The sequence below is a fragment of the Pelophylax lessonae genome, assembly GCF_965119305.1.
Source record: "Pelophylax lessonae genome assembly, chromosome: 4".
Taxonomy (NCBI): domain Eukaryota; kingdom Metazoa; phylum Chordata; class Amphibia; order Anura; family Ranidae; genus Pelophylax; species Pelophylax lessonae.
In genome coordinates, this window is record NC_138771.1 from 171,806,139 (window position 1) to 172,094,496 (window position 288,358).

The 288,358-nt window shown below is 43.1% G+C and overlaps 1 long non-coding RNA gene across 1 annotated transcript; it reads left to right on the forward strand.

Moving 5' to 3' along the window:
- The first annotated feature begins 66,420 nt into the window (after positions 1-66,420).
- On the forward strand, positions 66,421-227,813 carry LOC309554365. Its single transcript, XR_014225229.1, has 3 exons — positions 66,421-66,503; positions 204,222-204,405; positions 227,663-227,813. It is a non-coding gene; the product is annotated as an uncharacterized lncRNA (long non-coding RNA).
- The last annotated feature ends 60,545 nt before the right edge of the window (positions 227,814-288,358 follow it).

Sequence of the window (288,358 nt, forward strand, 5' to 3'; positions counted from 1 at the left end):
TTCAAAATGGTGTTTTTTGATTACCAAAGTTCGGGTCCCATTGATTTCAATGGGGTTCTGAAATCCGGGCCGAACTTTCGGGAAGTTCGGATGTTCTGGCCGAACCAAACTTTTGAAAAGTTTGATCATCCCTAATGGACAGAGTCTCCCACCTCAGCTGTAGATCTTTGCAGTTCATCCAGAGTGATCATGGGCCTCTTGGCTGCATCTCTGATCAGTCTTCTCCTTGTATGAGCTGAAAGTTTAGAGGGGCGGCCAGGTCTTCGTAGATTTGCAGTGGTCTGATACTCCTTCCATTTCAATATTATCGCTTGCACAGTGCTCCTTGGGATGTTTAAAGCTTGGGAAATCTTTTTGTATCCAAATCCGGCTTTAAACTTCTCCACAACAGTATCTCGTGCCTGCCTGGCTGTGTACCTTGTTCTTCATGATGCTCTCTGCGCTTTAAACTGACCTCTGAGACTATCACAGTGCAGGTGCATTTATACGGAGACTTGATTACACACAGGTGGATTCTATTTATCATCATTAGTCATTTAGTTCAGCATTTGATCATTCAGAGATCCTCACTGAACTTCTGGAGAGATTTTGCTGCACTGAATGTAAAGGGGCTGAATAATTTTGCACGCCCAATTTTTCAGTTTTTTATTTGTTAACATATATATCCAATAAATTTCGTTCCACTTCAGGATTGTGTCCCACTTGTTGTTGATTCTTCACAAAAAAATTACAGTTTTATATCTTTATGTTTGAAGACTGAAATGTGGCAAAAGGTTGCAAAGTTCAAGGGGGCCTAATACTTTCGCAAAGGCACTGTAGCTTATATTTTATGTTTAACAGTCTAATTTCTGTAATGCATGCGGGCTGTTCACAGTCAGCTGTGGGCAGGATATGTTTATCAGTGCTTGTGAACAGTCCACCCTCCCTAAATCAGTTTTATTTCCATAGAACGATATACACACTGTAGGATTCTTGATTAGACCTGCAACTTTCAGGGGAACTAACATGTCCTTTCGTGCATTGGTGAAGTTTTTATAGGATTTTTAAAACTCTGTCTGATTTAGATCCTCTAATGCAAGTGGGTTTACTAGCATTGTGAACATATCTAGCACCCTGAGTTTCCTGACTTCCCTGCTACCTGGTATTTAAGCCTTAACAGCGCATTAGGTCTTGGGTTGTCTGTCCCTTTATTGACCTGCCCTTCATTGTACCCAATATTGCTATACATATCAGAAATTGGAAGAAAATCATTGTACGACCTTTTTGCAATGACTGGCGTGAATCCATGCATCTCTCCATTTTACCTTGAGGGATGTTGGTGTAACCAATTGCACTCTGTTTATGCCCCGTACACACGTACCGATTGTCGGCCGAACGATCTGCCGTGTTTTGTTGGTTGAAAAGTGCTCAAGACTGCACACTGATTTTGTCGGCCAACAACAACCAACTGCAGAAGTGATGTCATGTTCTGGTCTACTTTTCGTGTTTTTTTTCTTAACTGAGCATGCCCAGTCTTGATCATCACATTTTTGTCGGCCGAAATCTGTACTGACTGACAAACAATCGGCCGTTCTTTGTTGGCCAACAAAAATTTTAAAGCCTGCACACCAGATTTTGTTCGGCCGAAAAGTCGCAGTCGGTTATCGGAAGCATCATACTAACAAGCCGACAATCGGCCGATCGGACGTTGGCCGAATATTTACGGCTGACAATCGGTACATGTGTATGGGCCTTTAGTAGCCTGTCAAACCGAGAGTCGAGACTCCTTCTGACGTTACTCCTGATTACTACCCAATCACCAAGCCTTACTTTATGACTTTTAGTATCTTCATTTGGATCTGGTAGGGATGAAAACACACTGTTATGTATTTTTGTCAATTGCTTTTGATGCGCTGCAACACATCTAGTGAGATCATAGTGCGTGGCTTGCAATTGCTGTGAAAAATAGAGACCTGCTTCAGGAGCACACCCAAAGAGTACCTACACCTCTCTTGGGAGTGTTCCTGAAAAAGAAAAAAACGTAAAACAATAGGTAGGCACTCTACCTGTTTCTGCTATTATTTTACTCAACTTGTTTTTTACCATTCAAACTTTCTACCTTCCCGCTACTTTGTGGGTGATATGGAGTGTGAAAGGCTTTCTCAATATTTAGTGCAGATAGGATCTCTTGTAGAACCCTTCCTGTAAAGTGAGTACCCCTGTCACTTTCGGTAGTTTCTGGAATGCCATACTGTAACGCTCCTGCGTTTTATGTATGATGTGGATTTTCAGCTGCAGAAATATTCCACTTCAGTAGTCATGTAGAGAAACGCTGAGACACCATTCCCAACTCTCAATGACTCATCATGTGTGGAGGATCTCAATTCAGCAAGTAAATACACACACTCAATAAGATGTTTCCTAGAGTGGCTTATGTATATAGTAACACAGGGATGATAGGCTGAAGAGACAGGTTGGGTAGAGATGGTAGATGACAGACACTTGAAAGGAAATGTTCTTGAAAGTGAGATAGTAGCAGATGAGATGCAGATAGGTTTAGCAATCATGTATGGTAGCAGATGACAGAGTAGCAGGTGGACATACAAGAGAGATCAACCCAGTGCAAGAACAGGTGGTAGTAGGCTCAAGAGCTAGCAATCTTAAATAATGCAGATGTAGTAATAGTCCTTAGTATGCAGAGCTAGATAGTGTAAGCTTTAGTATCAAAGTTATAGAGGTTTCCCCTACGGGGTACTTATCACTAATAGCAATGTAGCAGAGGAGAGGTTCGGCAAGAGCGGATGATCCGGTAGCGGGATACAGGGATCAGCGCAGCGTGGTTCCGACAGCGAGGTAAGCTTGCAAGCATGAGAGCTTCAAGACAGGTTAGCATCAAGGCACAAAGCAGTTTGAACGAACACATGTGAGTGAGAGCCGGCGATCTAAATAGCCATCAGTCCGGCGCTCAGTGATGACAGCATCAGTCTTAAAGGTGTATGCGCACCTTACCAAAAGAGAATGGTGGGGCGCATACACTTATGAAAGAGTAATTAGGGTACCCAAAGGTACCAGAACATTACAGTACCCCCCCCCTTAAGGCCGGCTCCTGAAGGCCTCTGGAGCTGGTTTGTCTGGGTACTTCGCATGAAAATTGCGGATTAATCTAGAGGCATGTATGTCAGAGGTGTTTAGCCAGGTGTCGTCTTGGGGCCCATAGTTCTTCCATCGAACCAAGTACTGAAGTCTTCCTCTGTGGATACGAGAATCCAGAATCTCTTTTATCTCATATTCTTCTCCACCTTCAACTTGTACAGGAGGAGGAGGTGGGATAGTAGGCCTTATTCCTTGGTCAGGAACATGGGGCTTCAGTAGCGACACATGGAAAATGGGATGTATTTTGAGGTCTATTGGCAATGTAAGCTGTACTGCAGCTTTTCCAATAAGTTTCTTGATTGGGAAAGGTCCCAAGAACAGAGGTCCAAGCTTTTTGCTAGGGATTTCAGAGCTGCATCATTCCATTCTGAATCAAGGGTCCATCTCTTGAATTCTGCGACAAAGTCTTCTACAGGTCTCCCACCTTGTTTCAAGGATCTTAATTGAAGATCGGCAGTACTCTGCCTATTGGGATCATCATATAGGCTAGTGAGTTCTGCTAGGAACAAGGCATAGGAGTTGAGAAGCTGGTCGCTTTTCTCAAAAAGAGAGTCTGCCCAGGCCCGAGGATCGCCTGTTAGGTAAGAAATAATAGTACAAACCTTAATGTGATCAGTAAGGTAGGTACGGGGTTTTAGCAAGAAAAGTAAATCACATGCGTTTTTAAATTCACAAAATTTTTTGCGATCGCCTGTAAATACCAAAGGAGGATTTATTTTGGGTTCAGGGGACTGAGCAGTGGTAAGTTGTGTCAGTCTAATTACCTGCTGCGACAGAGCCTGATTGTCTTCTTTTAATTCAGCAAGTGCGTGTATTAACGCAGGTACTTGCTGTTTTAATTGTGTCATCTGAGTGGTTATTTCTGCTGAATCCATTTGTGGTTCGTTCAATCTGTAACGCTCCTGCGTTTTATGTATGATGTGGATTTTCAGCTGCAGAAATATTCCACTTCAGTAGTCATGTAGAGAAACGTTGAGACACCATTCCCAACTCTCAATGACTCATCATGTGTGGAGGATCTCAATTCAGCAAGTAAATACACACACTCAATAAGATGTTTCCTAGGGTGGCTTATGTATATAGTAACACAGTGATGATAGGCTGAAGAGACAGGTTGGGTAGAGATGGTAGATGACAGACACTTGAAAGGAAATGTTCTTGAAAGTGAGATAGTAGCAGATGAGATGCAGATAGGTTTAGCAATCATGTATGGTAGCAGATGACAGAGTAGCAGGTGGACATACAAGAGAGATCAACCCAGTGCAAGAACAGGTGGTAGTAGGCTCAAGAGCTAGCAATCTTAGATAATGCAGATGTAGTAATAGTCCTTAGTATGCAGAGCTAGATAGTGTAAGCTTTAGTATCAAAGTTATAGAGGTTTCCCCTACGGGGTACTTATCACTAATAGCAATGTAGCAGAGGAGAGGTTCGGCAAGAGCGGATGATCCGGTAGCGGGATACAGGGATCAGCGCAGCGTGGTTCCGACAGCGAGGTAAGCTTGCAAGCATGAGAGCTTCAAGACAGGTTAGCATCAAGGCACAAAGCAGTTTGAACGAACACATGTGAGTGAGAGCCGGCGATCTAAATAGCCATCAGTCCGGCGCTCAGTGATGACAGCATCAGTCTTAAAGGTGTATGCGCACCTTACCAAAAGAGAATGGTGGGGCGCATACACTTATGAAAGAGTAATTAGGGTACCCAAAGGTACCAGAACATTACACATACCTGCACCCTACCTTGGAAAAGAGATTTTTTCTGGGGTTTGTACTGTACCCCTAGAAACTGGCCAGGCCTCAGGCCATCCTGAAAAAATGTCTATACAAACCAAAGCATGTGCATAAGGACCTGACTGTGGGAGATCAATGTAATCTATTTGAATTCTCTGAAAATGATAGTCTGGCTTAGGCGTGTGCTTTTGTGGTGCTTACAGTTCTACCAGCATTATACCTAGCACAGGTAAGACAAGAAGGAGTATGTTTTGCATCTACTCCAGGAAAAACTGGTGCTAACCAGTGTTTTTTTTTTCCAGTGTTTTTTTTTTCAGTGTTTCATTACCAAGGTGGTCATTAGAGTCTTTGAGTTATGACACGGTCCATGAGCTGCGGCTGCCACCCTCGGGTATAGGGCCTGAGATAGACAGAGATGCTCCTCCATCCTCCAGTGACCATTTTCATCCTGTGTTGCACCTTTCTTCCGCCACTTCTCACGTTCCTGTGAGGGGGCTTTTCCTGCAATGATATCAAGATTGCCATACTTACCGGAGTTGGTTGCTTTCCTGCAAATATCAGTACCTGTATAGGGACTTGTTCCAGTGCAGTCTCTTTCACTGTCCTGTCAGCCCTTGCATTTCCTGCAGCTTCTTCTGTGTCTTCTCTTGCATGCGCCTTGGTTTTTAAAATAAATGGCCACCTCGGTGGGACACTGGAAGACTAAGAACAGTCTCTCTATTATATCTGCATGCTTTATTGGCTTAGCAGCTGAGGTCAAAAAGTTACAAGCTTTCAAAAATAGGACCAAAATCATGTCAATGTAAATGTTAACCCTTTGTCATTTAGAAATTTCACAAGCCTTTGCCAAAGCCATCAGCTCAGCTGCTTGTGCTGAAAACTTTAGATTTAATGCCTCTGCATTTCTTTTTTACTTTTGTTTATTTATTTTGCTGTTACTACTGTTGTTACTACTGCATACCCAGTTACAGGCTTACCCTCTTCTGTGTAGAAACATGATCCATCTACATAAAGGGTCTCATCAGGGCTTGAGAGAGGAGCTTTTTTGGCAGGGCTCAAAGGTTCGGACTCTGCCATCATCAGCTCAAAGCAGTCATGAGGACTACCAAACAAACACTTTCTCCTCCCCCTCTAGTGCCTGCTCCTGTACTGGAAGTAAACTGGCAGGATTCAACACATTATAGTCAGAGGATGTCTCAAAACTATATCAGTTGTTAGGTTTTATCCAGCAGCTCCTTGCAGGCTGCTACAGCCTGCACACAGCTGGGGATCCTTTAATCACAGGGTCAAGTGGGCAAGAAACATAAGAAACATATGCTAGTGGCTTTTACCTACCTCTATGTTCTTGTGAGATAACCCCAGATGAATGTCCATTTAACTCATTACAAATTAGAGTAAAAGGCTTCATATAATTTGGGAGAGAAAGGGCAGAGGCAACCTGTAACCCCTCCTTCAGTTAATTTAGACAAACTATCTCTTCCTGATTTAAAGAGAAAGACTGTCTGGTTGTCAGAGACGGCAAAAATGAAAGTAATCTACACACTGAATTAATGCCTCAGTGGGAGCGAAGAGGAGCCCACCCATCTAAATGACTGGAGGCACCGCCCCTGGCTTTGACCTGATCATCACTGGATGCACATTCAGTACTCCTACGTCACACTTGTCTACCGCCCACAACTTGTCAGGCACTGGTAATTGGAGTGTACTCTTGTCTACTTGTGAGGAATTCTGTTCAGTGTTCAATGACGTCTAGGTAACTCTGTTTATTTTTGATGTAATACCCTCTTAAAAGAACCTTAACTGTTAGTCTGTGTATATATTGTTGCTACTAACATTTGTTGCGAAAGGTGGGGTTGAGTCAACCCTCACCACTGTAGGTGTCTTGGACACGCAGAAACGTGATCCATGATTGTGTTTTGGTAAGCAGTCTCATTTCGGAGTGTCCATTTGAGATGCAGCAAGCATTACAACCATGTAACTAATTAAGCTGTCGTTCTATATACTCCTGAGGTTTTCTGCCTCTATACTCAAATATAAAGATGTATGTATGTGGTAATAGTTTGGTTCTAAGTGAGAAATTATCTGCCATAGTAATTGTTTGATCATTGTGGAAGAACAGTAGGGGATTGTTTTTTTACTGTCCAAATGTGAACCCAGGTCAGGGACCTGGGAGATCTAAGGCAGTTCTTATTACAGGGTAATAGGGAGGTTATGGGTAACTGGGCTACTAGATAAATGGGGCAGACCAGGGAGTTTGCATCCGAAGATTAAATTTACTGCCTTAGGTTATATGCTCCGGGAGCATGGTTCGGGTTTTTTGTAAGTGGACAGTAAAACAATAAAGCAGACTTAGTGGAAGCTGATTTGAATTGTTTTATGTGAAAGAGGGAAAAATACAGCAGGCTCTGTGTCTTTTTGTATAAAGGAGGAAGTAGCCCCCCCGCTAGGGTGGTTTCTTCCCCGTGATACAGAGACAAGGGAGAAGATTGTTTGTTTCTGATTAACAGCATAGGATAATCTGAGGTTATTTTCTATAAAATTATAGCTAATGAGAAAATAATATTTCGTGGTTTCTTATGGGAAAGGGAATCTTGGTGCAAAATTTTGAAAATTGGCTGCTTGCCAAGGGTGTTCAAATGTAAATATCTTTGTTCCTATAATAGTTATAGAATTATTTTTTAAACATTAAGGGTTACAGCAATTAACGTGACCATTGAACCCTATTGGCACTGAGCCAAAAATTTTAAATTAGATTAACTTTTTATCTGATTATGGCATTTAAGTGGTATTTTAGGGGCACCCTCCATAACCAAAGGGGAACCTCTGGTCAGATTTTTGTAAAATTGGGACAAAGTCTTATGAGGATATTTGTTTGAAGGATCGCAGTCCCCCAGAAGAGAGATAGTGAATAAGGGACTTTTTGCCCTCTTCAAAATAAATAAGGAAGTAATTTTACAGATAAAAAAAGAAAACACTGAGTAAGTGACGTGACTGTTTCAGTGTCAGAGGCCGTGCCCATTAATTTGTTAGGAGCTGATATTCTGACAGCTAAAGATTCCACAACAACGGTGGAGTATTTTTTTTTTCTTTTTTCAGGCCCAGCAGTGGCAGCAAGCATCGGATCTACCCCGGGGGACATAGTCTTTTACATTTTTTTAATAAAGGAATTGCCAAAAACCTGTCTACTGTTTTTTTTTTTATATTTTTTACACTTTTTTGGTGAACAGGTAGGGCTCTGTAACTCAAACTCATTCACATAGGAGGGTGGGATCTGGGGGCTCCTTTGTTAATAAGTCCTTTTACTCGGCCTTGATATGCACAATGGTCACACTATGGTCACATGTAGAGACTATCCTTGCCAAATTTGGGTTTCATGGAGAATTTATGCATGGTTTTTAGAGAGTTATACCATAACCCTTGTACACTAATTAAGGTACCAGGTAGTTCCTCTGATTATTTTCGTCTTGGATGTGGCACAAGGTAGGGCTGTCCACTATCATCACATAGAACTCTTGGTCTTAACACTGGCCTGCATATTAAAGGTTACTCGAAAGGAGATCACAAGTTTAAATTGAGCATGCACGCAGACTATGTTTCTGTTTGACCCCCTTCCCCCTTTCCATCTTGAAGGTCTTCCATGATCTCAGATGTTTAGAAGTTGACCTATCTATGTCACTTCATTATAGAGAAAAGGCATAGACTTTATCTATCTGCACCGTGCATTCTAATCCCTGATTGTGCAAAGCTTTGCCCAATCAAGATGCAGTCAATAGCTGGTTGTTAAGAAGCGGGCCAGGAAGCCGGCTGTGGCGTCCTTAACAACCGATGAGTCATCAGTAGTCAATGGGCTTCCCTGGTGACAGCTGAATTTGAAAAAAACATTGCCGGCAATAAAAAAGTGAAAAAAAAAATGGCATGGGGGTCCTGCCCAATCCATACCAGGCCCTTCGAGTCTGGTATGGATTTTAAGAGGAACCTCATGCCGAAATTCCTACAAATTTCATTCCAGACCCTTATGCAAGCATGCAGCCGGGCAGGCCTCCTAAACCATTCCAGGCCACATGCCCTCAAAATGGGGGGGTGCACCCCAAAGCAATTTGTCTCCATGTTGATGGAGACAAGGGCCTCATCCCCACAACCCTAGGCAGTGGTTATAGGGGTCTGTGGTTGGGAGGCTTATCAGAATCTGGAAGCCCCCTTTAACAAGGGGGCCCCCAGATTTTCCCCCCCATGTGAATGAGTACCCAAAAAAGTGTCAAAAAGTAATAAAAACACAGAGACAGTTTTTGACAATTCCTTTATTAAAAAATAAAAACAGTGTCCCAATGTAGATCCATTGTCAATCACAACGCCGCCGCCACCATCGGACCCGAAAAAGAAAAAAAATTGCCATCTGACAATGTCACTTGGTGACCTCACTGAGCGGTGCATGCTGAGTCAGTGGTGTTACAAGGGGGCGGTGCCACCAGGTGATGTTGCCAAGTGGCCCCGCCCTTACCTATATAAGAACTGTCAAAACAGCAAGCCAGGCATTTGGTGGTTTGTCTTAGTTGATGGCGGAGTAATTTTTTTTATTTTTCAGATCCAGTAGGCATCGTGATTGATGATGGATTTAAATGGGGGGGCACTGTTTTTTTAGTTTTTTTAACAAAGGAATTGTCAAAAACTGTCTCTGTGTTTTTATTACTGTTTGACACTTTTTTGGTGAATGGATAGGGGTAATATGTACCCTATACTCATTCACATGGGGGGGTCCTGGATCTGGGGGCCCCCTTGTTAAAGGAAGCTTCCAGATTCCAATAAGCCCCCTGCTCACAGACCTCTACAACCACAGCCCAGGGTTGATGGGAATGAGGCCCTTGTCCCCATCAACATGGTGACAAGGTGCTTTAGCACTGCTCCCCCACCCCCAAAGCACCCAACCCCCCATGTTGAGGGCATGTGGCCTGGTATGGTTCAGGAGGGCTTGCTCGCCCCCCCCCCTTTTCTGGTCTGCTAGGCTGCGTGCTCGGGTAAGGATCTGGTATTGAATTTTGGGGTTCCCCTTAAATCCATACTTTTCTATTGCTGGCAATGGTATTGTATTACTGGCAATTTAAATTGCATTTTATTAATTTTTTTTTTTTTAGGAATGTTATTTTTACTGCAACATGTTCTACGTGTTCTGAACCATACCAGGCCACATGCCCTAAATATGGGCAGGTGCTTTGGAGCGGGGGGGCTCTTACCCCCCACTCCAAAGCACCTTGTCCTCATGTTGATGGGGACAGCAGCCTCTTCCCCACAACCCTTGGCTTTTCTGACTTTTCTATTGCTGCCACTCTTTTGTTTACATTTCAGCTCTCAGTGGGGAAGCCCGCTGACAGCTAATGAGTCATCGGTTGTTAGGGATGCGGCGACCGGCATCCCAGCACACCCCTTAACAACCGGCTTTTCTCCACATAGAATTTTAATTGGTTGATCATTTTTCAACGGATCCAAATTAGAATAATTCCGAAAATGTGGAATTCATTAGAAAACGAATAAACCAAATGAAAATTAAACAAAAAGAAACAAAAACAAATGAATTCCAAACTGAATCAATTAAACAAGATTAGCAAGGCAACAAATCTATCTGAAACAAAACAAATATTTCCGTTCTGCACATGTCTATTCTGGATCATCTTATTTTAACGTCAGCCACTGATGTGTGATTTGGACTGCAGGGGGAAGTTTTGTAGTGCTTTCAGGGGCACTCCAAGTTTTCGTATATGGGTCACGGTGTTACTAATAATTATTTATTTTCATTCTCTTTGTGAAAGATGTATTTGTTAGTATGTCATGTGAACAGCATGGCACCAATCAGCACAGTACAGACACAGATTTATAGCCCAGACTTTCTCTGCTGCTATAAAGCATACTGTACATCAGCAGAGTACTAGAAACTCCTCCCTCAGATCATTTCCCTGAGGATAGGAAAGACCAGGGAAATGGTATGTGACTGCTGAATAGCAATGATTATGGTACTCAGATTTTTTTTTTTTTTTTTTAATAAATGAATGCAGTGGCATGATCTTTATACTTAAACAGAAGGTATAATGGCAATTGTTTAGTATGACTTTAAGTTTGCATTTAGATTTGTTTTTTTAGATTACACAAATATTGAGGGAGAGACTTGTGAAAAGCATTCCCAATCCTTCTGTCCAACAAGGCAAAAATTGTGATTGTTCTTTATGGTATTTAGCCAACTTCTCCATAAATCTGAAATAAATTTACATTTACCCTCAAAATCTTTCAGGTGCTACAAATATAAAATAAGTATACACAAATGATGTTATTTTTTATTTTGGTATTCTTTCAGAAAAGTATTAGGAGATTTGGGGGATTGTCGGACATTGGTGAACAGTAGAGCAAAAAGTATGAGCATGAAATTAGTAATTCTTGTTTGTATTAGGTACTTTTCAATTGAATTATGTCACCATTAACTTATACAGGAAATGTAGGAACACTGCATTCATGTTGTTCATACTTGTATGCAGGGTTACCATAGTAACTATAAAAGCCCTGTCAACCTAATATATTGAGTACAAAAGTGCACTTTTACTCTGGATGGAGATCATTTGCTCCTGGAGGTCAGTGCTCCTGTTTAATTTTTTGTCGTAAAGATGACAGCTTGTTATTCTCATGTGTCCACTCCCCAGAAGGGTCAGCACTCTGCAGACTAGGAACAGGGAAATATAATTGGGTAAAAAAATGGTGAATCTGCAGCAAGAGCTAAAGCCTAACAAAACATAAAGCTTTCAGTAAAGAGACAAGCAGTGGAGCTTTCATAGGTCTTTAAAGAACCAAGTGATTGTGTCACAAAGGAAACCAACTGTGCCTCTAAGGTTCCATTGTTGATCATTTGGCTATGATTAGATCCATTGCTTTCAACTCTTCTCCTTTGAAGTTATTCAGCTGATAATGAGAACTAAACTTTCAGTATAAAAAAAAAAAAAAAAAAAAAAAAAAAACAACATATTTAGATTAGATTATTTATTGCACAGATTTGTCCAGTAAATATAATCCAGGCTCATTTTGCACATGCATGTATAAGCAGAAAACAATCAGCCCTCTTTGCTATTCTAACCTCTTGTATTCTTTGATTTATGTGTAATGTTTTCATTACAAATACTTTTGTAGACCCTTACAGATATTTTTTTTGAGCAGCCCTTCATTGGAAGGGAGAATATAACCAATAAGGTTTGTACTAAAGTGAAATAAATACTGTGATATATGCCTGGAAATCTCACTTTATTGATTGGCACATTTTTTATTTAAAATAGCATCAACAGATGCATTTCTACAGGATACAGTAAACACTCACAATGACAACTAAAAGTGGATTCCTTATAAACATTTGATTACCTTATTGTCATTTATTATACTGTAAATTATGCATAAGGAATGTCTCATTGCATCAAATCAGTTACAATTCTAACACTTTTTGTACAGTGTGCATTATACAAGTGTGGCTTTATATTGCACTTACAGGTATGGGATATATTATTTTATGTTTTATTTTCATCCAGTGCTTAGCAATACATTTACGGTAGTTACCTGTGTTTGTGTGCACTAAAGTAATCTGAGTGTATTGTTTACTAAAAACATATGTAGCCTTATGTGGGTCTGCCATGGTTACCAGCAACACCAGCAGCCCCTTTAAGCTTAATACCCAAGTGTGAGATTTGAGTCAAAGTCCAGTCTGGCATCTTTGGTTTGTTTTGTTTATTTTATATTGGGGATGGGAGAAGGGAATGAGTGGGATACTCCTCTGGCTCAACTAGATACAAATGGGACACTCTGAAGAAAAATGCCTTTCAGCGCTGTCTTGATGCCGGCTGGATGCCGACCAACGCTTGCTGGTGCTTGAAAAACACTGACTTGCTGAACTGTACTTGAACTTTACTTCTGACACTCTGGTTAGCTCAAAAGTCCCGGACTGTACTGAGAACTGACTCCTGACGCTCTGGTTAGCTCAAAAGTCCAAAACACTGCTCCCTCCAGTCCTTGCTGACGGAGGTAGCCTCTGTATACTGCTTCTGCAACTCTCAACACTGTACACTGTACACTGCACGCTGTACACTTTAACCCTTCAGGGCCCAACCGCTGGTGCCCCCTCTGTACTTCAGGGTCCTCTCACTAGGCACCCCCTCTACACTTCAGGGTCCTCTCACTAGGCACCCTCTCTACACTTCAGGGTCCACACACTGGCACCCTCTTTGCTCCTCAGGGTCAACACTGGCATCCCCTTTACACTAGCTCCTGCACTGGCTAGCTGGCTCCTGGATCCCTATGACCTTCACCGGAGTGGTCCCCTCTCTCTAGGCAGACCCTCAGGGGCAGTTTGCAGTACTCACGAACTGGGAATGCTTTCCTGAAACTTGACCCCTCCTCAGCTGCGCTGGTCCTCGACACACCAGATACTCTCTGCAGCTCGGCTCAGCCCTCGGTCCCCACAGGCAAGCAGCCCAGGACACCTGATTCTTCTGACAGGAGGAGAGCAGCCGTACCATCCCTCCTGGGACTCTGCTTCCCGCCAAAGATGCTGAGTCAAGCGCTCCCCTCAAACTTATAGCCACTCCCAGAATGCTGTGCGGCAGAGTCTGCCTTTCTGGGGTAGATACAGGCCTGAGCGTGCCATTGGCTGGGTTTCCTCCACTGCCCATTGAGAGCCCTGTCATGGAGCACAGTGGGGAGACTCCCCAGTCTCAACAGCCACACCTGGGAGACATGACAGCCTAGCTGAAAATCATGGCCCTGCTGTTAGGCAGCCAAGGCCCACTATGCTTTACCTAGCACCTACCTTGTAGGGCGCTACACATAGTTTTAATAAACTGTTGCAATAACATTGTGCAACATATAACATTTGTATTTCCATCATTTCATGGACTGTCTGCTTTCAGAAAACAGGTTATATTTAGGGAATTTTAAAGTGGTAGTAAAGAGTTTTTGAATTTATATCCACAGGTAAGCCTATAATAAGGCTTACCTGTAGATACAGCAAATATCTCCCAAACATGCACTTTCTAGAAGACATTTACTTAAGCAGCATCAGTGATGTGGTGTGCCATCCATAGAGAGGGCCGTGCCACAGCTGTGACTCCTGTGTGCATGTGTGAGAGTGACATCATTGTGACTCGGCCAGTCATACGACCGCAGCCTATGAAGATGGAAGCCCTGTCAGCAGTGACAGCACGCTGCTGGAGGGCTTCGTTTTCAGGTAAGGTGAGTAGTTAAGGTAGAAGAAGTTAAGATAAGGTAAGTTAAAACTGAATAGTGATGTGAAATATGGGATCCTAGGCACAGTTCCATGTTCTGACTAGTTAATTAGTTAATTCATCCCAGTACCAAAGGTATTTACCACTACATTAAAAGCTTTACAGCTGTAAACCCTTTCACTGCCAGGTCCATATGGCGTACAGACCTACAGCACTGCTTGCAGCTGGCCAGGTCCATACGCCGTACGGACCTCATTTCTCCCCCTGCTAAATGCTCATGGTCACTTCAGTGACCATAAACTTATAGCAAAATTGTTTAGCAGACTCTGCTGAACAATTCTATTAACAATTAAAGTTATTAACCTAAAATATGACCCTCCATCCCACTGCCTGCCTATCTCCTACTGTTCTCTGTCCCTCCAATAAACCTGCTGCGCTGGTCGCTTAAATGCCTCCCTCATTCCTCTGCCACTGTCACCCCCTCCCCAGCACACCTGTCACCCCTAGGAGGAGTTGCTTACCCCCCATCCACCAGCACCGATCTCTCTGGCTGGATGCAATTTTTGACTTCCCGTGCTGCCTCTTCCGCGACAATTGCATTCATTATACGTAGCAACAGTTCTAAAAAAAATCTGTATGCCAAACCCCCCAATGTGATCCCCCCTGAAGTGCCCCCCCTCCTCAATGATCCCCGGGAACCCCATCCATGCAGCACTGCTGATCGGCCCTCCCTCCACCTTTTCCAGCTGCTGCCCGGGGATCATTGACAGTCTGGATAGAAGGGGAGGGGGCTGGTAATGATTTTACCAGTTCCCTTTCTTAATTTACAAAAAACAAAACACTGTGACCACCCCCCCCCCTGCAGCATCCCCCTCCCTCCTCCTCACTGCTCCCTGGTGCCCGGTATACGCAGCGCAGCAGACCAGTTCTCCCTGCACCCCTCCCATGCTGCCCAGGAGATTGTGCATATCAAAATTGAGAGTGGGGGGGGGGGCTGATAAACACGTGTTTACCAGCCCTCTTTCTTGAATGAATGAACAGAGCCATCAGTACCGATTGCTTCTGTCAATTCATTATTGGAATATAGTAAACACCGTTTACTATATTTCAGTTTGTGAATGAATAGGAGTCTCTATGCAGACTCCTGTTTCATTTACTACAGTTCAGATCAGGCTGTAGATAAAGGGAATGTCTTCAGTTCCCCTTAAGGGCTGCTTTATGTAGACCCCATCTTGCGATGCTACAGAACACACAAGTGGAGAGGGAGGAGGAAGAGGAGAATTGTGGCAGTTTTTGAAGCATTGAAGCAGAGGAAGACATAAGTCAAACCTTAGGAGATTGTGTTTAGTCCCCAGAAACTTTGGTAATAGTAAATGGCTGGGAGGATGCATTACTAGATACTGTATTCCTCAGTGACCCCAGGGGCTCTGCCTCTCATGCTTCTGCAAACTCGTGGTGCATGGGTTACCTTATTTTTCAAAGCCTGCGAAAGGACCTTAGAATTTGTGCCATCAGGGATAAGGATCACTATTGGTTGGCAACCCTTCTTGATCACCGTTACAAGGATGAAGTCTCAGAACTGATCCTGCCTTTGCAGAGGGAGCACAGGATGAAATCTATTGAGCACACCATAAATATGAGTTTTTGTAATGCCTTTCAAGACTCTCTGGTAGGTTACAGTCTCAAAGAAAAGCTAGTTTTGAGGCTTCTGTTGGTCAAAAGGGGAGCGGTGGATGCATTTCACCATTTTTTTAGTCCTCGGGGCTCAGGGCTGTAACCTTCCACATCCCATCGGCAGTGTCTGCATCATATGGTGGAAGATTATCTAGGGGAGAAAACAGACATAGAGAGTTTTCCAGAAGGTGATCCACTGGGTTTCTGGGTCATGAGAATAGAGATAGATATCTAGAGATAGAAGTGAGTTAGTTAGGCAAGGAGAGTGTGTTCAGCCTAAGCAGTCTTGATGGTGGCATAGGTGGTAGAATACCAGGCTTGCAATGGAGAAGTTGTGGGTCCGAATCCCTTGGCCAGCGGGTGATTTATAAGTGGAATTCCTTCAGGGAGAGTGTAGTGAGTTTAACAGCTGCCCCTTAGCCATGGCACAGATGATTTGATTGGCTAAAGCCTGAAGGGCAGAGTCCATGCTTTGGCCAATAACATAATGAACTGCCAGTGCGCAGTGCATTATGGATGCGGGAACTCAAAGCTCCCGCAAAGAATCCCATTTGTTCACCATTCGGCGAACGGGCTGTGTTCGAGTCGAAGTTAGGTTCAACTTAAACACGAAGCCCATCCATAATCATCAGTCAAAAATGGTTATGTGTGCACAGGTGGAGGAACATTGGATTACCCTTGGGTTCACTATCACAGCCCCTGACTTTTAACTGCTACCTGCCTGGTTTGTTCCCCTGCACAAATCAGGTAAGACCGTGACAGCACCAAAACGGCATTGGCCCAAACTGGAATATCCCTTTCAGCACATACAGACAGATAGATTACATTACATTGCCAAAGAGTTGTATTTATATTCTTAGCTTAGGGTAACGATTAAAAGCATCCCAACCTATTGTTTAAAATACATCTCCAACTAAGACAGTGAACAGGACCAATTGTTGTGTTTGCTCTAAATCCCCACCGAGCAATTACACCCCAGCAATGGCAGCAGTACATGCTATTTATGACGTTTGTATTGGTATGAAGAAATATGAGAAACTTGCAAAGACGACCAGGAGACACTTGTCTATAGAACTTAATGACACATTCCTAGAGGGTAACATCAGTTATAGCTTTAACGTTAGCTCTGGCTTCTGCTCTTCGCTTTCTAAACCAGTATGAGTATCGGGACAACTAGGTAATCCACAGACGTGCTTCAACCTTAGTTTTGGCAAAGGGAATAGATTTGTAGGATCTACCGCTTGTGAGAAAGGTATACCAGTCAATCTTAATAATGAAACCCCTGGTCTCTTTAATGACACCAAAAGACCATATTATATCTGCTGGAAGAAAGGGTGTGATGTACATACTGAGGGAGCAATCCCGCAGTCTACTATGTTACTACTTAGTGCCCGTGATCATCAGAGAAATTCTTCCTGTACGGTTCTGACAGGTCCTTATTATTTCTTATGTGGTTCTGCCGCTTAAAGGGTAATTCCCCCTAATGAGTGAGGTTCATGTGCTTTAGTGAATCTTGTACCGGCATCCTAATTTGCAGCCGATCGTAAGGATCTGCTGGTGCGAAGGAAGGCAAGGATGTCAGGGAGAGCTAGCAGGGAACTGTTTTCCAACCATGACCAGGCCTGAGCATGATTCCCAGCTTGGTTGAACATATGAAGCGATTGAACAATTTCTCGTCCATTGTGGATGAGATGTTCAGTGAGACTGTTGATGCAGTAAGGGAGATTACTCAGGAACAACGAAAAATGAAGACTCTTGTACTGCAGGAAAAGATGGCACTTGATTATCTGTTAGCTTCCAAAAGGGTTTCTGTGACTTCATAGGAGAAGACTGTTGTACCTGTATAGCAGATACCAGTGAAAAGGTTCAGGCTCAGATGAAAAAGGTTACTTTCCTACAAGGCAGAGCCAGATCTAAAGCTAGTGAAGGTTGGAATCATTTGAAGACTTTGGGAAGTTTTGGGGATTTCTTATTCTCCATTGGATCTTGGTTGAAGGAAATCAGAATATATATATGTGACGGTATTACCCGTCACTGGGAGTGAAAGACAGATAATTAATGGTTTGAATTGCTTCAGATGGGACAGTAATATTGGTCAGCAATATCTTCATAAAGAAATATGAAGATTTATTCCCACTTTACACTGGGAGACTTAGACTGTTATGGACCATTGCCATGAAGTCTGACTCTTAGATAATGCGTGTTCTGTGTGCTTGTCTGTGAGAGAGAGACACACAGACTGTCATTGGCAGACTTCCCTATTGTTTGTGTATTGAAATGGAATGTGGATTGTGTCTGTCCCATCGTTAAATGTTAATGACCTCACGATGTTCTGTCCAGATGGCTAGATAATTAGTTTAGTTCCTGTATACACTTTCATCTGTATATGATACTGCCAGAGGGGAGGGATTGTGTACACTGTATGGAAATGACTGAGTGTAAAACCCTGTAAACCCTGTTTCTATTGGATTGTGAATGTCATGTCCTGTCCCCAACAAGGTCCACCTGGGCGGTAACCTTGTGTGGGGAAATTGTATAAAAGAGCAGCTGTACCATTAAAGTTTTGAGTTATACTTCACCCTCAATCTAGAGTTCTGTCTCTCATTGGGGGAATATGCTACAAGGGATTGCTATGCTCTCCATACTACCTTAAATAATCACTAAGCTCTTGTAAGAGCTTGTTCCTGCTTCACTCTCTGGGGAAAGAGAGGTTCCCCCACGGGAACCTGGAGCCTTGTCGTAAGTCCAGGGTGGGTAGGAGACGGTGAGACCCCAACCAAGCTGTGGTGGTTTGTTGGGTCTGAGGGGGTTATGATGTCTGGTGGAGTGCTTGGAGCCCTCGGGAAGCACTAGGAGCATCCGTCAATGGAGGTACCCAGTCGGGTGGTGGTGTAAGGCAGAGCCAGAGCTAAAGCTAGTGAAGGTTGGAATCATTTGAAGGCTTTGGGAAGTTTTGGGGATTTCTTGTTCTGGTTTTAGAGGAAATTGGAATATATATACTTATGTTGTTTTTGTTTCTATTCCTTCTATACACCGTAGTGATATTTTACCTGTAGTCTTATCAATCGAGTCACCAAAGCCCAAGCAGATGACCAAATCCTTATTGCTGAGACGAGACTCCCTGGAATCCAACCCATGCACCAGATGCTGAGGATTCCAAACCGATCGAAGACCACCTCATGTCCTCCCTCTGAGTCACCTCCTGAATAACAAAAGCTACGTGTCAAAATTTGTTTTCTTTTGAGTCTACGTGTCAACACTGACCCTGTTATTTTTCTTTTTAACTTTTTGAAAAACAGGATGTGTTTTATTTAGCTTGTCATTATGGCTGCTGTTGTCGGTTTGCTTGCGATAAACTCATTAGAGTGTATGCAGGTGAACTTGCATTGATGTCTCCACCGGCTAACACTCCATGTGCTATGTGTGGGTCTGTTTGCCGGTAGAGATCTATGTGTATTGTGGTGCAGAGTTGAAAGATCAAGCAGCAAGGATATGACCACCAGCAATGGACCCTGTATAATGTGCAGATTTGTTCGCTCAGCGGGGATATGGTTGCTATGTGAAGTCAATATTGTTTTAATACTTATCTGCCTTTATAAAGGGATACACACTCATGTCTTTCTACTGTGCCTGATCACCATAGTGGAAACAGCATGGCTCTTTTCCTGCAGATAGCCTCACGTCTCTGGGAACAGTAGTATAATTCTATTAGACATTGTTCTCTGAGCCTTGCTAAGTGGAATTCGCACTAGTAGTAGTGGCGGGAATGCATGCACGAGTTTGATAAGAGGAGCGTTCACAGTTCTGCATGCTGGTTTCATTGTGTAGTGTTAAGGGCCATGCACACTATAAGATTTTCTGAAGACTTTTTCCTTCAGATTTACCTTTTCTATGTAGTGCAAGGGCCTGCCAGATTGCATACAAATTGAAAGTGTTTAGGTTTGACCTCATATTATATGGTTTTGGTAAATCTAAAGGAAAAAGTCTTCAGAAAATCTTATAGTGTATATGGCCCATTAGGCGCAAATTCCACTGCACGTGGATTTTATTGTTAACTACAGTGTGCGGATTTCCACACACCAATGGTGGGTAGCTGTGCACGCTGTTCTGCTCATTCCCGATCGTGTACTCCCCCTTTTTATTGTATATTTGAATGTATACAGGTATTATTGGCGTATTTTATGTGAGTAACTTATGTCATGTGACTGTACATTTGGAACTGATTGGCTGATGTTGTATAGCCATCACTTCCTGCTGTTATTCCTTTGTTGTCCTATAAAGAAAGGGAGCTCAATGCTTTAGGCAGGACATTCTATTGAGCATCCAATCTGATAGCAGCCTGTGTGTCTGTCTGTATTACTGGGTACTGCTGTGCTAGCTCCATTACCTTATACAAAAGAGCTGAGAACTGGTCTTTTTAGCACAGCGGGATTAATTGCGCTTGGCGTATATTAATATCAAAAAGTGCACTTATTAGCGCAACGGAGTTACTTGCACATTAAAATCCAAGACAATGGAGACATGGTGGCAAAATAAGCTCCAACACTGAGCCCTGTCCTGCCTCCTTCCTACTTGCAAGCAGAGTTTCCCAGTGCCCTGTGAACAACTTATATCGTCCTTGACCCTGCTTGCTGGACCACGTGTCAGCAGTAATGTGAAACTTGCAGCTGACTGCCTTGGCCAACGATGCCAAAACATTGCCTTCCACGTGATGGTACAGAGCTGGAATGGCCTTACGTGCAAAGAAATTTTGGCTGGGAATCCACTATTGTAGTAAAGCACATTCTGAAAATTCATGGAAGGGGCAGAATCCAGCAGATGGAAAGGCAGAAGTTGTAAAGCCAGCAATTTTAACAAGCTGAAATTTAGATGCTGTGTATTTTTTTTTATTATCGATACAGCAGCTGGGGCAGAGAAGTTTATCTGTTATATTCTACAGCTGGTGGTGTGCTGCTGGCAGATGTGTTGCAAGGACCTGTGACACCCTCTGCTATACCATAATCATCCTTGTCAGTGGAGGCTGCTGGTTGTGAGATATAGTGGGGGTTGAAATGAAAGGTGAGGACTGAAAAGAAGAATTGTGTCCCTTGTGTGTTGCTTTCAGGTGTTCTAGCCAACAGTCTAAGTAGTGGGAGAGCAGATGCCTTGCCAAGCATGTGGTACCCAAATGGCTGGTGTTTTTTCCATGCTTGATGTGCTTGAGACAAAGTTTGAAAATTGCAACAGTGCTATTGGCTGCATATGTGCTAAAAAAAAAAAAAAAAAAAAAAAGGCCCAGACAGCTAAGCTGTGGGAAGTGGGCTGGTAGATAACAGCTCCACAATGTGATAGAATAGGGTGGCTGCTCTACTCTTCCATGATGGCTGCCTCTGGAGGACATCCTGCCTCATTGGGGTGGTGCCTCCCCCTCAATTTCCTCCTCTGCGCTATCTGGCACCCAAATTGCATCAGTGACCTCATTATCAGCATCCCCTCCATCCCCATCATCACTGGAGCTAACTTGGCAATATGCTGCGGCTAAGGGAACATAAATGCCAATTTTTTGTTTATCAGTGTTCTTCACTCTCTGTGTGCTCATGTTCCTCCCTTTCCCTATCACAGAACCAACATCAGAATCAAGTAATCTCTGTTCATCCTCAAGAAGCAAGTGGCAGATCCTGTGTTCAAATAATTTAGTTGACTCCTCCATGCCTGATGGTGGGGCTATGACAGGAGTAACTGTGGACAAGAAGGCAGAATAAGCCTGTCTCTGACTCTGGCAGATGCGGCGGACAGTTGTGGACTAGTGTCAGCTTTGGTCATAGATAAGGATGGTTTAGTAAGCCAGTCTACCACCTCCTCTGTATGGTGTGACTGGATAGCCCAGGCAACATCACAAAACAGATGCAAATGTGCCCTGCCTGAGGATGGACCATGTCCACCTTTGCCTGTGGACACAGACACTGTTGGCCCCCTCGTAGTGTCATAGGCACGTCTGCCTCTCCTCGTTGGTCTCCCAGACATGATGGGGGGTGGGGGGCTTATTACCCAAATAAATAGAAACTGGAAATGTGTGATTGGATCCACTTTATAGAATTAAAGTTGTGTTTGGGGCACTTTAAATTGAGGACTGACGCTGACAGAAATGTAAAAAAATTAAAAATAAAAAAGGGGGAACACCAGCGTTTCAGCCATAAAAACCTGAAGTTGACAATTTTAAAAAAGGGGGCAGGCAGGGGACAAAAAGAAGAACAAAAAAAAAAAAAGTTTAAACAGCATTAAATGTCATATAATGCTTTGGTATACACTGCACTACACTACCACACTTCACTGATACACTGTACTCACACACTATACTAACAGTTCACACACACTCTACACTCAAAGTCAAATGTTATGTAAAGCTGTGTTAAACACTGCACTATGCTAACACACACTAATACTAACACTACACTGACACTCTACACTCAGAGTCACAATAAGTAAACACACTAACTTGCTAGTAGCAAACTGGGCCCTGATCTACCTATCTCCAACTTCACACTGCAAAAGCTTCCTGTGGGAAGGCACCTTTTATAGTGTGGGGGGGGGGGAACTGTGACTTTTGAGCCGTGATTGAAGAAAGCCATTATCACTTTGTCCAATCAGGGCTTTGACAGTGCTAAATGTCGAAGCCTTGCACCTGACCAGTAGTCAGGTGCAAGGCTTCATCCAATTAGGGTCCTAGAATGCACTGTGAGGTGCGCAATGCATTTTGGGGCCATTGGTGGGCAAACATCTCACCGAGCGCCTTGAAAATTCAGGTGTTCACGGAATGGGTGATGTTCAGGCCAAACTTTTGATCGGTTCAAACTGTTCATCAATCTCTAATCAGAAGCATGCAGCAAAGTATAAAAAGCACCATTTAAAACAGTGGTATGTATATTATCCCGTGTTTCTAACGAAAAGTTAGCTGGATAGTGAGATTAGACTGTTTGTAGACCGAGCTAAACAATTTTGGCCAGGAACTCACTTGTTTTGACTGAAGGTAAACACTAGTGATGGACAAACATCGGGCGGGGCGGTTCGCGAACGCCATCTGCAAAGTTTCTCAAATGTTCGCAAACCGCAAGTTTGCGGCGGACCCCATTCACTTTAATGGCAGGCAAACATTAAAATCCTCCAGGTCATATTTGCAGCCACAAAATACTTACTAGCTGTGCACACATAGTCCCACAACATGGACACTGAAATACCAGAAGTATTGCTTTTGGAAAAGTTGCCATAAATATATTTTTTTTTTTTCAGCCCCCAAATATTTTTTTTTCTAAATCAGCCAGAACTGACAGCAGCTGGTAAATACATGTCAAATACATATAGGGTCCATTCACACGTCTGTAAAATGGGTCCACATCCGTTCCACAATTTAGCAGAACGTTTACAGACCCATTGCTTCTCAATTCCAGTCTGAAAAATTAGGCATTCACAGGATAAAGAAGTAAGTGTCGGCCAGTACAGGCCCCAAAAATTAGCCCACAGGCGTTCACCTGACAGCAAAGAACTTTGTATTCGGTAGCTGGAGGTACATTAGGCATTCACAGGTAGAGATGTCCCGAACTGTTCGCCGGCGAACAGTTCCCGGCGAACTTCGCATTTTCGCGTTCGCCGCTGCGGGCGAACATATGCGATGTTCGGTCCGCCTCCTATACATCATCATTGAGGCAAACTTTGACCCTGAATCTCACAGTCAGCAGACACATTCCAGGCCAATCAGCATACCTCCCTCCCACCTCCTATAAATAAGCAAGGGCAGCATCCATCTTAGATTAGAGCAGGGAAAGTGCTGCTGCTGCTGCTGTTATAGCTAGGGACAGTTAGTCAGTGTTCCCGGTCTTGTTAGCCAGTGTTCTTGGTACACTCCTGCTGTAAGGACAGCACCCCAAAAAGCCCTTTTGAGGGCTGGTATTTGTGTAATTTTTTTTGTTCTGTGATATATATATATATATATATATCTATTGTCCCCAAAAGCCCTTTTGAGGGCTGGTATTTGAGTATTATATATATATATATATATATATATATATATATATATATATATATATATATATATATATATATATATATATATATCTATTGTGCACTGCAGTTACCTGCCCGCTGTGTGTGAGAGGCCACAGACCCATCACAGACTGTACTGTGTGCACACCACATTCATTTCGGGTGGCACGGGCACAGTACCTTGCATTTTAAAAAATATTTTTTCTTTTCCTCTGTCATAATTGCAGTGAGTGCTGTGTCAGGTCCACAGAGTGTACTGTACCCACTGCAGTGCACTGCCCACCACTGATATATATATACGGTGGCACAGCATCTTGTTGCAAATTGAAAAAATATATATATTTTTTATTATTGCAGTTGCCTGGGCTGCCAGTGACTGTCAGGTCCACAGAGTGTACTGTGCCCACTGCAGTGCCACTGCCCACCCACCACTGATATATACGGTGGCAGGCATGACTTTTTTTGGATTAGTGTCTGGGGGGGTCTAAAAAGCATACCTGTGAAGTTTCAGCTCTGTAGCATGTCCAGAACCAGAAAAAAAAAGATCATATAGGTGTAAAAGGGGTTCCCACCATCCCTGCTCTACTGAAAAATGATCTTTTTTTCTGGTTCTGGACATGCTACAGAGCTGAAACTTCACAGGTACACTTTTTAGACCCCCCCCCCCCTAGACACCAAATCACACAAAAAAAGTTCTTAAAAATTGTCATTTTTGATAGAGAGACAATTATTGGAAAAATTAAAAAAAAAAAAAAAAAACTTAAAAAAAAAAAAAAATGTCTTTGGATTTATTGTCTGGGGGGTCTAAAAAGTGTACCTGTGAAGTTTCAGCTCTGTAGCATGTCCAGAACCAGAAAAAAAAGATCATATAGGTGTAAAAGGGGTTCCCACCATCCCTGCTCTACTGAAAAATTATCTTTTTTTCTGGTTCCGGACATGCTACAGAGCTGAAACTTCACAGGTACACTTTTTAGACCCCCTAGACACTAAATCACACAAAGTTCTTAAAAATTGTCATTTTTGATAGAGAGCCAATTATTGGAAAAATTAAAAAAAAAAAAACTTAAAAAAAAATTTCTTTGGATTTATTGTCTGGATTTTTTGGATTTTAGATTTTTTGGATTGGATTTTTTATTTTTATTTTTTTTTAATTTTTCCAATCATTGGCTCTCTATTAAAAAAGGACAATTTTTAATAACTTTTTTTTGTGTGATTTAGTGTCTGGGGGGTCTAAAAAGTGTACCTGTGAAGTCTCAGCTCTGTAGAATGTCCAGAACCAGAAAAAAAATAGAATTAGGGTTAGGGCTAGGTTTAGGGTTAGGGTTAGGGCTAGGGTTAGGGTCAGGGATAAGGTTAGGGTTATTTTTAGTGCTTAGGGTTAGAGGGTTAGAGTTAGAGGGGTAGGGGTAGGGCTACTAACTCTAACCCTAAGTATCTCACCGTAACCCTAACCCTAGCCCCTAACACTAAACCTAACCCTAACCCTCTAACCATAACCCTAACCCTCTAACCTTAACCCTAACCCTCTAAGCCTAGCCATAAAAATAACCCTAACCCTAAACCTAACCCTAGCCCTAACCCTAACCCTAGCCCTAACCCTAACCCTAGCCCTAGCCCTAGCCCTAAGCCTAACCCTAGCCCTAACCCTAATTCGTAATTTTTCTGGTTCCGGACATGCTACAGAGCTGAAACTTCACAGGTACACTTTTTAGACCCCCCAGACGCTAAATCCAAAGAAATTTTTTTTTTTTTTAATTTTTTCAATAATTGGCTCTCTATCAAAAAATTAAGATTTTTAAGAACTTTTTTGTGTGATTCAGTGTCTGGGGGTCTAAAAGGTGTACCTGTGAAGTTTCAGCTCTGTAGCATGTCCAGAACCAGAAAAAAAAATTAGAATTAGGGTTATGGCTAGGGTTAGGGTTAGGGTTAGGGCTAGGGTTAGGGTTATTTTTAGTGCTTAGGGTTAGACGGTTAGGGTTAGAGGCGTAGGGGTAGGGTTACTAACTCTAACCCTAAGTATCTCACCGTAACCCTAACCCTAGCCCCTAACACTAAACCTAACCCTAACCCTTAAAGCCCAGTTCCTGTCCCATTTTGGTCAGTTCTGGTCTGTTTGCGGTTGTTTGCAGTGCGTTAAATGGGGAGTTTGGTCTGTCACTGTGAAGTTGGCGTAACCCTTACACTACCTGATCGATACAACATCATACCTGATCGTATACACACACTGGATGTTTTAAAGCACGTTATTCCAAACAATTTAGGAATGCTAGGTGATTTATGCCCTTTATGGAATAAAACCCGACTCTGCCTCAACTACGTCATTTTCCATGGGAGTTTTGCCATGGATCCCCCTCCGCCATGCCACAGTCCAGGTGTTTGTCCCCTTGAAACAACTTTTCCATTACTATTGTGGCCTGAAAGAGCCCCTGTGGGTTTTAAAATTCGCCTGCCTATTAAAGTCTATGGCGGTTCGCAATGTTCGCCGGTTCACGAACATTCGCCGATGTTCGCGTTCGCCGTTCGCGAACGGCGAATTTTATGTTCGCGACATCACTATTCACAGGATACAGAAGTAAGTGTCAGCCAGTACAGGCCCCAAAAATTAGCCCACAGGCGTACACCTGACAGCAAAGAACTTGGTATTCTGTGGCTGGAGGTACATTAGGCATTCACAGGATAAATAAGTGTCAGCCATTACAGGCCCCAAAAATTAGGCATTCAACAGACATAAAAGGCCTTTTATGCCGCTGTATTTACCTAAGACAGGGACCATGAATTGTTATGGGTGGTGAAGGATATTTGTGGGCTGTCATGAGGAATTTGAATCAAACATGGTCTACTGGTCACATCAATTCCTCCGAGATCCATGCCTCATTCATTTTTATAAATGTGAGGTAGTCAACACTGTCGTGAGCTAGACGAGAGCGCTTAACGGACACGATCCCCCCTGCTGCGCTGGACGAGGGGCAAGTTTGCAATTGCAAATTCTGCAAGCTCTGGCCAGAGGTCAAGCCTGCCCACCAAGTAGTCCAGGGGTTTATCATTTCTCAGAGCGTCCACATCGGCCGTTAACCCGATGTAGTCGGACACCTGTCGATCTAGGCTTTCCCTTGTGGATGGTTCGGCTGAAAGAATGATTTCATATCAGAAGTGACCAACACATTTTCAAACCGCCCTCTTCTTGCAGGCGCTGTTGGATTGCTATCCACAACTATTTCTCTGTGAGTGGAAATTCCTCTGCCAACGCATGCAAAAGCAGAATGCAGCATTTCCCGAAGCAATGCCTGAAAGTTCTGCATTCTGACAGCCCTCTGTGATGGTGGTAACATTTCTGCCATTTTTTTGTTTGTACCGGGGGTCTAAGTACGTTGCCACCCAGTACTGGTCCTTGGCCTTCATGCATTTTATACGGGGGTCCCCCTTAAAACACTGCAGCATAAAGGCCCCCATTCCCACTAAACTGGAAGCGGTATAGTCGTCCTCGTTCTCCTCCCCCCATCCACGGACAACACCAGTCATCCCTAGGTGAGTATTGGGCTTACCGTGACCTATGCATTGACTGCAAAGGCTGCAGATTGCAGCAACACTATTGTCAGCAACGGACAGATTAAAAAAAGCCCACGCTGTGGAGCCATGTGGCGGCGTCCTGGAAGCACCAGATGTGACCGTACATGGTTGATGGCTCGCTCCTGATACATTACCAGTCTGGTTTGTCCCTTCTGTGCAATGTAAGTTCGGCATGCTTCTCCTCCCTATCTGTTGGTCCATCTCTCCCTCTGAACTCCCCTCCTCTTCCTCTCTTGTGGGCACCTCCATGACGTCCATAGACATGTCATCATCGATGTCACCTTCCCCACCACTAACATTTGAGATCTCAGAGTAGGCAGCAACAGCGGGGAACAACCTCCTTGGACTGATCTAGGCTCTGTCGTCAGACTGCTGAGTGGCGGCTGTTGCTACCTCTTCCTAATCCGATGCCAACAATGGCTGCGCATCGCAAATGTCTTGTGATGGATCGGAAAATAATTACTGTGAATCAAGCGTAGGGTATATGGTGGTGGTGTTGGTGGTGGTGTCTTTGCGGGTGCACACGACAGAGAGTGAAGAGGGTGCAGATAGTGAGGATGAGGAGGGTGCAGAAGTGGAAGGCTAAGTGAGCCACTCAACCAAGTCTGGTGCATCCTTTGACGTAATCGAACGCACCTTCTGCAACTTCCCACTTTGGCTCCTGCCTGGTGCTCCTGCTGTACCCCACCACCCCTGCGGAAGGGCCCGCCTCTTCCTCTGCCTGTAATTTTTTAGATGACCCAGTGATAAAAGTCTCTAGAGAAGTGTGGTATATGTGGAAGAAGGTATATGACACCCGGCTTTAATCTGTCGTTTTGGGGGGGCACTGGTTTATCACACCAGTTATGAAAAATATTTTCTAGTAACTTTTGTCATTGTGTCTAGCAGAGTTAACGTAGCGAAAGAGGCAACATTTCTGCAGTACCCAAATACACTATAATATGCTTTTTATATTAGAAAGTATATTATAAGAGTATTACACCCCTATATACTGCACACCAAACAATAGTACACCTATACCAAATACTAGTCCTTGAAAGGACTTTTGTGGACCTATTACCGAGCGATCTGTGTCACTGACAATCTGTCCCTGCTCCCCACAGCAACCGCTCCCTACACTGACAAAGGATAGAATATAGATAGTACACCTATACCAAATACCAGTCCTTAAAAGGACTTTTGTGGACCTATAACCGAGCGATCTGTGTCACTGACAATCTGTCCCTGCTCCACACAACAAACCTCTCCCTACACTGACAAAAAGCAGAATGTAAAATGGCAGCCAGATCAGGTATATTTATAAGGTAGGGGGTATGTCCATGTGCTGAACTGTCTCAATTGGCTGTCCTGAACCACCTAAAGGATGTGTCATGGGTCAAAGTTCTTAACAATGTAAAATAATATGGCCGCCGCAAACAACGCCATATATTCGCATGATTGGCGGACAGCGAACGAGCAAAGTTCACCACGAACCGAGCGCTGGGCGAACCGCAAGGCCATCTCTAGTAAACACAGACAAGCAGTTAGCATAGATGACTGCAACATATGAAGGTCCTGCATGACTACTGTTACTGTTGCAAAAGACTCCTGTACTTGGATGCAATTAGTGCACAATGATAGCTATGATAGCTTGGGATAGCTGAAACTGGGGTTGATTTACTAAAGGAAAATAGACTGTGCATTCTGCAAGTGCAGTTACCCCTGAGCTTAGTAATGAGGAAAAGCTCTACTGACTGCCATCATCCAATCATTGGTTGTGATTAGTTATTCTTTGCAAAGTGAAGCTTTATCTCATTTACTAAGCTCTGGAGCAACTGCACTGTCTATTTACCATTAGTAAAACTACCCCACTGGGGTTGATTTATGAAAACTGGAGAGTTTAAATTCTGGTGCAGCTCTGCATAGAAACTGATCAGCTTCCAAGTTTTATTGGCAAAGCTTAATTGAACAAGCTAAAGTTAGAAGCTGATTGGCTACCATGAACAGCTGCATCGGATTTTGCACTCTGCATTTTTAGTAAATCAACCCAACTGTGTCTTATATACAATGTGATATAAGAAAAAGGACATGTTGTATATGAAATTGTATGGTCAACCACTATCTTTGTGTTGTGTCATACAGCAGCCATTGTATTTACATATCAGAATACTGCTATGGTCAATATTGGCCATATTAAGTAGTAAGGCTCATGTCTGTGGGTACCAGCAGACCAATGCAAGCCCCACCAGATGAAAGATTTCAGGGGAATTTTTTGCACAGGATTGGGTATTGGTAGCATCACTGTATTTAGTAAGCTCTGTGAACATTTACTTTGAAAAGTGAAATTTCATTATGCTAAATGAAGTTTCTTTTAGTAAACCAAACCCAATGTCTATGAGACTGTTTGCATCCCTGCCCAATGCATAATTTTATAATTAGAAATATAGATATGTTATCAATCATTTTAGAATATGAATACTTGTTCATAGTATGTATTTATTTGAAACAGATTCATTCATTTGTGTACAGTAAATCTTGTAAAAGACGATTCCCTATAACATAACGTTTAATACTTATAGAATTGTAAGCAGTAGGAGTCTATTTTTAAATTTTTTTCACCGATGATTCACACAACTTTCACCCATTTTCTAATTGAATCCAATTGAGCTGGCCATGGATGGATAATTTTTATTTTTGATCAACGAGCCAGTTAACAAAAAAAATATATATTCCTTCAATGAAGGAATCCTCCCCGCTGCCCAATAGTATTCTGACAGTGGGACTCCTACATTGTCAGAATACACTAGTAAACTACCTAATACACTAATCATTAGATTGACTTCTCTCTAGCAGGAATGGCCACATATGGATTAAAATGTGTCCGGTTCCTGCTGAACTGGATACATTTTGATCCATATATGGCCAGCTTTAGAGAAATGTCTGAAGGTTGGGTAAAAATTGTGTGAATCTTTCGCAAAAATATTCATAAATAGACTTTAACTATTTTGTAAAACTTTGCTAATTAATATTGAATAATCTAAACGTATTCAGAGAAAAATATTAACTAAGATTACATGAGAGCACATGCAAAAAAAGATATCTTAAAAAAAATGGCAATAATTTATTACTATTTATTTAAAATGATGCACTCATGTCCATTTAAAAGGATGAGCTACATAAACAAAAATTGAGCACATTAAGTGGAATACTTGTATTTGGCAATATAAATACATGTCAGACAATTCTATTAATGTATTCTACTGAAGATTTCTCTGAGCACACTACTTTGTTCATTGTAGCAGATATCAACCACAGTGAGGAAGACAGAGCTGTCAGGATCCCTATTGCAGTCTGAAAAGTCTCTAGCTGCTCAGAATGACAGTAATTACCTTGGCTTTTGTTTCTGTAGCTGAACTGATAAAGCGTACCATATTGTTTCTTATTGCCACCTGCGGATGATACCTGAAATCCAAATGTCAAAAATAAATCTATTGCAAAGCACCTAATGAATCTGGGAATATATGGCTGCATGTAGTGTTGATAACATTATACAATTAACTCCATGATAAAAGGATTCCTTCTTATGGATTGTCACTCTTTCCAAGCTCATGCAGCTAGAACCATGCAGAACAGGTAAACATTTTCTTTCAGACCAAGTTAAACAGTAATGATAGGCCACCAAATTATAAAATATTGTACAATGTGGCAGTGACACAAACAGGTCATGCTGTTAGTGTCATGAAATGAGCCCTCTCTGCTGAAAGGATTGTTGAGGCTTGTTACTAAAACAATTGGATGTCTGGAAATCTATCATGCAATCTCTTAGACAGATGTCACAGAATCGATTGCTTATTGACTTATGCTGTAAGTTTATGGGTATTAAGGCCACAGACAGACCTTTTTGCTGAAACTTATATCTGCGGTTTTACAGATATCAAAATTAAATGGAATCTGTCACCAATTTTTGATATGCAGTAAGTATAAATAGGGACAATCTCCTTATCAATCTCCGTAAATATGAAAAGAAAAAAGCTTTTCCATGTTTTTTTTTTTTATTTTTTTAAATTAAGCGCATAAAAAAGGAAATCAGAACACAATTGTTAAAGGTATCCAATTTTACAAAAATATGTGCCTCAGTATGTGCCTCAGGTAGTAGATGACAATTTAGTAAGTAACTTTTCCTGCTTGATCTTCTACAGTAGTCTTTCTAGGACTGATGGACTGCCTTAAATATACAATAGGTGTACTTCCTATGACTGCAAAATAAGATAAAAGTAAAAAAACTGTGATCTTACAATATCTAGTGATTACAATAAGTATTAATCCCCTTGAAATCTCAATATGTTGTAGTGTACTCATTGCATTGCTACCCCTGCTGTGTTTACTTCAATAGGATAGGGATGGCTTTATGAATAAAACATAAATAAATAAAAATCATAACTAAATGTAAAAATGTAAGCAATAAAATGTGTAAAATAGTTGTATATACCAGCCACTTTCACATTATAAAAAAATTCTATTGAATTTTTTTCTTAATATTTCCCAATCAGGGTGGTGAACTTAGTATAATAAAAATAGAGAGACTGAGTTTGAATTTTGCACTAAGTTTGTTTGCATTGCATTTACTAATGTACAGTATCTCACAAAAGTGATTACACCCCTCACATTTTTGTAAATATTTTATTCTAAGTTTTCATGTGACAACACTGAAGAAATGACACTTTGCTACAATGTAAAGTAGTGAGTGTACAGCTTGTATAACAGTGTAAACTTGCTGTCCCCTCAAAATAACTCAACACACACAGGGGGGGCGTGGCAACCGCTGATGAGACTGGCCGCATGAGCTGAGAGAGCTCCCACCGATCGGGCAATATCAACTAATCCAGGGACCTCCGCAGCAATCCGCACATACCTTTCCCTCTCTGAAGGTGCACTGAACCAGCAGCCATGCCTAGGAGACGCCGGGAAGGCCCGCAGCTACTCAAAATAACAAGTCTCTTCTCCGCCGGGCTCCGCCTAAATGGCGGCGGCACCCGCTCTGCATAATTCCGAGGGCGGTGCTCTAGTGTCCGCCCAGCAGCGTCTCCACTTCAACACAGGCACAGAGAGCAGAGAGCTGCAATATGATCAGGATTGCAGATCCCCATCCACAGGCAGCCCAGCCAAAGAAAGACCCAAATAAGAAACTACGGACACCCTGTGACACTGATGTGGATACCTTAGAGCAGGAGATGAGTGCTCACCATGTATTACCATCTATGGACACTACAGTTCATGACCCTATAGCTTCCTTCCCTACAAGCGGCCAACCTATGTCTGACACAACGATGAAAGACATGCTTTTATCCCTGATAATCGGATATAATGACAGGCTTATGCCAATGCAGAGCTGAAATACATGAGATAGAACAGAGAGTGGGCCAAGTGGAGGAACATCTCTTAGAATGTGCCACGTCCTTTAATAATATAGTGGACGCACATGACGCACATACAGAAGACATCGACTCGATTAAGTCTAAACTAGCGGACATGGAGGACAGGTCTAGGCGCAACAACCTCAAGATCCTCCGCAGATCTCACCGTAGATCGCGTCCATCGTATCTCCAAACCATCCCACCTACCTAAAGAAGTACCCCGCGATGTGCTCCTATGGGTCCACTTCTACCAAGTTAAAGAAAGAATCTTGGAAGCGTTTCGGAAAATTGATAAACTCACAGAAAACCTCAGGGATATCCAAATATTTCCTGATTTCAATCAGTACACCATGCAACGCCGCAACAATTTATCCACGATTACCAAGGCCTTGTGTAACCATAACATCCCCTATAAATGGAAGTATCCTGCCAATCTTATAATCACCCAATGAAGGCACATCCACTATTGTCCGCTCACTAGATGAAGGTCTAGCCTTTCTCAAAAAGTGAAATATCATTCCAGCACCACCTCGCAATCCGCATCCTTCTACTGCTACTAGAGTATTCACTCCCTGGTCCAGAGTACTGCAGGGACCCCCACCATGCCTGTCGGAGGTCCCTTGATACTACTGCATACTGCTCCTACTTTCATGCCCGATCTCCAGTACATACTACCGTACTCCTTCCCTCCATTTTTACAGCTGTAGCTGACCGAGGTTCTCTACCTCTGAGTACAGGCCTCAATTTTTTTTAAACTTTTGCCTGAGGCAGTTGATATCAGTAGATATCATAAAATAAAAGAGAAGGGGAACCCCATTGATGCAGTATACAAGTGCTAGTAGAATAGCGAACAAAGAACTCATGGTGCAGGCTGTTGGTGATCAGTTCGGTCTCCCTGGGGGGAGTCTATTGCGTCATACGTCACTTCCGGTTTTCGAACATCCGACCGTGGAACACGGAAGCTTCCCGGGGAGACCGAACAGATCACCAACAGCCTGCATCGTGAGTTCTCTTTGCTCGCTATTCTACTAGCACTTGTATACTGCATCAATGGGGTTCCCCTTCTCTTTTATTTTATGATATCTACTGGCGTGTGCCTGCTCGCCTGAGGGAAGGAACCCCTGGAACTCTGCCTAATTTCATCCCATAAAAAATCACGTAAAACAGGTCGTATACCAGTTGTGACACCTAGTGGCCACACTAGTGGATGCAACTTTCCTTTTTCAACACATTGGGAATTTCTTTTCACTTTTTATTTGCACTCTGCAAGAATTCTCTTAATATTTGTTCAACACTGGTTCACCAGATCTATCTTCAGTGACACTGACAGATTTTGCACTGTATATATATATAAATTTATATTTGGAATAAATTATCATCACTTTTTCTCACCATTGTTGACTTATTTATTTTGTTATTTGCACATGAGCACCTTCTCACGCTGGTTTCTATACCCAGCAAAAAAATTATTTTTTTCCCAAAGTGGAACAATATTTATTTTATATGTGCACTAATTTATTTATTTTAATACACTGTCTCTTAACTTTATCACTTTGTGGCACTTACTGTTTTTAGTTGACACCCTGTCACCTATAGGTAGCGCCGGGGCAACTTCTTTGCACTTTCTGACATTAGTATCCTTGTACGCCCCTAACTCGCATTCCTTTGAGATTTTTCCATAGGCTACTGAAACGAATCTCCAAGGTGAGTCAAGGCAATCTATTGGTATGTAGTGATTTTAACATTGTACCCAACCCCATTATGGAGGCATCTTCCACAAGTAGAGGTAGAGCCCCTTTGTTGCTGAATCTTCTACTCAGGGAAGATCTATATGATGTATGGCGCTGCTTCCACACTAGTGAGAAGGACTATACATTTTTCTCTGCCAGACACAGATCCTACTCACGGATAGATTTATTCCTTACGGATAAATGGCTTCTCCAAACGACCATATCTACACAGATCCACGAAATAACGTGGTCGGACCATGCTGGAATCAGCCTGATACTCAGACTGATCCCAAGCCCCCCAGTCCAACCCATTTGGCGTTGTAACAACAGTGTGTTACAATCCCCGACAATCGTACCAAATTACTACAACATCTAGACATCTTCTTCACCCAAAATGACACCCCTGACATTTCAACCCTGACCATTTGGAACGCACACAAAGCGTACATGAGAGGTATCCTCATTCAGATGACATCAGTAGCACGTAAAAAAAAAATTAACTATTGTCGATGACCTTCTACGACAAATCCATTCACTTGAAACTAAAAATTAAACCAACCCCACTACCCAAACCTCTACCGACATAATGAAGCTCCGCACGTCACTTCGCCAACAGATGGTATCGGACCATGACAAATATTTGCGCACACTTAAACTAACATACCACTCACAGCACAACAAGGCTGGCAAGTTTCTAGCAAATAAGTTGAAAGCACGCAAAACTAAATCCAAAATATCTACCCTTGTGCATCCCTTTACTAATACCAAATTGACAAACCTGCAGGACATAGCGGATGCTTTTGCAGACTATTACGCATCTCTTTACAATCTGAAACATGATCCGACAACCTATCAACCGACTGAGGAAGAAATTAACAAATTCCTGAACACTATCGACCTCCCTTCCATCTCAGACTCCCATTTGTCCGCCTTGAACTCCCCCTTTACAGAACAAGAAATCCTTAAGACTATTGGCACCTTGCCCAATGACAAATCCCCTGGCCCCGACGGTTATACGAGCAAATACTACAAGCTCTTTAAACACAAATTATCCCCACATCTTTTAAAACTCTTCCATACAGCAACCACACAATCTGCATTCCCATCTGATATGCTTGCTGACAGCACATATCACCACACTTCCCAAATCGGGCAAAACACCAGACACGTGATCCAATTTCTGACCGATTTCACTATTAAACTCTGACGTGAAAATTTTCTCCAAATTGCTAGCCAGACGCATCTCGCTCATTTTACCATCCCTGATCAAATCTGATCAGATGGGCTATGTGTCTGGCAGACAAACCTCTGATGCCACAAGAAGAATAATCAACTTGATTCACTATGCTGAGGCCTCTCGAACGCCTTCTCTGCTTCTTTCTCTGGATGCAGAGAAGGCGTTCGATAGGGTTTATTTTAATATACATGTCCAGTGTACTGAAAAAAAATGTTTTTCATGGCTATATGTATGATGCTATCATGTCTTTATATTCTACACCATCTACACAAGTCCATACATCTGGGTTACTTTCCAAACCATTGTCTATTACTAATGGTACAAGACAGGGGTGTCCTTTATCCCCCACTATTTTTAACCTCCTCATAGAACCTCTCACTGAGTGGATATGCTCGCACCCACATATTCTAGGGTTTAAACTTAAAAGAGACACTCATACGGTGAGCATATTTGCAGACGATGTAATACTTTAGTTAACTAACTCTTTAATATCGCTGCAATTCGCTCACCAAACCTTAATGGAATATAGCAGGGTGTCTTACTATAAAGTTAACTTTACTAAATCATTTATCTTACAACTTAACCTGCATGCCACCATTAGGAAACACCTAGAGGAATCTCTTCCATACTCCTGGAACGATAAAGGCATCCCGTACTTGGGTATTATTCTCACCCCACTCACGTCATCGTTAGTAGAAGCTAATATCAAACCGCTACTCAGTAGGATCACCCAGCCACTACAACAACCCTCTTTCAAGGAGGTATCATGGCTAGGCAGACTGGCATCACTTAAGATGATGGTGCTCCCACAAGTCTTGTACGTGTTCCGTGACCTTCCCATCCCTAATGACTATACAACGTGCCTTTGGGAAATACATCTGGGAGGGGAAATGCCCCCGATGCTCCCACTTACATATTATCAGGCACAAGTCGACAGGTGGGGTGGGCATGGTAGATGTATCGGATTACTACGTAGCCACCCAACTCACCCATATTAAACAATGGTTCCAGACGCCATCAGACACCAAATGGGTACATGCGGAAGCTGTCTTGACAAAAGTTGACCATCTACCTACCCTACTCTTGGCAGCTAGCTGTAAACACTTAAATCTCAAACCACTACCACTGACAATACAAGCTGCGCTCCTAACATGGAGAACATTACGCTCTGGCTTAGACGCAGCGCCTAATACAGTATCCCTTAGTGTCCCGATTGATACACTAGAACTTTTAATCCCATACCTCACATTGAAACCTTGGAAAAATTGCAACATCCATTGCTTGACAGACATTGTCGATGGGCATACCATAAAATCCTTCACAGAACTACAATCTGCCTTCAATTTGCCTAAATCAGAATTTTATACACATATGCGTATAGCCAAATTCATAGCCACAAATCCATTACCAAGATTCCAAATGCACACGAATGTTAATGCCTTCTTACTACCTGAGCCCCCCCCCCCCTACAAAAGGAATCTCTCTTTTCTATAACACACTACGTAATAAAAAGCTCTTCTGCAAGATGGACCCCATGCTTAAATGGAAATCTGACTTGCATAGGTCCTTCTCCCCTACACAATGGAGATTAGCACTCAAACATTCTTACAATATCTCTAAATGTACGAATCATTGGGAGGTATTCCATAAACTGATACTCAATGGTATCATTCATACCCCATATAAACTGTAAAACATTTTTCCATCAGCGTCACCTCTTTGCTGACGGAAATGCGACCAAATAGGTAACATATTACACATTTTCCGGAACTGTAAAAGTATAACAGGGTTTTGGAAGAGGGTTTTTGAATTAATCTCCTCTATCACAGGAATTCTAACTGCCCCATCGCCTGCACTTGCACTGCTAAACTTGGAAATGTAATCCTTTCCTTGTCAATTCCCTACACTTGTGGCCCATATCTTGTTAGCGGCTAAACTAATGATTGCCAGAAACTGGAAGACAGAAAACTCCCTGAATGTCTCAGATGTGATAAATACAGTTGATCTCACGTGCGAATATGAGAAATGTATAGCAATTAGAAACAATACATATACCAGGTTTAGAAAAGCTTGGCACCCATGGCTGTCTAGATCTAATTCTTAGCATTGATGTACAGTATATGTACCCCTTGACTTCTAAACTCAAGTTTAGACTTAATAATCCTATATGTTTACTCCCCTTGCCAATTACTCTCCGGGTATCTTATTACATAGTGAGTAATGTTCAGTCTTATTCTCTTAGGTTGTTAGACTACTGCTAATGTAATCCTTCATATGGTAAAAATTATTGCATTGCACTATCATTAATGTTACTGCTATGTATGTATAGTTTACCCTTTTGTACCTTTTTTTTCTGTTATTTGAAAACCTTAATAAAAAGTATTTTGATAAAAGAAAAAAAAAAACTCAACACACAGTCATTAATGTCTAAACCGTTGGCAACAAAAGTGAGTACACCCCTAAGTGACAATGTCCAAATTGGGCCCAATTAGCCATTTTCCCTCCCAGGTGTCATGTGACTCATTAGCTTTACAAGGTCTCAGGTGTGAATAGGGAGCAGGTGTGTTAAATTTGGTGTTATCGCTCTCAATATGGCACCTCATGGTAAAGAACTCTGGCACCTCATGGCTGAGGATCTGAAAAAAAGAATTGTTGCTCTACATAAAGATGAGCTAGGCTATAAGAAGATTGTCAAGGTCCTGAAACTGAGCTGCAGCACGGTGGCCAAGACTAAACAGCAGTTTAACAGGACAGGTTCTACTCAGAACAGGCCTTGCCATGGTTGACCAAAGAAGTTGAGTGCACATGCTCAGTGTCATATCCAGAGGTTGTCTTTGGGTAATAGACGTATGAGTGTTTCCAACATTGCTGCAGAGGTTGAAGGGGTGGGCGGTCAGCTTGTCAGTGCACAGACCATATGCCGCACGCTGCATCAAATTGGTCTGCATGGCTGTCATCCCGGAAGGAAGCCTCTACTAAAGATGATGCACAAGAAAGCCCGCAAACAGTTTGCTGAAGGCAAGCAGACTAAGGACATGGATTACTGGAACCATGTCCTGTGGTCTAATGAGACCAAGATAAACTTATTTGGTTCAGATGGTGTCAAGCATGTGTGGCAGCAACCAGATGAGGAGTACAAAGACAAGTGTGTGTGTGTGTGTGTGTGTCTTGCCTAAAGTCAAGCATGGTGGTGGGAGTGTCATGGTCTGGGGCTGCATGAATGCTGCAGGCACTGGAGAGCTACAGTTCATTGAGGGAACCATGAATGCCAACATGTCCTGTGACATACTAAAGCAGAGCATGATCCCCTCCCTTCCGAGACTGGGCCATAGGGCAGTATTCCAATATGATAATGACCCAAAACACACCTCCAAGGCTCTCTAACATCCATCAACTCTGTGATGTCAACTCAGTGGTAACCTGTGAAGCTTTGATAAACTCCATGCTCAAGAGGGTCAAGGCAGTGCTGGAAAATAAGGGTGGCAAAATATTATATTATAAGGCAAAATATTTACATTTTCACTTAGGGGTGTTCTCACTTTTTTTGCCAGCGGTTTGGACATTAATGACTGTGTGTTGAGTTATTTTGAGGGGACAGCAAATTTACATGGTTATACAAGCTGTACACTCACTACTTTACATTGTAACAAAGTGTAATTTCTTCAGTGTTGTCACATGAAAAAAATATAATAAAATATTTACAAAAATGTGAGGGGTGTACTCAATTTTGTGAGATACTGTATATATATTATATTCACTATTCTTAAAGGAATAGTGCTACACATTTATTTATGTAACTTTTCTAAAGCGTTTGCCCATCATAGGAAGATTTGAGAAAGGAGAGGTAGCCAATATGGTTTCCTTCAATACATTTTGCCAGTTATTGCTTCACTAGAGCAGGGATAGCCATACAAGAAAAAAAAGTAAAACATTGTGCAAATGTGTACTGTAAATAAGAAAATGTGCAAAAAATGTACAAACCAGCTAAAACAGAACATAACCTCCAATCTAGGACAGTTGATATCACAGTCCAGATTTCCTCTATAATTTATTTCCCCTCTAGAAAGAATATCTGCTTATCTTTCTGCTGCCTATACAGCTGCATTGTGACAAGGTGGGCAGACTTTTTACATTTTCCATTAGGACATTAGCTGTCATGGTACATATTGGAACAAAAGACAAATTTAGAGAAAGGTGGAGCTTCCTAAAAAATTATTTTAAGGACTTAGGGGATATATTGAAGAAAAGGACCTCCACGTTGATATTCTCAGAAATACTGCCTGTACCTCGAGCCACTAAGGGGCAGCAGGAGATTAGGGAAATTACCAAGTGGCCAAGGAACTGGAAGAGAGAGGTTTGGGTTCCTAAAGAACTGGGCTGACTTTAAGGTTGGTTACCAGGTCTATAGCAGGGACAGGCTGCACCTAAATAATTAGGTGCAGCTCTGTTGGGACACAAACTGGCCAAAAGTTAGAGAGACTTTTAAACTAGGCGGTGGGGGGAGGGATCTGAGGAAATGATAGCTGGCAGCAAGCAAAGGTCAGAGGGTGCTACTGGGGGCAATGGTGGTAGTTAAAATACGTATGCCAAAGGAGGGTAGGATAGCAGTATCCAATTGTAGCAGCAGAACCACTAAGGAGAAAATAATACGTGCCCATACAAAATTAACCACTTTACCGCTGAGTACCGTAGTACTACTGCGGCAAAGTGGCTCTTGTAGGTCTGACGACGTAGACCTACGTCGCCAGACACATCCCCCTGTAGGCGGCGCGCGCGCGCCGCCGGAGGCGCGCTCCTGCTGTTTTCATTCACAGCGGGAGTCGGGCCAGGGGAGGAGCAGTGGCGATTGCCGCTGCTCTGCCCCGATCGTCGGGGAATCCAGTTTGGAGATCCGCCCGCCTGTGTAAACAGAGCGGGCGGATCTCCTCAGTGACAGGGAGTGACAGATCGGAGTGTTCAGCATAGCTGGACATCCGATCTGTCCCTGTCTCACACAGTCACCTCCCCCCCCCCACACGTCAGTAAGCACCAGGCATACATTAACCCCTCCCTCTCCAATAAAATTAACCCCTTCCCTGCCAGTGTCATTTTTACAGTAACAGTGCATATTTATAGCACTGATTACTGCAGTAATGTCACTGGTACCCCCAAAAGTGTCAAAAATGTCAGTCAAGGGTCCGATCTGTCCGCTGCAATGTCGCAGTCCCGCAAAAAAAATCGCAGATCGCCGCCATTACTCATTAAAAAAAAAACCACCAAAAATGACATAAATCTTTCCCTTTGTTAGTAAACGCAATAACTTTTGCGCAAACCAATCAAAATACGCTTATTGCGATTTTCTTTTACCAAACATAGGTAGCAGAAAACAAATTGGCCAAAAATTTTAAAAAAAATTGGTTTTTACATCTTTTTTGGGGGGAATTTCATATAAAAAAATGTTAAAAATATTGTTATTTTTTCAAAATAAACGCTCTTTTTTTGTTTATAGCGCAAAAAGTAAAAATTGCACAGGTGATCAAATACCACCAAAAGAAAGCTCTGTTTGTGGGAAAAAAAAGGACGTAAATTTAGTTTGGGTACGGCGTCGCATGACCGCGCAATTGTCAGTTAAATTTGCACAGCGCCGAATCGCAAAAAGTGGCCCAGACGTAAGACAGCAAAATGCTCTAGTGGTAAAGTGGTTAAGAGGCACACACACAAATGCCAGAAGCGTAGCTAATAAAATGGAGGAACTGGAACTGCTGATACACAAGGAGGATTTAGACTTTGTGGAAACATCAGAATCTTGGTTTGACAGCTCACATAACTGGCTGACAACTGTTATGGGTATTGCTTATATGAGTGGGACAGGGAGAGTAAAAGAGGGGAGGGGTGTGTCTGTATATCAAGAATGATTTGCTAGTGAAAATGAAGGACAACATTGCTAATGGGGCAAGGGAGGAGGTGAAATCCTTGTGACTGGAGCTCCAAAGGGTAGAAACTAATGGGAAAGAAATAGTGGGTATATATTATAGGCACCATAACTTTAAAGTGGAGTCTGGTCTCCTATCACAGTTAGAAATGGTGGTAAGGCAGGGCAATGTTATTATAATAGGGAATTTCAATCACCCAGATATTGACTGGGCAGAAGGAACTGCTCAATTTAAAGTATGTAATTTCTTAATGCTCCATGCACACTAGGAGCTGAAAAAAATGACAGAAAGATGCTGGATATAAAATGCTAAATATTAGCCTTTTTTTCTGTTTTTGTGCCAGCCCTTTGCTGGCATTTAGCAGTGTATAATGGGTTGCTAAGGAGCAGGCAGCTACCTGTGTCCTTAACAGCCAATGACTCATCAGCTGTCAGCGGGATTCCCTGCTGACAACTGAATATAAACAAAAGAATAAGTGAAAGGGAAAAAATACTGCGCTACCCTGTGTAAGTAGGATGAACAGCTCAAAACAACGGATGATTGAACAATGTAAATATGTAAAACAATATGGGTAAGTGAAAATAAGTGAGTGTGGATCACTCCAATACCTCAAATATAAAATGGCACTGTAAACTTATAAATATAGTGCAGAAATAATAATAATAATAAACAATATGATAATTAATAATATATAACACTGGTGATGATAGTGACAGTCCATAAAAAACGTGACTAAAGTGCAAAAAAGTGCTGCATTGAAAGTCTCTTTAGTGCAATAACATTCAGTGGTGACTCCTGTGGCCCTCTGCTTCACCCTTCAGTGCTCAAAGGTAAGGTAGCCCACTTACCAGATGTAGTTGATTCTTATGGCGTACGCCAAAAAGAATCAAAAATCGCTTGTGTGTTATTCCTGGTGTCAGATGACCCGGTTCCATGTTGAGCCCATATGCACTCGGGATAAACAAGAAAAGAAAGAGCTCCTCATAGTGTGAAAAAGTAACGTCCTTTATTTTTCACTCGAACACATGGTATACACACTCTTCATCTTAAAAGTCATCCAGTAAAAAGTCCATAAAACACTGTGGTAAACTCCAAACGTGATAATAAAAACTAGTGCAAACTCGCAAGTAAAAACGGTGAGGGGTCACAGCAAAAATGGTGGGTACCCGCTGAGGGGTCTCCTAGTAGATAGGTTACCGCTGCTGAGCTCCTGTGGTGCCTCGCGGCACGATACAACAGGACGCTGGTGAAGCTCCGCTGTTGGCGCCTTACCCGGAAGTGGTGTAGTCGGCGTGCGGTCCAGCAATGGCTCAGAGCGAGGCAGCGTGCGTACCAACTTGACGCGTTTCGTCAGAGATGTGACGTCTTCGGAAGTGGTACGTGCGCTGCGTGTCAACTTGGTTTTATGCGGAAGGATTCTATTGAGCCCGCCTTTCCTCCCACCCTAAACAAAAGAATGCCAGAAATAAAAAGAGCAGCGGGGTCCCCCCAATCAATACCAAAGCCCTTCAGATCTGATAAGGATTTTAACCACTCCCATACAGGGCAGTTACACCCCCTTCCTGCCCAGGCCAATTTTCAGCTTTTATCGCTGTTGCATTTTGAATGACAATTACGCAGTCATGCAACACTGTACCTAAACCAAATTTCTGTAATTTTTTTCCACAAATAGAGCTTTCTTTTGGTGGTATTTGATCACCGCAAGGTTTTTTCTTTTTGTCTGCACAAAAAAAAAAAAAAAAAAACGAAAAGTTTGAAAAAAAAAACGTTTTTTTGTTTATGTTATAAAATTTTGTAAATAGATACGTTTTTTCCTGCACTGATGAGGCCACACTGACAGGCACTGATGGGTTGGCACTGATGGGGGTGGCACTAATATGCAGCACTGATAGGTGGCACTGATATGCAGCACTAATTATCACTGATATGTGGCACTAATAGGTAGCACTGATATGCAGCATTGGTGGGCACTGATAGGCGGGACTGATGGGCACTGATAGGCGGCACTGATAGGCAGCACTGATGGGCACTGATAGGTGGCACTGATGGGCACTAATAGAAGGCACTGATGGGCAATAATGGGCACTTGTGGGTGGCACTGATAGATTGCAATGATGGGCACTGGTGAGCAGCACTGATAGATGGCAATCAAGACAGCTCTGATGGGAAGGGCACTGAAAGGATCCCTGAGCCCATCCCTAGTGGCCATGGATGGGCATCCCTGGTGGCCATGGGTGGGCAATCCCGGGTGGCTCTAGTGGCACCCCCCCAAGGGTCTGCACTGGTAATCAATGCTCTGATTACCAGCACAGACCACCCACTGTCAGGAGAGCCGCAGAACGGCTCTCCTCTACTCGTGCCTGTCAGGCACGAACTGAGGAAAGCCAATCAATGGCTCTTCCTATTTACTATGTGACCAGCTGTGATTGGACACAGCAGGTCACATGGTAAAGAGCCTACGTCAGAGTGACACACCACAGCGCCGATCGTCGCTCTGCTGGACGTCATATGACGGCCAGTCAGGATAATGCAACCACTTTGCCGCCGTCAATTCGCTATAGGGCGGGTGGGAAGTGGTTAACAGGAACACCATAACAAAATTAAAAATAAATATGGTGTGGGGGTCCCTCCCAAATCCTTATTGGAATCTGGAAGTACCCTTTAACAAGGTGGCCCCAGATTTCCGCTCCCTCCGTTTGTGAATAAGCATGGAACCACCTGGTATTGTTCATGATGAAGAGGGCGCTCACTTATCTCTGCATGCTCTTATTAGGGTCTAGTATGGATTTTAGGAGGACATCTATGCTGCTTTTTTTCTCAAGTTTTAATTGCTCGCATTCTTTTGTTTACATTCCCTGCTGATAGCTGATGAGTCATCTTTCGTTAAGGACAAATGCAAAACAATACTACATCGACCAGGATCGATGGATCAGCGCTCACTGCAATCACATAATGAAGGACTGTACATAATGTTATATATGGCACATAGTCATAAATCCAAAAGCATCTCTAGTGGAGGGGCGGGCCAGCCTGACAAAGGAGGTTGATCCTCTGAAACGACATTGCAGCCCGCCCTCTCCACAGTCTCAGCTGTCTCCTGCCGGCTTCCGTGGAGGAACCGGCAGTGTCTTGTGACGCTGCATTCAGCTTGCGGCTGTGCGCCGCGGATGTCCCCAGGAGGAGGAGTCACAGCAAGATCCCCTTCCCTCGGGATCTCCGGACCATCCACTCCCCATCCTCCATCCCTGGATCCGTGAACACACCTGTAGCTGGGTGCTTGCGTCCCAATCACCCCTCGGCACCTATCGTTGGGGATCCATGCTTTTCACCTGAATGCTGATGTTGATTCTCTTAAATGTAAGTGCATTGCAATAAATTTGTTTTTAATTTAAACACTACTCTGACCTGGCGCCCTTGTTTCGATTATTTTGGTTAAGGACAGGAAAGGTCGGTTTGCTGGCCCGCTCCTTAGCAACCAGCTTTACTGCCACAAAGAGAAAAAAAAATGCTGGGCACCACGCTTAGCAGCTTTTAGGAGCGTTTAGAGAATGCAGCGTTTAGGAGTGTTTATGGCGAACAGGGGGTGATCGCGGGTGTGCTGTGTCCCGGGACACGGTGCAATCCTGATCCCAACTCTGTCAGTGTGAGGCGAGGAGAGACAATAAACAGTACTTCTTGTTTACATGTGATCAGCTGTGATTGGACACAGTTGATCATATGGTTGTATTCTGCAGGCATTACATTCATTCACATAGACTATGTTCTTAGTACTGCAATTAATGAAATCTCTTATAGGGAATTCCTTGCTTTTAATGGCATAAGATAATAAACGTATGGTTCCTACTGTGCAGTGTTATTTTCGTCAACAAAATAGTTTTCGTCAAAAGTTTTCATCAGCTGCATTTTTACAGTGATTAAAACAAAGCAAAAAGTACAGCACATTTTCATCCACTGACAAAAACTATGACGAAAATCAATTCCGTTAACATTGACGAATGAAAACCAAATGAAAATGTGAGGCAGGGATGTTTATATTCGTGAACTAACTTCCGGTTTCCACAAAGCTCCACCTGCTTAGGCTCCCAGCAAGCAAGCGACTGTGCAGCCAGAATTACAGGTCTCAGAGTCCTCAGATGACTGTCCACAGACCAGAGCAGCACTGTGCATTACAGGGCTCCTGAGTTGCGATGAGAGTCCCACTCCCAACTCATGAGTCACGATAATGACTGTCCATGTCCAAAACAGAAGCACCCAATGTGAGTGTGTACATTACAATTATAGGCCTGAGGCCTCCTCTCAGATCACCTTCATCCAGAGCACTGTGTGTGTATTACAGACCTCCTCTGACCAACATAATCCAGGGCTCTGTTCATTGCAGGCCATCCCTCAGACCTGAGACCACCATCCAGCACTGTGCAGTATTACAGGCCTCTCAGAGTCAGACCATCATCCCAGAGCACTGTGCATTACAGGCCCCCCTCAGACCACCATCCAGAGCACTGTGCAGCATTATAGACCTCTCATACCACCATCCAGAGCACTGTGCAGCATTACAGGCCTCTCATACCCCCATCCAGAGCACTGTGCAGCATTACAGGCCTCCTCAGACCACCATCCAGAGCACTGTGTAGTGTTACAGCCACCAACCAGAGCACTGTGCAGCATTACAGGCCTCCTTAGACCACTGTCCAGAGCACTGTGTGGCCTCCTCAGACAGACCCCCATTCAGAGCACTGTGTGCAATGCATTATAGGCCTCCTCTTCAAACTATTCATGTCCAGAGCATTACATTACAGGCCTCCTCAGACCACTGTCCAGAGCACTGTGCAGCCTAACAGGCCTGCTCAGACTGTCCAGAGTGGCTAAATTTGTATCTGTGAGTTTGTTAAAAATGTAATATCATTATTAATAACATGATAGTCAATTTTTTATTTCAAGAGTATATAAAGAGTTTGGAAATTCTATAGAAATTCTTAAATAATGCATTACAATTTAACTAAACACATTAGATTTTAGTTGACTAAAATTATTTTTTCAACGAAAATGTACTGGAGATTTTACTTGACTAAAACAATTGCAGATGACTAAAATGGGACTAAAACTAAAATGTAATTTTATTTAAAGACTGTGACTAAAACTAAAACAATTGCAGATGACTAAAATGAGACAAACTAAAATGCCATTTTAGTCAAAAGACTATAACTAAAACGAAATCAAATTTGATTCCAAAATAACACTGCTACTGTGTTTGTCACAATACCGACAAGTGTTTAACCCGCAACTGTAGGCGCCAGTAGTACTCAGCCAGGTTCTTGGTTGGATGGATGACTGGTAAAGGATGGGGGACACAGAATTGCCAAGTGTGCCTGCACACTAGGCAATTACCTGTCCCCCAGCCTTTACCAGTCATTGTGACAAACACAGTAGGGACCATAAGTCTGTTATATTATGCCATAATGGCAAGGGAATCCCTACAAGAGGTTTCATTACTTGCACTACTAAGAATGTAGTCTATGTGATTAAATGTAACAACTACAATATATAGGATGTACTTTTAGGTCCTTACATACCAGGATTATTGTAACAAGCAACAAGTGTAGCACTGAGTGTTGGTAGTTTTTTCCTTTTATTTTCAGCACAATGCATATGAATGGGAGATAGATGGACTTAAAACTACAGGAGCCAGGATCCCTGTAGAGAAAGGAAAAGAGACTGAACTGTGCATTGCCCTGCAAAAAATGAGATACTGGGGGGTCTTTGCTGAGGAGCAGCTGAGTCCAGAGGACCTGCTGTGGGATGTGCTACAGCCATATCTGAGAGAAAGAGTCACAGAGAATGGAATTGCTGTTGATGCCTGACTGCCTACATCAGAGGGAAGACAAACCTGCTGCTGAGGCTGCCAGCACATGCCAGAGACTGAGCCACATGTGTGAACCAGAGCTTAGGGACTGCGCCTCCTGCACCTAAAATCTGGAATTGCTAACTGTCAAGCATGTGAAAAGGGACCTGCCACCTGCTAGGAGTGGTGAGAGTAGATGCCACACTTAACCCCTTGCTACATCCATTTTCACTTAGATTGTTCATTACTTAGCAGCCCTGCAGCTATCCACCACATACTCCTAAAGAGACAAATTATTGTGCACCACCTACAGAAAGGCCCCAACTGACATCAGCATCTGGGGTATCAGTTTAGATTGCACTCAAGAACATTATCTCTGCATTACTTGGGTCTGATTTCACTCTTTAATAATTACTTCAGTTACCACTTGATTTGACACTGCCTCAGTTTAGTTAATTCATCCTGTTACAGGCCAGTGTCCACCTTACTTAGTTCTGCAACTTTAAAGTGTTCTATTGCTTGATGTGAAGTCTTGCATTGTTTACCTGCTATGATACAATACACATTCACTCAACCTACCATTTGGCAGTTTGTGGCCTAATTTCAGTGTATTATTATACATTTGTGACTTACTAAGGCTTAACTTATGGTGTGAGCAGTCCTCTACCTCTGACTGTGTGTTAGTGGGAACTGAACATTTTTTAGAGTCATGGCAGAACAGGGGACCCATCCTTATCAGTGGCTCCTGCGGGTGTATGGTAAGTGCTACAAAATTAAACTTTCCTATGGCTTTTAGATTAATTGTGGCTGTTGTTTTTATTGTTCGAATCAGGCTCGATACAGCTTGATAAAAACAGGTGTTGCACCCAAACTCGAACAAGCTGTTTTATTTTTTCAAATAAATCAGATTGAGTGCTGCTGCTGTTGTATTTAAGTTAATCAATAATTTAACCTTAGAAAAAATCAATTACACATCCAAAATATAGCACAATGTGAGTCTTTCATTAGATCCTGCCAGTTTTAAACTCACTGTGCAGGAACACAAGGAGAAACAGGTATTCAAAACTGTAAGTACAAAGAAATTGGTGGGTCCAGATGGAGTCCCAGGGAAGGTTGTCAAGTCATGTGCAGAGAATTTGGCAGTGGTTTTCAGTAAGATCTTTAATAGCCTGAATGACCTTAGCTGAAAAGAATAAAAGGGTTTAGTTCCTCTTTAAAGGATAAGTTCATCTTTTAAAAAAAATAACAAATGCATATCTTTTTGCAGGTAAAATAATGGCATTGTTCCTGTTTCTTCTTGCTGGAGGCTGTCATTTTGCTGAAGACCAAAGCCCCCGAGCAGCAGTAAGTCTTTAGGCTGTCAGCAGATCTGCATCTACATTTTCAACACAGTGCCTAAAAATAGAGAGAACTAGAGCAACTGAACATGTGCAGGGTGAGACAGTGTACTACTTGATTTTAAACAGTATAGACACTGCTTTTTAATGTTTTGCATAGCTATACCTGCAAAAGGGACCAGCATGAAGTGATCTAGCGGGACCTAATTTTCTGGCTAAAGCTCCACGCTAAGGGTTTTTTTGGAAAACAGATCTAAGGTGGTTAAAATGGGCTGATATTCCTTTTCTGAGTGACAATTAAATATTAGATCTCTGCAGGACTGTGTGTTGAGCCCCCTTCATTATACTTTATAATTTTTACATACTATTGTACTGTACTATTGTACAAACAGCAATTTTACATTTTCTGATGATACTACAGTGGTCAGTTGCATTTTAAAAAGGGATTAGGAACTTTACACAACAGAGGTTGGCAAGATAGTTAAGTGGTGTGCAGTGGAGGAAACATAAGCGCCATACTAATTGCAGCATAAATAGGATTTTATTTGGATCACAAGAGAGTTACTCACAGGGTAAAATCATCAGGGGCAAGTAGTTTTAGCACTGCAATACCTCCTTGTCAGTGGAACGATGGGTCAGGATGGCCTTTTGCGGCTGAGACTCGGGGGGACGCTGCCGGTGGAATGCGGCACTTCCCAGAGCCGTAGAATGCATGGGTGACTCATTCTGGCGTCACTTCTCAGATGTGATTGGATGTCGTAGGTGACGTGTGAGCATGCACTTCTTCTTCAGGCCTGAATTATTATGCCTTCTGAGATTACCTAGGAAGAATGGGCTAAGTGAGAAAGTATTAGAGAATTTAGATCATTCATCAATTGATAGCGTATTGGTGTACTGTATTTTAGTATGGTATCCAAATTGTATCGCAGCTAACAGGAACTCTTTTCAGAAAATAATCCACACTGCTCAGAAAATAGTGGGTCATAAACTCCCCTCACTAGTGGAAATGTATGAGTCTCTCTTTGTAGGGAAGAGAAAATAATAAGGGATTCATTTCATCCTGGCTATTACTTATTTGAGTTTTTACCATCGGGCAGATGTTATAGGAATATTAAAGTTAGAACAAATAGGCACAGAGAACGTTTTTTTTCTGTGGGCTATCAGGTCCAAAAATATGGCAATTAATACAAATAAGGCAACCAGTCAAAGCTAGTGTTTTGATATTTTAGGGATATTTATTATTTTATTTTTTTGTATAACGTTTCATGGCTGTGTGTGTGAAATTGTGTCTGTATTTTTCTACAATGTGAGGAGCTACTTTTTGAAATCTTGCTTTAAATTTTATTTGCAATCACAATAAATCTTATCCTTATTTTGTTTTTTACTACATACTTTTAACAAAAAAAAAAAAAAAAAAAAGCTTGATTGGCAAGGTAATTAACGATTTCATGGTAAGTATCATCAAACAGCAAGTCACATAGACCACAAAATAAAATATCCTCCATTGAATGCTACATAGACTGAGCTAATCTTGACCAAGCAAATTAAAAAAAAAAAAAAACAGTATACAAAATTATCAAATACAATGGATCCAGGAAAGTATGAGCCAATTGTATATAAAATGTGTACCATATAGACAGACAAAAAAAAAAAAAAAAAACAGCTGATATCATTACATTTGCTACTTGATAAAATGCGGATTACAGGAATACCAACACCAACACTGGTAGAAAATCGAATGAGATAGATCTAGTTACACAGGGAGATGATAAAAGAACCATAAAAGTTCCCATAAACCTAAAAATAAAGGTCCCATTTGGCATCAGAAGGGGTTTTAGAATCATGAGGTGTGTGAAACATATTTTCCATCAACATGACACCCTTAGGATCACCTGTGAAAAGGGTACCACTGTTGTTTTCAAATCTAAGGCTATTGCCTATTGCAAAGCCACACGGACAGTATGAACCAGTTTCACAGAGTGACTAGGAACAGGTCAAGAATGTTGGCAAATAAGAGACAATGACTGTACATTAGAGCACCTTATTTGCCCACCAGTGTATTCACTAAGGAGAATACTTATTACCATGTGAAAGATATCCCCTACATAGGGAAAAAAAAGGTCATTAAATAATTGGGGATTAAGATGACAACGGATGTCGACTCTTTGGTATCGGAACATGACTTACCCTTTCTGTCATCCCTTGCCTCCAAACTACAAAACATAGCCAAAACTGAACTGTCCTGGTCGGGACGCTTGGCTACCTTAAGATTATGCTTTTGCCACAACTAATCTCCTTTTTTTTTTTTTTTTCTAATCTTCTTATTTAGATCCCTACCTTTCTTTGTCCCATGGTTTTTCTTTAAAAAAGCACAGTCTTTAGTAAACAATTACCGCTGGAGGGGAAGGAAAGCTAGATGCTTTTAGCAAGCTTACAGTATCCAGGAAAGCGGGAGGTGTGGGACATGTTATCATTAGAGGCTATTACCTAGCATCTATTCTTGCGCAAACCAAACACTGCTTCCCCCAATTCAATAAAACACCTTGGACATATCTGGAGAGCTACCAAAATCCTGGCAATAACTTATATCATTACCTATTGGCAAGCTCCTTTGTTGGGGGGAAATAGGAGCAATTTGTCTCCTACCATTAGAGCCACGACATATGCCTGGCAGGCACTACTGAACTCCTCTCTAAACTACTCCTCTAGTTCAACTATACACATGCCTATTTTAGGGGTCTCTCAGATTATTCCCAACATATCTCTAACCAAATGGAACTCAAGGGGAATCACAACATTGGAAGACCTCATGATAGGACCAGCGGTTAAAACATTTAGAGCCCTACAATTGGAATTTGAAAATCCCCCAAGGGAACATTATTCATACCTACAGTTTGCACACTTCATACATGCAACAAAATCACTTAATGTCTCCCTTCCTTGGTCCCCGTTGCTGACTGTTGCCTGCCTCCTGGCTCGGCTTCCATCTTCCGCTCTTGTGCCCAGCTGCTTCAGCAACCTGTCCTGATGACTTTGACTTCCAGCTCAACCCACCTAGAAGCGGACATAACCAGCCACTGGTGCCACTCTGTGCTTTAACACTCTCTGTCTCCACATTCAGGTGTGCTGGGCAGATGCATGAGAGGCCTGTATAATGTTTCAGTCTTCACCAGGTACATGATAAGTGTTTTTATATGCCCCCATTAAATGTTAAATTAAATGGAGAACCCTCTCTCCACTGTATGTTCATATATTTATTTATTTTTTTATTTGTTACATTGGTACATGTTCCTGATGCCAGTCCCAAGCCATGATGCCCTTTTTGTCAATCACTATCTTTATCTGGTGCAGGTGTCAGTAATTGTGCAAGACCTTCCTTAATTAGGCACAGGCAATGTAAAAGGCACCATACTGCCAGAAAAGAGCCGTGATTGTTTTATTTCTCTTGCTGATTATATTTTAGAAAATGTTAACATAACAGAACAAAGAACCTTTCAAATGTATCCTGTGCCTTTTAGTATTTGTTAACATTTGCAAGCATATACCACAAGGTGTACAAGGAATCTATTAGTCACTTACACTCCTCAGGACCAACATGTAAATGTCAACAATGTAGAGCCAATGGCATCTTAGCTGATCCTTACACGCTATTGATGTTAGTCCTAAATAAGTCCTACATGTGGTGGAATCGGTATAGTGATATGTGTGTCCTTTATTCACATTAAAAAAAAGCATCACAGGTTGGTAAACACCAAGCTGGATATCATAGTTATTTTTTCCAGCAGTCTCTTTTTTTTTCTCCTTAGGCTGGCCATACATGTTCAATTTTCTGATACAATTTTCTTTTAGATTTACCTTAAACTATATGATGCAAGAGCCTGCCTAATTGGATACAATCAAAAGTTGTTTATTTTTGACCTCATATTATATGGATTTTGGTAAATCTAAAGGGAAATTGTACATGTATGGCCAGCCTTACTTTCCCTTTACATAAAGCTTTGTGGAATGTCTATCATTTTTCCAATGATTTCTGCTATCTAGAGTGAGCATTTCTACAGCTATCTCAGAATTATCATTACCCTCCGTTTTGCTCCTCTAACTAAACAGGACCATATTATTGTTGGGGAATTAAAGGAGAAATATGGGATGGGTTAAAAAAATAGCACATTTTACCATCATCACAAATTCGTTTTTCTTCTTTCTTTCCTTTGTTTATCCACCAGGTGCTCTTCATCTTTCATGTAGCTCCCAGTTAGGGTCCATTAGGTGTTTGGAAGTTTAAAGGAGGTGGATACAACTTTAATAATCCACCCCCTCTCTGTTCCTCCTTCTGCGGAAGATGTAGCTGAGCACACATCCAAGCAGCAAACTAGAGCGAGTATATTGGTCACATGGCTCTGCTTCCATGGTAATAGGACATCACACAGAAAAGAGAGGCTGCTTGGCAAGATAGTAACCATTATGCATTCACTGCTGGAACAGAAGTGGCATAAGCATGCTTGGATCTGGGGGGTGGGGGGCTAAGGAGGGCTTCCCCCTTCCTTCCATGGATGCTGTGCCTGCTGAGCTACTCCTATCATCCTGACACTGCACACAGGACACTCATCAGAGCTCTTGTAGAGAGTCTGCCTGTGCACAGTGTGTTCATAGACACAGCCTAGATCTGTACAGTGTATAGCTGCCTGCTATGCTGCAGCTCTGACCTTTGAAGTTCTCAGATCAGAACAGCTGTGCTTCATAGCAGGTAGTTATATACTGTACAGATCAAGGTTGTGTCTATAAACACACAGTAGATACTCATTCACAGCACTTTCCGTGACTTCTCTTAACTTACAAACACTGAAGTGCTGCTATTGCTGCTGAATTCTGAGTACTCAAAATTGGGACAGCCTGAAGAGGCGGAGACAGATGGGAGGAAGGAGGGGGGAAAGGAGGAGCAGCAGAGTGTGCTGTGTGAAATCAAACAGTGGAAATGAAAGAAGCGGAATCCAGACTAGATTGTCGGCATGACACTCCAGAGAAGACTGTCACCTCTCCCACAGGTAATTACTTCTATTTTAACAGATAGGTTGCACTTTTAAGAGGGGTGTGAGGATTTTAGGGTATTAGCAGCTCACATAAAACTGGTGTAAGCTAAAAAAAAAAAAAAACAGGAAACCCATACTTCTCTTTTAATGCTTACTGTCTTTGGATTAAAAAGAGTTTGAGTTTTTTTTTTTGTTTTTTTTCAAACAGACAAGATATACTCCACACACACCTGAGACACTTAGCAATCCATTGCAGAACTACAAATACATAATAGCTTAAGACACGGTTAGGCCCCTTTCACACTGTGGAGTCTGTCGGCGGACTCAGTTTTTCTCAGTGGGGGATCGATCCGCCAATCCCCCGCTGAGCAGGCGGATGGCAGCTCTGTCTCTGCTCTGTGTGCGGAGACACAGCTGTCAGGTCCCACTGTTCTCTATGGGGGAATCGAATGGGAATGGACTGTCTGTCTGTTCTCATCTGATCCCATCCAATCCAATTGGCTGAACGGATGGAAAATAGGGTTTCCATCCATCCAGATTTGACAGATCGGATGTCAGTGGACATGTCTTCACTGACATCCGATGCCCCATAGAGATGCATGGGGCATCCATTCAGATCCGCCAAAAAAACGGACGGGCAGATCTGAACGGTCCGCCTGTGTGAAAGGGGCCTTAAAGTGAAACTTTAGTCAGAAAATTAAATCCTGTTTGATCACTTCATGATGGTCCCTTTTGCAGGTATAACAATGTCGAACATTAAAAATAAGTGCCTTTACTGTTTAAAATCCAGTAATACACCAGGATCGATTTACTAAAACCAGAGAGTGCAAAATCTGGTGCAGCACTGCATAGAAACCAATCAGCTTCCAGGTTTTTGTCAAACCTTATTTGAACAAGCTGACATTAGAAGCTGATTGGCTACCAAGCAAAACTGCCCTAGATGCTGAATTCTCCGGTTTTACTAAATCATTCCCACTCACCCTGCTTTTCTCATGTTCAGTTGCTTTCTATTTTTCAGCACTGTGTCGAACATCAGAGCCACTTGAAGCAATTCTGCTGACAGCTCAAAGAACAACTGCTGCTTGGGGCTCTGAGTTTCAGCAAAATGGCAGTCCTCAGCGAGAAGAAACAGGACCAATGCTGAAGGTAATTTTTTTAACAACATTTTATTGAAACTTGTCAAACAGTACAGAGGTAAAGTAGTGCAATTGACAATACAACAAACCAAGAATAACAGTGTGGGCCTAGCACTTGAAATCATAACTCTGGTGAGGAGCAAGTCTCAAATCTTTCTTTTCTCATGTAAATATTACGAACAGTTTAGAAGTGCCCGTCCCTTCGGGGTCAGGCGTTTTTCAAGCAAGTGGGGATAGGGGGGGTGGGGGAGAGGGTAGGAAAGGTAGGAGAGGTGGGGGAGGGTGAGGGGGGGAGTAGAAGTGCTAAAATGAACCTGGAATATGGAAAAAAATAGGGTGAAGCAATGTGTGGAGTCATGTAGCTGAGTAGACTAGAAAAATATACAGGCAATAAGGTAACATTTGAGTAGTAATAAGTTCCCAGTCAGAGGTATTAACCAATCAAATCAAGCGGAATGCATGAGGGCTAGGTAGTGAGCAGCAAGGGGAGTAGTTGAGGATTCAGATCCCCCGTGGCGGAGGGCGGTGAGGTGAGGCCAAGGTCTGGCCTGAGTCCATCCCACTTTTTCAGGGGTCTGGAGGAGTGTCGGTGGGAACTCATAGAAGTGTCCAGTTGTTCCAGTTTCCAGAGTGCAAGAAGATCTGCTCTAATGTCAGCGAGAGTGGGAGGAGAGGCGTCAATCCAGTGCTTTAGAATGGCCCTGCGGGCAACCATGTAACAGGTGGCAAGCCAGGGTTTAAAGTGAAGCAGAGAGGCTTTGCGGTGGGAGGGTATAGCAGTGAGTTGAGTGTCCAAATTGCCAAAGAGCAGAGCATAAACGTCTTTGGGGAGAGTACAGTTTACCAGGCGGGAGGCAAAGAGAAGGAGTTTATCCCAAAAGGTAGATATAGAGGGGCATTCCCAAAATTTGTGAAGTAGGGTGGGGTGAAGAGATTTACACAACGTACAGAAATGGTGTCGTTGATCAGGTGAGGCACGGAGATGGGGGAGATAGGCCCTGTGTAAGATCTTAAATTGTTGTTCCTTCCAAAATTCATTCCGTATATGACGACACGTGTATTGATATCCTTGTAGTGCATATTGTTGAGCAAGAGGTGAGTTCAATGCCTTAATCCAAGGTGAAGCGATTGGTGAAGCGATTTGCGAAGCAACTGAGTGGAGACTGTCCGCATTGAGAGGATGGTATAGGTGCGAGATTTTGTGTTTCCGTGAAAAAATCCAGGTGTCCATTAGAGATGCTTTGAACCTTAATGATTTGGAGGAGCAGAGAGAGTTTGCAAAACTGAGACATTGCTGTACAAACAAGTGGTGCTGGGGGAGGACTCCATAAAGCTTGGAAAGATCCGCTAGAGAGAGGGGGGCTCCAGAGATGGGATCATATAATTGGGAGAGTTTGGTTAGGCCCCGTGGTGACCAAGTAGAGCAGAAGCGTTGGTGATGGGCTTGGTGAAACAAGGGGTGTCCTTGGATGGGCAGGAACTGAGATATATTCATAGGAACGTGTAGCTGTTTACAAACTGCCCTCCATGCCGCAATAGTATCTCTTAGTAACAAGTTGGATCTAAGATGAGGCGGCAAGTCCCTATGAGCACAGTGCAACAGTGAGGTCAGATCGTAAGGAGCCACCATATTTTGTTCCAACTCATAGTTGGTATATTTAGATTCTTGTCATATCCAGTTCAGGCTTCCCCGTAACAGGCTGGCCAGGTTGTATAACCTTATGTTTGGAAGCCCTATCCCTCCCTCCCGTTTTGTGAGGAATAATTTGTTGAGTGCTATCCTAGATCGGCGTCTGTTCCACAGAAAGGAGGTAAGGGCCTTTTGAAGCCTCTGAACATCCTTGTGTTGTAGAAGGAGTGGGATGGTTTGGAGAGGATACAACAGTTTAGGGAAACCTGACATACGAAAGAGGTGGCATCTTCCGAAGAAGGATATGGGAAGGGATTTCCAGTTGGAAAGGTCGGCAACTAGCCTATCGATAGTGGGAGACAAGTTAAGTCGGTATATGGATGAGGGGTGGGGACCTATTTTGATCCCTAGATAAGTGATATGGGTCTTGGCCAATTTGGTCCTAGTCGTGTTCAGAGGTAGGATTTCGCTCTTTGAAAAGTTTATACGTAGACCAGAACATTGACGAAAGGACTCAAATATTGATTGAATAATAGGGAGGTCGTGGGGGGGATCCGAGGTGAAAACAAGGACATCATCCGCAAAGAGTGCGGAACGAAGCTCCATGTCTCCTACCCGAATCCCCCGCAACTGTGAGTGGAAGGTGAGAATCCTGGAGAGGGGTTCCAATGCCAGGTTAAAGAGTAGAGGGGATAGGGGGCAGCCCTGTCTGGTTCCTTTGAATAAGCGGAAGGGCTGGGAGGAGAGCCCTGCGGCCACAATCTGGGCAGACAGGGGGGCATACATTGCTTGAATCAGGTGGAGAAATGGACCGGAAAAACCAAATTTTCTCAGGACCAACTCCAGCCATCGGAAACTGACATTATCAAAGGCCTTTTCGGCATCTAGGGTGATAATGGCAGAGTCCAAATCAGGTTTAGCTTTTGCCGTTTCTAGAGCAACCAGAACCTTCCGAATATTCGAAGTGGCCGAACGTCCCTGTGTAAAGCCTGACTGGGCTGGGTGGATAATGGTAGGGAGGAAAGAGACCAGACGGTTAGCTATCACTTTTGAGAGTAGTTTAGAATCCAGGTTAAGAAGGGAGATAGGGCGGAAGGAGCCGGGGTCCAAAGGGTCTTTCCCTTTTTTCGGAATTAGCTTGATGTGGGCCTGGAAGCCCGTGGGAAGATAAGGGTGTCCCTGCCAAATATGGTTAAAGACTTTGCATAGGGTGGGAGCTATTGTAGGGGCCATAAGTGTATAAAAGTCGGAGGTGTAGCCGTCCGGACCGGGGGATTTCCCAGGGGGCAAAGTGTTAATAGAGGCCAGAACCTCATCTATTGTGATAGGGGCGTTTAGAAACTCCAGGTGTTCATCGGAGACCTTAGGTAGTTGTGCGTTAGTAAGAAATTCAGAGGCCACAGCCTCGTCTATAGGGTCAGGACTATAAAGCGTGCAGTAGAATTGCTCCAGAACCTTAACTATTGCATCTGGGGAGTCCACCACTGTGCCCTGAGGGTCCCTGAGAGCGGGAATGTGTGTCTGAGTGTGGGGAGGTTTGCAAAGGGAGGCTAAAAGCTTTCCCGGCTTGTTCCCAAAACTGCCAGTTGCGGAATGAGGAGTGGAGGCTCTCCTGCGCCTCGGCCAACTGTTTAAATCGAAGTTTAGCAACTTTCCAGTTTTCCCTGTTGATAGGAGTATTAGACTGGTTAAGTTCAGTCTGCGCCTGCCGCAGACTCGAACTGGCCGTCTGATAGGCAGCGTTTATCCTTTTTTTGTAGGCCGTGGCATAGGAGAGGACCCGACCCCTCAAAACGGCTTTACCAGTCTCCCAAAGGAGGGTCGGGGAACAATCCGGTGTGGAGTTATGGGTCAGGAAATCCTGCCACGTGTCGTGTAAAATGGTACGGATGTCCTTATCTTTAGCAAGATAAGATGGGAACCTCCACGTTTTTTTACCGGGGGCGGAAGGTGTGAAGGAAACCGCGACTGATGCTGGGGCGTGATCCGATATCACTATGTCATGAATGTGGGAATGTGAGATAAAGGGTAGCAAGGGGTCGTTTGCGAACACATAGTCTATACGTGTCAACGTGTTGTGGGGGTGCGAGAAAAATGAGAATTCCCTGTCTATCGGATGGGACAATCTCCACGTATCAGTGAGGGAAAGGCTAGTGGCAAAAGAGGACAGAGGGGTAGGCTGGGAGGTTGCAGAGGACCGGGAGGGAACAGAGCTTCCCGCCCTATCCTCTTGAGGGTCCATACATTGATTGAAGTCCCCCACCATCAAGAGTGGAAGGTGGAGGTAGGGTGCAAGAAGCGGAGTGAGGGACTGAAAAAAGGATTAAGGAGGGGAGTTGTGAGCATATATGCCCACCAAAGTCCATGTCTGCTGGAGTGTTTGTAAGTGGAGAACAGCTACACGGCCATGTTCGTCAAAGTGGGAGGAGATGAGGACGCTAGGGTTGCGTTTGTGAATAAGTATGATAGCTCCGCCCTTACCTTTGACCGCTGGGGATCCAAAGACTTGACCCACCCACAGTTTTTTCATGCGATGAGGATCTTCTTCACGCAAGTGTGATTCCTGCAGGACCGCCACATCCGCCTTCAGGCGTCTGAGATGCCGAAGAACGGCCATGCGTTTGTGAGGGGACCTGAGGCCCTTTACATTCCAAGTTACTAATGTCATATTAGGGACCGGGACTGGATACGACTAGACGGCAGATAATAACACCTAGAAAGAAACATGGTTACAACAACATGACTCCACACTTCATAGTCCATGAGGCAAAAGAAAACAGGAAGGGAGATGAGACAGGAGGGTAGGCTAGGGAAGAGGGTCAGGGAGGCCCTATCAGAGCCCAAACATAGCTGTCCCGAAGGACGCAAAACAGGAAGCCCGTGCTTCGCTTTTTTCCACATGTAGCAGAAATCATCGTGAGGAACAGTGTTACCGGATTCTTTGCGTAGTGCCCTGGAAAGGGATTGGTCCGTGCTCCATGACCCACGGGAGATCAGTAGAGTAGGGTTAGCGAGTATAAGCAGCCAGGAAGCAGATTCCGGTGAGACTGTGCTCTAATGATAAGAGAAATCATTCTCAAACGTTACTCTAGGAGAGCACCTGAGAATAGCCTTCCCCATAAACTAAAATTAGTGCAAACAACTTAAGCATACAATTAACATACTAAACAGGCAAAACATTTGGGGGAGCATACCCATGTATTTCTAAAGCTGCTGCAGCTATGAACCAAAAGACATGTATATTAAAAAAGAATAGTGCGCAAATGCAAAAGAAATAACTACCAAATCTGAAGACAATCCATAAGTAAAAATGGGGGTTTGGTCCCACCATATGGCCATATCGTGCTCAAGCCCACTACTGCGTCAAAGTACCCCATTATCAGTGGGTCCTACACTATCCATGAAAAAGAGATGAATCCAGCCATTCTAACCCTTGGAGATAATACTCCTTGCTGGGAAGGATGTGCAAATGCACTACAGGGGACTCCTCCTATATCCAATTGATGGTGGACACTGATTGAGTACAGGTGTGTGTGGGGGGGTGGGGAGGGTTGCTCAACCTCGATAGTCTGGTCAGACCGAATACATAATAAACAGGCAAAAAATTTGGGGGAGCATACCCATGTATTTCTAAAGCTGCTGCAGCTATGAACCAAAAGACATGTATATTAAAAAAGAATAGTGCGCAAATGCAAAAGAAATAACTACCAAATCTGAAGACAATCCATTATTTAAAATGGGGGTTTGGTCCCACCATATGGCCATATCGTGCTCAAGCCCACTACTGCGTCAAAGTACCCCATTATCAGTGGGTCCTACACTATCCATGAAAAAGAGATGAATCCAGCCATTCTAACCCTTGGAGATAATACTCCTTGCTGGGAAGGATGTGCAAATGCACTACAGGGGACTCCTCCTATATCCAATTGATGGTGGACACTGATTGAGTACAGGTGTGTGTGGGGGGGTGGGGAGGGTTGCTCAAAATCGATAGTCTGGTCAGACCGAATACATAATAAACAGGCAAAAAATTTGGGGGAGCATACCCATGTATTTCTAAAGCTGCTGCAGGTTGAGCAACCCTCCCCACCCCCCCACACACACCTGTACTCAATCAGTGTCCACCATCAATTGGATATAGGAGGAGTCCCCTGTAGTGCATTTGCACATCCTTCCCAGCAAGGAGTATTATCTCCAAGGGTTAGAATGGCTGGATTCATCTCTTTTTCATGGATAGTGTAGGACCCACTGATAATGGGGTACTTTGACGCAGTAGTGGGCTTGAGCACGATATGGCCATATGGTGGGACCAAACCCCCATTTTTACTTATGGATTGTCTTCAGATTTGGTAGTTATTTCTTTTGCATTTGCGCACTATTCTTTTTTAATATACAATTAACATACGCAAACTGGAGTATTGAACTTAGGAGAGTGGTGAAAAACAACCGCTGCTGGAGGAGAGAGCGGTTAAATTAACACTCAGACTGGCTGTGCCAGAATATGAGAGGATGTTTCTCAACATAGAGTCGGTCAGCGGGTGCGAGATCTGGACCTATGTCCTGAGAGCCTTTGTTTCTTGGCTGAGCCCCTCCGTGGACTCCTTTGTTCCCAGGTTCCTGGGGAACGTTGGGGATGATGACCAGAGGAGGAATCCAGGTTGATATGTAAAGCGGATTGGAGGTAATGGGTGGCTTCCTCCGGATAAGTGAATGATTTGACTTCCCCAGTGGCATCCGTTATACGAAGTGTGGCAGGATAGGTTAAAGCAAACTTTATGGACTTGGCATACAATGCCTGGCAAATCGGCTGAAACGCTTTCCTGCGTTTAGAGACCTCTTGGGAATAGTCAGCAAAGATGAGCAGCTTGTGACCATCAATTTGGAGGCCCTTGAAGTTGCGGAATGACTTCAAAATGTGTTGCCTGTCAGCGTAGTTTAGATACCTGACTATTACAGGACGTGGAGATCTCCTTTCATTAGAGGGGGGGGCCAATCCTGTGTGCCCTTTCAACTGTACAAGGAGAAATGATCCCCAGGGCTGCAGGGATGCGAGACATGCATATGTCTGTGAGGGAGTCTATTTGAAAGGATTCAGGCAGGCCAATCACTCTCAGGTTATTCCTTCTGGAACGATTTTCTAAATCGTCCAGCTTCTCCAGGATATATCACTGGGTCTGTCTAGCCTGCTGATCCAGTGAGAAGGAGCCTTGGACCTCCTCCTCTATGTCCGAAAGCCTGTGCTCCAGCTCTGTCAGCCTATGGGAGTGTTCCCCTAGCTCCCGCCGGAGCTGAGCCATCCCCGTGGATATGGCCTTGTCCACCGCCGCTGTGATGGTCGGGGACAGCAACGCTGCTACTGCCTGAGCGAGCGATGCGACCTGTGCCTCCGGGATAGGATATGAGGCAGAGATTTGTGGGGAAGGAGGAGTCGGCTGGGCCGTGTCCGCCATGTCGATGGCGCCTGAGGCCTGGTCCGGAGCGGGAGGCCTGTTCGGCGGAGCGGCCGGGGGGGGCCGTGTAAAACAAATTTGTCCATGCCTACCGAGTCCACAAGGATGTCGGGTGGTGTCCCGGGGGTCGGATGACTCAGATGGGCGATGGATGCAGGCGAGTGAGATGCGATGTCCGGAGCCGCTGTTCCGCGCTGCCTGCTACATGGGCGCCGGAACCGGGAGTTTACTGAAGGTAATTTAAAGCACACACTAGTTTTGGTATCATAATTATTCATGCAGAATGTATGTTTTTTTCTAAAGAACATTATTTTTCATCAAGTTGTTATGGGTAAAGTTCCACTTTAACTATTTAGTTCCTACAGGTAAGAGCAAATTCAGAATTAAAATATTATTTCAATTATCCATTATATCTACATTAAAATATTATCTATCATTCCTTCCATTTTTTTTTTAGAATTGATTTAGCAATGTTTTGTGGATGTTTTCATTTTCTTTATAACATAGTCACAGCTATAAATCTACAGATTCATTCACATGGGCATCAAAAATGTTAGTTACAGCTGCGTAAAGCATGTGGTTTATATACATCTGTACACAGCAGTATAGAAAGCTACAAGCCTTTTCACGCAGGTGCATCTTGCAATCTAGCAATCCTGTGTAACTAAAAGGCAGGCTGATCCACCAGCTGGCTTCTATACAATTTTTGGGCAATTTTTTGGGCATTTTATCAAGGCACCCCTAAAGAAACCTGAAGGCACCCTAGTACTAAAATGATGTTTTACACTGTACACAGTAAACATTTGCGATATAATTTACATGTGTACACCTCACAGTGTACACGGACCCTACTGGTCACCGCCATGCCTCAGGGCCAATGTGTAAATGTCAACAATGTGTAGGGAGTAGCACCTCTCTGGTGGTTATTGCCAATTCATGTTTACTTGTCAGCTCTGAAAAATTAATTAATGTGGTTGTATAGGAAAATAATGATCTTCACCAGCGCACCTTGGGTATAGGGATAATTGTGTCTTTTGTTTGCATAAAACTACATACATCTTAGGTCATTGTACTAATGTGTGTTGACAAAGGTCCTTATTTTTCTATGAATGCATGGTGGCACCATCCACTAATTCAGCATAACACCCTGCTGCACAATGATGGGCAAGCTTGTAAGGAGTGCAACAGATACAATACAACTACTCATTGTGGCAGTGCATTTGCAGTCAAGATCATTTATTTATATATTTATTACAGGTTTTGACAAAGTATATAGTATCAACAATTTTACTCAGTGCTTTACATACTGAACATACACAGTAGTTCCAGCCCTCATAAAACTTACAGTCTAAAGTCTCTTAATCACACACACAAACACACACACACACACACAATGGCTAATTTGGGGGGAAAAAAATATTCAAGCCAGGGATCTCAGACTTTTAAGGCAGAACATTCTACGCATGAATGACTCATTATCGTCAATAGTATATGATCAGCAGCGTTTGTGCCATTGGCTCCACATTATTGATATATGCATGTGTTCCTGACCATCAGCAACTTCAAATAGGGTCCATTTATGCCGTGTGCTGTATATGTGTAAACATTAGCAGAAATGTGTACAGCATACGGACAACTTTCCCTCCCACTGGCCGGGAGGGAGGGTGTGCACAGGGGAAGGCATTGCCAATATAGCCAGCAATGAAACATTCAGGTACCTGTCTCTGACCGGTACATACATTAGGTGCAAGCATCGTCACTTTCAGTGCTGTGCCCTGATGAAACTTTAAATGAGATTACATCCCTACTGTGAGTAATAATAATGGCAATGTATACTGGTGTAGGAATATTTTTACTGGAAAAGACTGAGTAAAGTGAAAAATATAGGGCATGATGGATGGAGTTAAATGCTAGAGAGTATAAAGGGAAACTTCTTTAAGGAGGCAAAAGAGATGGGACTGGAGTGGAGGTTCACTTCTCAGCAGGACAATGATCACCAGTTAGGGAGTAATTTAAACCAAGGATTTAAATGTCCTAGAATTCACTAGCTGAAGCTCAGGTCTCTATCCAAATGAAAATTTGTGAGATGATTTGAAAAGTGCTGTTTACTGAAACAGCTTTTATCTGGATCTGACGAAGCTACAGCAATTTTATCAAGTATAATGGGCAAACATTACAAATATAGATATGCAAAGTTGGAAGAGACTTACCTTCAAAGATTTGTAGCTGTAATTGCAGCCAGTGATATCTCTACCTCGGGGATAAAAGTATAACTAAATGCAAACTTTTTTTTTTTACATTTTGGATAGAGTGGAGATGGATTTGAATGTGTGTCAGGTTTTTATTGCTGTCTGTGCTCCCCTTAGTGAGATTTACCCTCTCTAGCTGTCCTGTTTAGCATTACCATTGAAAGTAAAAGTAAAAGTAAAAGTAAAAGAAAATTCCACATTTTGGGTTCTCCCCAGAAAAGTAAAACCTTCCAATGGGGACACTAGTTCTGGTGACCTGGATTTTCTCTCATTTCCTGTTTGGTTATGGGACAGGAAGTGAAGGGAAATCTCTGCAACAGATGGCTAAAAAAAAAAAAAATATGACAGGGATTATAACCCTCCCTTTGCACTATCCAAAATGACATCCCCCCCTCCCGCCGCCTTCCCCTAGGAGACCCAAGCACCCAGTCGGCACGTCCGCTGGTTGGATGGAGTCCCAATCAAAGCCGGAAGTGGCTTAGATCGGGTCTCCGATGATGTAACCCGGAGGTTAAAACCTGTGTTAAAATTAAAAAATAAATAAAATAAATAGGAAAAAAAAAATGTGGCCGCCCCCGTCGCCGTTAGCTCGTGCACGAAAGAAAACGTATATGGAAGTCACGCCGCAAATTAAATTGCTGTTCAAACCACACATGAGGTATCGCCGCGATCACCAGAGCATGAGCAATAATTTAAAAAAAGAGCTACACTCTAACTCTAAACTGGTAACCGTTAAAAAATTTTAAAGCGTTGCCTATGGAGATTTTTATTGACCGCAGGTGTGTGCAATTTTAAACCGTAACATGTTGGGTATCTATTTACTCGGCGTGACATCATCTTTCACAATATACAAAAAAAATGGGCTAACTTTTCTGTTTAGTTTTTTTAAATGCAGTGAATTGTGATTTTTCGTAATTTTTCCCCCAAAAAAATGGCGTTTGAAAGACCTCTGCGCAAATACTGCGTGACAAAAAATATTGCAATGACCGCCATTTTATTCTCCAGAGTCTTTGCTAAAAAAAAATATATAATGTTTGGGGGTTTAAAGTAGTTTTCTAGCAAAAAATACTGATTTAAACTTGTAAACAAAAAGTGTCAAAAATAGGCTTAGTGTTAAAGTGTTTAAATACGGCTTTTTGTTTAAAGACATAGTGCAACACATAGATCAGAATTCAGAGGGTCCATACTCAACCGGCTGATTTTCAATCAGTGTATACCCAGTTTAAATCTAGAATACCTACTACCCTGTTACCCCTTTACCTACGTACTTGGTCAGATTGAAACATTTTCATGTTGTGTTTATCTGTCAGGTAATTTCTAGATGCTGACAAGTGTGCTTTATTATATAAGTTCTTTCTTTATATGTTAAATGTTGTTCTACTAATGTGTGAGTAGAATCTGCTCTTCAAGGTTCTAGCTGAAGGAGTTTATCTAAGCTTTTTTTATGTCCTTCAAAAAGTTCTGGTGGCATTACAATTAGTGGAGTACAGTAAGGTAGCTATTGGTGTGCACGGTCACATCTATAGTCTGTAAGCTGCTATACACAGTTTAGAGCTAATACATCTATAGCATATAAAGTTTATAAGCTTTTCAATTGAAATGTTCTTTCTTGTCAGCATGACCAATCCTACACCAAGCTGCCAGTAATTATATTTTTCTGTTAATCTATCTTTATACTAAAAGTTTTCCAGCAAGGCATTTTCTTGGGGGGTGAGAGAACATGTGCTGTACTTAACAAATAATGTTTCCATCTCAGTTATAAAGCTCCGCAATTCGGAAAAATCATAGAAAAACAGCTTATGTGCAGAGCATATTTTATTTTGTATTATTGCTATTATTAATATTATTTTTAGTGAACACTGGGTGGTGCTCACTAGACTATTCTATTGCCCTTCTGGAAATAAGCCACAGATGAACATGTACCATCCAGTGTGCTATTTCCAATGTAACGCTCTTTTATTCTGCCTCAGCGGGGATATCTCCCCCTGGGTCTTTGGAAACAGAATGTTTTCCTATCTGCTGATTTACTGTTGAGGGGAAAAGAAAAGATTAATGTTTCTGCCAAGCCCCAACAGGTTCACAGAAAACACTCACTGGAAAGTGGGTCTATTTTGTTGTGTTGTATGCTTTTCTGTGTGGGAAGACTGGCATGTTTTTAATCAGATGTGAAACACAGGCTTGGCAGGTCGAATGGATTAGCCTCTCCTGTAAGTAACTCTGTCTACTTTAGTCAACAGCGTAACAATTTTTTCTAACATCTCACACTTAAGGTTGTCGTTTTTAACTTCATCAATTTAATAGGCCCTGGAGGTGTTTTGATCACTGAGGATAGAAGACATTTAATCATATTTTCTTTCTGCTTATTTCTCTGGTAAGTCTTGGATTTGAGGAACAGATATATTGCAGAGCAACATATTTTTACTGTTGATCAGAAATGACAAGTCTGATGCCAAGTCATTGATAAAAAAAAAAAAAAAAAATCATGTTTTAATTTGTAAAATATCTTTTTTGCAATTTCAATATTTTTACTGAAACATATTTTTTGCCTTCTTTTCATTTTGATATAAATACTTTAATATTTTTGCCTTTATTTCAGTGTAATGATTTGCAGTAAAAAGACAATGCAAACAGTAAACAAAAAAAAAACACAGCTCTAAAATAATACCTGGATATCTTTAGGACCCTTGGCAAATTGGCTTAAAACTCCTTAAACATAGAGGCTTTTTGGTTATGTAAATGATTTTTAACTCAATACATCAACATATGTCCACTATCTCGTAAATTGCAGTAGAGCCAGAAGCACCATTTATATTTTGTACAGTGAAATGTCCTGGCCTGTTTTCATATCATCTTGCTTCAGGTATTGCTACCTTAAAGTACAGTAAAACCTTGGATTGAGAGTACCTTGGTTTGAGAGCGTTTTGCAAGACAAGCAAATTGTTTTTAAAAATTTTGACTTGATAAACAAGTGATATCTTGATATAGAAGTAGCGTCACATCACAACTGAGTATAAAAGAGAAGAGAGGCGCCCCTAAGTGTAGCAATATGGTTACATTTAATGAAGGTTCAACATTTAGCAACTCACATGGTTGATGATTAAAACAGGCACATCTAATTATGCAGGCATGCAGGGTAAAGCTGTCCACATGGATTGTCCTCTGCACCACCATCAATGTCATCCCTTCCACGCTGTTCTCCACGAGCGCTTCAAGCCTCACTTTCAGATCGCTCTACTGCAGGGTAGTCTTCCCAGTCACAATTGCAGACTAACAGCGGTGAGAGCCGGCGGTGCAGAGGATGGTCTATGTGGACTGCTTTACCCCAGAGGCCTACATACTTAGATGTGCCTCTTTTAATCATCAACCATGTGAGTTGCTAAATGTTGTACCTTCATTAAATGTAACCATATTGCTACACTTACAGGTGCCTCTCTTCTCTTGTATGCACTGTAGCTCCTGCTGGATTTTGCTTCCAATCCCCCTTTGGACGCTGCCACTTGTAGATGGACATTATTATACAAAAACTATCACATTGCTATAATCTTTTTACATGGATTATAAACTGAAGGACTTATGAATAAATGGTTGTGGAACGAATCATCTGAGTTTCCATTATTTCTTATGAAGAATTTCGCTTTGATATACGAGTGCTTTGGATTACAAGCATGTTTCCATAACAAATTATGCTCACAATTCAAGGATTTACTGCATATGTAAACACCAACAGCAAACTCTATTTTCCCCCTTTTTGTATATTAAATAATGAAAGTGTTTTATTGTACTTGAAATGCAGGAAAAAAAAAAAACAATTACCTATTAACCCAGCCAAAATCTCTGCACTGTCATTAGTCAGCATTGTTCCTACAGAATACCTCCCCTTATGTTATGGAGATGAGGAAAGAATGTAGTATAGTTTTAATACATTTCTTGTCCTAGGATGGCCTTACTGCACATCCAAAGATACAGTACAGTAAGTGAGCATTGTTACTATAACACAGGAACGGCATTACTGGCAGGGCCACCAAGTAAAAATAAAAGAAAAAGAAGCTAGAAAAAGGAAACTATTGTGGCCACAACATCTAAGGACAGGTATGCTGGAATATATTCAAATGTTGTTTCTTGGGTTTATATACAATTTAAACGACCATGTTACCAGAAACATAAAGAAGTGGTACGGCTTGCCCTGTACTTGAGGCTCTTTACCTAGATCTTCTGTAAAGTTCCCTGGGTGTCAGTGTTGCAATAAACCAATACCTTAACAGTGCTAATTTTAGGTTCTAAAAAATGATCCTATCTATGGGAGTGTTGCAGCATCAAAATAACTACTGATAGTCTCCCCAGGACTTTTCTAGCATTATGTCGAACACATACATTTTCTCTTTCACACTAGTGATCAAGCAGCGGAGAGTCTATAGCATGGCATAATAGCTCCCATGCTGCTGCATGTTGCTGACTCCCCAAAACCATTAAACACAAGAAACAGTTGTTTTATTCGAATATTCTCTAGAACTGCTACATTTTACATAAACCAGCTTATCTTGCAGTATATATTAATGCTTTTCATTATTTTTTTTTTCCGCTTAATTGAATAAGCTTCATTGTATTTTAGTTTATTATAAATAATCAAATATATGTGATTATTTAGAAAATAGCATTTATTGGTTTCCTAAAGTGACACTAAACTCTGGTTTAACTCCTTTACGACCGTCCGCCGCAGGTGTACTGCGGCTGGCAGCCGCTCCTGGGCAAATCGTCGTACATGTACGGCGCTCGCTCTCTGGAGTCTCGGGGCCGGCACGCTTCCACCCCCGCTCATCAGCGGGGAAGCTGATGCATGTGTCAGGTGGCTCTGATTGCCGCCTGACACCCGCGATCGTTCCCCGCTGAGAGAGAAGGACGGTCGCCTATTGTAAACACAGCCGACCGTCCTTCTCCCTGGGAGGATCACAGAGCCCATGTGATCCTGCTATATAGGATCACATGTCTCTATGGTCATCTCAGAAGCCATGCCCCCCTCACAGAATCACTTCCCTAGGGTCACATGTAACCCCTTGATCACCCACAGGTGCCATTGGCATTATTACAGTAACAGTGCATATTTTTAGCACTGATTACTGTAGTAATGTCACTGGTCCTCCCAAAAGTGTCAAAAATGTCAGTTAGGGGTCCGATCTGTTCACTGCAATGTTGCAGTCCTGCAAAAAATCGCAGATCGCTGCCATTACTAGTTAAAAATAAATAAAACAATAAAAATGACATATATCTTTCCCGTAGTTAGTAGACGTGATAACTTTTGCGCAAACCAATCAAAATATGCTTATTGGGATTTTTTTTACCAAAAATATATAACAGAAAACAAATTGGCCTAAAATGTTAAAAACATTTGATTTTTGAATTTTTTTGGGAATGTCATATAGCAGAATGTGAAAAATATTGTTTTTTTTTTCAAAATTGTCGCTCTTTTTTGTTTATAGCGCAAAAAATAAAAATTGCACAGGTGATCAAATACCACCAAAAGAAAGCTCTACTTGTGGGAAAAAAGGACGTAAATTTTGCTTGGGTACATTGTCGCACGACTGCGCAATTTTTCGTAACGCAGTTCCGAAATGCAAAATAGGGCCTGGTCAGGAAGGGGGCTAAATCTTCCGGGGCCGAAGTGGTTAAATATACAAATTCTATTCATGTATCTATTCCTAACTCAAAAAGTTTCTTCTATTGCTCTCAGCCTCTAAATTTCCAAATTCTTGCTTTGATCTGACTTTCTGTTAGAGGGTGGATACATTCACTCTCCATGGTCCAACTATATGTAGGAATGTAGCCACCCTCTCTTGCTATATCCCAAGATGAGCTAGGGACTATGGACTAAGGACTAAGGGGATGTGTGCATAGAGCAGTGTGCTTGACCAAAACTAACATTGACTGCTAATTCCAAATAAAGGGAAGTGATACGGAAAGAAAGAGGTTTTGGAGGTCATGGAGAAAATTAAAATGAGACAGAAATACACAGAAAAAAAGATTTAATGAAAAATAGATTGCAGGGCAAATAAGTAGTAAATTTGTATGGATTATTTTTGGAGAATAAGGATATTGTTTAGTGTCACTCTAAAGCAAATCATAGGTTAAGCTCAACCCAAATCATGATTACTTGACATCATATAACATTACATTACATTACATAGTTGGTGACAGTTTGTTATGTGGCCATGAATTATACCTCTTTAGAACATAACAATTGTGAGATAGGAACTGCATGTATCCATAAATGAGTATGTTTTTTGCAAGGCATATGGAGAAAAGTATAGGAAAACTAAATTACAGAAATAAAGTTAAAGCCTGAACTATTTTAAGTGTCCATACATTGTCTAATCATTGTAACATGTTTTCTGTTTGTAGAAAGTGTACATTTTAAGGGGAAAAAACAAACCCGATTACCATGCGTTTTCTACATTCACCTGTTGTGCAGGTTGTATAGACATTTCATATTCTTTTAAAAATATTCTTTTAAAATATTTACAAAAATGTGAGGGGTGTACTCACTTTTGTGAGATACTGTATATAAATTGAAAATGTTCATATACGAAACAGTGGAATGGTAGACTCTAGATGCAGGTATGTGTAGAATCCCAACACCAAATAGAAAGGTAATTGATGTCTCAATTATCCAATGTGGTAACACCTCTGTGTGTGCTATTCCCTCACCTTACAGCTGTAAGGTTACAGCATTAAGTAGATAGTTATGAGCTGGATAGGGTTAACTCTCCAGGTGTCTCCGGGGGTCTCCTGGGACTGTCTCAGCAGATGACCCTCTATGGTGGATTATGATTGGTCAGCATTGGTCCCGTGGATAATAAGAAAATCACCTCAATATGGATGGTGTATGAAAGAAGGAAGGAAGGCTCCACATAGTGTAAAACCATTTCACAATTCATTTATTATTTACAGCAGGTTTTTTGTCTGCATTACTCTTGAAAAAAGTGAGTGTTTTTAGCTGCTGTAAAAAATAAATTAATTGTGAAACGGTATTACACTATGTGGAGCCTTCTTTCTTTCATACCCCATCCATATTGAGGTGATATCCGGACTATCCACCGGACCAATGCTGACCAAACATCATCCAGTGTCCAGTGTTAAAGAGAAATGGAAAGGACTAACACAGTGCCAAATCTTTTAAGAAACTTTAATAAACAAACTCTTTAAAAGTATAAAACTCTTATTTGTTGATACACTGAATCTGGTGCACTAATATCACAGACATAGCACATTCAGGGATCCCCCTTAAGGATTGCTTGGCTGTATTGGTAGAAACAAGCAGCCCGGATGGAGACTTCCTAGATGTGCGCACTGCTGTCACTAGGCCCCCTCTGACATGTTTCATCACACATCACATGACTTTTTCAAAGATTCCCTTTGAAAGCACCAACAGAGGATTTAGCCATCCACCAGAGGATTTATATAACCCTTAAAGGGGAAGGCAAATGGTGACCTGTATTAGGTCCAGAGTGGAGGTGAGTACATACAGTTAGGTCCATATATATAAAATGAAAAAAATCCAAATTAATTTGAAGTGCAGACTTTCAGCTTTAATTCAAGGGGTTGAACATAATATCAAGTACAAATTTTAGGAACTGAAACCATTTTTATACACAGTCTCCCCATTTTCAGGGGCTCAAATGTAGTTGGACAAATAAATATAATCATAAATAAAATGTTAATTTTTAATATTTTTTGAGAATCCTTTACTGGCAATGACTGCCTGAAGTCTGTAACCCATGGACATCACCAAAGACTGGGTTTCCTCCTTTCTGATGCTTTGCCAGGCTCTAACTGCAGCTGCCTTCAGTTTTTCTTTGTTTGTGGGTCTTTCTGCCTTTAGTTTTGCCTTTATCAAGTAAAATGCATGCTCAATTGGGTTGAGATCAGGTGATTGACTTGGCCATTGCAGAATAGTCCACGTATTTTCCTTCAAAAGCTCCATGGTTGCTTTTGCAGCGTGTTTTAGATCATTGTCCATCTGTACTGTGAAGCGCCGTCTAATCAACTTTTCTGCATTTGGCTGAATCTGGGCTGACAGTATATCTCTAAATACTGCAGAATGAATCTGGCTGCTTCTGTCTTCTGTCATATCAAAAATAAACAACAATGACCCAGTGCTACTGGAAGCCATGCATGCCCATGCCATCACACTGCCTCCACCATGTTTTACAGATGATGTTGTGTGCTTTGGATCATGAGTTGCTCCAAGCCTTCTTCACACTTTTTTCTTTCCATCATTCTGGTACAGATTAATCTTAGTTTTATCCATTCAAATAATGCTTTTCCAGAACTGGTCTGGCTTTTTTAGATGTTTTTTGGCAAATTCTGTCTTTTCTATTCTTCAGGCTTATGAATGATTGCACCTTGTGGTGAACCCTCTGTATTTGCTCTCGTGAAGTCTTCTCTTGATTGTAGACTTTGACATTGATACACCCACCTCCTGGATAGTGTATTTTACTTGTCTGGATGTTGTGAACTGGTTTTTCTTTACCATAGAGAGAATCCTGCGTTCATTCACCACTGTCGTCTTCCGCTGACATCCAGGCATTTTTATGTTGATGAGCACACAAGTGCATTCTTCTTTCCTCAGAATGTACCAAACTGTTTATTTGGCCACTTCTAATGTTGCTGATATATCTCTGATGGATTTCACTTGCATGGACAGCTCCTTTGAACACATGATGCAGGTTTACAGCAATAGATCCCAAATGCAAATAGCACACTTAGAATCAACTCCAGACCTTTTACCCCCTTAATTGATGAAGAAATAATGAAAGAGTAGCCCACACCTGGCCATAAAACAGCTTTTTATTCAATTGTTCAATTACTTTTGGTCCCTTGAAAAAGGGGGATGGCTATTCTTAAGAGCTGTAATTCCTAAAACCTTCCTCTGATTTGGATGTCCATACCCTTAAATTCAACCTGAGAGTGTGCACTTTCAGCCCATATCCATTATATAACTATAGCTTGATTATGTTTTTGTAAATACCTGAAAAAATCGACAATTGTGCTCAAATTTACTGCATCGCGACCTAACTGTATGAGTGAAGGTGGAGGGACACTGGAGGTGTTTTGCGTGTCAGCACAGCACCCAAGAATTCCCTTGACTCTTTGGACTGTATTTTGTCATGTCATATATTTACCTGATACCAGCTTACATGCATAATATTCTCTAATCACGGACACTGATATCACAGTGGGGGTTTATTGCATTTTATTATCACCATTACGTTTATTTGTTTAAAGTGACACAGTTGTAGTGTTTTCACTATTTTATTTTAATTTTTTTTATATTGTGTTGTTGTCCTAAATAGAGGATGCACATAGAGTACTGAGATCATTTATTTATAACGCTTATTAGGGTAGCGCTGTATCATCACTACTACTACATTTGATGGTCTGTGACTTTTAGAGTTAAGCAAATCAATGCAGTGAGCTCATAATATGCTGAGGAGTGGCAGATCGATCTATTTATCTGATCTTTTTACATTTTCATTGTATTTATGTTTTGCTTCAAAGTGTGCATAGGTCAGGTTGAGAAAAAGCAGAGTCCATTATCCAAGTAAGAGTCAGGGCAGGTGACAGTCAGGAAATATATAAATTATCCAAGTAGGGGTCAGGGCAGACAGCAACCAGAGAGAAGGTATAGGCCAAACTGCCCTGGGTTCAGCTCAAGCAGGGTTTGGCAAAATTTAAAGAAGTTCAGATGCCCAACCTGAACCCCCATTGAAATCAAAGGGAGGCAAATCTGTCAAATTAAAAATATAAATTTATAGTCTAAAAGGCAAGGGGTTGTCAAACAAAATAGAATGGGGGGGGGGGCACTGCCCTAGGTAACATGTATCAATATTGAATCAATGTCATTGCACAAATATGGCTGCTGACCTAGCACTTTTGCTTATGTGGCAGGTATTTATAGTGACATCAGCAGTTTCTAGGGATTTCCTTAACAACCATTGACAGTGGGACAGTGGGAGTATAGAAAGCAGTAGAAATACCGCTTATATATATAATGTTGCACTCCCACCAGACAGGGGACCTACAGGCAAAAGTTCGGAACAGCTGGCTTATCCCTACCAGAAAGGAATACATTATTCAGGCAAGAGGTCAGCAAGGGAAAAATCCAGAAATTAGAAGACAAGGCTTACAGGAAAAGCAAGGCAAGATACGGATACAGGATCCAGGTAGCAAATACTATTACCAGCCCAGAATTCTGAGCTTGTGTTTTTTAAAAAAAGCACCACAACACTGACTGCCAATCAGAGTGAAGAGGCTAGGCCAACAGAGTTGACAGGACACAACCTGGGGGGGGAGTGAATCTCCCAGCATAAAACAGAGGAAGAGGCATTGCCCAGAAAACAATGCTCAGAGGGAGAGACTAAAGAGGCAGTTGCAAAGGCACACTTGGAGCTTCTAACAGACCCCTTTGAAACCACCAACCAGTTTTTATGCCTTTTTTTCAACCATTGCCTCTTGCCCACTGTAATGTTTAAGGGATCACCTATATAAACCTAACATAAAACAAAACATTTCCCCATTTATCATTTTTAATTTTTTTGGTTGTGCAAGCATTTTAAAGCAGCTGTCAAATGCATTTAAAGTGGTAGTAAACCACATTTATTTTTATTTTTTAAAAAACTTGCAAAACAAAAGCCTAATGTGCTAGTATGCATTGCATGCACCTTACACTGAAGCCCTCTAGCAGCATGCTGTCACTGCTGACAGGGCTTCTATCTTCACCCAGTCTTCCTTCCAGGTTCACATGCTCCAACCATCTGATTGGCTGAGCCATGATGACATCCTGTGCATGTGTGCTGGTGTCACAGCCACGGCACAGAGCTCTGAAGGGATGGCATACCCTTGCAGAGCGCATGCCTCAGTGGTGCCACTTGCTGCATGCAGTGTGAACATCTCCTAAACAGTGCAAGTTCAGAAAATAGTCACTGTACCTACAGGTAAGCCTTATTATAGGCTTACCTGTGTGTGAGGGAGTCACAGCAATCACATATAATACCTTATTTTCTGGCTATCGGGTTTTAAAAAAATCTGCAACTGACAGTTGCATGTTAATGGCTAATTCACTTAAACAAATATAACCTTCAGTTAGGAGGTACATATGTATCAAAGAGCAACATCCTCATATGTATATTCAATTGTTCAGACTCTTTAATTTGTAATTACAATCAAGGTTTTTTTTTTCCAGATTTGTTTTGAATGCATTAAAATGCAAACCAAGATGTAAGGATTGGTAGCAATGGAAAAACATGATTTCAGAAAAAAACAGCTAACCAAACACAGTTATATCAACTTATTTTCTGTTTTTCATTAAATAAAATCTTCAGAACTACAAATGTATAAAAACAATAGATTTTTGTGAAGCCTCTGTTAGTGTGAACCAAAGAGTATATGAAAATATCAAGCTAAATTGACAATCTTTCACAGTACCAGCATTCTGAACATTAGCCATTTTTCCTTTAAAAGATCACCCTCTCTCAAAATTCAAAAAACTAGAATAATCAAAAACAAAATTACTGTGTATATTCAAAAACACAAATAATGAATAACAAATAAAAAATAATGTAATAAAGGACCCTTTATTACATTAGCTATAACTGTGTCTAACTTGAGCATCAAAAGTAGTAATATGATGTTCATAGCTCATCACAATAGTAATCAAAGAAGTAGTGTGTACATAAATGTAAATTTCATATTTTGTTACACTTTCTATCCTATTTATGATATAACAAAACAATATATTTGTTTATATCTTCATTGACATATACTGTAGCTTTACTCTAATTATGAATAATGTAAACTTGCAACCAAAAGGCACATAGAAGTACTGCATAGCAGATGAAAAGTTGCACTTACATGAGTGAATGATAAAATCAGCATAAAAGATTCAGTATCAAACAATCCAGGATGCTAATCTTGAGAGGATATGATGTCAGGCATGCAGGCGGAGCATGTAAGTGCAACTTTAATAAATACCTGGATTTATTTATCATACGGAGAGCACTAGATTTGTTCCGTTATCTCTCTATGTATGTATTGGATCGATTTTGGATCTGAGCAATCTTCCATATATCCGTTGATGTTACCATCTCGTGCATACCCTATTAGAGGGAACAAGCTGTTTTAGACCCTTGGTGATACGGGGGTCTAAATGTGAAGTGAGAGACCACATTTACTGGTGAAGGGTTGGTGAGCACAGTCACAGTGGTGTCAAGCACTGAAGATATTTTTACTGATTTCTGTGGACTCTTTATTTTTCACCTGGAAGCACTTCTTACCACTTTGTATTTAAGTGTTATTATAGATTTGGCGCAACACTGTTTTGGTTATTCACCAGTGTATGGTAATGTTCCCCCTATGTGGAGATAGGTAATTGTGTGTAGCACCCTACAGGTAGGTGCTAGGTAAATGTATAGTGGGCCTTGTCTGCCTAACAGCAGGGCTGTGATTTATTTAGTTAGGGTGTCAGGGCTTCCAGATGTGCCTGCTGAGGGGAGAAGTATCCCCACTGGCTCCTGTGAGAGGCTTCTCATAGGGCAGTGTGGGAAGCCCAATCAGGGGACACATCCAAGCTTGTAACTACCCCAGAAGGCAGATTATGCTGCAAAGGATTCTGGGAGTGGGTATAAGTTTGGGGGAAGTGCGTGACAGGGTGTCTTTGGTGGGATCAGAGTCCCAGGAGGGAGAGTATGGCTGTCTCTCCTCCTGTCTGCGGAAGTGGATGTCTCGGGGTGTCGCCTGAGAATCCAGAGAGTGTTGAGCTGCGCTGAGCTGAGCTGAGGGGATCCGGTGTGCCAAGAGCCTGCGGAGCGTGAAAGAGGTCAAGTCCCAGGAAAGCCTACACAGGTTGTGAGTACTGCGGATTGCCCCTGGGGGTCTGCCAGAGTAAGAGGGGACCACTCTGGAAGAGGTTCTGGGATCCAGTGCCAGCTAGCCGAAAGGGGGTACCTAGGTAGAGGACCCTGAAGTTACAGAGGAGAGTACATAGTCAGTGAACCCCAAATAATTCAAGGTTAATGGGGGCACCTGCATATGGGCCCTGAATTGGACAGAGTGTGACAGTTGAGAGTTGCAGCTTTACAGAAATCTACAGCGTACTACCTCAAGCCAGTGCAAGGCGGGAGGGGAGTATTCATTGACTTTTCAGTACAAAAGTGTTAGTAATTCTACAATTCACAGTCTTGGGTCTTCTGGACTTATTGTCGAGGATCCAGCACTTCTATCAAGAGTGTTCTCAGTGCTAGTGAGTGTTGGCTGGCATCGGCTGGTGTCAAGGAAGCGCCAACGGGCATTTTTCTAGGATTAAGTCCCAAGTGTAATTAGTTAAGCCTAAAGGAGTATCCCACTCATTCCCTTCTCCCATCCCCTTTTCTACAATAAAAACCACAAAACCAAGATGCCGGAGTCGTCCATGTCTCAGTTCTCACACCCAGGGCCGCAGCTCACAAGGGCTGGAGAGGTAACTGGTAACAATGGCAGACCCATATCAGGCCACAGGCCTGGAAAACATGCTACATATGTAATTAAATATTTATCCTTTGTGAGTATTTCTTTATAAACTCGATACCATGAGGTTGAAAATACATGCAGTTTGAATATTTGTGTCTTATCTATAAATTGTAATTTGTTGTCTTTATTTCAATAACTGCACCACTTGGATCCCTGAAGAAGCTCCTTTGCAAAACATGTTGGAATTGAACACCTTCCTTCAGTTTTTCTCTTAGGTTCATTTACTTTGCCCTTGTTTGCCTTACACACGTATATGTACAAGTAATTTTATCAAGGGGAGGTGACTTGGGTTTAAGTATTGCTTAATATGTATGTTGTTAATACACATGACAATAGTTTTACTATAGAGTTTTTACACAAATGATTTACATTTTCCTTTATGTAGTAAACATTTGTTGTTTTTATTTATTTATGTGTAGTGTCCTTTCCTGAGAGTAGATTTATGAGCACCAATAAACTCCCATTTACTCTAATTGTTTGATTATACATTTAGTGATGTGGTGCTGAGGTATTCAATTCAAAGCCACTACTTTCGATTTTAAAAGTTTGCATTTTTGTAGATTCTCTTAGTTTCAGCTGCTTGAAAGGAACATACTTTATTTATCTATTTTTTTTATTTGGAAGAATTTTAGGATTGTTTTGTTTGTTTAAAATAAAATGACAGAAGACAATTAACTAAAAGTATCATTTTCACCATTGCAGAAGTAAACTTCTATTTCCTTTTAACATTCAATAATGTGTTAAGTTTCCTATATTTTTAAATACCTCTTCAGAGACTGGCTGTTTGAAGGGAACATAGGCTAGAGTTACATCTCAAGAGTAAAAATATTTTCTAAAGTAAATAACCATGCATGTCTAGAAAAAAGGACTTTCTGACCTGTCCATGATCTTTTCTATTTTTCAATACAAAACCAGTAGATGTGTTGGTACCTTTAAATATCCTGGGAACAACTTCTCTATAGCTTAGTAAATTAAAAGAAGCATATTATCAGAAAATTATTGCATTAGAAGCTGAATGTCCCCTACTGTGGTGATTAGCTGACAATTACCTAGTTTAGGCAGAATGAAATAAGATTGAGAAAATAAAGGTAAATGGGTTTCCTAATGGAATTTTAGACACCAGGAGGTTTTCCATACTACTCCAGAGGCATTAATGGAATTGTAGGACATAATGAATTGAAAACAAAGTCAAACTTAATGTAAATAGGCAAAGAAACTAATATTTACAAAACACATTTGTTGGGGAGTTATACTGATAAATGTAAAACATGAACATATTACGAAAGAAGCAACAACTGTCACATAAACAATATTTGGCCATGAAAATCAGATAGATAATAACCAATCAAAACAGATTGCAAGAATTGACCGTAACAGTGCGCTAAAGTCATTGTACTTTTTCAAACAAAATGAGCTAATTACAGTTTCTAAATTATATATATATATATATATATATATATATATATATATATATATATATATATATATATATATATATACAGTATATATATATATATATATATACAGTATATATATATATATATACAGTATATATATATATATATATATATATACGCACACACAAACACTGATCAAAAAAATAAAATAGAAGAACACTTTTTAATTAGAGTATATATAGCATCAATAAAATCAACTCCTGGGTATATTGATCTGGTCAGTTTAGTAGCATAGGGGGTTGTTAATTAGTTTCAGCTGCTTTGGTATTAATGAAACTAACAACAGGTGCACTAGATGGGCAACAATGAGACAACTTCCAAAACAGGGATGGTTTTACAGGTGGAGGTCACTGACATTTTGTTTCCATTTCTGACTGTTTTTTTACTAGTTTTGCACTTGGCTAGGGTCAGTGTCCCTACCGTTAGCATAAGGCAATACCTGGACCCTGTATAGGTTGCACAGGCAGTCTAACTCCTCCAGAATAGCACATCAATAGCATCAAGAGCATGGAACAGATTCCAACAGACAGGTAGTTACTCTAGGAGAGCTGGACAGGGCCGTAGAAGGTCCTTAACCAATCAGCAGGACCGACATCTGCTTCTTTGTGCAAGGAGGAACAGGATGAACAAAATTACCTAGAACAGGCCACTGGTGTGAATGTCTCTGACCAAACAATCAGAAAAAGACTTCATGAGGGCGGCTTGAGGGTCCGATGTCCTCCAGTGGGCCCTATGCTGACATTGGCATTTGCCATTGAACACCAGAATTTGCAGGTCTGCCACTGGCACCCTGTGCTTTTCAGGGATGAGAGCAGGGTCACCCTGAGCACATGTGACAGACGTGAAAGGGTCTGGAGAAGCCATGGAAAATGCTATGCTGCCTGTAACATCATTCAGCATGACGGGTTTGGTGGTGGGTCAGTGATGGTTTTGGGAGGCATATTGTAAAATAGTGAAGATACAGTGCCTTGCAAAAGTATTCGGCCCCCTTGAACTTTGCGAACTTTTGCCACATTTCAGGCTTCAAACATAAAGATATAAAACTGTAATTTTTTGTGAAGAATCAACAAGTGGGACACAATCATGAAGTGGAACGAAATTGATTGGATATTTCAAACTTTTTAACAAATAAAAAACTGAAAAATTGGGCGTGCAAAATTATTCAGCCCCTTTACTTTCAGTGCAGCAAACTCTCTCCAGAAGTTCAGTGAGGGTCTCTGAATGATCCAATGTTGACCTAAATGACTAATGATAATAAATAGAATCCACCTGTGTGTAATCAAGTCTCCGTATAAATGCACCTACACTGTGATTGTCTCAGAGGTCCGTTTAAAGCGCAGAGAGCATCATGAAGAACAAGGAACACACCAGGCAGGTCCAAGATACTGTTGTGGAGAAGTTTAAAGCCGGATTTGGATACAAAAAGATTTCCCAAGTTTTAAACATCCCAAGGAGCACTGTGCAAGTGATAATATTGAAATGGAAGGAGTATCAGACCACTGCAAATATACGAAGACCTGGCTGTCCCTCTAAACTTTCAGCTCATACAAGGAGAAGACTGATCAGAGATGCAGCCAAGAGGCCCATGATCACTCTGGATGAACTGCAGAGATCGACAGCTGAGGTGGGAGACTCTGTCCATAGGACACCAATCAGTCGTATACTGCACAAATCTGGCCTTTATGGAAGAGTGACAAGAAGAAAGCCATTTTTTAAAGATATTGATAAAAAGTGTCGTTTAAAGTTTGCCACAAGCCACCTGGGAGACACACCAAGCATGTGGAAGAAGGTGCTCTGGTCAGATGAAACCAAAATCGAACTTTTTGGCAACAATGCAAAACGTTGTTTGGCGTAAAAGCAACACAGCTCATCACCCTGAACACACCATCCCCACTGTCAAACATGGTGGTGGCAGCATCATGGTTTGGGCCTACTTTTCTTCAGCAGGGACAGGGAAGATGGTTAAAATTAATTGGAAGATGGATGGAGCCAAATACAGGACCATTCTGGAAGAAAACCTGATGGAGTCTGCAAAAGACCTGAGACTGGGACAGAGATTTGTCTTCCAACAAGACAATGATCCAAAACATAAAGCAAAATCTACAATGGAATGGTTCACAAATAAACATATTCAGGTGTTAGAATGGCCAATAGGGTTGAGCGGACACCTAGATGTCCGTGTTCGACGGGTTCGGCCGAACTTTAAAAAAAAGTCCGGGTCCGTGTCCCGGACTTTTACCGAACTTTTCCCGGACACTGAACCCCATTGAAGTCAATGGGGACCCGAACTTTAAGGCACTAAAATGGCTCTAAAACACCAAAGGAAAGGGCTAGAGTGCTGCAAATGGCAGCAAAATGTAATTAAGAGCATGGCAAGTGCTCTGCAAACAAATGTGGATAGGGAAATAACTTAAAACAACAAAAAAAAACAGAAAAATAAAACAATGTTCTTCTTCATCTCTGAAGGACGAGGCCCATATGGAGTAGGAGGGAGGTTGAGGTGGTGGTGGATGTGGCGGTGACATAGGCATGCGCACAGGGTGTGCCGGGTGTGCCTGGGCACACCCTAATCACCTAGGGCACATAGCATTGCCAGTGAGGAGATGGGAAAGATCTCCCTCGGACCTGCTCTGCTCTATTTCTCTTTGCCTACAGGTACATGGCCCCGATACATTACTCTCCCTGCTGGCAAACACATGCATGTGTATTTCAACTTTGGGGTGCACACCTTAATGCAATAGGCTGCGCACACCTATGGGTGGTGTAGGTGGAAGCGGCGGTGGAGGAGGACCAGGGCCGGATTAAGAGCATCATGGGCTTGGTGCTGAGGATTTTGAAGGGCCTTAAGGGCCGTGCCTTGCCATGCACCCAGAGGAGGAAGGGTGCAGCCATGCATGCCTAATTCAACATGGGATGCTGTCTCTGAAGCCCATAAACACATCCATGCATCGGCAACTGTCCCTCCTTGTCCGGCCTTCGCGCTGTGTGGGGAGGTTCTGAGGGTGCTGCCTGGGGAAGCGAGCATAGAAGCCAGACTTCTGTGTTTACAAGTGACAGAAGAGCGGTAACAGTGAATATGGCCAACCCGGGGCCTATATAAAAGGTAGGGGCCTGGAGCTGCAGCTCCAATAGCCCCTACGTTAATCTGGCCCTGAGGAGGAGGACGAGGTAGCCAACACTGCTTCTTTTCACAAATTTTAAATGAGGGTACACCCCAAAAGAGTGAGAAAGAGCAAAAATGGAACAATGGGTGGGTAAGGTCGGTATCCATTGCTATTCTGCACAAGGTACGGAAAAGTCCCGTGGGATCCATGCCTGGTTCATTTTAATGAACGTGAGCTTGTCCACATTGTCTCTGGACAGGCGGCTGCGCTTGTCTGTTATAACGCCCCCAGCCGTGCTAAATACCCGTTCAGATAATACACTGGCTGCAGGGCACGCCAGCACCTCCAAGGCGTAAAGGGCAAGCTCAGGCCATGTGCCCAATTTGGAGACCCAGAAGTTGAAGGGGGCAGACCCCTCATTCACTACATGTAGGCGTGTGCACACATACTGCTCCACCATGTTGGTAAAATGCTGCCTCCTGCTAAGACGTTCCATCTGAGCTGCTGGTGCTGCTGTTTGTTGTGGCGTGCTGACAAAGCTTTTCCACATTTCGGCCATGCTAACCCTGCCTTCTGAGGTGCTGGCGGTGCCCTGGTTGCGTTGGCGACCTCCTCCTCCTCTGCCTTGTGCTTCCACTGCGGCCCCGCTGTCAGATGGGAATGCCAGCAGCATGGCGTCTACCAGCGTGCGCTTGTACTCGCGCATCTTGCGATCGCGCTCCAGTGAGTGAATTAAGGACGGTACGTTGTCCTTGTAACGGGGATCCAGCAGCGTGGCCACCCAGTAATCAGCACAAGTTAGAATGTGGGCAACTCGGCGGTCGTTGTGGAGACACTGCAGCATGTAATCGCTCATGTGTGCCAGGCTGCCCAGAGGCAACGAAAGGCTGTCCTCTGTGGGAGGTGTATCGTCCGTGTCCTCTGTATCCCCCCAGCCACGCACCAGTGATGGCCATGAGCTGGCCTGGGTGCCACCCTGCTGTGAACATGGTTCCATCTCCTCCTCCAGCTCCTCCTCCTCCTCATCCTCCTCATCCTCCAGAACTGTGCCCCTGCTGGACAATTGTGTCCCTGGCGTTTGTGTGTGCAGGAACCCACCCTCGGAGCCCCTTGCGAATGACTGCCCTGAAAGCCTTGGAAATGTTACCTCTTCATCCTCCTCCTCCTCCTCATCCTGTGCCACATCCTCTTCCATCATCGCCCGAATTGTTTTTTCAAGGAGGCATAGAAGTGGGATAGTTAAGCTGAGAACGGCGTCATTGCCACTGGCCATGTTGGTGGAGTACTAAAAACAGCGCAACAAGGCACACAGGTCTCGCATGGAGGCCCAGTTATTGGTGGTGAAGTGGTGCTGTTCCGCAGAGCGACTCACGCGTGCGTGCTGCAGCTGAAACTCCACTATGGCCTGCTGCTGCTCGCACAGTCTTTCCAGCATGTGCAAGGTGGAGTTCCACCTTGTGGGCACGTCACATATGAGGCGGTGAGCGGGAAGGCCGAAGTTACGCTGCAGCGCTGCCAGGCGAGCAGCAGCAGGGTGAGAACGCACTTTCTGCAGCAGCTCTGACATATCGGGGTAGTTTTTAAGGAACCTCTGCACCACCAAATTCAGCACATGCGCCAGGCAAGGGATGTGCGTCAAACCGGCTAGGCCCAGAGCTGCTATGAGATTTCTCCCGTTATCGCACACCACCAGGCCGGGCTTGAGGCTCGCTGGCAGCAACCACTCATTTGTCTGCTGTTCCATGCTCCTCCACAACTCCTGCGCGGTGTGTGGTTTGTCCCACAAACAGGCAAGTTGTAAAACTGCCTGCTGTCGTTTACCCCTGGCCGTGCTGAAGTTGGTGGTGAAGGTGTTACGCTGTCCGGATGAGGAGGCGGTAGAGGAAGCGGAGTAGGAGGAGTTAGGAACAGGAGGCAAACTGAAGCGCCCTGCAATCCTCGGTGGTGGAAGGACATGCGCCAAATTGCTATCCGCCTCAGGCCCATCCGCCACTGCATTTACCCAGTGTGCCGTTAGGGAGATATAACGCCCCTGACCGTGCTTACTGGTCCACGTATCGGTAGTTAGGTGGACCTTGGCACAGATGGCGTTGCGCAGTGCACACCTGATTTTTTCCCCCACTTGGTTGTGCAGGGAAGGGATGGCTTGCCTGGAAAAGTAGTGGCGGCTGGGCACGACGTACTGTGGGACAGCCACCGACATAAGGTTTTTAAAACTGTGCGTCTCCACCAGACGGAATGACAGCATTTCAAAGGCCAATAATTTTGAAATGCTGGCATTCAGGGCCAGGGATCGTGGGTGGGTAGGGGGGTACTTCCTCTTCCTCTCAAGTGTTTGGGAGATGGAAAGCTGAACGCTTCCACGGGACATTGTGGAGATGGTTGTTGGTGACCCAGGTGGTGGTGTTGCTGACAGATCGTCTGTTTGCGGGGTGGCAGGTGCCGGTATCACTACAGATGTGGCTGGAGCGGCCGAGACTGCAGCAGAAGAGGAAGCAGGATGAGCCAGAGACGTTTCTTGGTTTTGAAGGTGTGTACTCCACTGCAGCTCGTGCTTTGCACTTAGATGCCTGATCATGCAGGTTGTGCTCAGGTTGAGAAGGTTTATGCCTCGCTTCAAGCTCTGATTGCACAGGGTGCAAACCACTCATGTCCTGTCATCAGCACATTTTCTAAAGAACTTCCACGCTAGAGAACTCCTTTGAGCTGACTTTGGTGCGCTCGTTCCCTTGCTGCGTTGGGCAGTAGCGGGCGTAGTGTCTAGGGCACGGCCGCTCCGCTTCTGCACCCTGCTCCCTCTTCTGCTGTGCTGGTGGCTCTGTGCGACCACCGCCTCTTCCTCCAAACTACTCAGGTCACCTGCATGACGTTCATTCCATGTGGGGTCGAGGACCTCATCGTCCTCCACATCATCTTCCACCCAGTCTTCACCCCTGCCCTCCTTGTCGGTCTCCACAATGCTGAACGCCGCAGCAGTTGGCACCTGCGTTTCGTCATCATCGGAGACGTGCTGCGATGATCCTTGCATGTACTCATCTTGAGAAATAAGTGGTTGGGCATCGCTGCACTCAATCTCTTCCACTTCTGGGGCAGGGCTAGGTGGATGGCCCTGGGAAACCCTGCTGACAGAGTCATCAAAAAGAAGAAGAGACTGCTGTATGGCTTGGGGCTCAGACTGCTTGCCTGATTTGCAAGGGGGTGAGGTGAAAGACGGTTGGACATCGGCTGCAGGTGCCAACTGTGACCTTTCTGCAGTAGACTGGGTGGGAGACAATGTGAAGGAACTGGAGGCACTGTCAGCAGCAAACCAATCTACTATCGCCTCCACTTGTTCTGGCCTCATCACTTCTAGGGGCGTATGATGCCCTACCAAATACTGATGCAGGTTCTGTCGCCTACTCACACTTGAGGAAGGTGTTTCACTTGTGCGTGTAGCTGGCACAGATCGACCACGTCCTCTCCTTGAGTGAATTAAGGACGGTACGTTGTCCTTGTAACGGGGATCCAGCAGCGTGGCCACCCAGTAATCAGCACAAGTTAGAATGTGGGCAACTCGGCGGTCGTTGTGGAGACACTGCAGCATGTAATCGCTCATGTGTGCCAGGCTGCCCAGAGGCAACGAAAGGCTGTCCTCTGTGGGAGGTGTATCGTCCGTGTCCTCTGTATCCCCCCAGCCACGCACCAGTGATGGCCATGAGCTGGCCTGGGTGCCACCCTGCTGTGAACATGGTTCCATCTCCTCCTCCAGCTCCTCCTCCTCCTCATCCTCCTCATCCTCCAGAACTGTGCCCCTGCTGGACAATTGTGTCCCTGGCGTTTGTGTGTGCAGGAACCCACCCTCGGAGCCCCTTGCGAATGACTGCCCTGAAAGCCTTGGAAATGTTACCTCTTCATCCTCCTCCTCCTCCTCATCCTGTGCCACATCCTCTTCCATCATCGCCCGAATTGTTTTTTCAAGGAGGCATAGAAGTGGGATAGTTAAGCTGAGAACGGCGTCATTGCCACTGGCCATGTTGGTGGAGTACTAAAAACAGCGCAACAAGGCACACAGGTCTCGCATGGAGGCCCAGTTATTGGTGGTGAAGTGGTGCTGTTCCGCAGAGCGACTCACGCGTGCGTGCTGCAGCTGAAACTCCACTATGGCCTGCTGCTGCTCGCACAGTCTTTCCAGCATGTGCAAGGTGGAGTTCCACCTTGTGGGCACGTCACATATGAGGCGGTGAGCGGGAAGGCCGAAGTTACGCTGCAGCGCTGCCAGGCGAGCAGCAGCAGGGTGAGAACGCACTTTCTGCAGCAGCTCTGACATATCGGGGTAGTTTTTAAGGAACCTCTGCACCACCAAATTCAGCACATGCGCCAGGCAAGGGATGTGCGTCAAACCGGCTAGGCCCAGAGCTGCTATGAGATTTCTCCCGTTATCGCACACCACCAGGCCGGGCTTGAGGCTCGCTGGCAGCAACCACTCATTTGTCTGCTGTTCCATGCTCCTCCACAACTCCTGCGCGGTGTGTGGTTTGTCCCACAAACAGGCAAGTTGTAAAACTGCCTGCTGTCGTTTACCCCTGGCCGTGCTGAAGTTGGTGGTGAAGGTGTTACGCTGTCCGGATGAGGAGGCGGTAGAGGAAGCGGAGTAGGAGGAGTTAGGAACAGGAGGCAAACTGAAGCGCCCTGCAATCCTCGGTGGTGGAAGGACATGCGCCAAATTGCTATCCGCCTCAGGCCCATCCGCCACTGCATTTACCCAGTGTGCCGTTAGGGAGATATAACGCCCCTGACCGTGCTTACTGGTCCACGTATCGGTAGTTAGGTGGACCTTGGCACAGATGGCGTTGCGCAGTGCACACCTGATTTTTTCCCCCACTTGGTTGTGCAGGGAAGGGATGGCTTGCCTGGAAAAGTAGTGGCGGCTGGGCACGACGTACTGTGGGACAGCCACCGACATAAGGTTTTTAAAACTGTGCGTGTCCAACCAGACGGAATGACAGCATTTCAAAGGCCAATAATTTTGAAATGCTGGCATTCAGGGCCAGGGATCGTGGGTGGGTAGGGGGGTACTTCCTCTTCCTCTCAAGTGTTTGGGAGATGGAAAGCTGAACGCTTCCACGGGACATTGTGGAGATGGTTGTTGGTGACCCAGGTGGTGGTGTTGCTGACAGATCGTCTGTTTGCGGGGTGGCAGGTGCCGGTATCACTACAGATGTGGCTGGAGCGGCCGAGACTGCAGCAGAAGAGGAAGCAGGATGAGCCAGAGACATTTCTTGGTTTTGAAGGTGTGTACTCCACTGCAGCTCGTGCTTTGCACTTAGATGCCTGATCATGCAGGTTGTGCTCAGGTTGAGAAGGTTTATGCCTCGCTTCAAGCTCTGATTGCACAGGGTGCAAACCACTCATGTCCTGTCATCAGCACATTTTCTAAAGAACTTCCACGCTAGAGAACTCCTTTGAGCTGACTTTGGTGCGCTCGTTCCCTTGCTGCGTTGGGCAGTAGCGGGCGTAGTGTCTAGGGCACGGCCGCTCCGCTTCTGCACCCTGCTCCCTCTTCTGCTGTGCTGGTGGCTCTGTGCGACCACCGCCTCTTCCTCCAAACTACTCAGGTCACCTGCATGACGTTCATTCCATGTGGGGTCGAGGACCTCATCGTCCTCCACATCATCTTCCACCCAGTCTTCACCCCTGCCCTCCTTGTCGGTCTCCACAATGCTGAACGCCGCAGCAGTTGGCACCTGCGTTTCGTCATCATCGGAGACGTGCTGCGATGATCCTTGCATGTACTCATCTTGAGAAATAAGTGGTTGGGCATCGCTGCACTCAATCTCTTCCACTTCTGGGGCAGGGCTAGGTGGATGGCCCTGGGAAACCCTGCTGACAGAGTCATCAAAAAGAAGAAGAGACTGCTGTATGGCTTGGGGCTCAGACTGCTTGCCTGATTTGCAAGGGGGTGAGGTGAAAGACGGTTGGACATCGGCTGCAGGTGCCAACTGTGACCTTTCTGCAGTAGACTGGGTGGGAGACAATGTGAAGGAACTGGAGGCACTGTCAGCAGCAAACCAATCTACTATCGCCTCCACTTGTTCTGGCCTCATCACTTCTAGGGGCGTATGATGCCCTACCAAATACTGATGCAGGTTCTGTCGCCTACTCACACTTGAGGAAGGTGTTTCACTTGTGCGTGTAGCTGGCACAGATCGACCACGTCCTCTCCTTGAGTGAATTAAGGACGGTACGTTGTCCTTGTAACGGGGATCCAGCAGCGTGGCCACCCAGTAATCAGCACAAGTTAGAATGTGGGCAACTCGGCGGTCGTTGTGGAGACACTGCAGCATGTAATCGCTCATGTGTGCCAGGCTGCCCAGAGGCAACGAAAGGCTGTCCTCTGTGGGAGGTGTATCGTCCGTGTCCTCTGTATCCCCCCAGCCACGCACCAGTGATGGCCATGAGCTGGCCTGGGTGCCACCCTGCTGTGAACATGGTTCCATCTCCTCCTCCAGCTCCTCCTCCTCCTCATCCTCCTCATCCTCCAGAACTGTGCCCCTGCTGGACAATTGTGTCCCTGGCGTTTGTGTGTGCAGGAACCCACCCTCGGAGCCCCTTGCGAATGACTGCCCTGAAAGCCTTGGAAATGTTACCTCTTCATCCTCCTCCTCCTCATCCTGTGCCACATCCTCTTCCATCATCGCCCGAATTGTTTTTTCAAGGAGGCATAGAAGTGGGATAGTTAAGCTGAGAACGGCGTCATTGCCACTGGCCATGTTGGTGGAGTACTAAAAACAGCGCAACAAGGCACACAGGTCTCGCATGGAGGCCCAGTTATTGGTGGTGAAGTGGTGCTGTTCCGCAGAGCGACTCACGCGTGCGTGCTGCAGCTGAAACTCCACTATGGCCTGCTGCTGCTCGCACAGTCTTTCCAGCATGTGCAAGGTGGAGTTCCACCTTGTGGGCACGTCACATATGAGGCGGTGAGCGGGAAGGCCGAAGTTACGCTGCAGCGCTGCCAGGCGAGCAGCAGCAGGGTGAGAACGCACTTTCTGCAGCAGCTCTGACATATCGGGGTAGTTTTTAAGGAACCTCTGCACCACCAAATTCAGCACATGCGCCAGGCAAGGGATGTGCGTCAAACCGGCTAGGCCCAGAGCTGCTATGAGATTTCTCCCGTTATCGCACACCACCAGGCCGGGCTTGAGGCTCGCTGGCAGCAACCACTCATTTGTCTGCTGTTCCATGCTCCTCCACAACTCCTGCGCGGTGTGTGGTTTGTCCCACAAACAGGCAAGTTGTAAAACTGCCTGCTGTCGTTTACCCCTGGCCGTGCTGAAGTTGGTGGTGAAGGTGTTACGCTGTCCGGATGAGGAGGCGGTAGAGGAAGCGGAGTAGGAGGAGTTAGGAACAGGAGGCAAACTGAAGCGCCCTGCAATCCTCGGTGGTGGAAGGACATGCGCCAAATTGCTATCCGCCTCAGGCCCATCCGCCACTGCATTTACCCAGTGTGCCGTTAGGGAGATATAACGCCCCTGACCGTGCTTACTGGTCCACGTATCGGTAGTTAGGTGGACCTTGGCACAGATGGCGTTGCGCAGTGCACACCTGATTTTTTCCCCCACTTGGTTGTGCAGGGAAGGGATGGCTTGCCTGGAAAAGTAGTGGCGGCTGGGCACGACGTACTGTGGGACAGCCACCGACATAAGGTTTTTAAAACTGTGCGTCTCCACCAGACGGAATGACAGCATTTCAAAGGCCAATAATTTTGAAATGCTGGCATTCAGGGCCAGGGATCGTGGGTGGGTAGGGGGGTACTTCCTCTTCCTCTCAAGTGTTTGGGAGATGGAAAGCTGAACGCTTCCACGGGACATTGTGGAGATGGTTGTTGGTGACCCAGGTGGTGGTGTTGCTGACAGATCGTCTGTTTGCGGGGTGGCAGGTGCCGGTATCACTACAGATGTGGCTGGAGCGGCCGAGACTGCAGCAGAAGAGGAAGCAGGATGAGCCAGAGACGTTTCTTGGTTTTGAAGGTGTGTACTCCACTGCAGCTCGTGCTTTGCACTTAGATGCCTGATCATGCAGGTTGTGCTCAGGTTGAGAAGGTTTATGCCTCGCTTCAAGCTCTGATTGCACAGGGTGCAAACCACTCATGTCCTGTCATCAGCACATTTTCTAAAGAACTTCCACGCTAGAGAACTCCTTTGAGCTGACTTTGGTGCGCTCGTTCCCTTGCTGCGTTGGGCAGTAGCGGGCGTAGTGTCTAGGGCACGGCCGCTCCGCTTCTGCACCCTGCTCCCTCTTCTGCTGTGCTGGTGGCTCTGTGCGACCACCGCCTCTTCCTCCAAACTACTCAGGTCACCTGCATGACGTTCATTCCATGTGGGGTCGAGGACCTCATCGTCCTCCACATCATCTTCCACCCAGTCTTCACCCCTGCCCTCCTTGTCGGTCTCCACAATGCTGAACGCCGCAGCAGTTGGCACCTGCGTTTCGTCATCATCGGAGACGTGCTGCGATGATCCTTGCATGTACTCATCTTGAGAAATAAGTGGTTGGGCATCGCTGCACTCAATCTCTTCCACTTCTGGGGCAGGGCTAGGTGGATGGCCCTGGGAAACCCTGCTGACAGAGTCATCAAAAAGAAGAAGAGACTGCTGTATGGCTTGGGGCTCAGACTGCTTGCCTGATTTGCAAGGGGGTGAGGTGAAAGACGGTTGGACATCGGCTGCAGGTGCCAACTGTGACCTTTCTGCAGTAGACTGGGTGGGAGACAATGTGAAGGAACTGGAGGCACTGTCAGCAGCAAACCAATCTACTATCGCCTCCACTTGTTCTGGCCTCATCACTTCTAGGGGCGTATGATGCCCTACCAAATACTGATGCAGGTTCTGTCGCCTACTCACACTTGAGGAAGGTGTTTCACTTGTGCGTGTAGCTGGCACAGATCGACCACGTCCTCTCCTTGCAACAGGAGCTCTACCAGCAGCACCACGACCCAGGCCACGGCCCTTATTTGACGGTCTCCTCATATTTCTGTAATTTAAGATCTTGCCCTAGAAAGGGTTTTATTGAATAGCGGAATAGGAAATATGATCCAAAAAAGTGTATGTATCTCGCACGTACAAAACCACACTAGGCCCCAATTACTATTGTTTCTACCCCTAAAAGGATGGATGAGGAGTAGGAGGAGTATGGAACAGACAGCACCCTCAAATCTTCAGAAGTATGAGATGAACCTCAAAAACGTGGAAAGGTGGATCTCACACGTACCGACACAGACTATCCCGCAATTCAATTGATCCTCAAAGGTTTTTATTGAATAGCGGAATAGGAAATATGATCAAAAAAAGTGTATGTATCTCGCACGTACACCACCACACTAGGCCCCAATTACTATTGTTTGTACCCCTAAAAGGATGGTTGAGCAGTAGGAGGAGGAGTATGGAACAGGCAGCACCCTCAAATCTTCAGAAGTATGAGATGAACCCCAAAAACTTGGAAAGGTGGATCTCACATGTACTGACACAGACTATCACGCAATTTAATTGATCCCCAAAAGTTTTAATTGAATAGCGGAATAGAAAATATGATCAAAAAGAAAGTGTATGTATCTTACACGTACACCACCACACTAGGCCCCAATTACTATTGTTTGTACCCCTAAAAGGATGGTTGAGGAGTAGGAGGAGGAGTATGGAACAGGCAGCACCCTCAAATCTTCAGAAGTATGAGATGAACCCCAAAAACTTGGAAAGGTGGATCTCACATGTACCGACACAGACTATCACGCAATTTAATTGATCCCCAAAGGTTTTAATTGAATAGCGGAATAGAAAATATGATCAAAAAGAAAGTGTATGTATCTCACACGTACACCACCACACTAGGCCCCAATTACTATTGTTTGTACCCCTAAAAGGATGGTTGAGGAGTAGGAGGAGGAGTATGGAACAGGCAGCACCCTCAAATCTTCAGAAGTATGAGATGAACCCCAAAAACTTGGAAAGGTGGATCTCACACGTACCGACACAGACTATCACGCAATTTAATTGATCCCCAAAGGTTTTAATTGAATAGCGGAATAGAAAATATGATCAAAAAGAAAGTGTATGTATCTCACACGTACACCACCACACTAGGCCCCAATTACTATTGTTTGTACCCCTAAAAGGATGGTTGAGCAGTAGGAGGAAGAGTATGGAACAGGCAGCACCCTCAAATCTTCAGAAGTATGAGATGAACCCCAAAAACTTGGAAAGGTGTATCTCACACGTACCGACACAGACTATCACGCAATTTAATTGATCCCCAAAGGTTTTAATTGAATAGCGGAATAGAAAATATGATCAAAAAGAAAGTGTATGTATCTCACACGTACACCACCACACTAGGCCCCAATTACTATTGTTTGTACCCCTAAAAGGATGGTTGAGGAGTAGGAGGAGGAGTATGGAACAGGCAGCACCCTCAAATCTTCAGAAGTATGAGATGAACCCCAAAAACTTGGAAAGGTGGATCTCACACGTACCGACACAGACTATCACGCAATTTAATTGATCCCCAAAGGTTTTAATTGAATAGCGGAATAGAAAATATGATCAAAAAGAAAGTGTATGTATCTCACACGTACACCACCACACTAGGCCCCAATTACTATTGTTTGTACCCCTAAAAGGATGGTTGAACAGTAGGAGGAGGAGTATGGAACAGGCAGCACCCTCAAATCTTCAGAAGTATGAGATGAACCCCAAAAACTTGGAAAGGTGGATCTCACATGTACCGACACAGACTATCACGCAATTTAATTGATCCCCAAAGGTTTTAATTGAATAGCGGAATAGAAAATATGATCAAAAAGAAAGTGTATGTATCTCACACGTACACCACCACACTAGGCCCCAATTACTATTGTTTGTACCCCTAAAAGGATGGTTGAGCAGTAGGAGGAGGAGTATGGAACAGGCAGCACCCTCAAATCTTCAGAAGTATGAGATGAACCCCAAAAACTTGGAAAGGTGGATCTCACACGTACCGACACAGACTATCACGCAATTTAATTGATCCCCAAAGGTTTTAATTGAATAGCGGAATAGAAAATATGATCAAAAAGAAAGTGTATGTATCTCACACGTACACCACCACACTAGGCCCCAATTACTATTGTTTGTACCCCTAAAAGGATGGTTGAGCAGTAGGAGGAGGAGTATGGAACAGGCAGCACCATCAAATCTTCAGAAGTATGAGATGAACCCCAAAAACTTGGAAAGGTGGATCTCACACGTACCGACACAGACTATCACGCAATTTAATTGATCCCCAAAGGTTTTAATTGAAAAGCGGAATAGAAAATATGATCAAAAAGAAAGTGTATGTATCTCACACGTACACCACCACACTAGGCCCCAATTACTATTGTTTGTACCCCTAAAAGGATGGTTGAGGAGTAGGAGGAGGAGTATGGAACAGGCAGCACCCTCAAATCTTCAGAAGTATGAGATGAACCCCAAAAACTTGGAAAGGTGGATCTCACACGTACCGACACAGACTATCACGCAATTTAATTGATCCCCAAAGGTTTTAATTGAATAGCGGAATAGAAAATATGATCAAAAAGAAAGTGTATGTATCTCACACGTACACCACCACACTAGGCCCCAATTACTATTGTTTGTACCCCTAAAAGGTTGGTTGAGGAGTAGGAGGAGGAGTATGGAACAGGCAGCACCCTCAAATCTTCAGAAGTATGAGATGAACCCCAAAAACTTGGAAAGGTGGATCTCACACGTACCGACACAGACTATCACGCAATTTAATTGATCCCCAAAGGTTTTAATTGAATAGCGGAATAGAAAATATGATCAAAAAGAAAGTGTATGTATCTCGCACGTACACCACCACACTAGGCCCCAATTACTATTGTTTGTACCCCTAAAAGGATGGTTGAGGAGTAGGAGGAGGAGTATGGAACAGGCAGCACCCTCAAATCTTCAGAAGTATGAGATGAACCCCAAAAACTTGGAAAGGTGGATCTCACACGTACCGACACAAACTATCACGCAATTTAATTGATCCCCAAAGGTTTTAATTGAATAGCGGAATAGAAAATATGATCAAAAAGAAAGTGTATGTATCTCACACGTACACCACCACACTAGGCCCCAATTACTATTGTTTGTACCCCTAAAAGGATGGTTGAGCAGTAGGAGGAGGAGTATGGAACAGGCAGCACCCTCAAATCTTCAGAAGTATGAGATGAACCCCAAAAACTTGGAAAGGTGGATCTCACACGTACCGACACAGACTATCACGCAATTTAATTGATCCCCAAAGGTTTTAATTGAATAGCGGAATAGAAAATATGATCAAAAAGAAAGTGTATGTATCTCACACGTACACCACCACACTAGACCCCAATTACTATTGTTTGTACCCCTAAAAGGTTGGTTGAGCAGTAGGAGGAGGAGTATGGAACAGGCAGCACCCTCAAATCTTCAGAAGTATGAGATGAACCCCAAAAACTTGGAAAGGTGGATCTCACACGTACCGACACAGACTATCACGCAATTTAATTGATCCCCAAAGGTTTTAATTGAATAGCGGAATAGAAAATATGATCAAAAAGAAAGTGTATGTATCTCACACGTACACCACCACACTAGGCCCCAATTACTATTGTTTGTACCCCTAAAAGGATGGTTGAGGAGTAGGAGGAGGAGTATGGAACAGGCAGCACCCTCAAATCTTCAGAAGTATGAGATGAACCCCAAAAACTTGGAAAGGTGGATCTCACACGTACCGACACAGACTATCACGCAATTTAATTGATCCCCAAAGGTTTTAATTGAATAGCGGAATAGAAAATATGATCAAAAAGAAAGTGTATGTATCTCACACGTACACCACCACACTAGGCCCCAATTACTATTGTTTGTACCCCTAAAATGATGGTTGAGGAGTAGGAGGAGGAGTATGGAACAGGCAGCACCCTCAAATCTTCAGAAGTATGAGATGAACCCCAAAAACTTGGAAAGGTGGATCTCACACGTACCGACACAGACTATCACGCAATTTAATTGATCCCCAAAGGTTTTAATTGAATAGCGGAATAGAAAATATGATCAAAAAGAAAGTGTATGTATCTCACACGTACACCACCACACTAGGCCCCAATTACTATTGTTTGTACCCCTAAAAGGATGGTTGAGCAGTAGGAGGAGGAGTATGGAACAGGCAGCACCCTCAAATCTTCAGAAGTATGAGATGAACCCCAAAAACTTGGAAAGGTGGATCTCACACGTACCGACACAGACTATCACGCAATTTAATTGATCCCCAAAGGATTTAATTGAATAGCGGAATAGAAAATATGATCAAAAAGAAAGTGTATGTATCTCACACATACACCACCACACTAGGCCCCAATTACTATTGTTTGCACCCCTAAAAGGATGGTTGAGGAGTAGGAGGAGGAGTATGGAACAGGCAGCACCCTCAAATCTTCAGAAGTATGAGATGAACCCCAAAAACTTGGAAAGGTGGATCTCACACGTACCGACACAGACTATCACGCAAATTTAATTGATCCCCAAAGGTTTTAATTGAATAGCGGAATAGAAAATATGATCAAAAAGAAAGTGTATGTATCTCACACATACACCACCACACTAGGCCCCAATTACTATTGTTTGCACCCCTAAAAGGATGGTTGAGGAGTAGGAGGAGGAGTATGGAACAGGCAGCACCCTCAAATCTTCAGAAGTATGAGATTGTGTTCACTGTACCCCACAAAGATTGTGTTCACTGCACCCCACAAAGATTGTGTTCACTACACCTCAAAAAGGATTTTGTTCACTGCACCCCACAAAGATTGTGTTCACTGCACCCTAAAAGGATTTTGTTCACTGCACCCCAAAAAGATTGTGTTCACTGTACCCCCCAAAGATTGTGTTCACTGCACCCCACAAAGACTCTGTTCCCTGTACCCCACAAAGATTGTGTTCACTGCACCCCACAAAGGATTTTGTTCTCTGCACCCCAAAAAGATTGTGTTCACTGCACTCCAAAAAGGATGTTGTTCACTGCACCCCAAAAAGGATTTTGTTCACTGCACCCCAAAAAGATTGTGTTCACTGCACCCCACAAAGATTGTGTTCACTGCACCCCACAAAGGATTTTGTTCACTGCACCCCAAAAAGATTGTGTTCACTGTACCCCCCAAAGATTGTGTTCACTGCACCCCACAAAGGATTTTGTTCACTGCACCCCAAAAAGATTGTGTTCACTGTACCCCCCAATGATTGTGTTCACTGCACCCCACAAAGATTCTGTTCACTGTACCCCACAAAGATTGTGTTCACTGCACCCCACAAAGGATTTTGTTCACTGCACCCCAAAAAGGATTTTGTTCACTGCACCCCAAAAAGATTGTGTTCACTGCACCCCACAAAGATTGTGTTCACTGCACCCCACAAAGGATTTTGTTCACTGCACCCCAAAAAGATTGTGTTCACTGCACCCCAAAAAGGATTTTGTTCACTGCACCCCAAAAAGGATTTTGTTCACTCCACCCCAAAAAGATTGTGTTCACTGCACCCCACAAAGATTGTGTTCACTGCACCCCAAAAAGGATTTTGTTCACTGCACCCCAAAAAGATTGTGTTCACTGTACCCCCCAAAGATTGTGTTCACTGCACCCCACAAAGATTCTGTTCACTGTACCCCACAAAGATTGTGTTCACTGCACCCCACAAAGGATTTTGTTCACTGCACCCCAAAAAGATTGTGTTCACTGCACCCCAAAAAGGATTTTGTTCACTGCACCCCAAAAAGGATGTTGTTCACTGCACCCCAAAAAGGATTTTGTTCACTGCACCCCAAAAATATTGTGTTCACTGCACCCCACAAAGATTGTGTTCACTGCACCCCACAAAGGATTTTGTTCACTGCACCCCAAAAAGATTGTGTTCACTGCACCCCAAAAAGGATTTTGTTCACTGCACCCCAAAAAGGATGTTGTTCACTGCACCCCAAAAAGGATTTTGTTCACTCCACCCCAAAAAGATTGTGTTCACTGCACCCCACAAAGATTGTGTTCACTGCACCCCAAAAAGGATTTTGTTCACTGCACCCCAAAAAGATTGTGTTCACTGCACCCCACAAAGATTGTGTTCACTGCACCCCACAAAGGATTTTGTTCACTGCACCCCAAAAAGATTTTGTTCACTGCACCCCAAAAAGGATGTTGTTCACTGCACCCCAAAAAGGATTTTGTTCACTGCACCCCAAAAAGATTTTGTTCACTGCACCCCAAAAAGGACGTTGTTCACTGCACCCCAAAAAGATTGTGTTCACTGCAGCCCAAAAAGATTGTGTTCACTGCAGCTCACACACAGAAAAATGGATGTGGATCACTGACACCTGCCTATCTCCTATCCCACACCACACAGCAATATTGATTGTAGTTTGTAGAACACAGTTTCCCTAAAATTCAGCAGCAGCCTCTCCCTAACAGGATTGAGAAGAGATCGTAGATCGGGACTAAGTGCAGACCCCACACAGCAATATCGATTGTAGTTTGTAGAACACTCTGACCCTAAAATTCAGCAGCAGCCTCTCCCTAACAGGATTGAGAAGAGATCGTAGATCAGGATTGAGTGCAGACCCCACCCCCCACACAGCAATATCGATTGTAGTTTGTAGAAGACACTGACCCTATAATTCAGCAGACTCTATCCCTAAAATGCCTACAACTCGCCCTGCCTAAACACTCCGACCTGTCCCTCAATTCTATCCGGACACAAATGGTTTTTTTCCTGCCTGTCTTTCCCTAATCAGCAGCCAGCACGTTGATGTGTGCTCTGTCCCTGATCTAAGCAGCAGAATGAAGACGCTGCGGCTGCCTGGAACTTATAAAGACTTTGTCACATGCTTCAGACGGCCAATCACAGCTACTGAGACATTTGCAGGCATGGCTGGGATGGCTTAAGGCACACCAGTTAAACGATTGTTGATTGGCTGTTGAAAGCCCGCCATGAAAGAGCGCCAAAGCATGCAAAACCCGGAAATAAAACGACCGAACACGGATTTTTACCCGAACATACAGTAAAGTGTCCGTGTCCGTGTTCGGGTACAAAAAATCCAATTATTCGGTACGAACACGAATAATACAGTCCGTGTTCGCTCAACACTAATGGCCAAGTCAAAGTCCAGACCTGAATCCAATCGAGAATCTGTGGAAAGAACTGAAAACTGCTGTTCACAAATGCTCTCCATCCAACCTCACTGAGCTCGAGCTGTTTTGCAAGGAGGAATGGGCAAAAATGTCAGTCTCTCGATGTGCAAAACTGATAGAGACATACCCCAAGCGACTTACAGCTGTAATCGCAGCAAAAGGTGGCGCTACAAAGTATTAACTTAAGGGGGCTGAATAATTTTGCACGCCCAATTTTTCAGTTTTTTATTTGTTAAAATAGTTTGAAATATCCAATAAATTTTGTTCTACTTCATGATTGTGTGCCACTTGTTGTTGATTCTTCAAAAAAATTACAGTTTTATATCTTTATGTTTGAAGCCTGAAATGTTGCAAAAGGTCGAAAAGTTCAAGGGGGCCGAATACTTTCACAAGGCACTGTATCTAATATTTTAGTATCTTTAGGCATTTCTGGATGATTAGTGTTGATAGCCAGACTGACTTAAAAACAAAGTGTGAATTTATTGTCACACAGTTGGCATCATAAATACAATGTAAAAAGTATAACAGTTCAGTGCAGTGTAGGTAAAAATATAAGAACTAAAAGCAACACTTCAGAAAAATGTGTCCAACTTGAGATCATGGCTGTGTATAGGCATTTATGTCCCTCTATGTCCTTCTACTCAAATACAAGAAGAAGCAGGAAATTACGTATTTAGGTTTCTGAGAGCAAGCACCCGTTTAAGGTTTATATGTAAATATACTAATATATGTAAATGTACATCTGTGATGTGTGTGTGTGATCTCTCCTAGAGTGTGTCTTCTGTGCGCCCTCCTGAATATGGATCTTTTTGGCAATATATCTTACATGTAGACATCATAACTTTACAACACTCAAAATCTTGTATGGCATACATAATTTCTGCTAACTTTAGCTATTTCTATACAAGAGGAGGTACTAAATTCATAAAGTCATGTATGGACTTTGATTGACAAGCCCACATGTAACAGTCTATTCTTGTAACGTGTCTAATGTCATGTTATGTCATATAACCAAAGAGCTACTTAAGTAACACATATTACCAACTTATACAACATTAAGTAAATACATACAAATACTATTAATTATGACTGAGATTACACTAATCCCAACTAACATTATTTAAACAAATATATGTATTATTCCTCGTATTGCATAGATCCTGTCTATTCTTGACTTCCCATGACATTCTATACCAGATACCTTATATGTCATCCTCATACTAGCTACATACACCAGAAATATCTGACATATTACTGCTTCAGCTCAGATGAAGAACGTCATTGCTAATCACCTGATCAAGGTCATTCACACATATTACTGTTATGATTAATCATAAAACCAAATATATTTTGCCAGCTTGCCATGAATATAAAATCATTCCAATAAGTGCCAAATTATGAATTTGGAATAATTATCTAACACATATCCATGGAGGAATGCACAGACCTCTACAGATTAGACAATGGCACCCTGGCTGACGCAGTGGCATCCAAGGGATCTGGTCACTGGGCTTAAAGCGGTTGTAAAGGCAGAGCATTTTCTTATTTTAATGCATTATATGCATTAATTTTAAAAACCTTCAGTGTGCATCAGCTGCCATCAGCCTCCTTAATACTAACCTGTGCCTATCTCTATCCAGCGATGTTGCAGGAGAGACTTGGCCATCTGGGACTCTCTCTCCTGAATGGCTGAGACACAACAGCGGCACCACTAACTCCTGCTGCTGTCAATCAAAGTAATTTACCCAATGAGGAAAGAAAAGGGGCAGGGCCGAACCATGGCTCCGTGTCTGATAGGACACATGGATCTGCAGCTGGGCTTGGGTGCCCCAAAGCAAGTGTGGGGGCACTCGAAAGGAGGGAGGGGCCAGGAGTGCTGAAGAGGGACCTGAGAGGAGGAGGATCTGGGCAGCTCTGTGCAAAACCACTATACAGAGCAGGTAAGTATAACATGTTATTTTTTAATTTTTTTAAAAAGAGACCTTACTATCACTTTAAACTCAACATTGAAGTTAAAGGTAGTCACCTAAAAATCATAATGAAAATTGCAAAGTGACACTACATATTAGTATATTATAAAATGTACAACAATATTTTTTTCCAAAATAATAAAAAAAAACATGTAAAACACTGGACTAAAAGGTTACATAGTTAGTCTGGTTGAAAAACAGACACAAGTCCATCTAGTTCAACCAATAAAAAGGGGGAAAAAATCATACAATGTTATATACATAATCCTATACCCACAGTTGACCCAGAGGAAGGTAAAAGGCAATTGGATATCACCTGGATCAACTTCCCCCAAAATGTTAGTATACAGTTATATTATGTACATTTAGGAAAGAATCCAGGTCTTTTTCGAAGCAATCTACTGAATAGCTCTTGGACGAGTCTATTCCACATTTTCACAGCACTTACTGTAAAGAAACCTTTCTGTATTTGGAGATTAAATCTCTTTTCATCTGGACATAAAGAGTGCCCATTTGGCCTCTATCATGACCTTAAATTGAATAACTCAACATCAAGTTCACTCTATGGACCACTTAGGTATTTATACCCCATTAATCTTCTCTACTCAAGAGAGAATAAATTCAGTTCCTCATAGCTGAGCTACTCCATGCCTCTTATCAGTTTGGTTGCCCTTCTGCACTTTCTTCAGTTACCCAAAATCCTTTTTGTGAACTGGTGCACAAAACTAAACTACATATTCCAGATTAGGTCTTACTAATGATTTTTACTGGGGTAAAATTATATCTCTCACTCTCTGCTGTCTATACCCCTTTTAATACAAGAAAGAACTTTCTATTTTAAATATTTCTTTAATAAAGTTTTCACTTAAAAGAACATGGTGTACATTTGTTACAACAAGGCAGATGTTCTGAATGGACCAAAGTATACAAGGAAAAAGGATATTCAAGTCCATTATAGGATAACTAGTCTTGAAAAAAGCGTAATATAAACAAGCTTTAGATTCTAACAATATTGACTCCAGACATGGGGGGAGAGTTTATTGGAAGGTAGGGAGGCGGATAGGGGAGGAAGGGATATGGGAAGGGGTATATAGGGAAATAGGGAGCACCAGCAAGGTGTTCAAAGGTATAACATAGTAAAAAAGAAAACAAGTTGGATCTACGGTTCAAAGAACAAGGAAAGTGGGGGAGTACATCACATATTCACAGTGAACTGTGAATGTGATAGCCAAGACTTCCAGTTATAACAACATTTTTCCATACATTTTTTCTAGCCACTATTTTCTCCATGTCACACTGGAGGTTCAGATCTGCAAATGTACTGGAAATGGTAGAGGGTTCTGACTTTTTCCAGGCCTTAGTAATATTTTTTTTTGCTGCAAATAGTAGGTGTAGTACTACAACCCTTGACCTGGGAGGAAATTTCTTCATTCCGATGTGGAGAGTGGCTAGCGAAGGGTTGGGGTTGAGGGAGCTTGTGCGTAAATTCAAAAGGAGCTTATTGATGCAAAACCACAAGATGAGGGCTATAGTACCAATACTTCCACAAGATCTCCAGCAGTTAGCAGGATTTCCCTTAGAAGATTTTTGATAGACAGGTTGTCAGGTACCATGTGTGTGTTTTTTTTTTATAAGATTCCCAATAGATGGAGCAGTGGGATAGGATAGGTAATTCAAAAGGCTTGTGTCCACAAGTCATGAGTAGTATTGACATTTAAACTAAATTAAGATTTACCAGTTCCAGAGACAACGTCCCATATCCACATCCCAATTTTTTTTATGACAAAGGAAGGAGAAAAAACCCTACCAGTATGTAAGTGGACTTTGGAGGATGTAGGGTTGTTGCACTGAAATAAGAACACAACAACCAATCATATGTAAAACAGGTAGATTTTATTGTACAAAAAATAGTTTTAAAAGTTCAGTATACAAATACACAGATACAAAGAGAATTAGCAAACTGGCTCATTGTATGAACAATATGTGAATTCACAACTAGTTAAAGAGGAATCTGAAGGTCTGTCACGTTTCGCAGAACACACTTTTGTTCCCACTTCACTTCCTCAGGGACCCTCACTATTAACTAAGTTGTCACAAAGGCTTAAAAGAGAAGAAAAAGGAAGACAAAACTATTATACATATGAGCTCGTATCACATATACAATTTTTAGTTCTACTAAGAACATAGCTGTGCTCACCAACTCCACCATATAGAAACCACTTGGCCGTCCAAACATATATGGTACACACTGGGGTTGTATAATGATGATGGTATATCCACCTGGCATAGGTGGTAGGTGCGGGTCTAGTGGACACTGACCTGCGCTTGTGAAATTCAGACAACTTTGAGTGAAGACCAGGTACTGAGGCAGAGAAGTAATTTAAACTGCATTGCTGGAAGTATATATCTCTGGAGCCCCAAATCTAAAAATAATAGTAGATGGTAGAACGTAGGCAGCAAATGAAATCCCACCCACCAAATAAACAACCCCACACACATGTCAAGCGCACTCCCCACATGCATTACCACCCCGACCATGCCCTCCCAAAAGGTCTCACATACAGTCATGATAACACACGCATCATGCTAACACACAACCCACCCTCCCCACCCACACAGACTGACAAAGTATGAATATTCACAAACACAACAAATAGATACACCCAGTCAACCTCAACCTACTAAAACCCCAACCACCACCCCTCCCCCATTTTCCCTTCCCTTCCATAGGATTGGTTGTTGTGTGCTCATCTCAATGCGACAACCCCACATCCTCTAAAGTACACTTTCATACTGGTAGGGGGGGTTTCTCCTTCCTTTGTTCTTTATCGTATAATATTGACATTTAGTTACTCACCCCATTTTGAGAGGGTAGTGATTTGAGAGTAGGGTCGATTGTCAACGAGGGCTATGTATATTATGGAAATACCATGTTTGGGGTACACGGTGTGGGTGTAGAATTGGTGTAGGGGTTCAGGTATTCTAACCGCAGAGGGGAATTTAGATTGTTTAATAAAATAGGTAATCCTCGTGTAGGTATAGGTTTCAGAGTCTGGAAGGTAATATTCAGCTTGGAGATCTCTGAAGGCTTTTAGAGAGGAGTTAGTATAGAAGTCAAGTAGTTTAACAATCCCAAGTGCTAACCAATGTTGTAGCTTGAGGTTTGTCATGTGTGTCGTTAGTGTTTTGAGATGAATCAGTAGGGTATGAGTTGGGTATTGTAGAGGCTTGTCATAGGTGAATTTCTTCCAAGCCAGCAGAGATGCTGTGATTGGTGAGGAGGTGGCCTTTGTATGGGGGGAAAGCCTGCAGAGGTTAGCAGGAGAGCGTCTATTAAGTTATTAGGAAGATAGGAGGAGGATTCCATGATTGACCAGGTTTTGTTAGGTGTCGGGTGCCACCAATAGTATATCTGGTCTAGTATGGAGGCATAGCAGTAGGTGCAGATGTAGGAAAAAATAAATAACAGTGAAAAACGATCAGCACAACAATGGTGCAAAGTGCATATAGTCACAAAAAAATATAGGAAAAAATATATTTAATGATTTTATTTTTGATTATATTTAATACTGCAGATGTAGGAAAGACCCACTTCTCCTTGTTTGTGGTGCCTAGTTAGAATGTGGTGGGCACATCTTAGTGGTTTAGCAACTCATATATATTTAAATATCCGTTTTTGTATTGATGTGGAAAAGGTAGAGGCAATAGGAATCGGCACTGTGTGGAATAGGTAAAGAAGTTTGGGCAGGATCATCATTCTAAAGGAGGCTATCTTTCCTAGTTTGGATAGGCTAAATGTACACATTTGACTTGGTAGTCGAGGGAGATAAATACGGGGTGGATTGGCTTGTCCAGGTAAAGGGAAAACTCTCTTTCAGGAGAGATTCCTGTTTGTTCATGAGGTGTAGGGGAAGGATCAAGGATTTGGATGAGTTGAGTTTGTAAAAGGAGACAAGACTGAAATGGATGAGTATGTCTTGAATTACTGACAGAGTCTGAGTTGGGTTGGTGATCAGGAGTATGACATCATCAGCAAAGAGACTGATTCTTTGATCTATACCATTGCTTTTAATGCCTGAGATGTGCTTGTTCTCTCAAATTGTAGCTGCTAGAGGTTCCATTAAGAGGGCAAAAATGAGAGAGGAGAGAAAACTCCCTTGTCGGGTACCATTGGTAATCCCAAAAGGTTTAGACAGGGTTCCATCTGTTAGCACTCTGGGTAATGGATTGGATTATAGAGAGAGTATTGCTGATTGGAACCAATCTTATTAAGTACTTCTTCTAGGAATCCCCAATGTACTCTATCAAGCGCCTTCTCTGTATCAAAAGACAGAAGCAGAAAAGGCGTTCGTGTCTGGGTGACTTGGTGGATTAAATCAATGATCCTACTTGTTGCATCAGGAGCCTGTTTGTCAGGAATAAAGACGACTTGGCCCGGATGTATCAAGGATGGAAGACACTTCAGCAATCTAGACGCAATGACTTTAGCAAATATTTGTACATCTGTGTTAAGAAGCGATATGGGTCTATAGTTAGTCGTGGAGATAGGATCTTTCTCTGGTTTGGGGATGTTAGTAACATACAAGCGTAACATACCAAATGGTAGTGAACCAGAGGTGACAGCAGAATTTAAGAGGGTAGTGAGGTGGGGTTTGACAAGATCAGCAAGTTGTTTGTAAAATGTATTAGTGTAACCATCTTCATGTGGGGGTTTATGGAGGGGTAGGGTTCTAATAGCTTGGAGAGTTTCCTTATACTGTATGTAAAGAGTTTGAGAGAGAAAATCTAGTTGGGCAGATTTGATGGATGATAGGTAAATTGAGGTTATGAATCCTTGGATAAGTGGGTTTGATGGTTGAGGTGTGGCTGGGTCGCTAGTCAGATTATGGATGGAGGAGTAGTTGCTGTATGCGATAGTAAGGAGTTGTTTGGTTGTAGGGCAGTGGAGGGAATGCAATTTTGTACTTAGAATGTTGAACTTTTACCTGACGGGCCAGTAAGGCTCCTGCCCTATTTCCTAAGGCGTAGTATTTGGCCCTAATTGATTTGGGATTGTTCTCAAAATTGAAAAGTAAAAGCAAATAGAGTTTTTGTCTCTGTTTAAGGAGTTCACTGGCTAGTATGTGGGAGGGGTCCTGTTTGTTTTGATTCTCTGGGCAATTTGAGAAAGAACTTCCTTAATTTGCTGAGACCTCTTTTTTTGGTTCCTCCATGTAGTTTTATGAGGATCCACGCATGTAGGCTTTATATGTGGCCCACAGTACAAACTGGTCAGGATCTGGATGGTTATTCAGTTTGAAGAAAGTATGATGTTCATTTGTGGATGTGTGAAGGGTACCCAGGTCTACCAAGTGGGAGGTGTTGAGTCTCCATAAGTGCGGCAAGCATGGTCTGTAGTCTCCTACAGTTATGGAGATAGGTGCATGTTTCAACCACGAGATGGTTCCTATTGTTGAATCTGTGATGTCTTGGAGTGTGTGCTTGTCAACAATGAAGAAGTCAATACAGGACGAGGAAAAGTAGAAGTCATATTCTGATCCGTGTTGGCATCTCCATACTTCAAAAAGATTGTTTGTCTGAAAAAAAAAAAGAGTTAGATGGTGTCTGGCTGTTGAAAGGGTATCCATATCAGGGTTGCCAATTATGTTAAAGTCCCCACCCATGAGAATTCTTCCTTTCTGGATTTGGTTTATTTTCTTGTATAGTCATTGGTAAAATCGTAGTTGTTGTTTATTTGGGGCCTTAGATGTTGACCAAGGTATAGGTGGTTCAGTTAAGTTACACATCAGGATCAGGTAGCGACCCTGGGGGTCTGTCATAGTTTGGTGTAGCTTGAATTGTAGACATTCTCAGATAGCCGTGAAAGTTAGAGTTATTAACTGATAACCCTTTTTCCAGGAATCCTCCAGGACAGTCACATGAGGCTCCACCTCCTGCAGGAAACACAAGCACACACAAGTTTAAAAAGGCTGCCCCCTCAGTTGTACAAAGGTTGCCTTGCCGTCAAACACTAAAGTTCTGATATATGAACTTAATATCTTCCATTAGGAAGGGTAGGGGTCTACCGTCCTGTAGGATTCCTGGAAAAAGAGTTATCAGGTAATAACTCTAGCTTTCCCCAGTCATCCTCCAGGACGGCCACATGAGACCCCAAAGATTCATACCTAGGGTGGGACTACCACCTGCAGGACCTTTCGACAAAAGGTTAGATCTTGGGCGGAGACCAATTCGGTCCTGTAGTGTTTGACAACGGTGGAATCACTGGACCAGATGGCTGCTCGGCAGATCTGCTCAATGGAGGCCCCAGCTTTCTCTGTTCAGGAAGTAGCAATAGAGTGTGGAGAAAGAGCTATCATGTTCGGAGGGCTGGCTTATTTTTGAGTACCATAAGCTGTTTCTATTGCGGTTCTGATCCATCTACCAATGGAATTTTTTGATGCCGATTTTCCTTTGTGAAGGCCGCCGAATAAAATTAAAAAGTTTGGGACTTTCCTAAACTGTTTAGTGGCCTGCAGGTAGCGAAAGTGCACATCTTCTAATATTCAAGGTTGTGAATGCTTCCTCCCTTGGTTGGAAAGATTTTGGCAGAAAGATGGTAAAATGACCTCTTGTGATCTGTGAAAAGCTGATGAAACTTTGGGGAGAAACAGCGGGTCTGTTCTAAGCACTATTTTGTCTGGGAAGACTGTGAAAAAAGCCTCCTTTATAGAGAGGGCCTGAAGTTCGCAAACTCATCTAGCTGAAGTAATCGCAATTAGGAAGGCTGTTTTAAGTGTCAGATTTTTTAATGAGGATTCCGAAATTGGTTTAAAAGGTGCTTGAGTTAAAGCCCTCAGCACCAGGGAAAGGTCCCAGGGGTGCTCTCGGCCGGACGTTTCCTTGAGATAGACTTGAAGAAAAGTTTGACCAGAAGGTTTTCTCTAAGCTGTGTATCCAAGAAAACTGAAAGTGCCAAAGTATGTACCTTAAGAGTGCTTACTGTTAGGCCAGCTTCTGCTCCGTTGAGCAGAAATTTGAGTACCGTACCCACATCTTGTAAATCTCAGTTTTTGGGCCGCATGTTTGCATAGTACTTTTTCTATATCTTCCCATAAATCTTCCTTGTAATTGGTTTTCTGCTTTGTAGGAGCATTTCCACTACTCTTGCAGGGAGGCCTTTTCTCAGAAAGATGCGCTGTTCAAGATCCATCCTGTCAACTTAAAATCTGAAGCTGGGGATGGTGGGCTCCGGACTGCCAAAGCAGACGTGAACTGAATCTTTGCCTCTATTGTGGTCAGTCACATCATTAGGTGTCCTCAGGTATCCAAATAAATCAAGACGAACAAGACAAACCATTGCAGCGGCCGGTCAAAGAGAATTGCCCGCTTCTAGGTAGCAAGTGGGATTCATTACACAAACCTTGTCTTCCGTAACACCAGGAGAGAAGGAGATTGTCTGTCATCATCCACATTTTATTTTAAGCATCACACCTAAAAAGAAAGACCAATTACACTCCACCTCAGCAATGCTGGATTCAGGGGGTGGTGGTAACTTTATGGATTTGAAGTTTTCAGAAGAAAATGGTGTTACCCAAATACCCAAACCATTTCCAGCACATAGAGACAGTGGATGGTTCTCTACTCGCTTCCGGAGTAATCATTCATGAGACCATTCCTCTGCAGTTAAGTATTGAGTCTGGACACCAAGAGTTAATATCTTTCAATCTGATTTCTTCTCCTCAATTTCCTGTTATCTTAGGAATTCCATGGCTATCAATTCACAATCCCACTATTGACTAGCAGGCCAGAAACCTGGCCTTTCCCTCTGAACATTGTGAGTTACATTGTCAAAAAAGAGACATCTCACCTACTATTATTACAGTGACATGGACTAACCTGGAAAAATTGCCCCCTCAATACCAAGACTTTAAAGATATTTGTGATAAGAAAAATGCCGACCAATTACCACCCCACCGGGCATATGTTTGCCCAATAGAGCTTGTACCAGGAGCCCCAATTCCTTTTGGTATGTTGTAAGGGGGGATGGGTGCGCTGATAGTGTGTTGAAGCTGCTCCCGGTATTCAGTGCTTTTGAATATAGATAAATGTATATGTGGTGTGGGGTGCGCTAAACAACAAATAAATAATGAATATATAACATATATCTATGTGTGAACCAAATCAACAAAAGTAAATATATATAACATATATCAATCTGTGAAGCCAATTAATAATGCAAATCAATTGGTGCATAAACATAAAAGTTCATAAGTGTCCATAAATATTTTGCAGGTGAGTAGAATTGTATTCTATCCGAATAATACGTGTATCCACCACCGAGTGAAATTCATCCTTACCAAACGGAAATAAATAAGGTGCAACTATATTTTCTTGTGCTGAAAAAATATCCAATCTCCTTGTGAACAAACACCACGTGTAAATCACCAAGAATTAGCCTCTTACCAGATGGTAATAGGTATGCACTTGTTCAGTGAAACCACCGCCTTGCTTCCTCTTTAAAATCCTGAAGTGGGATGTAGAACCGCTCTACCTTTCTTTCTCCACTAGATGGCAACGAGTACCAGCAAGAAACACAGCCTCATCCTTCTTTACAAGCTCACAAAACCACCGTGTATTAAAGGAAAAAAAAGGGCTAATAGTGTATTACCCTTGAGTCACTCCTGTCTCAGTAGAAGTCCTATGGGAAGAAACCGGTCAGATTAGGAGGCGCACACGTCACACACAACTTGCGGTCCGTGCTGCAGCCGGCCGCAAGCCTTTGCAGGAATTCGTATGCCTATGTTTATGCTGAATACAAGACATCTAATTGTAAGTGCATTATCAACTGTTTTTTGAATAAATCTCAAGGGTAATACACTATTAGCCCTTTTTTTTCCTTTAATACACGGTGGTTTTGTGAGCTTGTAAAGAAGGATGAGGCTGTGTTTCTTGCTGGTACTCGTTGCCATCTAGTGGAGAAAGAAAGGTAGAGCGGTTCTACATCCCACTTCAGGATTTTAAAGAGGAAGCAAGGCGGTGGTTTCACTGAACAAGTGCATACCTATTACCATCTGGTAAGAGGCTAATTCTTGGTGATTTACACGTGGTGTTTGTTCACAAGGAGATTGGATATTTTTTCAGCACAAGAAAATATAGTTGCACCTTATTTATTTCCGTTGGGTAAGGATGAATTTCACTCGGTGGTGGATACACGTATTATTCGGATAGAATACAATTCTACTCACCTGCAAAATATTTATGGACACTTATGAACTTTTATGTTTATGCACCAATTGATTTGCATTATTAATTGGCTTCACAGATTGATATATGTTATATATATTTACTTTTGTTGATTTGGTTCACACATAGATATATGTTATATATTCATTATTTATTTGTTGTTTAGCGCACCCCACACCACATATAAATTCCTTTTGGTACCCTACAATTTTTTCTGAACCAGAACTGAAGGTGTTAAGGGACTTTCTACAAGAAATTCAGATGAAGGGGTTTATCCATTCCTAAACCTCTCCTGCTGGTGCCCGGCTTTTCTTTGTTGAAAAAAAAACGATGGAACCCTGCACCCATGCGTGATTACAGAGAATTAAATAAAATGACAGTCAAAAGTGGTTACCCACTTCCATTAAACCCAGAACTATTCAAGAGACTAAGAACAGCAAAGGTCCAGTTTTTGAGGAAATCTCTGGAGAAATTCTCATATTAATCTAGGGGCATGGACTTGCTCCTCAGGCTCCCAAGAATCCTCATGTGGTCCAAAGCCTTTCCATCTTAATCAGTATTGAAGTTTACCACGATGCATACGAGAGTCAAGAATTTTATCCAATATGAATTCTTCTTCCCCTTGCACCTGGACAGGGTCTGGTGGGGAATGTGTACAATCAGAAAAAAGATTACTTCTGAAAGGCTTTAAAAGAGCCGTATGACACGCTGAGGGAAGGCAAACTATGGCTCCCGCAGACTCAAGTCCGAGTTTCCACGGACGCAAGTGCGTCTGGATGGGGGGCGCACATTGGACAACAGATCAGGCAAGGAACCTGGGAACCAGAATTGGCAGAAGCATCCTCCAACTTGAGGGAACTAACAGTGGTACTGAAAGCTCTCAGCTTTTCAGGAGACTGTAGTGGGGAAAACACGTTGAGGTTCTGTCGGACAATGTGACTCCTGTGACATACACCAACCGATAGAAAAACACACTATAGCACTCTAACTCTCTAGTTAGCCCTGTTCTATCTCTCTCCACACGCTAAATGGCCGCTTTTGAAAGAATACTTTTATAGTGCGGGGTGAGACTAAGAACAATGAGCCATGATTGGATAGAGTCATCATTACTTTCTCCAATCATGACTCTGACAGTGCTCTGTGCCCTGAATGGGCAAAGCTTTCATTGCTTCAGCCAATCAGGGCTTCCAATGCACTATGCAGTGGCGCAGTGCATTGTGGTCATTTGGCGGGCCAAAAAAACGGTCGAATGCCCCAATTTGGGTGTTCGTTCGCCCATCCCTATCAGTGGGGGAAATCGTGCTTCATTGTTGGTTTCAGTGGGGGGGATAGTGCCCCAATGTTGGTGTCATTGGGAGGAATAGTGCCCCATTTTTAGTGTAAGTGGTGGGAATGATGCCTCAAGGGTCAGGATAAAGGCAAGCAAAGGACCGCATCTGTTCCCTGAGCTGCAGTTTGGAGACCAGTGCCATAGAAATTAGTTGGAGAGGAGCTGTGATTTCAGTCCCTGTGATGTAATCTTTAAAGATGAATTTCTTCATGGTGTCTGCAACTACAGAAGCCACTATTAGCTAAGTACCTGCACTGCTTGTTGAAAATATGCAGTATATATACTTTAAAGTCCATAGTCTGAGCACAGGTGCATGTTTAAGCTCAAATTTCTTCTATGTGCTCTTGGGAATGTCATTATTCTAATGGGAGCTTAACCACTCTGCTGTCCCTCTATTCAATGAAACCATGGTTACTGTCTATTCAGTGGTATCTATTGCTAAAAAGGATGGTGGTGAGCAGGGCATAGCTCCAAAGTTATGGAGAATAAAAATTTTATTACAGTGTATGTCTTAAGCTACCTCAAATTAGGCAGTACTGGCTATGTTAACTATTCGCAAACCTGGCAGGTGTGTTTTATGTACTAAAAAGGTCAGAAAAGGAAGGATTTAGCAGGAACACCCTAGTAACAATTATGATGTGCCTGTAACACTGTTCCTTTCTAGTAATATGTATTTTCAAACACCCCTAATCATGTAAATAGATTTACAAGTTTTTCAAAAAGATTAACAAAACAGACCTGAAGTCCAGAAATCCAGTCAAAATTTTGTGTATACATTAAAACAAGAATACTAGAGCAATGTGAAAGCTACAGAGAGCCTGTTCACAAGATAAAACACTTTTTTACGAAAACTGACAATGGCAATCCAATTTCATATTATTATCTCAGCCAACAAAAAGACTACTGGAGCCTTCACTGTGAAATTTGTGATCAGAAAGAAAATGAAAAAGTGAAGAGAAAATCATATTGAAAATAAATTGGTAAATTAGGACAATAAATAATATAACTGACATTGTTATTATTTTTCTCATTACGACCAATGTATGACGTGTCAAAACAATATGCTACCAAAAAGCAGTATAACAAAATGTGAAAGTTATGGTTTTTCAAGTTTAGAGGTCCAAAATGGCTAGCAAGCCTAATAATAAATAAAAAAAAAAATTAAAAAACATAAATATATATATATATATATATAGATATTACAATATACTGTATGGATTTTTTTCAAATTCAAAATATAGTTAGCAAATCATTTGCAATGCATAAATTACATGTCACATTTATACACCTCTATTTCAGCCAATGGTATTGCTGATTAAAGAGCAGGTCTAATTAACAAATTAAGATGAATGATTTAAAATAGAAATTGTTTTCAATGTCATCCTATTTATAAAAGAAAGGCCAAGCAATGACTTACAGCCTAGGCATACATAATAACAGAAATTTGAGAATTTGGAAATAATTAAAGTCTACATGTGAACATCAGTAAAGTAACAATATACATACAGTAACATAGAAACATAGAAACATAGAATGTGTCAGCAGATAAGAACCATTTGGCCCATCTAGTCTGCCCAATATATCTGAATCCTATGAATAGTCCCTGGCCCTATCTTATATGAAGGATAGCCTTATGCCTATCCCATGCATGCTTAAACTCCTTCACTGTATTTGCAGCTACCACTTCTGCAGGAAGGTTATTCCATGCATCCACTACTCTCTCAGTAAAGTAATACTTCCTCATATTACTTTTAAACCTTTGCCCCTCTAATTTAAAACTGTGTCCTCTTGTGGTAGTTTTTCTTCTTTTAAATATGCTCTCCTCCTTTACCGAGTTGATTCCCTTTATGTATTTAAAAGTTTCTATCATATCCCCTCTGTCTCTTCTTTCTTCCAAGCTATACATGTTAAGGTCCTTTATCCTTTCCTGGTAAGTTTTTTCCTGCAATCCATGTACTAGTTTAGTAGCTCTTCTCTGAACTCTCTCTAGAGTATCTATATCCTTCTGGAGATATGACCTCCAGTACTGCGCACAATACTCCAAGTGAGGTCTCACCAGTGTTCTGTACAGCGGCATAAGCACTTCTCTCTTTCTACTGCTTATACCTCTCCCTATACATCCAAGCATTCTGCTGGCATTTCGTGCTGCTCTATTACATTGTCTTCCCACCTTTAAGTCTTCTGAAATAATTACTCCTAAATCCCTTTCCTCAGATACTGAGTTCAGGACTGTGTCAAATATTCTATATTCTGCCCTTGGGTTTTTACGCCCCAGGTGCATTATCTTGCACTTATCCACATTAAATTTCAGTTGCCAGAGTTCTGACCATTCTTCTAGTTTTCCTAAATCCTTTTCCATTTGGCGTTTCCCTCCAGGAACATCAACCCTGTTACATATCTTTGTGTCATCAGCAAAAAGACAAACCTTACCATCGAGGCCTTTTGCAATATCACTTATGAAGATATTAAACAAAATTGGTCCCAGTACAGATCCCTGAGGTACCCCACTGGTAACATGACCTTGTTCTGAATGTTCTCCATTGACTACAACCCTCTGTTGTCTGTCACTCAGCCACTGCCTAATCCACTCAACAATATGGGAGTCCATGCTCAATGACTGCAGTTTATTGATAAGTCTTCTATGTGGGACAGTGTCAAAAGCCTTACTAAAATCTAGATATGCAATGTCTACTGCACCTCCACCGTCTATTATTTTAGTCACCCAGTCAAAATCTATAAGATTTGTTTGACATGATCTCCCTGAAGTAAACCCATGTTGTTTTTCATCTTGCAATCCATGGGATTTAAGATGTTCCACAATCCTATCCTTTAATAGGGTTTCCATTCATTTGCCTACTATTGATGTCAGACTCACTGGTCTATAGTTGCTCGATTCCTCCCTACTACCTTTCTTGTGAATGGGCACGACATTTGCCAATTTCCAATCTTCCGGGACGACTCCTGTTACTAATGATTGGTTAAATAGATCTGTTAATGGTTTTGCCAGCTCACCACTAAGCTCTTTTAATAATCTTGGGTGTATCCCTTCAGGACCCTGGGACTTATTTGTCTTCACTTTAGACAGCAATCTTAGAACGTCTTCCTCTGTAAAGACACATGCATCAAATGATTCATTAGTCATCCTTTCAAGTGGAGGTCCTTCTCCTTTTTCTTCTGTAAAAACTGAACAGAAGTATTCATTAAGGCAGTCGGCTAGCCCTTTATTCTCTTCTACATACCTTCCATCCTTTGTTTTTAATTTAGTTATTCCTTGTTTTAATTTCCTTTTTTCATTTATATATCTGAAGAATGTCTTATCCCCCTTTTTCATAGACTGAGCTAGTTTTTCTTCTGCCTGCGCTTTAGAAGTTCTTATAACTTGCTTGGCCTCTTTCTGCCTAATCTTGTAGATTTCCTTATCTTCATTGCTCTGGGTTTTTTTATAATTACAAAACTTACAGTACTTCTCAGGCCCAGCTGCCACAGCGTGCCAAACTCCCTCTCTACTGTTTTACCTTGCGAAATGGAAGAGAATGTTACTAGCCCAACCACTACTCACTCATGAATCCTGCACTCCCCCACAGCTCTGTTGCTTTATCTAAGCTATTTAAAATGCCTGGTACTTTCAGGTATTTATTTATTTATTTCAGGTACTTATATAGCGCTGTCAATTTACGCAGCGCTTTACATATACATTGCATATTCACATCAGTCCCTGCCCTCAAGGAGCTTACAATCTAAGGTCCCCTAACTCAAAATAAATACACAGTAGGGCCAATTTTTTTTTTTTTTATACAGGATCCAATTAACCTACCAGCATGTCTTTGGAGTGTGGGAGGAAACCGGAGTTCCCGGAGGAAACCCACGCAGGCACAGGGAGAACATGCAAACTCCAGGCAGGTAGTGTCGTGGTTGGGATTTGAACCAGTGACCCTCTTGCTGCTAGGTGAAAGTGCTAACCACTACACCACTGGTATAGGGAAGAATGTGACCTCTGCCCAGCATGCAGTACTCAGGTCTGAGCAGCCATTCCCCAGACCTAAATACCATCACTGTAAAAGAGGATAAAAATCATAACCCTTTTGTAGGTTCCAACACCATCTATCTCAGGGCTTTAGTTCGAGAAAGAATGGAACTGGGGAAGGTGATACCGAGTAAGATTCAAGAACAATAAAAATTGTGTGTGGACAGAGGACAAAACTGTTGCAGGAAAAAAACTAAGCTATTCAGGAGTAGTCTATCACTAACTAATAATACAATACAACATTTCCCAGCACACAGACCTACAAGTTAGATTTGGATAGTACTGACGGTAAAACACATAACAGTTAATATATTTATTACATTCAGCCTTAAAGCGTAACTCCGTTTTTTTGTTGAGAAAAAAAAAAACCCTCTGTGTAAACTATGTACATTGCAAGGATTATAACAACGTTTGTTGCAGATTCTTACCTTTTGTTATTAGGGATGATCGAACTTTTCAAAAGTTCGGTTCGGCCAGAACATCCGAACTTCCCGAAAGTTCGGCCCGGATTTCAGAACCCCATTGAAATCAATGGGACCCGAACTTCGGTAATCAAAAAACACCATTATGAAGCCCTAAAACCCAATAAATGCCCCTAAAAAGTGCCTAGGGTTCTGGGTCATGCCCCAGGGACTATTAATCACACAAAAAAAAAGTTCTTAAAAATTGTCATTTTTGATAGAGAGCCAATTATTGAAAAAAAGATATTAAAAGTAGAATAAAAATTTATTTGGATTTAATGTCTGGGGGTCTAACAAGTGTACCTGTGAAGTTTCAGCTCTGTAGCATGTCCAGAACCATAAAAAAAAGATTGTTTGTATTAGGTCACTTATAGAACAGGGATATGGCTCAGCTATTTTCACATCTTGCCGGTTTAGTAGCAAGCGGTTTTTTTGGGCATTTTTTGGGGGACTTTGGAGGCAGGCAAAACATCTGAACTTCTGTGTAGGGGTATATATACATACACCCATGTCTGTATATATACACATACACATATGTAGGTGTGAAAATAGCAGAAATCTATGCTTACGCTAAGTCACACTAATATGGCTTCTCTCCTATAACACCTATATATGTGTATGTGTAAAATACATATAAGTGTGTGTGTATATATAACCCTATACAGAAGTTCAGATGTTTTGCCTGCCTCCAAAGACCCCAAAAAAATGCCCAAAAGAACGCCTGCAAGAACACACCTGGGCATTTTTTTTGGCGCAGGCATTTTTTTGGGCATTTTTTTGGGGTCTATGGAGGCAGCAAAACATCTGAACTTCTGTATGGGGTTATATATACACACACACTTATATGTATTTTTACACATACACATATATAGGTGTGATAGGAGCGGAGACATATTGGTGTTCATTATTTTATTAGCGCACGCATAGTGTTCTGCTACTTTCACACCTATATATGTGTATGTGTATATATACAGACATGGGTATATGTATATATATATATATACCCCTACACAGAAGTTCAGATGTTTTGCCTGCCTCCAAAGACCCCAAAAAATGCCCAAAAAAATGCCTGCGCCAAAAAAAAAAATGCCCAGGTGTGTTGTTGCAGGCGTTTATTTTGGGCATTTTTTGGGCGTCTTTGGAGGCAGGCATAACATCTGAACTTCTGTGTAGGGGTATATACACCCATGTATGTATATATACACATACACATATATAGGTGTGAAAATAGCAGAAATCTATGCTTGCGCTAATTCACACTAATATGGCTCCGCTCCTATAACACCTATATGTGTGTATGTGTATAAATACATACAAGTGTGTGTGTGTATATATATATAACCCTATACAGAAGTTCAGATGTTTTGCCTGCCTCCAAAGACCCCAAAAAAATGCCCAAAAAAATGCCTGCGCCAAAAAAAAATGCCCAGGTGTGTTCTTGCAGGCGTTTTTTTGGGGCATTTTTTGGGGGTCTTTTGAGGGAGGCTAAACATCTGAACTTCTGTATAGGGTTATATATACACACACACACTTGTATGTATTTATACACATACACACATATAGGTGTTATAGGAGCGGAGCCATATTAGTGTGAATTAGCGCAAGCATAGATTTCTGCTATTTTCACACCTATATGTGTGTATGTGTATATATACATACATGGGTGTATATACCCCTACACAGAAGTTCAGATGTTATGCCTGCCTCCAAAGACGCCCAAAAAATGCCCAAAAGAAATGCCAGTTACAAAAATGCCTACGTGTGTTTTTGCAGCTGGCGTTTTTTTGGGCATTTTTTGGGGGTCTTTGGAGGCAGGCAAAACATCTGAACTTCTGTATATGGTTATATATATATACACACACACTTGTATATATTTATACACATACACACATATAGGTGTTATAGGAGCGGAGCCATATGCCTGTTAATTATTTAATTAGCGCAAGCATATGTTTCTGCTACTTTCACATCTATATATGTGTATGTTTATATATACAGACATGGGTGTATGTATATATACACCTACACAGATGTTCAGATGTCATGCCTGACTCCAAACATCTCCTCAAAAAAGCCCTATAAACGCATGCAGCAAAAAGAATGCTCACGAGAAGCCATATTAGTGCACTGAATGTGACACAAGAGAAACAATCTTTTCTCTATAGCGGTCACCCAGATATGGAAGGGTTTTGTCACCCTGCCATAGCAGTCACAGTCAGTTAACCCTACACTACACTACGGTCCCCTTACACTTAACACTTTCCCTACAGAAACTGAATAATTAAAGCTAACTATAGTGGAAAATAGCACCCTAACTACACTAGATATCCCTTTCCTCACACTAAAAATTGCTAAATGACACTTTGTAACAGAAGTCACAGAACTGCTTCCACTCTCTTCCATGTCCCTGTATAACAATGCTAGGAATTTGGCGGGGGCTATCTTATATACTGGGGGGCGTATTCACTAATGATTGGCCTATGGACCCCCTAGTCACTCCAATCACATCCCTAGCATTCTCCTGCCCCCTCAATTGGCTTTTACTGATGGTTCTGGTCCAATCACAGGCTTTTAAAGCCCATTTCCTGAACCATTGCATTTTGGTCGGTTCTGGTTGCCGAATTCCAAACTTTTTCAGCAAAAAGTTCTAAATTCGGCCGAACCTCGAACAGCCAATGTTCGGGTCGAACCGATGGTCGACCCGAACCGTTCGATCATCCCTATTTGTTATTCTGAAGAAATCATTGTTTGTTCCTATGTGCCTCTGTGCTGAGTGGGTTAAATAGGAGTGGTTACATAATTATATTTCATCTGTGGCAGCTGCAGGGCTCTAATGAGGAAAGTTACCACATACCATGTTTCACCCCTCACACTGGGCTTCTTCAGAGGTTAGCTTGATGCATGGTTGCTCTCAGAAATGAAGATGTATATACAGTATATGTACAGTATATGTAAAATTGAAAAGTATGTGAACCCCATGGAATTAAGAGGTTTTCTGCAGTAGTTTAGAATAAAATGTGATCTGACCCTCATCAAAGTAAGTAGACAGTACAGTAGACTGTAGACAAACACAATGTGCTTAGGCTGATAACACACAAGTAAGGATGATCGAACTTTTGAAAAGTTCGGTTCGGCCAGAACATCCGAACTTCCCGAAGGTTTGGCCCGGATTTCAGAACCCCATTGAAATCAATGGGACCCGAACTTCGGTAATCAAAAAACACCATTTTGAAGCCCCAAAACCCAATAAATGCCCCTAAAAAGTGCCTAGGGTTCTGGGTCATGCCCCATTAACTATTAATCACACAAAAAAAAGTTCTTAAAAATTGTCATTTTTGATAAAAAAGCCAATTATTGAAAAAAAAAAAAGAGATTTGAAAAAAAAAAAAAAAAAGATACATTTTCAGTAGAACAGGGATGTGGTTCGGGAGCCTCCTTTAACTTTAACACCTATATGATCTTTTTTTCTGGTTCTGGACATGCTACAGAGCTGAAACTTCACAGGTACACTTTTTAGACCCCCCAGACACAAAATCACACAAAAAAAGTTCTTAAAAATTGTCATTTTTGATAAAAAAAGCCAATTATTGAAAAAATAAAAAAAAAAATAAAAAGAGATTTTTTTGGATTTCAGATCTGGGGGGTCTAAAAAGTGTACATGTGAAGTTTCAGCTCTGTAGCATGTCCAGAACCAGAAAAAAAAAGATTGTTTGTATTAGAAAACTTTAAGCACAGGAATATGGCTTCGTTGCTGTAACACCTTGCCGGTTTAATAGAAGGCATTTTTTTGGGTTCTTTGCAGTCAGGAAAAACATCTGAACTTGTGTATAGTGGTACTGTGCACTAGTTCAGATGTTTTGCCTGCCTCCAAAACCCCCCAAAAAATGCCAGCAAAAACACACCTGGGCATTTTTTTTTTTGACGCTAGCGTTTTTTTGGCATTTTTTGGGGTTCTTTTGAGGCAGGCAAAACATCTGAACATGTGTATAGGGGGTATATATTGACATATATGTCTGAATATATACCCCTAGACATATATAGGTGTGATAGTAGCAGAAATATATTCCTGTAAATGATTTCATTAGCGCAAGCATTTATTTCTGCTACTATCACACCTATATATGTCTAGGGGTATATATTCAGACATATATGTCTATATATACCCCCTATACACATGTTCAGATGTCATGTCTGACATCAAACATGTCCTCAAAAAAGCACTGGCAGTGGCAGCCCCTGCAGCATAAAAAATGCTTGGCTGGTGAGAAGCCATATTCCAGTTACGAAGCTATTCAGAGAAATGATCATTTCTCTATAGCGGTCACCCTGCTATGGAAGGGTTTTGTCACCCTGCCATAGCAGTCACTGCCAGTTAACCCTACACTACACTACGGTCCCCTTACACTTAACACTTTCCCTACAGAAACTCAATTTTTGAAGCTAACTTAAGTGTAAAGGAGCACTCTAACTACACTAGATATCCCTTTCCTCACACTAAAAATAGCTAAATGACACTTTTAAAGTAAAATTAACAGAACTGCTTCCATTCTCTTCCATGTCCAGTATAACAATGCTAGGAATATGGCGGGGGCGATCTTATATACTGGGGGGCATATTCACTAATGATTGGTCTAGGGACCCCCTAGTCACTCCAATCACATTCCTAGCATTCTCCTGCCCCCTCAATTGGCTTTTGCTAATGGTTCTGGTCCAATCACAGGCTTTTAAAGCCCATTTCCTGAAGCATTGCATTTTGGGCGGTTCTGGTTGCCGAATTCCGAACTTTTTGGGCAAAAAGTTATAAATTCGGCCGAACCTCGAACACCCAATGTTCGGGCCGAACCGATGGTGGACCCGAACCATCGATCATCCCTACACACAAGCAGTTTTAATGTCTCAAGTCTTTATTAAACACACCTATTAAACATTCACAGTCCCAGAGGAAAAAGTAGGTGAACACTTGGAGTTAAGCTCCCTGGTGGAATATCTATTTCAGATTTTAGGTACTGAAAGCAGTACATTGTTTTGCATAGAAATCTGTTATTTTACATTTTAAAACTCACCTTCCCCTGCGATCCCCCGCCTTCCTCCCCGCTGTCCTTCTGCTGTCCTTGTGCTGTGTGCTCGGCCAATGCCGGCACCTGTCTTCCGGTTCCCTTCCCTGCGAGCATTGCGACGCAGGGGGGTGGAACTGGCGGGAAATTCAAAAGTGTAAATACACTAAAGGACATGATACAAAGTTGTGATCCTAACGGATTACATTGTATCATGCTATTTCACCACAGGATTTCACCTTTTGTCTTTTCCAGTTCTTTGTGCCTGGAAAATAGAGAATGACCATGGCATCCAAAAAGCAATATTTTTGTGCAAAAGCGCTTTTAGACGAACTGGAAAACAGCGACAGCTAACGGAGATTCTTAAAGAACTGAGCGATAGCGATTCGTGGGAAAATTCGTCATCAGGTACAGAAAGTGAGGACAGCGATGATTCTGATGTCTCATTCTGGCACAAAGCTCCATTGGAAATTCTGAAGAATCATTTGATATACTTCCCAAATTCCACATCTATGTGACAAAAAGAAACATCAGAATCATCGCTGTCGTCACTTTCCGTACCTGATGACGAATTTTCTCACGAATCGCTATCGCTCAGTTCTTCAAGTAACTCTGTTTCACTGTCGCTGTTTTCCAGTTTGTCTAAAAATGCTTTTTCACAAAAAACAACGCTTTTTGGACGCCATGCTCATTCAAAATTTTCCAGGCACAAAGCACTGGAAAAGCACAGGCAGGGCACTGGAAAAGACACCAGGTGAAATCCTGTGGTGAAAGAATTGAGTATTCTTTGCAAAGTGAAATTTCACCACGCTCCATAAGATCTAGAGGAAAATCCCTTGCAAAGTTAACAGCTTATTTGCCTTTATTGAATCAATTACACTGTTGCATGAGATCTACAGACTCAGCACTGGTCACTTAGTCTGAGCTCAAATCTAAATAGCTTACATATATATAGGACATACTATATATTACAGTTTTATTTCAAGTTAACACCATTCCTCTGCATGGTAAATAAACACAGAAAGTTTAGATTCTCTAAAGGCAGCTGGTAGTTTGTAACAAACAAGCAGGGCTGGATGCTCTAAATTTCCTTCAAATAGGATAACAATAGTCTTGAAATTACTGGTACACCTATTATCCATGGAAATCCTAATTTAATTTGATATATTACCTCTGGAACTCCTAGACCAGGTCATACAATTTATCTTCACATTGCAGACTTTTTCTGCTTATTTCATTATTTTAATCCTGTATGTTGTGGACAGAAAAACTTCATTTTTTGTAAGTGTTGCTCATTTACAATCTCCTTTACAAGGAAATTGTCAGGTGCTTGCCCAACTGCTACTTACAAGCATACATTTAATTGCCACCACTCTCAATAGATCATTGAACTATAGAGTCTAAACCCAAGAGAAAGAAATGTATATATATTGCAGCTTACCAGTCCTAAGATGTGGTGCCATTTGTTCTCCTTTTTTAGGATTTTTTTTTTTATTTTCACCTAGTAATCCTGTAAATAACACATTACTTGGATGTCAACCACACTCATTCCTATACTCTGTTTTTGGGTAAACAATGTTGTTATCCTAGGACTGGAAGGGTGTTGGAAGAACTCCTCATGTTCATAACATGGGGGGATGTTCTGTAGTTCACATAGGTGAATAGGGCAGGGCTGATAATACTTCTTGAGATAATGCTGTAGATTTCACAGGAGCTTGAAAACTCACTGGATGATTGGGCTACTGTTTTAGCATCTGTAGCAAATGGGTTTTGAGTCTAGGGGATTACTGCTATTGCACAGGGAAACTTGATTGTGTAAAGAATATTGTATACCTCAATCGGCTGTACTCTGCACTGGTGACTCAGATCTTGCCCTTTGAACCCAAACCACATTCAATATGTTCACTTGTCTTACAACCTAAAGTGTAGCTAATTTTATTTCAGAAATCCAATCGTTTACACAGAGCAGCCTATTTGTTTATTAAAAATGCAGGTCCTAATTTTTCATCATTTGCTTTTAGTTTCTTTAAAATGTGGGGCCTGCCTCATGATAGCCAGAATAGTTATCCTACGCAACTGGACTTTCTGTATCCCACCCACGGTTCAAGAACTTTGAGCTGACTTGAAAACGATTCTAACCAAAGAATATCTGGACGTGACAATCAACAAGGCGCGATCCACACAGTTTCTGGAAAAAATGGTCTGCATATACTGCCAAGTACTGCTCACATGTATATGGAGCATTCGTGTCTACCTAGTTTACACCCTCCATTCTCAAGACATCCCCCCCTGTCCACAATTCCTTCCCCTTCGCTGAATAGTCGTTGTTGCCACGAGACCCTTGTCAACTCACTGTCTCTCTGATAGGTTATTAATTTAATAACCAAAGGATTGCTTGTTTCCACTGTTTACCTCACTACTTTACTACCGCTACCTCCCCCCCTCAGGCTTTATACTGAGGTGGGGACATAGGGTGTCCTGTATGGTCTAGATACTGCCCACAAGTCCTTATCCTGAAACCTCTACTGTCTCCCCACCCGCCTTTCTTCTCCTCCCCTACCCTCATACTCATCTTTTTCTTTTTCTTTCTTTTACTTTTCTTCCATAGCCCCCTCCTCCCCTCTCCTCTTATTTATTTCCCTATTCTTCTTTTCCATTTTCTTTCATTCTCCCCTTCAGACACTAAGCGGCCCTTGAGTCAAGCCTCCTGCATTGTCGTTCCTAACATCTCTAGGGCTCTCTTCAGCCATTGATGTAGTTGCATTTCTATATTGTTTTTGACATTCTTATGATTATGGTGTCATTGGTTGTACACTATTTTTTCTCTTACATGTTACTTGACTGTGATATGTTTATTTATTGCGAAAAAACAATAAAAAATGTGTTTAAAAAAAAAAATGTGAGGCTTAAGACCATTACCCTAAATATGTAGATAAGTCTATTTTCAGTATGTGCTTTTGAACATATACATCCCAGGGCTTTTCATAGTTAGATAAAGACATCAATGTAATCTTTTTACAAACGTTTTCAAAATGTATCTGAAAACTGTAAAACGATTGTACATAGTTCATCTACTAACAAACATATAGCCTTACTTAGTCACCGTGGCAGACTATATTCAAATTATAGCCAATAGCTGTCACTAGTAGATAGCTCAATAATCACAATGATAATTTTACTGTTTTGTAAACCTACTCCCCAATCTGCGATGAGTTTTATTTTTTAATTACCGTAAACTTTTCACTTAAATATATATCAAAGCTATTGGAGGATGTTTTTTTTAAGTGTTTCCTGTACACTCCCCTCTAAGTCTTTTATACTAACTAAGCAATATGAACTGTGTCTGTACAATACTATATTAAGTACTTCAGCATTTTGTGTTGTAAATCTGATATAGTAATGGGTTAATATGTTGTAATCAATTCTATTTCTACAGTATATGAGAGAAAATGAATCAGGAAACATTGGCCACAAGCTATCAACTTCCCACACAGACACATCAGACGATCTCCAGCTTAATTATCCAAAAAGACAAACCATTTAGATGATGGTTTATGATGTGATTTTGTAAAGTTGGCTAAAGGGTGCATACACATGTTTTTAATTTGATGTAATGGAAAATGCATTGTCTGATATTTTCACAAGTAAGAATACACAAATGATATAATTTTAAAAGCATTTAAAGTGTGATTGTTTAACATTAGGAGTATAATTTGCAAAATAAAAATAACATTTGCCTAACTGTTAAATATTTTGTGATATGCATTCTGTGTTTTGAGTACTTGCCATAGCATTATACCCATTTAATTAATAAAATAAACTTGTGCACAGTAGTAAAATGAGGTAAACACGTTTCCGTGATGTGCAAAAACAGTAATGCCAGCTAGTTGTTGTATTTAAAACCATAGATGTTCTATGTCCGTTCTTCATCCAATCATTGCCTGTTGTTTCTGACAGGATCATAATCAAGATGTGCATAATTGCAAAAGAGGCTTTGGCCAGATTTTTTCATCTAATATACAGTGGCAAAAATAATTAATTGATCCCCTGCAAATTTTGTAAGTTTGCCCACTTACAAAGAAATGAAGGGTCTATAACTTTTATCATAGGTGCATTTTAAATGATAGAGACAGAATATCAACCAAAAATCCACAAAAAAACACATAAAACAAATGCTATAAATTAAGTTGCAGTTCAGTGAGCAAAATAAGTATTTGATGCCCAAGCAAAACATGACTTTGTACTTGGTGTAGAAATTCTTGTTGGCAGGCATAGAGGTAAGACGTAACTTGTAGCTGATTACACGTCTCAGGAGGTATGTTGGTCCACTCTTCTTTACAGATCTTTTCTAAATCCTTAAGGTTTCTTGGATGTCGATTGGCAACTCGAAGTCTCAGCTTCCTCCATAAATGTTCTATAGGATTAAGATCTAAAGACTGACTAGACCAATCTATGACCTAGTCAGTCTCCAGACCATCATCCTGTAGAAAATAGTTCCCTTTAAGGATCGTGGCTATGACCCTGTTTAGCTGCTTCTCTGAGCCATCTACCCTCAGCAGTCAGCTGTTGGGTACACAACCTCCGCAGTGCACTTCCCGTCACTTGGTCCCGCAGGTGACACTGACAGTTTGCTCAGGCCATGGACCTGGCTGATGTGCCTTTACCTGCCGATGATCAGCTGCAGAGCATAGTCTACAGACTCAAGACCTAGGAATCAAATCCAACCCAGGTGATGCGATTTCTTCAGGATTTGGCCTCCCGCTTTGAACCCCTGGTTCAACAACCTCAATCACAATCTGCTGCTGTACCTATTCTGATCACATTAGCAGACACAAATTCTTTGCATTTACTAGCTCCACCCCATTACTTTGGGGACTTCAAGGTCTGCAGGGGGTTCCTTAGCCAGTGCACCATTCATTTTGAACTCCAGCCCCAAAACTTCTCGTCTGATCAGGCAAAGGTAGCTTATATTATTTCCCTCCTGTCCGGCGAGGCTTTAGCTAGAAATGATAATGTGAAATGTATAAAGGGTGCGCTGATATGTGAAAAAGCTGCTACCAGAAAAATTAAATAAATGATGTGTAATAATAAATAGGTGCGCTAAATCCAAATTCCAACAATTGTATTAACATATGAGTGATATTCAAAAAAAGTGAATCTCATGCATAAATCATAAAGTCTAACAGTCCAAAGTGAAAAAATCTTTCAATCTGTGATAATCTGATGCAAAATCAAGGTGCAGGAAAACCAAGTATTATCAAATTGATAGTGGTAAAATCCCTCCACCTGGTGGATTTCCTCCTTACCCGGCGGACGAAAGGTAAGTGCAATAAATAATATCCAAAGAACACTCTTCATGTGACAACAACCAAAAAACTGTGCTCTTCTGCACCGGTGCAAAAACCACATTGGCCTGTTACCAGAAATATATAATAAGTGGGCTCTGGAACCACCTTTGTAAAAGGTAATCTGCTCCCTTCCCCTTTAGACCGGGCGTAGTGGCTTTATATTAATACTATTTTATATTGATTAATTACTCTATATTGAGCATATTTTATTTATTTTATATGCATTGATGTGCACGGTGATTGAGCATATTTATTTATTTTATATATGTATTGATGAGCACGGACACACTTGGATGGTTTAATTAAGGAATATTGCGCTGCTGTTATCTGAAGTTTAGTTGGACATTTTTGCATTGTGGATGTGACGCAGCTACAATTCCTCTATATTCCTCACATATTTTGGCGCGGGTGTTTATACCTATATTTATATGAAGCACCGTTACCACGTCCTTTCATGATATACAACGTTGGACTGAAGCGTTAGAGAATAAGGCTGTGGCTACTCCAGCTAGTCCTACACTGGATGTTTCAATTCCACCTAGTGTTCTTCCAGGTAATTCTAGTACCCCTGCACTGTCTGACCCAGTTACAGAGTCATATTCTCCCAGGGTTACAACTGCACATTATGTACCCGCTACTCTTCGAAAGGACATTCTCAAGGGGACAGTTAATTTAGCCTCTGATCACTGGTTCAATCCTTGGCTAAACTGCAAACTCGCCGTGGATGAGTTTGTGTTGGCTTCTGATGCATACAGAGATGTAATTTCCTCAGTCAGCCCTAATGTGAGAGAGGAGCTGGATACCTATTTGCTTATAGTGGTCGATCTGGCTCATACTGTAAGTACGGTGGCATGGCATTTTATGATTATCACAAAGCCCTTGCAGCTAAAGCAGCCATGTCATTTTAACAATTCCAGTTTTAGACTAACTGGGGTAGGCTGGATATGGATTCTTCAGACAGTGGACAGGTTTTACATCTCCAGTCTGCTTGCTTTGTTAGTCCACAGCTCACTCTGCAAGTTGGTGCTCTATGGCAGTTACCGATGAGCCTCCTGCTTCCCTCAAACCGACAGTTAGCAGTTCAGCTGTACCTGCTACTACAGTACAGCTGGATAAGCTCGGCAGGCCAATTTCTATATCTAGGCAAGAGTCAGATCTGCAATAATTATAACTTTAGGGCATGTAATTATACGCAATGCAGACTGCTACATATTTGTGCTGTATGTTTCAGGGTTTATCCTAAAATAGCTTGTGCGCTAAAGCCTTCTAATCCACTATGACTAGGCCAGGTCAATATCAACTATTTGACATGCTTGCTGCCCGCACACCCTTCGCCTTCCCTCACGGAATATCTGGTGGATGGGTTTACCAAAGGATTTCGTACTGGGTTAGTGGCCTTACCATAATTCTCTTTTGAGTGCGCTAATTTAAGATTGGCCATGTCTGACCCTGTGAAAATTGATGATTTGTTTAAAATGGAAATGGATAAATGTTTTGTTGTTGGTCCATTCCAGTCTCCCCCATTCAAGCTATGGAGGGTTAGCCCTATCGGCCTGGTATGTGGTAAATGTTCTGATAAATTCTGATTAATCTATGATTAGTCAGCACCTCATTCATCCTATGTACCAAGTTAAAACCTGATGGGGCCCGATGATGTCACATATGATGAAACACGTCGGGAAGAGCTACGCACACTCACTACCATGCATGTGCGATCGATGTCCTCAGTCTTGATTTCTGGATAAATGATTGTCACCATTACATGCTTATTTTGAGTCTTCCAAAGTGAGTGTTGCTCTTTTTACTATTTTTATAAACGATATCACGCTATGTCGGCCGGTTTTTGTTTACATGAAACCCTGGTCATCTGAGCACTCCTCGGTGCATCCATCACAAAGTGAGGATGCTGTCCGTCTGTATACATTTTATGGTGCCATTCATCTGGCTTGAGGGAAGGATATCCCACGGATCTGGATCTTGGCTTTACCCATTGTAAATAAAGTGAATGAGCCATCAGCTTTTTAGGGGGTCACTTTATACATAAACGTGGTATGAGATCATAGGCTGCTGACACCTCTGCTATTTTTCTCATCACTATCCACGGAATGTGGGATTTATCATATTTATCTTTAAAGGCCGGATTGCACTGTAGAGGCATAAGGGGCCTGAGTTTGAAAAAAGCTGAAATGTCTTACATACCTCTCCAAAACAACTTAGGGTGGAGTCAATTAGAGGGTGTTATTTTAGGGTTTGAGGGATGTGGGAGATAAGAATCAAGGGTGTGGACCGCAGTGGAAGGGATGAGAAGGAGTCTTCTTTTAGGCTGACCCAGTCTATAAGACGGGCGTAAACAGTCCAGTCTATAATCCTGGATAAGTGACAAGCTCGGTAGTAATTCCTAAGGTCTGGGAGGCTGATTCTGCCTCATGAAAAAGGTAATGTAGATGGGGGAGGGAGTTAAAGGCCTTTAAGAACGGTGTTGTGAGGGTGTCTGCAAAAGTTTTGAAGTACAATGCCATAAACCCACCTGGGCCGGGGCTTTTGCCTATTTTAGGTTGTTTAATTGCTTTTTTTGAGTTCTTCCTCAATAATGAGGTTGTCTATGTTACGTGCGTCTTCCGTAGAGATTACAGTTGAGCGGACACCTGGATGTCCGCGTTCGGCGGGTTCGGACGAACTTGAAAAAAAAGTCCGGGCCCGTGTCCCGGACTTTTTCCGAACTTTACCCGGACACCGAACCCCATTGAAGTCAATGGGGACCCGAACTTTCAGGCACTAAAATGGCTCTAAAACACCAATGGAAAGGGCTAGAGTGCTGCAAATGGCAGCAAAACGTAGTTAAGAGCATGGCAAGTGCTCTGCAAACAAATGTGGATGGAAATAACTTAAAACAACAAAAAAAACAGAAAAATAAAACAATTTTCTTCATCTGTGAAGGACAAGGCCCATATGGAGTAGGAGGGAGGTTGAGGTGGCGGTGGATGTGGCGGTGTAGGTGGAAGCGGCGGTGGAGGGGGACGAGGTAGCCAACACTGCATTTTTTCAGTCATTTTAAATTAAGGTACACCCCAAAAGAGTGAGAAAGATCAAAAATATAACAATGGCTGGGTAAGGTCGGCATCCATCTCTATTAGGCACAAGGTATGGAAAATCCTGTGGGATCCATGCCTGGTTCATTTTAATGAACGTGAGCTTGTCCACATTGTCTCTGGACAGGCGGCTACACTTGTCTGTGATAACGCCCCCAGCCGTGCTAAATACACGTTCAGATAATACACTGGCTGCAGGGCACACCAGCACCTCCAAGGCGTAAAGGGCAAGCTCAGGCCATGTGCCCAATTTGGAGACCTAGAAGTTGAAGGGTTCTTCTGAGGTGCTGGCGGTGCCCTGGCTGCGTTGGCGACCTCTTCCTCCTCCTCCTCCTCCTCTGCCTTGGCCTTGTGCTTCCACTGTGGCCCCACTGTCAGGTGGGAATGCCAGCAGCATCTTGCGATCATGCTCCAGTGAGTGAATTAAGGATGGTACGTTGTACTTGTAACGGGGATCCAGCAGCGTGGCCACCCAGTAATCAGCACAAGTTAGAATGTGGGCAACTCGGCGGTCGTTGTGGAGACACTGCAGCATGTAATCGCTCATGTGTGCCAGGCTGCCCAGAGGCAACGAAAGGCTGTCCTCTGTGGGAGGTGTATTGTCTGTGTCTTCTGTATCCCCCCCAGCCACGCACCAGTGATGGCCATGAGCTGGACTGGGTGCCACACTGCTGTGAACATGGTTCCATCTCCTACACCTCCTCCTCCAGAACTGTGCCCCTGCTGGACAATTGTGTACCTGGCGTTTGTGGGTGCAGGAACCCACCCTCGGAGCCACTTGTGAATGACTGCCCTAAAAGCCATGGAAATGATCCCTCTTCCTCCTCCTCCTCCTCCTCCTGTGCCACATCCTCTTCCATCATCGTTCGATGCGTTTTTTCAAGGAGGCATAGAAGTGGGATAGTTAAGCTGACAACGGCGTCATCGGCACTGGCCATGTTGGTGGAGTACTCAAAACAGCACAACAAAGCACACAGGTCTCGCATGGAGGCCCAGTTATTGGTGGTGAAGTGGTGCTGTTCCGCAGAGTGACTCACGCATGCGTGCTGCAGCTGAAACTCCACTATGGCCTGCTACTGCTCGCACAGTCTTTCCAGCATGTGCAAGGTGGAGTTCCACCTTGTGGGCACATCACCTTTGAGGCGGTGAGCTGGAAGGCCGAAGTTACGCTGCAGCGCTGACAGGCGAGCAGCAGCAGGGTGAGAACGCCGAAAGTGCGCACAGACGGCCTGCACTTTCTGCAGCAGCTCTGACATATCGGGGTAATTTTGAAGGAACCTCTGCACCACCAAATTCAGCACATGCGCCAGGCAAGGGATGTGCGTCAAACCGGCTAGGCCCAGAGCTGCTATGAGATTTCGCCCGTTATCGCACACCAACAGGTCGGGCTTGAGGCTCGCTGGCACCAACAACTCATCGGTCTGCTGTTCCAAGCTCCTCCACAACTCATGCGCGGTGTGGGATTTTTCCGCCAAACATGCAAGTTTTAAAACTGCCTGCTGTCGTTTACCCCTGGCTTTGCTGAATTTGGTGGTGAAGGTGTTACGCTGACCAGATGAGGAAATGGTAGAGGATGAGGAAGCGGAGTAGGAGGAGTTAGGAACAGGATGTAAACTGAAGCGCCCTGCAATCCTCGGTGGTGGAAGAAGATGCGCCAAACAAATTTAAAAGGTGTATCTCACACGTACCAATACAGACTATGCCGCAATTTATTTTTTTTCACCCCAAAAGGGTGTATATTGAATAGCGGAATAGAAAAAAGTATATAAAAAGGTGTATCTCAGACGTACAAACACAGATTATGCCGCAATTTAATTTTTTTACCCCAAAAGGGAGTATATTGAATAGCGGAATAGAAAAATTTTTATGAAACGGTGTATCTCACACGTACAAACACAGACAAGGCCCTGATTACAATTTTTTGTATCCTAAAGGCAGGATGAGGATGAGGAGTAGGAGGAGTTCAGAACAGGAGGAAAACTGAAGCACCCTGCAAACCTCGGCGGTGTAAGATGCTCCCAAAAATTTGAAAGGTGTATCTCACACGTACCGATAGAGACTATGCCGCAATTTAATTATTTTTACCCCAAAGGGTGTAGATTGAATAGCGGAATAGAAAATATGATATAAAAAGGTGTATCTCACACGTACAAACCCAGACTAGGCCCCGATTACAATTTTTTGTACCCTAAAGCAGGATGAGGAGTAGGAGGAGTTTGAAACAGGAGGCAAACTGAAGCACCCTGCAATCCTCGGCGGTGGAAGATGCGCCCCAAAAATTTGGAAGGTGTATCTCACACGTACCGATACAGACTATGCCGCAATTTAATTCTTTTTACCCCAAAGGGTGTAGATTGAATAGCGGAATAGAAAATATGATATAAAAAAGTGTATCTCACACGTGCAAACCCAGACTAGGCCCCGATTACAATTTTTTGTACCCTAAAGGCAGGATGAGGAGTAGGAGGAGTTCAAAACAGGAGGCAAACTGAAGCACCCTGCAATCCTCGGCGGTGGAAGATGCGACCCCAAAAATTTGGAAGGTATATCTCACACATACCGATACAGACTATGCTGCAATTTAATTCTTTTTACCCCAAAGGGTGTAGATTGAGTAGCGGAATAGAAAATATGATATAAAAAGGTGTATCTCACACGTACAGACCAAGACTAGGCCCAGATTACTATTTTTTGTACCCTAAAGGCAGGACGAGGAGTAGGAGGAGTTCGGAACAGGAGGCAAACTGAAGCACCCTGCAATCCTCGGCGGGGGAAGATGCGCCCCAAAAATTTGGAAGGTGTATCTCACACGTACAGATACAGACTATGCCGCAATTTAATTATTTTTACCCCAAAGAATGTATATTGAATAGCGGAATAGAAAATATGATATCAAGAGGTGTATCTGACACGTACAAACCCAGACTAGGCCCCGATTACAATTTTTTGTACCCTAAAGGCAGGATGAGGAGTAGGAGGAGTTCGGAACAGGAGGCAAACTGAAGCACCCTGCAATCCTCGGCGGTGGAAGACGCGCCCCAAAAATTTGGAAGGTGTATCTCACACGTACCGATACAGACTATGCCGCAATTTAATTCTTTTTACCCCAAAGGGTGTAGATTGAATAGCGGAATAGAAAATATGATATCAAAAGGTGTATCTCACACGTAAAGACCCAGACTAGGCCCCGATTACTATTTTTTGTACCCTAAAGGCAGGATGAGGAGTAGGAGGAGTTCAAAACAGGAGGCAAACTGAAGCACCCTGCAATCCTCGGCGGTGGAAGATGCGCCCCAAAAATTTGGAAGGTGTATCTCACATGTACCGATACAGACTATGCCGCAATTTAATTATTTTTACCCCAAAGGGTGTAGATTGAATAGCGGAATAGAAAATATGATATCAAAAGGTGTATCTGACATGTGCAAACCCAGACTAGGCCCTGATTACAATTTTTTGTACCCTAAAGGCAGGATGAGGAGTAGGAGGAGTTTGGAACAGGAGGCAAACTGAAGCACCCTGCAATCCTCGGCGGTGGAAGATGCGCCCCAAAAATTTGGAAGGTGTATCTCACACGTACCGATACAGACTATGCCGCAATTTAATTATTTTTACCCCAAAGGGTGTAGATTGAATAGCGGAAAAGAAAATATGATATAAAAAGGTGTATCTCACACGTACAGATACAGACTATGCCGCAATTTAATTATTTTTACCCCAAAGGGTGTAAATTGAATAGCGGAATAGAAAATATGATATCAAGAGGTGTATCTGACACGTAAAAACCCAGACTAGGCCCTGATTACAATTTTTTGTACCCTAAAGGCAGGATGAGGAGTAGGAGGAGTTCAGAACAGGCAGGAGGCAAACTGAAGCACCCTGCAATCCTCGGCGGTGGAAGATGCGCCCCAAAAATTTGGAAGGTGTATCTCACATGTACCGATACAGACTATGCCGCAATTTAATTCTTTTTACCCCAAAGGGTGTAGATTGAATAGCGAAATAGAAAATATGATATCAAAAGGTGTATCTCACACGTACAGACCCAGACTAGGCCCCGATTACAATTTTTTGTACCCTAAAGGCAGGATGAGGAGTAGGAGGAGTTCGGAACAGGCAGGAGGAAAACTGAAGAACCCTGCAATCCTCTGCGGTGGAAAATGCGCCCCAAAAATTTGGAAGGTGTATCTCTCACGTACCGATACAGACTATGCCGCAATTTAATTCTTTTTACCCCAAAGGGTGTAGATTTAATAGCGGAATAGAAAATATGATATCAAAAGGTGTATCTGACACGTACAAAGCCAGACTAGGCCCCGATTACAATTTTTTGTACCCTAAAGGCAGGATGAGGAGTAGGAGGAGTTCGGAACAGGCAGGAGGCAAACTGAAGCACCATGCAATCCTCGGCGGTGTAAGATGCGCCCAAAAAAATTGGAAAGGTGTATCTCACACGTACCGATACAGACTATGCCGCAATTTTATTCTTTTTACCCCAAAGGGTGTAGGTTGAATAGCGGAATAGAAAATATGATATCAAAAGGTGTATCTCACACGTACAGACCCAAACTAGGCCCCGATTACTATTTTTTGTACCCTAAAGGCAGGATGAGGAGTAGGAGGAGTTCAGAACATGAGGCAAACTGAAGCAACCTGCAATCCTCGGCGGTGGAAGATGCGCCCCAAAAATTTGGAAGGTGTATCTCACACGTACCGATACGGACTATGCTGCAATTTAATTATTTTTACCCCAAAGGGTGTAGATTGAATAGCAGAATAGAAAATATGATATCAAAAGGTGTATCTGACACGTACAAACCCAGACTAGGCCCCGATTACATTTTTTTGTACCCTAAAGGCAGGATGAGGATGAGGAGTAGGAGGAGTTCGGAACAGGAGGCAAACTGAAGCACCCTGCAATCCTCGGCGGTGTAAGATGCGCCCAAAAATTTGAAAGGTATATCTCACACGTACAGATACAGACTATGCCGCAATTTAATCATTTTTACCCCAAAGGGTGTAGATTGAAAAGCGGGATAGAAAATATGATATCAAGAGGTGTATCTGACACGTACAAACCCAGACTAGGCCCCAATTACAATTTTTTGTACCCTAAAGGCAGGATGAGGAGTAGGAGGAGTTCAGAACAGGCAGGAGGCAAACTGAAGCACCCTGCAATCCTCGGCGGTGTAAGATGCGCCCAAAAATTTGTAAAGGTGTATCTCACACGTACCGATACAGACTATGCCGCAATTTAATTCTTTTTACCCCAAAGGGTGTAGAATGAATAGCAGAATAGAAAATATGATTTCAAAAGGTGTATCTCACACGTACAGACCCAGACTAGGCCCCGATTACATTTTTTTGTACCCTAAAGGCAGGATGAGGATGAGGAGTAGGAGGAGTTCGGAACAGGAGGCAAACTGAAGCACCCTGCAATCCTCGGCGGTGTAAGATGCGCCCAAAAATTTGAAAGGTGTATCTCACACGTACCGATACAGACTATGCCGCAATTTAATTCTTTTTTCCCCAAAGGATGTAGATTGAATAGCGGAATAGAAAATATGATATCAAAAGGTGTATCTCACACGTACAGACCCAGACTAGGCCCCGATTACAATTTTTTGTACCCTAAAGGCAGGATGAGGAGTAGGAGGAGTTCGGAACAGGCAGGAGGCAAACTGAAGCACCCTGCAATCCTCGGCGGTGGAAGATGCTCCCCAAAAATTTGGAAGGTGTATCTCACACGTACCGATACAGACTATGCCGCAATTTAATTATTTTTACCCCAAAGGGTGTAGATTGAATAGCAGAATAGAAAATATGATATCAAAAGGTGTATCTCACACGTACAGACCCAGACTAGGCCCGATTACAATTTTTTGTACCCTAAAGGCAGGATGAGGAGTAGGAGGAGTTCGGAACAGGAGGCAAACTGAAGCACCCTGCAATCCTCGGCGGTGGAAGACGCGCCCCAAAAATTTGGAAGGTGTATCTCACACGTACCGATACAGACTATGCTGCAATTTAATTCTTTTTACCCCAAAGGGTGTAGATTGAATAGCGGAATAGAAAATATGATATCAAAAGGTGTATCTGACACGTGCAAACCCAGACTAGGCCCCGATTACAATTTTTTGTACCCTAAAAGCAGGATGAGGAGTAGGAGGAGTTCGGAACAGGCAGGAGGCAAACTGAAGCACCATGCAATCCTCGGCGGTGTAAGATGCGCCCAAAAAAATTGGAAAGGTGTATTTCACACGTACCGATACAGACTATGCCGCAATTTAATTCTTTTTACCCCAAAGGGTGTAGGTTGAATAGCGGAATAGAAAATATGATATCAAAAGGTGTATCTCACACGTACAGACGGCAAACTGAAGCACTCTGCAATCCTCGGCGGTGGAAGATGCGCCCCAAAAATTTGGAAGGTGTATCTCACACGTACCGATACAGACTATGCCGCAATTTAATTATTTTTACCCCAAAGGGTGTAGATTGAGTAGCGGAATAGAAAATATGATATAAAAAGGTGTATCTCACACGTACAAACCCAGACTAGGCCCCGATTACATTTTTTTGTACCCTAAAGGCAGGATGAGGATGAGGAGTAGGAGGAGTTCGGAACAGGAGGCAAACTGAAGCACCCTGCAATCCTCGGCGGTGTAAGATGCGCCCAAAAATTTGAAAGGTGTATCTCACATGTACAGATACAGACTATGCCGCAATTTAATTATTTTTACCCCAAAGGGTGTAGATTGAATAGCGGAATAGAAAATATGCTATCAAGAGGTGTATCTGACACGTACAAACCCAGACTAGGCCCCAATTACAATTTTTTGTACCCTAAAGGCAGGATGAGGAGTAGGAGGAGTTCAGAACAGGCAGGAGGCAAACTGAAGCACCCTGCAATCCTCGGCGGTGTAAGATGCGCCCAAAAATTTGTAAAGGTGTATCTCACACGTACCGATACAGACTATGCCGCAATTTAATTCTTTTTACCCCAAAGGGTGTAGATTGAATAGCAGATTAGAAAATATGATATCAAAAGGTGTATCTCACATGTACAGACCCAGACTAGGCCCCGATTACAATTTTTTGTACCCTAAAGGCAGGATGAGGAGTAGGAGGAGTTCGAAACAGGAGGCAAACTGAAGCACCCTGCAATCCTCGGCGGTGGAAGATGCGCCCCAAAATTTAGAAGGTGTATCTCACACGTACCGATACAGACTATGCCGCAATTTAATTCTTTTTACCCCAAAGGGTGTAGATTGAATAGCGGAATAGAAAATATGATATCAAAAGGTGTATCTCACACGTGCAAACCCAGACTAGGCCCCAATTACAATTTATTGTACCCTAAAGGCAGGATGAGGAGTAGGAGGAGTTCGGAACAGGCAGGAGGCAAACTGAAGCACCCTGCAATCCTCGGCGGTGTAAGATGCGCCCAAAAATTTGAAAGGTGTATCTCACATGTACAGATACAGACTATGCCGCAATTTAATTATTTTTACCCCAAAGGGTGTAGATTGAATAGCGGAATAGAAAATATGATATCAAGAGGTGTATCTGACACGTACAAACCCAGACTAGGCCCCAATTACAATTTTTTGTACCCTAAAGGCAGGATGAGGAGTAGGAGGAGTTCAGAACAGGCAGGAGGCAAACTGAAGCACCCTGCAATCCTCGGCGGTGTAAGATGCGCCCAAAAATTTGTAAAGGTGTATCTCACACGTACCGATACAGACTATGCCGCAATTTAATTCTTTTTACCCCAAAGGGTGTAGATTGAATAGCAGATTAGAAAATATGATATCAAAAGGTGTATCTCACATGTACAGACCCAGACTAGGCCCCGATTACAATTTTTTGTACCCTAAAGGCAGGATGAGGAGTAGGAGGAGTTCGAAACAGGAGGCAAACTGAAGCACCCTGCAATCCTCGGCGGTGGAAGATGCGCCCCAAAATTTAGAAGGTGTATCTCACACGTACCGATACAGACTATGCCGCAATTTAATTCTTTTTACCCCAAAGGGTGTAGATTGAATAGCGGAATAGAAAATATGATATCAAAAGGTGTATCTCACACGTGCAAACCCAGACTAGGCCCCAATTACAATTTTTTGTACCCTAAAGGCAGGATGAGGAGTAGGAGGAGTTCGGAACAGGCAGGAGGCAAACTGAAGCACCCTGCAATCCTCGGCGGTGGAAAATGCGCCCCAAAAATTTGGAAGGTGTATCTCACACGTACCGATACAGACTATGCCGCAATTTAATTCTTTTTACCCCAAAGGGTGTAGATTGAATAGCGGAATAGAAAATATGATATCAAAAGGTGTATCTGACACGTACACACCCAGACTAGGCCCCGATTACAATTTTTTGTACCCTAAAGGCAGGATGAGGAGTAGGAGGAGTTCAGAACAGGCAGGAGGCAAACTGAAGCACCCTGCAATCCTCGGCGGTGTAAGATGCGCCCAAAAATATTGGAAAGGTGTATCTCACACGTACCGATACAGACTATGCCACAATTTAATTCTTTTTACCCCAAAGGGTGTAGATTGAAAAGCGGAATAGAAAATATGATATCAAAAGGTGTATCTCACACGTACAGACCCAGACTAGGCCCCGATTACTATTTTTTGTACCCTAAAGGCAGGATGAGGAGTAGGAGGAGTTCGGAACATGAGGCAAACTGAAGCACCCTGCAATCCTCGGCGGTGTAAGATGCGCCCAAAAATATTGGAAAGGTGTATCTCACACGTACCGATACAGACTATGCCACAATTTAATTCTTTTTACCCCAAAGGGTGTAGATTGAAAAGCGGAATAGAAAATATGATATCAAAAGGTGTATCTCACACGTACAGACCCAGACTAGGCCCCGATTACTATTTTTTGTACCCTAAAGGCAAGATGAGGAGTAGGAGGAGTTCAGAACAGGCAGGAGACAAACTGAAGCACCCTGCAATCCTCGGCGGTGGAAGATGCGCCCCAAAAATTTGGAAGGTGTATCTCACACGTACCGATACAGACTATGCTGCAATTTAATTATTTTTACCCCAAAGGGTGTAAATTTAATAGCGGAATAGAAAATATGATATCAAAAGGTGTATCTGACACGTACAAACCCAGACTAGGCCCCGATTACAATTTTTTGTACCCTAAAGGCAGGATGAGGAGTAGGAGGAGTTCGGAACAGGCAGGAGGCAAACTGAAGCACCCTGCAATCCTCGGCGGTGTAAGAATGCGCCCAAAAAATTGGAAAGGTGTATCTCACACGTACCGATACAGACTATGCCGCAATTTAATTCTTTTTACCCCAAAGGGTATAGATTGAATAGCGGAATAGAAAATATGATATCAAAAGGTGTATCTCACATGTACAGACCCAGACTAGGCCCCTATTACTATTTTTTGTACCCTAAAGGCAGGATGAGGAGTCGGAGGAGTTCGGAACAGGCAGGAGGCAAACTGAAGCACCCTGCAATCCTCGGCGGTGGAAGATGCGCCCCAAAAATTTGGAAGGTGTATCTCACACGTACCGATACAGACTAAGCCGCAATTTAATTCTTTTTACCCCAAAGGGTGTAGATCAATAAAATGACCGAACACGGATTTTAAACCCGAACATACAGTAAAGTTCGGGTAACAAAAATCAAATTATTCGGTACGAACCCGAATAATACAGTCCGTGTTCACTCAACACTAGTAGAGCTAGGTTTAGGGCTGAACTTTCTAAGGAAATCTTTAGTGAGTTTATTTCTTGTGTTATAACCTGCAGACTCGACTGATTGTTGGGGTAAGTTGTAAAGTTTGGGGGTCGTGGCTTCTGCATGGCGCCGGCTGGATGAGTCTGATCCGAGCTCCATCTGAACTCCGCCATATTTATCTCAAACAATGCCTGCTAAAACTCCTGCATCTCGTTCTGCCTTCTGTAAGAAGTCAGGGAGGGGATCAGCAGCCAAAAAATCTCCCTCCGGCTCCATAAAGTGGTTTCTAGTCACTGACAGCCCCAGCACACTGAGCGGACAGGCCCCAGCCTTGAGGTCGAGTAGGTCTCCCTCTGCACATGGAGCGCCCCCACACAGAGCCTCGCCTGCCTCCACTTGAGGCTCAGAGCTGATGGAGGAACCTGTCTCTCCTGCAGGATCGGATTTGGCATCCCTCATACACAGCCTATAAGGTCACCTTGCAGGTATGTTCCGTACCCTGGAAAAATCAATCAAAAAGGAAATCACTGCTGTGAGGGCGGACATGTCACATTTATTAGGCAGAGTGGAGGAAATGAAGAAACAGCAGGACATGCATGAGGGGACCATAAAATAATTACAAGATAGAGTTACACAACTCGCTATGGCACATCGCTCGGCTTTATACAAGTTGGAGGATTTAGAAAATAGAAATCTCAGAAACAACCTGAGAATCCGTGGCCTACCCAAGGCCACCAAGGATTGTGATCTGGAGGACACCATTAGAGGCATTTTGAACTAAATTCTGAACAGGTCCGCCACTGACCCTCTGAGGTTTGATCAATTTCAGTGTGCCTTAAGTCCCCGTAATCTTTCCACAGACCTCCCCAGAGATGTAATTTGTCATCTGCATTACTTTGAGGACAAAAACGCCATTATGATCAAACTTCGTGGCACACATACCATAGACTTTGATGGGGCATCCCTCAATATCTAACTGGATCTCTCCAAAAACACCTTGGAGCGTCATAGGACTCTCAAACCCCTTTTGGAGCAACTAAGAGAGGAGGGTGCCACTTATCGCTGGGGTTTCTCCTCCTGTCTCATCGCAACCAAGAGCGGCCGCTCATCCACTCTAAGGTTCCCGGAGGACCTCCTGGCTTTCTTCCATTAAACTGGAGTGAAACGGGTAGAACTACCTCGTTGGCACGATTGTATCCCAGCGTTCTCAGTGACACCAGATTCACAATGGCACAAAACACCTTCCAATAAACGGTGCACAGGAACACCAGGATTTTCCCAGAAACATAGGTGAGGAGGTAATTATCATCCACCTAAAGTTCCTTTACCTGTCTGGTGAGTGCTTGACTCCTGCACCCTTCAGAATTCAAGGATGGGTACTCCTTTTCTTTGACGTACTTGACACTTTCCTTTTTTGGACATTCATTTTTTTTTTTTTGAGGTAAAACTTCTTTTTTATCTGGTTACATGTTATTATTGCTGGTTGTTCAAGACTGGACTGGCTCCGCCACAGAGCCACATGGGTTTTTCACGAGCACCTACCCCCCCCCCCATCCCCCTTCCTTCAGGGGATGGAGGGACTGGGCGGCTTCTGCCGTGATCTAGGACAACCGCAAGGAAGTGCGGGTTAGGCGACCTCTTCATCCCTCTGGGGATCACTGCAATTTGTTGCATGACTTAACTTTGTTACCCACATGTGTTGACATAGCTTTTTATGTCTTAATTGTTCACATTTCTTTCTCTCCTTCCTTATTCTGCTCTTCTACTTCTCTCTTTCTTCCTCTGCTCTTTTCCCCCCTTCTAGCTGATTTAGGTTGAAGCTTGCCCTGACAGATCCTGCTTTGCTGACATCATAGCCACACTAACAGCATTGTCCTACAATGTAAGGGGCCTAAACTCCAAACCCCACCAGGTACTGAGAGAATTGCAGAAATCCTCCTGTTCCATTGCATTTTTACAGGAAACCCACTTGACTCATTCCACTCTGGTTAGACTTTCTTCTCCTAAATTTGTGCAATGGTATTACAGTCTCTCAGACACCAACAAAGCTAAAGGTATGGCTATCGGGTTCAGCGAGAGCATATCCTTTCAACTTTCAGAAATGTCGGCTGATATTCATGGTCGTTATCTGTTCTTGAGGGGAACCATAGGCATTAGGCAACACCCAATGTACTTTAGCAAACATTTACTGTCCGAACCATAACCAACCCACCTTCATGTCCCAAGTTTTAACAAAACTGATAGACTTTAGTAAGGGGATGATAATTTTAGCTGGAGGCATTAATATGCCCTTAGATCCCATTATTGACACCTCACAGGCCCGTTCCACTATCTCCTTCAAGAAACTTTCTTTCATTGGGAAAAAACTTTATTACTTGCAATTGATGGATGCATGGCGCCTATTACACCCTAAAACTAGAGACTATTCCTATTACTCTAAAACTCATGATTCTTATTCCCGCAATGATAATATTTTTATTGACCACTTTCATCTCCCTTTTTTGGTTCAGCCTCTATTCATACAGCCTCCATTTCAGATCATGCGCCTGTCTCAATCAGCTTGACTGTGCCCTCCTTGCCACCTCATGGTAACAACTGGGAACTGAGTGAATCACTTCTTTCCAATTCTGCAGATGTTTCCACATTGTCCACCTTTATTCGTCAGTAGGGATGATCAAACAGTTCGGGTCGACCATCTGTTCGGCCCGAACATTGGGTGTTCGAGGTTCGGCCGAATTTAGAACTTTTTGCCCAAAAAGTTCGGAATTCGGCAACCAGAACCGACCAAAATGCAATGCTTCAGGAAATGGGCTTTAAAAGCCCATGATTGGACCAGAACCATTAGCAAAAGCCAATTGACGGGGCAGGAGAATGCTAGGAATGTGATTGGAGTGACTAGGGGGTCCCTAGACCAATCATTAGTGAATACGCCCCCCAGTATATAAGATCGCCCCCGCCATATTCCTAGCATTGTTATACTGAACATGGAAGAGAGTGGAAGCAGTTCTGTTAATTTTACTTTAAAAGTGTCATTTAGCTATTTATTAGTGTGAGGAAAGGGATATCTAGTGTAGTTAGAGTGCTCCTTTACACTTAAGTTAGCTTCAAAAATGTAGTTTCTCTAGGGAAAGTGTTAAGTGTAAGGGGACCGTAGTGTAGTGTAGGGTTAACTGGCAGTGACTGCTATGGCAGGGTGACAAAACCCTTCCATAGCAGGGTGACCGCTATAGAGAAAAGATCATTTTTCTGAATAGCTTCGGCACACCCATATGGCTTCTCACCAGCCAAGCATTTTTTATGCTGCAGGGGCTGCCACTGCCAGTGCTTTTTTAAAGGACATGTTTGATGTCAGACATGACATCTGAACATGTGTATAGGGGGTATATATACACATATATGTCTGTATATATACCTCTAGACATATATAGGTGTGATAGTAGCAGACATAAATGCTTGCGCTAATGAAATCACTTACGGTAATATATTTCTGCTACTATCACACCTATATATGGCTAGGTGTCTATATACATATAATTATGTGTGTATATATACCACTATACACAAGTTCAGATGTTTTGCCTGCCTCAAAAGAACCCAAAAAAATGACAAAAAACGCTAGCGTAAAAAAAAAAATGCCCAGGTGTGTTTTTGCTGGCATTTTTTGGGGGGTTTTGGAGGCAGGCAAAACATCTGAACTTGTGTATAGTGGTGTATATACACACATCCATATATTTATATACACACCTAGACATATATAGGTGTGATAGTAGCAGAAATATATGCTTGCGCTAATGAAATCATTTACAGTAATATATTTCTGCTACTATCACACCTATATATGGCTAGGTGTCTATATACATATAATTATGTGTGTATATATACCACTATACACAAGTTCAGATGTTTTGCCTGCCTCAAAAGAACCCAAAAAAATGCCAAAAAAACGCTAGCATCAAAAAAAAAATGCCCAGGTGTGTTTTTGCTGGCATTTTTTGGGGGTTTTTGGAGGCAGGCAAAACATCTAAACTTGTGCACAGTACCACTATACACAAGTTCAGATGTTTTTCCTGACTGCAAAGAACCCAAAAAAATGCCTGCTATTAAACCAGCAAGGTGTTACAGCAGAGAAGCCATACTCCTGTGCTGAAAGTTTTCTAATACAAACAATCCTTTTTTTTTATGGTTCTGGACATGCTACAGAGCTGAAACTTCACAGGTACACCTTTTAGACCCCCCCCCCCCCCCCCAGACACAAAATCACACAAAAAAGTTCTTAAAAATCGTCATTTTTGATAAAAAAGGCAATTATTGAAAAAAAATTTTTAAAAAAGAGAGATTTTTTCATTTTTACTTTGGATTTCGTATCTGGGGGGTCTAAAAAGTGTACATGTGAAGTTTCAGCTCTGTAGCATGTCCAGAACCATAAAAAAAAAGATTGTTTGTATTAGAACACTTTCAGATCACCAATATGGCTTCTCGGTCCACACCTTGCCGGTTTAATAGCAGGCATTTTTTTGGGTTCTTTGCAGTCAGGAAAAACATCTGAACTTGTGTATAGTGGTACTGTGCACAAGTTCTGATGTTTTGCCTGCCTCCAAAAACTCCCAAAAAATGCCAGCAAAAACACACCTGGGCATTTTCTTTTTGACGCTAGCGTTTTTTTTTTGGCATTTTTTGGGGTTCTTTTGAGGCAGGCAAAACATCTGAACTTGTGTATAGTGGTATATATACACACATAATTATATGTATATAGACACCTAGCCATATATAGGTGTGATAGTAGCAGAAATATATTACTGTAAATGATTTCATTAGCGCAAGCATATATTTCTGCTACTATCACACCTATATATGTCTAGGTGTGTATATAAATATATGTATGTGTGTATATACACCACTATACACAAGTTCAGATGTTTTGCCTGCCTCAAAAGAACCCCAAAAAATGCCAAAAAAAAACGCTAGCGACTAAAAAAAAAAATTCCCAGGTGTGTTTTTGCTGGCATTTTTTGGGGGTTTTTGGAGGCAGGCAAAACATCAGAACTTGTGCACAGTACCACTATACACAAGTTCAGATGTTTTTCCTGACTGCAAAGAACCCAAAAAAATGCCTTCTATTAAACCGGCAAGGTGTTACAGCAGCGAAGCCATACTCCTGTGCTAAAAGTTTTCTAATACAAACGATCTTTTTTTTTTATGGTTCTAAATCCAAAGTAAAAATAAAAAAATCTCTCTCTTTTTTTTTTTTTTTTAAATTTTTCAATAATTGGCTTTTTTTATCAAAAATGACAATTTTTAAGAACTTTTTTTGTGTGATTTTGTGTCTGGGGGGGGGGTCTAAAAGGTGTACCTGTGAAGTTTCAGCTCTGTAGCATGTCCAGAACCAGAAAAAAAGATCTTATAGGTGTTAACCACTTAAGCCCCGGAAGATTTTACCCCCATTCCGACCAGGGGGTATTTTGCGATTCGGCACTGCGTGACTTTAACGGACAATTGCGCGGTCGTGCGACGCTGTACCTAAACGAATTTGGCGTCCTTTTTTTCCCACAAACAGAGCTTTCTTTTGGTGGTATTTGATCACCTGTGCGATTTTTTGATCACGCGCTATAAACAAAAAAAGAGCGTAAATTTTGCAAAAATAACAATATTTTTCACATTTTTTTATATGAAATTATCCCCAAAAAAAATGTAAAAATCAAAATTTTTTAACATTTTCGGCCAATTTGTTTTATGCTACCTATGTTTGGTAAAAAAAAATCGCAAAAAGTGTATTTTGATTGGTTTGCGCAAAAGTTATCGCGTTTACTAACAAAGGGAAAGATTTTTGTCATTTTTGTTGTTTTTTTTTTTTTAACGCGCAATGGCGGCGATCTGCGATTTTTTTTGCGGTACTGCGACATTGCGGCGGACAGATCGGACCCTTGACTGACATTTTTGACACTTTTGGGGTTACCAGTGACATTTCTACAGTAATCAGTGCTATATATATGCACTGTTACTGTAAAAATACACTGGTAGTGAAGGGGTTAACTTTATTTGGGAGGGAGGGGCTGTGTGTGTCCCTAGGGGCGTGCTTTCTACTGTGATTGGCTGTGGCTTCAGCTGTAAGGACACTGATCAACGGATCTACATAGTAGATCCATGTGATCAGTGTCTTTGCAGCGAGGAGAATGACAGGCAGCTTGTTTACACAAGCTGCCTGACATTCTCCCTCTCCCCCGCCGATCGCCGAGTGGCCGGCGGACATCGGGTCCGCTGGTCACACGCGCGGGGGGGTCCGTGACCATGCGGGAGCGCGCCTCCGGGGGCGCGCGCTCGCTCCCTAGACCCTCACAAGCAAGCAACGTAGCCCTACGTTAGTTTGCCTGTGAGGGGCTGACTGCCGACGTAGATAGTCGTGCGGCGGTCGGCAAGTGGTTAAAGGAGGGTCCCACATCCCTGTTCTACTGAAAAATTATCTTTTTTTTTTTCATGGTTCTGGACATGCTACAGAGCTGAAAGTTCACATGTACACCTTTTAGACCCCCCAGATACTAAATCCAAAGTCAAAATCAAAAAATCTCTCTTTTTTTTTTCAATAATTGGCTTTTTTATCAAAAATGACAATTTTTAAGAACTTTTTTTTGTGTGATTAATAGTTAATGGGGCATGACCCAGAACCCTAGGCACTTTTTAGGGGCATTTATTGGGTTTTAGGGCTTAAAAATTGTGTTTTTTGATTACCGAAGTTCAGGTCTCATTGATTTCAATGGGGTTCTGAAATCCGGGCCAAACTTTCGGGAAGTTCGGATGTTCTGGCCGAACCGAACTTTTCAAAAGTTCGATCATCCCTATTCGTCAGTACTTTATGGAAAACTCCTCAGCAGACATGGCTGCATCTCTTGTATGGGAGGCCCATAAGGCCACCATGAAAGGTAAACTACTGGAGCTTGGTGGGAGGAAAAAAGGGAACGCGGTCCACTGCTCAAGGAGACAGTAAAACAGGTAGCTGATCCGGAAAGAGCTCACAAGCTAACACTACATAAATCCCATTTGGAGGCCCTAATGCGGAAGAGGAAAGAGCTCAAAGATCTCCTTAATCTAGACGTTAAGAAACAATTCCACCTGATTTCACAAAAAACATATGAATGGGGAAATAAACCAAATAAACCAAATGGCTAGATCACTGCATGCTAAAAATTCAGCAACATTCATATCAAAAATGAAACTCCCCTCGGGGGAATTAGCACACTGTTCACCAAAAATTGCCTCGGCTTTTAAGGACTTTTACACCAGCCTATATAACATTAAAGGCTAACCCTTACGCAACCCCACTGATGATAGAAGTAAAGTTATCATTTCTTTTATTAAACAGGTCAATCTACCCAAACTCCCTAAGAGTCTTTTTTTAAAATTAGAAGCTGATTTTTCGGTTGAAGAATTTCACACAGCCTTACAGTCCATGCCACAGGGCAAGGCCCCAGGACCAGATGGCTTTACAGCCAAATACTATAAGACCTTCAGTGATGTCCTAATACTGTATCTGACAAAATATGCAAATAATATCTCCTTACGCACCCATAATACTCTATGTCCGCAAGTGTTCCCAGCCCACCCTACTATTGTCTACAGATGCTGAGAAGGAGTTTGATAGGGTGGACTGGGACTACCGTATATCCACGCTTCAACATTTTGGTTGAGGACCGAATATGTTTAACTGGATTTCTTCCCTATGCTCTAATCTCACAGCCAGAATACGTGTTAATGGCCTGCTCATTGACTCCTTTTCCCTGCATAACGGTACTAGGCAAGGCTGTCCTCTTTCTCCTTTACTGTTTGCCGTATCACTAGAACCTTCCCTCGCCTCCATTAGACATAATAAGGATATACATGGTGTTACTATAGGCCCCAGGATCCACAAATATGCTGCATATGTGGATGACAACTGCTTTGAAGTTATAGAATTATTCACAAAACATTGTTCCAAACCCAGGATGTTGAGCTTCTCTAAATCTTCTTCTGTATGTACCATGTTGATAACCCTGATGGTTTGGGAGTTAACTATGTATGTGTATGTATTACCTTCTACACTGTAGATACTGTTTAACTGGTTTTGTACATATTTTTTATTTTCTTATTATTTTTTGAATAAACAAATATTAAAAAAAAAAAAAGTTGTAAAGTTTGGCGTAATATCATTCAAAGTGGGAAGCTATGTCAGTGGTGGTTACACTAGATCATCCCTGCGAGTCTTTAATAGTATTAATGTTGGTGCTCACTTTCTTAGCTTGGATAGGTCTAGCTAACAATCAACCACATTTGTTTCCTTGTTCGTAGAAAAGTTTCTGTTTCGGTAGATATTTGCAATAGATTTTACAGTTCAGTAGTGATTTTCTAGTCTGAGTTCTAGGAATGTTTGCATGGCATGTGACTGTTTGTGGGCAAGTTCTAAGGTCTTGATTTTGTTAATCAACTCCAAGATCGTTGCTTGTTGAGCTTTTTTTCCGGGAGGTTTTTAACACCATGAATTTCCCACAAATAACGTTGGGTAAGCGGGGCTATCTCGGGAGTATCATTAACTGCAAAGAATTCACGTATACAGGAGTCAATGTGTCTCACATCGCCCTCCGCTGTCCGCAAGGAAAAGTCGAGATGCCAGGTTTTTGTAAAGGGATTTTTGTCTGGTAGGGTTAATGTAAGAGTAATTGGGTGATGGTCCGTAAAAAGCATAGATTTAATGGTTGCAGATTTCAGAAAGAGGATGTCTTTTTGGGTGAAGAATAGGTAGTCGATTCTGGACTATTTTTTATGAAGGACTGAGAAAAAGGTGTAGTCTTTGTCGCTAGGATGCAGGGTGTGCAATGTGTCGTGCAGGAGGAATACCTGAAGTTGTGTTTTGATTTGTCGTAAGGCTTTAAACAGCAAGGATGAAGAGTCGGACGGTGAGTCTAGTATAGGATGGAGTGCTACATTGAAGTCTCTCCCTAGAATGGTTAATCCTGATTGGAAATCTGCAAGAAGCGAGGATATGGATATAAAGAAACTGGCTTGTGCAGAGTTAGGGCTGTATATATTGGCGAAAGTCACTGGTCGATTTTGAATAAGGCCCTTTAGGAATAGGTACCGGCCTTCTGAGTCTACAAGAGAGTCTGACAGTTGACATTGTAGGTTTTTCAAAATCAGTATTAAAACCCCTTTTGTCTTAGTCAGTGAATTGGTAGCATGGTAAAATACGGGATAGGAACGATTCATGAGTTGAGGAATATTGTCTGTGCACAAGTGTCTTTCCTGGAGATATATCAAATTTTAACTGTGCATCATATCTAAAATTTGGCTGCGTTTCTCAGGTACAGTATGTTTAATCCTTTTACATTTTTTGAGACAACTTTAAGCGTGAGATGTTTACTGGCTGAATTTAGGGGGGACATAGTTTCTGCTAATTGGACAAATATTAACAAAGTGAGCATTGAGTGTAAGTTAGAGGCACTCAACTTGTATAAGTAGATGTTGCCTGAGAGGATGCAAGTGTGCTGGAGGAATGAGCAGGTAGTGAAGTGTCTCTTGCTGCAGTGGAGACTGAGGATATGTGAGGAGAAAAAAAAAGAAGGGGGAAGAAAAGGGGGAAGGGATGGGGTTTGGAAAGTGTTAGAAAAGTGGAAGGGAGGGTGATGGAGGAAGGAGGATGAAGTATGAGGAGAGAGGATATAAACTGGAGGTAGGTGTAGACCAGCTGCCTTACCTCGAAAGGTTGTTGCATCCTGATGTGTGGAGGAGTGGAAGATGTCAGTATGTAGGATTCTAATATCTCTGGTCCACAGGAGGTCAGTAAAGATCTTTATTATGGTAAGAGGAGATCAGGTAGGCCTAATACAAGAGAAGGAGACTGAATCAGTGATTGTTATTTTACAAAAACAATGTGCTAACTATTAGTCCACCGGTTGATAGAGGATGGGTGTCTTTAGAAAATGTCTTTTAAAATGACTATTTGAGACAATAAATAATCTTTACAAGAGAAAATGAAATGCATTTCAATTATACCCGAACTATCTTAATATACCCCAAACAAAATATAACAAAACAAAACAGGTCCAATCGTATAAAGGTCAGGCAGGATTGACCTTCCGCCTTGTAATATAACTAAAACATTAAGGTAGTGTATATGGGAGCAAGTAATGCTCCCTGAAGGCATGTTCAGTTGCACCTCTAATAGACCAATGATCTCAGGGAGAGAGAATGAAATCTCAGAGCATGTTATGTGCCTGTCTCAAGTACTTAGGGTCAATAGGAGGAGTTAAACAGTGTCATGTGGTGTGTACTTGAGCATGACTGCAGGGTAGTCAAGTCCCTTAGATTTCTGTTTAAATGCATTAATGTGCAAATAACAGATATTGATTTTTATTCAAAGGCTTACTGAATGCCTTCGGGCATTATGCCCTTAGGTTACATTTTGTGGCACAAGCCACTCCTTAATGGTGGGGTTGTAGGCACTTGTCTATAATTAGGAGGATTATATCACATGGAGGTTACCTCTAAGAGCATAAAATGTTCACAGGCGAAGTTAGGAGAATAAACTCTGAAACGTCCTCTTCACTATATTGACATACAAGTGAAAAAAAAAAAGGGAGGGAGGGAGGGGGGGGGGAAGGAACTGGGATGATGCTGCTTAATGAAATAGGTCTGTAAATGTGTGTGAAGTCTGAAAACTTTTGAATGTGTCATAATTAGCCCCAATGATAGATGTCTAAACTCCATGTAGGAGCATGTCTCCACTTATAATCACACAGAACATGTAAACAAATACAACATAACACATTTGGTAGCAAAATGGGAGAGGGGGTAGTGGGAAGAGGAGAAGGATAGAAGGGGGAGGGGCAGGATTTAGGGGAACCCAGGAGGAGTAAGTGCACTCAAAAGGAGTCTTGGGTTAAGCTGGAGGAGATTAGTCCACCAATACAACCTTCTATCTGGCACCCAACTATGTATGGGTAGGCAGTAGCTTTTGGGGTCCCTAGAAAGGTGATAGTTCGGAGAGCATTTAGCCAGTCTATGTTGGTAGGGTTCACCAAGATATGAACAGAAGAAGGTCTTAGGCTGAAGAGTCCATGTCTTACCACAGGGTAGGATTTTCCCTGTAATTATGATGTTTTGTAGGAGGGCTCTGTCATTGCAAAACATGAATAATCTTATCCAGGGTCTTAAAGTTAGATAGTCATTCATGCCCCACTGTGAGTGAGCGTGTCCAAGGAATTGGAATGTGTGTGAGGTTTGCAAGGAAGGTTGAGTCTTGTTGCAGGTAGAGACAGTTTAAGAGCACTGACCTGTTTTGGTAGCCCAGAGACTGGAGGTTATTCAGAAAATAAGTCACGGCTGGTGTCTTTAGAATCATCTAGAGCAAAGATGACTATCAATTGGAGCTATTGTGGCTGGGTCTTCTGTGAGAAGCTGTTGGGCTGCATCTTCCCATGTTTCCGTGGTCTGCATGTACCGGAATGGCATCCATAGAGTTGGTTCATCGAAGATGTAGGATGCAGAAAGAGCTGTACCAGTCTGGTAGATCAATGAGGGATAACTGCAGAGTGTCGCAAAAAAGATCTTAAGTCCTCCAGTACTCGTAGATTTTTGGTGCATCCAGATGTTGATGCTGAGAGACAAAAGGGAGATTTCCAGTGATATTGTATCCCTTTGGTGTGAAGCAGGTCAGGTCAAGGCATGGACGAAGATCTCTTCTGTTTTGGAGGGTAACAGGATCAGGATTGGGGTGTGTTCCCCGTTATCTTCCCCATGTTGGCAGGGTACAATGGCTCCGCAGGACCTCTGTGGAGTGGAGCGAGAGGATCAGGCAGCCATCTCAGATCAGCACTAAACCACGCCCCCAGGTTCAATATATCAACTATTTATTAGCGCTACACTTTTGACCTTCAAACATTGTTGTCAGTTTTTAGGGATCTCAATGTTCCTGTTGCTGCCCATAAAATTGAAGGTTATTACTTTCTTGGGGATCACCCTAGATACAGTTGTCATGCAGGTCAGCTTGCCTATGGACAAATAAATTGGATGAGGGAATCAATGCACTGGTCAGGTCACCAGCATGTTCTTAAAAATACTTACAGTCTTTCCTTTGCATGTTAAATTTTGCAATGAGGATTATTCTGCAGGGCAGCTCTTTTATTTCCAGGTTGTTGTCCCTACTACCACTAGCCTATGATCGGGATAATATCATCACTTTAGATAGCTGGGCCAAAGCTGATTTACTCATGCGGGACCCATTCCTGGCTCATTGGAACTGCATATCAATGTTCATCCCACAGGCATCGACTGAATCTCCACAGGTTGTCACTGACACGGCAGCCTCTTACGGGTATACAGCTATTTTTGGCCCTTATTGGTTTGCAGGTCCCTGGCCTGCAGAAGTTTTTCTCATACCAGCTTTTTCCCAAACATCATCACTTTTTGAAATCTATCCGATAAAAGCTGCCAGTGTAGTATGGGGTCCTCGTTGGTCAGGTCAGACGGTGGTCTTTCGCACCGACAATGCTGCTACAGCTAAAAATTTTAACAAAGGCAGGTCTAAATTTCTTGTTATCATGTCATTTTTTTGTAGGTTTGTGTGGTTATCTTTACAGTATAAACGTGGCAGCCGATGCCTTATCCAGATTTAATTTCTGTTTGTTTTTCCTACAGAAACCAAACGCAGGTCAAGAAGGCACCCAGGTTCAACCCTACTCTCGACTCCTGATGGATTGAGAAAACATTGGTCAAACGGGACCAGTCTAATTAACAGTTCCTTGTCCTGTAATACACTAAAGGTGTATAATACAGCTTGGAGAGCATTTCATCATTTCCAGACTAAATTCCCTAAAAGGTATCTCACCTGGCATTAAGTATATCCTGTCATTCCTATCGTATTGCAATTCAAGCCCGAAGATCTCTTATAACAGCATTAGCTTGTATTTGGCTGGCGTTCCGCATTCTTCTCTCAGCAGAATCCAGAGAGGCAGTTTCTGTTTTCAGCTCCCCCTATTAAAGCTATACTTAAAGGTATACAGAAGTCTCAGAGTGTTTCTAGTGTGTGCAGGCAACCCCTTAAGGGCTGTTTTTTTCCACAACCTGTTATCAGTGTTAGATAGGTCCCCTTTCGGTTGTATGTAGAGTCTGATACTCAAGTCATGCATTAATGCTGCCTTCTACGACTTTTTAAGATTGGGTGAATTTACTTGCCACAATCGTAATGCTGTCACTTTGCTAACAAACATTTAATTTGATTTCCCATGTTTTATGTGCTCAAGCTGGAACGTTCTAAAACCCCGCCAAGTAGGCATATCTTTTTTAAATTAAAATTCTCCCTACGCAGAATCAGTGGTGTCCGGTAACAGTGTTTGACCATCTTTTTTCAGCCTTGTCAGGTTTAGCTACAGATGGCCCCTTGTTTCCGTTTTCTATAGAGCCGATTACTTCTGCTCAATTCATTAGTCATATTTGTTTCTTGCTGGTAGCTGGGCTTCAACCCCAAACATCATTCGGGGCATTTCTTGCGGATTGGGGCTCTAGCAAAGGTATCCTGGTTCGTATGATCGTATGGTTCGTATAATTAAGCATTTGGGGCATTGGAACTCCTCTTCTCTTTCCTTTTCCAGATACCAGATATATTCCTGATCCCTAAGTAGAAATGTCTAAAGATTTTTTGTTACTGAATTATATGTTTTATGGCATGGCTAATAAATTTGCTACTACATGCATGTTTTTGCCCTTCTTATTGGCATTCTGACCATCTGTCAAGGTCTTACCTTGCCTTCCAGTTGGCAGCCATCTTGGACATGTGCAGACTACTGTCTTTTATAAACTCGATTTGCATCATCACTTGCCTGCTGCCTGGACATCACTCAGTGATGATGTTGCAAACCTGACTATATATATCACCTGTTGGCTTACAGTCCAGTGTTTGTGCTCCAAGGTGCATCACTGCTAGCCGTCTTCTGTTCTCTGTGTTCCTCCATGCATGACCTGGCTTGGCTGATGACTTTCCTGACTCTTGATTCCGCATCGGCAGACGACCTGGCATTGGCAGACTACCCGCCTCTGAACTCGATCCTGGCTTGGATGACTACCCGCTCTGGGCTACCCCAGCTCTGGGCTACCCCAGCTGTTCCTGATTTCGCTCCTCACTCTTTCTGTGCGTTTATTGTTGTTGCTCTAATAAACTGTTATATTTTACTTGCATCTCTGTGTGGTCTGGTTTACTGGCATCTGACACCATCCTGACCAGGGCACACCTCAGGTCAGTTATACATTCTTTATTTTCTATCATATTAAGAGATTCCTAACAAAAGTTAGAAGGCTAATTTATTAAGCCTGAATGTGTAGGGAGGAGTCTCTGGCACTATATCTTCACCTCTTTTGGGTCCCTTCCTTGTCATCATTTGTTTCTGTTTTCTGGGCACACCTCGGGTCAGTTAAATGTTCTTTATTTCCTATCCTATTAGGAGATTCCTAACACAAATATATATATATATATATATATATATATATATATATATATATATACAGTATATATATATATATATATATATATATATATATACAGTATATATATATATATATATATATATATATATATATAGTAAACATATATATATATATATATATACATACACACACACACAGATTCCTTAACCAATAGATAGACAACTCACCAGTATAGCTGTCACATTCAACTTTGATATGTTGATTGGTTGTGATAGGTCACTGCACACATGATTTGTCTTGCTACATAAACGTGGTTCTCATATGTTGGTTGCTATTGTTCTCTTCCTAATTTGAACATTTGGGACAAAGGCCAAAATCTGAAATGGTCAGAATAGTGTGTTTGTAGTGGATTACAATACCAGTTATAGATTAGTTTTCCCATGCACGTGTTAAGCAAGTTGTGCAGTATGTATATGGACAGGTTAAAAGTCAACCTGGCAAGTTCAACATATGTTAAATGAAGCCAGCCTAGGATATTAACACCAACAGACAAGTACTGTAAGGTGACGGACAATAAGACATTTTGCCTGTTCTTGTTCACCTTGTAGGAATTTAAGGATTACCATAGTACTTACTCCATACTTGGCAAGCAAACAGATGTACATGCACATTGAAAATGTCTTTCCCATTCCTCCATATAAAAGAAAATTGCTTAATGGTCAATGAGCAGTAACAAAGTAGGGGAAATAACAAAGATCCTTGGAGTGGTAGGGAGAGTACTAAGGTGGTTTGGCTTGAAAAATCCCACATTCTTCATTGGTGCACTTTGAAGCAAATACATCTGCCATCAGCATGAATGATACAAATGCAAAAGGTATTTATTTATTTTTATTTTTTCCAAAATATTTTTATTTGGTATTAACAAGAGTTACAATCGTGAAAAGACAAACAAATGTGAACATTCGAGAGCAATAAAGTACAATCGTCTTTAACGAGTTTTCTATTACAGAACTCAACTTTTGAGAAAAAATACAACATGAGTCAAAGGACTAGTCGGGGTTAACATAGCTAGAGTGTAGCAACAGGAAAAATCAAGTAAATGCAATCACAAAATAAGTCTGGTTCTGGTCATTAATGATCTAGTCACATAGAGAGACTAATGTTGGGTGAAGATTAAATCAATGTTCTCTGAAATTTCCGATGAGTGTAGAAGTGGTTACTAACAAGGAGAACCAGCAAGGGAAGTCTAGGTGTCGTTGGGTTCATACTAGGGAATCTTAGAGAGAAGCTTTATTGCCATGGGCAAATGTAGGGCTGAAGAGGAATAACGCACCACCGTGGGGCAATCCGGTCCTCCCCCCCAACCCGCTTATAGTAAGTCTGTCTTGCTTATAGTAATGTTATGTAAAGGATGGAATGTGGGTGAAGGGGAAAGGGGGGGGGGGGAGGTATTTATAACTAACAAGCACCACACTGCACTAGATGAAAAATGCAGAGGCATAACCAAACTCCAAGGGCGAGTGTCACACAGCACACCAGCCAATGGCATTTGATCTTACAGATAATATTACTTGAAGTGTATGCCAGCCAGTTTATTATTATAAAGTAAAGCACATCCTTTGTCCATAATTAAACTTCTGCTTTTGGTATTTGGATGATGATATAACACAAGTTGCATTATCCTAGAAAGATACAGTTATAACACTTACTACACATGTAAAGTATACCCAGCAGGGGGTGCTGTAATTACAGAAAAATATGTAATTTTTCAAAATACCCATCTTCTTACAGTACTATCTTACAGTACTGGCCCATATGAATGCTTTATGTAATGATGCAGATTATAATTTTTTTTTTGGTCTTATAAATGTCGGCCTTTTTACATATATTGGTACCTGCTATCTTTGTTGCTGTGCAATACAATTGTTAATAAAAGACATACAAGCATACTAACATGTATACCACACACCTAAGGAATTATAACACTTTGGCTAGTGTTTCTTTCTAATATTCCAACAATTCATAGAACTCGTAATTTGTAATTCCTGTGAATTAATATTATGTAGGAAAACTTGCTTCAGTTTCCCCTTATGAAAGAAATTAATTATGTCTATCAATATTAAGTTTATTTTCTTTTGTAGCAGATCTTGGATTACAATGAGAAAGAGCAATCATTACCAAAATATTCTGCAACTGAACTGTTTTCTGAACTACCACGTATTGTTCTTCATGCTAAAGGAAGTACAGAGGGTATTGGGAAGTGAATCAGTAAATCAGTAGTATATTCACAGTATAATTGTAATCAAGTATGAAATGCTTTCTTTCATACTTTTGAAGTTCCTTATATTTTAGGCACAGATAACAATAAAGCTGAACTCCTAGCAAATAGTTAGATACACAAATGAAATACATTCAGTATATAGGGGTTGTTTCCATCAACACCTACAGTATCTTTTTTGTAAATATTTTATTATATCTTTTCATGTGACAACACTGAAGAAAAGACACTTTGCCATCATTATTTTCCCTCGGCTTCTTTAGCAAGGCAGTGGTCATCTTGGAGGTGTGTTTTGGGTCGTTATCATGTTGGAATACTGCCCTGCGGCCCAGTCTCCGAAGGGAGGGGATCATGCTCTGCTTCAGTATATCACAGGACATGTTGGCATTCACTGTTCCCTCAATGAACTGTAGCTCCCCAGTGCCAACAGCACTCATGCAGCCCCAGACCAAGACACTCCCACCACCATGCTTGACTGTAGGCAAGACACACTTGTCTTTGTACTTCTCACCTGGCTGCTGCCACAAACGCTTGACACCATCTGAACCAAATAAGTTTATCTTGATCTCATCAGACCACAGGACATGGTTCCAGTAATCCATATTCTTAGTCTGCTTATCTTCAGCAAACTATTTGCAGGCTTTCTTGTGCATGATCTTTAGAAGAGGCTTCCTTCTGTAACGCAAGCCATGCAGACCAATTTGATGCAGTGTGGCGTGTGGTCTGAGCACTGACAAGCTGACCCTCTACCCCTTTAATCTCTGCAGCAATGCTGGCAGCACTCATATGTCTATTTCCCAAAGACAACCTCTGGATATGATGCTGAGCACGTGCAATCAACTTCTTTGATCGACCATAGTGAGGCCTTTTCTGAGTGGAACCTGTCCTGTTAAGTCGCTGTATGGTCTTGGCCACTGTGCTGCAGCTCAGTTTCAGGGTCTTGGCAATATTCTTATAGCTTATCTTATCTTATAGCCTAGGCCATCTTTATGTAGAGCAACAATTCTTTTTTTTTTCAGATCTTCAGAGAGTTCTTTGCCATGAGGTGCCATGTTGAACTTCCAGTGGCCAGGATGAGAGAGTGAGAGCGATAACACAAAATTTAACACACCTGCTTCCCATTCACACTTGAGAACTTGTAACACTAACGAGTAACATGATACCCGGGAAGGAAAATGGCTAATTGGGCTCAATTTGGACATTTTGACTTAGGAGTGTACTCACTTTTGTTGCCAGCGGTTTAGACATTAATGGCTGTGTGTTCAGTTATTTTGAGGGGACAGCAAATTTACACTGTTATACAAGCTGTACACCCACTACTTTACATTGTAGCAAAGTGTCATTTCTTCAGTGTTGCCACATGAAAAGATATACTAAATTTACAAAAATGTGAGGGGTGTACTCACTTGTGTGAGATATTGTAAATATTGCACAGCTCAGCACAGTCTAACTGCAAAATAGGAAAATCAGGTTTCCTCCATGTCAAATAACACTTATAGGTAATGTACTTCCACCATTCTGTGACATTGAAAAGAGAAGAAATTACGTTGTCACTCTGCTCTCTCCTCTTGTCAACATGTTCTGTGTTAGCACATGAGCACAGCTGCATAGCTGACTGGCTTTGTATGCTGGTTCCTCATTTTCCATTTGTGCTATGCTTTATAGGGATTGCAAGCGGCTGATTTAGATTCAAGTAATTTTTTTCAGGTAAGGTTTTCATTTAAAAAAAAACAGTTCATGTCAATTGGGCTTCAGAAATGCTTCTTTCCCAATATGCGTCTATAGAAAAGCAAAAGCAACTTGTAGCAGGGCAAATACAGGCCACAATCATGTCAACTGCAGACAACATGCACCTTTTAGGATTTCTAAATGATATCCAAAGCATATCATTTGAAGTCCATTACTCTTGGCCCTTAAAGTGACAACAAAGTTTTTTTTTTTGTTTAAAAATAATAAACATTTTATACTTGCCTGCTCTGTGCAGTGGTTTTGCACAGCCTCAGATCATTCTCTTCTCAGGTCCCTCCCCGGCCCTCCTGGCTCCTCCTTTCTGCCAAGTGCCCCCACAGCAACCAGCTTGCTATGGGGGTACCCGAGTGGAGCTGCAGTTCTGTGTGCCCATTCAGAAACAGAGCCGCAGCTTAGCCCCCTCTAGTCTCTCTCCTCATCGCTTCACTGACTTTGATTGACAGCAGTGGATGCCAATGGTACCCGCTGCTGTCTCAGCCAATGAAAAAAGAGAGTCCTGGACAGCTGAAATGCAACATCACTGGATCAAAATGGGGCTCAGGTAAGTGTTTGAGGTGCTGAGGGGGGCTGATGCACACAGAAGGTGTTATATCTTAATGCATTGAATGCATTAAGATAAAAAATGTTCTGCCTTAAGAACCACTTTAAAGGATACATTTGCCTTTGGTAACATATTACATGTTACACTCTTATTAAGGGTGTAACATGTAATATGTTACCAAAAGGCATCTGCCTCTCCGATCCCCTGCCGTGACAGTGGGTGGGGACAGGGCTCCACCCACACTACTGTGTCATTCATTCACAGTGATCTGTGAATGCATGAACTTCAACTACCATCTGCCACCACAGCAGTTGGCTTGTAATTTTATTTTTAATGTGGTGAGCACTCTCGTAGTTTAATGATCTTCCTGCTCTCCAGTAGAGATGGCCTTGCGGTTCGCCCGGCGGTCGGTTCGTGGCAAATTTTGCTTGTTCTCTACCCGCCAATTTTGGGAACACATGGCGTTGTTGGCGGCGGCCATATTAGTTTACATTGGGGAGAACTTTGACCCATGACACAGCCGTCAGGTGGAACAGGACAGCCAATTGAAACATTTCAGCACATGGACATGTCCCCTACCTTATAAATAGACCAGAGCAGGCAGCCATTTCACATTCTGCTTTTTGTCAGCGTAGGGAAAGGTCTACTGTGTTCATGAGGGAGAGATTGCCAGACACAAATAGCTCTGTTAAGATCCACAAAAGTCCTTTTCAGGGCTGGTATTTCGGTATAGGTCTACTACAGTCTCTTTTGAGTTTATGGACAGGTATCCAGTCTGTGCTTTAGGAACAGTTAGAGATCGGCAGTGACACAAATCGCTCTGTTAATGTCCACAAAAGTCATTTTAAGAGCTGGTATTTATTTGGTATAGGTGTACAGTCTCTGTTCAGTTTAGGGACAGGTATCCAGTGTGCTCTAGGGACAGATCTGCAGTGACACAAATCGCTCTGTTAATGTCCACAAAAGTCATTTAAAGGTCTACAATTTTGTGGTATTGGTGTGCAGTTTCTGTTCAGTTTTGGGACAGGTATCCAGTGTGCTCTAGGGACAGATCTGCAGTGACACAAATCGCTCTGCTAATGTCCACAAAAATCATTTAAAGGGCTGGAATTTTTTTGGTATTGGTATTGGTGTGCAGTGCACTATATAGGGGTGTAATCCAAGGTATAATATACTTTGTAATATAGAAAGCATATTAAAGTGGATTTGTATTATTCACTGTGCAGCATTGTGACTGGTGTGGTGTCAAACTCCCTGGCCAATTTTTTGAACAACTGGTGTGATAAACCAGTGGCCCCACAATACCACATTTTGAAGTGGGGTGTTATCTGAGTATACTTTTACAAGTGTATTTGTGTCCTGCAACAATATTGCCTCTTTTTCTGTGTTAACTCTGATACACACAGTGCCAAACTCACTGGCCAATTTTTTTAACAACTGGTGTGATGAACCAGTGGCCCCCAATACCACATATTGAAGTGGGGTGTTATTTAACATTATGGCCGCTCCAGCAGACGTCACATGACGAAACGCGTAGGGCGGAGTCGCAACGTCAATACGTCACTTCCGGTTTCGGAGCCTGGGCCGTGGAACGCGGAAGCTTCCCGGCCGTCACCGCTGATCCTAGGCAGCCTCAAACGTGAGTTTTCTGCTCTCTTTTCCACGCCACAGATATACATTGCATCATGGGGTCTTTCTCTTCCAATTTGAGGTACTAAAAGCCAAATTTGGCTCACTGGAGGACCCCGGAAGAAACCGACTATTTTTCCTCAAGTACAGGTCGTATACTTAGGGGCGACATCTATTGGATGTACAATAGAATTGCAACCCCATTTTTTTATCTATTTCTTTCTCTCATTTAATTTGGTACTTTTCACATAAGTGGCAATAAAAACGCCACGCACAGCACGGATAAATTTATGTTCACTGTTTTCATGTATTTTAATCACTGGTTTATTTATGAATTTTAACTTAATTTGCTGAAATTATTAACGGTCATCACAAAATAAATGCACATTGGGAACCCATTGTTTCATACTCATTGAGTATATGCAGCACAGCACTTGCACTTTACAGAGTTGCACCTTATGGGCCCAGGTTAATAATCAGCTAACTTGGTCACACCACAAACCACTAGTGCACTTTATTTTAAACCAACGTTTTTATGACACATTTTTTTCCTTATTGGCACTTTATTTTAAGTTGGCACATATAACAAGCACTTATTCACTTTAAGGTAGCGCCGTTACAACCTCCTTTATATATATTTCACACTTTAACCCCTTGTGGGTTTGGTTGTTGGCAGCTTACACCTTCACCACTGTCTAAGGTCTTTACTCCATAGCGCTGGTCATCCCTACCTTTCTATTATTTAACATTATACTTGTCTAAGATTGTATTTTAATCCTGCAAAAATGTGGCTTCTTTTGCTGTGTTAACTGTGCTACACACAGTGACAACAGTTACTAGCCAATTATTTGTAGAACTGGTGTGATAAACCGGTTGCCCCCCAATACCACAGATTGAAGTGGGCTGTTATATACCTTTTTTGCAGATATACTGCAATTCTCTAGAGACTTTTGTCACAGGGTAATTTAAAAACATGACAGGCAGAGTAAGAGGCAGACGCTTACGCAGGGGTGGAAGGGGTAGGGCAGGAGCAGTAGGCCGGAGCCAAAGTGTGAAGTTTCAGAAGGCGCGTTCGATTACGTCAAAGGACGCACCAGACTTGGTTGAGTGGCTCACTCTGCCTTCCTCTTCTGCACCCTCCTCATCCTCTCTATCATCACCCTCTTCACTCTCTGCTGTGTGCACCCCCAAAGACACCACCACAAACACCACCACCACATACCCTCCACTTGAGTCTCTGGAATTATTTTCCGATCCATCACAAGACATTTGCGATGCGCAGCCATTGTGGCATCAGATCAGGAAGAGGAGGTATCAACAGCCCCCATTTAGCAGTCTGACGACAGTACCCAGATCGGCCCAAGGAGGTTGGTCCCTGCTGTTGCTGCCTACTCCGAGATCTCGATTGTTAGTGGTGGGGAAGGTGACGTGGATGATGACGTGTCTATGGACGTCACGTGGTTGGCCACAAGAGAGGAAGAGGAGGTTAGTTCAGAGGGAAATACGGACCAGCAGATAGGGAGGAGAGGAAGGCAGAACGTGCATTGCACAAGAGGTACAAAGCAGACTGCAAATGTATCATGAGCGAGCCATCAACCATGTAAAGTCACATCTGGCACTCCCAGGACGCCGACACATGGCTCCGCAGTGTGAGCTTTTTTTAATGTGTCCGTTGCTGACAACAGTGTTGCCATCTGTAGCCTTTGCAGTCAACACATAAGTCACGGTAAGCCCAACACTCACCTAGGGACAACCACCTTAAGAAGGCACCTGAACTCCCATCACCGAGCCCAGTGAGAGCAACACTGTCAGAACCCACAAAGCCACACTCCAGGCTCTCACCGTCCAGCCTCTTCTCCTTCTCCTCTCTCCTCTCTCCTCACATTTGTCCTCCACTCCACCTTCCATGATGCCATTGTCACATTGTTCTGGAAAAAGGCAGGCTTCTGTGGCCCAAATGTTGGAGCGGGAAAAAAATGATAGCGCCGGATAACCCTCTTGCCCAACGTTTGACTGCTGGCTTGTCGGAACTGATAGCCGCCAACTACTGCCATATCAACTGGTGGACTCGGAGGCCTTTCGTAAATTTGTGGCCATTGGAACACCACAATGGAAGGTCCCAGGCAGGAAATATTTCTTGCAGAAGGGCATTCCAGAGCTGTATGGCCATGTTCAGCGGCAAGTGAATATATCTCTGGCACACAGTGTTGGTGCCAAGATACATCTGACCACAGACACATGGTCTAGCAAACACGGGCAGGCAAGGTATATCACTTTTACTGCCCACTGGGTGAACCTTCTGACAGCCGTCAAGCATGTAACCCTTGGCACCCGTGTAGATTTTGTTGTACCGCCATGGATTGCATGCAGGCCTGCCTCTTCTTGTCCTCCTCCTCCATCCTCCCTCTCCTCTTCGGCTGACTCCTCCTTTTTTGCTGCTACCGTCTCTTCCCCTGCGCCGCCCAAGATCCCCAGAACCTATTCCACATACCAGGTGAGACGTTGCCATGCTGTGCTGCGTCTGTTGTGCCTGGAAGCAAAAAGCCACACTGGTCCTGCAATCCTTTCAGCTTTGCGTTCACAGGCAGATCAGTGGCGTACACCGCTGAATTTGACAGTTGGTAAAGTGGTGTGCGACAACGGTGCCAATCTGCTGAGCGCGCTGAAGCAGAGCAAAATAACACACGTGCCATGCATGGCACACGTCCTAAACTTGGTGGTGCAGCAATTCGTTGCCATATACCCCGGGGTCCAGGACGTCTTGCGGCAGGTCAGGAAAATCTCTGGCCATTTCAGAAGATCTTACACAGCCATGGCTCGCCTTGCTGACATTCAGCGGCGACACAACCTGCCCATCAGGCGTCTTATTTTTGACTGCCCGATGCGATGGAACTCAACGTTGCATATGCTTGATAGGCTGCTCCAGCAGAAACGTGCAGTTAACGACTACCATACTTCTGCGGCCATTCACTGAGATCACCAAACTGGTTAGTCACGGCCAGGGCGCCATCAGTGACATCGTACCTTACGCCTTCTTTCTGGAGCATGCATTGCCTTGTGTCATTGATCAAGCCGTCGAGGAGCAGGAGGATGAGGAAGTCGCAATGTTGGATGAATTCCCAGTGGGTGCTACTCCATCTGAGACAAGTCAACAGCAGGAGTCTGAAGAGGAGTCAGAGGAGGATGGTGCTGGGGGGATGAGGAGGAGCAAGAAGAGCATGCTTTAAACCTTTCTGGGATCCCTGGTGTTACCTTTGGATGGGGGGAGGAGAACGAGGATGACATTATCCTGGATGATGAGCTGGAAGCAGGCCACTACACCGCTTCCAGTTTAGTTCGAATAGGGGCCTTCATGCTCCAGTGTTTTAAGAGGGACCCCCGTATAAAAAGCATAAAGGCCAAGGACCAGTACTGGGTGGCAACGTACTTAGACCCCCAGTACAGACAAAAAATGGCAGAAATGTTACCACAATCACAGAGGCCGGTCAGAATGCAGCACTTCCAGGCCTTGCTGCGGGAAATGCTGCATTCTGCTTTTGCATGTGCTGGCAGAGGAATTTCAATTCTCAGAGAGACAGTTGCGGGTAGCAATCCAACAGTGCCTGCAAGAAGAGGGCGGTTTGAAGATGTCTTGGTCACTTCAGATATGAGATCCTTCTTTCAGCCAAACCATCGACAGCTGTTCTTCCGGATCCAGCATTAGGGAACGCCTAGACCGACAGGTGTCCGACTATATCAGGTTAACGGCCGATGTGGACGCTCTGAGGAGTGATGAACCCCTGGACTACTGGGTGGGCAGGCTTGACCTCTGGCCAGAGCTTGCACAATTTGCAATGGAAATGTTGGCTTGCCCCCCATCCAGTGTCCTGTCCGAAAGGATGTTTAGCGCAGCAGGGGGGATCGTGACCGATAAGCGCACTCGCTTAGCTCATGACAGTGTAGACTACCTCACATTTATAAAAATGAATGAGTCATGGATCTCTGAGGAATTCAACACATGTGACAAGTAGACCACGTTTCATTGAAATTCCTCCTGCCAGGCCACAAATATCCGCCAGACCGCCATCCACCCACAACAATTCCTGTTCCTTGTCTTCGCTAAATACAGCGGCATAAAAGGCATTTCATGTCCATTGAATGGGAAATTTTTGGGGCCTTTCAGGGCCAACAATTATTTTTTCTGTGAATGCCTAATGTACCTCCAGCCACAGAATACAACTTTCTTTGCTGTCAGGTAAACCTATGTGGGCTAATTTTTGGGGCCTATACTGGCCGACACTTACTTCTGTATCCTGTTAACGCCTAATGTACCTTCAGCCACAGAAACCAACGTTCTTAGCTGTCAGGTAAATCCATGTGGGCTAATTTTTGGGGCCTATACTGGCCGACACTTACTTCTGTATCCTGTGAATGCCTAACGTACCGTCAGCCACAGAATACAACGTTCTTAGCTGTCAGGTAAACCCATGTGAGCTAATTTTTGGGGCCTATACTGGCCGACACTTACTTCTATATCCTGTGAAGGCCTAATGTACCTTCAGCCACAGAATACTACGTTCTTAGCTGTCAGGTAAACCCATGTGGGCTAATTTTTGGGGCCTATACTGGCCGACACTTACTTCTGTGTCCTGTGAATGCCTAATGTTCCTTCAGCCACAGAATACTATGTTCTTAGCTGTCAGGTAAACCCATGTGGGCTAATTTTTGGGGCCAATACTGGCCGACACTTACTTCTGTATCCTGTGAATGCCTAATGTACCTTCAGCCACCAAATACTACGTTCTTAGATGTCAGGTAAACCCATGTGGGCTTATTTTTTGGGGCCTATACAGGCCGACACTTCTGTATCCTGTGAATGCCTAATCTACCTTCAGCCACAGAATATAATGTTCTTAGCTGTCAGGTAAACCCATGTGGGCTAATTTTTGGGTCCAATACTGGCTGACACTTACTTATTTATCCTGTGAATGCCTAATGTACTTTCAGCCACAGAATACTACATTCTTTGCTGTCAGGTAAACCCATGTGGGCCAATTTTTGGGGCCTGGAATGGCCGACACTTAATTCTGTATCCTGTGAATGCCTAATGTACCTTCAGCCACAGAATACAACGTTCTTAGCTGTCAGGTAAACGCATGTGGGCTAATTTTTGGGGCCTGGAATGGCCAACACTTACTTCTTTATCCTGTGAATGCCTAATTTTTCAGACTGGAATTGAAAATCAATGGGTCTGTAAAGGTTCCATCAAATTGTGGAATGGATGCGGACCCATTTTACAGATGTGTGAATGGACCCTATATGTGTTTGACATGTATTTACCAGCTGCTGTCAGTTCTGGCTGATTTATGAAAAAAATAAAAAAAATGTTGCTGTAAAAAAAAAAGATATATATTTTAGGGCAACTTTTCCAATTGCAATACTTCTGTTATGACATTGTCCATGTGCTGGGACTATTTGTGCACAGCTAGTACGTCTTTTGTGGCTGCAAATATGACCTAAATGTTTTTAAAGTTCGCCTCCCATTAAAGTCAATGGGGCCTGCCGAAAACTCTCGGTTCGCGGACTTTTGAGAAAATTTGCAGCTGACATTTGCGAACTGCCCCAGCCGATGTTCGTCCATCACTACTTTCCAGTAACTGCCTGGCCATATGGGAGTTATGGGCAGACATACAGTATATTCTTATTCTGAAGGAGCCGAACACTGCACCCGCAATCTGGGGCTTATGGGTGCAATGCTCTGCCTGCTCCAGAAAAAAAATAATAATAATAAATGCACATTTCCTGCAAAAATATGTTCAGTCATTATTACTTTTAATGATGTATTCATGAACACACAGCTGTATTATTTGTTGTTAAATCTACCAGGAGTTCAGTTTGAAGTGCAGCTGATCATTTACATCTGCCACATTATCTTTTCATTTGAGTTTTATTGTTTTAAAGTGAAATTCAAGGCAAGTATAACCTTAATCTGTAGCATCCCCCCCCCCTCCCAATTAATAGCGTCGATTTACTAGAAGCAAATTGAATGTTCGCTTGATGTATGTTTACTCAGTAAAGTAAATGTTAGTGAATAATGTGAGGCTGGGTTCTCTTCTAATACCTAGTCAAGTGCAAGGGAAAGGAAAAAGAACAGAACTGTTTTCTACAAAAAAAAAAGGGAACACAGCTTCACCTTATTAAGTAATTTATTAGGTCAACATCATCTACTAATTAAGTAACCTCAATATGTTTCACCTGCTATGCTATTGCTTTATAGCTAGCATTAATAACCAATTCCACACAGCTCCGATGTCCCTTTAATAGGTTCTGTATGCTGGAAATAGGGGGAAGAGGAAGAGGTTAGAAAGGATCAACTGATCATATAACCGCTGTGATTGGCAGTCACAAGTGGGACTGGATCTGATCATTAGTATGCACCAAGAGCTGTCTTTGACATCTCGGTCACTGTGCTGGTAGAGGGCTGGGAGCTAGAATCTACTATTGTTTTCAGCTCTTCTCCACCACTACCTTTCCCATTGCAACTAATAGATAGCATTCCTAATAAGTTTTTATGGTTTCTGGGGCAATGACAGGAAGGGGAAACCAGTGAATCAATGTTCGCTGTTCTCCCTCTCCTCTACCTGGCGGCACTCACCATGCTTGGCCCTGGTTCACCAATGGACACGAGAAGCCTGGGAAATGTGATGGGGACCTAAGGGGGTGGTCGTTACTGGGTTGTAGAAAGTGATCACTGACAGCTAGCAGTTGACTTGTAAGATTTACACTCTCTCCCAGTGGCTGCAGCAGATGGGAGTGTGCGTATACCCCCCACCCCCCAATCGTCACCAAAATACAACATAGGTAAGTGGCAGTAAAAGGGTCAAAACTAGTAATTGAAAATACACTATACTTTCCCTTAAAAAAGTAGGTGTATTGCAAATATAGGAATATTGTTTTAAAACAGAAACTGTTTAAATAGTACAACCAACTTAATTTATTATTGACTTAATTTACAGTTTTGATAACGTTTTTCTAAGAAAGTACAAAAGAAAGATGCACCCTAATCAGAAGCACCACATTTAAACGTGCGGTTATTCTTTTTATATACTCTTTTTGTAATAGATTACAAACACTACAGGACCAGAAGGTGATGCTACAATCATGTTAACTGGCAGAAAATTCCACTGGGCACCATACCCATTCACCTATGGGTTTCTTGAAAATGAGATGAACAGTGGCATTAAATCCCTTTTTACTGTGTACTTTATTTAAAAAGCTCTACTGTGCTCATTTGCATACCCAAGATCATACCAAAGATTTTTTTTTTAAATCACAATAAGTGATTTTAATAGAAAATCAGTAATCAGTTTTTGCTGGACTTATTTTATTTTGTGCACCACAATTGGCTATTTATTGAAACAAATACCCTGCTAAGTGAATAAATCAGTTTAGTAGTTCTTGGTATATGAATGATTATGGTTTTGTATATAGGCATTAAACAGAACAGTCAGCAAGTCCTATTTAGGCACAATGACTAGTAGAATGCTAGGAAGTATGTGAACTAAATGGTTCATACTTTGATGTTCAATTTTTGACATTATATACATTCTATAGAATGCCTCATTTCACACATTGACAATATCATATACATTTTATGTATTTATTATAATACATGATAAAAAGATGATCATCCTTTTTTACTTACCTTAATAGGAGATATTACTTACTACTATTTGTATAATTATTTTTGGAGGTGGAGTTTTTTCACATTTTCCAGATAATCTTTTTAATACTGTTGTCTACATAGTTCAGTAGCACAAGAAAAATTGTAAACAAGTTAATTATTCAGAGCAATGACTCCTCCTTCTCACTTGCCTCCCCCAATACAGCTCTATTCAAAGTAATGACAGTGAAAAAGTGTCTGAAAGAGTATCTGAAAGGAATCTTTTGTGCTGTGCTATCTCAGTTTAAAACATCAGTTTCAAACAGGCAAACTTAAAAAAAATAGCAAACACCAATCTAGTTTATTGTAAATTATTGGTGGGTGTGGCAGAGAACTTACACAATTCCTTTCAGCGCTTTTACTCTTGTAACCATTGCACATTATTTTTCAGTTTAGGAGATTATACCCTAAAAAGTGTTTTGACTGTGCCCATCACCGTCATCACATTATGATGACTGACTAGATTTTATTTTCTGGTTCACAGCTTTTTAGCTGATACGCTGAGGATCTTCACCACGCATATCACTTGTCAAGCTGGAATAATGTTATTTTTTGTTTTAAATGTATAGAAAATGAAACTGCTGCAAGATAATAGAAAATTGTGTTTGTCCAACCTCATGAAATATGGCTCACTTCTGTATAAGTAATAAAAAAAATTGCTGAATTTTTAGGGCCATAACTAAGATACAGAAATGGCTCTGGACCTTACCTGCTTGAATACAGTGGGAATATTTGTGTACGCTTTTAACTCTATGGTTGTCAATCTTTGATGCTAAAATCAATAGATTGTATTTGACTTTTGAGGTTACTTGTAAATCTCAGCATTACAGAATATTCTTATAAAAGCCATGTTTCTAGGCTCACAGCGAGGCAACATGTAAACAATCAGTCCAACTGACTCGTTAATTAATCAAGTGTACTTGCAACTGAGAAATTAGCTTTAGGTGAGCTAAAGTTGGAATTCAAATGTATCCTGGGACTGATCACTGGGGAATACTTTTTATCCCACTGTAAGCAGATTAAAGAATGGGCATAGTGAATAGAGAGATTTGGCAATTGATAACAGTAATAAGTGGTTTTTATTGTGAAGCAGTTATTATTCAGAACCTGAGTTCTGTGTAACCTAAATTATGCATTCAGAATCATCCCATGCAGCTCCATATAGAGGGGGAGTATGAGTATTATTCCTAAATCGTATTGTGTTAAACAGCTACTTTGTTTAAAAAAACTGAGATACTCAGAAGGTGGGCTATGCTGGCTGTATGCAGCTCAAGATTTGAAGTGGAACTTTACTCAAAAAAAAAAAAAAAAAACATACTATGTCTGTTTGCTCTATACACTGAGGGGTTGATTTACTAAAAGCAAAAAGACTGTGCACTTTCCAAAGTGCAGTTGCTCCAGAGCTTAGCAAAAGAGCAGAATCTCTGCTGACTTCCATTATCCAATCATGTGCAAGCAAAAATGCTGTTTTTTTAGAAAAAAGGAAAATGTTTGTTTGGGACCAACTAAACATTAACAAAAAACGCTGGACTTTCAAAGGCACACCGTAAGATAAAATAGATACACGTAATAATTATTTAAAAAAAAAAAGACTTTTATTGCATACATTTTAAAATTACAGAGCAGGGGATAGAGAACCTCCATACTCCATGAAAAAGTTGGTCACATCATAAAACAAAACAAAAAAGAAGCCATATAACATATCATTACAACAATATGGAGATATATAAATATTCAGGAATTGATCTGATTGGGAATCAACCAATACTTGACTTTATGAGGTCTGTCTGATTAGAGGTCAACGTGTTTCGTGACAAGCTTCATCAGGACCCACAATAATCAAGACATTTCTTCTCCATATGAATGCGGCATGGATGGCCTTTGGGCGGACACAGCGGACTGGCAAGGAGCAGGGCATCAAGAACAGCTGGTGTAGTCGATGGGATATGATCCTGATTGACTTGCAGTACAGGGAATGAAGCAGCAATGTGATGTTTCCAATAAGGCGACAACACACAACCGAATAGTTGAGTAATATCAGTAATAGGTTCACCAAAGTTGGTTATTAAAAACTCTATTCCCTCAAAGGTATGATTATAGTGTACAACTGGCACAGATGTAAGGCAAAGAAGAAGCCTCTGCACATATATAATTCAGGGGGTAGAGAGTAGAATACCACAACGTGCCGTGGCCCCCAGATGGATGGGGGTGGCGGTAAGACAACTATTGCAGGGAGGTTAACAAAAAAAGTACTGCCAATGTACATTATCCCTTTCTTAATAGTGCTAAGCAGCTTCTCCCGCCATGAGGGTGAATTGGTGTCCACACATTTATGCATGCGCCTGTCCCCGCTTGTGTCACCCTGTTTTTTTTTTTTTTTCTTTGAACCTGGGTACTCTTTGCAAAGTGAAGCCTAACCTTATTTACTAAACTCTGGTACAACTGCACTTGCAGAGGGCAATTGCACTTTGCTAAGTGCACAGTCTATTTTCCTTTAGTAAATGAACCACTGGGCCTTATTCCATCTTTTGTGCACACATAACTTTTCTTAGGGATCTTTTGCCTGTTGAAGTATGAGGGATAATATCAGGGAAGCATGTATCATGAAGCCTGCTAACTTTATCAGGGAAATGTCTCTCATGCAGCCTGCTGACTGCATCAGAGCAAAGGTTTTCAGGTGCAAGGCCATGCTGGTAAATAATGGCAGTTACAACCTCTTCTTGCTATTTTAGGAATGAGTCGTGTCTTCCTGTGTCCCTGTAGATAATTTTTAACACCCTTTACCACCATCCCTCCCAGTTTTGCCTTTCACCCCTGCTGCCAACTAGGAGAGTTGGAGAGGCTGTATACAGACTGCTGTTCCTGGTTGCAGTAACCACATTGGATATATCACATACCATTTTTGGTCGGGGTGACCACCAAAGCGCTACATGGTCTTAATGGTATACAGCAGTCAAGACCAACATCTTCTGGTGAGTGGCCCATTCATAATCATTTTTGGAGTTATTTTGTCAGTGAAGCCTAGTCACAACACGGCTGGCGGTGAAGATTACCATTAGCACCTGCACTTTATATTAGCATGGAATCATTCATATCCTTGCACAAGCAAAATAGAAGAAAGAAAAAGATGGGGCTTTACAGGCCAGTGGGAGCAGAAGGATCAGAAGCAAAACCAGTATTTGTAAAACCAAAGTTACATTTTATTGATAAACATAGAATAAAATACGCATGGACAACCATGCATTCTTGAAAGATGACAAACTTAACATATATAGGTAAAAGCATATAAGGTCACTAGCAGTACAGAAACAATCCCCAAAGGGGATATGACCACAGAAGCCTGTGTAGGATGGAAGATGGGTCTCAAGCTGGATTCGGTCAATGTAGGTCCCCAGCAAGCCCTTTGCACAAGATATCTTTAATGTTTGTACTGGACTATTAATGGATGTTTATAGACTGTATTTCATGAGCTACATCACTTGTTACAACCAGGGGTTGTTGGATTCACTTTATATAGCACAACATTGATTTAGTACTTTTTTATCTGATTCATGCATAATAATTTTTCTATATATATTTTTTTATTGCAGTTCATCTGGGTATACATGGTATACGCACCTGGCACTTTACATATCGGGGTATACCACAGTGGTAGTTTATATCAATTAGAGAGTTATATATATATTTTTTTATTATTTATACAATTTCACATAGTCACGGAGTACAGAATTAATTATAACCATGTTTTTATTCATATTTATTTATGCACTTATGCACTTTTATATATATTTTTATATATATTTTTTTATTGTATTTAATGGGGAACACATGGTTTACAATATTAATATAGGCAAGCGCTGGGAGTAGCCAACTATCACAGAGGCTTAAATATTTACTCATGTAATTATGTGGTGAAATGTTGAAAAATGTCATATACGAAGCAAAATGTGGGAGGAGCTGGCTCCAGTATGAGTGAAAATACATTAAGTACAGGTCTTGATTTTATGCTTTTTGGGATTTTTTTTGCCAAACTGATTAAGCATGTATTTGTCTTAATTCTTGAAAGAAAACTAATGTTTGCAGTTTTTAGTTCTCTGCAATACTTAATCATATCTTAATAGAACAATTACGGGGCACACATCACATAGATCAACCAAATCCACTGGTAAGCTACCAGAGGCCTGCACCTAATTCAGGCAAGCATTTGTTCCAGTGTCGGTAACATTGCCAACACATGGTGAAAATTTAGGTAGTTCCTAACACCACCACTTTAGGAACCTATCGCTATGGCAAAAAAAAAATTCTAAAATAATTACCATAAGATCCCCATTTATGAAACTGGTGGTAACATGTTGGCATTCATAGTTCCCTCAATGAACTGTAGCTCCCCAGTGCCGGCAGCACTCATGCAGCCCCAGACTGTAGGCAAGACACACTTGTCTTTATATTCCTCACCTGGTTGCTGTCACACATGCTTGACACCATCTGAACCAAATAAGTTTATCTTGGTCTCATAAGACCACAGGGCATGGTTCCAGTAATCCATGTCCCTAGTCTGATTGTCTTCAGCAAACTGTTTGCGGGCTCACTACTTTACATTGTAACAAAGTGTAATTTCTTCAGGGCTGTCACATGAAAAGATATAATAAAATATTCACAAAAATGTGAAGGCTGTACTCATTTCTGTGAGATACTGTATGTATATATATATATATATATATATATATATATATATATATATATATATATATATACACAAACACCTTACATTTGAGGTAAGTGGAAAATGCCCCCTTACTTTTGTGGTTAGCGGAGAACTGTAGGTGGGAGAGCATTCTATATGTCTCTTCTCACTGCTCTACAGACCCCCTAGCAACCTCTGGAGGAAACCCAGGCTTCCACAGATTCCCGGTTAAGAAAGCCTGATACAGTATACAGTATGTACTCTTCATCACTTTTTCTCTTCATAGTATGCTGTGGATATGGTCAGTGAAGTTCAGATCAAGATTGCCCATGTAGCTGTGCAGTAGCAGATCACTTCTATGAGGAGGAGGCTGGTTAAAAAGCAACAGCTCTGTACAATATGGTAAGAAAAAAGGAAAAGGGGCACATCTAATAGTGTGGGCATCAGACCCACTGATGTTGTGGCTCTAATAATGTAGGACTTTAAAGGGTATTAGGTTATCTTCAATAATGAGCATGTGTAAATAAAATAAAATAAAGCTTTATTGAAATTATACAAAAATTGTTAAAAACATTATTGCATTGAAATTGAACCATCAGCAATGGCAAAAGCATCTTTACAAACTTGAAAGAGAAAAGGAAAATCCATAATAAATACATTGACTCAATATTCATTTCATACAATTGATTACTAGACATAAAAGTCCCATACAATCAATTTTCTCTTTCAAGTTTGTAAAGATGCTTTTGCCATTGCTGATGGTTCCTGACGAAGCAATCATCGATTAACATCAAATTGCGAAACGCGTTGACCCATGCATATGATGTCTTTGCACATTAGTGATACAGTTTGTATTATGCTTTTTTGGTCAATTTTGATGGATTAATGTTTTTAACAATTTTTGTATAATTTCAATAAAGCTTTGTTTTATTCTATTTACATATGCTCATTATTGAGGATAACCTAATGCCCTTTAAAGTAGTGTTGAGCAAACATGGACTGTATTATTCGTGTTCGTACCGAATAATTGGATTTTTGTTACCCGAACACGGACCCGAAAACTTTACTGTATGTTCGGGTTTAAAATCCGTGTTCGGTCATTTTATTTCCGAGTTTGTATGTAATGGCGCGCTTTTAATGGCGGGCTTTCAACAGCCAATCAACAAGCGTTTAACTGGTGTGCCTTAAGCCATCCCAGCCATGCCTACTAATGTATTAGTAGCTGTGATTGGCCATCTGAAGCATGTGACCAAGTCTTTATAAGTTTGAGACCGAGCGCCGCTGCGTCATTCTGCTGTAGTACAGGGACAGAGCACACATCATACGTGCTGGCTGCTGATTAGGGACAGACAGTCAAAAATTATATTGTGTCCGAAAAGAATTCAGGGACAGGTCGGAGTGCTGCAGGCAGGGCGAGTTGTTAGGGCATTTTAGGGCGAGGCTGGAGAATAGGCAGGGTCAGTGTTCTACATCGATTTTGCTGTGTGGGGGGTTTGCAGTGCCAGTGACCGATCTTATCGATCATTTTAGGGCGAGGCTGGAGAATAGGCAAGGTCAGTGTTCTACATCGATTTTGCTGTGTGTGGGGTGGTGTGAACACAATCTTTTTGCCCGCTGGAGAGGAGGAAGAAAAAAATCTTTTTTATCAGTCAGTTGTGTGCAGTGTTTTTCCTTCAGTGCTGCTGACTGTGATAATACACTGCTGTGTTCACATGTGCTATTATTGAGTGATTTTAAAATTTAAACACTTTTTTCTATTCCACTATTCAATATACACCCTTTTGGGTTAAAAAAAATTAAATTGTGGCATAGTCTGTACTAATCTATTTAAAAATTAAAAAAATTAAAAGGGGAATTTTCTTTTTTTTTTCCCTTCATAGCCTGCAGCAGAGCTGACTGATATAAGACACTGCTGTGTTCACATGTGCTATTGAAAAATCACCAATTTTATATCATATTTTCTATTCCGCAATTCAATCTACACCCTTGGGGTAAAAACAATTAAGATACACCTTTCCAATTTTTGGGGCGCATCTCATACCGCCGAGGATTGCAGGGTGCTTCAGTGTGCCTCCTGCCTGTTCTGAACTCCTCCTACTCCTCATCCTGCCTTTGGGGGTACAAAAAATAGTAATCGGGCCTAGTCTGGGTCTGTACATGTGAGATAGATACACCTTTTGATATCATATTTTCTATTCCGCTATTCAATCTACACCTTTGGGGTAAAAACAATTAAATTGCGGGATAGTCATTATCGGTACGTGTGAGATACACCTTTCCAATTTTTGGGCACATCTCATTCCGCCGAGGATTGCAGGGTGCTTCAATGTGCCTCCTGCCTGTTCCGAACTCCTCCTACTCCTCATCCTGCCTTTGGGGGGGTACAAAAAATAGTAATCGGGGCCTAGTCTGGGTCTGTACGTGTGAGATACATACACCTTTTGATATCATATTTTCTATTCCGCTATTCAATCTACACCTTTGGGGTAAAAACAATTAAATTGCGGGATAGTCTGTATCGGTACGTGTGAGATACACCTTTCCAATTTTGGGGCACATCTCATACCGCCGAGGATTGCAGGGTGCTTCAGTGTGCCTCCTGCCTGTTCCGAACTCCTCCTACTCCTCATCCTGCCTTTGGGGGTGCAAAAAATAGTAATCGGGGCCTAGTCTGGGTCTGTACATGTGAGATAGATACACCTTTTGATATCATATATTCTATTCCGCTATTCAATCTACACCCTTGGGGTAAAAACAATTAAATTGCGGGATAGTCTGTATCAGTACGTGTGAGATACACCTTTCAAATTTTTGGGGCGCATCTCATACCGCCGAGGATTGCAGGGTGCTTCAGTGTGCCTCCTGCCGGTTCCGAACTCCTCCTACTCCTCATCCTGCCTTTGGGGGTACAAAAAATAGTAATCGGGGCCTAGTCTGGGTCTGTACATGTGAGATAGATACACCTTTTGATATCATATTTTCTATTCCGCTATTCAATCTACACCCTTGGGGTAAAAACAATTAAATTGCGGGATAGTCATTATCGGTACGTGTGAGATACACCTTTCCAATTTTTGGGGCGCATCTCATACCGCCGAGGATTGCAGGGTGCTTCAGTGTGCCTCCTGCCTGTTCCGCACTCCTCCTACTCCTCATCCTGCCTTTGGGGGTACAAAAAATAGTAATCGGAGCCTAGTCTGGGTCTTTACGTGTGAGATATATACACCTTTTGATATCATATTTTCTATTCCGCTATTCAATCTACACCTTTGGGGTAAAAACAATTAAATTGCAGGATAGTCTGTATCGGTACGTGTGAGATACACCTTTCCAATTTTTGGGCACATCTCATTCCGCCGAGGATTGCAGGGTGCTTCAATGTGCCTCCTGCCTGTTCCGAACTCCTCCTACTCCTCATCCTGCCTTTGGGGGGGTACAAAAAATAGTAATCGGGGCCTAGTCTGGTTCTGTACGTGTGAGATACATACACCTTTTGATATCATATTTTCTATTCCGCTATTCAATCTACACCTTTGGGGTAAAAACAATTAAATTGCGGGATAGTCTGTATCGGTACGTGTGAGATACACCTTTCCAATTTTGGGGCACATCTCATACCGCCGAGGATTGCAGGGTGCTTCAGTGTGCCTCCTGCCTGTTCCGAACTCCGCCTACTCCTCATCCTGCCTTTGGGGGTGCAAAAAATAGTAATCGGGGCCTAGTCTGGGTCTGTACATGTGAGATACATACACCTTTTGATATCATATTTTCTATTCCGCTATTCAATCTACACCCTTGGGGTAAAAACAATTAAATTGCGGGATAATCATTATCGGTACGTGTGAGATACACCTTTCCAATTTTTTTTTGGGGCGCATCTCATACCGCCGAGGATTGCAGGGTGCTTCAGTGTGCCTCCTGCCTGTTCCGAACTCCTCCTACTCCTCATCCTGCCTTTGGGGGTACAAAAAATAGTAATCGGGGCCTAGTCTGGGTCTGTACATGTGAGATACATACACCTTTTGATATCATATTTTCTATTCCGCTATTCAATCTACACCCTTGGGGTAAAAACAATTAAATTGCGGGATAGTCATTATCGGTACGTGTGAGATACACCTTTCCAATTTTTGGGGCGCATCTCATACCGCCGAGGATTGCAGGGTGCTTCAGTGTGCCTCCTGCCTGTTCCGAACTCCTCCTACTCCTCATCCTGCCTTTGGGGGTACAAAAAATAGTAATCGGAGCCTAGTCTGGGTCTTTACGTGTGAGATAGATACACCTTTTGATATCATATATTCTATTCCGCTATTCAATCTACACCCTTGGGGTAAAAACAATTAAATTGCGGGATAGTCATTATCGGTACGTGTGAGATACACCTTTCCAATTTTTGGGGCGCATCTCATACCGCCGAGGATTGCAGGGTGCTTCAGTGTGCCTCCTGCCTGTTCCGAACTCCTTCTACTCCTCATCCTGCCTTTGGGGGTACAAAAAATAGTAATCGGGCCTAGTCTGGGTCTGTACATGTGAGATAGATACACCTTTTGATATCATATTTTCTATTCCGCTATTCAATCTACACCTTTGGGGTAAAAACAATTAAATTGCGGGATAGTCATTATCGGTACGTGTGAGATACACCTTTCCAATTTTTGGGCACATCTCATTCCGCCGAGGATTGCAGGGTGCTTCAATGTGCCTCCTGCCTGTTCCGAACTCCTCCTACTCCTCATCCTGCCTTTGGGGGGGTACAAAAAATAGTAATCGGGGCCTAGTCTGGGTCTGTACGTGTGAGATACATACACCTTTTGATATCATATTTTCTATTCCGCTATTCAATCTACACCTTTGGGGTAAAAACAATTAAATTGCGGGATAGTCTGTATCGGTACGTGTGAGATACACCTTTCCAATTTTGGGGCACATCTCATACCGCCGAGGATTGCAGGGTGCTTCAGTGTGCCTCCTGCCTGTTCCGAACTCCTCCTACTCCTCATCCTGCCTTTAGGGGTGCAAAAAATAGTAATCGGGGCCTAGTCTGGGTCTGTACATGTGAGATAGATACACCTTTTGATATCATATATTCTATTCCGCTATTCAATCTACACCCTTGGGGTAAAAACAATTAAATTGCGGGATAGTCTGTATCGGTACGTGTGAGATACACCTTTCCAATTTTTGGGGCGCATCTCATACCGCCGAGGATTGCAGGGTGCTTCAGTATGCCTCCTGCCTGTTCCGAACTCCTCCTACTCCTCATCCTGTCTTTGGGGGTACACAAAATAGTAATCGGGCCCTAGTCTGGGTCTGTACGTGTGAGATAGATACACCTTTTGATATCATATTTTCTATTCCGCTATTCAATCTACACCCTTGGGGTAAAAACAATTAAATTGCGGGATAGTCTGTATCAGTACGTGTGAGATACACCTTTCAAATTTTTGGGGCGCATCTCATACCGCCGAGGATTGCAGGGTGCTTCAGTGTGCCTCCTGCCTGTTCTGAACTCCTCCTACTCCTCATCCTGCCTTTGGGGGTACAAAAAATAGTAATCGGGCCTAGTCTGGGTCTGTACATGTGAGATAGATACACCTTTTGATATCATATTTTCTATTCCGCTATTTAATATACACCCTTGGGGTAAAAACAATTAAATTGCGGGATAGTCTGTATCAGTACATGTGAGATACACCTTTCAAATTTTTGGGGCGCATCTCATACCGCCGAGGATTGCAGGGTGCTTCAGTGTGCCTCCTGCCTGTTCCGAACTCCTCCTACTCCTCATCCTGCCTTTGGGGGTACAAAAAATAGTAATCGGGGCCTAGTCTGGATCTGTACATGTGAGATAGATACACCTTTTGATATCATATTTTCTATTCCGCTATTCAATCTACACCCTTGGGGTAAAAACAATTAAATTGCGGGATAGTCATTATCGGTACGTGTGAGATACACCTTTCCAATTTTTGGGGCGCATCTCATACCGCCGAGGATTGCAGGGTGCTTCAGTGTGCCTCCTGCCTGTTCCAAACTCCTCCTACTCCTTATCCTGCCTTTGGGGGTACAAAAAATAGTAATCGGAGCCTAGTCTGGGTCTTTACGTGTGAGATATATACACCTTTTGATATCATATTTTCTATTCCGCTATTCAATCTACACCTTTGGGGTAAAAACAATTAAATTGCAGGATAGTCTGTATCGGTACGTGTGAGATACACCTTTCCAATTTTTGGGCACATCTCATACCGCCGAGGATTGCAGGGTGCTTCAGTGGGCCTCCTGCCTGTTCCGAACTCCTCCTACTCCTCATCCTGCCTTTGGGGGTACAAAAAATAGTAATCGGGGCCTAGTCTGGGTCTGTACATGTGAGATAGATACACCTTTTGATATCATATTTTCTATTCCGCTATTCAATCTACACCCTTGGGGTAAAAACAATTAAATTGCGGGATAGTCATTATCGGTACGTGTGAGATACACCTTTCCAATTTTTGGGGCGCATCTCATACCGCCGAGGATTGCAGGGTGCTTCAGTGTGCCTCCTGCCTGTTCCGAACTCCTCCTACTCCTCATCCTGCCTTTGGGGGTACAAAAAATAGTAATCGGAGCCTAGTCTGGGTCTTTACGTGTGAGATATATACACCTTTTGATATCATATTTTCTATTCCGCTATTCAATCTACACCTTTGGGGTAAAAACAATTAAATTGCAGGATAGTCTGTATCGGTACGTGTGAGATACACCTTTCCAATTTTTGGGCACATCTCATTCCGCCGAGAATTGCAGGGTGCTTCAATGTGCCTCCTGCCTGTTCCGAACTCCTCCTACTCCTCATCCTGCCTTTGGGGGGGTACAAAAAATAGTAATCGGGGCCTAGTCTGGGTCTGTACGTGTGAGATACATACACCTTTTGATATCATATTTTCTATTCCGCTATTCAATCTACACCTTTGGTGTAAAAACAATTAAATTGCGGGATAGTCTGTATCGGTACGTGTGAGATACACCTTTCCAATTTTGGGGCACATCTCATACCGCCGAGGATTGCAGGGTGCTTCAGTGTGCCTCCTGCCTGTTCCGAACTCCGCCTACTCCTCATCCTGCCTTTGGGGGTGCAAAAAATAGTAATCGGGGCCTAGTCTGGGTCTGTACATGTGAGATACATACACCTTTTGATATCATATTTTCTATTCCGCTATTCAATCTACACCCTTGGGGTAAAAACAATTAAATTGCGGGATAGTCATTATCGGTACGTGTGAGATACACCTTTCCAATTTTTTTTTTGGGGCGCATCTCATACCGCCGAGGATTGCAGGGTGCTTCAGTGTGCCTCCTGCCTGTTCCGAACTCCTCCTACTCCTCATCCTGCCTTTGGGGGTACAAAAAATAGTAATCGGGGCCTAGTCTGGGTCTGTACATGTGAGATACATACACCTTTTGATATCATATTTTCTATTCCGCTATTCAATCTACACCCTTGGGGTAAAAACAATTAAATTGCGGGATAGTCATTATCGGTACGTGTGAGATACACCTTTCCAATTTTTGGGGCGCATCTCATACCGCCGAGGATTGCAGGGTGCTTCAGTGTGCCTCCTGCCTGTTCCGAACTCCTCCTACTCCTCATCCTGCCTTTGGGGGTACAAAAAATAGTAATCGGAGCCTAGTCTGGGTCTTTACGTGTGAGATAGATACACCTTTTGATATCATATATTCTATTCCGCTATTCAATCTACACCCTTGGGGTAAAAACAATTAAATTGCGGGATAGTCATTATCGGTACGTGTGAGATACACCTTTCCAATTTTTGGGGCGCAGCTCATACCGCCGAGGATTGCAGGGTGCTTCAGGGTGCCTCCTGCCTGTTCCGAACTCCTTCTACTCCTCATCCTGCCTTTGGGGGTACAAAAAATAGTAATCGGGCCTAGTCTGGGTCTGTACATGTGAGATAGATACACCTTTTGATATCATATTTTCTATTCCACTATTCAATCTACACCTTTGGGGTAAAAACAATTAAATTGCGGGATAGTCATTATCGGTACGTGTGAGATACACCTTTCCAATTTTTGGGCACATCTCATTCCGCCGAGGATTGCAGGGTGCTTCAATGTGCCTCCTGCCTGTTCCGAACTCCTCCTACTCCTCATCCTGCCTTTGGGGGGGTACAAAAAATAGTAATCGGGGCCTAGTCTGGGTCTGTACGTGTGAGATACATACACCTTTTGATATCATATTTTCTATTCCGCTATTCAATCTACACCTTTGGGGTAAAAACAATTAAATTGCGGGATAGTCTGTATCGGTACGTGTGAGATACACCTTTCCAATTTTGGGGCACATCTCATACCGCCGAGGATTGCAGGGTGCTTCAGTGTGCCTCCTGCCTGTTCCGAACTCCTCCTACTCCTCATCCTGCCTTTAGGGGTGCAAAAAATAGTAATCGGGGCCTAGTCTGGGTCTGTACATGTGAGATAGATACACCTTTTGATATCATATATTCTATTCCGCTATTCAATCTACACCCTTGGGGTAAAAACAAATAAATTGCGGGATAGTCTGTATCGGTACGTGTGAGATACACCTTTCCAATTTTTGGGGCGCATCTCATACCGCCGAGGATTGCAGGGTGCTTCAGTGTGCCTCCTGCCTGTTCCGAACTCCTCCTACTCCTCATCCTGTCTCTGGGGGTACAAAAAATAGTAATCGGGCCCTAGTCTGGGTCTGTACGTGTGAGATAGATACACCTTTTGATATCATATTTTCTATTCCGCTATTCAATCTACACCCTTGGGGTAAAAACAATTAAATTGCGGGATAGTCATTATCAGTACGTGTGAGATACACCTTTCAAATTTTTGGGGCGCATCTCCTACCGCCGAGGATTGCAGGGTGCTTCAGTGTGCCTCCTGCCTGTTCCGAACTCCTCCTACTCCTCATCCTGCCTTTGGGGGTACAAAAAATAGTAATCGGGCCTAATCTGGGTCTGTACATGTGAGATAGATACACCTTTTGATATCATATTTTCTATTCCGCTATTTAATATACACCCTTGGGGTAAAAACAATTAAATTGCGGGATAGTCTGTATCAGTACGTGTGAGATACACCTTTCAAATTTTTGGGGCGCATCTCATACCGCCGAGGATTGCAGGGTGCTTCAGTGTGCCTCCTGCCTGTTCTGAACTCCTCCTACTCCTCATCCTGCCTTTGGGGGTACAAAAAATAGTAATCGGGGCCTAGTCTGGGTCTGTACATGTGAGATAGATACACCTTTTGATATCATATTTTCTATTCCGCTATTCAATCTACACCCTTGGGGTAAAAACAATTAAATTGCGGGATAGTCATTATCGGTACGTGTGAGATACACCTTTCCAATTTTTGGGGCGCATCTCATACCGCCGAGGATTGCAGGGTGCTTCAGTGTGCCTCCTGCCTGTTCCGAACTCCTCCTACTCCTCATCCTGCCTTTGGGGGTACAAAAAATAGTAATCAGAGCCTAGTCTGGGTCTTTACGTGTGAGGTATATACACCTTTTGATATCATATTTTCTATTCCGCTATTCAATCTACACCTTTGGGGTAAAAACAATTAAATTGCAGGATAGTCTGTATCGGTACGTGTGAGATACACCTTTCCAATTTTTGGGCACATCTCATACCGCCGAGGATTGCAGGGTGCTTCAGTGGGCCTCCTGCCTGTTCCGAACTCCTCCTACTCCTCATCCTGCCTTTGGGGGTACAAAAAATAGTAATCGGGTCTAGTCTGGGTCTGTACATGTGAGATAGATACACCTTTTGATATCATATTTTCTATTCCGCTATTCAATCTACACCCTTGGGGTAAAAACAATTAAATTGCGGGATAGTCATTATCGGTACGTGTGAGATACACCTTTCCAATTTTTGGGGCGCATCTCATACCGCCGAGGATTGCAGGGTGCTTCAGTGTGCCTCCTGCCTGTTCCGAACTCCTCCTACTCCTCATCCTGCCTTTGGGGGTACAAAAAATAGTAATCGGAGCCTAGTCTGGGTCTTTACGTGTGAGATATATACACCTTTTGATATCATATTTTCTATTCCGCTATTCAATCTACACCTTTGGGGTAAAAACAATTAAATTGCGGGATAGTCTGTATCGGTACGTGTGAGATACACCTTTCCAATTTTTGGGCACATCTCATTCCGCCGAGGATTGCAGGGTGCTTCAATGTGCCTCCTGCCTGTTCCGAACTCCTCCTACTCCTCATCCTGCCTTTGGGGGGTACAAAAAATAGTAATCGGGGCCTAGTCTGGGTCTGTACGTGTGAGATACATACACCTTTTGATATCATATCTTCTATTCCGCTATTCAATCTACACCTTTGGGGTAAAAACAATTAAATTGCGGGATAGTCTGTATCGGTACGTGTGAGATACACCTTTCCAATTTTGGGGCACATCTCATACCGCCGAGGATTGCAGGGTGCTTCAGTGTGCCTCCTGCCTGTTCCGAACTCCTCCTACTCCTCATCCTGCCTTTGGGGGTACAAAAAATAGTAATCGGGGCCTAGTCTGGGTCTGTACATGTGAGATAGATACACCTTTTGATATCATATTTTCTATTCCGCTATTCAATCTACACCCTTGGGGTAAAAACAATTAAATTTTGGGATAGTCTGTATCGGTACGTGTGAGATACACCTTTCCAATTTTGGGGCACATCTCATACCGCCGAGGATTGCAGGGTGCTTCAGTGTGCCTCCTGCCTGTTCCGAACTCCTCCTACTCCTTATCCTGTCTTTGGGGGTACAAAAAATAGTAATCGGGCCCTAGTCTGGGTCTGTACGTGTGAGATAGATACACCTTTTGATATCATATTTTCTATTCCGCTATTCAATCTACACCCTTGGAGTAAAAACAATTCAATTGCGGGATAGTCTGTATCAGTACGTGTGAGATACACCTTTCAAATTTTTGGGGCGCATCTCATACCGCCGAGGATTGCAGGGTGCTTCAGTGTGCCTCCTGCCTGTTCCGAACTCCTCCTACTCCTCATCCTGCCTTTGGGGGTACAAAAAATAGTAATCGGGGCCTAGTCTGGGTCTGTACATGTGAGATAGATACACCTTTTGATATCATATTTTCTATTCCGCTATTCAATCTACACCCTTGGGGTAAAAACAATTAAATTGCGGGATAGTCATTATCGGTACGTGTGAGATACACCTTTCCAATTTTTGGGGCGCATCTCATACCACCGAGGATTGCAGGGAGCTTCAGTGTGCCTCCTGCCTGTTCCGAACTCCTCCTACTCCTCATCCTGCCTTTGGGGGTACAAAAAATAGTAATCGGAGCCTAGTCTGGGTCTTTACGTGTGAGATATATATATACACCTTTTGATATCATATTTTCTATTCCGCTATTCAATCTACACCTTTGGGGTAAAAACAATTAAATTGCGGGATAGTCTGTATCGGTACGTGTGAGATACACCTTTCCAATTTTTGGGCACATCTCATTCCGCCGAGGATTGCAGGGTGCTTCAATGTGCCTCCTGCCTGTTCCGAACTCCTCCTACTCCTCATCCTGCCTTTGGGGGGGTACAAAAAATAGTAATCGGGGCCTAGTCTGGGTCTGTACGTGTGAGATACATACACCTTTTGATATCATATTTTCTATTCCGCTATTCAATCTACACCTTTGGGGTAAAAACAATTAAATTGCGGGATAGTCTGTATCGGTACGTGTGAGATACACCTTTCCAATTTTGGGGCACATCTCATACCGCCGAGGATTGCAGGGTGCTTCAGTGTGCCTCCTGCCTGTTCCGAACTCCTCCTACTCCTCATCCTGCCTTTGGGGGGTACAAAAAATAGTAATCGGGGCCTAGTCTGGGTCTGTACGTGTGAGATACATACACCTTTTGATATCATATTTTCTATTCCGCTATTCAATCTACACCTTTGGGGTAAAAACAATTAAATTGCGGGATAGTCTGTATCGGTACGTGTGAGATATATATATGTATGTGTGTATATCTATCTATCTATCTATAAAAAAGTACAGTAAAACTGCAGGAAAGGGCACTGGGGGGAAAAATATTTTGAATGAATTTGCCGCCGGTTCCACCCCCCTGCGAGCGGCACGTCACAGGAGACTGAAGCCGGGACTCACAGCATCGGGCGGAAGATCCAGCTGCCATATGCTGCAGATACACATTGCGGGATCCCGGAGACAAGGTAAGTAACCTCTACCAGGATCCAGCGATGCTCCCTGGCGGTACCCCGATTGTGGCTCGGGGTTACCGCTAATGGCACTAAAATTCTACCCTGAGTACCACTCGGGAATACCACTAAGGAGGTTAAAGGAGTCAAAAGGTTTTTTATCATAATGCATCCTTTGCACCCCCTAATACTTACCTGAGCCCCATCTCTCTCCAGCGATGTCCACGAGTCCCTCTGCCATTCGGGACTCTCCCTCCTGATTGGCTGAGACACAGTTGGCGCCTGCAGATATCAATCAAAGTCAGTTAGCCAATCAGGAGACAAAGGGGGCAGGGCCAAGTGGCAGCTCCGTATCTGAATGGACACACGGAGCTGCAGCTCAGCTCAGGTGCCCCCATAGCAAGCTGCTTGCTGTGGGGGCACTCGGCAGGAGGGAGGGGCCAGGAGCAGCAACGAGGGACCCGAGAAGAGGAGCAGCCAGGCTACCCTAGGCAAAACCAACCGCACAGAGGAGGTAAGTATAACATGTTTAAAAAAAAAAAATAGACTTTACAATCGCTTTAGTTTTCTTCAGTACTTGAGTAGGATCATTTTCAGCTGTTTTTATATATATATATATATATATATATATATATATATATATATATATATATATATATAAATCATTTACTAGTTATCTAGAAATGAAAGCATGTAAAAACAAATTGCCGTATGATATTTTTGCATTTTATAGATAAATGCAATTGATTCCATGATGCATGAAGGAGTCTTTGCAACGTTTACATTGTTCTGTGTGTCTAACCTTGTATACTGAACTTTGTTGTGTTAAGTTCAATTCATTCATTGTAGGCAAACATATATTACATATAATACAAAGTGTTGTAAACCTCAAACATGAAAAATGAACAAAACATATTCCACTAAAGTTTATACTAGTCAGAGTCCAAAGCACTGAGTGTGACTCCTCTCTGATGTCTCTTCTCTCTGCTATCTGAATGTTATCACAGTTTTTCCTGACACAACAGTCTCCCAGGAGGCAGCCCGTCCCTCTCAAGTCCAAATCAATTGACTTATAGCCTTAGCTCTGTATATTTTGTATTTTTCTATGGGCTTGTAAGCCTGTGTTACCTAAAATCTATATACTTTGAGATATAATATCTTGCATAATATTATTTGGAAATGAGAGTTCTTACCCATGAGTAAAATCAAGAAGCTTTAACCCAGTACTAAATACAAACAGTAAGAAAGTAAAGACACCAGACAAACATATAGATAAGAGCCAGAGATATATTCCATAATTACCAATAAACTGTGCATAAAAGCCCCATTTAGACATGTGCAGAATGAAAAAATGTGCTTCTTTTCATTTCGGATTGATTTGTTTAAATTACTTATTTAATTTGGGTTGCATTCGTAACAAAATTTGTTTTGCTTAGTTTTGTTTATGCAATCGACTGGATTCAAACTTTTTTCCAATGCATTTAAAATATTCAATTTGAAAACATTGCATCTATTCAAATACATTGTGAAGAATAGTTGGTTGTAAGGGACCCGTGAAGGAGCATTGCGTGCAGGCCTCTCCCTTTTTTTTAGTTTTTTTGTGTCGGTGATGGCGTTCATCATGATTGATGCTGAATTTACTTTTTTATATGTATCTCTATTAATTTGCATGGGGGGAGCCCGATCTGGGGTCCCCCCTGTTAAAGGGGGCTTCCAGTTTCCAAATTGCCCCCGCCCACAGACCCCCACAACCAACGGACAGAGTTGTGTGGAAGAGTCCCTTGTCCCTATCAACACGGGAACAAGGTGCATTGTGGGACGGGGCCCCACTCCATTTTTTCATTTTGGAGTGGGGTTCCCCTTAACATTCATAACAGACTTAAGAATCTGGTATAGATTTTTGGGGGCTTCCCTACCCCATTTTTTTTAATTTTGGCGTGGGGTTCCCTCTCAAAATCCATATCCATATCTCAAAGGGCTTGGTATGGATTGGGGAGACCCCCATGCATGTTGCTTTTTTTTTTTTTAACTATTTTTTAATGCTATTCCAAACATGCAAACAAATGCTAAAGATTTCAGCATTCATTTTGTATATTCACAATAGCTGGGTGTTAAGGGCTGGCTGACCTCCTCTGCTGTCAGCAACATTCCCCTCTGACAGCAGAATGCAAACAATCAAGTGCTGGCATTAAAAAAAATAAAAATAAAAAAACAATGTGCCCCCCCCCCCAAATCTATACCAGGCCCTCAGGTCTAGTATGGATTTTAGGGGAAACCTCATGCCAAAAATTAAAAATAAAAAAGGTGTGAGGTCCTCCCAAAATCAATACCAGTCTCTTATCCAAACATGCAGCCCAGAAGGCCAGGAAAGGGGGGTGAGTGAGTGCCCCTCCTCCTGAACCATACCAGACGACATGCGCTTAACTTGGGGGGTGCTTTGGGGCAGGAGGCTGACCCCCAAAGCACTTGGTCCCCCATGCTGACAGGGACAAGGGCCCCTCTCCCCAGAACCCTGGCAGGTAGTTTTTTTACCATTGGTGGGTATTGAGGCTGTGTCAGTCTACGGGAGGCAAGCATCACATGCTGATCTCTATCCTTTCTTTATTGTTTTTTCAGGTTGTCCACCGGGTTAATTATGATTGATGCTGGATTTTCTCTGGGGGACATTGTTTTTTTTATTTTGTTTTTGTACTTGCCAACAACTGTGTTCATGTTTTTATTTATTTTTGACACTTTTTTTGATGAATGAGTAGCTGTGCTATGTACCCCATACCCATTCAAACGCAGACACGATGCATTTTATTGCAGCGCGTGTCACTGTACAGGAGCACGATAAGCTGCACTGCTATGTAGTGACAGGCGCTGCAATAAAATGCATCACGTCTGCATTATATTGCAGCACACTGCAGAGCAAAACAATTGTTTTCTGTATGTCCTTGCTTTGGTCAGTGTTTTACAGTGCAGTAAACCATTTGTTATTGCACATAGTGTGAATACAGTCTTATGCAAGAGGATTTATTCATCTTTGTGCATAAACTGGGGCTAATACCATCACTGGCTTTATGTAAGGATTTACAGCCTCCTTAACCACTTTACCACTAGAGCATTTTGCTGTCTTACGTCTGGGCCACTTTTTGCGATTCGGCGCTGTGTGACTTTAACTGACAATTGCGCGGTCATGCGACGCCGTACCCAAACAAAATTTACGTCCTTTTTTTCCCACAAACAGAGCTTTCTTTTGGTGGTATCTGATCACCTACACGATTTTTACTTTTTGCGCTATAAACAAAAAAAGAGCGTTTATTTTGAAAAAATAACAATATTTTTAACATTTTTTTATATGAAATTCCCCCCAAAAAAGATGTAAAAAACAATTTTTTTTTACATTTTTGGCCAATTTGTTTTCTGCTACCCATGTTTGGTAAGAAAAATCACAATAAGCGTATTTTGATTGGTTTGCGCAAAAGTTATTGCGTTTACTAACTAAGGGAAAGATTTATGTCATTTTTGGTGTTTTTTTTTTTAACGCGTAATGGCGGCGATCTGCGATTTTTTTTGCGGGACTGCAACATTGCGGCGGACAGATCGAACCCTTGACTGACATTTTTGACACTTTTGGGGGTACCAGTGACATTACTGCAGTAATCAGTGCTATATATATGCACTGTTACTGTAAAAATGACACTGGCAGGGAAGGGGTTAATTTTATTGGAGAGGGAGGGCTTAATGTATGCCTGGTGCTTACTAACGTGTGGGGGGGAGGTGACTGTGTGAAACAGGGACAGATCCAGGGTTCAGCTATGCTGAACCCTGAAATCTGACCCTGCCTGTCACTTAGGAGATCCGCCCGCTCTGTTTACACAGGCGGGTGGATCTCCAAACTAGATTCCCCAACGATTGGGGAAGAGCGGTGCTCCTCCCCTGGCCCGACTCCCGCTGTAACTGAAAACAGCGGGAGCGAGTCTCCGGCGGCGTGCGAGCCTCCGGCGGCGCGCGCGCCGCCGCCAAGAGAGGGGAATGTCTGGTGATGTAGACCTACGTCGCCACACGATAACGAGCCACTGTGCTGCAGTAGCAGCACAGTGACCAGTGGTAAAGCGGTTAAACACTGGAGGTCAAGCTACATTCCAACCCAAGATTCTACTTCATAGAAAAATTATATAGGTTTTAGTAATTTTTTTGTTTTTAAAGATTCTAAATGCATAAACTTTTTTTTATATCTTTCTTTTACAGATAAACATTTAAACACATGGAAAAGAATCCCCAGAGCAGTATTGGTGGGTCAGAGAAAACAGCATAACAGGCCCTACTTTGAAGCTCCATTTGTTTAACTAAAACCTGGTACCCAAGTTGTTTGATAGCTAATTTTTTAAAGCTATTGTGATTGCACAGATGTTGTGCTATGCCATTTATAAAACTTCAAACTTCACACCACTGTTAATTCACCAGAGCCCAATGGAGCAGGAACAACCAGTTCAAGAAACTTGCAGGGAATGTGTGCAGGGCATGTGAAAATGTTCTAGATATGTAGTGGCAACCATATTTTTTAAAATAACATAGCAATTTATGAATTTCTACATACAAGTGTTAAATATTGTGATAGTTGGGCTAACTCGTAAAAGTACAAATCAAAATAAGTGCGATGAATCTCATTAATGGGGACTTAAAGGAGTTGTAAAGTCAAAAGTTTTTTTTTTAACTTAATGCATAATTTGCATTAAGACAAAAAAAATGTTCTAGGGGTAAGCAACCACCCTAATACTTACCTGAGGTCCTTCTTTGTCCAGCGATGTCCACGAGTCCCTCAGCCATTGGGGAATCTCCCTTCTGATTGGCTGGGACCATTGGCTCCCGTGGCTCTCAATTAAAGTCAGAAAGCCAATTAGGAGAGATACAGTATCTCACAAAAGTGAGTTCACCCCTCACATTTTTGTAAATATTTTATTATATCTTTTCATTTGACAACGCTGAAGAAATTACACTTTGCTACAATGTAAAGTAGTGAGTGTACAGCTTGTAAAAAAGTGTACATTTGTTGTCCCCTCAAAATAACTCAACATACAGCTATTAATGTTTAAACCGATGGCAACAAAGGTGAGTACACCCCTAACTGAAAATGTTCAAATTGGGCCCAAAATGTCAATATTTTTTGTGGCCACCATTATTTTCCAGCACTGCTTTAACCCCCCTTGGGCGTGGAGTTCACCAGAGCTTCATAGGTTGCCACTGGAGTCCTCTTGTTATCATGTTGGAATACAGCCCTGTGGCCCAATGTTGGAAGGGAGGGGATCATGCCCTGCTTCAGTATGTCTCAGTACATGTTGGCATTCATGGTTCCCTCAATGAATTGTAGCTCCCCAGTTCCGGCAGCACTCATGCAGCCCCAGGCCAAGACACTCCCACAACCATGCTTGACTGTAGGCAATACACACTTGTCTTTGTACTCCTCACCTAATTGCTGCCACACATGCTTGACACCATCTGAGCCAAATAAGTTTATCTTGGTCTCATCAGACCATGGGACATGGTTCAAGTAATCCATGTCCTTAGTGTGCTTGTCTTCAGCAAACTGTTTGCGGGCTTTTTTGTGCATCATCTTTAGAAGAGTCTTCCTTTTGGGACGACAGCTTTGCAGACCAATTTGATGCAGTGTGCAGCGTATGGTCTGAGCACTGACAGGCTGAACCCCCATCCCTTCAACCTCTGCAGCAATGCTGGCAGCACTCATATGTAGTGTTGAGCGAACACGGACTGTATTATTCGTGTTCGTACCGAATAATTGGATTTTTTTTACCCGAACACGGACACGGACACTTTACTGTATGTTCGGGTAAAAATCCGTGTTCGGTCGTTTTATTTCCGGGTTTTGCATGCTTTGGCGCTCTTTTCATGGCGGGCTTTCAACAGCCAATCAACAATCGTTTAACTGGTGTGCCTTAAGCCATCCCAGCCATGCCTGCAAATGTCTTAGTAGCTGTGATTGGCCGTCTGAAGCATGTGACCAAGTCTTTATAAGTTCGAGGCAGCCGCCGCAGCAGCGTCATTCTGCTGCTTAGCTAAGGGACAGAGCACACATCAATGTGCTGGCTGCTGATTAGGGAAAGATAGGCAGGAAAAAACCATTTGTGTCCGGATAGAATTGAGGGACAGGTCGGAGTGTTTAGGCAGGGCGAGTTGTAGGCATTTTAGGGATAGAGTCTGCTGAATTATAGGGTCAGTGTCTTCTACAAACTACAATCGATATTGCTGTGTGGGGGGTGGGGTGAATCTGCACTCAATCCTGATCTACGATCTCTTCTCAATCCTGTTAGGGACAGAGTCTGCTGAATTTTAGGGAAACTGTGTTCTACAAACTACAATCGATATTGCTGTGTGGTGTGGGATTGGAGATAGGCAGGTGTCAGTGATCCACATCCATTTTTCTGTGTGTGAGCTGCAGTGAACACAATCTTTTTGGGCTGCAGTGAACACAATCTTTTTGGGCTGCAGTGAACACAATCTTTTTGGGCTGCAGTGAACACAATCTTTTTGGGCTGCAGTGAACACAATCTTTTTGGGGTGCAGTGAACAAAATCTTTTTGGGGTGCAGTGAACACAATCCTTTTTGGTGTGCAGTGAACACAATCTTTGTGGGGTGCAGTGAACAAAATCCTTTGTGGGGTGCAGTGAACACAATCTTTTTGGGGTGCAGTGAACAAAATCCTTTTTGGGGTGCAGTGAACAACATCCTTTTTGGGGTGCAGTGAACACAATCTTTTTGGGGTGCAGTGAACAAAATCCTTTGTGGGGTGCAGTGAACACAATCTTTTTGGGGTGCAGTGAACACAATCTTTTTGGGGTGGAGTGAACAACATCCTTTTTGGGGTGCAGTGAACAAAATCCTTTTTGGGGTGCAGTGAACAAAATCATTTTTGGGGTGCAGTGAACACAATCTTTTTGGGGTGCAGTGAACACAATCATTGTGGGGTGCAGTGAACACAATCTTTTTGGGGTGGAGTGAACAACATCCTTTTTGGGGTGCAGTGAACAACATCCTTTTTGGGGTGCAGTGAACACAATCTTTTTGGGGTGCAGTGAACACAATCTTTGTGGGGTACAGTGAACAGAATCTTTGTGGGGTGCAGTGAACACAATCTTTGGGGGGTACAGTGAACACAATCTTTTTGGGGTGCAGTGAACACAATCTTTGTGGGGTGCAGTGAACACAATCTTTTTGGGGTGGAGTGAACAAAATCATTTTTGGGGTGCAGTGAACAACATCCTTTTTGGGGTGCAGTGATCAAAATCCTTTTTGGGGTGCAGTGAACACAATCTTTTTGGGGTGCAGTGAACAAAATCCTTTGTGGGGTGCAGTGAACAGAATCTTTGTGGGGTGCAGTGAACACAATCTTTGGGGGGGTACAGTGAACACAATCTTTTTGGGGTGCAGTGAACACAATCTTTGTGGGGTACAGTGAACAGAATCTTTGTGGGGTGCAGTGAACACAATCTTTGGGGGGTACAGTGAACACAATCTTTTTGGGGTGCAGTGAACACAATCTTTGGGGGGTACAGTGAACACAATCTTTTTGGGGTGCAGTGAACACAATCTTTGTGGGGTGCAGTGAACACAATCTTTGGGGGGGTACAGTGAACACAATCTTTTTGGGGTGCAGTGAACAACATCCTTTTAGGGTGCAGTGAACACAATCTTTGTGGGGTGCAGTGAACAACATCCTTTTAGGGTGCAGTGAACACAATCTTTGTGGGGTACAGTGAACAGAATCTTTGTGGGGTGCAGTGAACACAATCTTTGGGGGGTACAGTGAACACAATCTTTGTGAGGTGCAGTGAACACAATCTTTGTGGGGTGCAGTGAACACAAACATTGTGGGGTGCAGTGAACTCAATCTTTGTGGGGTACAGTGAACACAATCTCATACTTCTGAAGATTTGAGGGTGCTGCCTGTTCCATACTCCCCCTACTCCTCATCTAGCCTTTTAGGGGTACAAACAATAGTAATTGGGGCCTAGTGTGGTTGTGTACGTGTGATATACATACACTTTTTTTGGATCATATTTTCTATTCCGCTATTTAATCAAAAACCTTTGGGGATCAGTTAAATTGGGGGATAGTCTGTGTTGGTATGTGTGAGAGAGATCCACCTTTCCAAGTTGTTGGGGTTCATCTCATACTTCTGAAGGTTTGAGGGTGCTGCCTGTTCCATACTCCCCCTACTCCTAGCCTTTTAGGGGTACAAACAATAGTAATTGGGGCCTAGTGTGGTTGTGTACGTGTGATATACATACACTTTTTTTGGATCATATTTTCTATTCCGCTATTTAATCAAAAACCTTTGGGGATCAGTTAAATTGGGGGATAGTCTGTGTTGGTACGTGTGAGAGAGATCCACCTTTCCAAGTTGTTGGGGTTCATCTCATACTTCTGAAGGTTTGAGGGTGCTGCCTGTTCCATACCCCCCCTACTCCTCATCTAGCCTTTTAGGGGTACAAACAATAGTAATTGGGGCCTAGTGTGGTTGTGTACGTGTGATATACATACACTTTTTTTGGATCATATTTTCTATTCCGCTATTTAATCAAAAACCTTTGGGGATCAGTTAAATTGGGGGATAGTCTGTGTTGGTACGTGTGAGAGAGATCCACCTTTCCAAGTTGTTGGGGTTCATCTCATACTTCTGAAGGTTTGAGGGTGCTGCCTGTTCCATACTCCCCCTACTCCTCATCTAGCCTTTTAGGGGTACAAACAATAGTAATTGGGGCCCAGTGTGGTTGTGTACGTGTGATATACATACACTTTTTTTGGATCATATTTTCTATTCCGCTATTTAATCAAAAACCTTTGGGGATCAGTTAAATTGGGGGATAGTCTGTGTTGGTACGTGTGAGAGAGATCCACCTTTCCAAGTTGTTGGGGTTCATCTCATACTTCTGAAGGTTTGAGGGTGCTGCCTGTTCCATACTCCCCCTACTCCTCATCTAGCCTTTTAGGGGTACAAACAATAGTAATTGGGGCCCAGTGTGGTTGTGTACGTGTGATATACATACACTTTTTTTGGATCATATTTTCTATTCCGCTATTTAATCAAAAACCTTTGGGGATCAGTTAAATTGGGGGATAGTCTGTGTTGGTACGTGTGAGAGAGATCCACCTTTCCAAGTTGTTGGGGTTCATCTCATACTTCTGAAGGTTTGAGGGTGCTGCCTGTTCCATACCCCCCCTACTCCTCATCTAGCCTTTTAGGGGTACAAACAATAGTAATTGGGGCCTAGTGTGGTTGTGTACGTGTGATATACATACACTTTTTTTGGATCATATTTTCTATTCCGCTATTTAATCAAAAACCTTTGGGGATCAGTTAAATTGGGGGATAGTCTGTGTTGGTACGTGTGAGAGAGATCCACCTTTCCAAGTTGTTGGGGTTCATCTCATACTTCTGAAGGTTTGAGGGTGCTGCCTGTTCCATACCCCCCCTACTCCTCATCTAGCCTTTTAGGGGTACAAACAATAGTAATTGGGGCCTAGTGTGGTTGTGTACGTGTGATATACATACACTTTTTTTGGATCATATTTTCTATTCCGCTATTTAATCAAAAACCTTTGGGGATCAGTTAAATTGGGGGATAGTCTGTGTTGGTACGTGTGAGAGAGATCCACCTTTCCAAGTTTTTGGGGTTCATCTCATACTTCTGAAGATTTGAGGGTGCTGCCTGTTCCATACCCCCCCTACTCCTCATCTAGCCTTTTAGGGGTACAAACAATAGTAATTGGGGCCTAGTGTGGTTGTGTACGTGTGATATACATACACTTTTTTTGGATCATATTTTCTATTCCGCTATTTAATCAAAAACCTTTGGGGATCAGTTAAATTGGGGGATAGTCTGTGTTGGTACGTGTGAGAGAGATCCACCTTTCCAAGTTGTTGGGGTTCATCTCATACTTCTGAAGGTTTGAGGGTGCTGCCTGTTCCATACCCCCCCTACTCCTCATCTAGCCTTTTAGGGGTACAAACAATAGTAATTGGGGCCTAGTGTGGTTGTGTACGTGTGATATACATACACTTTTTTTGGATCATATTTTCTATTCCGCTATTTAATCAAAAACCTTTGGGGATCAGTTAAATTGGGGGATAGTCTGTGTTGGTACGTGTGAGAGAGATCCACCTTTCCAAGTTGTTGGGGTTCATCTCATACTTCTGAAGGTTTGAGGGTGCTGCCTGTTCCATACCCCCCCTACTCCTCATCTAGCCTTTTAGGGGTACAAACAATAGTAATTGGGGCCTAGTGTGGTTGTGTACGTGTGATATACATACACTTTTTTTGGATCATATTTTCTATTCCGCTATTTAATCAAAAACCTTTGGGGATCAGTTAAATTGGGGGATAGTCTGTGTTGGTACGTGTGAGAGAGATCCACCTTTCCAAGTTTTTGGGGTTCATCTCATACTTCTGAAGATTTGAGGGTGCTGCCTGTTCCATACCCCCCCTACTCCTCATCTAGCCTTTTAGGGGTACAAACAATAGTAATTGGGGCCTAGTGTGGTTGTGTACGTGTGATATACATACACTTTTTTTGGATCATATTTTCTATTCCGCTATTTAATCAAAAACCTTTGGGGATCAGTTAAATTGGGGGATAGTCTGTGTTGGTACGTGTGAGAGAGATCCACCTTTCCAAGTTGTTGGGGTTCATCTCATACTTCTGAAGGTTTGAGGGTGCTGCCTGTTCCATACTCCCCCTACTCCTAGCCTTTTAGGGGTACAAACAATAGTAATTGGGGCCTAGTGTGGTTGTGTACGTGTGATATACATACACTTTTTTTGGATCATATTTTCTATTCCGCTATTTAATCAAAAACCTTTGGGGATCAGTTAAATTGGGGGATAGTCTGTGTTGGTACGTGTGAGAGAGATCCACCTTTCCAAGTTTTTGGGGTTCATCTCATACTTCTGAAGGTTTGAGGGTGCTGCCTGTTCCATACCCCCCCTACTCCTCATCTAGCCTTTTAGGGGTACAAACAATAGTAATTGGGGCCTAGTGTGGTTGTGTACGTGTGATATACATACACTTTTTTTGGATCATATTTTCTATTCCGCTATTTAATCAAAAACCTTTGGGGATCAGTTAAATTGGGGGATAGTCTGTGTTGGTACGTGTGAGAGAGATCCACCTTTCCAAGTTGTTGGGGTTCATCTCATACTTCTGAAGGTTTGAGGGTGCTGCCTGTTCCATACTCCCCCTACTCCTCATCTAGCCTTTTAGGGGTACAAACAATAGTAATTGGGGCCCAGTGTGGTTGTGTACGTGTGATATACATACACTTTTTTTGGATCATATTTTCTATTCCGCTATTTAATCAAAAACCTTTGGGGATCAGTTAAATTGGGGGATAGTCTGTGTTGGTACGTGTGAGAGAGATCCACCTTTCCAAGTTGTTGGGGTTCATCTCATACTTCTGAAGGTTTGAGGGTGCTGCCTGTTCCATACCCCCCCTACTCCTCATCTAGCCTTTTAGGGGTACAAACAATAGTAATTGGGGCCTAGTGTGGTTGTGTACGTGTGATATACATACACTTTTTTTGGATCATATTTTCTATTCCGCTATTTAATCAAAAACCTTTGGGGATCAGTTAAATTGGGGGATAGTCTGTGTTGGTATGTGTGAGAGAGATCCACCTTTCCAAGTTGTTGGGGTTCATCTCATACTTCTGAAGGTTTGAGGGTGCTGCCTGTTCCATACCCCCCCTACTCCTCATCTAGCCTTTTAGGGGTACAAACAATAGTAATTGGGGCCTAGTGTGGTTGTGTACGTGTGATATACATACACTTTTTTTGGATCATATTTTCTATTCCGCTATTTAATCAAAAACCTTTGGGGATCAGTTAAATTGGGGGATAGTCTGTGTTGGTACGTGTGAGAGAGATCCACCTTTCCAAGTTGTTGGGGTTCATCTCATACTTCTGAAGGTTTGAGGGTGCTGCCTGTTCCATACTCCCCCTACTCCTCATCTAGCCTTTTAGGGGTACAAACAATAGTAATTGGGGCCTAGTGTGGTTGTGTACGTGTGATATACATACACTTTTTTTGGATCATATTTTCTATTCCGCTATTTAATCAAAAACCTTTGGGGATCAGTTAAATTGGGGGATAGTCTGTGTTGGTACGTGTGAGAGAGATCCACCTTTCCAAGTTGTTGGGGTTCATCTCATACTTCTGAAGGTTTGAGGGTGCTGCCTGTTCCATACTCCCCCTACTCCTAGCCTTTTAGGGGTACAAACAATAGTAATTGGGGCCTAGTGTGGTTGTGTACGTGTGATATACATACACTTTTTTTGGATCATATTTTCTATTCCGCTATTTAATCAAAAACCTTTGGGGATCAGTTAAATTGGGGGATAGTCTGTGTTGGTACGTGTGAGAGAGATCCACCTTTCCAAGTTGTTGGGGTTCATCTCATACTTCTGAAGGTTTGAGGGTGCTGCCTGTTCCATACCCCCCCTACTCCTCATCTAGCCTTTTAGGGGTACAAACAATAGTAATTGGGGCCTAGTGTGGTTGTGTACGTGTGATATACATACACTTTTTTTGGATCATATTTTCTATTCCGCTATTTAATCAAAAACCTTTGGGGATCAGTTAAATTGGGGGATAGTCTGTGTTGGTACGTGTGAGAGAGATCCACCTTTCCAAGTTGTTGGGGTTCATCTCATACTTCTGAAGGTTTGAGGGTGCTGCCTGTTCCATACTCCCCCTACTCCTCATCTAGCCTTTTAGGGGTACAAACAATAGTAATTGGGGCCCAGTGTGGTTGTGTACGTGTGATATACATACACTTTTTTTGGATCATATTTTCTATTCCGCTATTTAATCAAAAACCTTTGGGGATCAGTTAAATTGGGGGATAGTCTGTGTTGGTACGTGTGAGAGAGATCCACCTTTCCAAGTTGTTGGGGTTCATCTCATACTTCTGAAGGTTTGAGGGTGCTGCCTGTTCCATACTCCCCCTACTCCTCATCTAGCCTTTTAGGGGTACAAACAATAGTAATTGGGGCCTAGTGTGGTTGTGTACGTGTGATATACATACACTTTTTTTGGATCATATTTTCTATTCCGCTATTTAATCAAAAACCTTTGGGGATCAGTTAAATTGGGGGATAGTCTGTGTTGGTACGTGTGAGAGAGATCCACCTTTCCAAGTTTTTGGGGTTCATCTCATACTTCTGAAGATTTGAGGGTGCTGCCTGTTCCATACCCCCCCTACTCCTCATCTAGCCTTTTAGGGGTACAAACAATAGTAATTGGGGCCTAGTGTGGTTGTGTACGTGTGATATACATACACTTTTTTTGGATCATATTTTCTATTCCGCTATTTAATCAAAAACCTTTGGGGATCAGTTAAATTGGGGGATAGTCTGTGTTGGTACGTGTGAGAGAGATCCACCTTTCCAAGTTGTTGGGGTTCATCTCATACTTCTGAAGGTTTGAGGGTGCTGCCTGTTCCATACTCCCCCTACTCCTAGCCTTTTAGGGGTACAAACAATAGTAATTGGGGCCTAGTGTGGTTGTGTACGTGTGATATACATACACTTTTTTTGGATCATATTTTCTATTCCGCTATTTAATCAAAAACCTTTGGGGATCAGTTAAATTGGGGGATAGTCTGTGTTGGTACGTGTGAGAGAGATCCACCTTTCCAAGTTGTTGGGGTTCATCTCATACTTCTGAAGGTTTGAGGGTGCTGCCTGTTCCATACCCCCCCTACTCCTCATCTAGCCTTTTAGGGGTACAAACAATAGTAATTGGGGCCTAGTGTGGTTGTGTACGTGTGATATACATACACTTTTTTTGGATCATATTTTCTATTCCGCTATTTAATCAAAAACCTTTGGGGATCAGTTAAATTGGGGGATAGTCTGTGTTGGTACGTGTGAGAGAGATCCACCTTTCCAAGTTGTTGGGGTTCATCTCATACTTCTGAAGGTTTGAGGGTGCTGCCTGTTCCATACCCCCCCTACTCCTCATCTAGCCTTTTAGGGGTACAAACAATAGTAATTGGGGCCTCGTGTGGTTGTGTACGTGCGAGATACATACACTTTCTTTTTGATCATATTTTCTATTCCGCTATTCAATTAAAACCTTTGGGGATCAATTCAATTGCGAGATAGTCTGTGTCGGTACGTGTGAGATCCACCTTTCCAAGTTGTTGGGGTTCATCTCATACTTCTGAAGATTTGAGGGTGCTGCCTGTTCCATACTCCTGCTCCTACTGCTCAACCATCCTTTTAGGGGTACAAACAATAGTAATTGGGGCCTAGTGTGGTTGTGTACGTGCGAGATACATACACTTTTTTTGATCATATTTCCTATTCCGCTATTCAATAAAAACCTTTGAGGATCAATTGAATTGCGGGATAGTCTGTGTCGGTACGTGTGAGATCCACCTTTCCAAGTTTTTGGGGTTCATCTCATACTTCTGAAGATTTGAGGGTGCTGCCTGTTCCATACTCCTCCTCCTACTCCTCATCCATCCTTTTAGGGGTACAAACAATAGTAATTGGGGCCTAGTGTGGTTGTGTACGTGCGAGATACATACACTTTTTTTGATCATATTTCCTATTCCGCTATTCAATAAAAACCTTTGAGGATCAATTGAATTGCGGGATAGTCTGTGTCGGTACGTGTGAGATCCACCTTTCCAAGTTTTTGGGGTTCATCTCATACTTCTGAAGATTTGAGGGTGCTGTCTGTTCCATACTCCTCCTACTCCTCATCCATCCTTTTAGGGGTAGAAACAATAGTAATTGGGGCCTAGTGTGGTTTTGTACGTGCGAGATACATACACTTTTTTGGATCATATTTCCTATTCCGCTATTCAATAAAAACCTTTCTAGGGCAAGATCTTAAATTACAGAAATATGAGGAGACCGTCAAATAAGGGCCGTGGCCTGGGTCGTGGTGCTGCTGGTAGAGCTCCTGTTGCAAGGAGAGGACGTGGTCGATCTGTGCCAGCTACACGCACAAGTGAAACACCTTCCTCAAGTGTGAGTAGGCGACAGAACCTGCATCAGTATTTGGTAGGGCATCAAACGCCCCTAGAAGTGATGAGGCCAGAACAAGTTGAGGCGATAGTAGATTGGTTTGCTGCTGACAGTGCCTCCAGTTCCTTCACATTGTCTCCCACCCAGTCTACTGCAGAAAGGTCAGAGTTGGCACCTGCAGCCAATGTCCAACCGTCTTTCACCTCACCCCCTTGCAAATCAGGCCAGCAGTCTGAGCCCCAAGCCATACAGCAGTCTCTTATTCTTTTTGATGACTCTGTCAGCAGGGTTTCCCAGGGCCATCCACCTAGCCCTGCCCCAGAAGTGGAAGAGATTGAGTGCAGCGATGCCCAACCACTTATTTCTCAAGATGAGTACATGCAAGGATCATCGCAGCACGTCTCCGATGATGACGAAACGCAGGTGCCAACTGCTGCGGCGTTCAGCATTGTGGAGACCGACAAGGAGGGCAGGGGTGAAGACTGGGTGGAAGATGATGTGGAGGACGATGAGGTCCTCGACCCCACATGGAATGAACGTCATGCAGGTGACCTGAGTAGTTTGGAGGAAGAGGCGGTGGTCGCACAGAGCCACCAGCACAGCAGAAGAGGGAGCAGGGTGCAGAAGCGGAGCGGCCGTGCCCTAGACACTACGCCCGCTACTGCCCAACGCAGCAAGGGAACGAGCGCACCAAAGTCAGCTCAAAGGAGTTCTCTAGCGTGGAAGTTCTTTAGAAAATGTGCTGATGACAGGACACGAGTGGTTTGCACCCTGTGCAATCAGAGCTTGAAGCGAGGCATAAACCTTCTCAACCTGAGCACAACCTGCATGATCAGGCATCTAAGTGCAAAGCACGAGCTGCAGTGGAGTACACACCTTCAAAACCAAGAAACGTCTCTGGCTCATCCTGCTTCCTCTTCTGCTGCAGTCTCGGCCGCTCCAGCCACATCTGTAGTGATACCGGCACCTGCCACCCCGCAAACAGACGATCTGTCAGCAACACCACCACCTGGGTCACCAACAACCATCTCCACAATGTCCCGTGGAAGCGTTCAGCTTTCCATCTCCCAAACACTTGAGAGGAAGAGGAAGTACCCCCCTACCCACCCGCGATCCCTGGCCCTGAATGCCAGCATTTCAAAATTATTGGCCTTTGAAATGCTGTCATTCCGTCTGGTGGAGACGCACAGTTTTAAAAACCTTATGTCGGTGGCTGTCCCACAGTACGTCGTGCCCAGCCGCCACTACTTTTCCAGGCAAGCCATCCCTTCCCTGCACAACCAAGTGGGGGAAAATATCAGGTGTGCACTGCGCAACGCCATCTGTGCCAAGGTCCACCTAACTACGGATACGTGGACCAGTAAGCACGGTCAGGGGCGTTATATCTCCCTAACGGCACACTGGGTAAATGCAGTGGCGGATGGGCCTGAGGCGGATAGCAATTTGGCGCATGTCCTTCCACCACCGAGGATTGCAGGGCGCTTCAGTTTGCCTCCTGTTCCTAACTCCTCCTACTCCGCTTCCTCATCCTCTACCGCCTCCTCATCCGGACAGCGTAACACCTTCACCACCAACTTCAGCACGGCCAGGGGTAAACGACAGCAGGCAGTTTTACAACTTGCCTGTTTGGGGGACAAACCACACACCGCGCAGGAGTTGTGGAGGAGCATGGAACAGCAGACAAATGAGTGGTTGCTGCCAGCGAGCCTCAAGCCCGGCCTGGTGGTGTGCGATAACGGGCGAAATCTCATAGCAGCTCTGGGCCTAGCCGGTTTGACGCACATCCCTTGCCTGGCGCATGTGCTGAATTTGGTGGTGCAGAGGTTCCTTAAAAACTACCCCGATATGTCAGAGCTGCTGCAGAAAGTGCGGGCCGTTTGTGCGCACTTTCGGCGTTCTCACCCTGCTGCTGCTCGCCTGGCAGCGCTGCAGCGTAACTTCGGCCTTCCCGCTCACCGCCTCATATGTGACGTGCCCACAAGGTGGAACTCCACCTTGCACATGCTGGAAAGACTGTGCGAGCAGCAGCAGGCCATAGTGGAGTTTCAGCTGCAGCACGCACGCGTGAGTCGCTCTGCGGAACAGCACCACTTCACCACCAATAACTGGGCCTCCATGCGAGACCTGTGTGCCTTGTTGCGCTGTTTTGAGTACTCCACCAACATGGCCAGTGGCAATGACGCCGTTCTCAGCTTAACTATCCCACTTCTATGCCTCCTTGAAAAAACAATTCGGGCGATGATGGAAGAGGATGTGGCACAGGATGAGGAGGAGGAGGAGGATGAAGAGGTAACATTTCCAAGGCTTTCAGGGCAGTCATTCGCAAGGGGCTCCGAGGGTGGGTTCCTGCACACGCAAACGCCAGGGACGCAATTGTCCAGCAGGGGCACAGTTCTGGAGGATGAGGAGGATGAGGAGGAGGAGGAGCTGGAGGAGGAGATGGAACCATGTTCACAGCAGGGTGGCACCCAGGCCAGCTCATGGCCATCACTGGTGCGTGGCTGGGGGGATACAGAGGACACGGACGATACACCTCCCACAGAGGACAGCCTTTCGTTGCCTCTGGGCAGCCTGGCACACATGAGCGATTACATGCTGCAGTGTCTCCACAACGACCGCCGAGTTGCCCACATTCTAACTTGTGCTGATTACTGGGTGGCCACGCTGCTGGATCCCCGTTACAAGGACAACGTACCGTCCTTAATTCACTCACTGGAGCGCGATCGCAAGATGCGCGAGTACAAGCGCACGCTGGTAGACGCCATGCTGCTGGCATTCCCATCTGACAGCGGGGCCACAGTGGAAGCACAAGGCAGAGGAGGAGGAGGTCGCCAACGCAACCAGGGCACCGCCAGCACCTCAGAAGGCAGGGTTAGCATGGCCGAAATGTGGAAAAGCTTTGTCAGCACGCCACAACAAACAGCAGCACCAGCAGCTCAGATGGAACGTCTTAGCAGGAGGCAGCATTTTACCAACATGGTGGAGCAGTATGTGTGCACACGCCTACATGTAGTGAATGACGGGTCTGCCCCCTTCAACTTCTGGGTCTCCAAATTGGGCACATGGCCTGAGCTTGCCCTTTACGCCTTGGAGGTGCTGGCGTGCCCTGCAGCCAGTGTATTATCTGAACGGGTATTTAGCACGGCTGGGGGCGTTATAACAGACAAGCGCAGCCGCCTGTCCAGAGACAATGTGGACAAGCTCACGTTCATTAAAATGAACCAGGCATGGATCCCACGGGACTTTTCCGTACCTTATGCAGAATAGCAATGGATACCGACCTTACCCACCCATTGTTCCATTTTTGCTCTTTCTCACTCTTTTGGGGTGTACCCTCATTTAAAATTTTTGAAAAGAAGCAGTGTTGGCTACCTCGTCCTCCTCCTCAGGGCCAGATTAATGTAGGGGCTATTGGAGCTGCAGCTCCAGGCCCCTACCTTTTATATAGGCCCCGGGTTGGCCATATTCACTGTTACCGCTCTTCTGTCACTTGTAAACACAGAAGTCTGGCTTCTATGCTCGCTTCCCCAGGCAGCACCCTCAGAACCTCCCCACACAGCGTGAAGGCCGGACATGGAGGGACAGTTGGCGATGCATGGATGTGTTTATGGGCTTCAGAGACAGCATCCCATGTTGAATTAGGCATGCATGGCTGCACCCTTCCTCCTCTGGGTGCATGGCAAGGCACGGCCCTTAAGGCCCTTCAAAATCCTCAGCACCAAGCCCATGATGCTGTTAATCCGGCCCTGGTCCTCCTCCACCGCCGCTTCCACCTACACCGCCCATAGGTGTGCGCAGCCTATTGCATTAAGGTGTGCACCCCAAAGTTGAAATACACATGCATGTGTTTGCCAGCAGGGAGAGTAATGTATCGGGGCCATGTACCTGTAGGCAAGGAGAAATAGAGCAGAGCAGGTCCCAGGGAGATCTTTCCCATCTCCTCACTGGCAATGCTATGTGCCCTAGGTGATTAGGGTGTGCCCAGGCACACCCAGCACACCCTGTGCGCACGCCTATGTCACCGCCACATCCACCACCACCTCAACCTCCCTCCTACTCCATATGGGCCTCGTCCTTCAGAGATGAAGAAGAACATTGTTTTATTTTTCTGTTTTTTTTTGTTGTTTTAAGTTATTTCCCTATCCACATTTGTTTGCAGAGCACTTGCCATGCTCTTAATTACGTTTTGCTGCCATTTGCAGCACTCTAGCCCTTTCCTTTGGTGTTTTAGAGCCATTTTAGTGCCTTAAAGTTCGGGTCCCCATTGACTTCAATGGGGTTCGGTGTCCGGGAAAAGTTCGGTAAAAGTCCGGGACACGGACCCGGACTTTTTTTTAAAGTTCGGCCGAACCCGTCGAACACGGACATCTAGGTGTCCGCTCAACCCTACTCATATGTCTATTTTCCAAAGACAACCTCTGTATATGACGCTGAGCACATGCACTCAACTTCTTTGATCGACCATGGCCTGTTCTGAGTGGAACCTGTCATTTTAAACAACTGTATGATCTTGGCCACTGTGCTGCAGCTCAGTCCAGGGTCTTGCCAATCTTCTTATAGCCTAGGCCATCTTTCTGTAGAGCAACAGTTTTATTTTTTTTTTCAGATCCTCAGAGAGTTCTTTGCCATAAGGTGCCATGTTGAACTTGCAGTGACCAGTATGAGAGAGTGAGAGCAATAACACCAAATTAAACACACCTTCTCCCCATTCACACCTGAAACCTTGTAACACTAATGGGTCACATGACACCGGGGAGGGAAAATTATTAATTGGGTCCAACTTGGACATTTCATTTAGGGGTGTACTCACTTTTGTTGCCAGCGATTTAGACAATATTAGCTGTGTATTGAGTTATTTTGAGGGGACAGCAAATTTACACTGTTATACAAGCTGTACACTCACTACTTAACATTGTAGCAAAGTGTAATTTCTTCAGTGTTGTCACATGAAAAGATATAATAAAATATTTACAAAAATGTAAGGGGTGTACTCACTTTTGTGAGATTCTGTATGTATATGTATGTATATATATATATATATATAGTTGTTTTTTTTTTTCATTCTTTTTCTCGCCCTCCACAATTTAGGCTTTTTTACTTTTTCTTTCAGTTCTTGGAAGCCACAACCTGATGCATGAAAGTAATGAACATGCATTAATGTGTCAACGAACCTAAATGTATGATCCACAATGGTTAGGTCACCTATGGGACATTCCCGGAAGTATATGGAGTAGGGAGTAGCAGCCATACCTCAGGCTCTGTTCTGCAAGAGAGAGATGATGGGCATCATTAGGGTAAATTTCATATGCCCTGGCCTCTGTATAAACAAATGTGTGTGTGTGTATGTGTATATATATATATATATATATATATATATATATATATATATATGTATGTATATATAACTGTTTGCTGTAATTTATTTTAAAGTGTGAGACGGAGTTTGGCTTCAGTTTGTATCATTAGTATATGATGGCTAGAGGTACAGTAGGCGTTCACAGTATACACAAGTAGGTGGTGGCCTCTATAGGCCGCAAAAATGAGCTCACACGGGTTGAACTGACAGCAAAGAATGTAGTATATGATGGCTAGAGGTACAGTAGGCATTCATAGTATACACAAGTTGGTGGCGTGCTGTATAGGCCGAAAAATGAACTCACATGATTTGAACTGACAGCAAAGAACGTAGTATATGATGGCTAGAGGTACAGTAGTCGTTCACAGTATACACAAGTAGGTGGCGGCCTCTATAGGCCGCAACAATGAGCTCACATGGGTTGAACTGACAGCAAAGAACGTAGTATATGAGGGCTAGAGGTACAGTAGGCATTCACAGTACACAGAACAGTAAGTGTCAGCCTGTATAGGCTGCAAAAATTAGCCATTCAATGGACATGAAATGCCTTTTATGCCGCTGTATTTAGCGAAGCCAAAGACCAGGAATTGTTGTGGGTGGATGGCGGTCTTTCGGATATTTGTGGCCTGGCATGAGGAATTTTGATGAAACCTGGTCTACTGGTCACATGTGTTGAATTCCTCAGAGATCCATGCCTCATTAATTTAGCCCCACCCAGTAGTCCACGGGTTCATCACTCCACATCGGCCGTTAACCCGATGTAGTTGGACACCTGTCGGACCCCTTTTTTTTTACGCTCCAACATTTGAGCCACAGAAGCCTGCCTTTTTCCAGAACAACGTGACGACGGCATCATGGAAGGTGGAGTGTTGGACAACTGTGAGGAGACAGGAGAAGGAGAAGGGGGAGGAGAAGGAGAAGAGGCTGGACAGTGAGAGCATGGAGTGTGGCTTTGTGGGTTCTGACAGTTTACTCCCACTGGGCTTGGTGATGGGATTTAAGGTGCCTTCTTAAGGCGGTTGTCCCTAGGTGAGTGTTGGGCTTACCGCGACTTATGCGTTGACTGCAAAGGCTGCAGATGGCAACACTGGTGTCAGCAAGGGACACATTAAAAAAAGCCCACACTGCTGGGCCAGCGGCCGGCATCCTGGGAGTGCCAGATGTGACTGTACATGGTTAATCGCTCACTCCTGATACATTTGCAGTTTGCTTTGTACCTCTTGTGCAATGCAAGTTCTGCCTGCCTCTCCTCCCTATCTGCCGGTCTGTCAGTCCGTCAGTTCTACAAATAATTGGCCAGTAACTGTTGTCACTGTGTGTAGCACAGTTAACACAGCAAAAAAGGCTAAATGTTTTCAGGACTAAAATACAATCTTAGAAAATGATACTGTTAAATAACACCCCACTTCAATTTGTGGCATGGGGGGGGGGGCACAGGTTTATTACACCAGTTCTACAAATAATTGGCCAGTAACTGTTGTCACTGCGTGTAGCACTGTTTACACAGCAAGAGGCCAAGTTTTTGCAGGACTAAAATACACTCTTAGAAAATTATACTGTTAAATAACACTCCACTTCAATATGTGGCATGGGGGGGAGCATTGGTGTAGCACACCAGTTCAAAAAATTGGCCAGTGAGTTAGGCGCTGTGTGTACCAGACTTCACTCAGCAAACTAGGCAATATTGTTGCATGACACAAATGCACTTGAAAAAGTTTACTCAGATAACACCCCACTTCAATATGTGGTATTGGGGGGCCACAGATTTATTACACTAGTTCTACAAATAATTGGCCAGTAACTGTTGTCACTGTGTGTAGCACTGTTTACACAGCAAGAGGCCACATTTTTTGCAGGACTAAAATACACTCTTAGAAAATTATACTGTTAAAAAACACCCCACTTTAAAATGTGGCATGGGGGGGGGGGGGCACAGGTTTATTACACCAGTTCTACAAATAATTGGCCAGTAACTGTTGTCACTGTGTGTAGCACTGTTTACACAGCGATAGGCCAGATTTTTGCAGGACTAAAACACACTCTTAGAAAATTATACTGTTAAATAACACCCCACTTCAATATGTGGCATTGGGGGGGGCATTGGTGTAGCACACCAGTTCAAAAAATTGGCCAGTGTGTTTGGCGCTGTGTGTACCAGACTTCACTCAGCAAACTAGGCAATATTGTTGCATGACATAAATACACTTGAAAAAGTTTACTCAGATAACACCCCACTTCAATATGTGGCATTGGGGGGGGGGGGCAATTGGTCTATCACACCAGTTATAATACATTATAAGTGCTTTTGTCACTGTGTGTAGCGTTGCTGCAGAAACGCTCAGTCTCACCACCACACCTGTCACAATGCTGCACAGTGCACAATAATAGTACTAATCCACTATAATATGCTTTCTACAAAAAAACATATATTATACTGTGGATTACCCCCCCCCCCTTTTTTAGTGCACTGCACAGCAATACCAAAAAATTTGCAGCCCTTTACATGACTTTTGTGGACATTAACAGAGCAATGCCGATCTCTAACTGCCCCTAAAGCAACCACTGGATACCTGCCCCTATAGTAAAGAGACTGTAATAGACCCTATAACAACATTGGAGCATTTTAAATGACTTTTGTGGACATTGACAGAGCAATTTGTGTGTGACTGCAGCCGATCTCTAACTGCCCCTAAAGCAACCACTGGATACCTGCCCCTATAGTAAAGAGACTGTAATAGACCCTATAACAACATTGGAGCTTTTTAAATGACTTTTCTGGACATTGATAAAGCGATTTCTGCGTGACTGCAGCCGATCTCTAATTGCCCCTAAAGCAACCACTGGATACCTCTCCCTATAGTAAAGAGACTGTAATAGACCCTAAAACGACATTAGAGCATTTTAAATGACTTTTGTGGACATTGACAAAGCGATTTCTGTGTCACTGCAGCCGATCTCTCTAACTGCCCCTACAGCAACCACTGGATACCTGCCCCTATAGTAAAGAGACTGTAATAGACCCTAAAATGACATTGGAGCATTTTAAATGACTTTTGTGGACATTGACAGAGCGATTTCTGTGTGACTGCAGCCGATCTCTAACTGCCCCTAAAGCAACCACAGGATACCTCTCCCTAAGCTCAAAAGATACTAGACCTATACCGAAATACCAGCCCTCAAAAGGACTTTTGTGGACATTGACAGAGCGATTTGTGTGTGACTGCAGCCGATCTCTAACTGCCCCTAAAGCAACCACTGGATACCTCTCCCTAAGCTCAAAAGATACTAGACCTATACCAAAAAATACCAGCCCTGAAAAGGACTTTTGTGGATCTTCACAGCGCTATATGTGTCTAGCAAACTCTCCCTGATGAGCACAGCAGACCTCTCCCTACCCTGGCAGAAAGAGGAATGTGAAATGGCTGCCAGATCGGGTCTATTTATAGGGTAGGGGGACTGTCCATGTGATGGAATGTTTCAATTGGCTGTCCCGTTCCACCTGACGGCTGTGTCACAGGTCAAAGTTCTCCCCAATGTAAACAAATATGGCTGCCGCGAACGACGCCATGTGTACGAAAATTTAGTGGGTAGCGAACAAGCAGAATTTTCCGCGAACCGACCACCGGGCGAACCGCAAGGCCATCTCTAGCTGGGAGCACAGCCTGCCTGTCCTCCATTGGCAAAGACTTGTGCTTACACTCCTCCCCCTTTCACAGCTATTCACTGGGAAGATCATTGTGATTATGTTTCTCCACCCAAGCTCTATAATCCCTTTATGCAACTGAGAACAGAGATTATGTGATCACTTATAAAAAAGAAAAAAAATTGAAATATACAGTATACAGAAGTATTTTGCCTTCCATTTATTTAGAACTGAATAGGTTGTTTTAAAGGCAAGAGTTCATGCATACTTTAACCTCTTGGGTAATCAGCCCAATCTTCTCCCTTAACGTTTTTGGTACCTAATTCCACACATGTATTCCTAAAATAGATAAAATGTATATAACATAATTCCACCTCACAAGGCTATTAATACCTACCCACATTGCTCATCCCTTTGGGTGGCAAAAAAAATACAATTCATAAATAAGAGTTTACATTGAAATCTTAACTGAAATTTAACATTTTAGGGTGTGACATTCACAGTTTGTACATTCACTGCCCTTTTTTTTTTATTTAGAAGGTTAAGGTTATCACCCCGCTCCATTAGACCAGAACCTTTTAGGATTGCCACAAAGTTTAAATTCTCTATTGTGAAAGTTCTTAAAATGTTTCAGTGCACTGTGGTTATTTTTACCATTGACAATATTACAAATATGTTCCTCTACCCTGATTGTTAATGTTCATTTCCCTAGGGTTTTATTCCCAATATATTGTAATCAAGGAGTACATCCTCAAAGATAAATTACATTACAAGAAATATATGATAAAACTGTTCAATTTTGTAAGTATTACCTGTCACATTAGATTTCAAGGTGTCTATATAGCTACAGTTGTCTCTAGTATTTCTAATTGCAAAACAACCTCTTCATCTCATAAAACCCTTTTTGCCTGCCATAAACATTCCCAAGGCTGTTTTTTTATTCCTATTAAAAATATGTTTTTTTTTTTATATATATATATATATTTATATATCTCTGAGAGTGAGTTCCCCTTGAAAATTATTTTTGGTTTTGATGGCAATATAAATTTTGCTGTAGTTGCAATTTTGCAGGGGGAGTGCGGACATTTATCTCATTTGATATAAAACTTTATTACAATGTAAAACTCATTTTCAGTTTTGCGTGTTTTCTGCCAAGTGAAATATCACTCTAGCTTCTTGTATCTCTCTAGGACCCCAGCGATCAGATATTTCTTCTGAAACACTCAGCTTCTCACAACTACTCACAACTGCTACAGGCCTTACAAAGCCAAATGATGATATCATGGTTCCTGAAACAATAATTGGATAATACAGTTATCAAACAGTGATATTTTTGTAAAAATTCTGTTGCATGAAAATCTTATCAGTGGAACTTTCAGGAGGTGTAAGAAGTCAGCAGGAGATGTAACCCCCTGGGGGATGTAAATCTTACTTTGTTATGTGTTTATTCTGAGTAAAATAGCATTTTTCTTATTATTCATGTCTGCAAAAAATATTAATTTTGTAAAATGGGACACTAAATAAATGCATGCTTAGTAGAACGCATTGTTTTGGAAGAATAAATAGCATAATCCCACCTTGGCCCCAATATAGTCAATTACACTCATACAATCACTTATGTATTCTATAGACATAAAGTAGGCAAATCTATAATTAGTAGGTATATATATATATATATATATTGTCAAAAGTTTTGGGATGCCTGCCTTTACACCCAAATTAACTTTATATAATGGCATCCCAGTCTTAGTCTGTAGCGTTCAATATTGAGTTGGCCTCCCTTTGCAGCTAAAACAGCTTCAACTATTCTGGGAAGGCTGCCCACAAGGTTTAGGAGTGTGTCTATGGGAATGTTTGACAAAAGCATTTAGTGGAGGGGGGATTATGGTGTGGGGTTGTTTTTCAGGGGTTGGGCTTGGGCCCTTAGTTCAAGTGAAGGGAACTGTTAAGGTGTCAGCATACCAAGACATTTTGGACAACTTTATGCTCACAACTCTGTTGTTCCAACATGAATGTGCACCAGTGCACAAAGCAAAGTCCATAAAGACATGGATGAGCAAGTTTGGGATCGAGGAATGTGACTGGCCTGCACCCCAATAGGACATATTTAGGATGAATTAGAGCGGAGACTGGAGACAGACCTTCTTGTCCAACATCAGTGCCTGACCTCACAAATGTAGAGGGAAGGGGGAAAAAAGCGCCAGTGGAGTGCAGTTTTTAAAAAAGAAGGAAGTTTATTAAAAATAAGTATAAAGGAACAGGTGACTCGATAATGGACTCACTTCAGTGCAGTCACTGTGGTGCCCTCCCTGGTGTAGGTCAGAAGCTCGGTGCCTGCTCTGGGTCCTGATGCGGTCCAATCATCCGGGAGAAGTCCGGGGTTTCTCAGGCGACTTCCGGGTCGGATCGGCATAGGAGATGTGGAGCGTGTTAGAGGCTTCTTCCGGCTGCGTCTGACATCACGGGGTGTCTGGGCTTTGGTGGGCGTATCCGGGCGTCACAACATGTTTCGGAGCATGCGCAACATGCCGGTGGCGGGCATGCGCACTCCTTTGTCAAGTGTCCGGATGGGAGGACGTGCAGGAAATTATATAGGAGGCTGGGGGCGTCATTAAGGAATAAAAGCGGCAACGGCCAAAAAGATCTTAAAGCGGCAATGTTCATAGGAGGCACAGGGGAAAAGAATCGTGTATACGATAACACATAAATATGTGTAATGTCCAAATGTCTTTTTGGCAAAGTTGACCAAGCGGTCCGGGGGCATATTCCAGGCACATAATAAAAACATTTGATACTTATACAATAAGGAAACGTTAAGAGGCATATCTGATTATACAGGGACTAGACAATGATTATGAAAACAATAATAATAATAATGAGGTTATGATTATAGCAGCTTAAGGTAAATAGCAGTTAAAGGAAGGCTACTGTCTAACGGGGCTGACCCCATGAAAAATGGGTCAGGGGATCATCTTCCTGTTTGGGTAGAAAGAGATCAGGGGGGGGGGGAAAGGAGGGGTGGAGCTGGGTGGGGTGTTGGGGAAGGGGGTGGGGGGGGGTATTTTGTTAGAGGTAAGGGGAGGAAGGGTGAGGGAAGGGAGGGGGGAGGGATGATGGGGGGTAGGCAGAGGAGGGGGGGGGAAGAGAGAAGGGGTGAAGGGGGAGGGGGGGGGGAAGAGGAAAAAAGGAGGAAGGGGGAGAGGAAGAAGGGGGGGGGGTTTGGTTATTTGGGAGGTAGGGGGGGGAAGGGGAGGGAAATGGGGGGGGGGGTTTGGGTGGGAGGGTTTTGGGTGCATACTTACGGGTGGTGATAAAGAAAAAGGGAATGACCCCCTGGAAGGGTGGGACTTTAAAGGTAACTAATGAGGATCTTTCGAAAAAGATAGAATTAATTAAAATATTTAACAATTTATTGAAAAAAATGTGAATGAAAGAGATCAATCAAACAGTAATAATACATTCAATGTACAATACAATACAGTTGCAGATGCATGACAGAGTCCAACGCGTTTCGAAATTTGTATAGTACCAAAATCTTCCTCAGGGAATCTGTATGTTTTCCTGGAAAGCATAATCATATGCCAAAAGTGAAACCAAGAGAACAAAAGCAAAAATACAAAAACATACATTAGTGTGTTACATCAATCATATCAAGGTTTTTGCATATGCGACAACATGTTGTTCCATCTCAAGAGGTAATATATCAAGGGGGAAAGAGAGAGGGGGGAAGGGGGAGGGGGGGGGAAAGGAAGAGGGGGTGGGGGAGGGGGAAAGGGAGAAGAGAGGATGGTAGGGGAGGGGGGGTTGTACACATACTGGCAAATGTCCGGAGCCGCTCATATTGTCCACGGGGAGATATGTATGGGTCCCGCAAGGTGGGAGCTAGAATCAGGTATTTATATTATTTTCTATAGCCTGGAAATAATAATGCAGTGTCAGAAAAGTTCACTCCAAGGATGAATTCCCTTAAGTATATAGTTACGGATCACTTCACCTGTTGTAATGATCCAAAAGGGGAATAGGTGTGTAAAAAATACGGAAGAAAGGGATTATTCAAGTGACGGAGAGGATTCCAGTCACCTTTGGTTATCCCAAACTAGAGGTGCCTATTAGGACTTAATAGATGGTGACCCCTAAAAACGAGAAAAAGGGGGGGGGGGGAAGACATAAAACGAGGAAGTACTGGAGAGCAAGGAGCTCAAAATATAGATTATCCACAGTTGGAATTATTTTGTTATTTGGGGTATCTTACCTCCGTGTAGATAAAGAGTAAATAACAGCCAAATCCAATGCCACTTCAGCAGATGAAGTATCTACTTGGGGGTGTGCTTTTTGTCCCAGAGTGGTTGAATATAGATATTGGTATTATGCTTGTATCTAAAATATAAAAAGTTTTATATTGCATCTATCTGGTTACCTATCCAGGATATTGTACATGGCAGGAGTGTCCCCAATACAAGTATAAATATAAATACCGTAGGATGAAAAGAGGTGGCAGACACCCAATGACAATGTCTTCCAAGCGGGGACGGATGAAAACCCCCACGGCTGATTATACAGCTAGTGGGGTTCGCCCATAGATCTGAAGGAGTAAATATGTATAAGGTATAAAATAAAGTTCACCTTGATGAAAGTACCCAAAGCATTCCAACGATCAAAAATTCCCCTAAAAAAGGTTACTTACTTAGCTGTAGGGAGGGTTGGAGGAACGACAATTCTGTCCTATCACGGAGAGATCACTCACCGGACTGATTCTCGGCGTTCCCTAAAGTATCATAACGAGGCCCGTGATTTGCCAATAGGCATCGCGAGGTTTAGAGTGATGTCGTCATTTCCGTCTGTTTAATCTCGAGTAAAATACCGCGAGTCTAGGACGGTGACATCACATCCGGTTTGGGCGTATAATCCAGCACTTCACGGGACGTAGCCGCGGTGATGGACTTCCGCCCTCACTTGCAGAAGGGGCAAGATAATAATACCCGCCCTTGATTCTAATAATTGGTACATCTTTGATGCTAAATAGGACAATGAAGTGTTTTAACAAAGTGTGATCCAACCATAAATATGTCGGAGTCATTATAATAAAAATTATACGAAAGTTTCAAGAGATGCCAATTTCTCATTATGGATACTTGGCCTAGTAGATACAGAAGGGGAAATCTTATAAGATATCGCCCCGGCACGGGTGGTGGCGTTTAACCCTTAGATGGTCGGGGGTTCAAGCATGGAATTCCCACAAAGATTGTAGGAAATTAATCCAGCTGTATAACGCATATGCTCTCCAGATAAAAGATGGGACATCCAAAATCAATTTTGGGTCCCAAGGAGAGTAGTCTCACCCGTGCCGGGCTCCCAGCTGCGGGATATCTCTCCAAAAGAACAAATATGGAAACATGAGATCACATGATTATGACATCCAGACAGCCGGGCAGTGGACCCCCTGGGAGAAGGGAAGGGAAAAAGAAAGGGAGGGGGGAGGGAGGGTATTAGATTGAAGTGGAAGGATAATTACCTGATTGGATGTTTTTGGAGAAACAGATGTTCGTCGCATCATGCAATTACATGACTGGAGTTGCAAAATATAATATAACAATTAAATACATAAATATATCAAAATAAATATAAAGAGGCCACTAAGAGATATGCATTTAGCCAAGATGAGGCTAAATGCAAACAGCATTCATCCTCAGAGTGCTTAGGTCAGAGTCCTCCAGGGGGATAAGGAATAGGAGGAAGAGACGCCAAAGATAGCTCTGAATTAATCAGAGGGAGCATTGAAAGCATATAGAGCAGATAAAGTAGAGGGAAAAATAGGGGGAGGGGGGGGGGGGAAAGAAAGGGAAGAAGGGGGGGGAAAAAAGGGGGGAGGGGGGAGAGGGGGGAAGGGGGAGGAAGGGTTGTTTGGAAAGGAGGGGAAGCAAGGAAAAAAGAGACAAGAGGGATGAAAGATGAAGGGGAGTCGATCCTAGATCTCAAAAACAAAAGGGAGAAGGGCTACTCAAAGGGAAGATCCTTAATCTGTCTTTCCTGAGACGAATCCCTCCAGGAAAGGTCTGTAGCTAGCTGTTTCATTCAGGCCAGTACATATTTACTCCTTCAGATCTATGGGCGAACCCCACTAGCTGTATAATCAGCCGTGGGGGTTTTCATCCGTCCCCGCTTGGAAGACATTGTCATTGGGTGTCTGCCACCTCTTTTCATCCTACGGTATTTATATTTATACTTGTATTGGGGACACTCCTGCCATGTACAATATCCTGGATAGGTAACCAGATAGATGCAATATAAAACTTTTTATATTTTAGATACAAGCATAATACCAATATCTATATTCAACCACTCTGGGACAAAAAGCACACCCCCAAGTAGATACTTCATCTGCTGAAGTGGCATTGGATTTGGCTGTTATTTACTCTTTATCTACACGGAGGTAAGATACCCCAAATAACAAAATAATTCCAACTGTGGATAATCTATATTTTGAGCTCCTTGCTCTCCAGTACTTCCTCGTTTTATGTCTTCCCCCCCCCCCCTTTTTCTCGTTTTTAGGGGTCACCATCTATTAAGTCCTAATAGGCACCTCTAGTTTGGGATAACCAAAGGTGACTGGAATCCTCTCCGTCACTTGAATAATCCCTTTCTTCCGTATTTTTTACACACCTATTCCCCTTTTGGATCATTACAACAGGTGAAGTGATCCGTAACTATATACTTAAGGGAATTCATCCTTGGAGTGAACTTTTCTGACACTGCATTATTATTTACAGGCTATAGAAAATAATATAAATACCTGATTCTAGCTCCCACCTTGCGGGACCCATACATATCTCCCCGTGGACAATATGAGCGGCTCCGGACATTTGCCGGTATGTGTACAACCCCCCCTCCCCTACCATCCTCTCTTCTCCCTTTCCCCCTCCCCCACCCCCTCTTCCTTTTCCCCCCCTCCCCCTTCCCCCCTCTCTCTTTCCCCCTTGATATATTACCTCTTGAGATGGAACAACATGTTGTCGCATATGCAAAAACCTTGATATGATTGATGTAACACACTAATGTATGTTTTTGTATTTTTGCTTTTGTTCTCTTGGTTTCACTTTTGGCATATGATTATGCTTTCCAGGAAAACATACAGATTCCCTGAGGAAGATTTTGGTACTATACAAATTTCGAAACGCGTTGGACTCTGTCATGCATCTGCAACTGTATTGTATTGTACATTGAATGTATTATTACTGTTTGATTGATCTCTTTCATTCACATTTTTTTCAATAAATTGTTAAATATTTTAATTAATTCTATCTTTTTCGAAAGATCCTCATTAGTTACCTTTAAAGTCCCACCCTTCCAGGGGGTCATTCCCTTTTTCTTTATCAACTAATCTAGGGATTATGGTAACACAATATCTGAGAACTACCCACATACCTTTTCATATATATTTTGGGTGGATAACACACCCGACCCCCGCTCTCTGCGGATAGTTCTCAGGTTATCCACTATTAGAGATTAATGATTTAAATTTCCTAAAAAAAAAGGTTTTCTAACGGAGGAAAGGGTTTTTTACCATATTTTCCTCTATAAACCTCACTACAGGCTATCTATATAACCTGTTTATTATAGACGTCCCAGAATGGGAGGCTTCCAGGGAGATGGCTGGGAGGAATTGATGTCTGACATTGAAAGCCAATTCCAACAAAAAGAGCAGATAGAATCGGACATTTTCACTTTGTTCTCCACTTTAAAACGCTTCTTAGAAAAAAAGTCAGCATTACACTGGCATATAAAATCCTTTGACAAATATGTGAAAGAAGGTCTGAATCCTTTAGGATTAAGGATTCAGATCTTCCCTACCCTTGAAAATAAGGGGAACTTACACAGAGACTCCTCGAAAGAGGATATTCTAAGACGTGTCTTAGAAAAAACTTCAATAGGGTACAAATTATGAAGAGACAGGACCTACTTTTCAAAACCTCCAAAAGGGAAAGGGCACCTATAAAGAACCCACCCAGAATTATTCTTGACTACTCTAATGAACATACTGAAATTCATGGAATTCTCAAAAAGCATTGGGCAATATTGAGGGAAGATCCTATCCTTGAACAGATAGTAACTCCTTCCCCTGCTATCACATACAGAAGAGCCACCTCCATGATGGACGATCTAGTCCAAAGTGAATATAAGGGGGCAGAGAGAGGAGACCCCTGTCGCGACAAAGGGACATTTCCCTGCGGCAATTGTGACCAATGTAGGGTGATAGTCCGCTGCAAAAGCACCAAGCTCCCCAATGGTGAAATACATCATTCGAAACACTTCGTTAATTGTAAAACTAGGGGGGTCGTGTATCTGATGCGGTGTGAATGTAAGGCCTTTTATGTTGGTAAAACCAAACAAGAACTTGGGAAACGCATTAGCAAACATATGCAAAGCCTCGACATTGGCAATCTCTATTTGCCACTGGGCCGACACATGGCCTTCGCGCACAGATACAGGACCCCCAAAGTTACATTTTACGCCCTTGAAAGGGTACACATTCCGGCCAGGGGGGGCGATTGGAACAAGCAGCTTCTCCAGCATGAAATGCGCTGGATTGCGAGACTTGGGGCAACGACCCCCCCTGGCCTGAATGAAACAGCTAGCTACAGACCTTTCCTGGAGGGATTCGTCTCAGGAAAGACAGATTAAGGATCTTCCCTTTGAGTAGCCCTTCTCCCTTTTGTTTTTGAGATCTAGGATCGACTCCCCTTCATCTTTCATCCCTCTTGTCTCTTTTTTCCTTGCTTCCCCTCCTTTCCAAACAACCCTTCCTCCCCCTTCCCCCCTCTCCCCCCTCCCCCCTTTTTCCCCCCCCCTTCTTCCCTTTCTTTTCCCCCCCCCCCCCCTCCCCCTATTTTTCCCTCTACTTTATCTGCTCTATATGCTTTCAATGCTCCCTCTGATTAATTCAGAGCTATCTTTGGCGTCCCTTCCTCCTATTCCTTATCCCCCTGGAGGACTCTGACCTAAGCACTCTGAGGATGAATGCTGTTTGCATTTAGCCTCATCTTGGCTAAATGCATATCTCTTAGTGGCCTCTTTATATTTATTTTGATATATTTATGTATTTAATTGTTATATTATATTTTGCAACTCCAGTCATGTAATTGCATGATGCGACGAACATCTGTTTCTCCAAAAACATCCAATCAGGTAATTATCCTTCCACTTCAATCTAATACCCTCCCTCCCCCCTCCCTTTCTTTTTCCCTTCCCTTCTCCCAGGGGGTCCACTGCCCGGCTGTCTGGATGTCATAATCATGTGATCTCATGTTTCCATATTTGTTCTTTTGGAGAGATATCCCGCAGCTGGGAGCCCGGCACGGGTGAGACTACTCTCCTTGGGACCCAAAATTGATTTTGGATGTCCCATCTTTTATCTGGAGAGCATATGCGTTATACAGCTGGATTAATTTCCTACAATCTTTGTGGGAATTCCATGCTTGAACCCCCGACCATCTAAGGGTTAAACGCCACCACCCGTGCCGGGGCGATATCTTATAAGATTTCCCCTTCTGTATCTACTAGGCCAAGTATCCATAATGAGAAATTGGCATCTCTTGAAACTTTCGTATAATTTTTATTATAATGACTCCGACATATTTATGGTTGGATCACACTTTGTTAAAACACTTCATTGTCCTATTTAGCATCAAAGATGTACCAATTATTAGAATCAAGGGCGGGTATTATTATCTTGCCCCTTCTGCAAGTGAGGGCGGAAGTCCATCACCGTGGCTACGTCCCGTGAAGTGCTGGATTATACGCCCAAACCGGATGTGATGTCACCGTCCTAGACTCGCGGTATTTTACTCGAGATTAAACAGACGGAAATGACGACATCACTCTAAACCTCGCGATGCCTATTGGCAAATCACGGGCCTCGTTATGATACTTTAGGGAACGCCGAGAATCAGTCCGGTGAGTGATCTCTCCGTGATAGGACAGAATTGTCGTTCCTCCAACCCTCCCTACAGCTAAGTAAGTAACCTTTTTTAGGGGAATTTTTGATCGTTGGAATGCTTTGGGTACTTTCATCAAGGTGAACTTTATTTTATACCTTATACATATTTACTCCTTCAGATCTATGGGCGAACCCCACTAGCTGTATAATCAGCCGTGGGGGTTTTCATCCGTCCCCGCTTGGAAGACATTGTCATTGGGTGTCTGCCACCTCTTTTCATCCTACGGTATTTATATTTATACTTGTATTGGGGACACTCCTGCCATGTACAATATCCTGGATAGGTAACCAGATAGATGCAATATAAAACTTTTTATATTTTAGATACAAGCATAATACCAATATCTATATTCAACCACTCTGGGACAAAAAGCACACCCCCAAGTAGATACTTCATCTGCTGAAGTGGCATTGGATTTGGCTGTTATTTACTCTTTATCTACACGGAGGTAAGATACCCCAAATAACAAAATAATTCCAACTGTGGATAATCTATATTTTGAGCTCCTTGCTCTCCAGTACTTCCTCGTTTTATGTCTTCCCCCCCCCCCCTTTTTCTCGTTTTTAGGGGTCACCATCTATTAAGTCCTAATAGGCACCTCTAGTTTGGGATAACCAAAGGTGACTGGAATCCTCTCCGTCACTTGAATAATCCCTTTCTTCCGTATTTTTTACACACCTATTCCCCTTTTGGATCATTACAACAGGTGAAGTGATCCGTAACTATATACTTAAGGGAATTCATCCTTGGAGTGAACTTTTCTGACACTGCATTATTATTTACAGGCTATAGAAAATAATATAAATACCTGATTCTAGCTCCCACCTTGCGGGACCCATACATATCTCCCCGTGGACAATATGAGCGGCTCCGGACATTTGCCGGTATGTGTACAACCCCCCCTCCCCTACCATCCTCTCTTCTCCCTTTCCCCCTCCCCCACCCCCTCTTCCTTTTCCCCCCCCTCCCCCTTCCCCCCTCTCTCTTTCCCCCTTGATATATTACCTCTTGAGATGGAACAACATGTTGTCGCATATGCAAAAACCTTGATATGATTGATGTAACACACTAATGTATGTTTTTGTATTTTTGCTTTTGTTCTCTTGGTTTCACTTTTGGCATATGATTATGCTTTCCAGGAAAACATACAGATTCCCTGAGGAAGATTTTGGTACTATACAAATTTCGAAACGCGTTGGACTCTGTCATGCATCTGCAACTGTATTGTATTGTACATTGAATGTATTATTACTGTTTGATTGATCTCTTTCATTCACATTTTTTTCAATAAATTGTTAAATATTTTAATTAATTCTATCTTTTTCGAAAGATCCTCATTAGTTACCTTTAAAGTCCCACCCTTCCAGGGGGTCATTCCCTTTTTCTTTATCAACTAATCTAGGGATTATGGTAACACAATATCTGAGAACTACCCACATACCTTTTCATACTTACGGGTGGTGTTCTTGATGGGCATGAATTATGTAGGGCATATGTGACCTGAAATGAGGACAACAGAAAGCATTAGATTTTGGATTATTAAGAGGGCTAAAGGATAGTGTTCACATCAAGTTCCTCGTTGAGTCCGGAGGGACTGAGGCTGTCCAAAGTGTAAATCCAGAACTTTGTGAACGCGAAACGTTCTGCTGGAGGTATGGTGTTTGGGATGGATTCGAGGACCCAGATTTTTAGACCGGCAGTGGATTGGTGGTGGAATTCCAGAAAGTGTCGTGGGACACTGTGATGGTCGCTCCCTGTCTCTATGTAGCGTCTATGTTTTCCAAACCGTTGTCTGAGGGGGCAGGTGGTACGGCCCACATATAACCGAGGGCATGGGCAAGATAGACAGTATATTACATAGTCAGTGGAACAATTATAGAAGTCTTTGAAGGTATAGGTGATGCCTTTATGTATAAATGATTTTTGGCCATGTTGGATAAAGGCACACGTTTTGCATAGGGCCTTTTTACATTGAAAGATCCCTTTTAGTGGTATGAGGCAGAGGGGTGATATGATAGGGAATAGGGGCTGGTTTGAGCCGTTTATGTGATAAATGATGGGGATTAAAAAAGCCGCTATAAATAAAAATTGTGTCACTTGGTTTAGGCTAACAGGGGCCTGAAGCTGTGGGTGACACGCATATATGTTTTATGACAATGCATATACCAATAATATCTGTATAAAAATATATATATGTATAAAACAACAATAGGATGGAGAACACACACAGTGAATGAAACAGTGGGAGGGTGGTAGGGGGTCAGCAGGAGTAAATAACAACAACAACAACAATATCAATGTCAGCAATGTTTGTATCATACACTAGTAAGTGTAAAAGTATACCAATCACACCAGGGTGTGAGTAAAAGATAATAATAACAGAGCCTGATGGCTTAATGGGTTTTTTTGGGGTTGGTTATGAGGGGGTGCCAAGCCCAGGTGTGGAGGGGGCTAATGCAGCAGTCTGAGAGAGCACAGGGATCTGTGGCAGCCAAAAAGTTTGCTTCAGAACACTGGAAAAAGAAAGTATGTTATTTAAAGCGCTCACAGGGGGTGCTGCTCTCTATTGTGGCTGCTAGTAGAGGCAAATGGTCAGGCGGGGTTCAGGCAGGACACTGGTACTTGGACTAGTTGTCAGCTGGAACAGCCTTGGGGGGGGGAAAAGTAGGGCTCAGATGCCTGGAGGCAGAGAGTATTAGGCTGACCCGGGGTGTAAGGGGGGAGGGGGGAGGGGATGTCCGGGTGTGGACGATCCTCTGTTCAGTGGGTGGATGAGGATGGGTTGCACTCCGGGCTGCTCTCCGGGTGAGCGAAGCAGCTCAATGTTAGTCATAGAGGGAAGGGGGAAAAAAGCGCCAGTGGAGTGCAGTTTTTAAAAAAGAAGGAAGTTTATTAAAAATAAGTATAAAGGAACAGGTGACTCGATAATGGACTCACTTCAGTGCAGTCACTGTGGTGCCCTCCCTGGTGTAGGTCAGAAGCTCGGTGCCTGCTCTGGGTCCTGATGCGGTCCAATCATCCGGGAGAAGTCCGGGGTGGACCCACACCTCTCCACCCATATTATGGACAAACCCCGCATTACCTACCGCAAGGCTCCATCACTTAAAGCTAAAATAGCACCCAGCAAGCTAAAAACTCCCAAACCCAACCCCCTCTGCCTCATACCACTAAAAGGGATCTTTCAATGTAAAAAGGCCCTATGCAAAACGTGTGCCTTTATCCAACATGGCCAAAAATCATTTATACATAAAGGCATCACCTATACCTTCAAAGACTTCTATAATTGTTCCACTGACTATGTAATATACTGTCTATCTTGCCCATGCCCTCGGTTATATGTGGGCCGTACCACCTGCCCCCTCAGACAACGGTTTGGAAAACATAGACGCTACATAGAGACAGGGAGCGACCATCACAGTGTCCCACGACACTTTCTGGAATTCCACCACCAATCCACTGCCGGTCTAAAAATCTGGGTCCTCGAATCCATCCCAAACACCATACCTCCAGCAGAACGTTTCGCGTTACTTTGTGAACGCAAAACGTTCTGGATTTACACTTTGGACAGCCTCAGTCCCTCCGGACTCAACGAGGAACTTGATGTGAACACTATCCTTTAGCCCTCTTAATAATCCAAAATCTAATGCTTTCTGTTGTCCTCATTTCAGGTCACATATGCCCTACATAATTCATGCCCATCAAGAACACCACCCGTAAGTATGCACCCAAAACCCTCCCACCCAAACCCCCCCCCCCCATTTCCCTCCCCTCTCCCCCCCCCTACCTCCCAAATAACCAAACCCCCCCCTTCTTCCTCTCCCCCTTCCTCCTTTTTTCCTCTTTCCCCCCCCCTCCCCCTTCACCCCTTCTCTCTCCCCCCCCCCTCCTCTGCCTACCCCCCATCATCCCTCCCCCCTCCCTTCCCTCACCCTTCCTCCCCTTACCTCTAACAAAAAAAACCCCCCACCCCCTTCCCCAACACCCCACCCAGCTCCACCCCTCCTTTCCCCCCCCCCCCTGATCTCTTTCTACCCAAACAGGAAGATGATCCCCTGACCCATTTTTCATGGGGTCAGCCCCGTTAGACACTAGCCTTCCTTTAACTGCTATTTACCTTAAGCTGCTATAATCATAACCTCATTATTATTATTATTGTTTTCATAATCATTGTCTAGTCCCTGTATAATCAGATATGCCTCTTAACGTTTCCTTATTGTATAAGTATCAAATGTTTTTATTATGTGCCTGGAATATGCCCCCGGACCGCTTGGTCAACTTTGCCAAAAAGACATTTGGACATTACACATATTTATGTGTTATCGTATACACGATTCTTTTCCCCTGTGCCTCCTATGAACATTGCCGCTTTAAGATCTTTTTGGCCGTTGCCGCTTTTATTCCTTAATGACGCCCCCAGCCTCCTATATAATTTCCTGCACGTCCTCCCATCCGGACACTTGACAAAGGAGTGCGCATGCCCGCCACCGGCATGTTGCGCATGCTCCGAAACATGTTGTGACGCCCGGATACGCCCACCAAAGCCCAGACACCCCGTGACGTCAGACGCAGCCGGAAGAAGCCTCTAACACGCTCCACATCTCCTATGCCAATCCGACCCGGAAGTCGCCTGAGAAACCCCGGACTTCTCCCGGATGATTGGACCGCATCAGGACCCAGAGCAGGCACCGAGCTTCTGACCTACACCAGGGAGGGCACCACAGTGACTGCACTGAAGTGAGTCCATTATCGAGTCACCTGTTCCTTTATACTTATTTTTAATAAACTTCCTTCTTTTTTAAAAACTGCACTCCACTGGCGCTTTTTTCCCCCTTCCCTCTATGACTAACATTGAGCTGCTTCGCTCACCCGGAGAGCAGCCCGGAGTGCAACCCATCCTCATCCACCCACTGAACAGAGGATCGTCCACACCCGGACCCCCCCTCCCCCCTCCCCCCTTACACCCCGGGTCAGCCTAATACTCTCTGCCTCCAGGCATCTGAGCCCTACTTTTCCCCCCCCAAGGCTGTTCCAGCTGACAACTAGTCCAAGTACCAGTGTCCTGCCTGAACCCCGCCTGACCATTTGCCTCTACTAGCAGCCACAATAGAGAGCAGCACCCCCTGTAAACGCTTTAAATAACATACTTTCTTTTTGACCTCACAAATGTGACTCTGGAAGAATCGTCAAACATTCTTATAGACACAAGTATTTCTAATTCATAATAAAAGTCCAAAGTTTAGAAAAGTCCAAAAATCATGTTCAAAATGATGCAAAATAAAACCATAAGTGCAACTTTAAAATAAAGTGCTATTAGTGCTAAATTACAGTACAATATATTAAAAAATATTATGGTGCTTCTGTGAAAGTGCTGAGGTGCTCGAAAATAATCACTGGTGCCGGGTGACTTGATTCCCTTCTGAGATCCCACTCACCAGAACGGATGGACCCCTGTTGGGGGTCAGAGGAAGCTTATGATCAAAGAAGCAACTCCTCCAAGCTGTCTCACTGGTAAGCCCCTTGATAGGTCAAAGCAAACAGCGTGGCAGATCCCCTCAATGATGAAAAGTCTTTGATAACGCCCAAGTGGGATGGTGAAACACGTTGACGAACTTCCAGTGCGGCACTTTCTGACGTCACTTCCTGGTCCTCCGTGGAACGCACGCGACCGTGGCGTTACCAGAACCATCTCTGCAAAGCAATATTTTTACCTTACAGGCTGTTAGAAGTTTAGCATATTGTGAGTATATTTTTGATGTGGGAACTAATAAAAGTTTTAAACGAGCTTCACTATGTGGATTTTCTAATTTCTTGGAGCTGCCCAGGGCCAATACATTGCAAAGGGTGGCTATTATAGGAAACTGCATTTTTTTCATCATTGAGGGGATCTGCCACGCCATTTGCTTTGACTTATCAAGGGGCTTACCAGTAAGACAGCTTGGAGGAGTTCCTTCTTAGATCATAAGCTTCCTCTGACCCTGAACAGGGGTCCATCTGTTCTGGTGAGTGTGGTCTCAGAAGGGGATCAAGTCACCTAGCACCAGTGATTATTTTGGAGCACCTCAGCACTTTCACAGAAGCACCATAGTATTTTTTAATATATTGCACTGTAATTTAACACTAATAGCACTTTATTTTAAAGTTGCACTTATGGTTTTATTTTGAATCATTTTGCACATGATTTTTGGACTTTTCTAAACTTTGGACTTTTATTATGAATTAGAAATACTTGTGCACTACATAATTTATTTGCAAGCGCTGTGTTTTTTGTCATTTTATTTTGTCTAAGTTTTTACTTGGTGAACAGCAGCTGCATTACACTTTTGAGAAGCGATCCCCCACTCACAGGTCCGGGACTGACGAATTCAAACAATTGTATGATATGAAACAAAAGAGCAGGGACACCTTCATAGCGCAGACTGCTTAAACTGTTTATTCCCACACAAGGTTTAAAATCACTTACAGTGTTACAAAGAAAACAGGCATCATGGATCGATGATAAGGATTCCTCTCAGCGTGCCGTGCTGTATAACCAAAAAGATGTCCACCACGTCTCCTCCACGTAACGGCGTGCATCACCAAGAGCACCACCCGACGCCTTTCGTCATCAAAAGACGTCGTCAAGCGGTGTGGCCTCGAGGTGCGCTGCGCCATATATAGCAGTGGAGGAGAACGGAAATGTCAGAGCATGACAGAAACCGGAAATGAGACTTGCGTTCCAAAAACCGGAACCAGCCCCAAACTAAGAAAAATTAGCTGCATCCGGGAGACCAAAACTGAATAGTGTTCCACAGATGGCCAAGTGAATTAATTATCACAGTTATTACTAAAAAAACAACAATGATAAAAAGATAAAATATAATTCCTATGGGCATTAAAATCCATATCCTAGGGAATGAATATTGAATCATATATCGGGCCGAAACTTGGAGGAGACAGCACCATCTAGAGGTACCAGCACGAATTACACTAGAGGAATATCACAACCTGAAGCCAATATTAACAATAAAATACACACAATTATAAAAACACATATAAAAAAGAGACATTAAAAAATATATAAAATTGCACATGGATATACAAAAGGTAAGACTACAAAAGTATCAACCATAAATTAGAAAGCAGGTAAAAAAGGCATGATAAAAACTATGAATTACTGATAAAAGCATTCAAGTCCCATTCAATATTTAACCCTAACGGGGTATAGGACTTCAACCTATAGATCCAACTTGTCTCGATACGTCCTTGGTCAAATTACTGCCCCTCCTGTTACCTGAAAATCTATCGATACCCAAAAACAATGTGCCCTTAGGATCTCTTTGATGACACTCGTCATAGTGGCGTGAGACACTATGTTTCGGATATCCCTTGACTATGTTGGCCACATGCTCCTTGAGCCTCACATGAAGCTCTCGGATGGTGCGGCCAACATAGTCAAGACCACATGGACATCTAATCAGGTATACCACAAATTTGGTAGTGCAGGATATAAAAGGTTTAATTGTAAAATCCTGTCCTGTGGAACCTGATTTAAACGTCTCCACACATCTAACCTTCTCCACATTCAATTTACAGATAGCACATCTCCTACATTTATAAAAACCCCCTTCTGCTGAAAGAAGGAGATCTTTTTAGGGGGATCTCTAATGTTAGGAGCCACCTGCAACCTGAAGGGGGGAACTCCCCTATAAACAACCTGGGGTTGCGGTGGAAGGAAGAGGGCCCAAAACCCCATCATTTTGTAATATATGCCAGTGACGGCGCAATATCTTCTTAACAGAAAAATATTGTGTGGAATAAGAGGAAAAGAAGGCATAACCAAAGGATTCTTGAGTATCCCTCACCTTGGGTTGTAGGAGATCATCTCCGGCACGTGAATCTGCGCGTGCTATTGCCTCATTAAGCAATGGTTCTCCATAACCCTTCTCCAAAAATCTTGATTTGAGGATGGAGGCCTCACGCAGGAAATCCTCCCTGCATGAGCAATTACACTTTAAACGCAAAAATTGACTGACAGGAACGGATTCTAACCACGCTTTATGATAGTAACTAGTCAATGAATCCGTTCCTGTAACTGGCTTTAAAAAAAGTGGAGGTCACAATCTGACCCTCTTCCACACGGATTTTTAAATATAAAAAATGAATCTCCGTGCTACTGGATTCATATTGCAGGCTAATGCCTCTCTGGTTATTATTGAGGGTCACCATGAATTCCTGAAGAGAATCCAAAGTGCCATCCCAAAGGAAGAGGATGTCATCTATGTACCTACGCCAGAGCACAAGCTCCAGCCTAGGCACATTCAAGACGACATCCTACTCCCACTTGACCATGAACAGGTTGGCCATTCTGGGTGCAAATTTAGCACCCATGGCCGCACCCCTGTTGTGCAATTTTATATATTTTTTAATGTCTTTTTTATATGTGTTTTTATGATTGTGTGTATTTTATTGTTAATATTGGCTTCAGGTTGTGATATTCCTCCAGTGTAATTTGTGCTGGTACCTCTAGATGGCGCCGTCTCCTCCAAGTTGCGGCCCGATATATGATTCAATATTCATTCCCTAGGATATGGATTTTAATGTCGTGGCGGACATCTTTTTGGTTATACAGCACGGCACACTGAGAGGAATCCTTATCATCGATCCATGATGCCTGTTTTCTTTGTAACACTGTAGGTGATTTTAAACCTTGTGTGGGAATAAACAGATTAAGCAGTCTGCGCTAGGAAGGTGTCCCTGATCTATTGTTTCATATCACACAATTGTTTGAATTCGTCAGTCCCGAACCTGTGAGTGGGGGATTGCTTCTCAATCTGCACCTTTGGCTCTTTTGATCTCTGTAATGGGGATCATCGCTTTCTGGTAAGCAGTGGTGATATTAGAGTGCTTGGTGGTGGTTCTCTGGTTCTGAGGTCTTTTCACCTTTCTTCATTGTGGAGTGAACACCATAAGGACTGTGTCTGTTCATTGATTTGGGACATTTGATTGGATTTAGCGCCATAGATATTGCTACATTTATTTTAATCTGTACTATTTCGGATTTGTGTGACTGCTTCCATTTTTTTTTCTATTTGTTATATTGAGTTTCTAGCGCAGCAATATTGTGATTTTATTACACTTTTGCATTGATATTTGATATTGTACTCACTTAGCGCGGTATTTAAATTACTAGTTCACTATTCTTATAGACACACTCCTAAACCTTGTGGACAGCCTTTCCAGTAGAGTTGAAGCTGTTATAGCTGCAAAGGGTGGGCTAACTCAATATTGAACCCTATGGACTAAGACTGGGATGCCATTAAAGTTCATGTGTGTGTAAATGCTGGTGTCCCAAAACTTTTTACATTATAGTGTATATACTGTATATATGTATATATATATGTCTGTGAAGTTAAAATAATGGGTCATGTGTACTCTTAGATGCATAATAAAAATTCAAAAATAGCCTCTGTTTTATTTAACACTTTTGATTGATGATAAATAATGTTTTAACAGTAGATAACATCTGTTTCAATGTTCTTTGCCTGTATAGATAAATGTTTAGGTTTTTTTCTTTGCAGGATGCACAGTATGCAATCAGAAATTACCTACCCTATGCTCCCCCCTCCCTCTGATGCATTGATTGAGCCCAGATAAATATTCAATACATCTGAAGGAACTCCTGAAACTCCCCTTACTTTCCCTCGATGCCTGAAACAATAAATTGCTATGTCCAAGTGCTAACACATAAGAGTGGAACTCTTTTAAGTTCTCAACTAGAAAGTTACAGTGAATCCAGAAAGCATTCACAGTGCTTCACGTTTTCCACATTTTGTTATGTTACAGCCTTATTTCAAAATGAATTCAATTCAATATTTTCCTCAACATTCTACAAACAATACCCCATAATGACAACATGAAAGAAGTTTGTTTGAAATATTTGCAAAATTATTAAAAATAAAAAAAATCCCATGTACATACATATTCACAGCCTTTGCCATGACACTCAAAATTCAGCACAGTGGCATCCTGTTTCCACTGATCATCCTTGAGATGTTTCTACAACTTGATTGGAGTCCACCTGTGGTAAATTCAATTGATTGGACATGACTTTGAAAGGCACACACCTGTCTATATAAGGTCCCACAGTCCAAGGAATTGTCTGTAGACCTCCCAGTCCCAGACAGCACTGTATTGAGGCACAGATCTTGGGAAGGGTACAGAAAAAATTTCTGCAGCATTGAAGGTCCCAATGAGCACAGTGGCCCTCATCATCCATAAATGGAAGAAGTTTGGAACCATCAGGACTCTTCCAAGAACAGGCTGCCTGGCCAAACTGAGCGATCGGGGGAGAAGGGCCTTAGTCAGGGAGGTGACCAAGAACCTGATGGTTATTCTGACAGAGTTCCAGCAATTCTCTGTGGAGAGAGGAGAACCTTCCAGAAGAAAAACCATCTCTTCAGCACTCCATCAATCAGGCCTATATGGTGGAGTGGCTAAATGGAAGTCACTCCTCAGTAAAAGGCACATGGCAGTCCACATGGAGTTAGCCAAAAGGCACCTGAAGGACTTTCAGACAATAAGAAACAAAATTTTCTGGTCTGATGAAACAAAGTATGAACTCTTTGGGCTTAATGGCAAGCATCACGTCTGGAGGAGACCAGGCACTGCACATGACCTGAGCAATACCATCCCTACAGTGAAGCATGGCGGTGGCAGCATAATGATGTGGGAATGCTTTTCAGTGGCAGGAACTGGAAAACAAGTCAGGATCAAGGGAAAGCTGAATGCAGCAATGTACAGAGATATCCTTGATAAAAAAAACCTGCTCCAGAGCGCTCAGGACCTCAGACTGGGGGGCAGGTTCGTCTTCCAACAGGACAACGACCCTAAGCGCACAGACAAGATAACAAAGGTGTGGCTATGGGAAAACTCTGTGAATGTCCTTGAGTGGCCCAGTCCGAGCCCAGACTTTAACCCAATTGAACATCTCTGGAGAGATCTGAAAATGGCTGTGCACCGATGCTCCCCATCCAGCCTGATGGAGCTTAAGAGGTTGTGCAAAGAAGAATAGGAGAAACTACCCAAAATGGGTGTGCCAAGCTTGTAACATCATACTCAAAAAGACTTGAGGCTGTAATTGGGGCCAAAGGTGCTTCAACAAGGTTTTGAGCAAAGGCTGTGAAAACGTATGTACATTGTTTTGTTTTTTGCAGAGATTTCAAATAAACTTCTTTCAATTTATCATTATGGGGTATTGCTTGTAGAATGTTGAGGAAAATAATGCATTTAATTCCATTTTGGAATAAGGCTGTAACATAACAAACTGTGGAAAAAGCAAAGTGCTGTGAATACTTTCCAGGTCCACTGTATACAAAACTTCTTTGGGTGGTGGCAGCAAATAAGGGTATCATAGAAGTGCAGGGAAGGTAAGGGCTTAGAAATATCTGGTACATCTGGATCTGAAGTTTAAAGTTCTATCAATGTAGATGAAACTCATATTTTGCCTGTGGTGGCTGCCCATATTGCATACACTGGAAAAAAATAAACACTTTTAATAGACATGGCTTTCCAAAAAAGTAGGCATATAATAATAAAGCCGCTCTTATCCTAACATAATTAATATCTATAATCAATAAATATAAGTGAATAAACAATTAATAATTATTAATTATAGATATTAATTATGTTAGGATAAGCACGGCTTTATTATTATATACCTACTTTGATTGATTCATTTTTAATTGAAAGGCTGAGTTGAGAGCTGCAGCAGATCCTGTCCTTTACACCTGATTCCTGCAAGAGATATCTATGTTACTAAGTGATAGCGCAGGGGTCATTTTTTAAACTATTATTTCCAAAAAAAGTGATTCTTTTATGAGCCAGACTAATAGTTCAATGTAGAGGTCTGACCATGTAAGAATTTCTTCATGGGGTCTGTACCTGCTTTCTGTAACATTTCTGAACACTGTTTTAATTTTGTGTGTTTAAAGGCATTTTTTTATGTTAGTAGAGGAGGATTAGATTTTTTTTTTTTGTTTTTTTATTTTCCCAATGGAGAGATGTCACTGAGAAAGAAAGTGAGGGAGGATAAAACATGTAGAGCTGTCATCAGAGCAAGAGGTGAAGGGAAATTTCTACAATGGGAACCTTTGTTCCTGTGACAACTTTTTAAGATGGGAATTCTTTTCACTTCTTATTTCCTGTTTGGATCCATAAAGTTCATTTTTTCTTTATATTAACTTTTAAATACTACTCTCAAGCATTTATTTATAAAAAAAAAAAAAAGATACTTTCTCTTCAATATTATTTCAGAGAGAATTTTTAGGGGAAAAATACCAGAAAATCTTAATAAATTGTAAATTTATAAAACAAAATGGAGGATTTTCACTTCTGCCGAACTTAACGCTGTATTTCAGGCAGCAATAAAAGACACAAAATCTATGTATTAATTATTAAATAATCAAGGGCCTGCGTACCACAGTACATACCAATGCACTGGCTCTATGTGTGGTGCATTGTATTGCGAATAACTGTACAATAGCATTTTTCATCTGTTGCAGTATGTTTGTGACCCATTCATAATTAAATGGCTTTCTTAACTCAACACACTAACTCACAATGTAATTTGAAAAGACACAATGGATCGTGTGTGTATACGCACTAAATGTTCAAATGCCACTAGTGTAAGTAGCAAAATTTGGCTTGATATTAACCTCTTTTAACTCCCTATACAACAGCACTGGGAGAATAAGGCAGGCCATAGATGGTGCCACGGTTGCTGGAAAAAAAATTGCTTGATTCCCCCATCAACACAATCAGTGTTGATGGGGAATCCCTCCCGCAGAGCTATTGTGTTCTCCCGGCAAGAGGGGGGCAGTAACCCCTGCCAGGAAAACACAGTGATTATTGCTTGCAGCAATAGCCGCTTGCAATAATTGCATGCTAGCAATCCGACATAATGGCTGTACCCAAGTCAAGATAGATTGAGTTGGGTACATTCAGCCTGCCCATATGGCATGCTTAAAGGGAAGCTCCAGGTTCCTTCAGAAAAAAATAAAAGTCAGCAGCTACAAATACTTTAATATTAGGATACTTACCTGTCTACGAATCCAGCGGTGTGTTCACCCGAGCTGATTTTTCAATCAGCTCTCGGGTGCTGCCATTGCCGTGTCAGGTAAGGGAAACAGGCAATAAAGCCTTGCGGCTTCACAGTCAGTTCCCTACTGTGCATGGGCAAAGTGCACTGTGCTTTGTGAATGGCCCGGTGGTGAGGCAAGGAAGAGAGAGGCCAAACTTTCGGATTAGTTCCCCGCTGTTCTGTTCTCACTACACGTATGCCCCAGGCGTGTGCAGCTCAACATACAGCTAAACCTTTAATCCTGCAATAACCAGTCCTTTTGTAACTTAAGGCTTTATTCCAGTGAAAGAATAGTGGTCACATGAACAGGTTACAAGTCAGAATGGATATGCGAATAGGATTGTGAATAGAGAGGTGAAACTGTAAATAAACATATAAAGGCATATAATCAGTATACAAACATAAACAGTATATGCATTGAGTATATAACCAACAGTTCATAGGCATACCAGCGATGTTTCAAAGGGGGGTTCAGGAATCTTCCCACAGCAACCTCAGATGCTGTCTGCTCCTTCCTGAGGTAAATCTTAAAATGGAGATTCTCTCAGAGAGGGGTGGAACTAATATTCAGCAATAGATAACAGGAAGTACCATAAAGTGCTGTATAACAGTCTATGTCACAGTGGCATCTTGTGGACAGGATTGGTATTACAAGTTCCAATAGCATTAATTATTTTCTTATGCTGGAGGCATGAAACTCCCCGCCTGGTATCATCAGATACCACTATTTATTCCTCAGATGATAACAACAAAACTAGTTCAGAAACTGGTCTGAGGAACAACTTTGTCTCCTTGATTCTCTGGATCTTGACTTCCACTTCACATGGGAGTGATGATGTGATGCAATCAAGTGAGCGATGTGGTGGTGACCAGGAACTATTAGAGGGTTTTTCTCATCTGAATCTAGGTTGGCTTGTCTTAGACGACCACCTACCCTAAGTAGCCCATTTTGATCAAGGAATGGGTCGAGTTTTCTCAGGACACTGTCTCTAGGGATAGGTTTTCCGTTCAAGGTACAGTCTATCTCCTTAGCATAGGCTTCATTCTGTACAGTGCGGATGATAAGATCCTGAGACTGCTGTAGCTCTAATACTGAACTGATCCTTTGACAATGGTGCCATCCCTTGCGGTCACAGCTGTTTGAGTCACCTTTAAAGGAGCGAGCTATGTGAATAAGACAAGAAATAGCTTGAACAAGTGACTTCCATTTTGAGAATCTGGTAAATCTGTCAGATTTAAGCTGACAACCTGAAGTTGCAGTATGGAATGTTGAGATCTCAGGACGGATGTCAGTATCTGAGTCTGGATCTATTAGTTCAATCGTGCCACCTTTAGGAAAGGTCTGTTCTGCATCGTACAAGAATGCAGGTCCAGTAAACCATGTTGTGTCTTTCAGGTTACATGCAGCAACAGCTCTTGTAGTATGGTCTGCAGGGTTATAGTCAGTAGGTACATAGTGCCATTGTGTTGGACTGGTGGATCTCCTAATCCTCAACACTCTGTTGTTGACATAAACGTAGAAACGTCTGGTATCATTGTAGATGTAGCCTAGCACTACCTTGCTGTCTGTGTAGAGTTGAACATCCTTGAGGTCAATGTCTATCTCTGAGGTTATTAGTTCTGCTAGTTCAACAGCTAGTACTGCAGCACAAAGTTCTAGCCTAGGTATAGTATGCTCAGGGTGTGGAGCAAGCTTTGCTTTGCCCATGATGAATCCTACGTGGCATCGTGCTGTAGTGTCAACAGTCCTTAGGTAGGCCACAGCAGCTATTGCCTTGACAGAAGCATCACAGAATATGCAAAGGTTTTGACTCTGTATCTCTGTAGAGGGTACAGGAGCATATGGGCGTGAAACATGGAGATCAGATAAGACTGATTGAGAGTCCCTCCACTCTACCCAAGAGTTCCTCTTATCAAGGGGTAGTGGGGCATCCCAGTTGGATGTTTCACAAATCAAGTCTCTAAGCAAGGCTTTACCTTGAATTGTAACTGGTGCCGCAAATCCTAATGGATCGTACAGGCTATTGATAGTAGACAAGACACCTCTGCGAGTGAAGGGTCTTTCTTCTCCATTTACTTGGAAGGTAAAGGAATCGGATTTCAAGTCCCAAAGTAGACCTAGACTGCGTAGTACAGGTAAAGAGTCTGTACCCAGATCTAATTCCTTTAGATCACTGGAATGGTCTTCAGTGGGGAAAGCTTCCATTACCTCTTTGCTGTTGGAAGCAATCTTGTGAAGCCTGAGATTGGAACAAGCGAGCATTTCCTGTGCTCTTTTAAGAAGACAGATTGCAGACTCACTGGAAGGTAAGGATTTTAAACAGTCATCCACATAAAAGTCTTTCTCTACGAATTGTCTTGCATCCGAGCCAAACTCAAGTTCACCTTCTTGGGCGGAATGTCTGAGTCCATAGATAGCGACTGCAGGTGAAGGGCTATTGCCAAAGATGTGTACCCTCATGCGATACTCTGAGATATCTTTTGAAGGATCATTGTCTTGGAACCAAAGGAACCTTAGGAAGTTCCTGTCTTCCTCTCTGACCAAGAAACAATGGAACATCTGCTGGATGTCAGCTATGAAGGCAATAGAATCTTTGCAGAAGCGTAAGAGCACTCCCAGGAGATTGTTGTTGAGGTCTGGGCCTGTCAAGAGGACATCGTTTAAAGAGATACCCTTGTATTTGGCACTAGAGTCAAACACTACTCTAATTTGACCTGGCTTTTTGGGATGGTACACTCCAAATATAGGGAGATACCAACACTCTTCAGAGTCTTTAGGGGTGGGAGCCACCTCGGCATGACCGTTCTCAAAGATCTTCCCCATGAAAGAAAAGAAATGTTCCCTCATCTCTGGCTTTCTTTGTAAATTACGTCCAAGGGAAGCAAAATGTTGTAAAGCTTGTTCTTTGTTATTGGGTAAGCGTTGTCTCTGTGATCTGAAGGGAAGAGGTGCAACCCAGCTGTTTGTGCTGTCTTTAACTAGACCTTGCTCCATTAATTCTAAGAAGAGTTTGTCTTCGATAGACATTGCCACACGATTGTCATCTTTAGTTCTCTGAAAGACTGTGCACCCTAAATGGTCTTGGTCACTGTCACAGGCAAAGTTGTCACTAGTGGGGCTTGTGAAGGGACAAGATGAGTGGGTGGCGTAGACTGATTCCTTAACAAGGAAATGGTTGTGGCATGGCTGGAAAAGAGAGGGACGCCCATTCTCTAGGGTATTTGTGAGCATGCTGCTAACGGAGTTAGGTTTGTGCATGCTTCCTAGACAGACATCTCCTATGATGACCCATCCAAGGTCTAACTTCTGAGCATAAGGAGCGTTATTGGGACCATTAATCTGAGCTCTTGATTTGTGGGCTTGTAAGATATCTCTCCCAAGGAGTAGGACAATCTGAGCCTGAGGATCAAGTTCTGGTATCAGATGTGCTATGCGGTTCAAGTGTGGGTGATGAGCTGCTACATCTGGTGTAGGAATTTCAGATCTATGATCAGGGATCTGATTGCATTCAATAAGAGTTGGCAAAGACAAGTGTGATCGCCTATCGATGGACTCGATTTGGTAGCCAGATGCTCTCCTACCGGCCGTCTCCACTATTCCTGCACAAGTTTTTAAGGAGTAGGGAATGCTGGGGCCTTTAATGCCAAACATGTCAAAGAAAGTTGAGCTGGCTAATGACTTGTTACTTTGGTCATCCAGGATTACATAAAGCTTAATAGCTTTGTATTTTTGGCCTGCTGGGTAGACTCTGACCAGGCAGATTTTGAGCAGGACCTACCACCTATGGCTCCTTTGCAGATCTCTGTACATTGTGAAGTGACCTCTGGTGTAGTTGTAGTGGTGTGCTCCTCCTCCCCGCCGTACTCACTAGTGCTGAGGGTGTGTTGTAAAGTCCATGGAGCTGGCCCAGGATGTAACCCTGTGTTGTGATCTGAGCTGTCACATTCTATGCATTTTAAACTGACCTTACAGTCCTTGGCGAGATGAGATGTTGAAGAGCAGCACCTGATGAACCAGATGTGGTTCTCCTTGAGGAAAGCTTTGCGGTCCTGCAGGGTTTTCTCTCTGAAGGCTTTGCATTTTAGTAGGGGATGTGGCTTCCGATGCAAGGGACACTGCTTACCAGGATCATTGACCTTTGTCTCTGAGTTAGAGAAGTTGGCAGACCTGTGAAAGGAACCTGGAGGAGACACGTTAGTTTTGTGTACTGCTACTGGAGGTTTGCGAGGGTTAAGTCCCACAGGAGCAGCACACAACAGCGTAAAATCAAAACTTGGATCATTTCTTGTTTTAGCTTGCTGGCACACAAAGTCCACAAAAACAGAAAAAGGAGGGAATGGAACATCATGCTGTCTTTTATATCGGGACCCGTGTGTAATCCACTGCTCTTGCAAGTTATAGGGTAACTTTTGCACAATGGGGTTGACACCTCTGGCTGTGTCAAGGAATGCAAGTCCTTGTAAGTCTCCCTCGGATTTAGCTACTTGAAGTTCCATTAACAAGTCACTTAACTCTCTAAGTTTATGGTAGGCTTTGCTTGGTATTCTGGGAAAGTTATCAAGTCTTTTGAATAATGCATTTTCTACTGCTTCTGCTGAACCATAACACTCATCAAGTCTATCCCAGATTGTTCTAAGACCAGTGTCTGGGTAGTTTATATTTATTGTCCTGATTCGCCTGGCGTGCTCGGCAGACTCATTTCCAAGCCATTTGATCAGGAGGTCTATCTCTTCACTGCAAGATAGCCCTAAGTCTCTGATAGTGTTTTGAAAGGATGACCGCCAGGCTCTGTAGTTTTCAGGGCGGTCATTAAACTTTTCAAGTCCTTTGGTGACTAACTTGCGTCGTGCAAAGAACCTTGCAAAGTCTATTGTGGCTTGGTTAGCCTGTTGTGTGTTGTCATGGTAAGATGGCTGTGTGTAGCCATACCTTTTGCTGGCACCGAGTTGGCCTCTGATGTACCGTTCTGGCTTGGACGTTGGTTCTGGAGGGCGATTAGAAGGTGATTCTATTATCTCACTTATGGGGAGTCTGTCGTAGGAGACGTCACTTTGCACAGATTTCTTCCGTTTGCAGGCTTGAGGCTTGTCACTGACTTGCGGCGGTACCAAGGAGTGTCTTTGGCTTGTCTCTTTGACGTCATCTTTGACACCGCTTGTTTTAAAATGTTGATTGATATTGCTGCGTCTGCTGCATTCACTTCTCGGGTATACAGCTAATTCTAAGGCGTCTGCTTCAGCTATGGCTGCTGCTACTTCCTTCTCTACAGTCAGTTTCTCTAGGGCTACTTCTAGGAGGGCTTCCTCAGCCTCTAACTGTGCCTCTTGCATCTTTGCTTTTAGGAGGGCTTCCTCTGCCTCTTTCTTTAACTTCACTTTCTCCTGTTTAATCTGCATTTCTTGTTCAGCAAAGGCTGCTCGGGCCTTGGCGGCTTCAGCTTTCGCACGTGCTATGGCGAGTGCATTGCTTGCGGAGGAAGATCTAGAGGAGCCGGAAACTCGGGACCTTGTCTTAAATGAGGATGTTTGGCCATGTGACATGCTGCTTGCAGGAATGCTTGACTGTGTAGAGACTGCTGTATTGCATATGCAGATGACTGCGCTGGCAGAGTAGCAGGCCTCTGTATAGTCTCTGTCCTAAATCCCAATTGCTGGATAGCCGCTGTTTCACTGTTCTGTTCTCACTACACGTATGCCCCAGGCGTGTGCAGCTCAACATACAGCTAAACCTTTAATCCTGCAATAACCAGTCCTTTTGTAACTTAAGGCTTTATTCCAGTGAAAGAATAGTGGTCACATGAACAGGTTACAAGTCAGAATAGATATGCGATTAGGATTGTGAATAGAGAGGTGAAACTGTAAATAAACATATAAAGGCATATAATCAGCATACAAACATAAACAGTATATGCATTGAGTATATAACCAACAGTTCATAGGCATACCAGCGATGCTTCAAAGGGGGGTTCAGGAATCTTCCCACAGCAACCTCAGATGCTGTCTGCTCCTTCCTGAGGTAAATCTTAAAATGGAGATTCTCTCAGAGAGGGGTGGAACTAATATTCAGCAATAGATAACAGGAAGTACCATAAAGTGCTGTATAACAGTCTATGTCACAGTGGCATCTTGTGGACAGGATTGGTATTACAAGTTCCAATAGCATTTATTATTTTCTTATGCTGGAGGCATGACACCCGCAGCAAAGTCAGCCAGAAGTGGCAGCGGGTACCTCTCAAAACCAGGTACCCTCTCCCCCCCAAAAGGTGCCAAATGTGGCAGCAAAGAGGGGAGGAGGCAAATAAGCGGAGCTTCCCCTTTTGGGTGGAGCTCAGCTTTAAGGGAATGGAAGCAAACCAGGAGTGCTGCATAGATATGTGCAGACAAGGAGCTTGCTTGAAAAGAGAATAGAGCGGAGCAGAGAGATAATCTCATCTCATCCCAGAAGGAGAGTTTGTGTAATCTGGCTTCTGCCAGTGAGGTGCAATCAATTTGTTTTTTTGCCCCCATTTCACCAGTAAACCTTCTGCAAACTAATGTATGCAAAACTTCAAATACATTTTAAACATAATATATATATATATATATATATATATATATATATATATATATATATATTAAAGTGATTTTTGCTTTACAAATAAAAAAGATGTTATACTTACCTGCTCTGTGCAGCGGATTTGCACACAGTAGCCAAATCCTCCTCTTCTCGGGTCCCTCTTCTGTGCTCAGATTGCAATGAGGGCACCAGAGCTGAGTCACAACTTCATGTGTCCATTCAGACAAGGAGCAGCAGCCCGGCCCCTCCTCTGCCCCTCTCTCCTGATTGGCTGACCGATTTTGATTGACAGCAGAGGGAGCCAATGACACCTCCCTGCTGTCTCGGCCAATGAGGAGGAGTGTCCCAGGCAGACGAGACACTTGTGCAATATCGCTGGAGAGAGATGGGGCTCAGGTAAGTATGAGGGTGCTGCTGCACACAGAAGATTTTTTTTATCCTAATGCATAGAATGCATAAGGATTAAAAACCTTCTGCCTTTACAATCCCTTTAAGATGCCAATTTATAGGAAATAGTTAAAATAATTCCTTATTCAGTCATTACTAATTATTTCATTGATTCAATAGTGTTCAGTACGGAGAAAGGGATACAAATTTCCCTATTTTCCAATTAATTTTGGATAGTCGAGTTGCACATAAACCCTACCTAAACTCCCAGAGCAATCCCTGCGGTGTAAAAAACCTAATAATTGTGACTCTGAGCTGGAGTTTTCCAGATTCAGTAATATTTCCACTACAAGTATAACAGAATAATTTGCTCATTAACAATCGCAATTAGACTTCACCTTTTTCTTTTTGTTTTTTTTTGTAATGCACAACACTTTCACTGGCATGTTGTGGTGCCATGCACTTACAATGGCACTCTACTGCACTAACATACATATGTATTCCACAACACATTGCAAGATGCAACACATGATAACCTGTGCTGTGGTGCATTACATTGATGCAAAAAATGGTGCATATCTGACTTTTCGGACATTTTGCTGCATTGGCAGATCTTTGATCGCCTCTATGGCCTTGGAGGACAGGAGCAACATCATGACGTCAATTTCGGTCCAGGGTGTAGGTAAACATTTTTTTTAAGCAAAAGATCAAATTTTTTTTTTTTTTTATCTTTTGATTTTAAAGTTAAAGGAGAGATCTCTCCATAAAGAAGACCTGCCATCCTTATTTCTATTTTTACTATGTTTACATCCCTTGTAATGGGAATAAAAGCGATACAAAAAATAACAGGACAGTGTTAAAATTAAAAAATAAAATAAATAAGAAAAAAAAAATTTAAAGCACCCCCATCCCTCTGTGCTTGGACTTAGAATCCAATGCACATGAAGGTTATGCACACATATGTAAACGGTATTCGCACCACACATGTGAGCTATCACCACGAGTAAGAGCAAAAATTCTAGCACTAGACCACCTCAGTTACTCTAAAAATGTTTAAACTGTTGCCTATTGAGATTTTTAAGTACCTTAGTTTGTCACCTCTCAACGAGCATGCACAATCCTAAAGCATGACAGGTATCTATTTACTTGACATACCATCATCTTTCATATTTTAATAAAAAACATTTTTTTTTTTTCATTAAAGTGTATTTATTCCTGCAAAAAAATTGCCACAATCACCATTTTATTCCCTAGGGTGTCTGCTAAAATAATATATAATATTTGGGGGATATAAGTAATTTTCTAGCAAAAAAATGCAGATTTAAACTTGTAAACAAAAAGTGCCAGAAATGGTACAAGTGGTTAAAGCTGGTTTGACATTGATGACAGCAGCCCATTAATTTCTAAATACCTAATTAAATAAAAGTACTGATTTTTAAACTTTGCCTGGTAATTTCAAGGAACAAAAAATAGCTGTACATTAGAAAACCAATACCATGTTCACTATTAACTGTCCCTAAAAGACTTACATAGCAAAATCTGTCATATCCTCAATTTTACCAAAATAAATATAAATTACCAGATAGCTATGTCATTGTGTAATGATGTGCTTATGTTATTCATGTGCCATTTAATGAGTAACAAAAGTGAAGGTGCACCATTTAGAAACCTTGTTAATTTACACAGTCAATCCATTCTTAACTGAATGGCTCTAGCAGAATAACATCACACATTAATTCCTTCCTAATGTCAATGACCCTTTTAGGTGGTTAACTAAGATACTGCTTTCCCTGCAGATAGCAGTTTATTCAATATCCCACCCAATATAACAGGATTTTCAGCAGACTGAAGGCCACTATATTAACAATAATGGTGTTACTATTAGTCATGTGTAATGATGCAGTCTCCTGATGTCTGAAGCTTGGATTAAAATGAGATATTGATGACTTTCGGACTCAAAACCCCTTTCACTTGTCTAGAAGGTAATTATATGAGTTGAGTGTGGTCATGCCTGAATGAGATTAACACGAGGCTGGCTGTTTTACACTGGGAGAAAAAAACAATATAATGATTGTTGACAGAATGGTAAAGCAAGTTGGTTTTTCAACCTCATTGCAAAGCATTTGTCTAGTAAAGATTATCCCTATGGTGTATGTATTTAACAGATTGTGCCCAAAAAAAAATAACATAAAATAAAATAAACAATAAGAGTGAATTTAATTGTGCTTTAGTCGTTGCTTTCCTAACTTTTTCCTAGCTTGCATTTTAGACTGATACGGTGAAAAACTGTTTGTATAGCAAAAATGTCACCAACATTTTGATAAAGCATTTAAAAAAGAGTATCTGTACACTTCATGAATGAGCAATTCAATGTTTAAGGATAATAAATAGTCATAAAGCCTAAATACACTTTGTTTATGTGTACCCTAAAGATAAAATGAAAAGTGTATACACTAACAATGGACTTACTTTATTTCATTTGCTTCCTTTGGACTGTCAAATATACAATTGGAAGCACTTACAACTGGAAGCATTTTGTTATTGTATGTCTGTTCAATAGGTGTAAAAAAATACCTCTTTACCATGCCAAAATCCAATGTGATTTTGTATCATGTCAACAGAGCAGCTTTATCTCAAGAAATATTAGACCTTGCCCTCCATGGAGTGCAGAACACCCCATTTTGTGGAGAATAGTAGAAAAGGAAGTGTTTTTTAGCCCTAACAAAGTTCCTGTCCTTCTCTGGAGATACAGTACAGTAAGTGAACGTTGGCACACTAGAAGAGGAAGCATGTTCCTGGCAGAACCACTAGGTGAAAGTAAGGGGGAAACAAGCCAGTCAAAACCTATGCAGCCACCACAGCTAAGCACTCGTAAGCTAAATTATAATTTGTCACACTTTTGTCTCTGGGTTTATATTCTGTACAGTTTGAAGATAATATCTTCCTTTTTTTAAAATTTTGAATGATATACAAGTGTTAGAAGCTTGGTTAACTTTTTTTTGTTGTCCATGTCTCTGTCTCTTTGGAAAATTTTTCCTTAATTGTTGTCTTTTTGACAGGTGTTAGACTCAGAACAGGAATGAGGAGAAATTTCCCCAATAGGGCGCAGATGGCAGTAAAAACAATGTCTCCACTAGAGAGGGGAACAGTTTGGCCATTTACATATACAGTAAATATTGTATACATAAGTACTGTATTCAGTATATACTTCTGTGAAGGAATTGTATAATGACTGTACATGGTACATGGTCATCATATAGCTGGATTTGTCATCTCTTCTGACCCATAATCTCAGGCATGGAAATTTTCAAGAATATAACACAAATGTGAAAATTAATTTTATGTATCCAGTCCTGTTCCCATGAAATACAGGCATTCCCCAGGTTACTAACAAGATAGGGTCTGTAGGTTTGTTCTTAAGTTGAATTTGTTTGTAAGTCAGAACAGGTATATTTTTAAGTGTAGCACCAGCCAAAAAAATACTTGTTAAGTTTTTTGGATAGTATAGGGAATGGTTAACACCTCTTTAACATTTGTTTTGCTGTCTGTGCCCCTGTTCAGAAGATTTCACCTCACTTTCTGTCCCTGTGACAATTGGATTTTGAAAAAATTGGGTTGTTGTGGAAACAAGGAATGGTGATACAGCTCCAGTGGAGACATCTTTTTCCCATGATAACTCTTACAGGTGTGAATTTCCCTTCTTAGGGGTAGATTTTATTTCACTTCATGTTGTCTCCCTCTGTTTATACAGTATCTCACAAAAGTGAGTACACCCCTAACATTTTTGTAAATATTTTAGTATATCTTTTCATGTGACAACACTGAAGAAATTATACTTTTCTACAATGTAAAGAAGTGATTGTACAGCTTGTATAGCAGTGTAAATTTGCTGTTCCCTCAACATAACTCAACACACAGCCATTAATGTCTAAACCGCTGGCAACAAAAGTGAGTACACGCCTAAAGGAAAATGTCCAAGTTGCGCTCAATTAGCCATTTTCTCTTCGTGGTGTCATGTGACTCGTTATTGTTACAAGGTCTTAGGTGTGAATGGGGAGCAGGTGTGTTAAATTTGGTGTTATCACTCTCACTCTCTCATACTGGTCACTGGAAGTTCAACATGGCACCACATGGCAAAGGACTCTCTGAGGATCTGAAAAAAAAAGAATTGTTGCTCTACATAAAGATGACCTAGGCTATAAGAAGATTGCCAAGACCCTGAAACTGAGATACAGCACGGTGGCCAAGACCATACAGCAGTTTAACAGGACATGTTTCACTCAGAACAGGCCTCTTAATGGTCGACCAAAGATGAGTGCATGTGCTCAGCATTATATCCAGAGGTTGTCTTTGGGAAATAGATGAATGAGTGCTGTCAGCATTGCTGCAGAGGTTGAAGGGGTAGGGGGTCAGCCTGTCAGTGCTAAGACCATACATCACACACTGCATCGAATTAGTCTGCATGGCTGGTATCCCAGAAGGATGCCTCTTTTAAAGATGATGCACAAGAAAGCCCGCAAACAGTTTGCTGAAGACAATTAGACTAAGGACATGGATTACTAGAACCATGTCCTGTGGTCTGATAAGACCAAGATAAACGTATTTGGTTCAGATAGTGTCAAGCGTGTGTGGCGGCAACCAGGTGAAGAGTACAAAGGCAAGTGTGTCTTGCCTACAGTCAAGCACGGTGGTGGGAGTGCCATGATCTGGGGCTGCATGAGTGCTGCCGCAGCTGGGGAGCTACAGTTCATTGAGGGAACCATGAATGCCAACATGTACTGTGACATACTGAAGCAGATCATGATCCCTTCCCTTTAGAGATTGGGCCGCAGGGCAGTATTCCAACATGATAACGACCCCAAACACACCTCCAAAACGACCACTGCCTTGGTAAAGAAGCTGAGGGTAAAGGTGATAGACTGGCCAAGCATGTCTCCAGACCTAAACCAAATTAAGCATCTGTGGGGAATCCTCAAATGGAAGGTGTAGGAGCGCAAGGTCTCTAACATCCACCAGCTGCGTGATGTCATCATGGAGGAGTGTAAGAGGACTCCAGTGGCAACCTGTGAAGCTCTGGTGAACTCCATGCCCAAGAGGGTTAAGGCAGTGCTGGAAAATAATGATGGCCACACAAAATATTGACACTTTGGGCCCAATTTGGACATTTCCACTTAGGGGTGTACTCACTTTTTTTTCCAGACGTTTAGACAGTTATGGCTGTATGTTGAATTATTTTGAGGGGACAGTAAATTTACACTGTTATACAAGCTGTACACTCACTACTTTACATTGTAGCAAAGTGTAATTTTTTCAGTGTTGTCACATGAAAAGATATAATAAAATATTTACAAAACTGTGAGGGGTGTACTCACTTTTGTGAGATACTGTAAGTAGGAGTCGTTTGTAAGTCGGATGTTTGTTACCCGGGGACCGCCTGTAAACAAAAAAAAAAAAATGGTTACTGCATCAGAATGTAATTTATCTTCCAATAAAGTCATTTACTGTTGTGGATGAAACTCCAAACTTATGGACAATGTCTTCATGGTACATAAATACATTTCTCTCTCCACAAATATAGAGTATATAAATCAACACACACACTCAAAATATTGATTAGTGCCTAAGGCTTTTGCAAACACCGACAATTATAATAAGATGGAATTATATACAGGTTGAATTTGTATACTTTGTGCTGGAATTAAGTGCAACAATCAAAAACATGCATGAATATGAAGGAAAGAGATTAACAACACAATATTTTGAACTATATCATGCATGTTTAAAATTGATTGTAAGAAAAAACACAATGATTATATATATATATATATATGTATGTATATACTGTATGTATGCACACACTATATATATTTTTCCCAGTATATATGTATATATATATGATTCCTTCTTGCCCTTTGATACGATTTATTAAAATATCGATTTCATTTAGTGTAGCATAGAAAACCTAATTAGTTTGCCAGGATTTTAAATCCCCCAGTCCTGGATGTGTTTTTGAAAGAACCCAGTGCTTGTGTAAAATGATTTTCCTGACAGGCTTCCATGGCAGCATATGTTTGGGTAGCCCTGCCCTCGCTTCTACCCCATAGGACCCAACTCACATAAATTTTCAGGTTGAGCCAGAGGCTGCATTCCTTTTTTGTCCTCCTCACTGATAAGGACCATTTTGTATGAAGTTTCCTATCTTTTGGAAGACGTGGTGACTGAGATCTTACAAAGGACAGTCATGCAGATATTGGGAGTGTCCTGTGGTGTCCATAAGTTCCAGGATGGCTCCAGTAGTCTCCAAATGCCCAGCTAACAGCAGGGTGGTGAATGGCACACTTGCACAGAAGATTGACACCTGTAATAATGGAAGCTCTGCCAATGGCGAGCAGTTGCGCTAGGTCGAATGCCCTGCTAAAAGCAGGTGACCTCTAATGTTTTCCCAGCATGACGGTGCGCTCTGCTGTTCCTGGGATCCGGATCGCCCTGCGAATGCATCGATTGCTCTGTGGACGACGTCCAGAATACGTGAATATTTTTTACTTGAGTTCAGCAGAAGGGACCAGATGCCATGCGGGCTGCCAAGGAGTATCTCCACTTGTGTTAGAAAAGAAAAATAAATAAATAACCAAAATGCAAACATATGGAGATATCTATGTTGTGATGTGCATTGTAGAATTTTTATCAAAGTTTGGTGCGGTTGCTTTCTGTCCTGAACAAATATCTGTTTTGGTTAAGGGTCCTTTCACAGGAGCGGTGTGCTCAGCGGACTCAGTTTTTCTCAGCGGACTGCCTGCCTGTTTTCATCTGATCCTATCCAATCCAATCCTCCAGACGGATGGAAAATAGGGTTTCCATCCGTCCGGATTTCATGGACAGGATTGGATCGGATAGCAGCAGATGTCAGCGGACATAGAGGTACATAGAGCATCCAATTAGGTCCGCCTGAAAAACTGACAGGCGGACCTGATCAGAAAGACCGTGTGAAAGGGACCTTAGCAAGTTTTTTCTTTCTGGGTTGGAGGCTCTGTCTAATAAAATCACCGGTGGTGAGAAGTCTGCTGGGGTAGTATCCCTTTAGCAGTGGTTAACCCCTCTCTCACCTAGCAAACAAACATCTGTTACTTCCCATCTCTCTGAACAGCTTAAACAGTTTAAACTTCAGCAGCTGTAGTTTTTATTGGGAAGGTTATTTTAATAAATTACTGCATGGCTTGTGTAACAACTGTACATGTTTCTTTTCTTAACAATGTGGAGTTCTCCCATAAACTTACTGAGATTTGTTTATTTCTGCAACAAATCCTCTGCAACCTTATACTGTACCTCTATGCCTTGTCTGCTCTATGCAGGTTATAGCTGGAGGGGGGCAGTGTATCCATACTGATACTGTTCATGGATTGGCAGCCCTTCTGCAGGTCTCTTAAAGCTAGTGTATGAAAAGCTGACTAATAGACACTTGCTATTAAGCATCTCCAGATCTACACGTATTATGCACACCGTAAAATGGGCCTTTGCTGCTCATGCCTTGGCTGGTAAAACCCTGTATGCATTTCCTGCCTTGTTCAGGCATCCAGGTTGCAAGATGACAGCGACCATCAGGTTGCCACGGGTAGTCAAGACACTCTAAAGAAGTCTGTTACAGCTCTCCCTGTGCAAGGATTCTCTACTCTGACAATGTCAAGCTTTTCCTTGCAGGACCAGTCAATTGGCCAATTTACATCTCTTCAAATAATTCCTAAAAGTAATAGGCAGCTGAGGAAGATCTTTGAGCAGGTTTTTTTTTGTACCTGCTTTCGTAGGCTGCTAGGATGCCTAAAATTGCACAGGTAACTGCAATGCAATTAGCATTTTTAAGGGAGTGCATTTCCTTTTTATCTGTGATGTTTAAGTTAGAAGATCATTCTTCAAGAGGGATGCAAATTAAACAGAAGGACAGAGTAGCAGAATGTCTTAGTGGTCAGCACCTTGCAGTACTGGGTTGCTCAAGTTCAAACCCCAACCTGGACAACTCTACCTGCACTGCAGGATGTCAGATTAACCACTTCCCGCCCTATTACAAATTGACGGCGGGAATGTGGTTGTGTTATCCTGACCGGACGTCATATGACGGCGGCAGGATAACACAGTTCTGGGCGCCCCCCGGGGGCGCGCAGAGCGGCGATCGGTGATGCGAGGTGTCAGTCTGACACCCTGCATCTCCGATCTCGGTAAAGAGCCTCTGATGGAGGCTCTTTACCATGTGATCAGCCGTGTCCAATCATGGCTGGTCACATAGTAAATAGGAACAGCCGTTGATCGGCTTTCCTTAGTTCGTGCCTGACAGGCACGAGCAAAGGAGCGCCGATCGGCGGCTCCCCTGACAGGGGGGGGGGGGGGTCGGCCCTGGTAATCAGATCATTGATTACCAGTGAAGACCCTTGGGGGGGGGGATGCCACTAGATCCACCAGGGATGCCCACTATGACCCCAGGGATGCCCACTATGACCCCAGGGATGCCCACTATGGCCACCAGGGATGGCAATCAGGGCTCAGGGAGCCCCCCATTGCCCTCCCCATCAGTGATGCCCACCAGTGTCCTCCCTATCAGTGCTGCCCACAAGTGCCCATCATTGCTATCCTTTAGTGTCGCCCACCAGTGCCCATTATTGCCAACCAGTGCCGCCTATCAGTGTCCATCAGTGCCCATCAGTGCCGCCCGTCAGTGCCACCCATCAGTGCCCATCAGTGCCCACCAGTGCCGCCTATCAGTGCCCATTAGTGCCCGTCAGTGCCACCTATCAGTGCCACCTATCAGTGTCCATCAATGCCGCCTATCAGTGCCCAGCAGTGCCGCCGATCAGTGCCCACCAATGCTGCATATCTGTGCTACCTATCAGTGCCGCATATCAGTGCCTATCAGTGCCGCATATCAGTGCCGCCTATCAGTGCCGCCTATCAGTGCCACCCCATCAGTGCCACCCCATCAGTGCCACCCCATCAGTGCCTCCTCATCAGTGCCTGTCAGTGCAGTCTCATCAGTGCTCATCAGTGCAGGAAAAAACTTATTTATTTACAAAATTGTATAACATAAACAAAAAACTTTTTTTTTTTTTCAAACTTTTCGGTCTTTTTTTATTTGTTTAGCAAAAAGTAAAAATCGCACAGGTGATCAAATACCACCAAAAGAAAGCTCTATTTGTGGGGGGAAAATGACATAAATTTGGTGTAGGTACAGTGTTGCATGACCGCGCAATTGTCATTCAAATTGCAACAGCGCTAAAAGGGGAAAATTGGCCTGGGCAGGAAGGGAGTATTAAAGTGGTTAAGGCACATATGGGAAAGAAAAACAGGGTATGGAGAGAACAAGAATCCCCCCAGAGAAGGAGTCAACTAGGGACACCGTTATGCAAATTAACAAAAATAAACTTTATTAGGCACATGTGCCAGTGCAAGGTAGCAAAATCAGTGTAACAAGGTGTGACATAACATGAATAAAATCAGATTAAAAACACAGTATCATCCACATGAAAAACATCAACCCGGGTTGGATAAATGAGCTTCCCAAGATAATTAAATGGTAGTGCTGATGATAATGATCATAATGATGATGGTGATAAGGGATATCAGGTTACATAAACCAGGAGGGTGAATAAGATCAAACAATCCCAGGGTCAAGGAATCAATCACATAAGTATTGCCCATATACAGTTCAGCCGATGTAATTCCTCAAATAAGAGCTCACCACAATGGGTGAATGGATGTGATTAATGTAGTGTCCTATATGAAGAACCTGGAATCAACAGGAGCCGAGTAGTTGGTAACTGAATGGCAGGCAGATGCGAATTTGCTGATATACACAAACTCTCAGGTAACCCCAACGTGGTGTGAATGATGAGTTCTCTCAAACCATATCAAATAAAGAGACTGTTATAGGGGAGATAGTGAGTTACCATCCTGGAATGTAAGCCATGGAAGTCTTCACGGGAGATGTTGACCCAAATGACCTGTAGACGGTGCACTCCAGCAAAGGCGTCTGGCTCCCCTCTGCACGCTTCCCTATGGCGGGAACAGGAACGTCAATGGCAGCCTGACATCACGCCGGACGTAGGGGGTGGGGGAACGGATAAGATCCAGCCGTGCGGTGCCGTCAAGTTGATGACGTCTACGCTGACATGTTTCACTGGTGCCAAGCCAGTTTCCTCAGAGCGCTCTGACCCTGGGATTGTTTGATCTTATTCACCCTCCTGGTTTATGTAACCTGATATCCCTCATCACCATCATCATTATGATCATTATCATCAGCACTACCATTTAATTATCTTGGGAAGCTCATTTATCCAACCCGGGTTGATGTTTTTCATGTGGATGATACTGTGTTTTTAATCTGATTTTATTCATGTTATGTCACACCTTATTACACTGATTTTGCTACCTTGCACAGGCACATGTGCCTAATAAAGTTTATTTTTGTTAATTTGCATAACGGTGTCCCTAGTTGACTCCTTCTCTGGGGGGATTCTTGCTCTCTCCATACCCTGTTTTTTTTACAGTACTGCTCTGTCAACGGCCACCTGTTGTGAATCTTGGATTTCACCAATTTTTTGGTGCTTCCGTTCACTGGGGCCTTTGGGTACATGCTCTGCTTTTGGTACTTATGGGAAAGAGGTTTTCCAGCATAATGAGTCACCAATTTGGTTGATGTGGCCTTCATCAGCTTAGCTGTATACATGGAGTTTTCATTGGAGGATTCTGTGTCCTTCAGGGGTTTACTCAGGATGATTGGGTGTGTCCTTGGGGGGGTGTAGTGTCTTCTCGTGATAGCATTGTGTTGGACTTGTCCCTAAGGGATATATCTGTCTGCAGTTGCAGCCTAGGAGCCTGCCTTAACCCTTGCAATGGAAGCTGGGATGAAGAATATTCTATTCTAAATAATAATTATGACAAGTGGGACAATCTGGTCTGCAATGCAAGAGTTTATTCTGCCCCTTCAAGAGCTAGCTTTATCTTGATGGCAAATAGCTGGAGATGATTGTACAAATATAACATTCTTGTCTGCATTGTGAGAGTCTAAACAATCCCCTAAAGGGCTAGCTTCATTTGATACCAAATAGCTGGAAATTATTCTACAAGTGGGACAATCTTGTCTGCATTGTGAGAGTCTAGCAGTTCCCTGAAAGGGCTAGCTTCATTTGATGGCAAATAGCTGGGAATATGTATACAAGTGGGACAATCATGTTTGCATCATGAGAGTCTAAATAGTTCCCTGTAAGGGCTAGCCTCATTTGACAGGCAAGAGCTGTGTTTAGTCTGGCCTCTTTCCCTCAGAATACATGTCTGCTGTATGAAAGAGGACTGCAGTTTAAGAGTCAGTGTCTAACTCCAAAAGTTTGCTTCTGCAGTTCTGGTCTGGAGTCCAGGAAGAATTGAAGAGAGAAAGAGTCCTCAACCAAGTAGTCAGCAAAAAGCTCCACTTCTGGGGAAAGGTTACTTACTGGCCTTTTTTATATTTGTGCCACTCATATGTATCTTATGGGTACCTCGTTGCTCCTCTTCTGCTAAAAAGATACAGCTTTGGTCTCAGACGGTTGGACCTTCATGTCAAGCACTTCAGGGCATATTGGTCAATCAGTCACCTTCAAGCCTCTGACTATACCAGGAGGAATCCTTTGCTTCAGCAACAATAAGCAAGCTCTGCTAGCCAAGGTGGTTCTTACCATCCTAGGGTAGGAGGAGTACTATTGTTGCTTTTTTTTTTTAGGAGGAGTACTATTGTTGCTCAGAGAGATGCCTATTTCCAATCCCCAGAGCAGTCTTCTGACATACTTCTGTTTCTACATGGATTAAAGCGTCATGCAGCACATACGTCTGCTGGTTGGGTTCTTGATCCACTCCTCTTATAGACAGGAATTCCTGTCAAGTATACGTAGATAAGTCTCAGAACCCTACAGGAGATCGACTGGCTAGTCTTTCAAAAAGGGTCTTGTGACTCATACACAACTCCTTGTGTATCTAAGAGCTTAATCCATCACTGTTCAGGATTCAGGAATACATCGTTTTTGCCCCTAGAGCATACAGGTGGTAGGATGTTGGGTATTCCTGACTTTCCTTTCTTCACCTGTCAGTGTCTCAATACCTAATGATCAGGGCCATGGTCTCTCCCATCCCTATATTGAGGTGTGCTCAATGGAAAAGGCCTCCTGTCCTGAAAGGGTTTTTTTTCTCCAATGTTGATCATGCACCTACCAATTCATGTCTTGCAAACAGGCAGATGAAGCCATGGGTGCTGGCACAGTAACAAATCTTCTGTGCTGCTGAGTTAGTGCCAGCTGAATTCCCCTGTCAGGAAGTCGTTTTGCCAGTAGAACTCCCCGGTTGGGAAGTTAGTTTGAACACTCTGGTTTTGTGGCCAGCTCTTTCATGCTCCCTTTAACTTTGTCATCTGACAGCTGTCTTTTTAGTCTCCAGTGAGGCTGAACAACTTCACAGTGGGGTCCTACATCAGGGGCATGTCAGAACCTGCAGGGTCAGTCCACTGAGAAGAGGTAGAGATGAGTAATCAGGGTGGAATAGAATCTTCCTTATCTCTTTTAAATCTATATAGAATTTCTGGGAAGAATCCATATTTGATGACCAAAATGGTCAAGATGTGGTTCTTACATACAGGTCCCTCCTAGTTGATTTTATCTCTGGACAAGATTTTCAGAGTTACATCTGGTACCTAGCCCTGGGTGCAGATCCTGTGTCAGATCAGGAAAGGTCTCACAAGCCATATGCTTTCCAGTTCGATTCATATACATTTTTTTGGAGGGGTCTGTTGCTACAGTGGCAGACCATGGCAATGTTTTCAGTAATTCCCCTTTGGCCAAACAGGCCTGGGTTCCTGCCCTTAATACCCGGGTATCAGACTGAAGTCCTTTTTTTTCTCCGATGAGGTTGTCAGGGTGCCAGGAAACCAGACCACGCTGGGATGCGGATAAAATAAAGTAGTTTATTGGAGCAAACAACAATAAACGCACAGCCAGAGTTAGGAAATGGGGGCAGAAACAAGCCGGGGTCAAGTCCAGAAGCTGGTAGTCATCTAAGCTGGAGTCGAGTCCAGAAGAGGGTCGTTTGCCGATGCCGGATCGTCTGCCGATGCAGGGTCAAGAGCCAGGAGAGTCCTCAGCCAAGTCAGGTCATACACAGAGGAACACAAAGAACAGAAGACTGCTAGCTGAGATGCACCTTGGAGCACAAACACAAGAGTAAGGACTGCAACCCATAAGTTGATAGATCTAGTTAGGTGTGCAACATCCTCACTCTGCGGTGCCCAGGCAGCAGGCAAGTGATGATGCAATCAGAGTCTATAAAAGGCAGCAGTCTGCACATGTCCAAGATGGCTGCCCACAGGAGGGCAAGGTAAGACCTTGACAGAGATCTTCTCTCATAAAGAGAAATATTCCACCTTTGTTCATTTCTTTCTCTTTTTCATCCTGGCAGGAAAATACTAATCAGGCTTGGCTGTTTCTCTAAGCTAATATCTTTAAATCCTACAAAAGAATTTGAATAGGGCTTGTTCAGTTTGGACTGCTTTGTTTTCTTTGCTTCAGTCTTCTGGCAAGGTGCATGACTTCAACTGATCCTAAAGCACTCTTAGAGGGCAGATCTCTACAGTCCCTGTCATATCCAATGTCTCCTGCGTAGACTATCCCTTACTCATCCAATACTTTGATGGGGGGTTGCATATGAGACTTGAAGGAGAACCAAGTCTCTCTAGGCAGGGTTTACTTCTTGCGCTGGGCTTTCTTGCTGGCTCCAGATGAGTTCTGTTTGCATTTCACACTGGTAAAGACTGAGTTATGAAGATATGCACTCTAAGGGCTAGCTCTTCAGCCAGGAAGTTTGCCAAGAAAGATCACAGCTTTAGGCAAGGAAGGATCCTTTGGTGCTTTACAGCTCCAGATGGGATCCCCTCCAGTCCAGTGGGAGTAAGGATTGAGCCATGATGTCAATCTCTCTAGGTCTACATACTCAGCAGGAAGCCCGCCCAGAATCAGGGCTCTTAAGGGCCCTAGACAGCTTGCTGCTCCAGGTGTAATCCCTTTCAGTTTAATTTCGAGTCTCAATCATGAAGGCAGCCTTACTATGGGTACTTTACCTCAGTCTGGAGAATACCGGGATCTGGGCCTTGTGCCAAGAGGGATCCTTGTGACTTTCTGCCCAGTATGGGTAGTGTTTATATCCATACTGGGAGGCAATCTGAGGTCGCTTCGACATTTTATGAGAACAAAGGATTTGTTCATCCCATATGCAGGACCACCAAAAATAACTGGTTCCATGCCATAGATATTGGGATTTTTTAAGCATGTTATCAAGCTACTGTTTTTCTCAGAGTTTTAGGACATATTTACATAGTTACATAGTAGGTGAGGTTGAATAAAGACAATCGTCCATCCAGTTCAACCTGTGTAGGTGTGTGTGGCCGTAATCATCTCACATAGCCCTTAATGTCCTGATCCTTGAGATGTAAGTCTAAGAGTCTTTTGAAAGCCACCATACTTCCCGCAGAAACCACCTCTTGTGGTAGACAATTCCACAATCTTGTAGCCCTAACAGTAAAGAACCCTCCTCGTTGCCTGAGGTTAAAACGCTTCTCCTCTAATCGCATTGTATGTCCTCGAGTCCTCATGCAATTCCTTCGAATGAACAGTTTTTTTTCTAAGCTGAGATCCCCATTAATATATTTATAAATTGCTATCATGTCCCCCCTCAGACGTCTCTTCTCCAGGGAGAATAAATCGAGCGATTGCAGCCGCTCTTCATAGTTAAGGTCCTCCAACCCCCTAATCAGTTTAGTTGCCCTTCTCTGGACTCTCTCCAGCTCCAACACATCCCTCCTGAGGACTGGCGACCAGAACTGGACAGAATACTCCAGATGCGGTCGGACCAGAGTTTTATAAAGTGGAAGGATTATAGTCTTATCTCTGGAATACATCCCTTTCTTTATGCATGCTAATAATCTGCTGGCTTTGGCAGCTGCTGCTTAACATTGCATGCTGTTGCCTAATCTATCATCAACCAAGACTCCCAGATCTTTCTCCATTTTTGATTCCCCCAAGGGTTCCCCTCCTAACGTGTATTGTGTTTTTATGTTTTTAGTCCCCAAGTGCAAAACCTTACACTTCTCCACGGTAAACCTCATTTGCCATGTTGTTGCCCACTCCGTTATTTTGTCCAGGTCATTCTGTAGGATATCTGCTTCATGCTGTGTAGTTATTGCCCTGGCCAGTTTTGTGTCATCTGCAAAAACTGATAACGAACTACTGATCCCGTCCTCAATGCTGTTTATGAATAAATTGAACAAAGTTGGTCCCAGGACTGAGCCCTGGGGCACCCCGCTTACTACCTCAGACCAGTCTGAGTATGCGCTGTTTATTACCACCCTTTGGACACAGCCTTTTAGCCAGTTTCATATCCAAGAGCAAACCCTGCTGTCGATACCTGCAGACCTTATTTTATAAATTAAGCGCTTGTGGGGAACTGTATCAAATGCCTTAGCGAAATCCAAATACACCACATCCACTGGTCTGCCCCTATCTAGCTCACAGCTCACCTCCTCGTAGAATGCTAAGAGATTGGTTTGACAAGAACGCCCATTTGTAAACCTGTGCTGATTACTGCTTATGTTGTTGTCTTTAGCATAGTCTACGATATAGTCCCTTATCATCCCCTCCAGAAGTTTACATATTATTGATGTCAAACTGACAGGCCTATAATTTCCCGGGATATGCCTCTGCCCCTTTTTGAATATCGGAATCACGTTAGACTTCCTCCAATCCCCTGGTACATCTCCTGTCCTAATTCTGTCAGCAAATATCAGGAACAGTGGTCTAGATATAACCTTACTGAGTTCCTTGAGTACTCTCGGATGTACGCCATCCGGGCCTGGTGATTTGTTTGTGTTAAGTTTATCCAGCCTTTCCCTGATTTCACCCTCTGTTAGCCATAGTGGCAAGTCCTGTGTATTACTACTAACCATACAGTCATGGTCAGTGTACCCCTCCTTTTCCTGTGTAAATACTGACGAGAAAAAAGCATTCAGCACAGTTGCTTTTTCAGTGTCCTCTGTAACCATCCTCCCATCATCGTTAATTATGTGTGCAATATGCTCTGCCCTAGTTTTTTTGCTGTTGATATATTTAAAGAATTTCTTTGGGTTTTTTTTACTATCCTCCGCTATTTGTCTCTCAAAGTTGATTTTAGCCATCTTGATTTCTTGTTTACTTTTCTTATTAGCCTCCTTGTATTGCTCGAAAGCCGATACTGTGCCCTCTGATTTATATTTCCTGAAGGCCAATTTTTTCCCCCTAATAAGTTTTTTAACGCTACGGCTTAGCCAGCCAGGTTTGGCTTTGTCTCTTCTAAATTTATTTCCCATAGGAATGCACTGCAAGATGCATTTGCTTAATATGTTCCTAAAGCATTCCCATTTTTCCTCTGTGGTCAGTGATCCCAGGGTTTGGTCCCAGTTTACCCTTTCCATCAATGAGTGCAATTTTGGAAAGTTTGCCCTTCTGAAGTTTAGGGTTCTTATGTTCCCAACTTGCCTTGTTATATTGTTATTTATACTAAATGTGATCATCCTGTGATCGCTAGAGCCCAGGTTGTCCTGGACTCCTACCTCAGAGATTATGTCTGGGTAATTAGTGATCAATAGATCCAGGACTGCGTTTTCTCTGGTAGGGGAATCCACCAGCTGTGACATGTAGTTGTCCTGTAAGGTTTCCGTGAATAGACAGGCCTTCTGAGTGTGCAGTCCCCTCATCCCAGTCAATGTCGGGATAATTGAAGTCCCCCAATATGATGACTGATCCCAATCTTGCCACTTTACCCAAAAGTGCTAAAAATTCCAGCTCTACCTCCTCCCCTTGGTTAGGTGGCCTATAGCAAACCCCCACAATTACTTTTCCCTTTTCTCCTTCCCTATGGAGTTCAACCCACACAGATTCTAAATCCATGCTCATCCCATCCGTAATGTCACTCCTTTCTATCACCTTTATATTGTTCTTGACATAGAGACATACCCCTCCCCCTCTTTTTCCTACCCTGTCCTTCCGGTACACCGAATACCCTTTGATATTAGCCAGCCAGTCATGTGAGGGGTCGAACCAAGTCTCTGTTATTCCCACAAGGTCTATGTCATCCTCATGTACTAACATTAACCAATTCATCCATTTTATTAGCTAGGCTCCTGGCATTAGCATATACCCCTCTTAGTTTTACGGAAGTTAAACGTGATTGGCGGTTATGTCTATTCCTGTTTGGTCTGAGGTTTTCCCGCACAGACCTGCCAATTGACGTTGTGGACCTACTGTCGCTGCTGACCCTACCACTGCCTTCAGTCCTTTGCTCCCTCCTGACTGATTCTACTTCTGAGCCCTCCCCCCGTCTCCTAGTTTAAAAGCCCCTCCAACTTGGTGGCCATCTTTCTCCCCAAAAGAGCTGTACCGTCCCCATTAAGGTGCTGCCCATCCTTGCTAAAGAGCCGGTAGCCGGCTGAGAAGTCAGCCCAGTTCTCCAGGAACCCAAACCCCTCCTTCCTACACCAGTTCCTCAGCCACTTGTTAAGTTCCCTAATCTCCTTCTGCCTCTCTTGCGTGGCTCGAGGTACAGGCAGTATTTCAGAGAAAACCACCTTGGAGGTCCTTTTCCTCAATCTATTACCTAAGTCCCTGAAATCGTTCTTTAGGATCCTCCACCTACCTTTTGCTTTGTCATTAGTGCCCACATGCACCATGACCGCTGAGTCATCCCCAGCCCCGCACAATAATCTGTCTGTCAGATCTGTGATGTACCAAATGCGGGCGCCCGGTAAAAAACATACTGTTCGGTTACTGAGATCTTTCTTACAGATTGCCCTCTCTGTCCTCTTGATAATTGAGTCGCCCACTACCACAACCTTTCTAACCTTTCCTGAGTTACGGCCCCGTCTTCTTCCTGGAGCCGCCCCTCCCCTGGCAGCTGGGGGAGGGTGCATGCTCCAGCTCTGCCACCCCTGAGTTGATATCCCCCTCAACCTGCAACTCAGCAAATATGTTAGGGTGTACCAACTCAGGACTGGCCTCCCTGACACTCCTCCCACTAGGCTTCCTAACGGTCACCCAACTGCGTACCTCTGATGCCTGCGTCTCCTCTTCTCCTTCCTCCTCTATGCTGGCCCCTGCCAGCGCCTGATGGGTAATGTCCAAGCTCCTTTCCAGGTTGTTGATGCGACGCAGTCTTGCCACTGTGTTCTCTAGATCCACGATGTGGGCTTCCAGAGCAACAAGTCGCTCACATCTTGCACAACAGTATTCGTCCTCGATTGGATCATCAAGAAACTCATACATGGCGCAAGAAGTGCACTGAGTGGCATCCCCAATCCTGTCGGACATTATTACCCACTACTCTATGGGGATAATGTTAACAACCTGCTCTTCCTTGCCTACACTAGCTCTAATTCCCCTGGTACTAAACCTGGGGTACTCACCAGTCGCTAGTGTACTAACCAGTCACTAAGATACTCACCAGTCGCAAAGATACTCACCAGTCGCAAAGATACTCACCAGTCGCAAGATACTCATCAGTCGCAAGGATACTCACCAGTCGCAAAGATACTCACCAGTCGCAAAGATACTCCCTGTCGCAAAGATACTCACAAGACGCAGATACTCACCAGTCGTAAGGATACTCACCAGTCGCAAAGATACTCCCTGTCGCAAAGATACTCACCAGATGCAGATACTCACCAGTCGAAGGATACTCACCAGTCGCAAGGAAACTCACCCGTCACAAGATACTCACCAGTCGCAAGATACTCACCAGTCGCTAGATACTCACCAGTCGCAAGATACTCACCAGTCGCAAGATACTCACCAGTCGCAAAAGATACTCACCTGTTGAAAAGATCCTCACCAGTCACAAGGATACTCACCAGTCCAAGATCTTCACCAGTCAGTCAGTCGCAGAGCACAGTCAGACAGTCGCAGAGCCGCCAGACAGTCGCAGAGCAGTCAGTCACAGCGCAGTCAGTCCATCGCAGAGCACTCAGTCAGTCACAGCACAGTCAGTCAGTCACAGCACAGTCGGTCAGTCACAGCACAGTCGGTCAGTCACAGAGCAGTTTTAAGCAGATAGATCAGCTCAGTGCAGATCGTACCACAGCTACCCCTCTCAGTCTATAGCAGCCCCTTAGCAACCTGTATTGCTTGCAGTGTTGTGCTTTTAGTCCCCCCACCAGCCCCACCCCCTACCAGCTGATCAGTTGTTACCTTACGTCCCTGGTCAGGTCCTGTCAGGTCCTTGTCCTTGCCACCGCTGCTCTGTCACCCTGTCGCACGCTTTCGGTCACCCCCGCCGCCGCTGCTCCGTCCCCGCTCGTCCCACTCTCTCTAGCAGAATCAGCAGAACAAAGATGTCATCCAGAATTTTTTCTGAATGGGTCATTCCAGCTAGTCATTAGGCTTATAAAGCTTAGGGCTTGGTTCCTATGGAAGCAGTCACCTCACACTCAGCCAGGAGTGTGTAGACTTCATGGGCTCACTGTGAAAGGGCACCAGGAATGGTTGGAGGACATCATATCTTCCATTCTGGCTCTTTGTGGGGTGTAGCTAACTTCCTTTATGCTGTCAATTTCTATCCATAGGGTTTGTTGGCTATGATTGAAACCCTACTTTTTTGGCATCCCACAATTTTTTGAGCTAGTCAGTTCCCAAACGTATGCTGCCATGGAAGTCTGTCAGGAAAATGTAAAATTTACTATCAAATACTTACTGTAATTAATTTTCCTTTCCTGATGGACTTCATGGCAGCAGGAGTTCCCTCCCATAGTCATGAGTAGGCTAATTACAGAACGTGGCCTCTGGCTCAGCTTGAAAATTTATGGGAGTGGGGTCCTATGGGGTAGGAGCGAGGGTGGGGCAACCCAAACTTATTCAGCCATGGAGTCCATCAGGAAAGGAAAATTACGGTAAGTATTTGATAGTAAATTTTCCGTTTTCAATCGTTTTGAAATTCCACATTATGTTGTCTTCAACTAGCATTAGTTTAAAAGTACTGTACATAAAATTCTAAAATATATAAATATGCTTACATTTGGTATATTTTTTTAAACAATTACAAATTGTTCACAGGTTCAATTTGTGTCTGCTGCCTTATTACTGTTGTTTCTGATGCATATGATTCTGGATGGCCCGCCGTGTATTTACGTCACTACTTTGATGTTAAATACCGGAGTTATAGCAGCAGATAGCTGCCATAATCCTGGTATTTTCCTACATGGCTGGTGGTCCTCTTTCACATAAAAATGGTCCCAGTGGCGAATTTGCAGCGGGATCACTTTAATGGGTGGCGGGAGAGGTGCCCACCTCCCTCCTGCCAGTTCTGGGCCTTCATCTCTGGTGCTGGGCAGGAAGTCAAGTGAGGGCAGGATGGCCCTCACTCGACCTTATGCCCTTGGAGGACCGGAGTGAGGTCAGAAGTCGCTTCCACCCAACGGCCTTTAGGTACCAATTTTTTTTTTTAATTAAAAAAAAAATGATATATTTTTTGTATTGCTTTTAAGTGTAGATGTGAGATCTGAGGTCTTTTTGACTCCATATCTCACATTAAAGATGACCTGCCGTGTTTATTTCTATTACAAGGGATTTTTTTTTAAGTCACAGTGTAAAAATAAAAAATAGAAAGTTAAATAAAAAAAAAAAAAAATGTAAGCGCCCTGTTCCTCCGAACTCGCGGACAGAAGCAAACGCAAACGCAATTCCCGCCCACATATGTAAACGGTGTTCAAACCACACATGTGCAGTATCACCACGATTGTTAAAGCAAGAGCAATAATTCTAGCACTGGACCTCCTCTGTAACTTTAAACTGATAACCTGTAGAAATTTTTAAAGCATCACTTATGGAGTTTTTTAAGTACCAAAGTTTGTCGCCATTCCACGACCATGTACAATTTTGATGCATGACATGTTAGGTATAGATTCTCTCATTATATCTAACATTATCTTTCACATTATAGAAAAAAATTGGGTTAACTTTTCTTATTTTGAATTCCAAAAATCTTATTTTTTCCCAAAAAATTGCGTTTTTAAGACTGCTGTGCAAATACGGTATGACATAAAGTATTGCAACAATCTCCGTTTTATTATCTAGGGTCTCTGCTAAAAAAAAAAAAAAATATATACATATATATATATATATATATATATATATATATATATATATATATATATATGTAATGTTTGGGGGTTCTAAGAAACTTTCTAGCAAAAAATACTGATTTTAGCTTGTAAACAACAAATGTCAGAAATAGCTCTGGTCCTTAAGTGGTTAAGGTATGCCACATACATAATTTATTAAACCCTTTCCAAGTAGTATCATGTCACACTACTGAAAAAGAAAGAGTTTCAATAAACATTTGACCACTTTCCAAAGAGCTATCAGCACATAAACAGAGTCTTCAATTAATTTTTTTTAATTGTGTCATTCAATCTACCAATGTTTCAGAGCCACACAGGGTAGTGTTCTGAAGTTGCAAGGACACAGCCTGGTGCATTACAGGGTGAAATAAGTTTGCAGTTCTGCAATGTTAGCATTAGGGATGAGCAAATCTGCCGAGATTTAGTTCAATATGGCAAAGCATAATTTGTCATGAAGTCAGTGAAACCTGAAATTAGCATCAAACCCCACTGAAGTATTTTGGAGGCATATCTTGTAAACTCTGGCCATTTTTAAGGCTAATAGGCAAACTATTGCCAACAATAGCATGGGATTCATTGCCATAGGAGAAATGTACCAATGCATTTTTTTAATACCAATCAGCTGAGAGAGAATCTTTTCATGTGACTTCAAGGGCAATATTGAAAATACTCATAAATAAAATGCTTGAGGGGATGCCTTAAAGACAAATTTATTGATATAGAATAGTATGATTTTCATGGTCAGTTTCAGAAACGGCATACTTTGACAGCATATAATTGGCTGTGCAATAGATTTTTTTCTTTTACGAGTAACTTTATAAACATAAACATAAGAAAGAAAATGGGATTGTAAAGGTGCTTGGTGTATCAAAATGACACCAGCAGAATCTTATTCTGTAACATTTACAATTACCCTGGATATGGCCACAGCTCTATAAGTTAAATTACTAAAACTGGAGAGTGCAAAATCTGGTACAGCTGTGCATGGTAGCCAATCAATTTCTTTCTTTTCCAAGTATTTTATTGAATTATACATGAATGGTGTTGCAGAGTAGAGTAATATCAAAACAGTAGTAATAAATCACTAAACATATGGGAGGTTAGGTCTTCCATTAGTACACAAGAGGATGAGTGTTTTAACAAGGTAACACAGGTAGGGTATAGAAGGGGGGGGGGTAAAAAATGAAGATGAAACAGGTAATAAACAGGGGGGGTAGAGGGAGGGACTCAGAGATCATGAGTTGGGGATGGATGCCTTCCTCCTCCTGCTGAAGCTACTGTATATGGTCTTTATCTTAACCACTTTACCACCGGAGGATTTTGCTGTCTTCCGTCCAGGCCACTTTTTGCGATTCGGCGCTGTGCGACTTCAACTGACAATTGCGCGGTCGTGCGACGCCGTACCCAAACGAAATTTACGTCCTTTTTTTCCCACAAACAGAGCTTTCTTTTGGTGGTATTTGATCACCTGTGCGATTTTTACTTTTTGCGCTATAAACAAAAAAAGAGCGTTTATTTTGAAAAAATAACAATATTTTTAACATTTTTTTATATGAAATTCCCCCCAAAAAAGATGTAAAAACCAATTTTTTTAAAAATTTTTGGCCAATTTGTTTTATGCTACATATGTTTGGTAAAAAAAATCGCAATAAGCGTATTTTGATTGGTTTGCGCAAAAGTTATTGCGTTTACTAACAAAGGGAAAGATTTCTGTCATTTTTGGTGGGTTTTTTTTAACGCGTAATGGCGGCGATCTGCGATTTTTTTTGCGGGACTGCGACATTGCGGTGGACAGACCGGACCCCTGACTGACATTTTTGACACTTTTGGGGGTACCAGTGACATTACTGCAGTAATCAGTGCTATAAATATGCACTGTTACTGTAAAAATGACACTGGCAGGGAAGGGGTTAATTTTATTGGAGAGGGAGGGGTTAATGTATGCCTGGTGCTTACTGACGTGTAGGGGGGGAGGTGACTATGTGATTCATGGACAGATCGGATGTCCAGCTATGCTGAACAGTCCGATCTGTCACTCCCTGTCACTATGGAGATCCGCCCGCTGTGTTTACACACAGCGGGCGGATCTCCAGACTCGATCCCCGACGATCGGGTAAGAGCAGCGGCGATCGCCGCTGCTCCTCCCCTGGCCCGACTCCCGCTGTGAATGAAAACAGCGGGAGCGAGCCTCCGGCGGCGCGCAAGCGCCGCCCAGAAGGGGGAGTGTCCAGTCACGTTAATACTACGTGGCTGGACGATAACGAACCACTCTGCCGCAGTAGTATTACTGTGAGCGGTTGCAGAGTGGTTAATTGAGGCAAGCTATATCGCTTATGTGGGGTGGAACTGGAATGGACTGAAACCAGCATGCCCAGGTGTGGGTAAATTTAGTTGGTGTTTCTTTTGCATTACTGATTATATTATCCATTTCCGCTATCTGTCTTATGTGTAGGAACCATTCTGCGAACGATGGAGGCATGGTATTGCCCCAATTTAGAAGAAATGTATCATCTAGCCATGTTAACTAGGTGCATATTGTTGTTCCCATTTCTGGCTCTGTCTACTGGACTTGGGGTTGTTTTTGGAGAATAAGAGGGTATATATTGTGGAGATTGTGGATCTAGAACAAGGATCTTCAAACAGGGAATGGAGTCTGGACCATGCCCTGGGTGTATTAGGATAGGGAAATAAATGTCTAAAAGGGGAAGGCATAGTCATGCATTTGGGATTTGAGCCTCTCATAGTCTATGGGAGAGCCCCTGTGGAAAAAGTGTTCTGCGCAGATTCGCTTGTGAGGCCAATGTGTTGCAAAGAAGACATCCCGGAAGGACTGTGTTGGAGGGGGGTAAGCGGTCCTGGGGATGAAGATAGATCACATTTTTTGCAAGCTACCTGAAATCAGCAAAGTGAAAAACCTATAAGGGATGCTCTTTGAATTCCCGGGGGGGGGGGGAGGAATGATGATTGGGTAGCCAAGGGGCTACCTTTGCTTCAGCGTTTTCCAGTTGAACCCAGGCTCTTAATGTTCTGTTTACACTCCAGTCGATTAGCCTGGTAATGTGGCATGCCAAGTACTATTTTCAAAGATATCAGCAGTGCACAACTTTTTGAGGTATATCTTAAACTACCTGTCTCTGGAAGGTTGTATGGAATTGCTTGCATGGTATATAGCAGGGGTATTGAATTAAAATTCATGGAGGTCCGATTACTAAAATTTTCTTTCAGTAGAGGTCCAAATTGCATTTTGTGTGATGATTCAGATTCTTTACATCACAGCCCAGGTGTGCAGGCATGACAGCCCATTCATTTGAATAGGACGACAGTCCATTAATTTGAATGGACTGCTGTGTCTGCATTTTCTGCTTGGAGTAAAACCCTGGAACCTTTTTAAAAATGCAGCCGCATGGAAACTGCACGGTGCGTTTGCACCATGCAAATTTTTTGTGAGGGAAATATTGCAATATCCTTTGAAGATGTCTGATATGACGAAACGCTTCAGAGTCTCCTCATAGAAAGCCTGTCTTGATTGCATTGTTTGCTGTCTGTACTAATGGATGCTTGTAAGTGCACTTCTGCTTTTTCAATAATCCCATTTTAGCAGTTTTACACTATGTTCTTTTCCTTTCGTTTATACTTACATGCTACATGGGGAATGAGGGTTTCAGCATTACTCCTTTCCATCTGTTATTGACATTTGGAACATCCGCGAATACAGTCTGTTGGAGAGGAATCCAGGATCCCTTATGTGAAGCCTTTATGACCCATATGTGGGATTGTGGGTCCATGACATCTGGTGAGCGCATATTTGTATTTGTCTCCTCTGGTGATGGGATCTGGCAATTACTGTGATCACCTATACCATTGCTGGATACATCATCTCACTTTCACATATGGGACTTCTCACTGTGTGTTTTGGACACATCATTTTTTGTCATATGTAGAGTTGAGCGAACACCTGGATGTCCAGGTTCGGTGGGTCCAGCCGAACTTGAAAAAAAAGTCTGGGTTCGTGAACCGGACTTAACCCGAACTTGACCCCGATCCCGAAGCCCATTGAAGTCAATGGTGACCCGAACTTTTGAGCACTAAAATGTCTCTAAAACAAACATGGGAAGGGCTAGAGGTCTGCAAATCTTCTTAAGAGCATGGCAAGTGTTCTGCAAACAAATGTGGATAGGGAAATAACCTAAAATAACATAAAAAACATAAAAATAAAAAAGAATCATCTTCTTGATCTAGGAGGAAGAGGCCCATATGGAGTAGGAGGTTGAGGTGGCGGTGGATGTGGCGGTGTAGGTGGAAGCAGCGGTGGAGGAGGACGAGGTAGCCAACACTGGTTTTTGTTTTTATTTTATTTATTTTTTTTTAAATTAGGGTACACCCCAAAAGAGTGAGAAAGATCAAAAATACAACATTGGCAGGGTAAGGCCGGTATACATGTATATTCTGCACAAGGTACGGACAAGTTCTGTGGGATCCATGCCTGGTTAATTTTAATGAACATGAGCTTGTCCACATTGGCTCTGGACAGGCAGATGCGCTTGTCTGTGATAACGCCCCCAGCCGTGCTAAATACACGTTCAGATAATACACTGGCTGCAGGGCAGGCCAGCACCTCCAAGGCGTAAAGGGCAAGTTCAGGCCATGTGCCCAATTTGGAGACCCAGAAGTTGAAAGAGGCAGACCCGTCATTCAGTACGTGTATAGTATGTAAGGAACAGTAAGGAACTGTATGTGGTGTATGGTATATGGTATATGATAAGGAACGGTGATGGTGGCAGGGTTTTTTTTTTCCCCCTTCTGGGTTGAGTCTGGCCTTGGAAAAGGTATGTGTCCCTGGTTGTGGGCCGGGCTCTCCCAAAGCTGTCTAAGTTCTGAGGCCTTCTGGTAGAGATGGAGCTACACTGGTCTTGCCAGGGACCGGGATTCTGAAAAGCCTGTGGTGTATGTGCCCCTGGAGTGGCAGTCCAGGGGTGCCATAATTCACGGTGGATGGCAACACTATGAGTATGGCACCAAGGACACTGCACTTACTCCACAAGTTTTGCACACCTGCCTCTAGGGCCGGGCCTTTTGGTCAGGAGTCAGGACCAGAGGAATTTTCTATTCCTGGCCGAAAGGCCTGCCATAGTATTGCAACGTGGCACTAACCTTGCACTTCTCCACTATCCCTTTCCCCACTATTATGTGTTGTGTGTCTCACGTTTTGTGTTTTTTATTGTGGCGGTACACTTAGTTTTGCAGAGCATGATTAGTAGGAGTAGGTTCTAGGGCCTGTCCCTGAAAGTCTTGGGAGGTGGTGGATATGGCCTTCTGGCTTGGTTCGCCCTCTCTCATGGGGTCTCTCTTCGGAAGAGCCCCACCTAGTACTTGGGGTGGTTTGTTTCAGCAGACCTCCTAAAGAACGGGGCTGCCTGGTTTCAGCCAGGTTAACCAGTGTAAGTACCCCAGTCCCTGTAAGGAGCCTTGCGCCCCGGGGATCAGGGTCAGGGGCCATGTGTACACCCTGTGCACTTTTGTGTTTCACTTTTTTGGTGTGCACTTCTTTATGCACCCACCGGGTGATAGTCTGAGTGTGTCCTGGTTGTTGTGGCGTGCCGACAAAGCTTTTCCACATTTCATACATGCTAACCCTGCCTTCTGAGGTGCTGGCAGTGCCCTGGATGCGTTGGTGACCTCCTCCTCCTCTGCCTTTGCCTTGTGCTTCCACTGTGCCCCCGCTGTCAGGTGGGAATGCCACCAGCATCGCTTCTCGACCTTTTGGCTAAGATCAAGTGTAGTATCTGTTGTTATCAGTTATCCAGTGGGGGCGCTGTGCTGTCATCCGGCCTGACCAAGGTTGGGTGGCGGCTATGCAAACCTGCTGGAGTGATGGGGACTTGGAAGGAACCCACCCTCAGAGCCACTTGTGAATGACTGCCCTGAAAGCCTTGGAAATGATCACTGCTCCGGATGTGGAGGCGGTAGAGGATGAGGATAAGGAAGTGGAGTAGGAGGAGTTAGCAACAGGAGGCAAACTGAAGTGCCCTGCAATCCTCGGTGGTGGAAGGAGATGCACCAAACAAATCTAAAGGGTGTATCTCACAGTAACATAATCACCAAACGCTGCAAAATGATTAATTTTCCCCTAAATGGGTGTTTATTGAATAGCAGAATAGAACAACAGTATCTAAAAGGGTGTATCTCACACGTACAAATACAGACTAAGCCACAATTTAATATCTTTATTTCCCCAAAATGGGTGTTTATTGAATAGCAGAATAGAACAACAGTATCTAAAAGGGTACAGACTAGGCCACAATTTAATATTTTTTTCCCTAAATGGAGTTTTATTGAAAAGCGGAATAGAACAATAGGCCTGTCAGTTTGACATCAGTAGTATGTAAACTTCTGGAAGGGATGATAAGGGACTATATCGTAGAGTTTGCTAAAGACAACAGCATCATCAGCAGTAACCAGAACGGGTTTACAAATGGGCGTTCTTGTCAAACCAATCTCTTAACATTCTACGAGGAGGTGAGCTGTGAGCTAGATAGGGGCAGACCAGTGGATGTGGTGTACTTAGATTTCGCTAAGGCGTTTGATACAGTTCCCCATAAGCGCTTAATTTATAAAATAAGGTCTGCAGGTATCGACAGCAGGGTTTGCTCTTGGATACGGAACTGGCTAAAAGGGCGTGTCCAAAGGGTGGTAATAAACAGCGCATACTCAGGCTGGTCTGAGGTAGTAAGCGGGGTCCCCCAAGGCTCAGTCCTGAGACCAACCTTGTTCAATTTATTCATAAACAGCATTGAGGACGGGATCAGTAGTTTGATATCAGTTTTTGCAGATGACACAAAATTGGGCAGGGCAATAACTGCACAGCATGAAGCAGATATCCTACAGGATGACCTGGACAAAATAACGGAGTGGGCAACGACTTGGCAAATGAGGTTTAACGTGGAGAAGTGTAAGGTTTTGCACTTGGGGACTAGAAACATAAAAGCACAATACACATTAGGAGGGGAACCCTTGGGGGAATCAAAAATGGAGAAAGATCTGGGAGTCTTGGTTGATGATAGACTAGGCAACAGCATGCAATGTCAAGCGGCAGCTGCCAAGGCCAGCAGGATATTAGCATGCATAAAGAAAGGGATGTATTCCAGAGATAAGACTATAATCCTTCCACTTTATAAAACTCTGGTCCGACCGCATCTGGAGTATTCTCTCCAGTTCTGGTCGCCAGTCCTCAGGAGGGATGTGTTGGAGCTGGAGAGAGTCCAGAGAAGGGCAACTAAACTAATTAGGGGATTGGAGGACCTTAATTATGAAGAGCGTCTGCAATCGCTTGATTTATTCTCCCTGGAGAAGAGACGCCTGAGGGGGGACATGATAGCAATTTTTAAATATCTCAATGGGGATCTCAGCTTAGAAAAAAGCTGTTCAGTCGAAGGGATTGCATGAGGACTCGGGGGGAATAAAATGTGATTAGAGGAGAAGCGTTTTCACCTCAGGCAACGTGGGGGGTTCTTTATTGTTAGGGCTACAAGATTGTGGAATTCTCTACCACAAGAGGTGGTTTCTGCAGGGTGGTATGGTGGCTTTCAAAAGACTATTAGACGTACATCTCAAGGATCAGAACATTCAGGGGTATGTGAGATGATTACAGCCACACACACCTACACAGGTTGAACTGGATGGACTGTTGTCTTTATTCAACCTCACCTACTATGTAACTATGTAACAACAGTATCCAACGGGTGTATTTCACAGTAAAATATGCAGACTAGGCTGCAATTTTGTTTTTCCTCTAAATGGGTTTTTATTGAAAAGCAGAATAGAACAACAGTATCCAACAGGTGTATCTTACAGTAAAATATGCAGACTAGGCCGCAATATTTTTTCCCCTAAATGGGTGTTTATTGAATAGCGGAATAGAACGACAACAGTATCCAACGGGTGTATCTCACAGTAAAATATGCAGACTAGGCCGCAATTTATTTATTTTTCCTAAATGGGTGTTTATTGAATAGCGGAATAGAACAACAGTATCCAAGGGGTGTATCTCACAGTAAAATATGCATACTAGGCCGCAATTTATTTTTTTCCCCCCAAATGGGTGTTTATTGAATAGCAGAATAGAACAACTTATCCAAAGGGTGTATCTCACAGTAACGTATGAATGAAACATTTTTATTTATCCCTTTAATTGGTGATTTTTGAAGAGCAGATTAGAACACAGCAGTGTCTAAAGGCTTTATCTCACAGTAACATATAAAGGAAAAAATGAAAGAAAAAAAATGTTTCCCTTTAAATTGGTGATTTTTGAATAGCAGATTAGAACAGCACTGTGTGTAAAGGCTGTATGTCACAGTAACATATGAATGAAAAACTGAAAAATAATTATTTTCCCCTTAAATTGGTGATTTTTGAATAGCAGATTCGAACAGCAGTGTCTAAACACTGTATGTCACAGTAAAATATATATTTTTTTAAAATCCAGATTAAGCAGACACATATGCACTGAGCTTGCATTACATGGCTGCTACATGCTGCACGCCTAACAGGTTGGATACCGTTGTCGTTCTATTCCGCAATTGAATAAAATAAAAAAAACAATTTGAATGAAAAACTGAAAAATAATTTTTTTCCCCTTAAATTGGTGATTTTAGAATAGCAGATTAGAACAGCAGTGTCTAAACACTGTATGTCACAGTAAAATATGAAGGAAAAAATTTTTTTTTTTTAAATCCAGATTAAGCAGACACATATGCACTGAGCTTTTTTTACATGGCACGCCTAACAGGTTGGATACTGTTGTTGTTCTATTCTGCTATTGAATAAAAAAAAACCCATTTGAATGAGAAACTGAAAAATTATTTAGCGTTACCCGATTTAAAAAATACTATCAAGCATCAGTTCTTACACGGGTGATAGAATGGGGAAAAAAAGAGAGTGAAAAAGTTGGGTAAAAATAGAAGACACTATGAGTGACACGTACTTAGGGAAAATTATTTGGATTCCACCACAGTATAGAAAGTTGAATGTTAATACTCATACAATCACACGTCAAGCACTAAAAATTTGGGATATGATACATTCTAGAGAAAAATGGAAATATAATTCACCATTAATACCATTACAAAACACAAATTTTTTCGCACCAGGGGAGGGGAGGGAGTATGGTAAATGGATGAGTGAGGAAGATGCACAGTTAAACGATATATTGGAGAAGGGAAAAATGATCACTTTATCAGATTTAAAACAAAAAAAAAATGAACTGGAAAATAAATGAGTTGAGGTACTGTCAGCTGAAGCACTTTGTTGCTTCCCTGCCTCAGCCAATAACGGATATGAAAGAATTGTTGCCTTACGAACACATGTGCGTATCTGAGAAGATAGTAAATAACATTTCAAATATCTATAAAATTATGATCGTGGGGATGGAGCCGACAGGACCCCCACTCATAGAAAAATGGGAAAGAGAATTGGGTCTACGCAGTGAAGGATTCCAATGGGAAAAAAGTTTAAAACTAGCGCATAACTCAGCAATAGATACAAATACAGCAGAAATGAATTATAAACTCATCTCCAGGTGGTATAACACCCCGGATAAAGTGGGGATATACCAACTGGAGAGCTCGAAATATTGCTGGCGGGGGTTTAAGATAATAGGTACAATAGCACATATATGGTGGGATTGCCCAAAAATTAAAATATATTGAAGAGAAGTATTAATTTTGATTAAAAAAATTATAAATATACATTTCCTGACAGACTCCATGGTAGCATACGTTTGGCTAGTCCCGCCTCTACTCCTACCCCATAGGACCCCACTCCCATAAATCCTTGCTCCCTTTCAGCATCCGTGTTCTTTTTTTGTCCTCCTCCTGCACCAGTTTGGTGCAGAATTCCTACATTTCTGTGATGATCGTTTTTGAAGACGCAGGGTTAATGAGAGTCGGCAGGAATTGATTGACCAATAAGCCCTTGCTGCTGCGGGGTATGGGGTTGGCATGCTGAAGAGGAGCCTAAAGATGCCTGACGAAGCAGGAATGCCTGACGAAGCAGGAATGCCTGACGAAGCAGGAATGCCTGACGAAACAGGAATAAACAAACGCCTACGGAGGCGGCGCTGAGAGAAACCGGAAGTGTGTGTACGTGCGGCAAGGGAGCGAGGAGGAAGAGGAGCTGCGGGGACACATGCGGGGGGAGCCGCACAAGGGGTGCGGGTGCACCGTGCAGGGGGCCGGTAACCATCAACTGAGCGGCGGTGGAGGACGGGAGCCGCTAGAAGAGCAGAGGGAGCGACAGCAGCAGCAGCAGCAGGGACGTGAACAACCGCACCAGGATACCGGGTGCAGGGACCGAGGCAGAGCACGGCGGTGGAAGTCGGAAACCACTTTCCTTAGTGCCTGGAAGAAGAGGAGGAGGACCGTCCATGCCCAGTGAGGATGAGGAGACATCCGTCCCAGTGTGTGTGTGTGGCAGCAGCTGTGAGTAAGGCAGCAGCTGCAAACAGGGAGAAAGCTGTGTGACTGAGCTCTGTGAGAAATCAATAGCTGTTTGACAGTGCTGCGACTGACTGCTGTGTGACTGTCTCTGCAACTGAGTACCTGGGAAGTCTGGTGAGTATCCTTGCGACTGGTAAGTATCTTACGACTGGTGTGTACCCTTGCGACTGGTGAGTATCTTTGCGACTGGTGAGTATCCTTGCGACTGGTGAGTATCTTTGCGACTGGTGAGTATCCTGCGACTGGTGAGTATCCTACGACTGGTGAGTATCCTTGCGACTAGTGAGTATCTTTGCGACTGGTGAGTATCCTGGCGACTGGTGGGTATCCTTGCGACTGGTGAGTATCCTTGCGACTGGTGAGTATCTTTGCGACTGGTGAGTATCCTTGCGACTGGTGAGTATCCTTGCGACTGGTGAGTATCTTTGCGACTGGTGAGTATCCTTGCGACTGGTGAGTATCTTTGCGACTGGTGAGTATCCTGGCGACTGGTGTGTATCCTTGCGACTGGTGAGTATCCTTGCGACTAGTGAGTATCTTTGCGACTGGTGAGTATCTTTGCGACTGGTGAGTATCTTGCGACTGGTGAGTATCTTTGCAACTGGTGAGCATCTTTACGACTGGTGAGTATCCTTGCGACTGGTGAGTATCTTGCGACTGTGAGTATCTTGCGACTGGTGAGTATCTTTGCGTCTGTTGGATCTTTGCGACTGGTGAGTATCTTAGCGACTGGTTAGTATATTAGCGACTGGTGAGGACCCCAGGTTTAGTACCAGGGGAGACAGAGGTAGTGTAGGTAAGGAAGAGCAGGTCGTTAATATATCCCCATAGAGTAGTGGGTAATAATGTCCGACAGGATTGCGGATGCCACTCAGTGCACTTCTTGCTGCATGTATGCGTTCCTTGATGAACCAATCGAGGGCGAATACTACTGTGCAAGATGTGAGCGACTTGTTGCTCTGGTAGACCAGATCCTGGACCTACAGAACACAGTGGCAACACTGCGTGGCATCAACAACCTGGAAAGGAGCTTGGACATTACCTATCAGGCGCTGACAGGGGCCAGCATAGAGGAGGGAGAAATAGAGGAGACGCAAGCAGCAGAGGTACGCAGCTGGGTGACTGTTAGGAAGGGTAGAGGGATGAGTGCCAGGGAGGCCAATCCTGAGTTGGTACACCCTAACAAATTTCCCGAGTTGCAGGTTGAGGGGGATATCAACTCAGGGGTGGCAGAACTGGAGCATGCACCCTCCCCCAGCTGCCAGGGGAGGGACGGCTCCAGGAAGAAGGGGGGCCGTAACTCAGGAAAGGTTAGAAAGGTTGTGGTAGTGGGGGACTCAATTATCAAGAGGACAGAGAGGGCAATCTGTAAAAAAGATCTCGTGAACCGAGTTTGTTGTTTACCGGGCGCCCGTGTTCGGCATATCGCAGATCTGGCAGACAGATTGTTGTGCGGGGCTGGGGATGACCCAGCGGTCATGGTGCATGTGGGCACTAATGACAAATCTAAAGGTAGGTGGAGGATCCTTAAGAACGATTTCAGGGACTTAGGTAATAGATTGAGGAAAAGGACCTCCAAGGTGGTTTTCTCTGAAATACTGCCTGTACCTCGAGCCACACAGGAGAGGCAGAAGGAGATTAGGGAACTTAACAAGTGGCTGAGGAACTGGTGTAGGAAGGAGGGGTTTGGGTTCCTGGAGAACTGGGCTGACTTCTCAGTCGGCTACCAGCTCTTTAGTAAGGATGGGCTGCACCTTAATGGGGACGGTACAGCTCTTTTGGGGAGAAAGATGGCCACCAAGTTGGAGGGGCTTTTAAACTAGGAGACGGGGGGAGGGCTCAGAAGTAGAGTCAGTCAGGAGGGAGCAGAGGACTGAAGGCAGCTGTAGGGTCAGCAGCGACAGTAGGTCCACAATGTCAATTGGCAGGTCTGTGCGGGAAAATCTCAGACCAAACAGGAATAAACATAACCGCCAATTGCGCTTAACGTCCATAAAACGAAGAGGGGTATATGCTAATGCCAGGAGCCTAGCTAATAAAATGGATGAGTTGGAAATATTAGTACATGAGGAGGACATAGACCTTGTGGGAATAGCGGAGACTTGGTTCGACCCCTCACATGACTGGCTGGCCATTATCCAAGGGTATTCGGTGTACCGGAAGGACAGGGTAGGAAAAAGAGGGGGAGGGGTATGTCTCTATGTCAAGAACAATATAAAGGTGATAGAAAGGAGTGACATTACGGATGGGATGAGCATGGATTTAGAATCTGTGTGGGTTGAACTCCATAGGGAAGGAGAAAAGGGGAAAGTAATTGTGGGGGTTTGCTATGGGCCACCTAACCAAGGGGAGGAGGTAGAGCTGGAATTCTTAGCACTAATGAGTATAGTGGCAAAATTGGGATCAGTCATCATATTAGGGGACTTCAATTATCCCGACATTGACTGGGATGAGGGGACTACACACTCACAGAAGGCCCGCCTATTCACAGAAACCTTACTGGATAATTACATGTCACAGTTGGTGGATTCTCCGACTAGAGAAAATGCAGTCCTGTATCTATTGATCACTAATGACCCAGACATAATCTCGGAGGTAGGAGTCCAGGACAACCTGGGCTCTAGCGATCACAGGATGATCACATTTAGTATAAATAACAATATAACAAGGCAAGTGGGGAACATAAGAACCCTAAACTTCAGAAGGGCAAACTTTCCAAAATTGTACTCATTGATGGAAAGGGTAAACTGGGACCAAACCCTGGGATCACTGACCACAGAGGAAAAATGGGAATGCTTTAGGAACATATTAGGCAAAGGCATCTTGCAGTGCATTCCTATGGGAAATAAATTTAGAAGAGACAAAGCCAAACCTGGCTGGCTAAACCGTAGCGTCAAAAAACTTATTAGGGGAAAAAAATTGGCCTTCAAGAAGTATAAATCAGAGGGCACAGTATCGGCTTTTGAGCAATACAAGGAGGCAAATAAGAAAAGTAAACAAGAAATCAAGATGGCTAAAATCAACTTTGAGAGACAAATAACGGAGGATAGTAAAAAAAACCCAAAGAAATTCTTTAAATATATCAACAGCAAAAAAACTAGGGCAGAGCATATTGCACACATAATTAACAATGATGTAATGATGGTTACAGAGGACACTGAAAAAGCAACCGTGCTGAATGCTTTTTTCTCGTCAGTCTTTACACAGGAAACGGAGGGGTACACTGACCATGACTGTATGGTTAGTAGTAATACACAGGACTTGCCACTATGGCTAACAGAGGGTGAAATCAGGGAAAGGCTGGATAAACTTAACACAAACAAATCACCAGGCCCGGATGGCGTACATCCGAGAGTATTCAAGGAACTCAGTAAGGTTATATCCAGACCACTGTTCCTGATCTTTGCTGACAGTATTAGGACAGGCGATGTACCAGGGGATTGGAAGAAAGCTAACGTGATTCCGATATTCAAAAAGGGCCAGAGGCATATCCCGGGAAATTATAGGCCTGTCAGTTTGACATCAATAGTATGTAAACTTCTGGAGGGGATGATAAGGGACTATATCGTAGAGTTTGCTAAAGACAACAACATCATCAGCAGTAATAAGCACGGGTTTACAAATGGGCGTTCTTGTCAAACCAATCTATTAACATTCTACGAGGAGGTGAGCTGTGAGCTAGATAGGGGGAGACCAGTGGATGTGATGTACTTGGATTTCGCTAAGGCGTTTGATACAGTTCCCCACAAACACTTAATTTATAAAATAAGGTCTGCAGGTATCGACAGCAGGGTTTTCTCTTGGATACGGAATTGGCTTAAAGGGCGTGTCCAAAGGGTGGTAATAAACAGCGCATACTCAGACTGGTCTGAGGTAGTAAGCGGGGTGCCCCAGGGCTCAGTCCTGGGAACAACCTTGTTCAATTTATTCATAAACAACATTGAGGTCGGGATCAGTAGTTCAATATCAGTTTTTGCAGATGACACAAAATTGGCCAGGGCAATAACTGCACAGCATGAAGCAGATGTCCTACAGAATGACCTGGACAAAATTACAGAGTGGGCAACGACATGGCAAATGAGGTTTAACGTGGAGAAGTGTAAGGTTTTGCACTTGGGGACTAAAAACATATAAACACAATACACGTTAGGAGGGGAACCCTTGGGGGAATCAAAAATGGAGAAGGATCTGGGAGTCTTGGTTGATGATAGATTAGGCAACAGCATGCAATGTCAAGCGGCAGCTGCCAAAGCCAGCAGAATATTAGCATGCATAAAGAAAGGGATGTATTCCAGAGATAAGACTATAATCCTTCCACTTTATAAAACTCTGGTCCGACCGCATCTGGAGTATTCTGTCCAGTTCTGGTCGCCAGTCCTCAGGAGGGATGTGTTGAAGCTGGAGAGAGTCCAGAGAAGGGCAACTAAACTAATTAGGGGATTGGAGGACCTTGACTATGAAGAGCGTCTGCAATCGCTCGATTTATTCTCCCTGGAGAAGAGACGTCTGAGGGGGGACATGATAGCAATTTATAAATATCTTAATGGGGATCCCAGCTTAGAAAAAAAGCTGTTCATTTGAAGGGATTGCATGAGGACTCGAGGGCATACAATGCGATTAGAGGAGAAGCGTTTTAACCTCAGGCAACGTGGGGGGTTCTTTACTGTTAGGGCTACAAGATTGTGGAATTCTCTACCACAAGAGGTGGTTTCTGCGGGTAGTATGGTGGCTTTCAAAAGACTCTTAGACTTACATCTCAAGGATCAGAACATTCAGGGGTATGTGAGATGATTACAGCCACACACACAGACACAGGTTGAACTGGATGGACTATTGTCTTTATTCAACCTCACCTACTATGTAACTATGTAACTATGAAGCAGGCCAAATGGCATGGCCGGTGAGCCCAGCTGCTGCGGGTGGCCTCAGTGCATTGCCCCATCGTTGGATTCTATCTCCTGGTGACTGACTCTGTGTATCCCTGGTGTCTAGCGGTAAGCAATGTGGAGGGGTAAGTGTTTTTTGCCCTTATTTTTTATGTCCTTACTTGCCTGGTGTCTAGTGCATCCCTGGTGGTCTAGCGTGTGGCTCCTCGTCTCTCTGTACACTTTCTGGTGGTCCGGGAGGCTCTATGGACGCCGTGGAATGCTCTGCATTCCATCCTCGGCATTCTCGGTCGCTCTGCACATGCACTCTGGCTGACCGAGAGCGAGGCTTGGTTCGTGCATGCGCAGTAGCGGCGATTGCCGATACTCGCGCATGCGCAGTATGCCGCGGCCATGACGTCACGGCCGGCGACAAATTTAAAGAGCTGTCAGTCCCACAGCCTGTAGGACTGACTGTAGATTGCAGCGTTCCCACGTCCATACACTTCAGGTATGTGGGTCTGCTTTATGGGGGGTCTTCTTTGTGCCAGTACTGTTGCTATGCCTGGTATTAATATACTCTTGCATTGGTCTTTTCCAGTGTATCTTTCTGCTTTCCTTATGGATGCATCACCGTTCCCCTGTGACCAGCCCTCTTTTAGGTAAGTGTAGGGCTAGAATGAGGGGGGGGGAGCAGGACATACGGGCGGTCTTGTACATTACTCCTTTGTATGTTTCCCTTTGCAGCTCCTCCTCTAGGTCTGAACAGCCTCAGGGCACGCAGGAAGATCGCCATGCTAAGACCCAGCACCATCGCTCTTCCTCTAAACATGGCTCATCATCCAAGTCCAGATACCGTAGTAAAGACCGGTCACCTCCTAGGTCTTCACGCCAATCCAGCGAGACTAAGTGCTGGGGCTGTGGTATTTGTTTGCTGGACGGAAAATCACTATGCGACTCCTGTTATTCCCGAGCAGCAGGTGAGAGAGGAAGCTCTGACCAACAGCTTGAGTCCATGGTCAAACGCATAGTCAAGGACTCCCTGGCTGATCTTAACAGGCGGCAGTCACCAGAGCCATCTGTCTCTCCTGTTAGAGAGTCCTCTGGCGGACGGGTCCTTGAATCATCTGAACCTAGCCATCCCTCAGTATTTGAGTCTGAGATCAATTCGGATCAAGATGAATCTAGTTTGGGGTTTTCTTTCAATCTGGTTCCACCATTAGTAAAGGCTGTCAGGGAAACCTTAAACTGGGAAGATCAAGTGGTCTCCGCCCCCAAGCAGAGAAAATACTTTAAGCAGCTGAGCAAAGAGCGGCTAAATTTCCTGTTCCTTCCTGAATTAGGAGAAATCATTATGGAAGAGTGGAGCAAGGTGGAGAAAAAGAACTCCATGGTTTCAAAATTGGCTAAACTCTATCCATTCAAGGAAGAGGAAGTCAAACACCTGGAATCTCCTCCTCTAGTGGATGCGGCTGTTATGAGGCTAGTGAAACACGTAACTTTGCCTCTTGAAGATACGGTTTCCTTTAGGGTCCTCTTCACAGAAGAATAGACACGGATCTGAAGCGAGTCTATCTATCAGTAGGGGCTGCTTGCAAGCCAGCTCTAGCCCTGGCAACATTGTCCAAAGCCATAGAAGTTTGGGTGGACAATGTGGATGACTCAGAAGTTTTTCTGAAGACGCAGCCAAGAACTCTCCTATTCAGGAGTCGAAACTGGCCTCAGCCTTCCTGGGGGAGGCTTCTATTGATATTATCCGCCTGTTAGCACGGGGGATGCCATCTTCTGTTACGGCAAAGCGTGCACTATGGTTGCACCCTTGGTTGGCTGATCCTGCTTCTAAGCAGGTATGGTGCCGCATTCCCTTTAAGGGTTCATCCCTCTTGAACAAGTTAGATAGCGCCATCTCCAAGGCTACTTGCGGTAAATCGGGCTTTCTCCCCCAGGACAGGCGTCTTCTTGGTCAGAAGAGACTACCTCCTAGAAAGCAAAATACCGACCGTGCCAGGGAGGCACGTAGCTATAGGCCTGGAAGGGAGTTTGGAAGAAACTGGAAGTCCAGGCAGTCTTCTTTCTGGAAAGGCCCCAAGAGCAATCCGTCGGGGGATAGAGACGCGACAAAGTCCTTTTGAGATTGGGCCCGCTCAGGCCAGTCAGGTGGGGGGTCGTCTCTTCCAATTTCGGCAGGTCTGGGCGGCCTCAATCCGGGATGCTTGGGTTTTCAACATGGTCTCTGCAGGACATTCTTGGACCTTCACCAGTATTCCCGGAGACAGATTTGTTCCTACCTCTCTTCCTCGGTCAGGCAACAAAAGAGATATTCTCTTATCCTACGTCAACTCGCTAGTCACTCAAGGAGCAGCGGTTCCAGTGCCAGAGTATGGAAGAAGGCTCAGAGTGTATTCTCCTCTTTTTATGGTGTGCAAGAAGAGCGGCGCCTGGAGACCAGTGATAGATCTGACGCACTTGAATCACTTCATCAAAGGAGAAAAATTCAAGATGGAGACCTTGTTCTCCATTCAGCAAGCTGTTCAACCAGGGGATTGGATGGTCTCAGTAGACCTGAAGGATGCATACTTCCACGTGCCAGTGGCAACAGAGTTTCAGCAATACCTAACATTCTCAGTCGGCCAGCTTCATCTACAGTTTGTGTGTCTCCCCTTCGGACTTTCCACATCGCCTCATACCTTTTCGAAGGTCTTGTTAGCGGTGGTAGCCTTGATAAGACTGAGAGAGGTCCGTCTTTATCATTATCTGGACGACCTCCTTCTACTGGCTCAAGACAAGTCTGTTATCCTGGAACATCTAGCTCTGGTCATCTCGTCTTTAGAGAAGTTCGGCTGGATCCTGAACAGGGAAAAGAGTCACCTAATTCCTACACAGTCCCTGGTCTTTCTGGGCGCTCTGTTCAACACCAAGAACAGTACCATCTCTCTGCCAGAAGAAAAGATTCCGGTAATCCGGGACAGGGTGTCTCTAGCCTTGTCAGCTTCCCATCTCACGGCCAAACAATGCCTGAGGATAATAGGCACGATGGTGTCAGCCCCTATGGTGAAGTGGGCTCTCTGGAAAATGAGACCTTTTCAGAGGGGTTTTCTTCAGCAATGGAAGGGAATCAGCAATTCTCAGCGAATACTTATAACCACAGCCATGAAGAGCTGGCTTCCTTGGTGGTTACAGCTGAAGAATTTGCACAATTGTCACTCCATAGCCCCCATATCCTGGGTGATAGTGACAACAGACGCCAGCAGCACCGGTTGGGGCGGTCATTGCGGAACAGAGATGGCTCAAGGCAGATGGGATTTTCGGTCTCGCCAGATCGTGTCCAATATCCTGGAACTTCGGGTGGCCTTTCAAGTACTGCTAGCCTTCGGCCACCTTATTCAGGACACCTCAGTCATGCTGAGGCTAGACAACATGACCGCAGTAGCCTATGTGAGGAGACAAGGCGGAACTCGCAGTGCATCCCTGCTTCGGGAGGTAGAGCCGATATTGACCTGGGCTCAGAGAAACCTGGTCAATCTGTCAGCAGTATACATACCAGGGGCTCAGAACACACAAGCGGATTTCCTCTCGAGAGCACAACTCAACAACAACAAGTGGTCTCTTCACGAGGATGTGTTCAACTGGATCCTGTCCTTGGGATTCATCCCAGAGGTAGATCTATTTGCTTCCTTCCACAACAGGAAGTTGGAGAAGTTCTATTCGAGGAATAGAGATCCCAGAGCATTCGGGGTAGATGCCCTGACAGATTGCTGGAAGTTTCACAAGGCCTATGCCTTTCCCCCAGTGCCAGTCATCTTCCAATTCCTGCGGAGAATCAAAATGGAATCAGTGAAGGTGGTTGCAGTGATCCCGTTTTGGCCCAACAGACCGTGGTTTCCCCTGCTTTTTCAGCTCAGCTATCGTGACCCAGTCCCTCTCCCTCTCAGAGTGGATCTGCTGTCCCAGGGCTCCATTCTTCCCCCCATGCCCAGCCCGTCTGCACCTTCGGGTCTGGTTTTTGAGAGGGGAAGGCTGGAAGCGTTAGGATTAGAGTTGAGCGGACACCTGGATGTCCGTGTTCAGCGGGTTCGGCCGAACTTTAAAAAAAAGTCCGGGTCCGTGTCCCGGACTTTTGCCGAACTTTTCCCGGACATCGAACCCCATTGATGTCAATGAGGACCCGAACTTTCAGGCACTAAAATGGCTCTAAAACACCTTAAGGGCCGTGCCTTGGCATGCACCCAGAGGAGGAAGGGTGCAGCCATGCATGCCTAATTCAACATGGGATGCTGTCTCTGAAGCCCATAAACACATCCATGAATCGGCAACTGTCCCTCCTTGTCTGGCCTTCGTGCTGTGTGGGGAGGTTCTGAGGGAGCTGCCTGGGGAAGCGAGCATAGAAGCCAGACTTCTGTGTTTACAAGTGACAGAAGAGCGGTAACAGTGAATATGGCCAACCCCGGGCCTATATAAAAGGTAGGGGCCTGGAGCTGCAGCTCCAATAGCCCCTACGTTAATCTGGCCCTGAGGAGGACGAGGTAGCCAACACTGCTTCTTTTCACAAATTTTAAATGAGGGTACACCCCAAAAGAGTGAGAAAGAGCAAAAATGGAACAATGGGTGGGTAAGGTCGGTATCCATCGCTATTCTGCACAAGGTACGGAAAAGTCCCGTGGGATCCATGCCTGGTTCATTTTAATGAACGTGAGCTTGTCCACATTGTCTCTGGACAGGCGGCTGCGCTTGTCTGTTATAACGCCCCCAGCCGTGCTAAATATCCATTCAGATAATACACTGGCTGCATGGCACGCCAGCACCTCCAAGGCGTAAAGGGCAAGCTCAGGCCATGTGCCCAATTTGGAGACCCAGAAGTTGAAGGGGGCAGACCCGTCATTCACTACATGTAGGCGTGTGCACACATACTGCTCCACCATGTTGGTAAAATGCTGCCTCCTGCTAAGACGTTCCATATGAGCTGCTGGTGCTGCTGTTTGTTGTGGCGTGCTGACAAAGCTTTTCCACATTTCGGCCATGCTAACCCTGCCTTCTGAGGTGCTGGTGGTGCCCTGGTTGCGTTGGCGACCTCTTCCTCCTCCTCCTCCTCCTCTGCCTTGTGCTTCCACTGTGGCCCCGCTGTCAGGTGGGAATGCCAGCAGCATCGCGTCTACCAGCGTGCGCTTGTACTCGCGCATCTTGCGATCGCGCTCCAGTGAGTGAATTAAGGACGGTACCTTGTCCTTGTAACAAGGAATCCAGCAGCGTGGCCACCCAGTAATCAGCACAAGTTAGAATGTGGGCAACTCGGCGGTCGTTGTGGAGACACTGCAGCATGTAATCGCTCATGTGTGCCAGGCTGCCCAGAGGCAATGAAAGGCTGTCCTCTGTGGGAGATGTATCGTCCGTGTCCTCTGTATCCCCCCAGCCACGCACCAGTGATGGCCATGAGCTGGCCTGGGTGCCACCCTGCTGTGAACATGGTTCCATCTCCTCCTCCAGCTCCTCCTCTTCATCCTCCAGAACTGTGCCCCTGCTGGACAATTGTGTCCCTGGCGTTTGTGTGTGCAGGAACCCACCCTCGGAGCCCCTTGCGAATTACTGCCCTGAAAGCCTTGGAAATGTTACCTCTTCATCCTCCTCCTCCTCCTCCTCCTCCTCCTCATCCTGTGCCACATCCTCTTCCATCATCGCCCGAATTGTTTTTTCAAGGAGGCATAGAAGTGGGATAGTTAAGCTGAGAACGGCGTCATCGGCACTGGCCATGTTGGTGGAGTACTCAAAACAGCGCAACAAGGCACACAGGTCTCGCATGGAGGCCCAGTTATTGGTGGTGAAGTGGTGCTGTTCCGCAGAGCGACTCACGCGTGCGTGCTGCAGCTGAAACTCCACTATGGCCTGCTGCTGCTCGTCTTTCCAGCATGTGCAAGGTGGAGTTCCACCTTGTGGGCACGTCACATATGAGGCGGTGAGCGGGAAGGCCGAAGTTACGCTGCAGCGCTGACAGGCGAGCAGCAGCAGGGTGAGAACGCCGAAAGTGCGCACAGACGGCCCGCACTTTCTGCAGCAGCTCTGACATATAGAAACATAGAAACATAGAATGTGTCGGCAGATAAGAACCATTTGGCCCATCTAGTCTGCCCAATATATCTGAATCCTATGAATAGTCCCTGGCCCTATCTTATATGAAGGATAGCCTTATGCCTATCCCATGCATGCTTAAACTCCTTCACTGTGTTTGCAGCTACCACTTCTGAAGGAAGGTTATTCCATGCATCCACTACTCTCTCAGTAAAGTAATACTTCCTCATATTACTTTTAAACCTTTGCCCCTCTAGTTTAAAACTGTGTCCTCTTGTGGTAGTTTTTCTTCTTTTAAATATGCTCTCCTCCTTTACCGAGTTGATTCCCTTTATGTATTTAAAGGTTTCTATCATATCCCCTCTGTCTCTTCTTTCTTCCAAGCTATACATGTTAAGGTCCTTTAACCTTTCCTGGTAAGTTTTTTCCTGCAATCCATGTACTAGTTTAGTAGCTCTTCTCTGAACTCTCTCTAGAGTATCTATATCCTTCTGGAGATATGGCCTCCAGTACTGCGCACAATACTCCAAGTGAGGTCTCACCAGTGTTCTGTACAGCGGCATAAGCACTTCTCTCTTTCTACTGCTTATACCTCTCCCTATACATCCAAGCATTCTGCTGGCATTTCGTGCTGCTCTATTACATTGTCCTCCCACCTTTAAGTCTTCTGAAATAATTACTCCTAAATCCCTTTCCTCAGATACTGAGGTCAGGACTGTGTCAAATATTCTATATTTTGCCCTTGGGTTTTTACGCCCCAGGTGCATTATCTTGCACTTATCCACATTAAATTTCAGTTGCCAGAGTTCTGACCATTCTTCTAGTTTTCCTAAATCCTTTTCCATTTGGCATTTCCCTCCAGGAACATCAACCCTGTTACATATCTTTGTGTCATCAGCAAAAAGACAAACCTTACCATCGAGGCCTTTTGCAATATCACTTATGAAGATATTAAACAAAATTGGTCCCAGTACAGATCCCTGAGGTACCCCACTGGTAACATGACCTTGTTCTGAATGTTCTCCATTGACTACAACCCTCTGTTGTCTGTCACTCAGCCACTGCCTAATCCACTCAACAATATGGGAGTCCATGCTCAATGACTGTAGTTTATTGATAAGTCTTCTATGTGGGACAGTATCAAAAGCCTTACTAAAATCTAGATATGCAATGTCTACTGCACCTCCGCCGTCTATTATTTTAGTCACCCAGTCAAAAAAATCTATAAGATTTGTTTGACATGATCTCCCTGAAGTAAAACCATGTTGTTTTTCATCTTGCAATCCATGGGATTTAAGATGTTCCACAATTCTATCCTTTAATAGGGTTTCCATTAATTTGCCTACTATTGATGTCAGACTCACTGGTCTATAGTTGCTCGATTCCTCCCTACTACCTTTTTTGTGAATGGGCACGACATTTGCCAATTTCCAATCTTCCGGGACGACTCCTGTTACTAATGATTGGTTAAATAAATCTGTTAATGGTTTTGCCAGCTCACCACTAAGCTCTTTTAATAATTTTGGGTGTATCTCATCAGGACCCTGTGACTTATTTGTCTTCACTTTAGACAGCAATCTTAGAACGTCTTCCTCTGTAAAGACACATGCATCAAACGATTCATTAGTCATCCTTTCAAATGGAGGTCCTTCTTCTTTTTCTTCTGTAAAAACTGAACAGAAGTATTCATTAAGGCAGTCGGCTAGCCCTTTATTCTCTTCTACATACCTTCCGTCCTTTGTTTTTAATTTAGTTATTCCTTGTTTTAATTTCCTTTTTTCATTTATATATCTGAAGAATGTCTTATCCCCCTTTTTCATAGACTGAGCTAGTTTTTCTTCTGCCTGCGCTTTAGAAGTTCTTATAACTTGCTTGGCCTTTTTCTGCCTAATCTTGTAGATTTCCTTATCTTCATTGCTCTGGGTTTTTTTATAATTACAAAATGCTAGCTTTTTATTTTTAATAAGTCCCATTTCTCCTGGACTCCATGTAATCCGTTCCAGTCTGATAAGGACTCATTTATGACTAATTTCATTTTTGAAAAGTCTGTTTTTCTAAAATCTAAAACTTTTGTTTTTGTGTGGTGTGATTCTTTCACAGTTCTTATATTAAACCACACTGACTGGTGATCACTAGATCCCAAGGTTTCGCCTACAATGACATCATATACCGAATCCCCATTTGTGAATACCAAATCCAAAATGGCCTCCCTCCGGGTTGGCTCCTCAACCACTTGTTGCAGAGACAACCCCAGTAGGGAATTTAGAATATCTGTACTCCTGGTAGAACTTGCTATTTTGGTTTTCCAGTTTATATCTGGAAGATTGAAATCTCCCATAATGATAACTTCTCCTTTCATTGTCATTTTAGCTATTTCTTCAACTAGTAGATCATCTAGTTCTTTAACTTGACCAGGTGGTCTATATATCACACCTACACGAGTTACTGCATAAATAGCAAACTGCAACGTAACCCAAACTGACTCTATGTTGGCCTCACCAACTTGTATTAGGTTAGATTTAATGCTATCTTTCACATACAGGGCCACTCCTCCTCCTTTCTTGCCTTCTCTGTCTCTTCTGTATAAAGAGTATCCTGGTATGGTTATGTCCCAGTCATTTCTTTCATTAAACCATATCAGGGTAGTTTTTAAGGAACCTCTGCACCACCAAATTCAGCACATGCGCCAGGCAAGGGATGTGCGTCAAACCGGCTAGGCCCAGAGCCCCTGACCGTGCTTACTGGTCCACGTATCGGTAGTTAGGTGGACCTTGGCACAGATGGCGTTGCGCAGTGCACACCTGATTTTTTCCCCCACTTGATTGTGCAGGGAAGGGATGGCTTGCCTGGAAAAGTAGTGGCAGCTGGGCACGACGTACTGTGGGACAGCCACCGACATAAGGTTTTTAAAACTGTGCGTCTCCACCAGACGGAATGACAGCATTTCAAAGGCCAAGAATTTTGAAATGCTGGCATTCAGGGCCAGGGATCGCGGGTGGGTAGGGGGGTACTTCCTCTTCCTCTCAAGTGTTTGGGAGATGGAAAGCTGAACGCTTCCACGGGACATTGTGGAGATGGTTGGTGACCCAGGTGGTGGTGTTGCTGACAGATCCTCTGTTTGCGGGGTGGCAGGTGCCGGTATCATTACAGATGTGGGTGGAGCGGCCGAGACTGCAGCAGAAGAGGAAGCAGGATGAGCCAGAGACGTTTCTTGGTTTTGAAGGTGTCTACTCCACTGCAGCTTGTGCTTTGCACTTAGATGCCTGATCATGCAGGTTGTGCTCAGGTTGAGAAGGTTTATGCCTCGCTTCAGGCTCTGATTGCACAGGGTGCAAATCACTCGTGTCCTGTCATCAGCACATTTTCTAAAGAACTTCCATGCTAGAGAACTCCTTTGAGCTGACTTTGGTGCGCTCGTTCCCTTGCTGCGTTGGGCAGTAGCAGGCGTAGTGTCTAGGGCACGCCCGCTCCGCTTCTGCACCCTGCTCCCTCTTCTGCTGTGCTGGTGGCTCTGTGCGACCACCGCCTCTTCCTCCAAACCACTCAGGTCACCTGCATGACGTTCATTCCATGTGGGGTCGAGGACCTCATCGTCCTCCACATCATCTTCCACCCAGTCTTCACCCCTGCCCTCCTTGTTGGTCTCCACAATGCTGAACGCCGCAGCAGTTGGCACCTGCGTTTCGTCATCATCGGAGACGTGCTGCGATGGTCCGTGCATGTACTCATCTTGAGAAATAAGTGGTTGGGCATCGCTGCACTCAATCTCTTCCACTTCTGGGGCAGGGCTAGGTGGATGGCCCTGGGAAACCCTGCTGACAGAGTCCTCAAAAAGAACAAGAGACTGCTGTATGGATTGGGGCTCAGACTGCTTGCCTGATTTGCAAGGGGGTGAGGTGAAAGACGGTTGGACATTGGCTGCAGGTGCCAACTCTGACCTTTCTGCAGTAGACTGGGTGGGAGACAATGTGAAGGAACTGGAGGCACTGTCAGCAACCCAATCTACTATCGCCTGTACTTCTTCAGGCCTCATCACGTCTAGAGGCGCATTATGCCCTACCAAATACTGCTGCAGGTTCTGTCGCCTACTCACACTTGTGGAAGGTATTTCACTTGTGCGTGTAGCTGGCACAGATCGACCACGTCCTCTCCTTGCAACAGGAGCTCTACCAGCAGCACCACGACCCAGGCCACGGCCCCTATTTGATGGTCTCCTCATATTTCTGTAATTTATGATCTTGCCCTAAAAAGGTGTTTATTGAATAGTGGAACAAAACAACAACAGTATCGCACGGGTGTATCTGACAGTCAAATATGCAAACTATGCTGCAATTTAATGTTTTTTACCCCAAAAGGGTGTATATTGAATAGCGGAATAGGAAAATGGATAAAAACGGTGTATCTCACACGTACAAACACAGACTAGGCCCGATTAAAATATTTTGTACCCTAAAGGGAGGATGAGGAAGAGGAGTAGGAGGAGTTGGGAACAGGAGGCAAACTGAAGCGCCCTGCAATCCTTGGCGGTGGAAGGAGATGCGCCAAACAAATTTAAAAGGTGTATCTCACACGTACCGATACAGACTATGCCGTAATTTAATTTTCTTACACTCCAAAAGGGTGTATATTGAATAGCGGAATAGGAAAAATGTTATAATACGGTGTATCTCACACGTACAAACACAGACTAGGCCCCGATTACAATTTTTTGTACCCTAAAGGCAGGATGAGGAAGAGGAGTAGGAGGAGTTGGGAACAGGAGGCAAACTGAAGCACCCCACAATCCTCGGCGGTAGAAGGAGATGCGCCAAACAAATTTAAAAAGGTGTATCTCACATGTACCGATACAGACTATCCCGCAATTTAATTTTTTACACTCAAACAGGGTGTATATTGAATAGCGGAATAGGACAAATTTTACAAAACGGTGTATCTCACACGTACAAACACAATCTATGCCCCGATTACAATTTTTTGTACCCTAAAGGCAGGATGAGGAGTAGGAGGAGTTCGGAAAAGGCAGGAGGCAGACTGAAGCACCCTCAAATCTTCGGCAGTATGAGATGCGCCCCAAAAATTGGAAAGGTGTATCTCACACGTACCGACACAGACTATCCTGCAATTTAATTGTTTATACCCAAAGGTTTTGATTAAAAAGCGGAATAGAAAATATGATCAAAAAAAGTGTATGTATCTCACACGTACAGAAGCACACTAGGCCCCAATTACTATTGTTTGTACCCCTAAAGGCAGGATGAGGAGTAGGAGGAGTTTGGAACATGCAGCACCCTCAAATCTTCAGAAGTATGAGATGAACCCCAAAAACTTGGAAAGGTGGATCTCACACGTACCAACACAAACTATCCCGCAATTTAATTGATCCCCAAAGGTTTTATTGAATAGCGGAATAGGAAATATGATCAATAAAAAGTGTATGTATCTCACACGTACAGAAGCACACTAGGCCCCAATTACTATTGTTTGTACCCCTAAAAGGCTGGATGAGGAGTAGGAGGAGTTTGAAACAGGCAGCACCCTCAAATCTTCAGAAGTATAAGATGAACACCAAAAACTTGGAAAGGTGGATCTCACACGTACCAACACAAACTATCCCGCAATTTAATTGATCCCCAAAGGTTTTTATTGAATAGCGGAATAGGAAATATGATAAAAAAAGTGTATGTATCTCACACGTACAGAAGCACACTAGGCCCTAATTACTATTGTTTGTACCCCTAAAAGGCTGGATGAGGAGTAGGAGGAGTTTGGAACAGGCAGCACCCTCAAATCTTCAGAAGTATGAGATGAACCCCAAAAACTTGGAAAGGTGGATCTCACACGTACCAACACAAACTATCCCGCAATTTAATTGATCCCCAAAGGTTTTCATTGAATAGCGGAATAGGAAATATGATCAAAAAAAGTGTATGTATCTCACACGTACAGAAGCACACTAGGCCCCAATTACTATTGTTTGTACCCCTAAAAGGCTGGATGAGGAGTAGGAGGAGTTTGGAACAGGCAGCACCCTCAAATCTTCAGAAGTATGAGATGAACCCCAAAAACTTGGAAAGGTGGATCTCACACGTACCAACACAAACTATCCCGCAATTTAATTGATCCCCAAAGGTTTTTATTGAATAGCGGAATAGGAAATATGATTAAAAAAAGTGTATGTATCTCACACGTACAGAAGCACACTAGGCCCCAATTACTATTGTTTGTACCCCTAAAGGCAGGATGAGGAGTAGGAGGAGTTTGGAACAGGCAGCACCCTCAAATCTTCAGAAGTATGAGATGAACCCCAAAAACTTGGAAAGGTGGATCTCACACGTACCAACACAGACTATCCCGCAATTTAATTGATCCCCAAAGGTTTTTATTGAATAGCGGAATAGGAAATATGATCAAAAAAAGTGTATGTATCTCACACGTACAAAACCACACTAGGCCCCAATTACTATTGTTTGTACCCCTAAAGGCAGGATGAGGAGTAGGAGGAGTTTGGAACAGGCAGCATCCTCACATCTTCAGAAGTATGAGATGAACGCCAAAAACTTGGAAAGGTGGATCTCACACGTACCAACACAAACTATCCAGCAATTTAATTGATCCCCAAAGGTTTTTATTGAATAGCGGAATAGGAAATATGATCAAAAAAAGTGTATGTATCTCACACGTACAGAAGCACACTAGGCCCCAATTACTATTGTTTGTACAGCTAAAAGGCTGGATGAGGAGTAGGAGGAGTTTGGAACAGGCAGCACCCTCAAATCTTCAGAAGTATGAGATGAACCCCAAAAACTTGGAAAGGTGGATCTCACACGTACCAACACAAACTATCCCGCAATTTAATTGATCCCCAAAGGTTTTTATTGAATAGCGGAATAGGAAATATGATCAAAAAAAGTGTATGTATCTCACATGTACAGAAGCACACTAGGCCCCAATTACTATTGTTTGTACCCCTAAAGGCAGGATGAGGAGTAGGAGGAGTTTGGAACATGCAGCACCCTCAAATCTTCAGAAGTATGAGATGAACCCCAAAAACCCCAAATATCATTCAGCTCTGCTTCAGGCCACAATTTAATTTTTTTTAACCCAAGGCTGTATATTGAATAGTGGAATAGAAAAAAAGTGTATGATTTTTTGAAACCACTCAATAATAGCACATGAACTGAACACAGTAGAGTATGATCAGTCAGCACAGCACAACTGAAGGAAAAATGCTGCACACAGTGACTGATAGAAAAATACTTTTCTCCCTCCTCCTCAGTGGGCAAAAAAGATTGTGTTCACTGCACCCCAAAAAGATTGTGTTCACTGCACCCCAAAAAGATTTTGTTCACTGCACCCCAAAAAGATTGTGTTCACTGCACCCCAAAAAGATTGTGTTCACAGCAGCCCACACACAGCAAAATGGTTGTGGACCACTGACACCTGCCTATCTCCTATCCCACCCCACACAGCAATATCGATTGTAGTTTGTAGAACACACTGTCTGACCCTAAAAATCAGCAGACTCTCTCCCTAAAAGGATTGATAAGATGATGATCGTAGATTGGGTGACTGCAAACCC